The sequence below is a fragment of the Chelonoidis abingdonii genome, chromosome 11 (genome assembly GCF_003597395.2).
Source record: "Chelonoidis abingdonii isolate Lonesome George chromosome 11, CheloAbing_2.0, whole genome shotgun sequence".
NCBI classification, from domain to species: Eukaryota; Metazoa; Chordata; order Testudines; family Testudinidae; genus Chelonoidis; species Chelonoidis abingdonii.
The window spans coordinates 38974084-39225308 of NC_133779.1; the positions used below are offsets into that span (position 1 = coordinate 38974084).

The window sequence follows — 251225 nt, forward strand, 5'->3', positions numbered from 1 at the left end:
CCAAGTCAGGCCAGTGCCCTACCCACTAGGCTGCACTAGTGAGGACAGACTATGTGTCTCCCCACTCTGGACAGTGGGGAGGCGCTTGGGGAGGCCACTGGGCACAGAAGATGCACTGGTTTGGTGGCTGTCAGATGGTTTGGGACCGACTGAGTTGACCTGGCGCCAGTTTTGTGGCTTCGGCTCCAAACCAAGTGACACGTGGGGGCTGACTGAGGTGTGGTGCTCAAAGGCAGCTTGGAGCAGGAGGGATATGGGGCCTGACCCCCACCAGGTGAAAGCTGAAGGACACGTCTCTGGGCAATAGGGGCTGCGATGGATCTAGGGGCCTGAGAAGCAGCTGGCCCAGGGGCACCCAGGGCACAGAACAGGCAGGGTTGGGTGGCCCAATCCTGAGGTGCTGGGCCACTAACCCCTAGCAGGATGTGCCCTGCGCGAGGCTGCCCATTGTCCTCCACTGACCCCTCTGTTTACATGCTGCCCTGACACTGAAAGCCGGTTTCCAGGAAGCCTGGGCAGGGCGGGTCTCCCTTTGGCAAAGTGCAGGCGGGAAGCTTTTAACTCTGCCTAACCCCATCTCTATGGTAAACACCCCCGCCCGCCCCCGCCCAGCCTGTGGGTGGGATAGGGGATGAGTCAGCTGTGGCAGCGCCCCTGGCTGACCAGGGCTGGTAGCCAGCCAGGCTCTGGGCTAGAGAGACGATCTGCTCCACCACCAACACCCTACTGCTGCTGCTGGGGGGTGATAGAGTCAGTCTGCCCCAGCCTTTTCCTCTGGCTCTGTAGTTTGTGTTGGGGGCGGGCAGCGCCGGGTAGGCTGGCGCGGTGAACACCACAGAAGTAGCACTTTAGGGAACACACTAACCCCAGTGCCCAGCGCTGGGTGCCGAGGGGAATCTCAGACCAGGCCTTAAGGCCGCTCTTCGATCGTTCAAAGTCACCCATCTATCGCTGTCTCTAATGTGCCCCTCATTGTAGTATCTAGGCACCGTTGTCACTGCCTACAAAGCCTCTGCCACACTGTTCTTTGCTGGATAAACAGGTCCCCACTGCTTTCAGTTTCCTGCAGCCGGTCAACTCTGAGCTCGGCCTATGGTTATGGGAGGAGGGGGGAGGCTTTCAGTTTGCGTGTGGTCCTCCTTCGCCTTGGGGCCTGTTTGCAAAGAGTGCCTGGGCTGGGTGTGTATAGATTCGTCACCCTGCAGACATAGGCATCCACGATACACCCCCCCATGTACATACACCATGCACACCCACCCACACACCTATCACCTCATGCACATGCATGAACCTCATGCACGCACACACATTGTGCACACATATACCTCATGCACACACACACCCTGTGTGTGTGCGCACACACACCCTGTGCACATACACCCCATGCACACACACATCCTGTGCACACATATACCCTGTGCACACACGCACACACCATGCACACACACACACCGTGCACACATACACCCCATGCACACACATACCCTGTGCACACCCACATCCTGTGCACACTCACACACCATGCACACACACACATCCTGTGCACACACACACCCTGTGCACACATACACCCCATGCACACACCCACCCTGTGCGCACAAACATCCTGTGCACACACACACATCCTGTGCACACACACATCCCGTGCACATGTCCAGGCTACAGTTGGATCGTTCTTCCTCTCTATCATCCCCTCGCTGGGTCAGGCCCTGGCTTGACTTCCTGAAGCTGGGCAGACCCAAGTGGGAGATCCCCTGGCTCCAGATCTGGCTATCCACCCAAATGCCTCCTCTTGCTCCTTGAAGCTTTTCCTTCAGTATCTCCCATTGATAAATCTGAGCTGTTTCCATGGCGACCACACCTTCCTTGGCAACCAGAGTGGAAAGAAAAGAGGAATAAACTGTCACTGTAACAACAGGTGGCGAGACAAGCGGTCCTGGCTTGGAGCCCGCCGGCCTGGCCAGAAGAGTAAAATGAGGAATTAGGAGAACGGATGAGTGCAGAGCTACCCACTGAGAGGCACTGTGCAAAGGGGAGAGGAAAGAGAAGAGGCAAGACCTCAGGGAAGGGGTGTGAGTGTGCACAGGTGTGTGTGAGCATGCCAAGTGTGTTCACGGGTCTGATGATGTGTGAGAGTGCACAGGTGTGTGTTTGTGCACATGGGTGCATGTGGGCATGCACAGGTGTGTGTGCATACAGGTGTGTGTGCATACAGGTGTGCATGCCAAGATATGCATGCACTTATGTGCAGAGCTGTGTGACCGTGCACCTGTGTGTGAGGTTGTGCACACAAGTGTGTACGTGAGCATGCCCTGGCGTGACATTGCATGCAGAGTTGAGCGAGGGTGCACAGGTGTGTGTGGCTGAGTGCGTACCCTTCATCACCTTTTCGGTTGCTATGGCCAAACCAAGGCAGACACAGTGGGTGGCAGCAGATGTGGGTGTGTTTCTGAGGATGGGAAGGCGACGCTGCTGCACTGCTGACGCCCTCGAGTTCCCCTGCTGACGTCAGGCTCTCTCTGGAGCAGAACGGTTCATCCGCTGGTGCTGGCTCCAAACGCAAAGCGAGCAGAGAGGGGACGGAGCAACTCAGGCTGGACTGCAGCCTTGGGGAGGGCAGAGGGGCCCCGCCATGTGTGTGTGCATGCATCTGTCCATGCATGTGTGTGTCCACGTGGGTGTGTGTGTGTGTGTGTTAGGGTTACCAGACAGCAACTGAAAAATCTGCCCCACTGTTCTTTGCTGGATAAACAGGTGCCCGCTGCTTTCAGTTTCCTGCAGCCAGTCAACTCTGAGCTCGGCCTATGGTTATGGGAGGAGGGGGGAGGCTTTCAGGTTGGGTGTGGTCCTCCTGGGGACATGTGGTGGGGGGGTAATAGGCACCTATATAAGACAAAGCCCCAAATATCAGGACTGTCCCTATAAAATCGGGACATCTGGTCACCCTAGTGTTTGTCCCTGGGGCCTGGGAGCTCCTTAAACCAAGACCTTGACTCATCACAGGGAACCCCATACCTCTGAGCTTCATAGCTCACGTCCTCTTTGCTTCGGCCTTCCCCTGGGATGGAGTAAAGCCCTGGCCAAACCAGGGGGCTCTCTCTGGGGCAGCCTCTTCCCGTTGGATCACCTGACCAAGGGGCTGACACAGGAGAGGGGCTTGCTGGGCTAGGATGGGGGTTGGCAGCTCAGTCGTCTGGGGTTACAAGCAAGCTGATGGGACTGGAGCACTGGATGACCCCGGATGGGGTTCAGAGAGAGCAAGTCCCTAGTGCCCTGCAGCTCGCCCACGGGCACTGTTACCCCAGCGCAGCTTCTCGTCAAGGCTAGCGTGGGAGCACAGGCGGCTGGCAGGTTCCGGGGGGCACAAGGGGATGTGGATTGAAGGGAATCACAGGGTGGGGGCTTGGAGGGAGGCTCAGTCTTTGAAACCTGGATCTGGCTGCAGGTCTGTCAGAAAGGGAGAAACCAAGTGTGCTGGCTCCAAAGCACAGACATGTCTCCTGTGCCCCGGCTCTGCCAGAGCACCCCACTAGCTGGCAGCACCCCGGCTATTCCAGCCCTACCCATCACCAGCACTTCAAATGCATCTCAGTCCCTTCCTATAGCCCCCAGCTCTGCTCAATCCGGACCCACAGCCCCTGCCGCGGCTTCAGCCCTCTCCTGAGCAGAGAAGCTGAGGATCATTTTGAATGGTGCAAGGATAGGCTGAGGAGGTGCCCCAGGAGTAGGAGCTCGAGCATCAAGCTCCTTCCCCTCTGCATTCAGGGTGGCCCGTTGCTCGGGGGGGGTGTCAGTTCGAGGCCTAGGGGTCAGGTGGCAGAGAAAGGGCTGCCAGAAGCTGAGAGCAGAGGCCAATCTGAGATGACACGAACTCTCTGCAGCAAGAGACGAGGGTCCAGCCAGGGAAGTTTAACCCCCAGAGCTTCCCAGTTCTACAGATGGGGAAACTGAGGCAGAGAGCACACAGGAGGCCTCTGCCAGAGCTGGGGATAGAATCCAGGAGCCCTGACTCTAGTGTACAGCTACAGAACATGATCAGCAAGGCCTCTTCAGGGGCAGCTGACAGCGTGGGGCCCTGGGGGCAGACAGGGTGAGTGGGTCTGCAGGGAGCCTGGGCTCTGCCTCACTCCCTCAATCTCCCCGCTCTGTTTGTGGTTGGGCGGATCAGAGAGCGCCCTCCTGCTGCCACTGGCCAGGCCCCGGCCCTGCTGCAAAGGGCAAACTCAGGGGTGGGGGGGGTCTCCCTGGCTGGGCCAAAGCCACTGGAATGTGGCAGGCACAGGCCAAGCCCTGTCCTTCCGGGGCCAGGGGAAGGGCGGAGCGGAGGATCTGGGCCCCACAGACCTCAGCCCTGGCTGCGGTTTAAATAAAGGCTGCCAAATAACCTCCTCCCCTAGCCCGGCTCTTCTCTAGCCCTCGGCCTTAAAGCACTTTACAAAGGTGAGTCAGTGTTGTTGGCCCCACTGTGCAGATTGGGAAACTGAGGCATGGATGGGGGGGCTATTTGCGCAGGGGCAAAAGTGACTCAGGGCAGAACTGGAAACAGTCCTGTCTTCTGTTCACCTTTGCTGTTCTAACCACTAGGCTGCATTCCACCCCTCCACCTGAGAACAGAACCCAGGAGTCCTGTGGGTCAGCGCCCTACTCTAACCACTGGACTCCACTCCCGCCTAGAGGTAAGAACAGAACCCAGGAGTCTGGAGACCCAGCTCAGTTCAATATCGCAACCTCCTGCTCCCTCTCAGCACTGAGCTGGGATTAACTCCCACCCTCCACCCTGATAAGGAACCTCCTCTGGCAGGTGGTGCCCCCTGGCCCCTGGGGGCTGGTTCCCAGCTAATCACACTTCCTGGAGCCCAGCCACCTTTCACAGGCGCTGACCTGTTTCTATGAATGATGATGAGTGATTCAGGGAGGTGGGGGGCTCCCACCCACCCTCTCCTCCCAGCAGCCCGGCTTCTGCTTGCTGCAGGCTGCCTCAAGAACCAGTTCCAGCTAACCCTCTCGCTGCTGGGACAGATCTGTAGGTCTGATTGGGTGGGCAGTGCTCTAGGCTGGGGGTTGGGCTCAGAGTGGGGGGCCTGATCTGGAACTGGGACAAAGATCCTGGACAGCATGGGGCAGCCCCTGCATCCAGGCCGCCTTGCACAGCAGCCTGTGAGCTGTTACTGACCCCCTAGGCAGCTCTAGCACCAGCCCTTGGCTGAACCACTTCTCCTGGTTTGGAGCCCCCCATGGGTATGAAAGGCTCTGCTCCAGGATTGAGCTCAGGCTGGGCAGGTTGGAGCTGCTGGGTGGGCGCCAGGCAGCCGGGACCCAGCTCCCTGTGAGACGGGGAGGCCGAGCTGAGTCTGGAATGATTTACAACTGCGCTTTGGTTCCTGTATCTGCACTGACACCTACATGCTGTGCTCACGCCCACGCCCACCTGGCCCACAGCTGCAGCACATTGCCCCAGTAACCCAGCGCGTGCACGTGCCAGCAGGCTCCCCTGTGTGCATGTGCACACACTGAGGCTCATGCGTGGGATTGCATGAACGTGCAACATGCACGCACACATACACATATATTTGGTCTTGTCTGTGTGAACACGTGTGAATGTGCATGCATGTACTCAGCCTCATGCATGTGAACACAGCTGTGAACATGCACATACATGCATGCACACACAAGCATTTGCACATATATGCACCCCTTCACATATGAGCACAAAGCACATGTATGTACACATGCACAGACACATATGTGCATACAAATGTGCACAGGCCTCCAAAGACGAGTGCAGCAAGCCTTCAAATCCATTTGGCTGCTGAGCTTCCCTGAGCCTCCCATCTTAGCGACGGGGTGAGTGTGGAAAAGATCCCATGTGTCCCCTTCACCAGATGGAGTCCAGCTTGTGCACAGTGCATCACGACGCATGCGGGGGGGGCCCCGGGGGGGGGTCACCACTAAACTCTCCCCATGCTTCCATCCTGGGCTGCCCAAGGCATTCCTTGCAGCCCGTTCTACGACCCTGCAGCCCCAGGGTCATGGGGCTAGCAGATCTGAGAGTGTGCCCCATGCCCTCTGGCTCTGCCCAGATAAACAACTTGCCTCTCAGCAGCTCTGCCTGCTGGGTCAGACCAAAGACCCCTTGGCAGGGTCACGGGGCCAAGGGATCGAAACGCCTGTGGTATAGGACAGGGGTTCTCCACCTTTTTCTCCACGGCCCAGCTGTGTCACAGTAAGGGGCTTTCTGCATATAAAAGCCAGGACTGGCATCAGGGGGTAGCAAGCAGGGTGATTGCCTGGGGCCCCACACAACAGGGGCCCCTGCAAAGCTACATTGCTCAGGCTTTGGCCTCGGGTGACAAGGCTCTGGGCCCGGGCATGAACCCCATGTGGCAGGGCTTTGGCTTTCTGCCCTGGGCACCAGCGAGTTGAATGCTGGCCTTGCTTAGCGCCCCCCCCGGAATCCTGTTTGCAGCCCCGCAAGAGGCCCCAGCCCCCGGTAGAGCTCCATCGATATAGGACACACAGCGGACAGCCTAGTGGGATCACAGGATAGCACAAGGGAGCGTTGCTGCTCATGCAGCTGGCCTCCAGCCTAGGGCAGAATTAGCTAGTGAATTTTAACCCCAGGCAGTTTCTGTTCAATAGCATCCCAGGGCACCGCACCCCCTGGGGTGGGGGTTTGCATAGACTGGCTGCTCTGCGGTGGAGAAACAGAGCCAAGCATTTGAGTGACACAAGGCTGCCCTCTGCTGCCCATACGCCACCAGTGTCGCAGATTTAGACTCCTAAGTAACCTCAGAGCCGGTGCTGCAGATGAACTGGGAGAGGGGGAGTATGGAGCTAGACAGACAGAGTGGAGGGCGACGGAGAGCGAGTAGGGTGGCTGAGGGGCCGGTCAGAGGCTGAGGTGTGTGTGTGGTGAGAGAGAGTTCGCTGGTAAGACAGGATGTTTAAGAGCAATTAATATTACTTAGCACTTTGCTTCTGCAAAGCGCTTTAAAGACACCTGCAAGGTAGGTCCAGCTTATCCCCATTCTGCAGATGGAGAAACACAGAGCACTTAAGTGACCCATCCAGGGTCAAGCAGCCGGTTGGTGGCAGAGCTTGGGAATAGAATGCAGGATTCCTAACTCCCAGCCCCCTGCTCTCACTACGTGACACTTCCCCACCCCAGGGCTGGGAAAAGAACCCAGGAGTCCTGCCTCCTACTTTACCCACTAACCCACAGGTTCTCCAACTCCAGAGCTCAGAACAGCCTAAGAGCTCTGGCTCCCAAGCCCGCTGCTCTAACTACTAACCCACACTCCCCACTCCGCTCTGAGCTGCTCGGTCTGCAGCTGAGGTTTTGAGGCAGGCCATGCACGTTCTGCAGGCAGGGGGGCGGCGTGTGGGGGCTGCCAGGCAGCTGAGGGCCTCACAGCAAAGCGGAGCGGGAGGAAAGGGGCTGAGGGAAGCGTGGGCGTTGGAAAGCAGGTCAAGGCGCGTGTGTTCCCGGAGCAGCGATGGCAGGCAGCGATTACTGCAGCTCAGCCGGACGTAGCTCAGCCCTGCAGGCCGCTGGCTGCCGGATAACGAAGCTGGATCTCCTCATTAGAGGCCTGAGATACGTGGGCTCCAGCTGTGCCCAGCCTGTGGCCAGTGCATCCACACGCCAGGGCAGCAGGACCCTGCCCCCGGTTACAATTCATCCTCCAGCCGCCAAACTTGAAGGGGCTGGGAGAAGGGGGGGCTGGGGAGAGTTGCCTTTGGCCCATCCTCCTCCCTACAGGCCTCATGCCCAGTGGGGGTCAGGATGGAGGGTTTGGTGCCCGTTCCCTGCCTCAGTCTATGCTCAGCCTCCCACCATGTTATGGTCTGTGCCTGAGCTGAGCCCCATCCGCCAGCCCCAGTTACTCACGCTGGCATCCTCGGCGCAGAACACCAGCTCTTTGCCCCTCGCAGGCTGGGCACAAGGGCCGTGGGGGTTTCCTCCCTGTGGCAGGGTGGGTACTCAATGCAGCACCCAGAAGACGCAGCAGCCACAGGGTGGGAGCTCGCATGAAGTAGACACGGGGGGATCCAGGCTGGAGAAAGGGCCAAAGTGCCCGAGTTTCTCGGGCCAGATCCCCTGCCCTGTTCCTGCAACTGACTCCATGAGAACAGGGACTGTCCTGCAAAAGAGGCTATTGTCCCACTAAACGGGGAGCGTTGCAGGCACACACCCACAGGTACCACTTTTTATATGCACCTCTGGTAGCAGACCCCTCTCCTCCTGCTTCTCCTGCTCTGATGCGCAATACCCCTTGCAATCTAGCCACTGGGGCTGGGCAAAGACAGACGGCATCCTCTTCTCCAGCCTTGGTAGGGGGATGAGCTGGAAGACAAATAGCACCACCTGCCCCAAACCTGAAATCCCCTCTGCAGGGTTTATCCGGGCAACCTCCCTATGGCAGTTAAATCTACAGCTGCACACGGCCTGCGGGATTCCTGGCCCGACCAGTCACACACTGGGACAAGTGTTAGGAAAGGGGCCAGGTATTTGGTCGAGATGTGCTGAGAGACGAGCTCTCATGCTTCAGGGCATCAGTGGCTGGCACGTTGTGGAGTCAGGAAAGGGGTTCTCACCACCCCACACAGCTCTGGGCCACTGGCCAGGGGATCGCTGGTTTCCTCTTGAGCATGGGGAACTGAGCATTGCTGGGGTGAGTTTACTGGACTTGGTGGCTCAGGGGGGTGATCTGGTTTGCACAACCCTCTCCTGCAACACACTCACACGCATACCACATATACGCACGTGCACATCACACACAAACACACAGCACCTGCACTACATGCATGCACGTACATGCATCACACTACATGCACGCACGTACATGCATCACAAATATATATTCGTGCACATCTCAAAACATGCAGCATCTGTGTGCATGCAGTGACCCATACCCGTCTCACACGTCGCTGTGGGCACACACACCCCTGTGCATACTCACAGGGATGCAGAGTTGCTACAAGCAGCGGAGGGGCTGACGGCCTGCACCCACAACACCTGAGCTGTACAAACCCCCCTGCTGAGCAGGGGCTGAGCTGGTTCCTTCGCTGCTGCGAGCTCTGCCATTGCCTGTGCAGCTGTCCCCTGCCCCGACCCTGCGGCTGTCTCTGTGCAGGGCAGGAGGCAAGGGCCCGGGTGCTCGTGCGGGCCGTGGGCGTTAGAACATGAACTACCGCACCATTTCCCTTGAAATCTATTGTTTTTCCGAAACACACACTGTGCAGGAGGGGAAGGAGGGAGAGGGGCAGCAGCAGGCATTCCAGCGGGGGATCACCTCTTTGGTCCTCTCCCCCACCGCCCGCCTGCTCCAGAACAAAACGGGATAGGGGATGGATGCAGGAGGGGAGCAGAGGAGATGGGGAGAGCAGACCTCTCTGCACAGCTGGGTGACAGCAGGAGGCTGGGCTGAAAATCCAGCTGGGCAGAAACTGAGCCGAGGGGGGCAGCGCTCTCCACCATCCTGGTCAGTGCCAGTGAGATCCTCGCACAGGCACAGTCTCTGTCCAGCATGGCCAGGGAGGGCCGGCCTGCGGGGCGGGCAATCGGTTGCCAACGTTCGGGGTGCCAAATCCCTGGGGAGATATGGGGGTCTTTTTGCTCACACCATTTGGGAAGATGGGGAGGACACATTTCCTGAGTGATACCACACCCAGGGCTGGCCCTGAGTATGGCTGCCACCACCGGGCTCCTGGCTGGGAATGTTGGAACAGGGTAGGGTGACCAATATCCCGATTTTATAGGGACAGTCCTGATTTGGGGTCTTTTTCTTATATAGGATCCTATTACCCCCCACTCCCATCCCAATTTTTCACATTTGCTGTCTGGTCACCCTAACACGGGGAGGGAAGGAACAACCGCCTGTAACAACCATCGTGTCGCGGTGAAGCCCTGGGTCTCAGTGACCAGACAACGTTCCTCTGGAGACTAGTGCTCACGGGACTGTCGTGGGACCTCGAGTGAGTTGCTTAGGGGTGAATTTTCACAAGCGCTCAGCCCATGGGTGGGAAGGACGGGTCTGATCCCTCCTCACTGAAGATGGGTCCCAGGCTGCTGCTGTCTAGCCCTTATCCCCTCACCTTACCAGCTCTGAGCCTCCTGAATAAACTACCCTTCGAGTGGTCCCTACTGAGGCCCCTATGCCAGCTCAGGGCTTGCCCCGGGGGGGAGATTTGGGAAAGGCCCCAGAGGGCAGAGGGAAGGGGCTCCTGACTGCCCTGGGGGTGGCCCACGCCTGCTGCCCCTGGGGAATGTCCAGCTCTCTGGGACAAAGACAAGAGGCCCAGCGGGTGTATGAGGACGAAATGTCAGCTGCTCTCAAGTGTTCGTCTGCTCCCACGGGCCTGTGGGAATTCTGAGAGTTCCCATCTCCACTGCGTCTTCCGTGCTAAACGGTTAGCTGGAGTGGGCAGGGCGAGAGACGGGGGTGGGCAGGTAGAGAGGAACGGGGTGAGGACAGACGGATGGATGGCCCTGAGAAAGGGTAGATACACTTCTGGCGAGGAGCACTGGCTGGGGCTCCATACTCAGCACACGCAGCTCCGTGGCTAGTCCTATTATCCCGACAGGCTGCCCCTCCCCTGCTGGCCCAGGGAGCAAGCCCAGAGTTGTGACAAATGACACCAGCTGAGCATCTGCCCTCCCGGGAACCAAACCCAAATTCCCAGTCACTACAAAAAGCAGGGTTTGTCCGACAGGTGGTGCTTGGCAACTGCCTTTGCTTCTCTCTCCGTCCAAGTGCGGGGTCTCTGCTACCAAAGCTAGGCTCAGGCCAGGAGGGCTAACACAGTTTCACTCTGCCTTGGCGGTGAGGATGGAACTGTGCCATCATCACCATGTTAAGGAAGCCTGCTCTGGCCCGGAGAAACATCAGAACTAGACAGCAGGTCCTTAAAGGGGCCCTGCAACATGGGTCAGACAATGGAGCGTGTGGTCTTCCATCATGATTATGAGGACTGTCATTCATTATTTGTACGGTGGCAGTGCCCCCCCCGGTGCAGACAAGGGCCCCACTGTGCAAGGGGCTGCACAGACATAGTCCCTGTCCCAAAGAGCTGATTGCTGTTTTATGGTGGATAAAGGAATGAAAGTTTGTTTTTTTTAAAGATGGGTGTTTGTTTCTGTATTTTTTTTCTTCAGCAATAGAAATAGGGTCTTCCTGCTGGCCCTGGAGATGTGGATTCTGATGCCAAGGAGTCTGGGGTATTGACACTTCAGCAAAAATCATCTTTCTCCCAGATGTTTATTAGACATCAGAGTTACAATAACAGAAAATAGCTCCAAATAATTTCAAATAGTTTATCTAAAAATTCCTCCCCCTCCTAGCTGATCCCTATTTCACCAGCTGTCCCGTTGCCATAGAGTTCCCCAGGGGAGCCAAGACCTGGATTTCACTTTCCACTGGTGTGACAGATGCTACAAGGTATAGTGTGACATAGAATCAGATTTCTAGAGCCCACCTCTCCCCTCGCTCGCACTGGTTTGACACTGATGTAACACTCGCTGTGAGGTTCAATGGAGTTGCTCCTGATTCATGCTGGAGGAAGAGGCGAAGCAGGCCCTGCATTGTGGACTGGTCCATATACACACAGAACGGTTCCAGGACAGGTCAAGCTCCAGACTGAGGGGAAGCGGGAGGGGTTTCCAGGCGGCTGGAGCAAGGCTTGAGCAGAGGCAGTTGGATCAGGTCCTCATGGTTCTCTGGGGCAGACAGAAGGTCATTTAAGGATCTGTCTGTGACACAATTAGAGCTGGAGGCAGGGAGGCAGGTTACATCCTGGTCCTGGGGTCTAGTGCAGACGGGCCAAGCAAAAGCTTTGGGCATGAGCAAGGCCCTGTCCGCACGGCACATTGGAGCTGTGCTTCAGCTGGGCTAGAGGCCAGCTGGGAGTGACCATCTCCCCGGCCTTTTGCGGTATTTTGGAGGACTGCATGGATCAGCTGGGAGAAAGCCCCAGGAAGCCTGGATGATGCAGCTACAGCAAGAAAGGGTCAGGTCACAGCCCGGGGCTTCACTGAGCAATGTAGAGCTGCAGCAGTAAACCATGCAGCCCCGTTGGTTTCGCACTGGGTGGGCAGAGTAAAGGCCTCAGCTCGCATTGGTTCCACAGCACGAAGGTGTGACCGGAATAAGAACTACTAAATCAAGTGACAGCATCAGGGAGGCACAGCAACCCTGCTAAATACCCCTCGGGCCTGATTCGTCCTTGCCCTGCATCTGGCATTGTCACATGTGAAACAGCTCCCAACCCCACCCCACCCCGCACTCTGATATGGTCACGTTCATGCCCCCTTGTGCTGCCAAGCGATGGAGAACTGAGCCTGCTTGCCAGCGAAGAACAACCTTGAGAATTTCCAAAGCAGAATTGGGTCAGTGCCAAATCCACCCCTAATAATTGCTGGGTCCCAGACCCAGAAGCATATCGGCTTCCACAGCCGTGCCCACGAGGCCTTAGCCCCATTCCCAGTGGGGGGCTTTGCCCTTTGTCTCTTCATTGTCCTGGTAGTGATGGTTCTCGCCCATAAAAAGGGATTGGCTCAGACGTGGGTGAGTGACCCACATATGTACATGAGCTGCGGGAACATCAGGGGCAGCTTTGCAGGGTAAGTGCAGATTGTCTTTCTGGGACCGGGGTCCTAGGACCTAGTTTCATACCTGACCAGGCCACGTGGGCACTTGGTTAATGAGTTATCTCCAGGCAGGGCCTGTCAGTGGGGCCCCAGGGAATTTAGTTGCACCCTATATTAGGGCGGTGGGATCTTAGTGGGTTACTGGTTTACGGTGCTGGTGCCGTAGTAAAACCATCCAGCCATTGCTCCCCCCAGAGCAGATCTCTGTCCCTTTGATGCAGCGGCCAGGCGATGCCAGTGTGTTGCTGAGACAAGGGGAGAGGAGAGGAGCAGGTTCCCTTCCTTGAACACCTGCACCCTGCTCTAGGGAGCCGTCCAGCAGCAGCAGGGTTAACAGTGGCCTGGAGCCCACGAGTTTCATGATTAAGCTCTGAGCTCTCCCCACGGGGACATAAGAGAGGGAAAAGGTTGCCCATTCCAGTGCCAAGGCAGCAGCTCACATTCACCCCTGGCATCGCTGCATCCAAGCCAGGGCTGCCGCAGTAGGGAGGCACCAAGCCCCAATGGAGCCACAGTGAGGCAGCTGCCCTCTGAAAGGAGGGGAAGAGAAGGGGCCGTGTTATCCACTCTCCGCTAAGCGATGCATGATTCATTGACCCAATGCTGCTTGATGTGTCTTCTCTCTGGGCTGGCTCTACAGTCTGAGCTATATATGTCTATTTTCCCCTGGGTGCCACTCAGTGCTTTCCCCTTCATACCATTTCTTTCCCTCCTTCCCACGTTGCTATGTAAGGTGCTGCCCTCCACCCTAGAGCTGTCTGCATTCCAGTGTGGTTCCAGCAAGCCCAGATTGGATGGGGCCAATTCAAGGGTGTTTCTAACCCTGTCTGCACCCCTGCTGGGCAGCTGGACAGTCTTGGAGTCTTGCCTCTGGTGATCACGGCCCAGAATATAGCAGAGACAGAGTGAAGCAGAGATAGGTGTGGGGCAATGTATTTCTCTCCCTGTGGATGCCCATCACCTTGGGATCTGGGTCCCTCTCAGCAGTTAAGACATGCAGTACACACACCGTCTCCTGCTGCAATGTGTAGCCAGCATCACACCGAAACTCACCATCCTTGGCCTCTGGCAGCTCAGCAGCAGCACCAGAGACCAACCCTAAAGTCGAAACTCGTCCTGATGTTGGCTCTCCTGGCTAGTTCATTGCCAGGGCCCTTCTTTGGACAGTTTTTTTTCTGCAGGCCCATTAACACTGCTCCACAGGAATGACCAGGGCCTGTGGGACATAGGAACTGCCAGACTGGAGCACAGCAGGGTGCAGTGAGTCCAGTATCCCATTGCTGACCATGGCCAGTGCCAGCTGCTTCAGTGCAAGAGACCTGAAAGGAGGCAATGATGGAGTAACAGGACATTTCTTCCTAACTCCAGATATTTTGTGGTTGGCTCAAGACCTGAAGCATGAAGGTTTGTATCCGTTCTAATTTCTTTGATCCTGTCTAACATAGCTGTGGATTTTCTCATTAGCCGTAAAAATGTATAATCCTTTTTAGAATCCTGTTAAGCCCTCAACCTCAGTGAGAACTTGTGGCAATGAGTTCCACAAGCTAACTGCGCATTTGTTTCACTTGCCATTTCGTCCAGCAGTTCCCGGGGGTTATAAAACCTCCTTAGCTACCCTCCCAACAAAAAAAATCCATGACATTTGAGCTTTCAAAAGCATTTAGCACCAGAGCTTTTCTATCACTGAAGAATTCTTGGCACTCGACAGAACCCATAAAACGATCCTTTTCTGTGTCTCCCTTCACCCTCAGCTTGCTTGTGCATGGGAGGGATTTGTATGGATTCATTTCTTTTTACAGAGGGTGGAATACAGCTGGAAGAGACACTCGCCTGTCTATGTGCGTGAAAGAGACAGTGCCCTGTTTAATTTTTTCATATCTCCTAGTGCAGATTTACCCCTTTATCCCAGTTCCACTGCCATTCCCCTCGCATAGCGTTTCTATGCAAACCATCACCAGGATTACAAACCCCCTCTTTGTCTACAGAGCTTCGAGGCCCAAACAATCCCAGCTCTCTCCCTCCGCCTCGCTCCTGAGCTCCTGCCAAACGCCATCTCAGGTGAAAGCAAACAGTGTGAGAGCGCGCCTATTCGCCCAGCTCCAGGCCTGCCTCCCACTTGACCTACTTAATGCCATATATGGCCAAGCCTAATCCACTCAAACTGCCACGGGACTGCACGAGGGGGAGGAAGGAATGGCTGCAAAAATCCCTATTAAAATCCAATGCACCGCTGACCCATGCCTGGTCGCCTTTGCAGCTGGAAGGAAATAAACCAGACTCAATGGCTTTGGTTTTTGCGTTGCTCTTCAGCACAGCAGTGTGGGGATGGGAGGAGGGGATTTGTAGCCACCAAAAGGTTAAATTTTCCTCTCTCATCTGCTCCCCCGCACCCCTACCCGAACCACGCCTGCCCTGCCAATCCATCAGGCATGTAAATGGCTGGTCCTTGTATCCAGGCAGAGGTAGCGTGTTACACTCCGGGGTGAGCTAGCCAATGGGGACGCTGTGACTGCGACTCCCCCCTGCACTATTTCAAGGTGATTGTGAAGCGGGTCACGTAGAGCGCAGAGCCAGGGCCTCTCTGCACGGCAGCGAGACAGAGGGAGAGCTCAGAGTCCTTGGCCTGTGTCATTAGCAGGCCAGCCCAGGGTTTTGGGGCTTTAGGAGGCCCTGACAAAAGTGCCCCAGTTGTGGGAGGAGGGGAGGGGTTGCATTTCCATCGTGCCAAATTAGGTGCATGTGTGACTTCCATGGAAACAACAACGGGGACTCAGCCCCCACAAGGGTGCAGAGCCTCGTTATTATTTATGACTCAACTCGCCCTGCAGGGCAAGGAGCTCGTAAGCCGGACAGATCCTGTGACATGAGAGATGATGACACGAGGCCAAAGGTTTGGGATGGAGGGCGGCAGCTAGGGAATGGGGGAGACCAACCACTGGAAGCCAGGAGCAAAGGGAGGCTGCCCCTGGGAGAGCCCTCTGCGTTTGCAAAGGGGGAGAGTTTGTTTGTTTCTAATGGGAGTGGTGGCCGTGGTGGGGATAACGTGAGCCCGAGTCTCCGGTCTTGTGCAGTCGATCACACCTGCGAAGTGGACATGCTAATCAGAATGGGAGTGCGTCACGCCTGCTTTGCACTGGTGCAGATAACCACACAAGGAGCAAGATAACAGAATCAGACCACTGGTCTCCTCTGGGTATCCCAGGCTCTGGGTAGTGGAGATTCTTCACAGACATCAGATCCTGCATTACTCCAAGCCTACAAACAGGGCCTCGATGCTGTGGAAAAACAGCCTGATATACAGCTCCAGGTGGGGTTGGGGGTGGAGTTCCCAAACATGCGTTGCAGGGGGTCCTGTATTACGACTGCAGGCCAGGCCTGCCATTTGCCATGTGGGTTTTACTAGTGACATTGAATGGGCTGATTCCATTATCGGGTTTGTATGTGAAAGGACTGTCACCCCAGAGTCAGGAAGCACAGAGATCTGAGGTGCTATTAACTGAATTGTTACCTGAAATTGGGCCAGTTAGTGAACTTAGGGAGAAAATGACCCACCAGAGTTTGGCAGAGCAGCACGTTTATTATACTGACAGTTAAACTCAAAAGAACGCGGTGGGGGTGTGTGTGTCACACACACACTCGCATACTCACGCTCCCTGGACAGGCACGGCACTGGAGATGTCAGCATCCTTCAGGGTAAGTGTCTCACAGCACAGCGATGGACGGAGCAATGAAGGTAAGTCTTGCCGATGGACTGCAATGCGGCGAGCCACTGGCCAGGCGGTCCGGGCGAAGAGTCTTCACGGAAGGTACCATCTTGGGAGTGCACTGCCGAGCACATGGCCCCTTCCCCTTTTAGGGACCTGCTCCTCATAGCCTGTGACTAGAGATGACTTGGCCGCGTCTATAGGGTGACAGACAGCAAGTGTGAAAAATCGGGATGGGGTGGGGGGTAATAGGAGCCTATATAAGAAAAAGACCCAAAAATCAAGACTGTCCCTATAAAATCAGGACATCTGGTCACCCTATAGGTCTTGTTGGTCACATTCCATCTCAGACAGTGTCCATGCAGTGTCCACGCATTGGGAGCGTCAGTGTGTGACCCCCTCCCCTCCTTTCTTTTGAGCTTAGGTGTCAGTATAATAAACATGATGCTTTCTGCTAAACTCTGGTGGGCCATTAGTCCTCCCTAAGCTTACTAGCTGGCCCATTTTTGGGTAACATTAGGTTTAGGGGCCTGGCAGGCACAATCTGCAGTGAAAGGGGCGTCCGTAATAGCGTCACAATGCAAAGGTTTTCATACAAGGTTAGGAGGCACAAGTGGGCAAAGGAAGCGGTTGGAATTCACGTGTTGGCTCACTGAAGGGGCTTGATTTTCCCCTGAATTGCACCTTGCAGGATCATTCACACTTGGGTGAAGCCGGTGCAGGATACCACGAGTTGGATCTAGGAGTGGATCTAATGTGAATGTCTGCACAAGGCACTGGGGAGTGGGGAATGAGGCCCAAGGTCTTTCAGTTGGAAAGATAAAGGGATTCCAGTCCTGCCATTTGGCTTTCTAAACACACATGCATGCACACAACACAACTACCCCTGGCCCTGGACAGCCAGCATCCAGAAGTGCTGTCAGAACTTGTAGGGCAAGATTCTGATCTCAGTTCCATTGCTGCATGTCCAGAGTTACTGCATGTCAGCCAGCATGGCTAGCCTGGATTTACAATGGAGAAACTGACATCAGAATCTAGCCTCTCATTTCCCACGGGTGCATCTCCACTGCCAGCAACCGTGACAGGCTCAGACAGTTTTACTACCCACTCTGCTCAGGATCAGCACCTGGGCACAGGGTGGGGCGTTTCAGGCAAACACGAGCCGCCTGTTTCCCCCGCTTTAGGAGAACAAAGGCACTTGCATAAGAAAGTTTACTGCAGGGACACAGGGCAATCAATGGTGTTAGTGCAGAGGCACATCAGTGCAGCCAAGAATCTGATCCTTTGTTGCTATTTTTTAATTCCCTCTCTGTAATGAGGAGAACACCCAGAGATAAACAAAAGGATGTAAGTTACAACTGAGCCTCGCTTCCTGGAGAAGGGAGGAGGCGTAGGAATGGGGATGGTGCAGGCTGAGATAACCTTTATGGGACTAGCAAGGGGCGCCAGAACATTCTGGGCATTCTCTGCACTTTGAGGTTCTCTGCAGTTCTGGCTGCTATCTGCAGAACCTCAGGCCTCAGTTAATTGCTCTGCTCCTTGTATAGTCATTTGCATTTGTGTAATTAGTCATAATTTATAAACCTTAATAATGATACCTAGCCATTATCATCTGTGGATCTCAAAGCACTTTATAAAGGAGGCAAATGTTACATATTTACACATGGGGAGGCCAAAGCACAGAAAAGGGAAGTGACTTTTGTCCAAGGTCCCCCAACAGCCCAGTGACGGAGCTAGGAACTGAACTGCATTGTCCTGAATCCCATTTGGGTGCTTTAGACACCAGAGTGCACTGCCGTGGGCCTGATTCTCCATTGCGCTGCGCAACCAGTGCAAAGCTTCATTCATTTTGCACAGGTGTAAGTGACTGCACAAGATGCAAGGCATTGGAGAATTGGGACCCTACATTTACCAAGATGCCAGACTTAACTCACAGCAGCATCTGCTCAGCCTTTCATTCTTCCACCGCAGATAAACTGTGTTCCTTGCAGTTTACTGTGTGATAATTTCAGACAGCACCCTCTTAACCTGAGATCCTCTTTCCACTGCATGGACACTTACAACCCTGTGGTGGTCTTTGTAACAATTGAAGTTTGCTTCCGGTGTCTTTGGTCAAAATTTCCTTGCCCTAACATTTGTTATGCTGTACACTGGTTGATTGCTGACCTCCACACCAGAGGTGGCTGCATTTCAGATGATGTGCTTGTGATGGGTTGGATCACAGAAACCCCCTTGGGAGCTGCCCCCTGATGTGCCAAGACTACTTCTGCCCTTGCTTTCCCTGCCAGCTTAAGACTCTAGCACCCTGTCTTGCTGAGCCAGACACTCCTATCTGCTCCAACAAAGACCCAGGATCTGACTTACTTGCCCCAAAACTGCAGGTTTACCTGAAAGCAGCTCACCGAAGTGTGTTTGTCTTAACACCCAGATGTCCAACTCCCAATGGGGTCTAAACCCAAATAAATCAATTTTACTCTGTATAAAGCTTATGCAGGGTAAACTCATAAATTGTTTGCCCTCTAACACGGATAGAGAGATATGCACAGTTGTTTGCTCCCCCAGGCATTAATACATACTCTGTGTTAATTAATAAGTAATAAGTGATTTTATTAAATACAGAAAGTAGGATTTAAGTGGTTCCAAGTAGTAACAGACAGAACAAAGTAAGTCACTAAGCAAAATAAAATAAAATGCGCAAATCTATGTCTAATCAAGCTGAATACAGATAATCTCACCCTCAGAGATGCTTCAGTAAGTTTTTTCTCAGACTGGACACTTTCCAGGACTGGGCACAATTCTTTCCCTTGGTACAGCTCTTGTTCCAGCTAGGTGGTAGATAGGGGGTTCTTCATGATGGCTCCTCTCCTCCCTTTGTTCTGTTCCACCCCTTTATATATCTTTTGCATAAAGTGGGAATCCTTTTGTCCCTCTTTGGGTTCCCACCCCCTCCTTCTCAATGGAAAGACACCAGGTTAAAGGTGGATTCCAGTTCAGGTGACATGATTACATGTCACTGCAAGACTCCAAGCCTTCATTCCTCCCAGCCTGATTCACAGGAAGGCCTGCCTGCAAACAGAGCCAGCCAGTCAATTGCCCTGGTTAATAGGAGTCATCAAGATTCCAAACCACCATTAATAGCCCACACTTTGCATAATTACAATAGGCCCTCAGAGTTATATTGCATATTTCTAGTTTCACATACAAGAGTGTTACATTTATACAAATCTACTGATCACACTCAGTAGATTATAAGCTTTGTAACGATACCTTACAAGAGACCTTTTGCATGAAGCATATTCCAGTTGCATTATATTCACTCATTAGCATATTTTTATAAAATCATATAGGCTGTAATGTCACAGTGCTGTGCATAGTTGCAAAGGCCTTTTCAGATGAAAGATGATATATAAATAAATGTGATAAATGGTTAGATGGTGACGCAAGGTTGGGAAGAGTGGTGGCTGATGCTTGTGATGATGCAACCTGGCACTTCTAAAAGAGGTATTGACACACGCCCAGATGCAGGCTACAGACAATAACCTGCGTCGCCTCCCTGGGAGGCCCTAATGCCAGAACTTCAGTGTGCTGCAAGGCATCTGTGCTCTAACTACACAAAGAATCTGGGAGAAAGAGAGCGTGGGATGTTTACTGAGATAAAATAAAATGACGTCTGACTCTGCAGGAAGCCTGGAACCTGCCAGATGTTTCCAGGGTTCCCAAGGGGATTTGACGCCTGCACGTAGCGCATTAGGAAAGAACAACAGTTATTGCACCTCACCCTTCAGAAAGTCCTTGGACACAGCCAGAGAAGATTATTGACTTGTGCTCTTTTCAAGCCCCCAAGATCGGTGCTGGTTTGAGGCAGGATTTGTGTTGCTATGCATAGAATTACTGAAGCGAGTAACGGTAGTGGACCTAATCCAGCCCTTCCTGACCAGTGCTGCATGTAGTGCTGAAATGAAAATCAAGTTGAGCTCAATCTCAATCTCTGCTCAACACAGGGGTTCAGAATCCAAAGTGAGATCACCCCAGTATTTTGGGGCGTTTGGAAGCCTTGGACCTGTTTCTTGGACTAGATGCAGGAGTCACGGGGTGACACTCTATGATCTGCATAATGCAGGAGGTCATACAATGGCTTCTCAGTATGGGGGTGATGACCCAAGGTTTGAGGGATGGAGTGCAACCAAAATTCCTAGCTACATAGGAGGAGAGTCCTGAAACTGATTTTGGTGGTAACATGGGACCCTTACAGGAGCAATGGAACGATATATCAAACAGGCAAGGATGGATGAAGAGCAGAACAGAAATAAAACCCGAGCTGGCCAAAGCCAATGGGTCTTTGTGTTGATTGGAAAATGTACTTTTTTGCTAAGGCTGAGATGTTGGATGCCTAATGCTCTCAGGCTTCTGTAAAAACCAGAGCCTGAATTGCTCCAGATACCAGTGAATATTCTCTATATTCTTTGTTTTCCTGTCGTTATGGAGAAAGTTGCAAGTATGGTGTTTCTGATGAAAAGACAGATGGCCCAGATCTACTGCAGCTTCTTCTGAGTGGTGCCGTGGGTCTGTGTCCTTCATTGAACTGTACCTTTGTACCGTAAATTATAAAGCACCGCTCCTGGGTAAATCACAGAGGAAATACAGCCGCAGCAACCTCTCCTGCTACAGCAACAATGTGACTGCGTCAGGGATTTTCACCCAGTAGGGCTGGGTGAACAGCTCCTCTATGAGAAATGGGGAGAGATAAGGGACTGTTTCTGTCAGTGTGCTTAGTGCCTGGCAGAATGCAGAACTGACTGAATATTTAACCAATGGTGCCTTAGATTCTGAATCCAAAGTTGGAGCTGTGAACTCTCACTGTTATGAAGGGGGAAGCCTTCATGCAGCAGGGTGGAAGCCAGACTTTACCAGATGGAGATCAGGAAGAAATGTCCCTGACGGGAAGGGGAATATTTCATCGGGTTGGAACTTGTCACTGTCGGAGATGGAATATTGAACTAGATGGATCATTGGTCTGATCCAGTCCAGCATTTCCTATGTCCCTAGGGCCCAAGCAATAACGAAAAACAAGCAGGCTCATCTGTCCATGTATTTAATAGACACACCAGATCAAGGCATATTTTGTATTTAATAGACACACTAGATCCATTCCCTGGCCTTCCGCCCCAAGAATGACCCTGCACCTAGTATCTGCAGTAGGACAGGTTCCGAGCACTTTACTAGTGTGTAGGGGAGGTCAATATGGGGGAAATCCATGCTAAGTAATGGACTATGTTTTCCCTGTCTCTCCGACCGTGGAAGCATCCTGCTGTCACAACGCTGGCCTGAATTAAAACAATGAACTCGGCAGTCACTAGTGGCTGCAGTGCGGTCTACTGGGAAGAGCAATGGAATGGATGCCATGACTTCTGAGCAAGATATGAATCGACCACTGTGTGAGTCTGGGCAAGTGGCTAAACTTGCTCAGGTCCTCCATCAAACTGGACATATCAGGGCTGTTGCAAGTCTTAAAGGCCTTGGTATCTTGAGATGAAAGTGGTAAATGGCTTCACTAAGAGATCCCCCGCTGCCTCCAGGGAAAACTTCAGTGCTACAGGAAGCAGGGGCGGCTCCAGGCACCAGCATGCCAAGTGCGTGCCTGGGGCAGCAAGCCACGGGGGGGGGGGGGGGGCTCTGCCAGCTGAGGGCAGCCTGCCTGCCGTGCCTGGGGTGGCAAAATACCTAGAGTCGCCCCGACAGGAAGTGGTGTTTTTGCTTCAGTAGGTAATGCTCTTCCTTCTGAGTTCATACACAACCAATGCCAAGTAGCCAGTGGCTACCGTTGTATTAATCTTTAGTAACTGTGACCCTACTAACTAAGGCTAGGGAATACAGATAAGTCTTTTACTAGCATGGCCTTGCACCAACACCCTTTATACATGTTCCATCATGACATTAATGGTTGATGAGCTTCTGGAGGATGTGTCTTTCTGATGAAATCTTAATTATTATAGTATTATAATTGGACTGATTATTTAACATTAATAGTGTACCAAAGATAGCCTGGATCAGGAAGTCATTGTGCTAAGCACTATAAGAACACAGATGAAAATACAGTCCCTGCTTCAAAGAGTTCATAGTCTAAGAAGACCACTTGCAGTCATTATATGGCACTTTTCATCATTTTAGGGTTGCTGTGACTTTAGTAATTTCTCATAGTGAAAACAAAATACTATTTACAATTTGTTCAGCAGGGTAAGGTAAATATGCTTCATGTCTGTCCTAACCCATGTGCTGGTGCTACTCACAGGCTGCTCACCCAGGGGATGGACACACTGCAATGGTGGGTAGTTATTTTTGCGTAGCATACCTTCAATTCAGTTTGTACAATGTGTTGGGAACCTGGAATGAGAAGTGCTGTAAATCTCAGCCATTGTTATAGAACCATATCTATTTACATATTATCAGCACATGTTATGTTTCATTGCCTAATTAATTCTATGACAACATGGGAAGTTTACCAGGGCCACCCAGAGGATTCAGGGGGCCTGGGGTCTTCCCGCCACTGGATTGCTGCCAAAGACCTGCCCCGGGATCCACCGCGGAAGTGCCGGAAGGACCCCCCACCGCAGGTCTTCGGGGCACTTCGGCGGCAGGTCCCAGAGCAGAAGGACCTCCTGCCGCCAAATTGCCAACAACGACCCGGAGCGGAAGAAGCTCCAGGGTCCCGGACGCTGCAAGAGTTTTCCAGGGCCCCCGGAGTGAGTGAAGGACCCCGCTCCAGGGCCCCTGAAAAACTCTTGTGGGGGCCCCTGTGGGGCCCGGGGCAAATTGCCCCTCTTGACCCCCCCCCCGGGCGACCTCATCAATTACTGAGATACACTCCTCGTCCTGATATCAGCAGTCATGTGATAAAAATTGATCAGCTTGTTGGGATGCATCCCTGATACACATTATGAGAATTTCCTGATACGAATAATAACTCAAGGTGCCAATCGTGTGGAACAAACAAACTTGTTACAGTGCGGAGCAGGTGAAAGCTTTGCCTACAGAATATTACTCCAGGGAGCTTCTGGTGCATCCTCCTTGTTTATGAGCCAACGTGATATATGCTGTTACTAATGCCCTGGAGATAAACTGGGTGGGAATAAGTGGCTGTGGAGCAAATTAAGCCTCTTGGGAGTGCAAGATGTGGGACAAGGAAATGGTGAGGGGCTATGAGAACCAGCCTGATTCTGATCTCACTGACTAGTATAAAACCCCACTGGTTTCCACAGAATTAATCTTAACTTACGCTGATATAAATCAGATCAGAATCAGGCCCTCTGCCTTTGGCCCCAATCCCAAGTCAGTGGCAGTCTTTCCATTGACTTTAAAAGAAGCTGAATCAGACCTTAGGGTCCAGATCCTCAGCTTTGGACAGAGCAACACTGATTTACAGCAACTGAGGATCTGTCCCTTGGAGCTTGGGTAGCAGCATTTTAAAGCAAAAAAATTGACTGAAATTACAAATGAAAAATCAACTTTGTTACCTGAGGAACATTTAACTTGTGTCAGTTTTGTGTCGAGAACAAAAAATGCTTTTCAAAATAAAAGTGTTTGTTCCCATTTAATATTCCCCATATCAGAGGCCCTAGGAACAAGGATAAAGATACAGCATTGCTCTTCTCCCTCCCCGAATCCACTGCCAGAGCACCAGTGTCCTACATGCAGTAAAATGTTTTATATCTCCACTTATAAAATGGCTCCACACTTCAAGGTCACTTTATCCGCTCTCATCACAAACCAGGAATGCAGATGTTAATATGTCTCTGATTTAATCAAAGCAGCCATGCTAGGAATTCAAGCTCAGGGCCAGCTTGATTGTTTTTTCTCTTCCCTTCCAAGGGAAAAAATGGATTTGCAATCCCAAACCCACACAAGTCAACTCTCCCCAACCCCGGCAACTTTTTAAATTATCATTGATTTTGATGAATGCAAAATCTTATGCAATATTAGGTAGAATTAAAAGCAATCCATGATTGTTCCATATTTTTAGCCAAGATTTGACATCACCGTATGAAAAAGGAAGTACATGTATTTATTTATTTGTTGGTATTATCTATGTTGTTTTATTGCAAAGCATCTATGATACATTTAAGCACTAAGAGAGTGTATATAAAATATATTGTTATTTTTATCAATTTGCATTAATTACTTGGAGATTAATAATTTTTGCAAATTAATCAGTAAACAAACAAAACACAATAACAAAGCAAGGTTGATGAATCACTAAACATTTTTGGTTAGCTGTAGTTATTTTATTGAATACTTCATAGCACAATATACTATCTGGTGTATATTTTGCAGAAGCAATGATGTCTTTCTTAGTACTGTCATATGAGACCTATAGACAATGGTTTACTGTGAAAGCTTTGTTGAAAAGTAGTGAAACCACCATATTTTTGTGTGTAGATTAGGGAAGTGAGAGTTAGTGAGATTCTCCATGCATCTGAAGAAGTGATTTTTTTTTACTCATGAAAGCTTATGCCCAAATAAATGTTAGTCTTTAAGGTGCCACCGGACTCCTTGTTGTTTTTGTGCATACAGACTAACATGGCTACCCCCTGATACTTGAGATTCTACTGTATTTTATTATTACTGTACCAACATGGAAAATCTGTTTACGATATGGGACATCAAAGCAGTTGTCAGATGAGTTCCCTTTTCCTCAGTCCACAGATCCCAAAATGGGTGGGAATAATCCGATACTTTTACATAACAACGGCAGGCAGATGACTCCTTTGGATTTGATTGTGGTTCCTATTGCTGCTTTTGTTTCCACATGCATTAGGAAATCACCCAAATTACAGCAGCCCTGATCTAAATGTAAAGTAGAAAGCCTCTCAGATATTTTGCTTCTTTCTTTGTGACTGGGAATGCTATTAACATTACAAACAGAAGGTGGTTAGGGGATGGGAGGAGAACTTCAGTTTATATGTCTTGAGCTGAACGGCAAAGTAAAATGATTTTGAGTCTTTCTTTTGCAATAACAATCTCCATCTCATTTAAAGCTCATCTGAATACCTTCTCTTTTCCCTTTTGCTTGTATGTCTCTTCCTTTGCTCTGTTTTTTTAAGTGGCCCAGGATCACCTTATGAATCAGCATAACCCTTTTGTGTAGGGGGATGACTTGCTTTATAAATTATCTACCTAGGCACTGCCATGATGAGACCCGGGAGATGGAATTACTTTATGGTGTTTAGACAGGGACACAAGGACATGCCCTGAAAATAGGGACACTCCCAGTTTTCAGACATGGATGGTCACCAGAGTGTGTGTGTTTGTGAGGGAGAGACACCACCAAGACACAGGACTGCTTTATAAATCAGCTCCCTGCGCCATGCTTCAGTGTGGGAGATGCATGATGTTTAAAGTGAACCCAAAGCAATTATGTCTCCCTTCTTCAGGCATCAGCATAAAAACACCCAATTTCTGTGGTGATTTAAAATGACAGCCAGGGCAGGGCACTTAGGAGCTCATCTTCTTACCCTACCTACCCTGTTAGTGATTCTTCTCAGCCACCCTCCCAGTCCTAGCTGTAGTCTAGTCAGTTATTATTATTTATAGGGTACTGCCTAGAGGCCCCAATCAGGATCCGGCCCCAGTGCGTTGCACCCTGGGTACCCAGCCCCGCCAGGGTTCCTTACCATCTAAACAGACAAGTGAGATATGAACAGTGTAGGCGTGTTCAGCAGGCTGCAGTTTGGGGGTACAGGGGTATCTGGGGGCAGAAGGAACTGTGGGGGGCATATGGGAAGTAGATGGGGGCTGTGCTTGGGGGCACATGGGCTGTGTGCAGGGGCTGTTTTGGGCGCACAAGGGGGTTATGTGGGGGCTGTGCTTGGGGGCACATGGGCTGTGTGCAGGGGCTGTTTTGGGCGCACAAGGGGGTTATGTGGGGGCTGTGCTTGGGGGCACATGGGCTGTGTGCAGGGGCTGTTTTGGGCGCACAAGGGGGTTATGTGGGGGCTGTGCTTGGGGGCGGATGGGGTGTCTGGGGGCACATGGGATGTTTTGGGGGTCTGTGGGAGTTGTGCGGGTTCGTGCTGGGGGGGACATGCAGTGTCTGGGGGCACATAGGGTTCTCCTGGGCTCTGCTATGGGGGACAGGGCACGGGCTGTGTAGGGTGCTGTGCCTGCGGTCACAGAGGGGGACGACGGACAAGGCTGTGCTATGGCGCTCACTAGGGGAGACAGGGCCGGTCGGGCGGTGCTGGGGGGCACCCAAGCTGGCGGGGCCACGCTGCGGACGAGCGAACGTCACAGGGGCCGCGGGCGCCGTTGCGCGGCGAGCCCAGCAAGATGAGGCTCTGCCTCGTGGGGAATGGTGGGTCATGGCAACGCACGAAGCGGCCCTCCCCCATCCAAGATGGCGCCGCCGCCTCAGCGCCCCTTTGTTCCAACACCGGCCGCGGGCGCCGCAATGCTGCGAAGGGCGCGAAACTAGGGCATCACTGCCCCGCCCCCTTCCCGGCCGAGGGTGAGTCTGTGTGCAGCGGAACGAGGGAGGGCTGCGGCTGGGGAGGCCGTAGCCAATCAACATCTTCCACTCTCTCATCCCACAGGAACGCGTCTGCAAACTTTCCCCCCCTACCATCCAATCAGCACTTTCCGCCGCACTCCACCCCACGTGGGGAATACGAAGCGCGTGTCACTTCTCTCAGCGTCTTATGAATATTAACCAGGCTATGACCAATCAGGAGGCGAGGCGGTGCTAGACCCGTAGCGGAGATACCTCATTCCGGCCGGTGTCTATTTGCATTTTCATAAGTAAGGCGGGGCCAGACAAGGGGCTATATAAACAGCTGCGCCGCCAGCTCTCAGCGTACATCGTGCTGGGACTTTGAGGCGTTGTGTTGTCCTTGTACTCACAGAGGACCGGTAAGGAACCCGGGGAGAGGTGGGGAAGGGCCTGGGGAGGCAGTATCGCCTCAGGCGGAGGCGCCCGCTGCAAGGCGGTGCCCCATAGGAGCGGCCGCGTTCCATAGAGAGCGAAGCGGCTAGGGTCGGTCTGTCTGTGTCCAGTTTCATATTCACCGTTGTCAACCGCTGGAGTCCCCAGCAGGGCGAAACGCACCGCTTGGGCTGTGGTTAGGGGGAAGGGCGCGCAATTAACGACGACGCCCCTTCGGAAACAAAATGGCGCCCGGTCTCGGCCGGCGCAAAATGGCGTCTCCGTATTAGTAGCGCGCATGCGCCGAATGGGCGGGGCAAGGTGGGAGGTGCTAAGGGTTGGAGTCTTGCCGCAGGACGTATGTGCGCCTGCTTCAGACCGTGGATCGTTTGCGCATGCGCGTTCCCAGGTGCCTGCAATACTCTAGCTGGACCGCTCTTCCACATCGCGCATGCGTGCGAGGGAACGAAGTAGGCGTCGTGCGGCAGGGCATCTTGGTTCCTGCTCCGGCGGCGTGTTCCTGAGGTGCGGGGAGCCGGTAGACACACACAGTCTAGCCACAGCCACTTCAAAGGCAGCTTCGTTTCTTAAGTGGCCCGGCGCGCAGGGCGGTGTTACCCCACACTGCGGCAGTCGGTTGCTGTCTGGCCTGATGTGAGACATCAGCGCCTGAACGGGGTGGGAAAGGCGCTGGCTGATATGGACCCACTGGGGCTTGTTCTTTATGGATGGAGACTAAGGAAAGGGACCGTGCAGATGGATCTGGGTGATAGCGCCAAGCCTGCTGTGATACTGTGCATTGGAGAACACGCACATACGGGTTCTGGTCTTGGGGGGAATATTGCTTGGCTGTAGGGATAATGCTACTGGATAAATTACTGCCTCTGTGGTTTCCTCATTTCTGTAATCTGGCTAATTTCTTGAAATAAACACTTTTAATCGACTTACGTTTACATGGAGGCTATCAAATAGGTATCTCTAGATACAAAGCTGTGGTTCTCTTCTGTGAGTTGCACATGGCAGCTTAGTACTACCAGCTGTGGTATTGATATGAGTATTATGGTCCTGGTGACACGGGTCTGTTGAATTAATCCCTTGGTCCGTGTGATTCCTGTATACTGAAGCAACAAAAATAACTTTTTATGTGGGTTTTAACAGTTGATGTAATGTTTTTGTTTACAGAACAAAATGGCATCAGATGAGGGAAAGCTCTTTGTTGGTGGACTGAGTTTTGATACCAATGAACAGTCACTGGAGCAAGTCTTTTCCAAATACGGACAGATATCTGAAGGTAAGAACAAAATAAATGGATGTGATGAGTTTTATCTTTTTATGATAGTGGCTATGTGCCAATGGTGTCTTTGTTTTTCAGTGGTTGTGGTGAAAGACCGAGAGACCCAGCGATCCAGAGGCTTTGGATTTGTCACTTTTGAGAACATAGATGATGCTAAAGATGCAATGATGGCCATGAATGGAAAGGTAAGATCTTGTGTTCCATTTTTTCAGAGACAGTGTACAGAGCTGCAGAATCATGATCTCCAGAGGAGTAGTAGTCTGTTTTTTATTAAGCAGAATTAACCATTGAGGGTTTACAATGGCAAAATCATAAATGATTCAGGAATTAAAATATTTTGACAACGCAATGGAATATTAAAGTTTCTAGGAGCAGCTAAAGTAATGGGCAAGTCTAAAAATATGAAGGAAACCTAGATAGGCAGATATGCTCTCTTATTTCAAGCAATATTTTTATTTTGAGTGCTCTGTAAATATTTATTTAATGGTAGTGACTTGATTCTGATTTTGGATATGGGGGCAAACCATTATGGACACAAATGACTAAAACTTTTTCCAATTTGTACCATAAGTTTGGACAGGGTATTTGGCAACTGCTGTCCTGTTAAGTTTTAAAAGCATGTAAATAGCGGTACAGTTCATTTTTTTTTCTGTTTTGTTTTTAGTCTGTTGATGGGCGTCAAATTAGAGTTGACCAGGCAGGTAAATCATCCGAAAACAGATCCCGTGGATATAGAGGGGGTTCATCAGGTGGCAGAGGCTTTTTCCGTGGAGGCAGAGGTCGAGGGGGCCGTGGCTTCTCTAGAGGTGAGTTAGTGTAACTGATTTTCAATAACTGACTTGAAACAGAAGTTTTTCAATGCGTTAATTGGTTCTTTATTGTGTCCATTCAAGGAGGTGGAGACAGAGGCTATGGAGGAAGCAGATTTGATTCCAGAAGTGGTGGATATAATGGGTCTAGAGACTACTATAGCAGCAGGTAAACACAATGAAAGTAGACTGTAAGAGTTCAAACTGCTGATTGTTGAGGTTTTTGTCACAACAGCCCTGAAATAACTCACTTAACTTGACTGGGATGTAAATTGGCTCAGTCCCAATAGTATAGCAGAAGTGTAATATGTGTATAGATGACAGCATGTTTCATAAAACAAACATATGTTACTTCTTACTAGCAGGAATCAAGGTGGCTATGGTGACAGGTCTTCAGGAGGGTCCTACAGAGACAACTATGACAGTTACGGTAAGTTTTAGTTCAAAAGGGAACGAAGAATATACTGCCTTGGGAGCTCTCTAAATCGATTGACCTGTTGATGTCTGAAAATACTGTAAGGCTCAGTTGGACCATACCACACTCTTTGTTCTTGTCCATAAGAACCAGTCTGTTTGCAACCAGGCCTTGGAGATGTTTGCCACTTAAATTCCTAATTTTAATGCATGTGTAGGACTTGCTTGGATCTAAGGCAAAGCAAGTGTAGTAAATACTCACATACCTGAAGTTCGAGAATTAAGCAAAACTCCAAATGCCCTCTAACAAACTTTAATCGAGGGTGGGGGAAGTTCTCTTAAGCTCTAGTGAACTAGCACTAGCCTCTGAAATAATACAGGGAGTAAAATGCTGGAACTTGTCTATGCTTCGGTGCCTTTACAATTGTGCCTGCTTCTTGTCCTCAGCTACACACAACGAGTAAAAATCCTTCCTGACTCAAGATCGTCCTTCCAATGGCTGTATTTATAAAGATTTTTGGAGCTTCGCTGAAATCGTTATTGTGTAGTACATCTACTTGTATTTTCACTTTTGTAGTATTATCAGTTCTGATCTTGTCAAACACAGCCTGACAGCTTCTGATATAAGATGGTCTGATTAGACTTTTCTTTAAGAAAGCTCTGTTTCCAAGTGTTTTTAATCTTTTTTGAAAGCACTACGGATTTTATTTTATCCTCTGATAAGCCAAGGTGTTTTTTTTAAAAGTTGTGATGTTGGGGCCCTAATTCAGTTTTTTGAGATAGAAAAGGACCTTTAATTCAATGTTCACTGGAAGCTGAACAAGCTGTGGACTTTATATTTTTTTTGAAAGTGCATTACCTTCGTCTCTTGTAACATTCCTTTAGTGTAGCAAGGTAGGCATGCAGCCTGGGTGTAAATTGGAAGGCAAACCACCTTGATATACTTAAAGAGAAACTTGCTTGTATGTTCTACCTGCATAACGGTATTTTTACTGTATGATGTAAATGACCCAGAAATAGACTCTCGCAAACTTACCATAAAAGAGGTTCTTGAAAATGTTTATTTATATTGTCCTTTTTTTACTGGAAGAAATATGCATATTTCATTGATATTGTATTTGAAGTGGTAAAGGATTCTTGTATACAGTTTTCTTTGGCTTTACGAAGCCTATTAAAAGACCGTCTGAAATGAACTCTGCTCCTGACATTTACATTTCATTGCACAACACAGTCCTTGAAGATCTGGTGAACAAACCAAGTAATGAGGAGGAGGACTCTAGAGAAGAGAACCTAGTGATAGGAGTATTAAAGCAAGCTAGACTTACTGACCATTGGAGAGAATGTAATCTTAATTGGTCTTGACATGTGAATACTGTCAAGATGTTTTCACATATGAATAGTCAAATTGTCTAGTGACAGACTACCAAAAGTATTGTAATGACTAACTTGTTATACTTAAATCAGCAAAAGTGGAGGGAAAAAACAGCTGGCCAGTTTATTCAGAGGACAGTTCAGGATTTTCATAAAATAAGCAGACGTTAAAATTTGTAGTCTGAATCAGTCTTTTGAGATCAAGTAGTTACTGGTTTGACACAGTGTTCCAAGGTAGACAAATTGACTTAATTAGCTAGCTTTGTCATTGCCTTACAAGTTCTAAGAATTCTCTGCTAGCGTATGGAAACTGCAGTGTCCTTGGAGAAAAGAAGTGTTGTGCCTCCAACAGAAACCTCTGAGACGAAAGCTGCTTTCTGGGCTAGTTCATATGTGGAAATAGTCCTGTAATTCGAGGTAACTCCTTTTGCTCATGTCCGCATCCTTCCTCTTGTTGAGAGCTCATTTGAAAGTCTAATGTACCTGTGAAATATTCCTCTGACAGTTTTGGTCAACTAATGGACAAATTTTAAATCCATGCCATCTTTGGTTTGTGGCACAACTTCAGTTCCACAGGTCAGAGTTGGGCATACAGTCATGTCTTGCCTAGTAGGTATGGAAGCAAGATGGGAAACAGAATTCCCTGACTTGATTTGTGTTCATCTATTGAGACTCTTCCTAGACTCATTAAGTCACTTAATTGTAGCTTTCTTTACCATCTTACTTGTTGCCATTAACTTTCTCCCATAGCCCACACTGTTCCTAAGCAGCCATGTCAAAGTGGTTAATTGTTTCTGCTTAAGGATCAAATGATATATATTGGCTGGCATATCAAGGCATCAGCCAGCCCTGGAATTTCCCAGACTGTGCTTCTGTGATGTGATAGGGTTCAGCGAATGGCTTGTGAAACCCTTGTATATGATGTGACTTGTGTTTGGGGAGGTGGGTGGCAGTAAACACCGTGGTTGGATATGGCTAGTAACACACATTTGCTTTACCAGGTTGAAGAGAAGATGGACATTTGAGCCTGAAACAGCATTCCTGAGCATTTCATGAAAGCAGTACCAACAGTCAGCTTCCTAAGCAGGTACCATCTACAGTGCATTCCCTTGTAAGAAATTACTGTAGTAGGGGAGAGCTCTTTTTGGAGAAGTTTGATTTTAGGTTTGGTATATGGACATGTACCAGAATTAACGTTTTGCCTTGTGCTAATATTGTGAGAGAAATGTGTGTTGGTTAGTAGTTGCAGTTTTAGATAATGTGCATATGGATCTGCTACTTGTAGAACTCATTGTCTTGTTTTATTTCAGCAGTGAGCTGCATTGAAGAGGATTGATACAGCTGTTGACTGAACAATGGAGTTCAAGAGCTTTGAGCAGTGTATATCATCTGATATAGACCAAGTGAACAATCTGACTTGTAACAATTATAACTGATAGAATAAATAATTGGATTGGAAAAAGCAATGATTTTTAATAAATTCTATAAATAAATGCAAGAAAGATGTCGTCGAGGGACATTTTGCATAACCCAAAGTTTTGGCACTGTGGAAATCTCTCCCTGCTTATGAAGGTTCAGTTGATCAGTAAAGGGTTAAAGATCATTGAGTGAGTCCCTGTGTAGGATTCTAAGAGGTTTGTTTAGGACTGGGAGGAATGAAGGCTGTTTTTTCTAAAATAATTTAGAATCTTGCCATTTTAATGGCTTTGAGCGGGTAATGATTTGGTGGTTTTACCTCCATGACCAAGTCCAAGTTCAAAAAAATACAACCTAAAGTCACTGAAATACCATTGGAAGCTCGTATTTGGGTATTCTAGTGACATGTATTCTACCTGTTTTGCATTCACAAATGTTACTACCTTCTGATAACCAAGTTTGATGGGCCACTATGATCATCTGAGCAACTACATAAATACTAGAGGTCAATATTAGTGTCTGTTTCAAACCTATTAGACTAATAAAACTTGAAATTTTAGAAATAAAATTTACATATTGAAATTTCTGCCTTCTAGATTAAGGTTCAAATACATTAGTCTACAGGTATAATTGGTTTGCACCCTCTGCTGATGAATGTTAAAATAATTCTAGGGAAAAGTGTCAAAATTACACTAAATAGTTTTCTAAAAGCTTTTCTACAAAACCTCCATATTGGGTGGCAAATCAGAGCTCGCTATTCTGCAACTAATTTTTGCCATTTACCAATTTCCAGCACCAAAAAAAATTCTACCTAAGTACTGCTATTACTTACTCCTTTTCCAGTTGAGAGATCTGTTTCTTTGCAGCTTACCATAAATGGCTGTTTGAGACTTCTCATACTGTTAGGAGAAAAACATTGACATTTTCTCCCAAGCCTCTATCCACAATATGAAATTGTCTATTGGGGCAATTGCCTAGTGCTTTAGAGTCCTGACTTAATAAGGAAACTAGTATGTTGAAGGAATGCTGACCCTTTAACTTGCATTTAAGTACTGCAGTCAGACAAGCTTTTCAGAAATACTTTAATGTTGGGGAAGACTTTCATTACAATAGTGCTCAGAAGCCTCAGTTACTTTGAAGCCTCCTAGTTTTGGTGCTGTACAAATGCCTAATTCTGCACAAAAGTTTAGACGGGGCTAATCTAGAGTTTTTGTACTACTCATGTAGAAACATAAAACAGTACAACCTAATGCAGTTGTAGTTACTTTTATAAAATGACACATACCATGTATAGATAAAAACTTATTTTACTCAGTGCAATTCCCTTATCTAAATAAAGATGTACAAAAACTAGACCAGGTTAAGGGATGACCAAATGCTCCAGCTAGGAGAGAAGAAAGCTGAAGAAAAATGGCTTAAACTATTGAGAATGTATAAATGAAAAGATGCCAGTGGCCACCTTAGTAGTTGCTTTCTACCAGCTTACCATAGGTGGCATAGAAGTGGGTTTTAATGACTTCCTAAAGGAGTATTCCAGGAGGACATTCCTTGCATGAGATGTGGCTCCCCAAAAAGCCTGAAGGGTTGTGGGAGAGAGACGTATATAGCATTTGGCTTAACTGTCCATTTCTCTCAAAGCTTTTACAAGTGCATCAGTTTCATACTTAGCATGTAGAAGTGCTTTAGAAACATTTGTCTAAAAGTATCTCAAAATGGGATCAAAAGGAATGACATTGGCTACAGCCAGTAATAAACACCACCTTGAACAAAATATTGAAGACTTTTTGACTCCAGCCCCTAAAGTCAGCCAACCCAATACCTACCTGTCTTTCCTCAAATGTGTTGACTCATCTTACCAGCTTTGTGCTATTCTATTAAGGTGTTTCCTAGACATCTTTCTCAAATTCCATGTAATGGCTACCTTATGTGCTCCTTGGTTTTGTTTCCTTGTACTTGTTTACCTAGAAGGGTTGAAATTAAAGCCCTGTGGGGGTAAAAACATAGCCTTGCTTTCATTTGATCTGCATGCTAAAGTCATTTACTTCTGCTGCATGAACATAACTACAACTTATTCTCTCCCTTGTAGCTTCATCTTGCTGGTGCTGTTCTGAGAACTTGGGTTCAAGTGTCATTTCCCTAACTGAAACTTAAGTGAATCCTCCAGTTTGTAGCTTGCTCTGTACATTGTTCCTCATCCTTAAAGAACTTAAACTGGTGCTTACTCTGACTCTGAGGCCTTGGCTACACTGGCGCTTTTCAGTGCTGCAACTTTCTCGCTCAGGGGTGTGAAAAAACCACCCCCGAGCGCTGCAAGATACAGTGTTGTAAAGTGCCAGTGTAAACAGTGCCACAGCACTGGGAGCTCAGCTCCCCGCACTGCAAGCTAAACCTCATCAGGATGGTGGAGTATGTGCAGCGCTGGGAGAGCTGGTGCTGTGACCACACTCGCACTTCAAAGCGCTGCTGCGGCAGCGCTTTGAAGTTTCAAGTGTAGCCGTACTCTAATTTACCAGTGCCTTGTAACTTGTGCAGTTATTTACAGCAGTGCAAAGTGGATGTGAAAAGCTACCAGCTCAGACTAGGTAGTGTTTTCACCCACCTTGCACAGGTGTGAGTGACAACACACTGCAGAGCAGAGTTGAACACCTCAATATCTGAAATCTTCAGTCCCATACTCATATTGCACACTCTGATCAGAGACTGTCCCTACACTTTCTAATCTGCAACTAGGTGCCAACCATTTAATGAAAGTTGCTTGACGTAGCTTTAATTGCCTTAGTTTCATAGGATGTGTCTCATCTAGTCATACAGTTTTTTCAAATATAAGTGAATCCAAACTCCCTTGCTCAGTTTCTAGAACTAAACCAACTTGAACTTCACAAAAGACAAGTTGACGTTTACAAGGTGATGTCCCAGATGCTGGCTTCAGAAACTTTTTTGCTAAGAAAATTATCCTGTCATTTAGCTACATTGTCTTTGTTTCCCTTACTTTTGTTTTAGCAATCTGGGCGTAGATGGCATGCCTTTGCTTTTGTTCCCCTCTTCATTTTCTTCAACTGTATTAATACAGCCCTGCTAATTAACTTAATGAAGTCAGGTGCCTTGTTTAATTCCTCCTTTAGTTAATTATTTCATGCTCTAAGATGCTTCTACCCCTCAATCAAAATCTCCTTTCCATCAAATACTGGCTTACCTCATTTTATTGTCTCATTTCACTGCAACAAGCTGTCATCTGGTTTCAAGAACTTTGATATCCAATACCTGGCTGTGAATGTTTCCAATATGTTCCCATGTAATCCAGACCTCTCCTAAGTCTCTGCCCTTGTGGCTGTCATTGCTATGTTACACCAGTGCCTTGTGCTTAAAAGTTGTGAACTAGAAGTAAAGCTGAGAGCAAACAGCTGGGAATAAAAAAAAAATGCGGTTTTACCCATATTGATCTGAAGCACCCTTGTGCTGTGCACTTTCCATACTCTTGAAATATCCCTGAGTTAGAATTTAATTCTGCTCTATGGACTTAAGATGCCTTTTTAGTAGCCAGGGGACTGATTTTTTTAGATGTGCTGAGCACCTATTAAATTGGCTTCAGTTGGTTCTGGCGTTGCTCCACACTGATGGTGTGGCAAATCCTGATGTCTACTTATCTTGTACCCCCCATCAAACTCATCAACCCCAACAAGAGTTAAAAAAACAAACCTTCAGTCAGTATGTTGCCTGATGTATTTAATAATTTCTCTGTTGGGGACTGGGTGTTCTGCATGCCCACTGAGCGCAGTGCAGCATATGAACCCTAAATGGCTTGGAAGCCTTAATGGCAAATACTCTCTCAAAAGTTAAAATGAATCAAATGCACACATAAAAAGTCTGATACGAAAAACATGAAAAGTTCCTGATATGATGAGGCCTTTGTGCCCCAAATTACTTATGCAAATAATTGTAGGTGCAAAAATGGAGACCTGACTAAGTTTGATCTAAGGCATTATTGGTTTCACAAATTACAGTGAATGGATTAACAAAATGATTCCCAGAATCGGTTTGGGATGAAATAGAATTGGCTGAACCAATGTAATAAGGAGTCCCCTATTCAAAGGACTCCCAGAAAGTGGTTTTGAGATGTGGAACTATAGTGACACCTAATGGCCAGTGTGAAAAGGAAACAAAAGTGGCAGAAACTTCCCCACCCTGCAAAATCTCTTAAATATTGCTGGGGGAAAACCCTGCTAAAGTGAAATATTTTTTCATTCAATGGACTTTACTGAGATTTCCAATGAAACAATTAGGACCAGATTTTCCAGAAGAGCTCAGCACTAAACAGCTCCCCATCATGACAAATCCAGATGTCCAAAAGACACCTGCACCTTAACCTGATGAGCTCTTTTCAAAATTTAGCACTGACAGCATGTGCTGAGCTATTCTGAAAACCAGCTGGCAGATCCTCAGCTTGTGTAAACTGACCTAGCCACACAGTGGAACTATGACAGTGTAAACTGACATAGCCACACAGTGGACCTATAACATTTCATGCCATCCTGGGATCTGCTGGTGCTTCATGTAGATTGAAGTGGTGGCTTTTGTGATGTGGTTGCTTGTTCAGCAGAAACTGAGCTGAGCCTGCCAACTACTTTAAACTGTCATTGGTAACAACTTTTAATTAGTCCGATCCTGGTCAAATTCAGACCAGTAGCCTAGAGAAGTTCCAATGTCATGTAGTCTAGGAGGTCTCCAGTTCTGGTTGTTCCTGCTAGGATAACCTCTGGCGCACTGCGGGGGACTCTGCCACCTGCACACGAAAGTAGGGGTTGTGTAGCAGGGGCTCCGCAAGGAGGTCTGCCCCCTCCGTGGCTACAACGGACCTGGTCGCTGAGAACTGCTTCCAGGTCTGGATGAAGTCCTGGTAGAAGATCGGCAGCTTGGAGAGGTCTCGCGGAAGACCCCTCAGGTGACAAAAAAAGCTGTCAGGCATATTGGAGCCCTTGGAGGTAGTGGAGGAAAGTATACGCCAATGTGCTCCATGCCGGACTACCTGCAGCATAAAGGAGTGTCTGCAGGGCCTGGAGGCAGAAGACATGGACTTGGCTGTGGATAGAGACCAAGCCCTGTCCTCTCTCCTCTGGGGAAAGACTCAGGACCCCTAGTTCAGTCCTGGCCAGAACTCCAGAGCTACACTCTGGACCCAGGCAGGAAGCCCTGGGGCTAGGCTCAGGCTGTTAAGCTGGTGCCAGAGCATGGACAGGACTAATTGGTTCAGCACCAGCGCCCTCCCCCACAGGGAGAGACACTGGAGGAGCCCAGTCGATCTCCGCAGCTGCTCACCCACACTGGCCTCCAAATCCTGCCAGTTCTCCAGTGGAGAAGGATGCGTAACAGAAAGGTAAATGCTGAGATAGAGCAGTGCACCCGCGCTCCACTGAATGGCTTGAAACACAGGTGGGAGAGAGCTCGTCTGCCACCCATCCCCAACCTTCAGGCCAGAGGTCTTGACGTAGTTGATCCGGGCGCAGGAGGCGGCTGAGTAGATTGCCTGGCAGGCCTCCACCTGCACCAGATTGCCCGGGTCCTGGACCATGAGGAGTACGTCATCGGCATGCACCGACAGGACCAGCTGCAACTCCGGCTCACAGAGCACCAACCCTGTCAACCTCCAACGGAGGAGACAGAGGAAGGGCTCGATTGCCAGAGTATACAGCTGGCCCGATGGTGGAAACCCCTGACGCACCCACCACCCAAAGCTGAGAGGCTCGGTCAGGGCCCTGTGGAGCCTGGCCAAACAATCCACGGAGGTGTACAGCACCTGAGGAAAACCCGCAAATTGGGGCCCCAAGCCGAACGCCTGCAGAGTGCCCAGGAGATACCCATGGTCCATCCTGTCAAACGCCCTGCAGCCCCTAGGCATATGGGTTGTCAGGGAGCCTCTGTGTGCTGCCCTTACTCCAAGTGCCAGCTCCACAGCTCCCATTGGCCAGGAACCACGACCAGTGGAGGCTGTGGGGTCTGGCGGCAGCTTCTGGGAGCGGAGCTAAGGCAGGGAGCCTGCCTTACCTCCGGCCCCCCGCTGCGCCGCCCACCGAGCCGCTAGGGTCCCTTTTCGACAGGGCATTTCAGTCAAAAACCGGACGCCTGACAACCCTACTGCTCCCCCATGGCCCCACACCCTTCTCCCCTCTGCACCCTGGAGTCCCTTTGCACCTTCCTTCTGCTTTCTGATACTCCCTGCTCCCCCATGGCCCTACACCCTTCTCCCCTCTGCACCCTGGAGTCCCTTTGCACCTTCCTTCTGCTTCCTGATACTCCCTGCTCCCCCATGGCCCTACACCCTTCTCCCCTCTGCACCCTGGAGTCCCTTTGGGGTCCCCACTGCTCCGACACCACTACCCTACTCTGTACCCTACCCGGAACCCTGCGTTCCCGGAACCCCGTGTGCGGGCTCCGTAGTCCCCGGCCGGACCCCAGCCAGCGCTGCGCCGGGCCGGGCCATTTCCGGTGGGTTAGCCTCTCTCTGAGTCTGATGGGCGCGTGTCCCGGTAGTTGCCGTGCGCCCGCCATGGTCCCGCGGGAGCTCGGTTGCCGCCTCCTCCTCCTGCTCTTCCTGTTCGGCGCCTGCGCGGTGTCCAGCTCCCCCGGGCCGGGGGGGACCTCGCCGCCCCCGGGCACCGCCGCCAACGGGACGGGGCCGGCCGGGAACCACAGCGACAGCGGGATCCGGGGCCTGGACCTGCTGGGCGGGCGGTTCCCCGCGGTCCAGCGGGGCTTCTACGTGCTCACCGGCCTCTGCGCGCTGGCCGCGCTCTACTTCCTGGTGCGGGCGCTGCGGTGAGTGGGGCGCGCACCTGGGGGGCGAGGGCGCGCACCCGGGGGGCGGGGCAGGCGGGGGGTAGACATGGAGCTCCCCGTATTAGGGGCCCATCCCCATGGACGGAAGCTGGTCACGAGACCCCTATATTCCAAGGGATTGTCTATGGGGGCTCCTAGACCCCCGTCCCCTGGAGCACTTCCGTCACCCCATGGAGTGTCTTTGGGGGGATGTGAACAGGGGTGGGATCGTTACCTCCATCTCCCCAGGAGGTGGACTTGGGAACCACTGTGGCTCCTCTCCCTACCCCCTGTTCCTGGGAAACAAACATGGGAACGTCCTAGACTCACTTTTCCCTGGAATAAACACACACACCCATAGGAAGGTTTTTGGGAGAGCCATAGGTCTCCCACGCATAGAGAATCCACAAAGGATGTCATGTTTTCCCGTTGGACGCTTTAGTCAGGGTGAGGAAATGCTGGAACCTTTTGCAGTCCCTGGATAGATTACGCCATGCCCTTAAACATGTCTACGTTCTTCTGTTTCTCTTGGGAACTCTGAAATCTTTCTCCTGTTGCTTAAGAAATCCTGTAATTCATGAAAAAGCAGCTTCTTGAAAACCCCACTGTCTTCTGATGAGTGTGGGCTGAGTGAAGCGGGGGGGGCAAGTGGGGCAATTTGCCCTGGGCCCCGCAGGGGCCCCCATGAGAGTTTTTCGGGGCCCCTGGAGTTAGGTCCTTCATTTGCTCTGGGGGCCTCGGAGAACTCTCACGGGGCTCAGGCCTCCGGAGCATCTTCCACGGCAATTCGGCGGCAGGGGGTCCTTCCACTCTGGGACCCGCCGCCAAAGACCCCAGGCCTCCTGAATCCTCTGTGGCCCTGCAGTGAAGGTAGTAACTCTGTATTTCTGCTGTAAAAACTGAGAGAAGTCTGAGAGTTGATGAGCTGTGAATGAGTTCAAAACTTATTTCAGGTTGAAGAAACCTCAGCGGAAGAAATATGGTCTCCTTTCAAACTATGATGAAAATATGGAGTTGGGTTCTCTCGACAGTGATGAAGAGACAGTGTTCGAAACGAGAAATCTGAGACGGTAGGTGGATGTTTACAAGTAGCTAAATGTCTCTTGCAAAAGATGCTTGGCGCTGGGCACAGATCCTGCAGTTGGATCCACACAGGTGAAACTGTGCAGGTGCAAGTGTCCAACTGTGTGGATTTGATTGCAGCGTCAGGCCTTTGGGTTCCATTAATGCTAACAGTCTCAAGAGAACAACCTTGCATAGATGGTCTTGCTTGGGATACTAAAGAGCCTTTATACATGTGAATTTATTAGAGACATGGATTAGAAATTAGCTTTTACAAAACCTGAAATCAACAGAAATATTTGTTTAATATGGGGAGGAGAAGGGGATGTTTTTTTTTAACAAGGTTTCTCCTATTGTTTGTCTCAGCTTTGTAGCATGGTGCTAGTGCATGAAAACCAGCAAGTGAAACTGAGTAGAAGCGAACTAACACCTTCCCTAAATGAAAATGTCTAGGATATTTTCTTCCTGGGATGGAGTGAAACACAAATAGTAAACAGATTTTAAATCCTTTGTTTTAAGACTCTACTAAAGGCTTTTTATAAGACTCTTTTTCAAATTATTTTTGACGTGGTAGTTCCCTTTATTCTGCCTCTCATAGTTATTCTAATTCTGCCTCCTTTCACTCTGCAATACTGAATTGTCGCATCTCTTAATCATTTTTATTATGGTTATTTCTGCAATGGACGCAGTGCAGTACAATAGATGATCTGTGTCAGATAGTTATGTCACTTTCCTACAGAGGTTGCAATTCAGAACAAACACAATGACCTAAGGTCACTTAGAACTGGAATTTATCATAGAACGATCCTTTATAAAGAAGGAAGAGGGAAGGAGTTTGGTGTGTGCATATTTCTCAGATTCAGTTCCAAGCATATGGAACACAGTGAAAGACACAAAGAGTAAAGGAGATGAAGAGACTGATCGCCCGGAAGTTTGGGCTGTACGTAAGAAGTGTGTGGAGTGCAGGTATTGTTTCTTGTACAAGAAGATGTAAGAGGGCAAAGAGTGCTGCATGTTCTTTCTCTCTGGTTTAACATTATAGCTCCTGAAAGTGGGAGACTGAGAACAGCATTGTGGGTGGACTGCATGTGAGCTTCTCCCTGCCAGCTGTGGCATTGCATGTCCTAAAATCATCTTTCGTATCCTCCTGGCGTCTCTGCATTGTCTTCTAATCTCCTTCCATATCAAAGAATCTGCTCCTCGTTTTGGCTCCTACCTTCCCTGTTCTGAGAACCAAGCAATCTTTTTGCTGCATCTAAATTAAACATTTCAGACTCCTTTGCATTTAATCAGCTAATGTCTGTAAAGCACTTTGAAGTTAAGTGTTATTCTGGTACTTGGAATTTTGCCTAGTAAAATATGGCTGACTGAACAGCTAATAGAGCAAACTTGGCTTTTCACACTGAACTCAGCTCTGCACAGCTCTACATTTGGAGGCACATGAGTGGCTCTGTCTTCGTTCAGATATCGCTTTCTCTTTGCTATGTTTTCTGCTGATCCCATACAAGGTAGTAATAATAGCTAGCTTGTTATCAGTAGCTCTAAGCACTTCACAAGGCAAGCCAGCATCAACCCCATTTTACAGATGGGGAAATAAGGACACAGAGGTGAAGTGACTTTCCCAGCAGAGCAGTGGCAGAGCCGGGAATAAGCCAGGTCTCCTGAGTTCCCAGTCTAATGCTCCATGCACTAGGCTACACTCCCTCCTTACAGAGTGGAAGCAGTGAGTAGTTCGGTAGCCCAAACGCACACTTCCTTTGGGGAGTCAGAAATGTGTACAGTATATTTGCTTCCCCTAGAGATTCTAAAAGCTTTCTGAATCTTATGTGGAGGAACCAATGGTGTCCTAAGTCAAAGCTGTCTTTATCCCATTAGGACACACATTAATTTTAGTGGGTTTGAATTGCATGCACATGCACGTGGTCCTCCTTCATCTCCCCTTCACTCCATCTCCCTCTTCCCCCAGCCTATTTCAAGGCATGCTAAAGATCTGTCAAACTGTAAATGCTCATTCTGGTGCTTGGATGTCTTCTATTTTCCAGGTGATGTGGGACCAATGGCTCCAACTGCACAGACTGACTGAAAAGGTGCAAGTCCACCAGCAGAATCGCCTCACCAGTTCTTGGGTTTATTTTTTCTAACTGCTTAAGACTGACTGCCAGTTAACAGCACACAATTTTACAGGTGTATGGGGGAGGGATCTAAACCTGTTTCCCTTATGTAGGAGAAGGAGGAGTGATGAAATGACAAGTCCTACTGCACTAGGTGGTATCGCTCACCCAGGAAGCTTTGTAACACTCTTGATAATGAAAATGAGGCTACCTAAGGTTTCTAACATTCCTGGTGATGGACTGAAGTATTGCAGCCATGTCAGTCGCCCTATGAAATCTAGTCAATATCCTATATACGTGTATGTCACACCCTCTAGCAACTATTGCAGTGAAACTGAAGTGGTATCAGGCAGTTGGATTCTTTTGTAGCCCACACAATGCTCTTGCAATGTTGGTATAGGATTATTTTTTTACTAATTGCCTTTATAACGGACTCCACATCAAGTGATATCAGTCTCTGAGGTCTGGAGCTATCCTTTGTGTTAGGTAATGGATCTGTACTGTATTACATTACTTCAGCCAGCTGGAGAACGGCTGTGGGGCGGGGAGGGAGCGGGTTAAGTGCATCAGTGTTCTTGCAGTTGCCATTAGTGCTAATGCCGCAACCCAAAGATGGAAGTGACACAGTGACAATACAAGTCATTACCTGACTTAGAGAATGAAGAAATGTGTTTACAGCTAAGAGATGTCACTGGGCCAGGAGGAGAGTCTGAAGTAGTAGCAACTTGTTTGGCTAGACTGTGGGATCAACACGTGTTCAGATTCTACTCTTTTATATAGTTGCAAACCAAAGTATCTGCAAAGGACCCCTTCACCACAGAGGTGTTTAGTATTAATCTACCAAGCTATTCGATTCAGTACAGATGGCATTGCTGTCCAAGGTCGCCAGGCATAAAAAGTTGGAAGTACTTGTCCCCAGTGCAATGCATCCAAGAACAACTGTTGGCTGGAAAAAGCGGAATAACCTTGAAGAGGAGTGGAAGCCAGATCCCTATCAACTGCAGATCTTAAGCTGAGGCAGTGCTGGTTCAAAAATAACTCTTCTTATTTGGGGGGAGCAGTTTCAGTCTATGCATTAGTGCTCTGGGCTGTGCCATGGAATAAGCCCAGTGAGCTGCAGAAATGTCCTGTTGTAGCCTGGTTGTGTTGATGGTCAGTAATCTGTGGTGAAGGGGCCATGTGTGAATGTACTAGAAGTGTGCAGCAAATCTCTGCTTCCCTGCACCCTCATCAGGTACAGACCCCACTTGTATTCTGGTGGAAACTGTGCTAGCAACAATCCTGATTAAAGCACACTTCTTGCAAGCATGTGGCTTCAGCCACAGTGCAGATGCTGGGTGCAGTTTATTTGCTAATTAAGGGCCATACAGCCCTGCAATCCTGAAGATCCCACCTCTCCTTCAGGGAGAGAGTGCCATTGCTACAAGAATCCCAGCACACTCACCCTGTAAGCTAGAAAATCCCCTACTGGAGAGGTGTAGCTTTAAGGCTACAGGACTGTATTGTTCTTGATGCAGATTGGACACTATGTGAAGCATCTTTGGAAGGGAAATAAGGGATAGCAGCTCCTTTCTTTTGGAAATGAATTCTGTCTTGTTAATGAGGGAGAAATTGACCCATTACAAAAAGAGCAGGAAGGAGAATGATAAAAATTGACAATGCTTAAATGCGTTTACTACCAGCCAGGCAGTAGAAGTGATCTCTGCGAGTTGAGCCATGCTTTGAAGTCCTGAACCAAGCCAGTGTAGATAGCATCATGTCCCTTGGGGCCATCTACGCAACTGTCAGTATTTCTCAATACCAAGGTGTCCTGATTAGAAGTGTTGATTTCCTCTACCACCCCAGATACCTTAGCTCTTAGCCATAGGCTCCCCAGCCTGCTGAAAGAGGTGCGTACTTGTTTAATATTGAAAAACAAAATATTTTTGAAAGGACTACTTCCGTATGATCAAACACCACCTTGATAGTCACGGATTTCATCTAATTTTTGTCTGTTCCTGTCCATTTTAGCACCTTTGTATGTTTAACTGATGGAGAGATGACAGTGTGCTTTCTATTATCTGAGCACAGATGTAATGGCTGAGTTTGGCCACTCCTGGCCTTGGGTGATGCAGACAGTGAGCTTGTTTTGATTCATTAGAATGGTGTTGCCGTCCACCCTCCTAAGGTGGTATTCCATAAACACACTTGGTAATGTTTGCCTTAACCCTTCAGCTCCCATCACACCTCTTTTCCTGTAAAGCATCATTCATAGGTCACTTAAGTCAGATGCTGCATTGCGGTCCAGTTAGTTAACGCTTTTGCTCAGCTCTTCGACTATAATGTTCATCGGCTTTGCATTAGCTGAGGCAACTTATTTTTTCATCCCTTAAGTTCTGCATCTCTGTTGGACTGCGTGAGTTTGCAATCTTTGATTTTCTTGGGTCTGTTGGAATGAACAGTTCTAAAACAGTGTTGATTTTAATGTGTTAACGGTTTAATAATTCTGGTGAAAGAAAATGGGACCTATTTTATTTTTGTGTGTATATGTGTGTACATATATATTTTTTCAATTATTCAGGTACAAACTAGAGGCCTATATTAAAATGTTCTAAGTGGAGTTTGATGTCCCCTTAGTAATTATTAAAAATCTAGATGGGGATAGCATTGTAACATGTAAGCTGTGAGGTACCAATTCTGCTGGTATTAAGTAGGTGGAGTAAATTAAGTAGATGGAGTAGGTGCCTAAATTTACCCCATTGTAGAGGGCGGGCATGATGCCTGTGCCCCACTTTAAACGCTCAAAATAAGCTGTGCAAGGGTGAATTTTGCCCCCTGGAGAATAGAAGCAATATTTCTGTGGGTGTAAAGGGGACGCTTGCTAGCTAGGAAAATCCTTCTAGCATTTTTTGGTTTGAGTCTGTTCTGACTGGAGACAGATTTGACCTCTGTCCGATTCCATATTAAAAGCTGACTTGTGTAGGTTATTTTTCCCCTTAAGCATGGGGAATGCACCTTACATTCTGTGTCTTGGAGTTAGCACATCAGTCTGGCTTTGCATGTCACAAGCCAAGATTTTCTCCTCACATTCCTGCTCTTCGGGTTTTGGTTGCTCTAAATTATTGTTCATGTACCTTGTGGGAGGAAGTAAAATTGATGACGACAAAAACGTAAGACTCCTTTCAGTGCAGATCTATTGCTCCATATGGCATTGTGCCTCCCCCAGCCTACCCGTAAGAAGCATGAGAGAGTCAGCACTGTGGTGAGAGCCTCTTCTGAGAGCAGTGGAACCGTCTTGGCAATGGACAGTTGGAGCGAGGCAAGCTCAGCCCTGGTAGGGCAATTGCTAATAATGGTGACTTTTAAATCCTGGCTTTTATTTCCCCCAAAGAGAGGAGCTCATGCTGGGAGACACCTTCAACAGTTGTTTGAATGATTTTTTTTTTTAAAGCATGTTTTTGGTTTCATGTGGACACCCTGGTAGATTACTCTGTAGTATGCCCCAGGCAAAGCTTTTGGGGCCCTCCTAGAGTGCCACTGGTGGTAACACCTCCTTTTCTGAAAAATTGATCTGATGTGTGTCCTGCTTCCCTTTCTGGGTGTGAATATGAGAGGCCACTCGCTCTGGCTGCTGCCTCTTGCCATTGGCCTGCTCATTCTTCTCCCTCCAGATCCTTGAGCTTCAGATCCTGACTTGGTTGTTGACAAAAGGCCCGATTCTCAGGACACCGAGCACTACGAATGTCAATGTGAGTTGAGGATGATCAGGACCAAGATTGTGTGATCATCCATAATGTTCACGCAGACATTGACCAGCGTGTACTCCAGCTAACCACTGTAGGGTCTGCTTGAAACTTTTAGGGTTGTTTAAGCCAAAGGCTAATTAACAAAGTTTACATAATTCTCTCTGAATCTGTTTGAGGATTTGTATTGAGTTATCCAGTACGGGCATCGAACTACTCACTGCTGAACTAATGGGCAAATCGTCTGGGGCTCCTGCTGCGGTTAATGAGATTGATTCAAAATGATATGAGGCTGGAGCGTACTCCTGTTAATGCTGTACTCCTGTTTTATTTCATTTGCACATGACTTGAATGTGATCTGTAGCATCGAAGTGCTGAGAGATGGACCTGTGGTCTGCACAGATTGCTAGACAGTCTATAAAAAAGCACTCTAGTGCACAGTGTTTTCCCTCCCCCTTGGATTGTGTTTATTTTTAAACAGCAGCCAATCCTGTATTGATCGTTCATTTTCCTTTTGGTCACCACTTTTCTCCACCCCTCGTATCATCAAACAAATAAAATAAAACATTCCATCTCAACAGATTCCTCCTTTGTAGCAACGGTGACTGTGACCTTGGTTATTCTGAAAGACTGCCCAGTACACCGGGCCCAGTGCTGTGCTGATCCACCAGGGGCTCTGTTCTCAAACTCTCTCTGCTTGGATACTCTAAGGTTAAAAGATGTCTTGCAAACAAGAAGGGCCAGGGATGTTGGTGGAAGAGTGCGTGGCCATGTGTTAAAGCAGGGGAGAGCGCTGCTGTTTTGTCTAGCTGCTAGTTGTCATCTCCACAGCATGACATAGCACCTCCCAATCACACATGGATTTTGTCCATGCATCACTCCAGGAAGTATGGCAGCATATCCCCATTAAATGTGGGGTACTGGGGCACAGGGTAGATTAAGTGACGTGCCCAAAGTCACACCAGCACTCTGGACAAAGTACATTTTCCAAGTCCCTATCCACTAGATCAGGGTTTCTCAGTCTGGGGGTCAGGACCCAAAACTGGGTTGCGAGAATGTTTCAAAGGGTTGTGTGGCAGCTCCTGTCCCATATGACGGTCTGGGCTCATCTCCCTGCTCCAGGCACTGGTTTGGCTCAGCTGTCATGATGAGGGGAGTCCAGATAGGCCGAATCTGAGTGAGTGGCACTGCAACCCCGTGAGCCAGGTCACAACTCCACTCTCAGATTTGGTCCAGGCAGGCGGGGCCAAACCTGAGTGGCACTGCTACCGCTGAGGTTTCAATGCCTGGAGCTAAGAGCGAAGCCCAGCCAGCCCAGTGACACAGGAGCTACTACTGGAGTAAGGGCTGGGCAGGATCTGACCAAAGCCACCCAGTGTCTCCACCCCCAGGCTATTTACTGGGTCATGACAGACCCTCAACATTTGCAAACGGGTCCTGAGCCCAAAAAGATTCCAAGCCGCTGCATTAGATTATCCTTCCTATCCCCAGCAGCCTTTTAGCCACCAAAAATGGTATGAAGGCTATAGATGTATTTTGCTTGCTAGGATTTTACCAAGTATCCTTTTACTACAACTCCTTGCTCTGTGCTCTGCCTTTATCAGTGTCCCTCATACAGGCCCTGCTTTGTCTTGCCCATTGGTCCTCTCCACTAATGGAATTTCCTTGCACATCTCAATTTAACCTTTTCCTTGTTATAAAGATCCACACTCCCACATTGCACCTTGTTTTCCTTTTCCTCAAATTAGCATTTATCTCTTCTCTCCCACTCCCCCCTTCGTGCATATCTAATTCCCTCTCCGGGTAAGAAAGGTCTCATGGCTCTCCATGTGCTAACTTTATTTCTTAGAACACTTTTGTGTTCCACCAGCTCAGCAGCGAGTCACCGGTTTTCTCCTCAGTGAGACCCGGGCAGTTGATATCCTGGTGGCTCTTTTTCCCATAGAACAACTGGGGAGTTTGCTTATCACACTCCTGATGGAGCCCAGATATAGGAATTAGTCCGAATCCAGGCCTAGAAAAAAGGTGAAATTACTGTGGAATTTTTAAAATAAAGTAATCCACTAGGTGGCAGTCTCACACAGTGTGCCTATTAATGAGGGGGGCCAAGGGGTGGGAGGGAATATGTTTTATTGGACCAGCTTTGGGGGTTACACAGAGCTGTTAATGGGGGGTTCTGTGAGAATTTACTACATGCTGGTGCCACTGGGTATCAGGAACTTCAGGCACTCTCCAAATGCACAAAGGTCGCTCCCTGGTCCAAATAGTGTTCAGCTAATTATGGCAAGACAGACTCCTTGACTCTATGGTGGCAAGCGGAGTAGGCTTTTGGGCCCCATCTTGTGAGTTGAATTTTGTAATGGCTGGGTATAGACTGGGGTTGCTGCAGCCAGTGTGGCCTTGCCCAGGTTGAGCTTTCAGGTGTAATGTTAGCTAACATGTTTTAAAAGTCTAGTGTAGACAAGCCACATGGCTTTTAATAACTGCTAAAATGTTCAAGTTAAGCCCTGGTCTCCCTTCTCATATATGCTCTCGGGACTTTCTACACCAAGGGTAAAACTTGTCTGTGCAGGAGACTGAGTTGTGGGGCTGCCCAGAGTCTGTGGAAGGAACTCATGCAGGAACTAAGGGTCATCCCACACCTTCCCAGTTCCTCTCCAAGTGCTGGGATGCTTCTCTCATGGGCCTCCTGAACCATAAACCCAGAGCAACATGGGCATAAAGAACATCACCCTAGCAAAACTACATTGCACCTGCAGTTTTCCATCAGGGGGAGAGAGTGAACCACAAGTTTCAAGGTTAGTCATATTGTTGGTGCCCTAAGGGAAGGTGCTCTGATACTGCAGTGATGCGGGTGGGATAAGAACGTGTCTGAGATAGAACAACGCTAACTGCACCTTTAAATTCTAGTGTAGAGAAGGCCTGCCTAAGAGATGAGAGGGTAGTAGAGGGAAGGCTAAACTAGAATGGAGTTGATGATTCTGAAATCTCTGTACACCCTTCCTACGTATCCATGGGAGTGCTAAAATCATGAGACAGCCTGTTGGGGTGGGAAGAACCAATTGATATGTTCTCTGGATGGGGGGAGAGACAGCCTGAGCTTGTTTGATGGGAGATTTGGTTCACACATACCAGCCCACAGCGGTCTGCCCTGATTTTATATTATCTTACGTTAGAGTGATCTGGATACAACTTTCTCTGCCTGAAATAGGAACTGCAAGCTACTTTCTGAATGGCTGTAAACTCTCCTGGCTGTACGGTCGTCTGTCCACTGCTGAAATGCTATTGAAACTGAGCAGCAGTGCTTCATAGAGAAGCACTAGATCCCCCTCACTGCAATATCAAGGAGGGGAAACTATTTTTCATCTTTCTTCTGTGGTGGCAGAATTACAGAAGTCTGCTATAGGAAGGCTCTCGCCATGTTTTTCATGATGCTTATGTATCAAGTGTAGGGAAGAGATTGAACAATTGTTTGTGTGTGTGTCAATGTGGTCTGCTAGCAAAAACAAGCCCTACTGTAATACTTAGCTGTTACGAAGGGGGTTTTGTTCATAAATCTTGAAGCACTCCATGAAGGAGGGTATGTACCATAGACTCTTAGAACTGGAAGGGACCTCGAAAGGTCATCTAGGCCAGTCCCCGTCACTCAAGGCAGGACTAAGTATTACCTAGACCATCCCTGACAGTTCTTTGTCGAACCCGCTCTTAAAAATCCCCAATGACAGAGATTCCAGAACCTCCTGAGGCAATTTATTCCAGTGCTTAACCACACTGACAGGAAATTTTTCCTAATGTCCATCCTAAACTGACAGTTGCAATTTAAGCCCATTGGTTCTTGTTCTAGCCTCAGAGGTTAAAAAGAACAATTTTTCTCTCTTCTGCTTGTAGCAACCTTTTATGTACTTGAAAACTGTTATGTCCTCAGTCTTCTCTTCTCCAGACTAAACAAACCCAATTTTTTCAATCATCCTTCAGAGGTCATATTTTCTAGACCTTTAATAATTTTTGTTGCTTTTCTCTGGACTTTCTTCAATTTGTTCACATCCTTTCTGAAATGTGGTGCCCAGAACTGGACACAGTACTCCAGCTGAGGCCTAATCAGTGCAGGGTAGAGGGGAAGAATTACTTCTTGTGTCTCACTTACAACACTCCTGCTAATACATCCCAGAATGATGTTTGCTTTTTTTTTTATTTTTTTTATTTTTTTTGCAACAATGTTACACTGTTGACTTTTATTTAGCTTGTGGTCCACTATGACCCCTCAGATCCCTTTCTGCAGTGCTACTTCCTAGGCAGTCATTTCCCATATTCTCTGGTAGAGAGAGGTGAAGTGACCTGTCTTAGGATCACACAGCAGGTCAGCGGCAATGCAAGCAACACTCAAGTCTTCTGCTCCATTGTCCTTATTCGCTGCCCCCACAGCCTGGCAGTGAGCGTTGTCGTTTAGGATTCTGGAGTCTTGTTTTACTCTGGGGAAGGGAAGTGGTGTGGTCTAGTGGTTAGGACTTGTATTCTGGAGACCTGGGTTCTATTCCTGATTGAGTGTATGACCTTGGGTGAGTCACATTCCCTTTATGCCTGTTTCTGGTTCAGTAAAACTAGAATAAAAATAGTCACCTCTCAGGAGTGCCTAGGGTAAATGTATTAATACTCGTAAAGCGCTCTGAGATCCTCGAATTGGAGAGTTATAGTGTTACTGAATAAAAGACAGTGGTCAGACATTGAACAGGAAAATATCTGCATTTTCATGCTAAAATATTGTACTTGTTGCCATACACCCATAAGGCTAAACAAAATGCATAACTTTGGGGTTGTCTAGTGCTCCCTGCAGGCTGCACTTCCACGTGCACCTTCTAAATTTTGTGCCTGCAATTTTGTGCTTGTAACCATTTATGGTCAGGCTTGACAATGCCCTAGCTGCGATGATTTAATTGGGGCTTGGTCCTGCTTTGAGCAGGGAGTTGGGCTAGATACCTCCAGAGGTCCCTTCCAACCCTGAGATTCTATGATTCTATGATTTTAATGTATGTATAAACCCCTACGTGGCAAGGTACACAGGATATTTGCAGGAGCCATTTGGGGTAGTTGTATTTACTCTGTTCACAGCTGCAAACATTGCTCCTGCAATGAACTGGGAGTACCAAATCTGCTCGGAATTGTTGGCTCGGTATGCATTTGTAATACAGACAGCACATTCCTCTTCAGCATAAAGATAGCTGGAAGTATTTTCAAAATCTGCTCTAGGTTGTCTGATGTCTCTTCTGTTCCACTCAACAAAGCGCCTCTCTCCAGCTAGCAAGACTCCTCTCTGTAAAAAAGTAGCTTTACTTAGTTGGCTTTTAGTCTAAATTCTCCTTCTGATTTTTATTTTTCTTCCTTACAAGGTGGAAAGGTGAGTGGAAGTGGCATTCCATCCACAAAGGACTCGCCCTTAGAAATGTTAATTGTTGTTTTAAAAAATTTGTAAAGAAGGTGGTTTTGTAGTGTGTGCACTCTTCTCCCCCTCCCCCTCCCTGCTTAAGGTGCACTAGGGAATAAAAGTATAAAGGAAAGGCATGATCCTAACTCCACTGGCAACTGAACAATATTTTTTTGAGTACCATAGCTAATTGAAGAAGGAATTCAGACAATGTTTGCAATCTAGGGAGGAGTAAACATTAAAGGGTATGCTGTACTTTTGATGCAAGCTAATGAGTTTGTGTGCGCACCAAACAGAGAAGATGCCCCTAAAATTAAACTCGAGATGATTGGCTCAGATGTTACATTTTAGTCTTTTATTTCTTACATCGCCAGATCAAAGGCACAAGCCAAAGCCCACGTCCGAGAATACCTGCTGAGAGAAGAAACATCTGGTAGGCCTCACAGGTAGTGAAATCCAGTACATAGCTGGAATAGGGGCCTGGTTCAAACCCATTGCAATCAATGGGAGTCTTTCCATTGGTCAGTGGCCTGTGGATCAGACCACTGAATGGCATAATGAAGGTCCAAGTCCTGCATGTGAGCAGGCTGCTGCACCTGTATGGTGGTCCCTGTTGACTGTGCTGGGGCTGCGTACAGGTGTGGGGGCCTGCCCACATGGAAGCAGTTACAGGATCGGGGCCACACACTGAACTTGCACTGAATTGGCCAGAACTGTGTTTTAGATGGATTTAGTTAAACCTTGTGCTAGCCCCTGTGTGCCACGCTTTATAGGCCAGTCGTAAACCAGTGGTTCTTCTTTTGTTGGCATTTAAACGCTCCCCTGCCCTGTTTGCAATCCAAATATTCCAGTTTCCTGCCTGGTCATGAGCACCAGAAAGTGAAACTCTCTAGATCTGTAGATTTAAGGCTGATCATGTAGTCTGAGCCTCCTGTGGCGCACAGGCCAGTGATTCCTGCCTGGAGCCCAATCATTTAAAATAGAACATCTGTTAGAAAGAACTTTAGTTTTGATTTAGAGTCTCAAGTGATGGAGAATTTACCACATCCCTTGGTCATATGGTCCAGGTGTAAATTACCCTCACTGTTAAAAATTTGCATTTGTAACTCGCGTAGCTTTGTCTGGGTGCACATTATAAGGACGGTACATGGCAAAATGTTGGTGCTGGATGATTAAAAATCTCAATAAATTGCAGTGATCATTTTAAACTTGACAGTGGTCCCCTTTGTAAAAGCAGTGACCCCTCCAATAATATCTAGTTGTATAGGCTGTGGTGTTCTTCCCCAGCAAATACAATGTTTCCATTGTAATTATTTATGATATGTATTGTGCTGATGCTTTAATACATTCCTCTCATGTCAGTGCAGTCTTTGTTAAAGCTTTTATGTGTGTCATGCTTAAATCTTTTGCCCGTATTCAAAGCGGTGTCTGGGTTCGCTTGTTGAGATCTCTTCCTGTTGTCATTGTGGCTGCATTAAGGTTTTAATGAAACGATTGTGGAGGTGACTGAGTATTCCACATGGTCGGGCTGGTGATCTGCCATCTGCATGGCTTCTCCAGAACTGGCACTTTTTGCTCTGAATTGCAAAGTTGCCTTATTTTTAGCCTTATTCTTAATAAACACTTATGTTTTTCGGCACCCAAAAGCCCCCAGTCAGGCTCAGACCCTCAGCTACTGTACATCAGTGACTTCTCTGGAGCTACCCAAATATATACCAGCTGAAGATCTGGCCCTGAGCCTCTGCCTCAGCTGTCCCTGGAGGACATCTTTGCTCTTCCCTATCTGCATTCACCCCTCCTAATGGGATCATCTCTATTCCAGGACTTTGTGACACCAGAGGAAGAGACCATTCAGATGAAGCAGAGTCGTTCTCCCATCCTGCCTGCCAGCCTTGAGGCGCAACCGTTGGTGCCATCAGTTCCAGCAGAGATAAGAGATCTGGCTTTCTCTTCAGAGGCACTACAGGAGTCTCTGTGGCATCAGGTGAAAGTGGCATGAGACAGGAGCCCCAGAATTTTGGGGTTCCGGCCTCCAAACAGATATGATTCGCCAAGAGACAGGTGGTAACCTATGGCATGGGGTTTTCCTCCACCAGTTGATCCATCCTACTGGCTATATTGAGGACTGTGGGAGCCTTACTCTAGATTTCCAGGATTAGTGTAGGAGTCCTATTTGCCTTCACCTGGACACCTGCAACTGGTCCTGTCAAAATGTTCGGAAGGGGAAGGTGAGCTGGGTCTGATGGTTCCAGGAGCAGTCTGATTGTTTTCATCCAGCCTCTTCATCTCCGCTGGATGACTTTAAACAATGCCCAAGGTGACTGCAAAGCTCCCTCAAAGTCTCGAGGACAATGCTTCGCTAGATGGGCATTTATATCCCTGCTCTGAAGAGAAAACACCATAGCCAGGTAGAGGGCTAGACCGCTGCTTCAGCTATTTTACCACCAATGCCCTTAGGAGCCACCACTCAAGAGACCGAGGGTTTTAGACCCAGGAACCCAGCCTCTGCAGCATCTACCACATCATGCTCTAACCCCACATGAAGAGCATCTTTTGATGAAACTGTTGAGACCCGCATCCTTTTACTGATGCTGCTTCTTTCCCCTCCTCTCACATCCAGAAGCCGGCTTACCCAATTTGTGAAAAACTGGAGGGCCCTAACTACAGACACATGGGTATTACAGGTTATGGCAGCTATCTGATCGAGTTTCTGGTACGTCCAATCCACAAGCCCTTGTCCTGGTTCCTGTTCAGGGATCAGTCTCATGAGGAGATTTTATGACAAGAGGTAAATGTGAGGGGAGCCATAGAAATAATTTCACCTCAATATCAAGGGAAGGGATTCTTTCCCTCTTAATTCCTGAACCCGGAGAAGAATAGGGGATGGAGGCCAGCTCTCTGTCTGAAACAGCTGAACAGGTTCTTTCAAAAACCAAAATTCCACGTGGTCTCCTAGATAATTCCTTCATTAGAGGAGAGCACTTCGTTCTCCGCTTTTGATACGAAAGAGACACATTTTCATATAGACAACCATCCAGCCCACAGGAGATTCCTCAGGTTCCTCTTTGATCAAGAACATTACCAATTTGGAGTCCTCTCCTTTGGTCTAGCTACAGCTCCCAGGGTGTTTACAAAGGGTTTTTCAGTAGTGGTAGCTTGGATGAGAAGAGAGGGGTTTGCAGTCTTCCCCTCCCTTGGCTGACTTCTGACGGGCAGTTCCTACAAGGAAGTCCAGTGGGTGTGGGCAGCCTTTCTGCCTTCCCTAGTTGTCCATGTCAATCACAAAAAATCTACAATAGCCCCCATGAGGTTCATACATTTTATAGGGTCACGCTGGACTTGACTACAGTTAGAACATATCTACCCCTCGAGAGGTTTCAGGCCATGCGTGCTCTCCTACATCAGGTCACTATCAGTGCCAGGACATCCATTCGAACTTGCCTTTCCCTCCTCGGCCACAGGGTGTCATGCACACGTGATGCTTGGCTTCTGTCCGTGTACATAACCGGCAAGGTCAAGGGGACAGTTCTGTCCAAAGTTTTAGACTCTCATCTGGCAGACAGAACTGGAGAATGGTATGGGTGGGGATCCCTTTCCTCACCCCGATTCCTGAGGCAACTTAACTGGGAACATTTCTGCATAAAGGTTACAAGAAGCAGCGGACTCTCCATGGGAGGAAATGTTAACATGGTGGTGCCCACAATGGGCAGGAACCATGTGTTGCTGTAGCACACTAGGATGGCGGTGAGGTGGCCTCTGGGCACCATTGATCTATAAATGTCAAGAATGATACCTAGAAGTTACAGCAGGAGCCAGGGATCTAATCAGTTTAAATGCCAGGTACTAGTTTCGCCCTTGGACTTTTTCTTACAGGGCACCTGGGTCACTGCGTTAACCCACTTCATACCAGAGGGCAGATAAACCAATTTTTCTCTTCCACACCCAACACTCCCTATTTAAAGGGTGTGGGGGGGTGATTGGGTTCCTGCCCTTTTGTGATCTGTACAGATGGCTGGAAAGGTTAGTTTTTCTCAGAGGGTTTTTAGACTCCCATCCATTATAAATCTCAGGATTGTCAAGTCTCATGTTCCCTATTATTGGTGGATGGCTTCTTAGCTGACTTAAACGCTTTGGGAGCTCTCTCAGCTGTTCTTAGAAGAGGCAGGGATGGTGAATCCTTAACTAAGAGCCTCCCTCCCCGTCTCCCAAGTGTTTTGAGATAGATAAGTTTTGATGAAGACCCTCTGATTATGAATAAAATCCTTTCCTCTCCCGGTTAGGGTTATGTTACAGCAGCACCTAAAGGCTCGAACTGGATCCCAGTTGGGCTGGGCGCTGTATGGACATGGAAGACAGACCTGGCTACAGGGAGCTCACAGAGGCAGTATTATCCTTTTGTTACACTAGACGGGGACCTGAACCACAGAGTGATGAAGTGATTTGCCTAAGCCCCCACAGGGAGGGAATAGCAGAGCTGGGAATTAGTTGGTTTTGGTTCTGTTTTGAGCAGGGGATTGAACTAGATGATGACCTGAGGTCTCTTCCAACCCTGATCTTCTATGATTCTATTAAGTGAAACCAGATCTTTTGAGTCCCAGCACAGTGCCTTTGCCATACAACCATTCTTCCTCTTTCCAGTTCTCCAGTCACCCACAGAGTCTCCCAGAGAAGCCAAGACCCGACTGTCTAATGTAAAATCCTCTTTGAGGGGCAGTCTTGGGACAAATTCAGGCCAACTTCGTATTACAGAGCAGGGGACAAAGAAAGCAGCAGCGTATTCCTCACTCTACCGTATTTGCAGATCACCCTTAACATAATTGGAGATGATTTTTCACCCCTTCCCCCAATGCAAACACACTGTTTTTAAAAGCACTCTGCTCTCCTCACTTTCCCACAGCCATTCTCCCAGCTTCAAAAGGTTTACTAATTACCCTAATGAGGTCAGGAGAGACCAAATGCTTCTGTCACTTAAAAGAGGGGGTGGGGGGAATATCTTAACTTCTGCCTATACTGATCTGAAACCTATAAGAAGACTGTATCTCTCTGTATCTCATAACTCATTGCCTTCAACTCCCCGCCCCCCCCCCCGTCTCCAAATCTCCAGCAAAAAAAGAAACTATGGACAGAAGGTCTCAAATGTATCAAACAGCTTTTAAAAAGAAATTCCTTTTGCCTGTCAAAAGAACAAACAGATACACCAAAAACTGTCAGAATTAGTGTTGGAGTAATTGCAGAAGCTCTCCAAGGTTAATGCTCCATTAGTGAGCAGCTCTCACACAGCTAAAAGCCAGGAAGAGACAGGTTGTCAAAGGCTTGTTGGAGATTAAAGAGCTGCGTTCCCAGCCTAAACTCTCTTGTGTATGTTGTGTAGGGAGGATGGGAAGATGAAGATAATAGCAACGTTGGTTTGTGCTGTGTGAAGCCACCCAAGGTATTTGACAGCGGTGTCAAGGGAGAGAGGCAGACTCAGAGCTGGATTAAGGCTCTCTCAGCCCAAGGCTGTCCCCCGTCCCTCCGCCCTGACCCCAAAGCTCCCTGGGGCCACAGGATCATTGCAGGATCTTAGCTTAAATTAAAAAAAAAAAAAATTCTCCAGCCTTCATGGATGCAAAGCAGAGCTTAAAAACTTGACCCGAAGACACCTTGATGCCTGCCTGAGTTTGCAGACAGCCTAGAGGGGTGGCTTCAATCAGTGTGAACTGCCCCATTTATTTGAACTTTGCTGTATGCGGCTGCCCCGAAGAGCGACAGACCCAGGCAGTGAGAAAAGGCAGAGAGGTGTGCCTATGGCCCTGGATTGCATTAATTAATCCTGAAAACAGACAACATGGGTGTCACCTGAGCCTAGCGGGCTGTCTCAGTGAGCAGGGCCTCAGTTTTAAATGTCAATTCTCCTCCTGGGCCAACTTAATGCTGTTGGTTTTAAATCCAGTTGACCTTGTGGTATTGGGGGAGAATTGTGCCCTGTCTCCCAGAGCGCAGCACCGCTGCCCCTAAACGCACTGTGCCAAGGATGGAGCAGCTGAAGCGTGGCGGGCACAGTGCCACCTACTGAGCCATCACCTTTTCCTGCTGCAGCCGCCAGGGTTTTCAGCGGAGGTTTCCCGTCAACATGTTGATCTCACTTAGCCTGTGAGATCTGAGCTCAGCCTGAGATGCCCCTGCTCCAGATTTGTTGCTAACATGGCAGACCAGCTCGATCTGTTGCCAGAAAGGTACCCATATGAAAATGCAGCTTTCTTGGGAGCACTTTAGCCATGGGGTGTGTGGATTTGGATCATCCAAAGAATTGCGTCTATGAAAACTACACAGATAGACCTCAAAGCACCATGCTACCAAACAGCCCCATTGCAGCTCGCCTTCATTTAAACGAACACGTGCTCAAAACAAAACCAGCGGACATTCTCAGAGCTGCTGGCGAACTGGGCAGGGGTGCGTCTGGTTTGACTGGGCTCGGGGGCTGCTCCAGCACTGGGGTAGTGGATTTGAGTTTTAAATTATGTATTTGTATTATGGGAGTGCCTATTGGAGCCCCATTCTGCTGGGCGCTGTATGCACCCACAGTGAGAGAGTCTCTGCTCTGAAGAGCCTACAAGGTCGACAAAACATGTGAGGGAAAACAGGCACAAAGGGTACGTCTACACTGCAAAAGAAACCTAGTGGCAGCGAGTCTCAGAGCCTGGATCAACTGACTTGGGCTCCTGGGGCTTGCGCTGCGGGTACTAAAAATAGCCGTGTTGATGTTCCCACTCATGTTGGAGACCCTCCTCCCTTGCTGGGTTTCAGAGCCTGAGCGGGAACGTCTGTGCCGCTATTTTGTGCTCTGTAGCATGAACCCCGTCAGCTGACCCAGGTTCTGAGACTTGTGGCTGCAGGGTTTCTCTTGCTGTGTAGACGTACCCAAAGAGAGGAAGTGACTTGCCAGAGTCACATGGCAGGTCAGTGAAAGTTTAAGGGGTGACTCAATAATGGTCTAGAAGTGTCTACGTGAGATAATTTCTGATAGTAAAGGGCACTTCGGTCTAATAGACAAAGACATAACATGACCAAGTGGCTGGAAATTGAAGCTAGACAAGTTCAGACTAGAAATAAGGTTCAAATTTTAAACAGGATCAATAACCTTTGGAACAACTTACCAAGGGATGGGGTAGATTCTCCATCATACAGATAAATCAAGACTGGGTAGCTTTTTATAAGAGATGCAGGTGGAATTACTAATATTTATTATTTGCATTAGTGTAGCTTCAGGGACCAGGCCGCTGCTGTGTTAGGTGCTGGACAAGCTCAGAACAAAAGACAGTCCCTGCCCCAAAGAGCTGACAGTCCCTGTGGGGGTAAATCAGTCTAGATGATCATAATGGGCCTTTCTGGCTTTGAACTCGATCGGTGAAATCCTGCTCTACTGAAGTCAAATAGGGCTGGAATTTCACCCTATCAGTCTATGAAATAGTGAATGGAAACCAGGTCTCCCTGACTCCTCATCAGGGGGTTCAATCCGCTGCACCATGTGGCTTCTTTAAAGGGTCAGACATGAGGAGGGGGAAACAAACAATGTCATAATTAGACAATTAAACCTTCCTCATCCTTTTGCTGTCTAGATAGAACGTGGAATTATTAGACTTAGGGTGCAGCTCAGCCGGGCTGTGCAAGAATATTTTGGAACAGCAAAGCAAGACTTCTGCTCAGACCGTATTGCTTTAGTGAGTTGATTTGCATTCATAATCTTCGTTTGCGATTATTATTTTTTCCCCTTGTGCTTAGCGAGTGATATTAGCATAAAGTCCCTTTTTTCTTGTTTTCTGTTCATGCTCAAGGTCAGAGACTTAGCGAGACACCGAGGAAAACAATCTCTTCCTCACCCCCTTTTAATTCTTTGCAGAAATGCGTCCTGGGGATTTTAACATAACAATGGCTGGAAAGGGGAAAAAAGGACTTGAACAGAGGGCCCTTTCTGTGTTGGAAATAGGAGCGGCCCCAAAAAGAGATGCAAATCCACCAGAGGAAGGGAGGCGGGCTAAATCCTAGAACAGCACCAGTCCTGTCTTATTTCTCTGACATGTGTGGGCTAAGTTAGCTATCGGAAAGGCAGGGCTCCTAGCGCTGTTTTGGAGCAGACCTGAGGCTGGTGGGAGGCACATGAGCAGCTTCTCTGCGGACAGCTTTGCTGAAGCACCTGGTTTAAAGCCCTGCCTTGCAGTTCCACTGCTTGGCTTCCCCCACTTCCACAGTGCTTTGCCCACACCCCTCAATCCCAGCGCGCAGCCCTGCGCTTGCTATACCCAGTCCTGGGCTTTCTTCACCTCCCCGCCAAGCTTTGCAAATACCCCTCAATCCCAACCTGCAACCCCACTGCAGTTCCCGTCCTGGGCTTTCCCTACACACACAGCTTTGCCAATGCCCTCGATCCCAAGTCGCGGTCCTGGGCTCTCCCCACACACAGCTCTGCTGATGCCCCTCAATCCTGATTGGGACCTCCCCATACAACTCTCCTATCCAGGAACCTTAGTCTTGACTTGCTGGTAAGACTCCACTGGATGCTTCCTGCCAGCTCCTCGTAGCTTTTTAAGGTTGATGTCTTCCTTTTAGTTCTGCTAGTGTCCACGGGGCAGCCATTTCACTGGGGCAGGGTCCTTTGGTCTGTCCCTTTTCTTGCTCAAAGGCCTTACATCAGAGTGATCCCGTTGGCCGGGAGAGGCTGAACCGGGCACTCTGGGCCTTCCATCACCACACTCAGCATCAGAGCGACGGAATCAGCACCCACTCCTCCTGCAGCCGAGCACGCTTAGCCTGCCGCTACCAGTCCCTGCCATTGATCCCAGGTTTAAAAATGGAGGCGTGACGTTTAGTGGTTATAGCCAGGGCTGCTGGGTTCAGTTCCTGATTCTGGGAGGGGAGTGGGGTGGGTCTGCTGACTCGAGTCATGGACATCATGCGCTGCTGTAGCCCTTCTAGTACAGAAAAGCTTATGCCCAAATAAATTTGTTAGTCTCTAAGGTGCCACAAGGACTCCCTGTTGTTTTTGCTGTTACAGACCAACACGGCTACCGCTCTGAAACCTTAAGCCTACAGGAGAGAGTTCTCCCCTCAATTACTCCAGGCCCTGTGAGCGACGGTAGCTACGTTGGTGGGAGAAGCTCTCCCGGTAGCATAGCACTGTCCACTCTGGTGCTTAGGTCAGTGTAATGTATGTCGCTAAGCAGGGGTGGCTACTCACACCCCTGTACAACAAAGGTTATACCAGTGTAAGTGGTAGTGTGACATAGCCGTGAACTCCTTATGTTCTTTTCGTGCTTCTGTCGTCAATTTGCTGTGGAATGCAGGGCAATTTTCATAATCTCTCTGTGCTTCAGTATCCCTGTCTATCAAACGGGGATAACAGGGATGTGCTGGGGCTTCATCATTAATGTTTGGAAAGCAATCCAAAGGCAGTAGCGTGAAAGGCAGTTTTTACCCTTTCACTGGAAAAGGGGAGGCAGCAGATGACTGAGCAGTGTTGACTGTTCCTAGTGGTTCTTGAACAGAGTCAAAAGGACAGCGTTTTCCAAGCACAGAAAATTGCCGACTCTCAATCCTGACCCTGTGCGATCCCCTAGCGCCACTTGCGCAGGAACCGGCAGGGGACTCTTGTGTGTTGCCTCTGGGTTTGTCTACATTGCAACTGTGCCTCCCAGCCATGGTAGATGGACACGTGCTAGCTGCCTAGATTCAAGCCCATCCAATCCCCTGGATCCAAGCTTGAGAGGCGAGTTCAAGCCGCCGCCCAGGCTCTATTGTCCACGTTACTGTTTTTAGTGCACTATATCAAGCTGGGAGACTGTCTCCTAGCTGCATTGTAGAGGTACACTTAGTGGCCTTTGCTGCAGGAGACAGGCCCTAACTGGAGCCACACCTTCTGGCATGGTATGTACATATATAGCGAGGCATATTTCTTCCAGATTTTAAGTCAGAACTGTATAATCAATGAAAAGGGCAAGGAGGGAAGATTTACCTTTAATAGCTTGAGATAGCTGAGGTTCAACTTTTTTAGGGGGAGGGAAAGGGTAGGAAATTGATTCCTTTTTGTGTGGTCAGGCTGTGATGGTTTTAAAAAAGAATCTATATTTTATATAAATCTCCAGTTTTGGGTATAGACTTCAAGGCAGAGCGATTTTCTGTTAAATCAGATATGTGGGTTGGGTTTTGGCAGGTGGCAATTGCTTTTGCTAATGGCCCAAATGATCTGAACAATCTAACCATAGGGATATTGAGAAATTGACTACAGAAGCTGTTAATTAAACTTCCAATGGCCAGTCTGGAAGTGGAGATGGGAGGGTTGCATGCATCTGAAAGCTCAAGTGTTGTTCCCTAGTGCTAAGAGGTTTTCATGTATATTTTCTTTTATAGGATTAGATGGTGGGGTGCTTTTTTCAAAGGATGCTCCAGGGGGTTTAGATGTTCCAGTATGCAGTCTGAGTGTTTTCATGGCCCCTTTAATGCTCCACTAAACAGCCTGAGATGCTGTCTCTTAATGCCCTAGTCATGCCCCATATGCAGCAGAGCTGGGCAGAGCAAGCAAGAGAAATGGGAATTGATGAAAAATGAGCTCAAGAGAGGTAGAGATAGAAGGAAAGGATGGTGGGGAAAGACTGAACCGAGTCCCATTCCCTGTTGAAAGAAACTAGCCAACCACTTTGTCTTGTGGGCAGAGCAGTGGAGTGTGGGTCAGCACTCCTGGGTTCTGTGCCTGACTCGGGGAGAGGATTGTTCTAGTCCACTGCTTTCCAGCTTTTTCCGTGACCCCAAGTTTCGGGAACTTCTTCCCATGCAGTCATATAAACCCAAGGTTGAGAACCCACCTCCTGGTGGTTAGAAGGAGGGAGCGACTTCTGTTCTGACTCTGGGAAGGAGCGTGGCCAAGTGGTTAGAGTTGGGGAATTGGGAATCGGACTTGTGGGTTCTGTCACTGCTATAGCGTAGATGCTTTCAGCAGCGATGGAAGGGGTTTTTCCATTGCTGAAGTTAATCTGTCTCTCCTAACAGCAGTAGCTGGACGGAAGAATTCTCTAGCCACGTCTACCCCAGGGGTTACGGTGGCTTACCTACGTCGCTCAGGGCTGTGAATTTACCCCTGAGCGATACAGACCTGGGCCTTGTGACCTTGGGCAAGTCACGTCCCTGTTCTGTGCCTTGGTTTCCATCCCTGCGCAGGGAGCTGATCGGATGCTTGGCCTATAAGAGAGCACAGTATCATTCCTGCTTGCTCAGGGACTCAGGAGCTGTCTGCTAGGCAGGGCTATTTTGGGTGCATATTTTTTAGAACAGAGACATTTAAAAGGTGGAGAAAGGGGGTGGGAGGAAAAAGATTAAAAGTTTTAACCTAACAAGGCAAAGTTTGTGTCTCTCCCCATGGGCAAGTGAGGGGAGTTGTTGGCTCTTGTGTTGTTAATTCAAGTCATTGAATTTTCTGCACTCTGTGTATTGCTCCACAGCACCACTTGCCCTGTCGGTTTGATCTGTAAGTACCAAAAGTACAGCCTAAGGCGATGACATCAGCAACCTCGTGGTCGCCATAGGAACCAGCATCTCCTGCCCCCATGTGCCCAGGTCTCTTGTGGCCCAGCTCCTGAGGCTGTGCTGTAATGAGCCTGTGAAGTTTAGCTTATAAAGGCCTGACTACAAGGCCCCGGAGGCCTGCGTGCTCTGCAGCAGGCTGTTGCTAACCTGAAAGGTAGACTTGCTTTCTGAGCAGAGAAGCACAAAGGCAAAGGTTATTCGTGTCAGAGAACTTGCAAATTGAGAGGCTAAACTGCTGTAATATTCCCTTGACTATGGGGCGGGGAGGGAGAGCTGGGCCCAGCAACCTGGAGCCAGAGCCTGTTTCCTCAGGCCTCCGCCAGGGGAAGGGATCAGCCAGATGATGAGTTATGAGCTATAACAGGCAGGGTGATTAGGGCCCTGGACTGGGATTCAGGAGGTCAGTGCCTGGCTCTGCCAGAGAGGTGTGACCTTTGGCAAGTCCCTGCTTCTCTTGAGTCGTCAGTGCCATGTCTGTAAAATGGGCATAATGATCCATCCTCCCCCTCTTTGTCCGTCTCATCTGCCTAGAGTGTGAACTCTTAGCCCTTGCCCTGTCTACTACATATATTTAACTGTGGCTAAACTAAGGGAGTTAGGCTCGACTTCCATTGAAGTCAGTGGCTGATTGGCACCCAACTCCCTTAGATGCCTTTGAAAACCAGAGCCCATTTGGTTTACACTGGCTCGCTAAGGCTCTAACCAAGCTGTGCTCAGTTCTGCAGACCTGCAGTAAGAGACGTTCCTGCCCCAAAGAGCTGACGGACTAAATAGACAAGACAGACAAAGGGGGCGGGGAGAGGGACTTGCCCAAGGTCACCCAGCAGATCAGTGGCAGAGTTGAGACTAAAAGCCGTGTCTCCTGGCTCTCCCTCTAGTTCCCATAAAGGGCTTAGTCAGGAAATCAGGTCCTGATCTCAGCTGGGGCCTATGGGCACTACCATAATACAAGTCAATAATAATAATCTATATATCATGGTATGTATATATGGCCTTTGGCAGTGTAGTTTCCAAGCTCTAGAGATAGTGGAATAATATTGTCAGTAGATGAGGGGTGAATTTTTTCCATCCATGAACTAAATGAGGCAGCGTGGTCTAGTGAATAGAGCACTGGGCTGGTACTCAGGAGAGGGGTTGCAGACCTGGCTGTGTGACCATGGCAAGTTTCTCTGCCTCTGTTTCTCCTCTGTTGATTTACACTGTATGCTGTTACAGGCTGCGTCTGTGTCTCGCCATGTGTCTGTACAGGCCCTGGCACAGTGGGGCTCGGCTCTCCAATGGGGCCTCTTGTATAATAGTAATACAGATGATTCCTGCTAGTGACAGTGAATAATCTCCCCTCCCATGACTTGAACCCTGTGATCGCAGACCAGGCCCTGAGCAGGGCCCTGGTGGGGTTGCAAGCCAAAGGCAGCTGTCACTCCCCTCCCTTTGAGACAGCTCCAGGGGTGCAGTCCTCTTGGCCCTGAGCTCACTGCCTCTCTCTCTCTGTGATTGACACCCCTGAGCAATCTTGACTCCCATCTATAAACACATACACTTTCTAATTGCTGACAGTTATTTACTGTAAAGAAAGGAACGCATGCACCGCCAGCCTTGACATTTCATGTCAAAACCCTGCAGGAAACAATATATATATATATATATATATATATATATATATATATTCCCCCTCTGTTCCAAACAGTCGGGTATATTTCCCCCTTCTCTTTGTCTTGTTACCTTTGACAGCTGAGCTGTGCCTTGGGGTGCCTCCCCCCTTGATAAAATCCAGTCCTGGGGAGGTGCTAAGAGGGGGAGGAATCTTCCTTCTTGTCCCTCACCTGCTAAGTCCATGGCTGACTGCTCTCTGACAGATGGGTGCAAACTTACATACAGTGAATTCTAACTCACGCCTGCTTGTTTATTTGCTGTCTGTTGGACCCTCTGTGTTCAAACATAATTGGTTCTGCTCGGAGCAGTAAACAATGATGTGCAATGCATCACTAAGCCCTAAACGGCACCTACATGCAATTAAAATAATTGGGCTCATACCTAGGTCTGATTTCTTCCCTGCCTCCCCGCCCCCATTGCTTCTCTCTTCATCTGCTCCTTTTCATGCTTTCATTCCATCTTGGCAATGCATCCCACAAACACACACCCCCTACCCGTCCTTATTCCTTTCAGCCCTCTAAACCAGGTGCTATCACAGAATCTTCTTCTGATTGGTGAGTGTGCAAGGAGGTGCGTTGCAGAGCCCGGGGTGAGGGACACGTGCATGTGCAAGTGTGTGCGTGGGAGAGATGGGGGGGCGGTTTGGAGGCTTATTCAGCTTGGCCTTGACACAAGTGCAAAGTGAGTTCTCAAGCAATGATTGAGAGAAGATATTCCAGCTGAGGTCCACGAAGTATAATGAAGGCCCAAGGGATTGTACCAGCTCCTTGGTTAGAAATGATGCTGTTATATTTAGACAAGGTAACTAGAGGCCCCTCTGGACACAGAGCAGTACAATTTTTTGTTTAATGATTCCATAATCTGATATAATGTTGGGCCTGTAAGACATAATGAAGACCTGGGGGAGTTTACGTCTTTGCTGCTTTAAAGGGCCTGCACTGGGGGCTAAGCCAGGTGGAGGTTTGAACTTTGATGCAGTCAAACGTGTTTTTCTCTGGATTTGTTTGACATGATTGAGAGAGAACCTGGCAGCTGTAGGAAGCGGGGAAGACGGCTGTAAACACAGGAGCACTCAAAACCAACCCAGGCAGCTGGTTTGCTGGCATGTGGCTACACCTGGGGTGTGTGCCTGGAATGCATGGGGACCCAATTTGGAGTGTCCTGACCCCTGGGTGCATAGCAACTCACAGGATCACCATTGTTTGTGGCATGGCAATGGCTCCAGCCACGACAGGGAGAAGGGATAGGGAGTGGCAATGGCTCTGCGTGGCACAGACAGGCAGAGACAGTCCCTGCTCCAAAGACTTTACAATCTAGTCAGATAGGGCTGATTATCCGCATTTTACAGATGGTGAATTGAGACACAGAGGGATTAAGGAGTTGGACTTTACCAGGAAAGAAGGTATGTTCTTAAGTCAAGTTAGCCAACACCTGGTAAAATCCCAGTAAAGAGGAGGCAGTTTGTAGTTTTCACATGTGCTAGAGAGTCTAGGTAAGGACTATGGAGAACCCTTGGGGTTTGTCTCAAACTGCTCACTCCTGTGAAAATGACCAGCTGCCTTGTCTATGTTAGGATTTTACCTCAATTTAGCTAACATAAAGTAAGGACACCCCTTTTTTCCTCAGTGAAGACCAGACCTAAGTGACTTGATCCAAGTCGCATGCACAGTCCATGGCAAAGCCAAGAATTGGGGACCCAGGACTCCCAAGTCCCCTTCTGGTGCCTTTAAACACAAGACTACCCTTCCTTAATCAGGCCCCATGGTGGGAGGCAGCTGGAGGAGTCAGTAAAAGGCAAGGAACTTGGTCCTGCTGCTTGTGTTATCAGCCCATCTGTAGGGTTCCAACCATCTCATCATTGGGCAGGGACATTCCCTCACCGTCTCTGATCAATACAAGAGATGACGTAGGCTGGGCCTGAACCAAGTTTGGATCCAGTCCCCCAAATTCGGGAGGACTTGGAGGCAGATTTTGGGGTTGGGTTCATCTCTAGACAGGTAAGGAATCAGAGGAGAGTGGCCAGGGGCACTGCAATGGTAGGTTATGCTGCACTTGTTACGCAGCGTCCCTGAATGGGTTGGTGTTGGGGATTGAACAGGAGCAGGAGCTGCTACTGCCTGAGCTAAAGAACCCAGGGTCCATAGTTCAAAGGCAGTGGCAGACTCATGCCCCTACACACATGGACTAGCTCCTAGAAAGGGACAGAAAGGCTGTTTACGAAGGGTGTCATAGAATATCAGGGTTGGAAAGGACCTCAGAAGATCATCTAGTCCAACCCCCTGCTCAAAGCAGGGCCAATCCCCAGACCAAAGCCCATAATCCCTAAATGGCCCTCTTAAGGACTGAGCTCACAACGCTGAGTTTAGCAGGCCAATGCTCAAACCACTGAGCTCTCCCTCCCCACGTCGCAGCAGGGATACAAAGCAGGTTCTTGGGCTGCAAGGAGACCAGGACAGGGACAAAATGGCTTGGGGAAATAGCAGTAGTGCCTTCACCCTCTAAGTGGCCCGTCTGGTTCCAGCCCAGGGCAGTGACCCTTGGATAAGGGGTTGTTGGTTCCAGCTCAGTTCCTCAAGGGCCAGTGTCCATGTCGCGCACAAAGATCCCCTTAGTTTGTTGGTCATCTCAGCAGAGAGGCTGAGGGCTGCCTGGGCTCCTCCCTCATCCACAAGGGTGGTTCCTTTAGCTCAGAGTTGAAGCACGATGGCAGGATGGAGCGGGCCAGGGAGCCCCGTACCAGTGGCTAAATGGAGGGCTTCAGTCTGCAGCACTGTCGGCTGGCCACCGATCACCAGCATTATGTTTGTTAAGGAAACGCTTCTTGTTAAAATATAAACAGGAAAAAGAGTAGGATCCAGGAGGGAGAGCTGGGGGAGAAGAGTTTGGGGGTCAGGATTCCTGGGTTCTCTTCCAGCTCTGGGAGGGGAACAGGAATTAGTGGTTAGAGCAGGGGGGACCAAGGAGGCAGGACTCCTGGGTTCTATTCCTGGTTCTGGGAGGGGGTGTTCTCTTGTGGTTAAAGCAGGGGCTCCTGGAAGTCAGGATGCCTGGGTTCTATTTCCAGATCTACCACTGACGTGTATGAGCTCAGGAGAGTGATATGACCAAGCTGTGTCTGAGTTTCCCCATATTGTAAAGCAAGGATGATCTCTCCCAGGGGTGTTGCACGGATGGTTTCAAAGTGCTCCGAGAGCCACAGAGAGAAGGAGCAGGATCCCGTGCAGGCAGAGCAATCCTGCACTGGGAGATAAACAGTCTCTGCCATCTCCCAGATCATCTCCTCCCCTCCTTGTCAGCCTGGGGAGCGGGGATTTGCAGGGACACAAACAACCTGCAAAAGGCAAAATCCCTTTGCTAGGATATACTGTGATAGAGTGAGGAGCATCTTGGAAGAAGGAGAGGCTACAGCTAAAACGTACTCCCACAGATTCTAATGGACCACCAGGTCTGCTCTAGTTAAGGTTAAAACCTACTTTCTGTTTAAAGCACAACTCTCTGATGTGCTCTAAAGTCCACATGGTTACTTGGATTGCCTTGAAATTCACTTGCAGCTTCTGTTTTCCATTGACACTTGTTCTTGGGGGGCTGTATTCATTAAGCTGTTGTGCAGGGGAGCACAAGCCAGAGAAACAACAGTGATGGGCCCTACATAAGCTAGTCAGCGATGTGGTTGTAACATAGTCCTTCCTTCACTGATTGGTCCAGGTCAGGATTTAGAGATACCTAGCGTGGGGGACTGGGCAGCATAGGCTGTGTAAATCTGGGAACCAGAGAGGACCACAGGATGTGTCCGTGTCCAACAGCCTATATAAAGAATCCCTGTTATATTTGTTATCGTTGTCTGTTCTTTACTGCTGTGGATGCACCAGGGCTAGTTATGCAGCAGATTCTCAGCACCTGCGGCCTAATCCAATGGCTAGTGGAATCCAGGGAAAGACTCCCATTGACTTCAATGAGCTTTGGATCAGGGCCTTGGAGATGATTGTTAATCTGGAATAATGCCCCCCCACACTTTCACCAGCCCCACTAATTTCAGCAAGAACCTGCTGCATGCTGGGGCTGAACACACTGGGCCCTTCTGAACTCTGCGGCTGGCTCAGGTTTCAGCATTTAGAAGATAATCTATTCCCCTTTAGGGTATATATGAGCCTGCAGATTCCTCCATGGGGAATAGCCCCTCTGGGAGGGAACTGTAATGAATTCCTATCATTCCAAGTTTTTCCAACACAAAGGCAGCTTGGCAGGACATATCTGGGTCACTGACCTACCATCCCTTGGAGACATCAGTTGTATAGCAGTGATTCTGCGCTCCTGACAGGCAGTAGCTCAGAGCTGTGGAGAGGTTAGTGGAGAGCGGAGAAGCGGGACACTCACTTGCTGGCTCACTTTCTTCTTTTTCTTTTTTAAACTTATTTTCTGCCTAAACAAAGGTTTTTAAGTACCCGACTGGCGCTGCATTTTCCAGACCCCACTGCACATGCATTGTGAAACTGCACCTGAGTTATCTGCACAACATGAGGTGGAATCTCACATGCCATGGCAAACTCATGGTGTTGCAGCCTGGTGCAAATTATGGTCATGTGCTGGTCCATTATTTATTTGTGTCCCAGTAGCAGCTACATCAGGGCTCCATGGTGCTAGATACTGTGGACCCAGAATAAGGGACTGCCCTGAAGAGCCTACACTATGCGTCTGCACGGTAGGCAATGGGTGGGAAAAAGGAAGGATACTTATAATTGTGTTACTTTGGAGGACAAGTCACTGCGTCACTCTGTGCCTCAGTTTCCCCATTTGTAAAATGGTGAGAATAATTAACTGCTTCCTTGGGGCACTGTGAGACTAAATCTGCTCCTGCTTGTAAAGTGCATTTGAGATCCTTCATTGCTATAGAACGGGTTCTCAAACTTCATTGCATCGTGACCCCCTTCTGACAGTAAAAATTACTACATGATCCTGGAAAGAAGGACTGAAGCCCAAGCCCCTCTGCCCTGGGCAGGGAGTCCAAGGCCAAAGGCCGAGCCCTGCCCCCCTGGCGGGTGTCAAGCCAAAGCTTGAGAGCTTCAGCCCTGGGTGGTTGGGTGCTGTAACCTGAGCATCGAAGCCCTCAGGCTTTGGCCTCAGCCTTGGGCAGTGGGGCTCGGACTTTCGATTTCAGCCCCAGGCCTCAGCAAGTCTGACGCCACCCCTGGTGACCCTCATCTGCTATAGAAGAACAAACCGTTACCCTTCTGTTTCATGTGGTTGTTGGGGATTAAGGGACAGAAGCTCCTCCCTAGGCTGTTTGGAGAGAAGGCGCCCGCGCCCATCCTTGTGTTGCTGGAAAAGTTACTTCCTCTAGATCTCCAGTAAACTCTCTGATCTGGACTATCTTTTCTACAGCAAAGTAGTTTGATCCTTATTATACTGAACAAACCTGCCTCAAAGGGGGAAGGAAAAAAATCAGATGCATAATAGAGGTTGTTGGTCTGCAAAGGTTGGACATTTCTGTGGATAACAAGAGTAAGGGTTAAAGGAGAAAGAAAGGGGCTATGACCCCTCCTGTTCAGGATACAAGTCAACCTCTCCAGGACGGGGACTATGAAGAAACTGCCCCATGGGTAGGTTATTCCATAGTTGTCCACTGGGGACCAGACTTTCAAAAGTGCTCAGCAGAAGCAATGGGAGCCAGATTTCCCCAAATGCTCATCACTTTGCTGCTCCTGTTGTCTCTCACGGGAGGGGACAATGGGGATTTTCCATTGTTCTCAGTGGCGGGAGGAGGGATGGTCCATTGTTCTCTCCTGGGTGCAGAGCCCTTGTGAAAGTACTGAGCTGTTGGGTTTTCTTGCAGTGCTGGAGGCAGATACTGGCCAGGACAGACACCTGCTCTGGTCCAGCGTGGCACTTCCCATGTCCTGATGGACTTGATCCTGTAAGGTGCCAAGTGCACTGACATCTTTGCAACATGCAGGTCCTAAGAGTCGTGAAAAATCTTGTCAAGGGCTTGCACAAACCTTGTGTCCGTGTCAGTCTGGGGGAGGGGGGATTGCATTTCGCCACATAACTTTGGGGTTACCAAGCATGTTCCTGCCAGCCAGTGAGCCCTCAGTGGATGGATCCTGGTCCCCCCCAGGGACATGCCCCCACTCACTCAGGGTTTGTTCCATGTCTCTGCTCTTCGGTTTCCTCCATCCTCCCCCCACCCCCGAAAATGAAATAATGAAACCTGTCCCGTCAAGATGCTCTTTAATATGGTTCCATGTCTCAGGCCTGGATGTTTCACCTCAGGAGCTGCCACTCCATCTCTGTCAAGCTGTCAGATGCAATGTGTTTGCGCTTTGGCTGAAGCCGAGTTGCAATTCAAAGTGGATTAACTGTTTGGGCTGCTTCCCTCCCCGCTTCCAATTCCACTTGGGTGGGTTCTAGCCAAGCAGAATGTGATTTTTCTCTTGTGGTTTCCATATTCAAGAGGCTGAAGCACAGAGTTAGACACCTGGTGGCCTGATTCTGCTCTCGCTGGTGTAAATCAAGAGTGACTCCACGGCAGTCACTGCAACCCCATTAATGTGAAATCAGCAAGAGCAGAATCAAGTTCCGGCAGCCTCACTCCAGCATCTCTTCTACTCCCTGTATCCTGCCTTAGTCACACCCACCCAACCCTATGGACCCTAAACATTCAGTTGGAATGTTGGCCAAGCCATTGATTACTGTCTCCCGGCCACACCCCGATACATGCCAGCGAGTCTTTCGCCTCCTCCAGGGACGTTGAGCCAGATCCTCCAGTGGTGTAAATGGGCACAATGGATGTGCATTAATTGACACCAGTGGAGCATCTGGCCTCATAGTCCTGTCCCTCTCTCTGTATGTTGTTCCTGGAGACAGCCACACAGTCAAAAAGTTTTTGGTGCACGAACTTCATTGCATTTGGGGTGGGAATGGATTTGGGGAGGCAGCTGCAAAGGGGCCATCAGGCTTCTGGGGTCAGTGCAGCGGTTGGGTCTGTCCAGGTTCATAGACTGTGTCCATCAGTGCAAGATCTGACTTAGATCTGGCCTGTTAAAAGGCACATCCCAGCCAATGGCTAGGTAAGAGCTGAGAGGGTGGCAAAGGAGCATGGTCACTGTGTGTGTGTGTGTGTGTGTGTGTGTGTTTGTTTTGTTTAAATCCTAACAGGGCCTAGGGATAGAGACCCCAGCTGAAGCTGAAACCAGGCACATTGGAGGCTTTGCTGGCAGGCAGGAGAAAGCACTTGAAAGGGTTGGCCACCGCGGCGCAGTCTCCTTTGGTTGAAGGTGCGCACCCACAATGGCTGCCGGATTCCTCACGGGCTTTCACATGGCAGTATCCACAGATAACACTTCCTGCCGTCTTCGATGGGTTAAGAGACTCCTCCCCATCTTGGCAGATGATGACCCGGCCTTGGTTATATTGGCAGACCTACACCTTGGCCCTTAGGAAACCCCACCTGATGCAGAATGCTGCAGCGCATCACCTCCGTCCTCTGTGGTCTGTGCCAGTTCCCTGTAGGATAGCGAGTCAACTTCAAGCTCTCAGTCCTTATCTTGAATACTCTGCATGGACTGAGCCCAGGACATCTAAAAGCTCCACTAAAACTCAGGGATGAAGACCGTGTTGACAACTTTACTGCTCTGCTACAAAGGAACTCTCGGTGATACGGGGAAAGCTCCCAGAACTTCCTCTGGGGCCTGTCCAAGCCAGTGCAGTGAACTCCTCAGGTACTGAGGCCATCATAAACCTCCCCACCTTCCTCTCCAAGCGCAAGATGCATTTCTTTGACCTGCCTTCTCTGCCATAAACATATAGCAAGGGGTGTGTCTATACTAAGTTAATAAAATCCCAAACAAAACACTCCATGTGTATGCTTCTCCCCTCCTGGCCTCTCCCCTCCCCCCGGAGAGGAGGAGGGGACAGACACGTGACAGATGTTAATCATATATACTAGTGGAAGGTGCTGAGATAGTACAGGAATGGGTGCTGGAGAAGAATCTATAGAATGGAGTTGTACGTGCAGGCAGGTGTTTAGAAAGTGGGGTTCAGGTCTCAGCCATCCCTGTCATGTGGATTCCAATGTGCCCTGCTGTTCTGTGGCCTCCTTTAAACAGACCCACCAGATTCTTTACCAGAACTCTTGAATTATGACAATGCCCCTGTGTGCTACAGTAGATCAGTGTTATCCCCATTTGACAGGTGAGGAGCAGAGACAGGAAATTGTTTAAAGTGCTCATGATCTCACTGCAGGTCAGTGGCAGTGCTGGGAATGGAATCCAGGAGTCCTGGCTCCATGTCCTCTGCTCCACCACTGCTACAGCACACCCCCTGCCAGAGTGCTGCAGCACCAGCTTCTGTTGCTGCTCAACCTGGGGCCTGATGGCCTGCTTCCACTGGATGAATGTCGAGCTGGAAAACTGCCATGTGGGTTTGAATGTTAATATCCCCATTCACCCAAGGCTTTTAGGGCCAATATGGAAGCTCACTTCCCAAACGATGTGAAACAGGCATCTTAAAAAGTTTTCCCAGAACTTTGTTTAGGTTTCTACAGCAAGCAAAGGAAATCCTGCAGATGTTCGCACTTCATGGGCTGTTTGCCATGGACAAACTCAGCTTATGAGGGTGAAATTTGCATCCATAAATGCAAAAAGCCCCACGTGTGCCCCTCAGAGATTGCTGTCTCCTCCCATGCATGTTTACAAAGCTCCTCTGGACTGCAGAGAAACTCCCTTCTGAGTGAAAGGTGAGGTATTCTCCCAGTGAAACAATTCTTACAAGGGGGGACATAACACAGAGCTGCCACTAGGGGGAAGTATTGTCTAAGCGATTGTGTATCTATCAGTTACCAGAAAACCAAGCTGCAGGTTTGGTTAAAAAATGAAATAAAAACTTTAGAAGAACATAACTTTGTATTTTATCTTTTGAAACAATTTAACATTACTCAGTCAGAGAATCACTTCAACTTGGCAAAGTACATTTAAAATCTATCTTTTCTTTTCTTTCTATTGTATACCTCTCACATTTTCCCTAATACCTCATTTTCTATATAACTAAAACACCTCTCTCCCCTTATGAAGGAAGATCTGGATGTGTTGCTGCAGAACGAGGGAGGTATCACAAAGTAATAGTTTGTGAAGCTCTTAAACGAGGGGGGGATTAATTGTCTTCCCCTAAGGACAGGATGGCAAATCCCAGTGTTCTAATTCCACCTTTTCTGCTGTAGATAGTGAAGAAGAATAAAAGTGTGAGAATCCCAGACTTGCTCAGTAAATTTGGGTCTCAGAGGATGGGACAGTTGGGTCAGAGCTCAGGGATTGTTACTTCTGTTCTCTGTTTGTTCTAAGTGACTGTCAAGAGTATCATGTAAAGAGCTGCTTGCATGAAGCCAGTGGCAAGGCACATTTGATTGGTCCTACAAACCCCTTATCTTGAGTGCCGTGTACTGGCACCATATGTGTTAATGTACAGGTCTACATACCTCTCTCATTTAGAGAGCACGCTCATCACAGTGGGCAGAACTTGATATGGGACCCTCTAAATCCCAAGGGAGGTGCTTCTGCCCCCTGCCCACCGTTGGGCACTGTATTTTATCCTGACAAGCTTCATTTGGTGCCGCTCCCTTTCAGGGACTCCTGCAGCGTCATGTGCCGCTGTAAAAGCATCAGGCTTGCCTGCTGTTGGCCTGAGTTATGCTGGCTAAGCAGCGAGGACAGTCATTGGTTCCCTCCACATGGCAGAGAGGAAAGGCCCCATAATTCTTGCTGTCGTTAAAATTAATTGGGTTTCTTCTGTCATGGATATTCATAGTAAAACGCTCATAAAATCTCCACTTGGCTTAGGATTTATTGCTTCCCCCTTTAGAGAACCTTTTTAAAGAGGTGAGTCTAAAAAGGCTGAGATGGCGGAGGTCTCGCCCGTCCTGTTCTGCAGGCCCCTGCTCCCGAGAGCTGCCCAGAGCCTGCTGGAGAAGAGAAGCTGTGAGCAGGGTGTTAAATGGAGTGCAGGAAATGTCTGTCAGACCATAGGCCCAATGCATCTGCTACTTGGCCTTTGACAGCAGCTCCTGCCTCGTAATGAGCTTGAGTGATGGTGCCATGAAAACGGACTGCATGTGTTTTAGCATCTTTGAGTTGATTCTAAACTGGAGCAGCAGATCTGAACCCCCCCCCCCCCCTTGAACTTCGGGCAAGTTTGAGGCTAGAGCACTAGCAACACTTTGCAGCTTTGGACTCATCCTGTAATGGGTCAAAGTGTAACACTGACCCCGCCCCCCAGCACCCCTGAACCGTGGGGAACTTGCAGATCAAAGCCTCTCGGCTCTGGTCCATCACTCCCACTGGTAGGGTATGTCTGCACTGCAATAAAAGACCCATAGCACAGCAGCAGCTGGCCCAGGGCAGCTGACTCAGGCTTGTGCTGCGGGGCTGAAAACTGCAGTGCAGACCATCAGGCTTGGGCTGGAGCCCTGGCTCCGAAATCCAGCCAGGGGGGTGGGGCTCAGAGCCTGGCTGAATGCCTACACTGCAATCTTCAGCCCTGAGCCTGGACCCGAGTCAATTGACCCAGGCTCTGAGGGACTTGATGCTGCTTTTTACTGCCGTTTAGATGTCCCCATAGGGACCAAACCCTGCAGGATGGGACCAGGACCCCGGATTCTTACCTAGCTTTTGAAACCCCTGTGGCAATTCCCAAAAGAGGCTGGAGGTTCCTACCCAGGAGCTGGGATAAGCCTTTCTTACACATTTAAACCCAGTGTCTCTCACTTCTAGGACGCACAGGTGCAGCCTTACCCCTTTGTCCTAGGCTTCCATATTGTCCCCAGTAATGAATAATGTAACCCCTCTGTGAGCAGTCACAGCTTGGGGGGGCCTTGCAGGTCTGTTTTCTATTGGAGAAGAAACCAGTGATGTGGAGTCAGGTATTTTCCTAGTGTAACTTGTTTGCTTTACACGAACCCTGGAACAGAGCTGGTCGTAAACACCATGCAAGCAAGCCCCTTGTTCTGAACTCTCCGCCCAAATACCAATGCCCAGTTCCCAGGAGGCAACTCTCCTGGACACTCACTTGAGATTAAGGCTGGGAGCAAATGCTCTTGCTGCTTGCACCAGCTCCCCCCCAAAAGAGAAACTCCACCACAAAAGTAGCAGCCCCATGCTCTCGCCGTTAGACCATGTTTGAGTCTAAATCTTGGTCCTCCTTCATAGGGCCTCCGGTCCTGGGCCCTTTTTCACCCAGCCAAGTGAGAAGCACCTGTCAGGCTTTAATGACCCACCAGAGTCATTTAGCACCGACTAAAGAGCGTGGCTCAGTGCCTCTGTCTCCCTGTTGAAATATAGTCTGAGCTGACCCTTCTCCCCTTTGTAACAGCTCAGAATGATGTCTAAAAAGCTGCCTTCCATGGCTCCCAGCTTCAACAGACACTGCTGATTCTTCTCTCCCCACATGCACCGTTCAGCACATGGTCTTAGAAACTGCAGGACACGTTTGCTGTAGGTTTTGAAGCAGCCGCCTCATCTAGGGTGACCAGACAGCAAGTTTGAAAAATCAGGACGAGGGTGGGGGGGTAATAGGCGCCTATATAAGATAAAGCCCCAAATATTGGGACTGTCCCTATAAAATTGGGACATCTGCTCACTCTAGCCCCATCTAACCTGGGTGGATGCAGGAAACCCTAGTCTGGAGTGCGGGCACATCTGCTGCTCACATAGGCATTGCTAGCACAGAGTTCCCAAGTCTCTTGAGTCCCCCAGTGCTGGCTTTATGGCTAAGCTTTCCTCCTGCTTTAATATTTTGGGATGAAATTAAGTGTCCATACCCTGCTCTGCACCTTGTTCCTGAGCTGTAGCCTGCTCAAGCCTCTTTCCGTTCTGTGCTTCTCCTCCCGGCTCTGCTGATGCCACTCAGTCCTGACCCTTTGCCCCTCCCATAGGTGCTGGAACAATTTTTATACTGGGGGTGCAGCAGCAGCAGCTCTGATAAGCACTCTTAGTCCCAGCATCAGTGGCCCCTCCTGCTGTTCCAGCCCTGGCATCTCTGCAGAGGCCACATGGTCCGTCTAACTGTGCTTTGGCAGTGTGAACTAACGCTCACTAGATAAGATTACAAGAACAGTTTCACTTGTAACTTAAGCCTCATTTGAATCCCTGTCTCTGGCAGTAAGAAGGTTGCATGCAACCCCCAACCCCGTCCTCCCCACCTTACAGTCTCCTGTCTGCAGCCCTCACGACACGTGACACTTGAATTCCCTTCCATCCTCGCCCATAAGAACAGGGAGGCTGATCTTTTAATAATCCCTTTTACAGAACTTTTTATAAAATCTTTGAATTAAAGGGGTAAAAAACCCCTAAACCCTCTTCAATGTTTTATGGAAATCCCTTATTGCATGGAGCAGACTGTCTGTGTGTGCAATAAAATGCCTTTTACTGTCCACCTTATTCATAATGCATTATTTTATGTCCTGGGAAAATAGACTTCAGACTGCTATAAACTTCCACTGGCAGGAAGCCTTTGGATTAGGAGCTGGCATGGTCTGGATGGAGCCTTCTAGCACAATCCATATCTGTAGGAGTGAGGCACCTTGTAGTGGTGTCATGTGGCTGCAGCTGCTGTTTTTTTGGCTTATGGTAGCACCGAGAGGCCCAGCTGAAACTGCAGCCACCTTACGCTCGGTGCTGCAGACACCCAGTGGGGATGGTGTCGAGTTGTCTACGCTCGGGTGGCTCCTGTGGAGTTAGCCTCGCTCAATGCTAGCAGCCACGCTGTGCAACAGCTCGTGAGTTGCTGCAAGCTTTGATGGAGTTACTGCCCCCTCTTGGGGGTGGCAGCCCGGCTTGAGGGGCATGTGGTTTGTAGCCCTGCGCAGACTGGGCTGTCCTAGGATTTCTTTCACAGTGGATCACGGGAGGACGTGTTTGTCTTTTCTGGGCACATGGGAGAAAGTGGTATCGTCCCAGGAACTCCCTCGAAAAAACCACCTGTGGCTTGGCACACTGCAAATGTCTGTCTGTGATCTCCCTTCTAACTGGCGGGTAGGCACTGCACCTACTCTGAACACAGTCTGGTGCTCAGGGCTAGCTTTAGTAACAACCCAGGGGAGTTTCAGTTTTGGAAAAGGAGGCTGATACAGAGCCCAAGAGGCAGCGGAGGGCATTACAATCGAACCGGAGACGAGGTTTATTATCCCCATTTCACAGAGGGGAACTGAGGCCCAGAGACATCAAGGGACAGGTTTTCCCAAAGAGCTCCGCCCCCTTTTAGGCACCAACTCCAGCAAACCTAGCCCTAGGCCTCAGCTCCCATAACCTCCTTTGAGCCGGCCTAAGAGGTTTCCCCAAGATCACCCAGGAACTAAACCCAACCTCCTGAGTCCTAGCCCACTGCTTTATCCACAAGCCCCTCCCTCCAGCTGGAGCTCCCTCAACTGTGGGAGAGAGGAGGGTGTAACCCTCGTAACAGCAGGACTTTCCTTCCTCTGCAGCCAGCCCTGGAATTTCTCAATGGCTCCTTCAGAAACTCAAGACAAACAAACCTGGGTATAGAGAAACAGGAAAGGCTCCAGAGTGTGCATCCTATGGGCAGCCAATCTGTACCCAGCAGCCTAGAGTTCTCCCCCAGGTGACTTTCCTGTTAGGACGGGGCTGGATTCCTGAGCAGATCTGATCCCAGCTCTGATAAGGAAGGGTCTGGGGTTTGTCACTTTGTTGGGAAATCGGTGCTGTTAGAAATGAGGCTTTAGCTTCTGAAAGTAGCTGACCCCTCTAGGGGGTTTGCTGGCTGCCTGGACAGTGCTACAGGGGCAGGAGATTTAAGAGCATTGAAGAAATGGAAGTGACTTTCATAAATAAATAAAGCCACACAGGGCTCTCTGAGCATGGCTGATGCACAGCTGCAGCGCACACAGGAAGGTATTTTCTAGTGGTTAGAGAGCAGGACTCCTGGATTCTCCTTCCAGCTCTGGGAAACGTGATCTAATGGTTAGAGCAGGGGACAGGGAGTCAGCTTTGGGGCGGGAGAATACGCTAATGCATGGTGTAGAACTGAACACCAGGACTCTCAGCTCTGCTGCTGTGTGACTTTGGAGGAGTCACCTCCCTGTGCCTCAGTTTCCCCATCTGTAACAGGGGGATTAGGTATTGAATTGCACATAGAGGGTGTCAATCGCTTTCCTAGCTAGGCAATATGGGAGGGATAACTTACCTATCTCCCCTGAAAGGGGCTGAGGCTTAATTAATGTTTGCCAATTGCTCTGGGAACTGCTGCTAAGAGGAGCTGGGATATTAGCAGTGCCTGCCTATGTTTGTGAATGGCAAAGCTTTTTCTGAGGGAATATCTGCTCAGCTGGAGATAAAACACCAGTTAATTTTGCTGTGAGCTGCGCACTGTGCTGAGCCCTGTGGAAAAGGAGCTTCTGGACAAGTAAGGGGTGAGCTTGATCCGCTCCCAAGGGACCACCCTTCAGGTGTCCTGGCTAAGAAAGCTTTGGGAGGGGGCTACAGAGGCAAGGGGGCTGGCTGTAGAGTGTTGGGGGCAGGGGAAGGGGAAACGGGAAACCTAGAACTTCTGACCCCTTCCACTGCTGAAAATCACTTAGAAAGATAGGTAGGTCTGGGGATCCTCTACCAGAGGCTCCTCTCAGCTGTCCCCATTTCCGTCCGTGAGCCTCTGCCCTCCCTGCCATAGGGATGGGAACCCTACACGGTATTGCCAATGCCCAATGTTCAAAAACCATGAGTTGGGCTCATCACAAATCATGAGACTGGCTTTAAAATAATGAGATGATGTAAAGATAATAGACTTGGCATTCTTTTTAGTTGCCTTCTGCTTTCTGAGCCTTTAGGTCACATTTTGAAGCCTTCTCCACAGCCACGAGGGCTAGAAATGTACTTTTTTTCTTTAAGAATGAAGGCTGAAATCATCACTTGACTCCAGCAGCTGGGGCTGTAAGGAAAACAAGAATGATCGTGAGACTCATGACAGACAGCAATGCCACCTACATTACCCCTTACTAAACTGAATCCCTGCTGCGTCTCCCAGCTCTCCCGTTTAGCAGAGAGGGGCTGAATTTGCCAGTTTGGAAGGAAGCTCCACCACCTTCTCCTCCCAGAAGAACCCACTTCCCACCCGCCCACCAGCTGCCTGCAGACATTCTGCGCCATCCACTCTCTCAGCTGGTGCTCTTGCTGGGAAGCCCCTAGCCTGGGATAGGAACTGAACACAACAGGGATGGGATCATGGTGAACCCCTTCACTGGGGTCTGCACCGATGCTGCTTGGTTTCCTCCACAGTGATCGTCCCCCTTGGGGAGCAAGTGGGGTCAAACATATCCCCATCTGACGTAAATCAGCTTTGAAGTCAAGGCCTATGGCCTCTCTCAGCAGATGAGGGGAGGTTTTATATGCAGCTGGATTCCTAGGACTGGCATTTTAATGAGCATAGGGCAGCACAGTTGATTCCAGGTGCTGCGTTCTGAGAAGAGAGAGAGCCTGGTCCTCATCCACCACACTAGGACAGCAGTGGCGTGTTTCACATGCTTCCTTCCTCTGGCATGGAGGCAGGCCTGGTGCCCCTGGTTGCTGGGTCAGAGCTGGATTTTGGGGGCATCCCACTCTGGCTTGCCTTTCTCCAGGAGGGAGAGGACAGCCTTGCAGTTCCTGTGCAGACTAGGACTCCGCAGACCTGGGTTTGAATGGCAGCTGATGTAAGTGGCAGGGATTTGCACTGGGGCAGATACCTACCCCTGTGGCTCAATCTCTGTGCAGACCACTTGGAGCCGCTTCAGCAATAAAAAGAAAACCACAGCCCCAGTGGGTGGGTGTGAACGCTCTCAAGGGGGTGGGACAGAGAGAAGGAGGCTGCCCACCCAGCCTGCCTTGGGAAGGTCTGTTTCTTATGGCTTCTCCTGACAAACTGCAGCCAGGTGCTTTTTACTGCTGGCTGCACGGGGCTGTTGACCTTTAAGCAGAACTCCCCTCTGAAAGCTCAGATGTCAGTGGCTCAGGATGGCCTGTGGTTATTTGCTCTTAGTGCTGAGTCCTTCCTATGCAAATGTGTCTCCTGGGGAGTTTTACTGAGCGCTTCAACCCTGGGCCAGCAGCTCTGGGTCTCAGGGAGGTGACCTGCGGGTAGAAAAGGGATTCGCTCTCTCCAGACTGCAGGAGACAGACAGATCCTGTGGCTCTCTCTGGCTTTCTAGCTCCCAGCCTGTGCTGCCTAGTGTCACCATATGGAGTCTCCCGAGGCTGGCACCCAGGTGTCATCGACAGGATGGGACTGCTCACGGGATGGGCAAAAAAGGCTTGAGAGCATTAGCGACCCCTGCTGGCTGTCTATGTTTTCCAGACCGCCATCTGGTCTGACCTTCTGTGTAACCCAGGCCAGAGGATTTCACCCAGTTATCCCCATATTGAGCCCACTGACTTGTTTGACTAAAGCATCTTCCAGAAAGTCGGCCAGGGTTGATTTCAAGACTTCGAGAGATGGAGATTCCACCGCCACTCTCGGTAGCGGGTTCTACTTGTGGTCAGCTCCTTGTTAGAAGTACGAGCCTTATTGCTGTTTGCGTGTAGGGGAGGAGGGGCAGTGGTTCTGTGCCAGCTGATCTCTCTTGAACCAGGAGCGCAGACACTTCTCGGGCTGCCCGGTGTGGCGCGAAGCTGTTACAGTTCAGGAGCTCTGGCCCCCTAGCCCGGCGCGGCTCAGGGGAGCCGACAGGCCTGCGTTGACGGGGGATGCTAATAAGCTGGCAGTAATATACTTGTGGTTGTTCATTACTTTGGGTTTCCTGATATTTGGGTCAGTTAATGGATTTGTCTCTTTCCTTCTCTTTTCCTTCCCCTCCAGTGTCTGCCTGGCCTAGTTGTAAATTAGCCCTTAATTTCCCACATGTGTCTTCACTTAACTAGCAAACTCCACCCCGCCCTGGAGACATTTTTGGGTGAATTTGGTATTCATGAAAGTGAGGGACTCAATGCATTGGATTAAAGCCAGGCCTAGTGTGGGCAGCTGCTAGGAAAGCTCCTCTCCCACTGCCCCAAATCACACACAGCCCTGCGCATTGCAGCAGCCCCTGCTGTGTTGGTCCTGCCCCGACTCCTCCCGCTCTGAGGATGCCCCTCAGTCCTGACTAGGACCCTCTAGTCCCCCCTGCTATTCCAATCTCAGGTTTCCTGCGCATACCTAGTTCTGCCAATGCCTTCAGCCCTGACCTGCTGTCTCCCTTGCCTGCTACTCTGGTGCTAGGCCTGTTCCTAATACTCCTTCCAAAGCTTCTGTGTCCTGACTGCAGCCTCCCTGCTATTCCAGTTCTGATTCTCCCCTCCTCCCCCCGACTCTGCAAATGCCCCTCAAACCTAACCTGCCTCACCCCTGCCGTTCCCATGCTAGGTTCCCACACACAGAGCTTTTCTAATGCCCCTCAGTCCTGACCCACACCACCCCCTGCCATTCCAGTCCTTCCCCTCCCAACGCAGCTTTGCTGAGGCACATCACTCCTGACCTTCTGCAGCCCTGGCTCTCGCAGTCCTGAATTTCTCCTGAGCAAGCTGCCAATCACGTCCCAAATCTGCAGTCATTTTATGGTGCAGATCAACTCCTCTAAGGGCTGAGGCTCCCCCCTCCCCCACTCTGACATACTCGTGTCCTGCTAAGGATTTCAATCTAGGTTTGCAAAAACTCCCAGCAAGTCATAAGAGCCTCCTTTTAACTGTTGTGTCTCACAGGCAGTAGCCAGATGTGTTATTAAAGAGGCATTCATTTCTGTGCCACATTTTAGGGACCATTCAGTTTTGTGCTCTTTTCAAAGGATTATCACTTTATTGGTTAAACTGGGAATTTCTTTCTTTCTTTCTTTCTTTTTCTTTTTCCCCGCTAGCAAGTATTTTTCCTGCTCTCTGGACCAGGTCTGCTGAAGCTAGAGCAGAGAAGTGTGAATTACACTTCCTTACAACCAGTTCTGGCCCCTAGAGTAGCAGAAGGTTGGAGATTTGAGAACTGCCATAATTAAGGTGAGATGGGGGTGTTTTTCTTAATTAGCATCGTTACAAAGAAAGAAAGAAAAAATCATACAACATGTTTTTCTTCCAATTACTAAGAACTAGCAGAGGGGGAAAAAAAATCAAGACATGAAAAGCTATGGCTGAGCTTTGGGCTTGACGAGGGGACACAGAGAAAGTAAAACAGAACCTCATAATAAAGTAAACATTCGTCGCTGTCAGGGGAGACTGCTAACAAGGAGAAAAGATTACCAGGGCTGTTTCTTGTGTTCTCGATGCTTCTCCTCTTACAAGCCCTTTTCCAGTAAATTTGATCCATGACTTTCCTAAACACTTTGGTGGAGTTGGGCAACCTATCTGCCCAGGTGCGACTTAGCAGAGCCTTCTCCAAACCAGTGTTGTCTAGTGGTTAGAGAAAAGAACTGGGAGTCAGGACTCCTGGCTTCTACTCACAGCCGTGGGAGGACAGTGTGGGGTTTAATAGTTAGAACAGGGAATCAGGACACCTGGGTCCTGTTCCCAGCCCTCGGAGGAAGTAGAGCAGGAAATTTGGCAGCAGGACTCCTGAGTCCTATTCCTGATTCTGCCACTGACTCACTGCACAACCTTGGACAAGCTGGTTAGCCTAAATTTTCAAAACTGGCCATTAATTTTGCAAGCCTTAATTTTGGTGTCTTAGCTGGACACCCAAAACTAATGGCCACTATTGAAAATATTGATGTAAACCTCTCATTGCCTCTGTGTCTGCAGCCACAGGAAAAAAAACAGATTAATCCCAAGGGATGTTGTGAGGCTTAAAGATGTATTAAATATCATTATTAATGTCTCGGTGTAGGGGCCTGATCAATGGGAGTCTTTCCATTGATTGCCTGGGATTTGGATCAGGCTGTAACTGCAGCTGGTACCATAGGAAGTGAAAATGTGTTGAACAATTGAGAGTCCCTGCCCCAGAGAAGTTACAGGGTAAACCACAGCTGCTGTAAGAAAGCGCAAATCTGTGCATGTTCCGTGGTGTTGCACCCTCGCACGCCAGGTCTGAATTTGCCTCCTGTCTAAGGTACCAGCTGGCCCAAGGCAGAGTCCTGTGTAGCTGGACAATGTGGGGGCGGGGGTGTGGTCCTGATAGCTGGAATTCTGGGGTTGGGAAGAGGCACGTGTTGAGGAGGAAATGAAGGTCTCAGGGTGGCTAACAAATGGCCAGGTTGTCCAAGCATAGCTAACGTTAGTGTGGAGCTGGAGATGCTGGAGCAGAAGGTAGCAGTGAGACCTGGGTCTTTTCCCCACTCCTGTGTCTTTCCAGAGAGGGTTTCCCAGTTGCTAACACCGCTGTTTATTCCTTCGGGATCTCGGGTTACCTTCTGAGCATCACTGCTGGATTTTCTGTATCGAAACAGAACCCTGCCCTCGCCCTCACCCCCATTGTAACCATTAGCCAAACTCCTGCTGAAGTCAGTGGGATGAGAGTTGGGCTCCAAGTCCTTTTCCTCCAGCTCTCTGTAGCCCCCCAGGAGGAGGGGGAAATGGGGCAGGTAAGGGCTGATCTGCTGCACCAAGGCTAGTAGGTGACTCAGCTTTCTGAGCAGCTGGTCTCCTGCCCTCAGCAAACCCTGAAGGGACCTTGGGTTTCTGCCAGGGCAGAGTTAAGCAGAGACTGACAGGCTGTAAGGCCAGGATGATTATTTAGTCTGACCTCCATGGGCCAGGGAATGTCTCCCGGTGATTCCTGCCTTGAGCCCCAGTCACTAGGGCGTGACCCAGACTGAATATCACTAGCCCCATCGTACAGAGCTAGAGGCCCAAACAGACCCGCCCCACCTCCAAACTGAACGGTTCTTTTAGGGAGAGCCCCGCAAAGTGAGCAACCAGCTCCTCTTGCAGCCAGCCCTGCAGACTACTCTCCTGTATCCCAGCGAACGACTGCCCCAGAGCAAGCATTTCCTCTCCTAATAGCTTCCTGCTGACCTCGTGGCCCCAGCCCACCTGCCAAAGGAACACCTCTGCTCAGATGCCCCTAAACCTGCTCAGACCTGTAAAGCAGCAGGACCCTCCTTGTTCAAACCCAGCCCCACTGACGCCCCCAAACCCACCCCTCCTTCTACCAACACCCTCACGCTGAAATCTGCCAGCAGCACTACCCCCTCATCCCACCTCCTAGCCCATGCTGCCCAAATGTCCAGCAGGACGGGCCTGCAATATACAGGGGTGACAAAATGACTAGGCTGAACTATTCAGGACTCAACTTCTCTTTACCCATCTGCTTGCAGAGCACTTAGCCCTTCTCCTCTGCATCCCATCAGTATTTCTAGATGGGAGCACCTCCCAGCCAGCTCCAGGCCAGACCCATCCAAACCACGTGATGGCTGACCACCTCTGCGGGCTTCTCCCAGACCACGGTTTCAAGGGTGATTGTAGGGGTTTCAAATACAGGTCTCAGACCTTTAGGACTAACCAATATGGAGCAGGGACAGGCGGAATTGTCGCGTGGGCTCATCTCAGCTGGATATGGATCCAGAACTGATGAGGTTCACCAAGGACAAGTGCAGAGTCCTGCACTTAGGACAGAAGAATCCCATGCACTGTTACAGACTGGGGACTGACTGGCTAAGCAGCAGTTCTGCAGACAAGGACCTGGGGATTACAGTGGACGAGAAGCTGGATATGAGTCAGCAGTGTGCCCTTGTTGCCAAAAAGGCTAATGGCATATTGGGCTGCATTAGTAGGAGCGTTGCCAGCAGACTGAGGGAAGTGATTATTCCCCTCTATTTGGCACTGGTGAGGCCACATCTGGAGTATTGTGTCCAGTTTTGGGCCCCCCACTACACAAGGGATGTAGACAAATTGGAGAGAGTCCAGCGGAGGGCAACGAAAACGATTAGGGGGCTGGAGCACATGACTTACAAGGAGAGGCTGAGGGAATTGGGGTTATTTAGTCTGCAGAAGAGACGAGTGAAGGAGGATTTGATAGGAGCCTTCAACTACCTGAAGGGGGGCTCCAAAGAGGATGGATCTAGACTTTTCTCAGTGGTGGCAGATGACAGAACACGGAGCAATGGTCAAGTTGCAGTGGGGCAAGTCTAGGTTGGATGTTAGGAAATACTTTTTCACTAGGAGGGTGGTGAAGCACTGGAATGGGTTCCCTAGGGAGGTGGTGGAATCTCCACAACCCTGATATTCTATGATTCTATGACTCCTGGGTTCTATTCACGGCTCTGCAACTGATTTACTGTGCATCCTCAGGTAGATTATTGGCCCTCCATATGCCTGTTTTCTCATCTGTAAAATAGAGGTAATGGTACCTACCCACCTCCCCTCCACATATACACTGGGCGCTATGACCGTAATGTTGATTCAGTGCTCTGGGTATGTAAAAGCAGCATAAGAAGTGCTAAGCAGTATTAGTATTGTATTGTAATTTATGTCTGGAAATTGCTGATAGGTCATAAAAAACAAGCAGCTCTGATGCGATTTCACACGCAGCCAGATTAGTCTCCTGGCGCCCTGGCATTCTTCATCGGTCTCCGTTCATGTGACTCTCCAACTGAAGTGCGAAGTCAGTGGGTGTTCGCTTGGGTGAAGACTGAGCAGACTCCCCCACTTTGGCCCTGGAGAACAGGAAATCGGTGCTGGCCTGGATCGAATAGTGACAATTCGCTGGGCTGCGACCTGGAGCGGTTGGAAAGTGAAATAGTGATTATCAACAGCAGCATTATTGAAAGCACCAGCTGGCTGTTTTGGTGCCTTCGTTTTTGGGTGGCCTGGCCTGTTTCCCCCCAGGTCTGATTTTCAAAGCTGCTCAGCACTCACAACTCGAGTGGAACTCCGGAGAGGCTGGGGGCGTGGGGGGGGGCAAGCACCTCCACAACGAGACCCTGGGGGTTTCCAGTCGGGTGCCCAGAATCAGTGACCCTTTCGAAAACATTGTTCTGAACCTCTTCAGGCTTTGTTGCTTTATTCAAATAATTAGATGCTGCCAGGACTCCTGGGTTCTTTTCTTGATTCTGCCACTGACTCACTGAGTGATCTTGGCCAAGCCACTGATGGTCTCCAAAAGTGCTCAGCCCTCAGTGGCTCTCATTGGCCTAGATTTTCACTAATGACGAGTGGTTTTGGTGCCTGACTTTAGGTACCATAAAGCCATACGATTCTCAGATGGAGGGTGCTCAGCATTTTTCGGAAACCAGGCCCCCACAGGGGGTCTCAGGTTGGTCCCCCAAAGTCATTAGCTGTTTGAACGTTTGGACAAGGGGGGGTGCTGGCTGCTGAGCACTTTTGAAAATCTGGCTGCTTCATCTAAGTGCCTAAATGGAAACTGAGCTGTTCTGGCCAGCTGACTGTTTAATCACTCTGTGCCTCAGTTTCCCCATCTGCAAAATGGGATAATAATAGTCCACTGGCTTTGGAGAGCACGTGAAAGACCTATGGATGTAAAGCACCTATAGAAAAGCTAGAGGACGGTTTCTGTCTCCAGTGTCATCTCCATATGTTGCTTTGGTGGTTTACAGGGGCCAGGGGCAGGCAGGGCCCTGTGCTGCCTTCTTTACAAGCCTTGCCACAGGGCACATGCCAGGGGTGGGGCTAAAGGTGCGAGGGGGAGTCTTCATAGCACATGTGGTACTGGAGTTTCTGTGCTGCTCCAAACTGCGAAGTGACCCGTAGCCAACTTTGGGGAACTTCTTGTACCTAAGAGCTCCAGGGGGGCTGCTTTAATTTGCCCCAGGGACATGGTGGCCCTAGAGCAGCCCAAAATGTTGCAGGCACAAAGGGTATAGAGCCCATCCCCACTTCTCCTCCTGCACCTAAGTATCATTTGATTAGTGGCACCGCATGGACCGCCCCTCACCATTGCTGCAGAGCAGCCAGTGTTTCCATATGAGCTACATACATAGGAACAAAGCATCTTGGATCAGTGTTTCCTTCATACTTTCTCCCCCTCGTCTGTCCCACCCAATTCCTCCCAGCACTTAAGTACGCGCAGAGCTAAATTTGCCCAGCAATGACATCTTCCCCCTTTAGGAACATGAACAGCACAGGGCCAGATCCTCCACTGGTGTAAATCAGCATCCCTCCCTTGAGGCTGATTTACACTAGCTGAGGATGCTGGCTCACTCCGTTTTTAAAAAAGAAAGAATAAACTAAAAACATAAAAGGAAAATACAACGGAGAAATCTGATGTCACTTTGCGACGCTCAGCACAACGTGTACATGTGGGTTATCCGTTAGAGCCGTAGGACTTGGAATGGGAAGGCTCCTCTTAGATTCTCTTTCCCATTAAGACCATAAGAACGGCCAGACTGGGTCAGACCAAAGTCCATCCAGCTCAGTATCCTGTCTACCGACAGTGACCAATGCCAGGTGCCCCAGAGGGAGTGAACCTAACAGGCAATGATCAAGTGATCTCTCTCCTGCCGTCCATCACCACCCTCTGATAAACAGAGGCTAATAGCCACTAATGGACTTAACCACCATGAATTTATCCAGTTCTCTTTTAAACCCTGTTGTAGTCCTAGCCTTCACAACCTCCTCAGGCAGGTTTTCATGTTGTTCATATTATAGTAGCATCTCGAGGGCCCAGTGAAGATCGTTGACCCCATGGTGCTAGGCACTGTACTACAAACACATCGCACGAGACAGTCCCTACACCCGGAGCTTGTAATCTAATGCAGTTAGCTGCCCAAAGTCATTTAGCAGCTCAGGAGCAAAGCCAGGAATAGGTGGCCCAATGCTTCCCATGACAAGATCCTGTTTTCAGTCACTTAGAACTTTGCCAAACTTCAACCATTTGGGCTGACATTGTCCATGCTGGGTGTCTGTCTGAGGCTGGATTACTCTGGAAAATTTCAGTCAGAACAATTAAGCCATTTCCAAGAATCTGTCTAGGGAAAAATACATAGTTTTCTCCCCACCCCCCATGCTAGCAAATTCTGGCCACCTTTCCTTTGAAAAGCTTTAACCTCCCCATACTTTAGAGCAGAAACTTGAAACTTGGCAGGCAGTGGCCTCTGTGTCAGGGATGTGCCTTTTACCATCCCTGTGAAAATCTGCCCAAATTTGCCCAAGTTATAACGCTTTGAAAATCTGCAGTTTGCACATGCTCAGCAGAGCCTTCCTAGATTTTGAACTGCTAAGTTTCCCAGAGTTTTAGTGCATTGGGCATGTTCCAGCTTAGGGCTGAGCAGGACTTTTCCTGCAATTGCATCTCTGGGCACCTGAACTGTGTGCAGGGAGACTGTCTATCCTGTGTTCTTGATAACTTCCCCGCTGGTCCCTGCAGCAGGGAGGAGGAAGCTGTTTAATTCAGACATAGAGGAGACAAAGGCTGGACCTGCAGGGGCGGGAGCTGGGGAAGAGGGAACTTGGGACTGGGAATCTGGATGGGGAGTGAGGGGAGTGTAACTGGCTGGGCAAGGAGACTGGGACCGGGACCCAGTGGGATGGGGGAAGGAGGTGAGGCCGAGGGGTGGCAGATCTGATGAGCGGGAAGAACTGGGACTGGGTGGGACAAGAGTCTGGAATAAGGAGCAGGGTGGGCGGGGGATGTTGGGAAATGAAACAAGACTCCTGGGGAAGGAAATTGGGACTGGAAGCTGGTGGGGTTTGAGAACATGGCCAGGTCGTGGGGGAGAAAAACAACTAGCATGAGGAACTGGGAGTAGGGGAGCTGAGACTGAGACTGGTGGTCTGCAGGGGTCAGAGGTTAGGACTGGCTGGACACCAAGGTTGGGACTGGGATGAGATGCCGGAGGAGTGGAAAATGGGACTGGGACAAGGACAGGTTAGCAGAGACACGGCAGAACGGGTCAACATGGGAGGGAATGAGTAGAAGCCTCTGTGCCCCCTCAAGCACGCTCCCCTCCAGGGCCTGGAATGAAACCCAAGATTCCTGAGGCTCACCCTTCCTCTGCTGCCAGCAAATATCCATGTACCTCTCCAGCAAAGTGTCCCACCCCCGTCTCCTTGTCGGGTACTTCCTTAGTGCCAGTAGCAGAGCTCTGTGTAGTGGCTCTGAGGGTTCCAAACCTGCTGACGAACCACGTGAGTGTCACTATGGCCATGTCTGTACTATAAAGTTTTGCTGACCTAGCTGTGGCGGCCAGGGGTGTGAGTCCTGACTGCCATAGTTGTGGTGATAGAGCTGGCGTAGGTGCTTTTGCTGGCTTGCCTGGCCCTGGAACTGAGCCCCTGCCCGTGTAATACCGACAGACACCCTCCACCGTCGTCGGTGGGCCGGATCAAACTTGGGACCTCTGGAGCTAAATGCACGAGCCGCTATGCCACATGGCCCTTAGCTCAGGCTGCAGCAGACTTGTTAATCTTGAAGTGGTTTTGGTGTCACTAGATGGGACAGAGCACCACGCACAGGAGGTGTGTGGGTTACACCAGCTTTAGGAGGAGGGAGGAAGGGCTTCGGGGCAAACACAGGCAGCAGGGCCGGCTCCAGCTTTTTTGCCACCCCAAGCAGCGAAGCGGGGGAAAAAAAAAAGATAAAGCCGCGATTGGCGGCACTTTGGCGGCAGCTCTACCGCGCCCAGGGCCAGTGCAAGGAAGTTTCGCACCCTAGTTTTTGAACGATGAGGAGAAAACAAAATATTGACCAGCTGTTCATTAAATCCCGTGCACTGAATGCGGCAGGGGCCCCGTGGGAAAAATAATATATGTGATCATTTAATTGAAGACTGTATCCTAATGCATATCCACAAGTGGGCTGAGTTAATATTGTACCCACAACCTTAATTCTGGCACTTCTTAACTTTTGAGGGCTTGACTTTGCAACCTTAATAACGTTCCTCTAACGTAGCTTTGTGTATGCAATAGATAGATCACCCATGGAGCAGAGGAGAGGTACAATGCCCACCTCTGGGTCTCCATGGCTTTCTAAATTCAAAGGACAACATCATGGATCTTAAATCCCTGACATCATACGTGTGTGTGTGTGTGTGATCTGAATTTCTGCAAACAGACCCCTGCCTTAATAATGGACTGAGTCCAAATTCCAGATCCCATTGCCAGCGACTTTGGGGTGTTTGAACTCTGGATCCACACGTGAATCCTGCTGCCTGAACCAGTATCCGTAGATACATTTTTGGATGTGGAGATGGGGGGAGATGATGCCGTGGAAAGGAATGGTAAGTGTTAATGTTCCTGGATGTCTCACAGGCACACACAGAGAAGCTGGGAAATCGAAAGCTGCCGGAGTTTCACTTCTGATGCCTAGGAAAAGTCTCTGCCTGACCCCTCTCCGAGCTCAGCTCTACCTTGTAAATGTGATAGGACATAAGAGGAGGCCTAAATCTGTGACTGCAGATGTCAAACGGCAGGGAAACGTGTCCTTTAGCTGATGTGCTGAGAGAGACATTTAGCCTACTTTGCCGTGTCCCTCTTATCTTCCTCTGCTGGAGCTCCCTCAGTTCAGCCTTCAGTGGTGCCGAGCTGGGAGGCTCGCAGACCTGTGGATCCAGCAGGGATGGGAAGTGGGGTAGTCATGGGGGGTGGGTCAGAAATGCAGGGTTTCCTTCGGAGCTAGCACCAGGAAGATGTGAAGGACCGGAGCAGCTCAGTGGAAGGTTATCTGCAGGAAACCACTGGCCCCAATCCAACCAATAGCTTTTGATCCCCCTGTCCATGTCTTGATGTGGGTCCCATCAGCATCATGGACCCAGAGCAGCGCTGGAATCGGAATGGTAGTGAGAAGGGAATGCCATCTGCCTCCTGATGCCAAGCTGCCTGCTGGGAGATGGGCCTGTGTCCAGCATTTGGCAATCTCCTCTGAGTCCATTCTGAGCGGGCTCAGGAACGCGGGGTGACCAAGGGAAGGCTATTGCTCAGTCCCTGCTGGGACCTGTCCTTCTGGTCTGAGTGCGATCCCATCAGCTGCCACACAGGGCATCCTCCTTCTTGGGTTGTAGCTGTGGCAAGTCCTGTGCTTGCTGCAAGCCTGTTGCTTTGCCTAACCTACGTCAAATCAGCCTGGATCCAGTTGTTGGATGGGAGACCACCCCCACATCAGTTTTGGTTGGTGCTTCAGCAGATGGCGCTCTTCCCTCTGAGTACTGAGCCAGCGGGGCATGGAGGCTATTTTTCGGATGAGCTGTACAGGCCAGATCCTCCCCACTTGTCGCTGTCTCCGACCCTGTAGCTAATAATGGTTTGCTCTGCTTTAACACCTTCCACTGAAGGATCTCAAAGTGCTTTGCAAACAGGGAATGAACCAATTCTCACTCAGATCCATGCAGATAATGCTCTTGTCCTGCCCCATCCCTCTGTCCAGATCAGAAAACTGAGGCACATCGAAAGTCTATAGCAGAGCCAGATCTCTGGTCCCTGGCCTATTGTGTGTTAGCCCCAAGAGAGGCGTTAACATAGCAGCTGGACTGATATCAGAGCTGGAGTTTACATTCAGCCTCTCAGAATTCTCCTTCTCATTCAGGTTGTGCTAGACACCCTCCACCCTTGGTCTGTATGCTTTTGGGCAGGCTTGCAGGTGCTCAGTTGCTGTGTTCCATCCCAGGGCAGGCTGCGCCTCTGTCCTTGGCGAAGTGTTCCTCCCCTAGCTTGGGATCCTTCAGGATCAGGAGCCCCACACAAAAATGTGAGCTGTGTCATCATTATTCTTTTTAGTGTCGCAAGGACAGGGGTAACCTGGATGGGAGCTGGCCGTGAATTTAAAAGAATGCTCGCGTCGTTCTGAGAGCTCCCGTAGAGGGAAAACATTTCTCTCTGTGTTTCTGCTCTCTCGATTGTGTTTGAAGTTAAAAGTTTTTTTTATCTTAATTGGCATTTGTAAGCCTCCTGCCAGCAGCCACCCTCCAGCTGGGAAGTAACATGGCCAGGCAGCCCGGTGTCAGGGAGTGGAAATCAGTCCTGAGCAGCTTTCCTGCTGGATTGACCGTGGGAGGGATTGTGCTTTTTCTCTGCCTATGGTTTCACTAATCCCATCCATGTTAGGGGATCTTCTCTCTGCCCCATCAGCCGGCTCGAGGGGATCCTCCAAGAACACGAGGCTCCCCCTGTCCTCGGGTGTCCCAAATTCTGATTTCCATGGGTCACCTCCTTGTGCTGCAGGTAGATGCTTGGGCAGGCCCAGGCATTGTTTTCTATTGCATTTAAAAAAGGGATCAAATACAGCCCTGGCGTAAGCAGGTGTAAATCCTTTTGAAACCAAAGGGAGTTGAGAGGAAGGATGATCTTACGGAATGGGACTCAGGGGAGCTCAGTGCCCTTCCCAGCTCTGCCATGAACTCCCCTGGGCAAGTCACTTCATCTTTCTGGGCCTCAGTTCCCCATCTGTAAAATGGGGATGCTAATCTTTTGTCTCTCTGGTTTAGTTAGACTCTTTGGACAGGGACCATCTCTCGCCATGTGTCTATTCACTGCCTAGCACAGTAGGGCTCTGATTCTGACTGAGACATTTAGGTGCTACCATAAACACATACAGGAAGATGATTACCAGCCATGTAATTACACCCTGGAAGTGATGTAACAAAGTTGTCCCCCATATGATCAGATGCTTCCTTCTCTGGTCCATGTCAGAATCTGTAATATACTATACCAAGCAGCCACCCTGAAGTGCTTGAGCTTTCTGAGCTCTGTCTTACCAGCACAAACTTGAGAGGCTTTCTGGCCTATCAGAGAACGCTTAAGTGGCAAAGGTTATTTGCAAGTTCTCAGCCTGGGTACCTTTTCTGCCTGCTGTCCAAACATATAATGTTTATCCTAGGTTGTTTCTTTCTCGGGACAGATGCCGTTGTTTGGCTCCAGCTTTTGACAGGTCAAGGTCATGAGAAGCTTCTACTCCAGTATGAAATCCCCTCTCCCCTAGTCATGGAAAGCCTGTTATCGTTATGGGTCACGTGAACACCAGTCCAGAAGCTCTAGGCCAGAGTCAGCCTATTCCCAGTAGCTCTGCTTCATAAGCCCGTCTCAGACCATGCTACGCTATTTTTGAGTGGCCAGAGTAACTCTTTAAAGAGTCCTCTCCTGGGGTCCCAGCATTTGAATTCTGGGTGCTTGACGGTCTTGGAAAAATCTCCATTCTGGCTTGGCATGGGGGCTGCTCCAGTTTTTACCAAGCCTCAAGCTCACTTCTCTTGCTCTGCTGCTTGGACACAATATGTTTTAGTGTATTTTTCCCTCCTTTGCACTGCAGGCTGCAGTTTTACACAACCCAACTGGTCGCAGCCTGACATTACACCCAGGGTCGGTCCCCTCTTTCCAAATCCTTTCTCTTGCTGGCCATTGCGGCTGTGATCATACATGGTGGGACCATGTGCGAGCCCCGTCAGTGAGGGGAAAAGGCTTTTAGTGGCTGGGCTTGATGAATGAAAACAAGTAAACCTGATGGACAAGCGGACAGCTTTATGATAGCTTCGTGATGACAGGAAGAAAGATTGGTTGAGGGTGCCTTGATAGAGAAATATCTTGATGGGAGTCAGGTAAGGAGATGTATGACTTTGATGACAGAGAAGTCAGTTGCACAGGAGAAGGAAGAATTCTGCCTTTATTGTTGGGGGGTGTAACACCCACAGTTCACTGGCGTTTTCAATTGAGATTTGCCAAATAATGATGCAAGTCCATATTTTATTCATATTGCACCTATCCAGGTGCTTTATACTAGAGCTTGTTTTGTGTTAAAAAAAACCCCTCCTCCAAAACTAAAAGTAGCTGAGATTAAGGGCCAGATTTAAGAGGTAAATACATCTCTAAACATGCCGCAAGCCACCTCGTCAGATATACGAAAGCGTCTGACTCCCACTGATTTCAGTGGGCACCTCGTCGTTTTTGAAAAGCCCACTAGGCACCTCTCTTCAGCTTTAGGTGCCTAAATACCTTTGTAAACCTGGCGCTTCAGCAATACTAGATCTGAGTGAGAGCTTGGCTTTGTCAGTTGAGAGGCTTGCCTGGACGAGATGGAGCTGCAGGCTCAACCCCCCCATACCCTCAGCATCAGCTTATCCTTTTGAGGTGATGATAATTTGTGCTTAGGGGTCTGAAACTATAAGGCCCTCAGCTCTCACCTGAAGTCATTGGGAGGTGAGGGTGCTCAGCACTTTGCAGTCTCAGGCTGTCATCTGAGGCTGGTAAGTGGCTCACCGTACACTTTACTGTGTGTGGGGCTTTTAAAGAGACCTTAAATAACCAAGCTCCCATCTGCCTGCTTGGGGTGTAAGGATCCCCAGGTGTTTTTCATAGGGGTTTGCTCCTGCATTCCTGGCTAAAGAGTTCTCCTCCCCCCTGCCCTGGTATTAGAAAATTATCCTGCAGCAGTGATCTAAACCACCACTGTTAACATCAGTGATTCTGCAGGGCCCCTCTTGCTCTATCCCTGCTTGAAGGTGGGTCACTGCGCGTCAGCAGGCCGGCCGCCCCCTGCGTCGTCCAGCCTGTGTGGGGTTTGGGGATGAAAGCTGCTGTGTGTAATGGGGCAGGGCTTTCAATGCAAAGGGCTGTGTGAGTATTACGTATTATTATAAATATGCAGTATTGTCTGTCTACAAGATCTGCGAAGGAAAGCAAGGTGCAAACGCTCATTATTAGGTTACTGTTTGATTCCATCACCCATGAGCTAGAGATAAAGAGGCCGGTATCAGTGCAGGGTATTTGACCTGCTCGCTCTCTCTCACCCCGTGTGGTCTGCCTGGCTCCCTGCCCCCTATCTGGGCCCTTTGACTGTATTTTTCTAAGGTGATCCTTGCCCGGGTCACTAAACAGACCCCCAGGAACAAACGAACAACGCCCCCCCTCCGGCCTGGAGCCAGGGAGTGGGAAGTGCAGCCCTGAAGCCTGGTTCATCCAGCCCAGCTGCTCTGGCTCGGGGAGAGCCACTTCCACGCCGCCCCTCTCGCTCTCCAGAGCCGAGATTGACTCGGCGAGAGACACCCACATGCAGGGGGGGGCCAAGCCCGTGCGAGCCTGGTGCCGGCCAACCAACCTTGAGCCCGGGGCTCCGCCTCTGTGAATGGGGGGCCGGGCCGCGGGTAGGGTGACCGCAAGTGGCAACAATGTAAAAAAAAATTTCATTCACTCGGAGCTTGCGACTCCCGCGAAAGAGCCGCTGAGCAGCCGCCGCCGCCGCCGCAGAGGGGGCAGGGAAGGGGGGCAGTTTCCCTGCACATCTCTGCAACTTTGGGCTGAGGGATGGGGGGGCATCACTGATGAGCGTGATGCACTTGCATTAAAATACCGGGGTGGGGGGGAGGAGAGGCCGCCTGCCCCCCCCCAGCCTCTGCCTTTTGTATTTCATTTCGGTGCAATCTGGGTCCTTTGGCTTCTGCCTGTTTCAGTCTGAAGTGAAGGCGAGGGAGGGGGAGGATCCTGGCTGCGGGAGGGAAGCTGCAGGGTGCTGTGAACCAGCACTGCCCTGAGTAACCTGTTGGAGCCCGGAGCTGAGCCTGTTCCCCGGATCTCATCCCAGTCTGGTTTTACAGGTGTGGGGAAGGCACCCGAAAAAAAGCCACAACTCTCACCGGGGAACGGAGAGGAAGAAGGAGCCTTTAAAAGAAGAAGAGCTTGGTGAAAAGTTTGGTTTGGGGCTGGGGGAAGAAATTATTCACTCTTGGAAAAGTTTGTGGCTCTCTTGCTGGGCTGTGGAATTGCCGAAGAAGATGGGGTGGCTCTAAGACTGGAGCACCCCCCCGCATCGCTGTAGCTGAGTGCGAAGTTGCCTGTTTTCTGTTTCTTTTCCTCCTCAGAAGAGATGGGATGTGTCCGAGTGGGGGTGCTCTCGGGGAGAAGAGGAACCACAAACTTTGCCTGCTGATTTTGCTCCCCTTTGGCGAGGGCTGGACCAGGACTGCTCAGAAATGGTAAGGGGGGGTCGTTTGCAACCTGTCGCTTGATTCCGCCGACTGCCGCTGTTCCTGGCTCTCCTTTTCCTTCACATTGGCACCGATTGGATTGAAGACTTTTTTATTTTTTAAAGCCATGGGATCCCTTCACTTCTCCTGCAGGAAAACCGCCTGCAGAGTTTGAGAACCAGGGACTTTGCTGGTGCAGAGAGAAAGCACGAGAACAAGGCGAAGGGAGAAAGTTATCGGTGAATTCTGCCCCTCACCCTCACAGGACTTTCATCCACCGCTGGATTATTTAAAACAAAAATCCCCACAGCCCCACCTACACCCACAGAATCAGATCATCCTGAAGCCTGGGAATAGTTTTGTTTCCAAAAGATCCGATTGCAACAGACTTTGCAACAAGGGGCGACTGCACACAGGAACTGCACACGCTGCCTAGCAATGATTGCAAAAGGGGATCCGCTGCTCTGAATGAATCAGGAGTGTTTAGTTGCATCAAGAGAAAGGGCAGCCAGAGGCTCTGGGAATAAATGAACCGGTTGCATTCTTGGTAAAGCGAAGCCTTGCAGATAAATCGGAAGGTGGGGTAAGGGGGAGAGAGAGAGAAAAGAAGAAAGGAAGGACGATAAAATACGATGGTGCATTTGGAGGTGGCCGTGCTGCTGGTAGCCCTGGTCGGGGTTTGTGTCTGGACTGATGATACTGGGAAAGTTATCTCGGATCGTTATGCTGTTTATTGGAACAAGAGCAACCCCAGGTAAGATGGAGAGAAGCCAAATGCATGCGTGCACCCTCCACACCCGCCCCCCTTTCTATGCAACCCCAGGGCAGCATCAGAGAAAGCCAGCCTCGCTGCAGCCCTAGGAAAGAGGGAGCTGGGCTGGGGGAGGTGGGGGAGAGAATCTGGCTCACATCATCATTTTGCTGTTGTGCATGTGTTTGTTTGGTGGGTGGTTGTGTTGGCTGGGACATGAAGGTCTTTTATTCTCCAGGGATGCACCAAGCCTGCAACAGAGCAGTTCCTGCCGGGAGATAGATCTCTCTCTATGTATGCATGTAGGTGTGTATATATACACACACATATATTTCCTTCTCCCTCTCTCCTCTAAAAAGCCCAGCGGCAGTGATCAGGACAGAATGCAAACTTAATGATCCATTCAAGCTGAGTCAGGCTGAGGCGAATAAGGTGAAAGGTGAAATCAGATGGTGCCTTGGTTTTTCTATTTGTTCATGGAGTGGGAGCAGAAAGGGCAGGATTATCACAGACGCTGGGGAGATTATTTTATATGAAAGTTGCCACCAACTTTCCAGCTCAGCCGAGGCCTGATTTCCCGAAGGAGTGAGAGAGATGCCTACCTGGAGAGTTGCAAACAGTCTGCATTAATTTATTTGTCTTGTATGTGTGTGTGTGGGTGTTATTGCTGACTCGTTGCAAAGCAAAGCATTCCTAAATAATGAATCCTGTCAATTTGCTCGTTCAGACTCCTCCGTTGTAAAACTGGGAGTGGCAGAAGGACGCATGCATACATGTGTATATAGACGTAGATTTGGTCTAGCTATTATTTTATTTGGCTTCACTTGCATAGTGATTTGATATCCTCAGGAAATCAGTATGTTTTATTAATAAAAGTGTTGCAAAAAAAGCAATTCTGGGCAACATCCATTTGCAGTGAATAATGGATTTTTTTTATATAATAGACGGCAGTTACCAGCAAGTCTCATATTTAACAGGAATAAAAAACCCAACCATTTTATTTTATTTTATTTTATTTACTGGTGCTAGTTTTAAGGGGCTTTGTGAGAGTTTCACTTTTAAACTTGTAAGTCCTTGTTGAAACAAAACTGATGCAAACCCAATAGATATAGATATTAATTTTACAGCTCTGTTTTTTGGCAGACATGGTGCTGGCATCAAATATCCTTTCACCCAGAAGCCAATTCTGGGAAGTTGTGAGTCTGCTTAGCCAAGGTGAACAAATTATAGCAGTTTTCAGAACCACTGCAGACTGTAAAATCAATTACAGGTCACTTAGGAACTCTCTTCTTGTTGAATTAAACACCTTTCCTCTGATGACAGTTGCTCATCTTTCTCTGATTACTGCCTGCTGGTTCAGGTGTTTATTGGACGCAGGTAAATATGGCTCATGCCTGAATCTTTTTTTCATTTGCTTTTTAAAGTTTACAAATGGCTGAAGAAGAAGCCTTGCTCCTGGTATAAAGATGAGGTCTGTATGGGCAAGTAATTCTGTTATTACTTGAAGTGCAGGAGGGCTGCAGATTCGTGCGTATTTTTCAACAGTGAGGATTTCCATTTCTCAGGAAGTCAGAACCAAAAAAGGCCACATTACCTTTAGAGATTCATATTAAGCCCAATAAGATAGCCCTGGCCTGCCCTAAGGACCATACCTAGGGGCTCTGCAAGCTATGGGTGTGTGTTCTTAAATTTGCCCAATTTTTATTGTGAGATATTTAAACTCTTCCATACTCCTTGATAATGAACTTTGGATAAATTAAAGTTTTCCCTTCCATGCAAGATCCTGAGCTGGTATTATTTTGGGCTCTTGAAAACAGAATAGATCTTCCAGTTTGACTTTAAAAGAAAACTTAACTGTGGGAAATGTATACCATGGAGCCATGAACATACACTGTGAGAACCTGAAATATATAACAAAAGGCATCGTGTACTGCCAGTTATTGCCACATGATTATTTAGAATAAACTCCCATGGCTGCTTCAGTGGTGAGACTAGAAAATGGGTTATCTGTGTTCAGAGGCTCATAATGGCTTTTGCGAAATATTATTCAGTCTACCAGTGTCTAATAAATAGACCAGAACACAATGATTGCATGTGGTGTGGAAAACTCAGAAATGAGAAACAAGATTTCCCAAATACTGTAAAGGAGGGGCAAAATTTAAAGTTTTTTTTTTTCTTTTTTCATTGCGGTTGAAAAAAATGGTATTTGGTTACTTTAATTTGTCTTTGAATTTAATTCTGTTCTTTCAAAGGTTAATTTAAACAAAACAAAACAAAGTTTCAATTTTGCTGTAATTCTTTTAAGTCTGAATTTTTTTGGGAAAACAAAATAATTTGAGTTTTAAATCTAGATGAAATCATTGTGCCCCCCCAATGACTCAGGTGACTAAGACCATAAGGAATCCCTCCTCCTCCCAAAAAACCTGCTTAAATAGACAAATATGTGAACAGTTTTGTAGAAAACCTACTTTTTACAATTAAAAAAAAAAAGTTACACTAATCTTACCAAAATCTTCTCTATAGGGCACTAAATATAATTATCCCTGAGTTTGTAGGAACAGTAATTGTGCTAATTTTATTCACTAGAGGGTTTATATTTGCCCTTTTCTTTAGATCTCATTTTTTTTATTTGGGTAAAAAGTGTATTTTTCAGCTATCTTCAAACCCTGCAGAGCATTAAATCCGGGCAGGTATGGAAACATGAACCTTAGCTGATCCTTGTGTAAGATCTGTGCCCCCTTGTAATAGTGAAATAGACGAATAGGTAGCGAAATAGACAAAACGTTGCTTCTGACGGGGGAGACCTTCTGCACTTCCAGTGCTGGAGTTATTTCCCCCCATCTTGCTGTGGGAAAGCTCCAAGGGGAACCTCTAATAGAGAACTTTTTATTTTCCAGTTCGCTTCCTGACAGTATGAATGGACTCTTCATTCTAGTTGATCTCCAGTGAAATTTTTACATTTTATTAGAGCTCCCAACTGTATTTCAATGAGGATCTCTGTCCAAACGAGCATAGCATGATGTATGGAGGCTGGTGAGACAACTTGTGCATGGGTCTGTGATGCAAGTCGGTCTGTCTCACTAGTATGTCCCTGATATAACGTATCTATAGTCACCTATAGACTGTTAGATGCACACTGGATTAGGAGAATGTTAAGAATCTTTCTACCAGCTTTATTTATCCAGCCATCACACATTCTCATGGAGGATAAACAGGATCCTAAAATGTACAGTTTCTTCCAGCGTCGTGTCTGCATTGCTCATACAGTAACCCTAAAGTTCGGGAATCCCATCCTTTTGTGCGTGCATCCCTGTAATGGCTTCTTTATGGGCCGATTTTGTTGCATATGGATTTTATTATCTCTCTTGCATTTTTGTGGGGGGTTGGAAAGGAGAGATTCCCCCCCCCCCCCTTTACTAAGTTTTTGGTTACAGCTTCAATTCCTTCCCAGCTTCCACGGCCTTTGCTCTTTTCTTTTGTTCTGTTAAATGCCAAACATGTGCGAGGGCCCTTCGAAGACAGAATGGATGTGGCTTTAACATATGCTATGTGACCGATCAAGCTTTAGGATCAAGGTCGTTAGAACTGGGGGACAGTATCGCCATGTATTTTGGGTCAGTTTCTGTTACTAGGTGCTCAAGGATTGTTACAGTAGTACTAAAAGCTGAAATTAGTTGATGATACTTCACTCCCCCTTGATATAAAGATCTCAATAATAACGCTCACCTTCTGTTACAAGGCTCAGGACCTTTACCTCCCAGTTTCATGAAACGCCACTATAATTGCCCTTTTTGCCACAGCGCCTCTGTCCACACCCCAGGGTGGGGGTATATAGGAGGGAGTGGGGGTATTTACCACTTAAAATAACGTTTCACAAGGAAAGTGTGTCTGCAAAGAAAAAAATAGGGCCAGGGGGTGCTAAAAATAGAAAAAAAAGAAAACAGAGAAAAGGAAAAAGAACAATGAGAAGGGTCAGTGGATTTTAGCGAGATACATTAGTAGCATTTGGATCCAGTTAAAGGTGCCGAATTTTCCTGATGCGGTTATGTCCTGCATTGTGGTGTGCTGCATGTGTATGTCTCCATTCTGCGTGACTGGGTGCAGGAAATTTAGGGCAGTTTATTAGATGTAGTAAACACAGAAATTTCTGTTGAGTTTTCTATTCATTTTTTTTTTAAAACCAACAAGTGGCATTTTTATTTATTTACCTCTAGAGATCGCAGAGGTTTGTGTCAATTTAATTTTTGTCTTTTGTTTTCTGTTTTGATTTATGCTCTTTTCCATCTTGTTTAATAAAGGATAAATGAGAAGTAGTGAAAAGGAACAAAACCATAATCCTTAAAACCCGCTTTACAATGCGGGTTTTTCCTTTCGATTTGTACCATAATTTATACTCCATAGAAGCCAATGTTAAATCTCACGGTCCACATGATTTGTCCGGGTTGCACAGTAATTCCGCACTCGATAATTGTGGTCAAATTAAAAATGAATTGTAAGTTGAGACACTGTGATCTACCCGTTCTGTACACTTTTTTAATATAGGTAGGCTCAGTAGATTGAGAGAGACGTATTGATAAGAGTATTGTAACCATGCATCTGGAAAATGATAGATACGTTTTATTAGATATGTCTCATATTGGATGGTATCGAAATACCTGTAGGAGAGATTGGATATATCATGTATCTATATCTAGCTCTGTTTCTATATATATACCCACTTATATACAACATATATGTACTTATACACACATTTATGTGTGTGTGCGCGCGTGTATGTGTATGTATTATATACACACTAATACTTTTGTATACGCTTGAATGATGGAGGTACCAGTTGTTCTCATGAAGCTGTAAACATCCCAATCAAGCTGCATAAAATGGGCATATGTGTTTCCCATTCATAGATGTATATCTAAAAATCTGTGTCATACTATGTTACATGCATGTTGACTGGAATATCGAAAAAGAGCTACTTTCATATTGGTTCACACAGGTCATTGTATGATTGCATGCAAACCCCAACATACAGACCATGAATGTTTAACTTCTAGTGATGGAAAAGACCCCGATTTAGCGCTCCAGGCCATTGCTCGGCCAGTGCAGGATTGTTTGCCACAGTATATTTTCTAGAGTGCTGTACCATAGAGGTTTAAAGGTCCCTAGCAGTGGGGTTCTCTTATGCAGCACCCGCATAGACATTGCATATATTTTAAATCCTTTTGACAGTGTGGTTCAGGGAACCCTTGTCTGTAGGGCTTGTGAGCCAGTTGGTAGAGTTTTGGTTGAATTAAAAATGTAGGGTAGGCAAAGCTGATGGAGCGCGGAGAGTTAAGAGTTTTGTGTGTGGAGCACGTATGTATCTCATGCCATCACTTAGAACCAATACTGAAACTTTTCCAAAACCTGGCCTCCAACTAGCTGGATCACGTTACGTCCATCGATTGGAACTCACATCTACAAACTCTGGTAACTGCATTCAGAGGGACGGATGTTTAGTGGGAAGGAATGACTTCACTCCAAGAGGGCTCTCTGATACCGTACGGCCATAAACCCCACCAAACCCGCACTGTCCTGTGCATGATTGAAAATCTCTACAAAGGCAGAGCGAGGACTGTGGATTTAGTATTTGTCTCCATTCTCCACTCTACCTGCAACTATGTAATAGGTAGGTTATAGTAATTCTAGAATGACAGCTTTCCTGCAGCAAATGCAGTTCCTGTGTATGTAGCCATATATTTATATATATGTGGAAAGAAAGAAATGTGCAGTGTATTAGGTATTTTCTCTTTCTGTTTCCAGTACAGGTACAAACACCATAAATGCTCTAGTGTTTACCCATGTCCTGTATTTAACTGCCAAGTCGTTTCTTTGCCTCGGAAGATTTATGTTTTGACTTTTATTGTGTTAGCACCTCTGGGGTTTCTTCTCTGCTCCCCTGCACTCCCCCAGTTTTGTGGAAGTCAGACATCGGCAAACTGGACAAATAGTCCCCATCAGTGACACCCCCCGATGGGAAGAGCTTTCCAGGGACTGTCCAGGCACCGATCTCAGCCTTATCTGGAGTGGGGTCGAGGTGCTCGCAGACGAGTTGAAGGCTGATCTGCATTCCCTTGTCCCCCAGTAGGGTCACATTCCCCCAACCCGCGTATCGTGCACACACTGTTGTCTGTTTTATTTCCCTATAAACGATGGAGTCTCCTACCTGGAAAGCGATAACTAAAGGCATCTGGAAGAGGCACGTCTTTGTACTCCAAGGCACAGGGTGCTGGCCTGGGTCGTGCTTTACCCAGGAGTTCAGTGAACAGCAGCTATGGAGGAGACCAAAAAAAACAACCCCAGAAACTTAGCTTCCTTTGGCTATTCTGGAATCGGGATGGTGTTGCTCGTACACAGCTTAGGTGTCAACGGTTAAACTCTGATGGGCCAAATTAATCATCAGGATCTGCTGACTTAATGGAGTTGCAGCAAAGATGACTCTGGCTGAGTGAAAACACTTTTATTTAAAATATGGGAGCAAGGGGCACACGTCTTTAGTTTTCTGGGGATAGTTTGATGCCAGGTAGAGCTGACGGGGGATTGAACAGGGTGGTTAGAGCCCTCTGGGAAAGTGCATGCACATGTTATCCTTCTGTGAGCATTCAGTGCCAGGCTTCCAGTTGGCCTTATCTTCAAGACCTCTGCTTGCCAGCACTTCCTGTGGGACCTTGGAGTTGGTGAGGGTCCTTTTGGATCATTTCTTCCATTTCTCCGGCTCATGCCCCACACAGATTTTTCCAAGCGCTGCCCTGGGATTTTTGCATCAAGCTCTCCAAGAAAAGTGTCGAACTCTACGCTCAGACCACTTTAAAGACGAGCACCGGCTCCCAGTTAATTTCAGAGTCCTTGACAGAGTGCAGATAATTGCCCCCTCGCTCCCTTAATGCCGGCACTGCAGCAGGCTGTCTTATTGTTTTTTTTCGGGAATGCTGATTCGAGGTGCAGGACGCTACTGTCTCAGCTGTCCCGCTCCCCTCTATTCTCTTCTAGTAGCTCTTTTTATTTTTAATCTCTTTTATTTTCCTTTTATACAAAGATTGTTTGCAACCCTGCCCCTACTCCCTTCCTCTCTCTTTTCCAGGCCGTTAAGCTCTGTTAGCTATTCTTCACTCACTAAGGTCTGTAGCAAGCACAGTTAATAAACAGCAGATACAAACAGGTCCAATGTCTCTGACAAGATTTTCTCTCTCTACCTGTCTCTCTCTCTTTCTAGGGATTGCAATTACATTCCTTACTGGTTGTACATTTGGTATCCAGATGCTGGCTATGCACAGAATCCTAATAGAAGGCTGGAGCTCAGAGGTTTGAGGTGGAGCGAAGCTGTTCGCAGGTTCACTACTCACTTATGCACTCCACGCGTTAAACCCTCTAAGCCGTCCACCTGGTCTTAGTGCAACAGCAAAGCAATAGGGAAAGGAGCCGGAGTGGGAACGGTCGGGGGAAAGAGCCACTTTGAATTGCGACTTGAGGGCTTTATATCTCAGACACGCGTATATTCTACATCTATATACAATGTACGCACACACACATAATCTATCTATAGGCATGCACACATAAATCTTAGCTATATGCATTGATATATAATATATACACATTTATCTATAGTTATCTTTAGGTACACACGCATCTCCCTCTGTATAATATACACACCCGTATGTATATATAATGCACACACACTCTTGTATCTCTAGGCACACATACATCTATATGTATCTGTAATGTGTATAACACACATTTATAACTGTCTGTCTATAGACACACATCATATCTCTGTTTCGCTACATAGGTGATACTTTCCCACACACGTCTATCTGGTTATAGAAATAGTATGTTGTATAGAGCAGCCCTTGGTCTCCGAAGGTGAAAATTTTGGCTCTTTTGCAGTAGGAGTAAAGCAGGTTTTTAGGGACTGCCTCCCGCCTTTTGGCAGGCGATCACATCTGAGCATTGTCACCCTCAGCACTGAGAAGAGTTTTAACATTTTTGAGCTCATCACGTCTCACCCCAAAGGCAGCCGCATTCCAAGGCCCGTGTTCCACCAGTCTCATGCCTGTGGCTTATTAAAAAACAACCAACCAAACCCACCTCCCAACCCACCCCTGCAGCCTTTTGTGCCTTCTTGGGTGACGGGATGAGAGACGCTCCTAGAAATGTCAAATACTAATATAATGGCAATGTCGCATAGCTGATCCTGTACATTCGAGCCCCTTGCTGCTTGGGTGCTCTCTGGCTAGGGAGGTAAGGGGAGAGAGAAAGCAGAATTCTCCTGCAGCCTGTGACACCAGCGGATTTAATAGATGAATTTGTGGAGCGTCTCTAAAATCAGTGACCTTCTCTGAGCAGGTGTTGGGATTCACTATGGGGTGGGGTGGAGAACTCTGAACTCTTCAGCTGCGTGTTTGCCAGCAGAGCGCAGTTTGGAAAGGCCAGTCCAGAAAGGTCTGCTCCCAAAGGCTGCGCCTCCTCTTAACATCTCCCGCTGTGGCACTCCCACTGGGGCAGCACGAGTAACTGCAGGAGCGTTAGTGCAGATGGGGCAGGGGTGACCCAGCCATTGTAATGCTCTAGAGTGTGGGTGCGGCGGGTGGGAAATCTTAAGGAAAAAGCCTAGCTTGGGCAAGACCCATGAAAGAAAGAAGGAGGAGAGGAAAGAAAGAAAGAGGAATTGTGTTACGGTAATGGATACACTGCTCCTGGCCTGCTTCCCTTGCTCTGAGTCTTCCCAGCGCCATCCAGACAGTTAATCGGCATTTATTAGTAGGTGTTAAAAGTGACGTTCGTTTATTTATTTATTTCTCCCCTTTGGCTGTTGATGCTGTCGCTGCCAGGCTGCTAAACAGCTTCCCATTGTTCGAGGGCTAATTAGCTCTTAATGAACCTCCTTGCTCGAAAGCCAGAGCCGAATGGAGGGGTGTGCGATGGTGGGTTGTTTTTTTTCAGGCGCGTGAGTTTAGGGCAAACTGTGTGTCTTGAAAAAAAGCATGGCAGGCCATGAGTGACGGCAGCGAAGGGATCAATAGAGGGATGCCAGGGGAGGGTTGGGGTGCTCTGTCGGACTCCCTGTTGAAAGTCAAAGAGGGGCGTGCATCACCCTCCAGGATCACGCCCTTCATCATTAAAAGGTAGGGGTTTAATTTTGCACTGATCCAGGACTGAAAAGCTCTGCACTCCAGACTTGACGGTTAAAATAGCCGTGGGGCTTACGCTGTATGTTCTGTGCTCCCAGTGCTTCAGAGCCTGTTCTCAGAGGGTGACAAGGGGAACAACTTGGCGATAAGTCACGTCCTGGGCCTTGACCTAGATAATTTTTTTTGTTTTAACTTCTCAGCTCCAAAGTGGGTTTCAGAAAACGTGTGCAGGAATCATGGGGGGAGATTGGTCTGGGTTACGCGGGAGGTCAGACAATCCCTTCTGGCCTTAAGAATCTAGGACAGACTGGATCCGCAATGAGGAAAAGAAGATTTTCAGTGGTCGTCATTTGTATATATCACTGTCGAGGGTGATCATTTTAAAATGATCCATTTTCATTCATATGTGCTGCTGCCCAGGATGATCTGAGCAGATTGTACAATGCCTGACACAGCTGGGGCCTGGTCCAGGACCAGGGCTCCTTAGCACCACAGTGAGATAAATAATAGCCATAATAAGAACTTGCTTTCAACAGCCTCACACTTCAGGGCAAATCCTCCCGCCATCCGTCGGTCGAAGTCAACTCGACCCAACCCTGCTTTGGTTGACATCGCCGAGCCGAGCCGAGCCGTCCTGGCACGAGAAGATCAAGCAGGACTGTGGCTGGGGCAAAGCTCCGTTGATAGGGAAGTAGAATCAGTCACTGAGAGTCCTGAGGAGCAGGGTTATGGGACAATTGTTTGTATAGGGCGACATGGTTGTGTGTGAAATAAAGGCTCTGCTGTCAGCCGGTTCCGCAGCACATGGCGAGAACGCACTTTCTCTGTGTGTGTAATATTTAGCTTGGGTATTTGAACCAGTCTCTGAGCTGTTTCCCTCTTGTTAAAGGAAAGAGAGCAAGAACAGAATAAGGTTTTTAATTTTTGCCGTGTTCCTTTCACCGCATAACTAGCCACGCGGAGCTGGATCGAGCCACTGGAGCTCCCTACTGGTTTGAATGGGTATGGCCTGCTGTCTTTTAAAAAAAGCAGCCAAGGGGGGCCTGATCCAACAACCAGGGAACGCAGGTGTTGTCCCATTGACTTTGATGGGAGGTGGATGGGGCCTTTGTTTTCAGTGATGCGACTTACGCCAGCAAAGGAGGCAGGATCGGGGCCAGGGTGGTATATTTCTGCCAGCGAATGTACCAGGTTCCCCGAGTCTGAAGCATGCTACCCTCCGCTGTGTCCAGGGGTCTCCCCTGTGCTGCTTCAGGAAGAGGGCTGGCACTCATGGGAAAGAGATGGGTAGCATGCAGGGGTGCTGCTTACTTCCCATACAATAAAGTGTCTGGGCAGAGTGGTGGAAGGAATGGAATGAGTCCCCTTCTCTCTGCTCACTGGGTGTGGAAGGGCAAACCTCGGGTACATTCACACCGCGCCCCCATTCAGACCAGCTCCTCTATCCCCAGCTGGCTCTGGTGGCGGGGGTTTGGGAGCGGGCAGCCTGTAGCGGCTCATGCAGCTCCTCTCTCTATGAGTCAGCTGGCGAGGCGGACAGGGTTGAAGCTTGGCAGACCTGATGAGAAGAAGGATCCTCTCCAAAGCGAGTTCAGAATCCACCCCCCTTCCCCACCCACCTCCTGGTCTGATTGAAGCCGCGCTTTGTGTCCTGCTGCGCCCTGGTCTGGGGTGGGGGCGGGTAGGAGGCGCTGAAACTTCAGACGTAGGGTGGAAGGAGTCCGAGCAATGACAATGGAAAAAGAAAGGATGGAAATTGACTTGCTAGAATAATAACTAAGATGGGGAACAACTTTTTATTCCCTCACATGGCGTGGGTAGCTCCAGGTGCTGCGGTCAGGATGTGCGGAGGGTGTGCCTTGCCTCTCCTGGACCTGACCCTACTCTCAGCCCAGTGTAAATCAGGAGTGACCCTGTTTACAGCAATGGAATTACACCCGTGGCAGCAAGACCAGATTTGGGCCCTAATCTGGGGTTGATGGGAATCTCAGGGGCTTCTTTCTAGGCCCATTTTTCCAACTTGTATGGCACGGTCTGTGGAAGGGCCACATCATCAGCTGGTTTAAAGTGGCAAAGCTCTGCTGAAGTCAGTGGAACCAGGCCCGTTTACACCAGTGCAGGATCTGGCTTTAGGCTAGACGGAGCACTGGAGTGATGGGACAGCCCTGACCCCCCACCAGGCCCTTGGGTAGGAGATGGGCTGGGGGAGCATTTCCCTCCACTCACGCTTGCCCAGTGATGAGCAGCCTCGTGAAGCTGGGTGGAGGGCCAGGGGAGGTAACGGAGAGTCCTGCTGTGTGTGGATCTGAGAGAATTCTGCAGCAGGGAAGGGTGTGCAGGGGTGGGGTGGGGGAGCCTGGTGTGCGTTTGATCTTTCCCCAGTTCACATGTTAATGACTGCACCCCTGGGAGATGGGGTGGGGTGGGGGCAGGGGAAGGCAGAGCTGCTGAGTTGAACAGACCTTTCGGACCCTATAACAGGGCCCTTGGGCAGCAAGAAGGATCCCCAGTTCCCTGGGGTTTACCTGCTGTTATCCAAAAGTTCCCCTGAAGGTTCGGCACACCCAGCTCCAGCACTGTTGGCCGTGAGCGGATATCGATGCCGGGAAGCAAGGCCCTCGGCATTGCCGGCTGTATTGATCCTGGAGAGTGATTTGACATCTCACGGCCTCCAGTGAAGCCAAATCCACATCAGGGCCAGCAAGATCTGAGTTTCCCTTCTGGTTGTTAATTGGGAGGGTGTGTGTGTGCAGCGGAAGAATGGAAATTAAGACTTTTTATTCCCACCCCACCAAGATTGGCGTTCCAGCACCATGTGTCTCCCCGACATGCCAGACGAGGCAGGGCGCGGTGCCACTTACGGTCAGTTTTGGGGGAAAGATGCTGATCCTCATCCTCCCCTGCCCTGTGCTGCTCTTTCAGGAACAGTGTTAGCAAAGTCCCCCCCCAAACTTGGGTCACTGAAAATTCCCCACTCCTCCAAGCAGGTGCCGTTCCCCAGCGTCAGGCAGCCTTGGTCTCTTTCAGCGCATTTGCTTCACCCGATGCACCGATTTTTTTCTGCTCCTCTAAATTCTTTTTTCCCCTGGCCCTGCTCTGCGCTCGAGTGTGATACAGCAGTGACTTGGAGGAGTTCGGTAGCGAAGGGCAATGTTCCAGCCGCTCCAAAAAGCCTTCAGAATGGCCCAGGCTTCCCTTACACTCAATATTCCGCCCGGCTTACACTATGAAATTGACAACACACTGTACCCACTGGAGCCCATATATAAATACGCAGGTTATCTCCGCCAATGCTGCAGTAGTGTTCCTGTAAGCTGTAGTATTAAAGACCATTCTTCACGACTCCAGGACTTTTTATTTGAGGAAGAGAGGGTTCTTTTCAGTCCTTGGTTAACAACCTCCCAAACTCACTCTCCCCCAAGGATGAAACCTTTTTATTTCTGATTTTTTTTACAAAACAAAAATCTCTGTCTTTGAATTTTATAATTTTATTTTCTAGGGGGTCTGAAATCAGCTGCTTCTTTTATTGCAGGATCTCTACCAAAGGCCTATAAATGGCAAGGCCGATTTGTAACAATCAGAGATGGAAAAGACCTATTAGATTGTTTGGTCGGTTCTCCTTTCCGATGCACCAGAATTGTCTCCAAAGTGTGTTTTATTAGAGCACTGTCCAGTCTCATTTCAGAGAGAATATTTGCTGTTTCCCCACAAATTTGAAACCAAATGTTGTAGGATTTTTGCACAAGGGGAAAAAAATATTTGTATCATCTTATTTGCTCTTTAACATTCTGTGTGGTAAAAACCTCCCCATGTGCTAGGAAATAGACCAAGTATTTGGACAATTAATCCAAATATTTCTGATCAATCGGTCCGGAAAATTTGACTGCCAAGTGAGATTTCTTACTGTGCTTTCTAGTGGGTTTTTAATTAGGCTGGATTGGGATATTTTTTAAAGCCTTATTTATGTTTGCAGTGAAATAAAATACACCAAGTCTGACCCTGTAGAGAACTTGGAAAATCCCAATTCTTCCTCTCTTCAATCCCGTTTCTGCTGAGAAAAGCCGCCAGCCCTCATGCCCCACACCAAATCCAACCGCAGTGGAATTATTTCCGTGGTTGAGATTTCTGAAGCCAAAGGAACGCGTGTATGTGTGTTGCAGGAGGTGGGGGCAGAGGTGGGGGGTGGAATGGCGTCTCCTGATCTGTGGGAGGTGCGGACGTGGAGGATTCTTGGGTGGAATATGCAGGGCTTTTCAGGTTCTACATTCCATCTCACAGATCTGCCTGTGAAATTCTTAGCGGGATGGGTTGGGTGTGGAACAGCCAGCCACATAAAGGTCTTTGAACCACAGACGGAGGTGACTAGCGCATCGTAATACCCTTATCAAACCATAGTACGAAGCACGGAGAAAACACAGAGCGGCTGAGGAGATGCGGGAGTCACGATAGATTCCCCGGTGCAGGGGTTGCGGCACGTTGAGCTGGGAGAGTAGGTATTTCGTGGCACAGGGGAACAAAAATTTCCTCCATATGGACAACCCCCCCGCATCCCCCAGCTCTGCTGAGAGCTCTCCAGAACCCTGCCCCAGCATAGAAGGCAGGAGTCCTGCGTACTTTTAGCTCCTTTCCCCCAGATGCGTTTATCTTTGTAAAAGAAACTCTCCCGTGCGTGATTTTTAAATGAAGTGGCCAAATAGGTTCCATTGATTCATTTTGCCCTGCAACCCCCACACCCCAACCTGGGGTGGAGAGGTCGGTAAAGAACCTAATCGTGCTATGCATAGACTGTAGCCATTCCCCCGTCCGTCTGCTCACCCTGCGTAGATCGGTGAGTTTTGGGGCTTAGGAAGCATCCAGTGCAGGGCAGTTTAATGGGGGGTTTAGCTTTGTGACCTTGAGATTGTGGGGGGAGAAGGACGGGACTCAATCAGGGGGTCCCACCAAGCCTGCAGTAGCCTTAGGTACCAGTGAGGTGTCTCTCCCTTGAGCCTCACAGCTGGGGTTGGCGTGGAGATGCCTAAGCTATTCAACTAAGCCAGCTGCCAAAAAACCAAGAGATATCAGGAGCAGGGAAAGCTGTTTCCCAGCCAGCTCGATAATCCCAATTATTATCTGGTTTCTAGATCAGGATTCTTATTAAACCTGGCACTGTTGGATTTGCTGTTCCGGCCGCCTGCCTCAGCAAAGGGCTCGGAACGGATTTATCTCCCATGGATTCAGGAAGGAAATTGAGTGGAAAAAAACCCTGGGCAGCGCCCCACAGGAATGCTTGGTATTTTGGAGTAAGCAGAGAAAAAGCTGGTGGGGGAGTTACGAGGGATGTTTGAATTTGAGGCTGATGGTTTCCCTCTTTTGAAGTGGCAGTTGATGCTGATCTGGTGATGATATGGGAGGAAAAAGCTTTAAAATGTGCACATCTGTGTGTGTGCGTGTACATGTGTGCGTGCGCATCTGTGTGCGTGCGTGTGCACATCCGTGTGTGTGTGTGTGTGTGTGTGTGCATAAAACCACGAGTACAGCCTGACTCTCGGCTGCCCTGCGTCTTCTTGCAGTTGTTTATACTAGTGCAAAAGGTGTGAAACAGGATCAGACCCTGTGTGTGCGCACAGATCTCTGGTAATATGTGTGTAGATGTGTATTTGTATTACTGTATGTGCCTGTCTACATATAGAAATGTTTGGGTGCCTGCATACCGATTGCAATAGGTACTTATAGCTATATAATCAGGGACAGTTTTATTTCAAATAATTTTAAAAGTTTGTAAATTGAAAGAAGTTTTAAAAAAACTTACTAAAAAGTGGCCTTAAGAAGAGCGTTGTGTAGCTCGAAAGCTTGTCTCTTCCACCAGCAGAAGGCAGTGCAACAAAAAGATATTACCGCCTCTCACATTCTCTCTAAAAAGTTTTTCTCCCTCACTGATGAAATTATCAAATAAAGCTATAGTCTGTCTGTCTGTCTTGCTGTCTCTCTCTCTCCCCATTGAGAACACCCCTAAACAGTTTTATGTAAACAGAGTTTTCAGGCGCTATTTCCCCCGCCTTACATTATGATTTGTTTTTCAAACACATGCTTTGGACCTGTCCCCTCTGTTCATTAGCATAAGAGATTCATTTCATGACTGGTCGCAGAACTTCAGTTTTGCAGGGTGATGTGTTTTTATAAACCTGTGCCATTTATTTTGCCTCACAAGGGCCCTGGGTCCCATCCTCTGACTCGCCTCTAATTCTCCATCTGCGAGCTTTCTCTCCGTGGTTCATCTGTGGTGCTGCCTTACAGACCCAAGGAGCTGAGTCCAAGCGACTGGACCACAGAGGGGACGGGTAACACTGCTGAGGGAAATGGTACAAATTGGAAAAGTTTTCCCTCTGAAGTTACTACTTGAAAATAAATCTAAATCTCCCTTCCCTGCACCACTGAAAAACCAAGGACCTGATCCTCAGCTGGTGTGAACTGGCGTAGCTCCATAGACTTCAGTGCAACTACACCGATCTATTCCCTCTGGGGATTCGGCCCGTTGGCTTCAGTGGAGTGACGCTGATTTACATCTGCTGGGGATCTAACCCTAAAACACCTTCTTGATCCGGCAGCTGTCATTCTGAAATGCAATCAAGAACGTTGTGCATTCGCCCGTAATAATGAGGCTGGCGATTCACAGCCAGTTCAGAAACCGACTAGAGCAAAGTGCCCCAAAATCCTGAACCGATCGGGGCGCGGGGTGAGTTTAATTACGTGATTGGCAGCATGGCAGCAAATGCAGGCTAAGCTTCTTAGCCTGACTCATTTACAGCGCTGGCCGGATTGCAATCGGCACCGCGAGCTGGGGCGAGCCGGGCTGCTGGTGCCGCTCAGCGCAGAGTTTTGCTAGATCTTAGGCTGGGGTATTGAATCCAGTGGGTGCAGGACCTAGGCCTGTGTTGGGTTAAATGTCGAGTCTGTTTCTCCCATGTATATATTGTTAGTCTCTGAGCGTGCCGTCTAAACCACACACTTGGCTTTGGCCGTCTGGTCCCATGTGAGCGCTCAGGTCAGAACTGTGCCTCCGCTCCTCACCCGGCTTGAGAAAATTGGGGGTGGGGGGTGGAATCCCTAGCACCTAATGTGGTGGGTTGGGTTCGGAGAGGGGGTATTGCATCCCCCTCCCTATCTGAGAATCTGAGCGTGGGCAGTGCAGCAGCCTGCAGTTCAGTGGGAGCTGGGGGCACGTGGCACCTCTCTGGATTGTGCCCCAAAGTGGAGGAGGATTTCAAACTGGCTGCCGAAAGTCAGGGTCCGTAAATCCCCATGTTAGGCACCCGACTCAAAGTGGCCTGGTTTGGGTTTTTTTCCCCAGAGGTGCTGGGCTCCTGCTTACCCCATCAAAGCCAGTGTGAGCAAGAAGGGTTCAGCACCTCTGGGACAAGCCCAGTGCTTTTCCTTCAGTGCCCAAGGAGCCGAGCTTTAGGGATGGCAAAGTTCTGCCTAGGGTTTGTGCGGTTGATGGAAATGGCCTTTGCCCCCGAGACCCTGGCTCTGGATGCCCCGGAAAGTGGACTCTGTCTCATGAAAGAAACGTCTGTGTTCCCTGCCCTGCGCTGCTCCGTCGCCACGGGCTCTCTCCTTCCGGCTTTCTCAGCAGCTGCGTTTCCATTTCCCTTCCTTTTTTAATCCTGTTTTATTCTTTCTCCTCTTTTTCTCCTCTTCTCTCCCCTTGGTTGATTTTTTATCTTCCAGTGTTTCCTCTCCTTCCCACCCTCATCCCAGGCTCCCCCCATCACCCCACTCCCTATCCCACAGTCTTTCCCTCCATATGTACCCCTTGATCCTCTCTGCCTTCTGTTCCTAGCCCCATCCTTGGGTCTCTGTCCTTCATCCATCCTTCCTTTTCTTTCCCCCACAACTCCTTTGGTCCTCTTGGGATGGGGGCTAGACCCCAGCCCCCCTCCAGATATGGGTGAGGAGAGTGTTTCAGAGGGTGAGCAGGTGCCGGGATTAACTTGCCGGTGTCACCTGTCAAATGGAAGTGAGTTGACAGCCAGAGCTGGGTTCTGGCCCCTGCACTCACAGCCTAGATACTGATGCGAAATATCCCTCTGCTCTGCGTTGTCTGGGGGCTTGGACAGGGGATGAATTCTTAGGAGTGGGTATTTTTTTGGGTATTTTATTAAAATAAATGACTGTTATTCCCAATCTGTTATCTTGATGGGAACCTCACGCGTTGGGGAACAGAGGCCATCTTGAAAATCCCCAAACTTCCTCCTTCCATTTCAGGTTTCCTCAAACTTAGAGGGTGCCCCAACTTACAGCTAAATGGAGTGTCTCCCCTGCCCCGCACCAAAAAAATAATTTTCTTTCCTGGCACTCTCCTCTGCAGTATCTGAGTGCATTGATCAATATATTTCTCTCCCCAAGAGAAGTTCCTGGGTTTGTCTATCTAGTCCCTCCTGCTCTCTAGATCCTTGATACAGAGGGAATTGTGAAAACATTACACCTCTCCTGTGCCTGACTCTACCTTGTACTCCCTCTCTTCCTGTGTCGTTCCCGGTGTGGTGAAGCACGGGGGATCTGGAATGAAGCTGTCGCCCAGTTGTGCTGCATCTCAGATGTTGGCATTTGGAAGCAGATGATTTAAGCGCTTCCGTTCAGACACCTGTTCTCCCAGTTTGTCGCTTGTCTTCTCCTGGGACATCGTCTGTAAATACCTGAGCCCCCTTGAGCTGAGCAGCGCTGTTTCGGTGCAGAATAACGCAAAGGCCCTGTGGGCGCTGGACCCCCGGAACTCCCCTTAAATACTGTGCAAGCTAAAACGGTTTCTCAGGCCAGCCCCAGTTTGGCGCAGGACAGTGGAATCCAAACCCAGCTCTGGACCTGGAATTTGCTTTCGGCTGTTGGGCCTGAAAGCGTCTGAACCAGAACTCCAGGTCCAAACAGCCCTCTGCCTGGGATCACAAACGAAATCCGGCTCTGTTATTCCGGGTTCTGACACTCTGGTTTGGCTGGTGCTGGAAGTAGGCATGTGACATTTGGACCTTTAAAAACCCTGGGGCATGGTTCTCTACCTGCCTTGTGGGAGCAGTCAGGTACCTTGCCTGCCCGACCCAACCGTAGCATCTCTTGGCTCTGTTCTTACTGCGCTAGAGACAGTTTGGCAGGAACCCTGGTTAAACCTGGTCGAAACCTGTCTCCTGTCTCGGTGTCCTGGCTCCGGGATGAACCACAAACTCTCGAGCGGAGACTAACCCTGCAAGTTTAGTGGGTATTGCAGGATGGCGGTTGGGGTGGGGTAAATGGGTGGACGTAGAGGGCAGGTCTGTTTCCATAGCACGGGAATGTGGTATGGGGCGACATGTTCATAGGGGAAGTCGGGCTATACAGGGTTGGATTTTGCATGTACTCTCGCGCTTCTTTTTTATAAACCAGTTACTGATGATGCAGCACGTTTTGGAATTCTCATTCACTTTTTACATTTCTTTTATAATGACCTTTTATAACTACGCCAGCTGGACTCTGTTCCCCCTTTTCTGCTGTCCCTGTTGGGTGGTAGGTTCTCATGGGCTGCGGTTCTGAGCTTCCGCCTGGTCTGATTTTCTTTACGCCCCATGAGCACAGTGCCCAGCCCCGTCTAGAACCTTCATTTCTGTTTTCACTCCAGGCCTTTGCTGATTTGCACAGATTTCCTGTGAACCACGAACTTCAGGGAAAGCCGGCCGCTGGGACAGATCTTCCGCTGGCAGAGGTCACAACAAACCTGCATCAGTTGACACCAGCTGAGGATCTCAGCCCTGTGTCTGTGCCGTAGAGAATTTTTTTAAGTTGATTAAAAATCATCATCATCTCTTTTAACCAAACCAGAAAGTGAGACTTTCAGGCAAGGAGAAAAGATGCTCGCCTGGTTAACAGGGCTGCGAGATTAGGTCTCCAGGGTCCTATTCCCAGCTCAAGGCATGAGCTCAGGCAAGTCACTTCTACTCCATATCCCCACTGTGAGAGTGAGGATTCCTCGCAGGAGGCTAAATCAATTAATTAACGTTTGCAAAGCACATGGCGAGCTGGAGCGGGGTGTTGCTATCCAAGTGCAGAGCACTGCATCAGCTGCAGAGAGTTGGTCCTTTCTGAGCAGTGTAGAAGTCTTCTTCCATATCACGTCCTCCCACAGTTTAGATGCTGGCCAGACCTAGATTCTGTCGTCAGCACTTGGGATTCAAGCTGGAGCCAGGGGGCTGCGGTGGTTCTCTCCACAAAGCCTGGCTGGGAGCTGGAAGCTCCAGCTGCAAGCACTGGGCTCATGGTCCCACCGGCAACTCCAGAAATTCCACCCATCCCAGCCGGAGGGAGAAGGCTGGCTGGTGAAAATTGCTGACAGGTTTTTAAAAATACACTTGGTAAACAGCGTGCTCCCCTCCCCGGCAGTGTGATCCCTGCAGCCTCAGGTTCCCATGTGCATTGTAAAACTGCGGAGCCAATTACAACACAGGGCATCGTCCGGTGTGGTTAGAACGTTGGTCAGCGTAGCTGGGACCAAATTGTGTTTTACTCACTTTCCGATGCTGCTTCCTGGGACAGATCCTGTGGTTAGAGCCTCTGTAAGTTGCATGGCCGAGTGCGCTTTAACAACGGCAGGGCTCAGCTTTATTAGAACTCCCCAACCTGGCCGAAATTCTTGTTTTTATGGTGTAAACGGAACCTTCTTGGATCCTGGAGGGAAGAATCTGGGCTGTCTGGTTAGTGGATGAAGGTATCTGATTGCAGAGGGCCACCAGGGAGTGCCCATGTGCCAAGGGGAAAGGAGGGCACAGTTACTGAAGTCCAGCCTTGGGGGTGCAGGGGAGAGGTGTCCATCTGATTTTTTTTTTTTTAAATCTTTTAATATTTGTTTCACCTTATAAATCATCCCACCCGTCCAGCTTGCAGAGACTGGATTTATGGGCCCAGGTGTAGCTGCAAGGAGATGAACTCGGTTGCTGGCGACCAAACTGTTTTAATGTTTTTATAATGATGGCATTGCAGGAACGATTTCGTTTAAGTGAGAGGTCTCTCCTGGCCATAAATCCTCCCCCAGACAGGCTGGGAGGCACTGCCAGCTGCCTGGGGAACGTGTGAAAGGAATGGGAATCGGACTCATGGAGAGGGACGGGCCCCGGCAGGATGGAGTGAAATCCACCAGGCCGTATGGTTTTGCACTTAGCCTTTGTTTCCGTGCTGGAACCAGTTACGAAACTGACACCCGGACACAGCATGAGGCCATCGGGTCTTGTCCAAAGCCGGCTTCCCACTTTCCTCTGGATTCTGGGCCACCTCTCCAGTTGGTGTCAATCAGGATAGCTGCAACGGGGCCTGCACCAATCGACAGCACGGAGGCATCTGGCCATAGATTTGAAGTGGGCCAAAAACGGAGCCAATTTTCTGATTCCTGTATCCTCTGTTTTAGGGGTTTGGATCAAACAGGACCTGGATTAGAACCGACACTGGTCGGGTATTTTTGGCTTGGCACCCTGACTGCTGTAGATTTGCAAAATCTCAAACTTCCCTCTGACTTGGTCCCACTTGTAAGTGTCTCCCAGTTTATCACCATATCTGTGACACTAGGAGCCGGATTCTCACCCGGTGTGAGTCAGTGTAGCTATGTGGAAGGACACAGCGCTGCACTGGTTTGTACCAGCCGAGTGTACTGCCTCGCGAGCTGTGACACGGATCCAAGGGAAACCAGACGTAAACGTCTCTTTTAATTGTATTTTTCGCTCTTCCCTCAGCCTTGTCCACTAGCTGGAAAATGGCAAATTTAGGGGGAACCTGTCTGTGCTGATTAGGGTTATGAAGAAAGGGATGACAGACGCTCTGATCCCATGCTCATTATGATGCATCAGTGCCTAGACAGACAGGATTTCCTAATGGCTTCAACTTCCCCAACAAAGAATTTAGCTGGTGTAGATCGGCATTGCTCTGTTGTCCGTACTGGGAGTGACACCTGTTCACACCAGCTGAGGATCTGGCCTATTAGTGGGGTGGAAGTGTCAATGTGATAGGCTCTGTCAGATGGTACCAGGAATCCAAATGGGATGATGATTATATTTATTAACCCGGGACTGAGGCTGTTGGGAGCTCCGTATACCACTAAAGAACCAGCCATGCATAAGAGATGGAACGAGGGATGCAGGGAGAGGCTGCCGCACCCCCTGGCTTGAAGTGGTTTCCATCATACACAGGTTTACAGTTTGGTTCAATGGCTCTCAGCCCCCCCACCCCCACTATACAAATTGTTCCAGCCCCCCTGCAGCCCCAGTGTTGAATTGAACTGGACCAGCTTCGCAGGTGGTGTAAATCAGCAGAACTGGAAATATCCTGGGGAGGGTGGATGGATGGCGAGAGGCACGTTTGTGGGCATGGTTGAAAAACGGGGAACGAATGACTAGGATCTTGCTTGGAGGGCTGGGGCCCAAGCCGGGTGAGTCTCACACCGAATAAACCAAACCAGAAAGGGGCAAAATTTCTTGTGAGCCAGAGAAAGGCTCAGTGGGATTTTCCCTGCGCAAAAAATAGCTGCTACACCAGCACAAACGAACCAAGTAATTGGCGAAATTGTAACATTTCGTGCTCATTAGACAGTCGGAAGCAGCTGATGGTAAAGCAAGCCCTGTCCAAAGTGGGCAGAGGCTGGGGAGAAAAGCAGGAGGAAGGGCTCTCCCTTTCTGCACCCTGGGAATGGACTGGGTGGAGCTGGTGGACTGGAAAATTGCAAACCTGTGGCAGCGAATACAAAGCCACTGCAACTCCATCTGCCGGGTTGCGGGGTGAAAGTCCTGGGTGATTTTAAGTGCATGGCAATATACAAATTGCACTTACCCCTGCGCCAAAGGGAAGGATCCCAAAGCACCACACAAAGCTATGCAGAGAGGATTCGTGCAGCCACCTCTGGGGTGGAGAGTGGCAGTTAGGCAGACAGCTGTGATGCACAGGAGAGAGTGGGATTGGGGAGCAACCCCTTGTTAAAATCCTACCACCAACTCCTAGGGGTGTGGGAGCAGATAGTGATTCCTTTCTTGCTTTCCAGTACACAGAGAGGGTTGGTTATTTGCCCTTCCTTCTTGGGATACTGTTGAAATCCTGCTGCTGGAGGTGACCAATCCCTTGTTAAAAATTTTTTTTTTCTGAAGCGGGTGGAATGGGCCAGATTGCACCAAGTGTCAGGTACTTTGAAATAAATTATTGAGGGGAGGATCACCTTCCCGTGGGCTCTGTAAACCTTCCCTTCCTCCACAAGCCAGGCACGCTGAGAACCACATGTCAAGAACTCAGAATTCTTCTCGCTAACAAAAGTCTCCACGTTCCCAGCAAGTCACTGGGACAGAAGTTTCTTTGCTCAGTAATGGTGCTTCCTCTCCTGGGTTGCGGTTCGAGGAAAGTGCTTTCTGACAGGGAAACAGATGACTAGAGCCCTCCCTCCATTCACACCCAGGGCTTCATCACAGGCTAAAGGGAGTTAATTTTTGTAGGTGCCCTTTGTAATATTGACAGCACATCCCCTGCTGCCCAGCCATTCAGAAGGAGGGAGTTTTGGCTTGCAGGTGCCGGGAAAGGCACCCTGGGGGTCTATAAGGCCTCAGCTTGCCAGTTTTGAAGATTGGAGCTGAATTTGCTGGAGGAGGTTGCTGGGAGAACATCTCTGAAGCGGGGTCCAGTCTGGGAGCTTAAAAAAATCCTGCTGAACCGAAGCATGAGAGCGTCTCAGTCAGTCGATTTATTTGCTGAATGCGAAGCGCCGTTGGCCCAGCTTTGCTACCGCGTGTGTGCTCTGTGTGTGAGTGTGTTGGGGTGCGTGGGGGGAGGTGGTTTTTTGTTTAAGCATCCCAACAGTGCAGCAACTGCAGAGTTAGAGTGTGAGGAATCAGATCTGAGGGCTGAAGGGGAGGTGCAGGGCGTAGAGCTGAGGGGCCCCGGCTGTCACTGAGCGCTCTCTCCTAACTACCATAAAGCCGCTGAATTAAAACTTGAAACGGTGATTCTCAGCCACCGGCTTTGAACTCCACCAACCCAGGCGTGTGTTGCTGCTAGTCTCCGAGAGGGGTGTCAAGGGGACACGTGAGATCTCAGTAACCCCTCTTGGTCCCATCTGATTCCTGCCTTACAAAAAGAAACAGGGCCTGATTTCCAGAGGGTGCCGAGGCCTGTAGTCTGCCCCTTGGCACTTCGGATACTGTGTAGCCTGGGTGTTGTGGCCCAAAAGGCAGAGGAGGGAGCTACAGGTCTGGGGAGTGAAGCGGAGAGAGATTGCCCCTATCCTGTTCACGCCAAGCCAGGGAATTGCTGCAGAAATCTCAGTTCAGGGCTGGGGAAAGGGCTTTATTTTTCCAAGCCCACTGGATGGAGGTGTCCTTAGCAGCTCAGGAAGCTTGGAGGGATCCTGGTGGGTGCGGGAACATCACTCGCCTCCTGGAAATGGCACGGGGATAGGATGGGGAGATGGCGGAGCCAGGAAAGGAAAGGGGTCTGGGGGTGGCTGCATGGCTCTTAGGACAGAGGGAACAAAGGGGAAACTGACTGGAGATGAGACCTCAGTAGCTAAAGGGGAGGAGAGGGGATTTTGCTTGGTGTGTCTGTCTGCTGTGGGGAGGGAGGGGTCTCCCCATTGGTTGGGGCCCAGTGAAGGCTGTGGTGACGGGCAGGGGGAGGGGACAGGGCAGAGCTAAGGAGGGGCTCTCAGGCTGATTTGCAGGGCAGGGGCAGTACAGCGAGGGGGGGCAGAGGGGTGGAGAGCCTGGAGTTCTCCCTGGCTGGGATGCAGAGGGGTCAGAAGGAAGGGACCAGCGGCTCCTGAGCTGAACTACAAGACCTCTCGATCTCTGTTCATGCACAGACCCTGATCCAGCAAAGCAAGGAAGCGCCTGAGAACCTCGGGCCTTCGGTGCTTTGCAGGACCCGGGCCTGAGTCCTCAGCGGTGCCCTTGACATTAACACCGAGAGAGGGGCCTCATCTGCGCAGCTGGGAACCGCAGGGCCTGTAACTTGCTGGGCGGGGGGGCTGCAGTGTGGGGAGGGCACTTGGGCGTGTTCTCCAGTGTGGGGCTTGAGGAAGCAGCGGTGAAACCTTCTGAGGCCTGGCCCAGCGTGGCTGCCACCAGCGGTGAGTTACGGGCCGTGCTGCCGTCCGCGTAGAGACGAGTGAGAGCGTGTGAGCTTGATGACTGTTGTTCCAGTGGCTTTATCAGCTATTATCTGGATCAATGCAGCGGGATTGAGGCCATCTGGCCAGGCCCCTAATCGCCGTTAAACGGCGCAGGATCATTTCACTTTCGCTAAAACCGCTCGGCTTTTTCTATTTTAATTTGCTGATGTTCTCCCGCTTCTGCCACCAAAACCACATGGTGCTGGGCAGGGATTTCAGGCAGGTGTGGAGAAGTGGGTCTCTGTGCTCCCGTAAGGGGGATGCATGTAGATGGATATAGGTCAGTGAAGGGGCAGGAGATCCTGGATTGCCCTCTGGACTGCAGTGCATTGGCCTTGTTTCCTATCTCCATTACTCACTTGTTTGCCCTGGGTGGATAATGAGCCCTTCCTGGTGTTCTGGCCCTGACCCACCTAGGGAGGCAAACATGATGCAGGATAACAGCATAAAACAAGGAGCGCCGAGCCCAGATCTGATAATGGCCACTTCCTTGTGCGTGAACCAAACACTTCCCGAGCTGTGAGTGAAGTGTCCTTGGTATATTTCTGATGGGCTTGATTGCCTTCCGCCTGGTAGTTCACCAGTGTGCTTAATTTTCTGGATCCTCTGCAAGGGTAGGATCAGTCCTCTGAGGCACTAGAAGAGGGGATTGGGAGCGTGGCCTCCTGCATTCTATCCCTAGCTCTGGGAGGGGAGCCTGGCATGCTGATAGGCAGGACTCCTGGGTTCGATCCCTAGCTCTGCGAGGATAGGAGGGTCTGGAGGATAGAGCCAGGGGCATGCTGATAGTTAGGACTCCTGGGTTCTATTCCCAACTCCTTCAAGTTCAGTATGTGCTTTTGGGTAAGTTGCTTTCATTGCAGCGACTCAGTTTCCCATCTGTAAGATGGGGATCATAACACTGACCTACCCCACCGGGGGGATTGCGGTGGCTAATTTAAGAAGTGTCTGCAAAAAGCATCCTGAGGTGCCCCAGTCATTAATGCCCTATCGGCCTGGCACCACCCATCACTTGTGCCTATGCCTGGATTTTACAGGCACCTTCCCATGGAATTTTATTACAGTCCCCAGTCCTGTTTCTTCCAGCCACCCGCTTTAACTCTTTCTTCTGGCAGGGGCATTAACAAGGAAAGCCAACTAGTGGGAGTCAGGCCCCCTGGGTTCTGTTCTGAGCTCCGGGAGGGCACGTGGTCTCAAGAGTGGAAGAGGAGAGGGCTGCAGGACTCCTGGGTTCTCTTCCCAGCTTTGCCTCCGTCTTGCAGTATGACCTTGGGTGAGTCACGTCAACTCGTTTTCTGCACGTCGTTTTCTGCAACTGTAAAACGAGGACAGTGCTACCTTCCCCACCTCGCAGAGGGGTTGGGAGGCTTAATTAGTTAATGTTCGTAAAGTGCTTTGAGGATTAATTAATACTGTGAGTCTAATTTCTCCGATGGTAAAATGCAGTTTAAATATCTCAGTGACGATACGTTTTCTTTGACCCTATAAAGCGAATCCACATAGGGGCTCGTCTCTCTGCAGGAGCCGAGTGCAGCTCGGTTTTGTTTCTCTCTTCATCATCTCCCTGGTGCCAAGCTGCGAGGCTGCCGGTGCTGGTGAAAGGGGCAGAGTCTTGCCTCAGGAGAACAACTGGGCTGAGCGCAGCAGGACAGCCCAGTCATAAACACTGCCTGAAGCTGCCCTCCCCCAGTAAGCACAGGGCCGCGCTCCCTCATGGAGCAGAGTCCTGGCTCCCTGAGATCTTCCTCTGCGCCGATCCTCCTTCCCTGCAAGGCTTTCCCCTGCCATGTAAAAATTACAACTCACAAATAAGGGACCCCGCAGGTTCCGCCTCTCAGTGACTGTGCTGGGGCTCGGCGAGTGGAGCGGCTGTGAGTCCCTGCTGCTCCCGTCTTGTTCTATTCGTCGTTGCAGTCACAGTCGTGTCTCCTGCAGCCAGGGCTTCTGCGGCGCCACCCAAGGCCCAGAGAGATCAGAGCCCGTCCTGAGAAATCTCCCACCTGCTGTGGGGTTTATGGCAGGTGCAGCCAAACGGCGAACACTTTCTCTCCGTCCAGGGCTCCTGCGTGTTTGTTTCTGGTTGAAACGCTGGGATGTGGATGAGCCCAGGCCCTGAAGCTCCCTGTATGGTGCCAGTGTGACTGCGGGTACCTCATTGGGGCATGTGGGTCGCACCCTGCACCCTGGTGTGGTCTGGCCTGTAGCTCTGTGCTGGGTTACTAGGAAAGGAAAAACTAGCTCATCAGCTTTGTACAGGCATGAATCGGTCGTCCTTCCCCGTGAAAACACGCTGTTGCAGACACACCTGCCTGGGAAGCTGCTGGCAGGGACAAGGAAGTATTTTCTGGTATCTTAATTCCCATATGCTATTAGCCAGATCGCTGACTGGCAAATTTTGTTTCCTCTGAGATGATTTCACAGCAGCTTCTACGGCTCTGCAGAGCTCTCTCCTCTGCCTGCACTCCTGCTCAGGGCTCTTCCGGGTCAGGAAGCATGGGCCGACACCCGGCAAGCGACTGCTGGGTTTCTCTGTGGATCCCAGGGAGAAGGCTGGCTCCAGCAGTCCTTGGGCCAAGCTGCAAAGCCCCAATCCGGATTCAGAGGATGAGGGAACTTCCAGTGTCCAAGCCCGCATCTTCCACCCAAGGCCGCTGAGACAACATCAGCAGTGCACAAAGCCCTATTAATAACAGGTGCGAACGGGTCGGCTGGTTCTCCTGACCTCCTGTCTCTCAGCTCAGTTAATAATCCTGTCCCCAGCACCCTCCATCTGAGAAGCTCAGAGCCCTTCTGCTGAGGTTAATGAACTAAGACTGGCTGCACTCTCTTCGCCCTCATTTTCAGATGGGGTGCAGAGCATGGAAACAGCAGAGCTGGGGAATAGAACCCAGGTGTCCTGGGACCAGCCACAAGGCCAGCCTGGCTGTCCGACACAGAGGATACAAAGAGATGCGGCACAGCCGGGGCTCACCGGGGTCAGCTGCCTCGAGCTTGGGCTGCGGGACTAAAAATCACTGCATAGACGCTTAGGCTCGGGCTGGAGTCCAAGCTCTGGCACCCCCGTCCCAGGATCCCAGAGCTCAGGTGCCAGCCCGAGCCTGACCTACAACGATTTTTCATCCCTGGAGCCTGAGTCAGCTGATCCAGGCCAACTGCAGGTTTTTTATCGTCATGTAGATGTTCCCAGAGGCACTTGAGTTGGGACTGAGGTTTTACTGGTCTCTGTCTGCACAGGGGCTCCTAGGTTTTTCCAGCTGTTTATGTACATGACACAAGAGGTGCTGTTTTTCGGCACACCACGTGGTGATTGTCTGGACCCCTTGCAGCCAGGGGCATCAGTTGTATCTGCAATGTTGTGTTCCAGCAGTTGTGATGCAGAGTCACCCTTTGAGAGCACGTATGTCCCTCTGCCAGTCCCAGCTGCCCTGTAACAACGCAGACCCAGGTAGAGTCCAGCTCTGCCTCTTGTGAATGTGACCTCTCAGTGCCCAGAGCTGCCAGGAAAAATCTCTGGAGAGCTCTCTTATCTGGTGAGTGACTGCCCTGATGCTGCCCTGCACCTTGTGTGAGCTTTTATGCCTAGTGCAGAGTGGATACAAGGCTCGGAATTGCAGCCCTTGCAACGGTGTAACAGCAGCGATGAATTGGGTCCTCTGGGGCAGATCTTCAAGGGCTCTGCGCCCACGGCCGGGCGGATTTTCAGACATGCTCGATGCCTTGCTTCTCCCACACTGGTACTTGTGGCCAGAGTTTTGGAAGTGCTCAGAACCACTCAGCACCCAACCTGCCAAGCTCTGTTGAAAATCCAGCCTTGTGTTTTTGCCCAGCAGCATGATGCAGATCTCGACAGGCAGAGTCGTACATTTCTAAGGCCAGGAAGGATTGTTTGTTAGCAATGGAGAACTCCAGCTTCCCTCCCACCATGATCCAAATCTCTTTCTCACCCAGAATTCGTATAGAAACGGGAATATTTTACAAAGGCTTTGGATCTTCCACCCGGCCTTGGTGAAACCAGAGTTTCATTGTGCATGACCCAGGAGGCAGGTTATTATTCTTTTGTACGTGATTGTTGCTCATGTGTTAGTATTGATCAATTTATTATTATTTTTTTTTTATGCCTCACCTGTCACCTGCCGTGAGTCCTTTCCACACATCTATGGGGGTCACTTAGCTCACTCTCTCTGCGGTGGAAAGCAGCAGCTACTTAACACCTCCGAGCAATGCTGCCCCACGGGAAGGAAATGTTGCATTTACTAAAGCAACGTGGGAGACGAATTTAATTCCTCGCGATTGATTTGCCCAAAGTGGAATTTGGCCAGGACAACAGGCTGAACGCCCCCCAAAATGCCAGGATGTCTTGGATGACTGAGAGTTCTGGGCAGTAGACATCTCGTATGAAATACAGAGCTTCCAAGCAGCATTCCCTTCGGCTTTTCTGTGAGGGGCTCCCATAGGCAAGTTACTGAGAGGACCTGATCTTCCAAAAGCCAACGTGCCTGCAGCCCTTGGCAGTGCCCGCCAAGCTCACGCTCTGGGGGAGAGGGGCTGGATCCAGTCTTTATTAGCATCAGCACGAAGTGAGTCTTTTCACCAGTGCAGGGATCGAGGCTGTTCCAGAAGGATCAGACCAGGAAAGTGACTCGCGAGAAGCAGTGCGAGCACTGATGGAATGAATTTCTGGAGCAGAGTGGAACTTGATACCAAATAAATAAGTGACTGAAGGGGCGTTCTCCTCTCCTTCTGGGGCCCCATGTTCTCTCCGGGTTACAGAGCACTCTGTGGGAAGTGGGGACCTGGAGAAGGGTTGTGGCATGCCAGGAACGCTCACTTTTCCTGGCTGTGAGAGGGCCTCAATTTGTGATTGTTTAAACCAGCCAGATCCCTCCATCCATCCTCCCCGCCCCCCCCACCCAAAAAAAAGTGCTGAGCGAGAAAATCCTTCATCAGGAGAGGGAGAGGCTTTAAACGCCAGAGCGAGCAAACGAGCCTCGATCCATCAGAGCGGATCTTGGCAGGCCCCATGGCTCATCGTGCTGCTCCAGCCAAGTCCTGTGGCAAACGCAAACGCAGGCAAGAGGCAGGAGTTAAAGAGCATCCGAGTGGGGGGAGGAGGGGGCACTGGGTGGCTCTGGGGCTTGGTAACAGGAGATGGGAGCGCTTCATCTCAAGGACCCTGCTTCAAATCCAGCCCAGGGCCATGGCTGCGCCAAGGAGACACTGGCGCTTGTGTGAAGTGAGTTTGTTGGGCCTTAGTTTAATAACCATGGCCTTGATTCTGCCCGTAGGCATTACTGGGACTTTCAGGGGTTTAAGGCAGGGCAGAATTTGGTGCCAAAAATGCCCCCGCCATCACGTGCAGATCATAGCATCGTAGGCCACTAACCCGGAACTGCTGTTGTTTTTCTGCTGTTCCCTTTGACAGCAGCATGGCCAACCCCAGGCGTTCAAAGGAAAAATCAATGTTGGGTTCTCTTGTCTGGCTTTTGGGCTCCCAGGGATCGTGTTTTCAAACTTTGCTCCATAATCACGAACACGGGAAACATACAAGTTTTCTCATGAAAGCTGAGCTTTTCACTTGATCACAGGACTCCAGGAGCTGAGGGTCTAAGACAGACTCCAAATATCGCCCGAGCTGGTGACACTAGGACACGTCAGTTTCACTTTGTGTGTTTGCGTCAGATTCCAGGTGCTGGTTTTTCAAGTTGGTTTCTAAAGGTTACAGCTCCTGTGCCCTATTACAAGGTCAGAGCACTGCACAGGAGGGATGGGGATCTAAATTCAGTTCCCCCAATTTCATTGATTTTTTTTTTTTTTAAATAGATGACTATGCTGAACCATCCTGGACCTAATTCTCTCCTGCCTTGGGCCTGAGTCACCATTTACACTTTGCAGTATGGGTGTAAATGTTTGAACCTACATGGATGAGTGGAGAAAGTATCCAATTTGGTGGCATTTCACACTCCCTTTGCACTGGTGAAAGCGACTACACAAGCCATGGGCAACAACGGATTGGGCCCACAGGGTGCAGGCAGGGGAGAATGAGGCCCATTGTGTGCTGTTCAGTGCCTCTTTCTGTTTATCTTTGTCTTGGAGAGATGGCAGCCTAGCTCCCCAGGTGACAATGAAGGCACCTGAGATTCTGTCTGTGCCATGAAGAACCAGCGTGGAACTGAGAGTCTGAAACCACTGGCTCGTAGTTGATCATCAAGACTGCAGCACCGGGCTTTGCTGTTTGCTGTCAGCGTTGACCATGATTTGTAGATCCTGCCTCCAGCCAGTGTGCTGTCTACACTGGGAGGGACTGGCCTGCTGGTGGCACAAGTTTCGGAGGGCTGGAATGGAAGCTGGTGAAACTTGGTGTTCCAAGCAAATGCCTGGTTCCAAACACTGTGGAGGATGGATGGAACCTGTATCACTTGGCCAGATTCAGCCGGCACAGTCCTTCGGTGACGGGGGCTAAGACAGAAGCCATCCAGGGAAAATCCTGAGTATAAATATAACTGGCAACGAGAGGCCCTGGGATCCTGGGGGGGCTTGATGGTACGCCCCTGATGTGGGGAAAGAGCCGGAGGAGCAGTTTAAAGTCACTCCTGGGGATGTTTGCAGAGATCACAAGGATCCCCAGCTCCAGTGGTCGGAACTGGATTTTCCCTGGGAGGCGTCTGGCGTGGTGGGTTTGTGTCAGTCCGTGCTCAGGCCAGCCCGAGGCTAGATGGCCAGGTTGTAGAAGAGTTCAGCTCCTGCTTGGGCCCCTGAATGATACCACCAGGTTTCCCCAAGTGCTGAGCACTCAGCAACTCCATTCAGAACAAGGCGAATCTCCCTGTTCCCCCCAACTGAGAAACTGGGGAGCCGTCGGGTGCTGAGCGGTTTTCAGTCTGGGCTGGTTAGCGACTTGGCAGGCTTCAGGGTAAGCTGGAAGGGCAGCCCCAGGTGAAGTTGAGGGTCCTTTCCCTGGCGCTGGGCCATGGGGTCTGACCCTTTATTTATGCTGTTTGCCCTGGGAACTCAAGTCACGGGAGCAGGGGGAGATTCTTGTTTCCATGCTGCTGCTCCCCATTGTATATTCAGCATGTGCGAGTTCCACGGACTTCCGGGAAATAAGAGATGAGATGCTGAGAGAACAGGTCCCTGGAGCAGATTGACTCAAAGAGGAAGCTGACTTTGCGGTTGCAAACCCCTCGGCTCTGCTCCCTTTAGTCAGGATGTGATCTGAGGTTGGAGCCGTGACGGGACAGTGGGTAAGTTCTCTTAGCTGCTCATGGCCCGTGGGGCGGATTCTTACTTACCTTGCCCCTTGTGTGGCTGGTGGCATCAGGCCAAAGCCGGGGCACATTGTTACTTCTGATTCAGCAGTGATTTGAACTGGCTCGGCCGTGGCGCGAATGACCACGGGGGGCGCGGGGCCCCAGGGAATGGAGCAGCCCGTCGAGTTCTGGCTTGGCTCCCACCCACGCTTACTCAGACTAACTGCACCCAACCCACTGAGTATTCCAGGCTGATGTTGGCCCTGGGGCTGCTGGAAACATGGGGTCTCAGACCTGGAATGGAGCCATCCACTGAGCCAGCCCAAGTACCTACAAGCCCACAGCTCCAGCGATGATTGGATTCCAGGCAGGTTTCCTGGAGGTGCCTGGACTGGCTGCACTGGGGAACTCCTCCTTGGAGTGTTCCAGAGAGTTTGCAGGTTTTCCCATGGGCTGGAGGCAGCTGCCTTGGTGTGAGTGCAGCATGGGAGTGCAGGGCTGGAGAGCCGTCATCGGGGTCTCTGATCTCCCCTCGGTGGGGCAGATGTTCTCTGGAGGAGCTGGGCCCACTTTGCAGACTGGAAGACCTGCAGACAGCTCCACCAGGAACGCTGGGAGCCATTCAGTGGGGGCAACCCTCCCCAGGCCTCAGCTGGGTCCTTTCTCCAGGAGGTGGGGCCGTCAGGACTCAGTTATATCTCTGGGCTGTAGTGAAAGGACCAGAACCCCAGGAATGGTGGCGCCCCCTGTCTGGACTGTGCTGGGGCCAGAGTCACTGTTTCTGGGTCTCAGACTCAGCAGTCAGTGCTATGAAATGAAGAACAACAGTACTTTACCCTTCTGCTGGAGGATCTTAGCGTGCACGAATTAACCCTTGCAGGAATAAGAAGTGGGAATAATCTCTGATTTTACAGAGGGGGAAGTGACTTGGCCAAGGGCATAGAATCATAGAACTGGAAGGGACCTCGAGAGCTCATCTAGTCCAGTCCCCTACGCTCATGGCAGGACCAAGTATTAGACCATCCCTGACAGGTGTTTGTCCAACCTGCTCTTAAAAATCCCCAATGATGGAGATTCCACAACCTCCCTGGGCAATTTATTCCTCTGCTTAACCACCCTGACAGTTAGGAAGTTTTTCCGAATGTCCAACATCAACTGCCCTTGCTGCAATTTAAGCCCATTGCTTCTTGTCCTGTCCTCAAAGATTAAGAACAATTTTTCTTCCTCCTCCTTGTAACAACCTTCTACATACTTGAAAACTGTTATCATGTCCCCTCTCAGTCTTCTCTTCTCTGGACTGAACAAACCCAGTTTTTTCAATCTCACCGGTCATGTTTTCTAGACTTTTAATCATTCTTTTTGCTCTTCTCTGGACTTTCTCCAATTTGTCCACATCCTTCCTGAAATGTGGCCTTCAGAACTGGACACAATACTCCAGTGGTGGCCTAATCAGAGCAGAGTAGAGCAGAATTACTTCTTGTGTCTTGCTTACAATACTCCTGCTAATACATCCCAGAACGATGTTCACTTATTTTGCAAAAGTTTTACATTGTTGACTCATATTTAGCTTGTGGTCCACTATGACCCCCAGGTCCCTTTCTGCAGTGATTTGTAGATCCTGCCTCCAGCCAGCATGTCCTAGGGCAGCAGCTATCTGCACTGGGACGGACTGGCCTGCCGGTGGCACGGGTTTCAGAGGGCTGGAATGGAAGCTGGTGAAACTTGGCATTCCAAGCAAACACCTGGTTCCAAACACTGGTGGGGACGGATGGAACCTGTATCACTCGGCCAGATTCAGCCGGCACAGTCCCTCCTGAGTGGGGGTGAGTGTTTAAGAGTGAGAGGCTGCTTCTGGGTAGAGGAGCTGAGACAGGAAAGCCGTGGCGTCTTGGGGTTAGGTGGCTGACAGATCGCTCTGTCCTCAGCCCCGCCACTGCTCCCTGCCTTTGCAGCGCAAGTTTCTGGAAGTGAAGAGTGTGCAGATCTGAACAGCAAATGAAGTGGAACAGCTGGTCAGTGCAAGCCATGCGGCTGGGCTGCCTGCTAGGCGGGTTAATTGAAATTTACATTGCAAAGTGGCCAGGGGATTGTTGGAGGGAGAAATCAGGGAGGCAGAAAAGGTGAGCGAGGAAGGTGACAGAGAAAGGCAAACAAATAACTCGCCTCCCCCCACCTCTGCCCTGCCGGCCAGAAGAAGCCATGGCCCTGATGTGGTGCCAGGACCTGAGAGTGGGGCCTTGGGGAGCTCCCTGCAGACAGGGTCCTAGGTAGGATTTACTGGAGGGAGGGCTCCAGCTGGCTGTCTCTAGGGGGGATGGAAGGGAGGGCTGAAGGAGTGGGAGGCGAAGCACATGAGGTAGAGAGAAGCAGGGTGAGGTGAGACAGAAGGACAGGAGTGAAGGGGACAGATCCCCACCCGGGGTAAATGGACATAGCCCCATTGACTCCGGTTACAGTCTGTGACTGCAGTGGAGCTGCGCCGATTTACAATGTGGCCTGAAAACCAGTAATTACTGCACTTAGACCTCCTTAGCCTGTGCCCCCAGACCAGTGCAGTATTGTGTCTGCATTGTTCCTAACGGGGTCCTAGACAATTCCTTCTGAAGTCACCACCACGGTCCTTGTGTCTTCCAGGGGCCAGGCTGGGGAGACGGGGGAGTTTGTATTGTTAGCCCCGGGTTAGGAGTTAGCTGCATAAGTGCTCGGGCGTCAGCTGCAGCTGAATCCACTGGCCTTGCCTCTTTCCAGGGTCTGACAGAGCCTGCTGCGTCTCCCGCCTGCCTGAGGAGGTTCGGAGCCGTTAGGGATGGGGAAGATCTAGCCAATCTAGAGTCCCAGCAGAGCGGGACAGGCTGCACCCCAACCCACGAGGGAGGAGCTGTGTCAGCTGCGGGAAGAACCCTGCCCTGGGGCACAGCAGAGAGCCGGGGTAGGCTGGCCTGCGGTGCTCGGGTTGGGGCTGGAGAGCTGCAGGCTGTTATTGGTCCATCTGCTTGCCCACCTCCCCGGGGTAGCTCTCCCCAAGGTGCACTGATCCACCTCTGGGGCCAGTGGGCTGCAGCAGAACCACTGCCATCAGTGGAGCTGTTCGTCCTTAGGCCCGCTGGGAACTTGACCTTTAGTATTTGGAGACGGGAAAGCCCCCTGCTCCCCTGCCCGCCTCAGCCGGCACAGTGACCTCTTTGGGGGAGGGAGGACGCCAGCCCTGGAACCTGGTGCACGTTCCCAGGCAGGAAGGACTGTCCTGCCACCGCCCCTGTCCTGGCTTTTGGCCTTTCCCTGCAGCTGGTCCCTGTGGACTTTAACCTGCCCTACGGCTCTGCCGGGCGTCAGGGGGGAGGCTCTCACACCGGTCCGGGGAGCTCAGAGACCTGTCAAACCTCCTTTAATGCGGCAGCATCCTGAGAAGGAGTTGCCTGCTCCTCAGCTGGTTTGATCTGCCTGTCTCACTCGACCCGTTGCCCCACCGCTTGGCTTTCCCAGGAGCCAGACGCTGCAGCCCTGAGGGGCTGAGAGGGGCAAGAGGATAATCCCCGTTCGAAGTGGGGTGTTTCCAGGGTTTGGTGTTTCTGTGTGGAGGGCAGGAGGGGTGGGGGGAGGGGTAGGAAGATGCGACCGTGTGGCCATGAGACTCCACGTCTCGTCTGCAAAGATGACGGCTGCCTCATTTGCTGGACTCAGATCCGGGAGCAGGGAGGGCCCCAAAATTGCAGACAGGGGTGGTGGGGTCTGAGGCTGTGGAGAATCTGGGAGCCGGATCTTAGATCTCAGGCCAATCTGCGGCGCTCAGGGTTACAGTGATTAGGGAAAGCCCCTTGGTTCCAGCAATCCCTTTCCTGACCTCAGAGTGCTGCCAGCATGTACCCTGCCCCAGGGCTGCGTCATGTCACTTGGGGTTCTGCCAGGTTCCCGGCGGCTGGTTCTCTGGAGGGGAGCTCCACGGGCAGCAGGGCAGGGCTACCATCACAGACCGACGTGCAGCTGCTGCTGCCCGCAGCCAAGCGGATCCCTCAGCTCGTCTGGCTTCATTTAGCCGGCAAAAGCAGGCAGTTTAGTTGGGAGGTTCTTGAGCCTCCATGCCCAGCAGTGGAAACCTACTTGGCCCCCTGCTCCTGCCTTGGCGGGGGCTGTGTGCCCCACCGCTGGGAGGGGAGGGGGTTCTCCAGCCACGCAGCTCTTGGGCTTTGTCACTGCAGCGCTGCTGGGGCAAAAGAAGAGTCTGAAGGAACAGTGAGAGGTGAAGTGGCTAGAGCTGGCAGGAGAGGGGCTGGGGGTCAGGACTCCTGAGTTCTGTTGCCAGCTCCAATAAGAGGGAGTGCGGTGTACTGGTGAGAGCAGGGCTGGAGGGGCTGGGAGTCAGGACTCCTGGGTTTTGTTGCCCGCTCTAATAAGAGGGAGTGTGGTGTAGTGGTGAGAGCAAGGCTGGACGGACTGGGAATCAGGACTCCTGGGTTCTGTCCCCAGTTCTGCTACTCTCTCCTGCTAGAGAAAGGCTCTGTGCCTTGGTTTTCTGGCTCTTTCCAAAGGAGCCTGCTGATGCTCCCCTCCCCCGTGAGCCAGCCGTGGGAACCAGTGAGGGCTGGTGAAGAAGGATGGAGTCCTTGGATGCTAAAGGGGAACCCGCCAGCTCATGTCACGGGTGCACCCCGCCAGGAGAGCAGTCAGCCGCCCTGAGACTTCCTTTCCTGGAAGGCCCTGAGGCTGGGCGTCCTGGCTGTCGTTCGGGCTGTTAGTTTCTCGCTGTTCCATGTTGGCGGGTGAAGAATAACCCCGCGCTGCTGTATCAGCCCGTCAGGCCTGCAGAACGCCAGGTGCCCTGAGGCCAGAGTTCCTTGGCAGAGGGCCCCGCAGCAGGAACACGCATGCCTTTGTGGGGGAGGCTGTGAAGGGGGTGCGTCGGGGCTGAGCACATCTGTAGCTGGCGTGGGGCATCCCGGAAGGCGTCGGTGGCCAGCAGGAAGGGTGGTTCTGGCACAGGCCCTAAGGCCTCCAATTACCCATCTGCATTTGTGGCCGTCTCCTAGGGGCAGCTCCAGCCCCTCCTTAGCCCCAGCTGCAGCGGTGATGGAGGATGGGTCGGAGTCAGACAAAGCTGCGACGTGCCTCTCTGCCACTGGCCACCGGGGGGTGGTAAATCGCTGCAGATGTGCTGTGCCCCCCCTTCCCAAGGGGGTCAGGGGTGTTCCTCCCACCCCCATCACCCCCAGCGACAGGTTCTCCAACTGCCCTGCGACTGACTGTGGCCCCTGTTGTCTCCCCCTCCCACTCCCCATTGTCTGGCTCCGTATGGCTCTGAGGGGACCGATCAGGTGGCATCTGGTTCCGATCAAGGCTGATCGAAAGGGCTCTGGGAAGGGGGTTGAGTGGTGGCTGTTTAACGGTTCCCCTGTGGGGGGGAGAGGGAGCAGTTTCCTAGCTGATGGAGAAAACATGTGGATCCAATTGCTGGCTCCCTGTGTGGGGAAACCTCAGGTGCTGGGCTTCGGGAGGGGGGTGAGGAACCATGTCCCCTTCCTCTATGGGCCAGAAAGGCATTTTATAATGGAATCGCGACGTCCCCCATGTTCCTCCTGTGCTGTCTGATGGAGGCATCTGGGTTGGGGGTCTCCCCTTAATGGCACACAATGGGGACCCATCAGCCAGCGTGTGGGACCCCATCGGTCCTGTGGACCATGGGGTCACACCAAGAATGGTACCCTCGCCTGGTCAGCCAGCCCAGAGCCCTGCTCTCTAACCATGCTGAGCCCCGCCCCGCCCCATCTCAAAGCCCTGCTCCCCGCCCGAGTGCCTGGCTGCCCTTCCGGCCGGAAGGGGCATCGCTCCTGTTTCTTCTTAGCTTCGGTGAAACTGACCTTGAGGCTCGCTGGAGAAACCCTGCGGCTGATGGCGTTTGGAGGCACCTGGCTGAGTGGCATTAGGGAGGGGGGACGCGGCATTCCTGCTCAGGAATGGGTGTGTTTTCTCAGCTCCCCCTGCCGTGAAAGGAAAGTGATGGGACTCGAGGGCTGCGGCGCCTGGGCGGGGGGAGCGGAGGGAGGATTGGGGCTGGCCGGTGCCTTATCGGCTGGGCGCCGAAGTGATGCCGCTAGGAATGGGCCGTCTGCTCGCCACATGTTGCCAGGCAAGGGGACGTTGCCGTAGCAGGGCTGGCAAGGGAGTCAGCCACAAACTGTGTGCCAGGCTCCAGAAGGGTGGCTAGAGCCCCCTCCCGAGCAGTGGTGTTCTGCGGCTAGACAGCTCGAGTCCCCATTTCCCCTCGCCTGCAACACCTACGTGCGCACACGCACGAACACACACTTGCACAGAGGGCCGACGGGGGGCTGGGGGGAGAAGCTGGTACAAATTACCAGGGCCCGGCAGTCAGGAAGGGGGCCCGGGACCTGGCTTCTCCGGCTTTGTCAGCCCTGTTTAGCCGGTTCGCCCTTGATGGAGGGCCCGAAAAATTTTTTTCACTGAGGCCTGAACCTGCTCTCGGCGGCCCTGCTGCACACACACGTGCATATACTCACAAGCAGACACATACAGATACTCACTTGAGAACACATGTGCACACGCACAAGCAAATGCCCCAGCCCTCCAACTGCTGTAGCGGGATTGAGGAACCTCCAGGTGGCTGCTAGTTTGGTCCGTGGTTGCAGCGTTAACACACTTAGCTGTATGGACACCTCCCAGCGCTGGGGTGGGGGGAGCTCCCTACCCCAGAACGTGTAATTGGCCCAGGGGGACAGTGAGAACTGGGGCAGTCCTATGGGAAGGGCAGGGTGGGGTGGGCCTTTTAAACTTCTAGCTAGATCTGCCAAGTGGCGTAACTGAACCCACTGCTGCTGACCCCTTCTGCTCCCTCCATGGTGGGCTGCTCTTTTAAGGGGACTTCCAGTGAAACGATTAACAGACTGTCAGGGTCGACCAAGGTGGAACGGAATTGGGGATTAGGACTCTTGGGTTCAATTCCTGACTTTGCCACTGGCCCACGCTCGCTGTATGACCTCAAGTGACTGCATTCCCAACCCCCCGTGTGCCTCAGTTTCCCCATCCACTGAACGGGTACCCTCCTCAGCAAAATGCTTTGGGATCGACGCATGACTAGAGCAGGAGGGGCATGTCTGCTCTGTGTAGCTGAGTGTTAGTGTGTTGTCCCTTACAGGCCTCTCTGGGTCAGAGTGAGACATGGATAGACTCTGTCTAGATAGAACATTAACCCTAGAGCCATTTAGGACAGGGAGGGGACAGGTGTGACTCAGGTTCCCCTGGTGTGGAAGCCAAAGGCCCGCCCACATGAGATGCTTGTGAGAGCCCGATTCCTCCTGCACCTTCTCTTGGGGGTCGCCCATGCCCCCCCTCTCCTTAGCTCTCTATCGTTGGGGTTGTGCCGTGGGAGCAGGAGTCACTGTTCTTCCCATCCCCCAGTGCGGGGTGATCCCACTGAGTCCACATGCATCCTGCGGGCTGGCTGGTACCAGCAGCCAGTCTCCAGCGCCGGCAGGCCTAGCGCTGCAGTTCCTCTCTCTCTTTAACACCCACTGCCCCTCAGAAAAATGTACAAGGAAGGGGAGAAATTGTGACTTTCTGCCTGGAACCAATTAAAAGGTCTCGCCGCAGAGACGAAAGCGCCCGTGCACCTTTGTGTGCCGCTAGCGGGTGGAAGAAAGCCGAGGCAGCCTTTGAAGGGGAGAGGGAGGTCTCTCTGCTGGGACCCCTCCGGGCTTTCAAAGCCGGTGTTATTGCTTCATTTTTAAATAGCCAAATTAAAGAGGCTCCCGCTTCCTTTCGTTCTCGTTAGCAAATCGCGCGTTAAGTGTGCGGCCCCAGCAAGCTGCGGGGAATTCGGCCCTGGCGAGCTGTGGTGGCAGCGCTTGGCGTGAAGGCAGCTGCTGGGCAGGGCTGGCGTTAGGAGAACAGCGTGGCCCAGTGGTGAGCGCTGGGGAGAAGGGGGCTGGCTGGATGAGTGAGCTACGGGGCTGGGACTCCTTGTTCGATTCCTGGCTCTGCCACTGCCTCCCTGGGTGACCTTCAGCTAGTCACTTAGCGTCAGGGTTTCAATTGCTCAGCTGTCCTTTAGGCGCCAAAAAGAAATTGATTAGATGCTTAAGTGGAAGGCGAGCTTCTCTGAAGGGCTGGATTTTAATCTGTCTGCACCTGACTTCCCCAGCTGTAAAATGGGCGTATCTCTTCCTACCCCCCCTGCCCCCCTTTGTCCAGCTGGTCTATTTCATGTCAAAGGCAGGGCCTGACTCTCACTAAGTGGCTGTGCAGCACCCAGCACAGCGGGGCCCTGATCTCAGAGCTAGTAGGCCATAAATAACCGATAATAATAAAATCTGGAGTCTTTTCCTGGCTCTGCTGCTGACTCGCCGAGTGACCTCAGACCAGTCACCAGTTGGCTTTGTGCCTCAGTTTCCCCATCTGTGCCGGGGGTGGGTGGGGAGGGGATAATGGTACTGATCCAGCTTTGTAGAGCACTTTGAGAACCCAGAAGAGGCAGTATATAAAGGCAGAGGACCTTTATAAATACCCAAATCCTGAAGGAAGCAGGCTTGGGTTTGCTCTGATGGCCTCTGCAGTTCCTTTAGGGGCAAGTGGGGTCATGAGGAGTGGGACGGGATCGTTGACCTGGCCAGTGAAGGCTCTGCACAGGGAGGAGGTGTGTCCTGCAGGTCCTTGCACACTGAGAGCTGGAAGGGACAGCTGAGGAGCTCGGCCAGTGGGGCCCCAGGGGCTCAGGTGGAGGGGCCCCGGCCTGTCTGTGGTGGGTGAGGTAGAGTTGCCTTGCAGGTGTGTGGGGGGGTAGTGTATCAGGTGCGGTGGGGGGAGCAGAGCCCAAGCAGAGGAATGCAGATCTGGATTCCATACCCTTCCCTGAATTCGCAGGGATCAGCCTCCAGGTTTGTTTTCGTCCACAAGGGGCTGTCAGCAAAATCCGGAGCCAGGTTCCAGTCCAGATTTCGGCACCCAGCCCCCTCCAAAGACCAGACCTCCATTCTGTCTTGAGGTGGAACCAGCACGGTCAGAGTCCGGCCATTGCCACTCTGCCCAGCCACAGCTTGTCCATTGACATGAGGCTTATAGGACTGATGGACGGCTCAGACAGACAGACCCCTCCCTAACCTGGGACTGCGGGGGGTGAGGGGGTAGCGGCACACATGCACCCTGCAGGGCCTGGTGGCTTTGACAGACGCTTCCTCCTCCCCTGGGCTGCCTGAGCGCACCAGCTCCTTGAACTCAACCAGCCGAATGGATGAGTGGGTTTCTTCAAAGGGACCCCCTTAAAGATCTCCTTCTCCTCCCCACCCGCCTCCCTTGTCCCCCCACGCCACCTCCTTAAGACTTCAGTGAAAAGGCAACCAGAACAAAGCACAGGAAGGATTTAAGGTGGTTTCCGCACAGACCTGAATATCAGATTGTTCAAGGGAAGAAAAAAAGTCTCACAAGCTGGAACTCTTTCATCCTTTGGCAGGAGTCTGGGCAATGGGGCGAAGGGGGGAGAGATCGGACCCCCCCCCCAACCCTTCCTGACACCCCCTACCCCCCAACTCCATTCTTTTCTTTTGTTTTCTAATATATAGTCTCAGATTTATTTTTCCACAGTATAATTCTGAAAGACAGCGAAGTATGAATTATTCATTGGCCCCTAACTGCCTTTGCATACAATCCCGGGCTGGGGAGAGTGTCCATGTCGAATGCATTTGTGTGCTGAGTAGGGCCCCATTGAATTTCAATCATTTTTGTAAGTTTGTTGGTGGGTATTTGCTGTAAGGAGGGACATGGGCGTGGGGCGATTAAAGGAGTAGTGGGGGAGAAGTCGAGAAGTTTGGAGACGGTGGAATTTAATGCACAACTTTCCTCCGTCCATCCTTCCCCTCCCGCGGGTCCCTCTTTTTGCCATAGACAGTTTTATTCCCACCCTAAAGATTCCCTTCTGTAGGGTCTTGTTTTTTAAAAAAATGGGAAGTTGCAAGGCCTAGCTGGCCTTAATGGAAACCTCATTGATAAAATACGAGCCCTGGGGTTCCCAGGGATAAACTGGGGGGGTGACCCTGGGAATATTGATTTGGAGGTGGGCACTGTCAAAGAGGGGGTGTGTGAATCTCCTGCTATCTGGCTGGTTATTCTCCCCAGAAATTCCCCATGGCAGCAAGAGGCCCCTCCGTCTGTTCACCTGGGGGTCTGGCCACTGAATTGGTACTGAGCCCTGCCCGGCTTTCAAGCAGCCATCACCCTTACCCTGGTCTGGAGCCGAGCCAGCCGCTTAGCGGCAAAAGGCACCCCGTGTGCAACGCTCCTCTGCTTAGTCCCTCGGAAGTTGAGCCTTTAGGGTTCTGCTGAAGGGACCCTAGGTGAAACAGAACCAGGGACAGAGAGATGGGAGGAGGGCGAGACAGCCCAACAGGCAGAGAGGGATGGGGCTAACCTGGACTCTCCCCAGCAATAGACCCCTTCTCGCTTTGGCCCAGGGAAGCCTAGACTCCGTCATGCCCCAGCACTGGAATCCCGAAGTCAGAAACCTGGTTGACTCGTCTAGCTGTTAGAACAGAAACTTCGCCCCTCGCACCCCCCACTCCCAACGCTAGTGGGTTGATTTATTTGCTGCTGGTGCCAGAGTCCCAGCTGGCGAGAGGAGCAGAGCCACAAGGAAGTTGGCGGGGTTAAGGTCACAGCCTCAGCTATTTCTGCTTCTAAGGAAGCAGCCTGTAGCATTCAGCTCGGAGCAGTTTGGTCAAGGGCAGCTGCTGGGGAGCGAACTCTTCTGTCTGGCAAAAACTCCTCTTGGGTGGAAAAAAAAATCCTTTTTACTACATTTCTTCTGTTCTTAGATGATCCTTTAGCCTGATTTGAAATGTGAAACATCGCTGAAAAGAGGGGAGGTATTCCCCAAAGAGAGAGTGCTAGGCTTCAGGAGAGGGCTGGCAGCCTGGCTTTCTTTCTTTCTTTCTTTTCTTTCTCATTGTCGCTACCTCCCTTTGCTGTACTTTACTGATGCCCTCTGGGCACTCATGGCCCATCCCCAATGTCTTGGTTGGCATCGGCCCATTCCAAGCAATACCAGCTTCCTATCCTCTTCCCCCCGCAGTCAGTGCTGCTTTTCCCCCATGGGGTTAGCCCAGGCATGCTCCACGGTGGACCCTGTTGCCAGGGGGGATGCAAACACAGTAAGGAAGGATGAAGTTGCACCTCGAAGCTGAAGGAGCTCTGGCTGCCAAGGGGTGGGGGGGTGCAAAAACAGAGCAAGTGAGAGCGCACCTTTTGGAAAGTCTTTAATCTGATTAGCCTTTGAGTGAATGGAGAAAGTGAAAAGACTTAAACCCCAGTGAAAGGAGCAGGGAAGGGGGCTCGGCTGCTGCTGTGTCCTGTGAAGGGGAGACCCCAATAGATCATGCCAAATTAGGTCAGATTTGGCTGGGGGATCATGAGGGGAAGAAATGAAAAAGGCAGGTCTGCGTTTGCACTTTCCGTGTTGCTCCCTGGGCCTGCTGACCTCCCCCCAGCCGTGGGCCGGGCCAGGGAGCAGCTCAGAAAGTGCAAATGCAGAGCTTGGTGTCTCTCTTCTGGTGGGGCAGAGACTGCGAGCAGGGTCTGCCTCGCCTCCGGCCTTGGCAAGCCGTGCCCCCTGTGAACGGGCTTTTGCGGCTCGTTCAGGCCCTGAATGGCCAACGTTGCAAGGAGCAAAACTCCCCTTCTCCTCTGTCTGCGCCCTCAATTTATTAGAGTCGTTAATTAATTGGAACAAGAGGAGTGGCTTCCCTTTCTCTCGCCTTCCTCCCAGCCCTGATGCCCAGCCCAGGGGATGCCAAAAGAAACATAGGAGTAACTGGGCCCATAGCACTGTCAGGCCCTGTCTGGCTCCCGCGGAAGCTGTGGAAGAAATGCTCCTTGGCTTTCGGTGGGAGCGGGACCAGGGCTTGCTGACACCAAGCAAAGTGGTTCCAGACCTGGGCAGAAGATGTTGGAAAAGGAAATGATTTTTTGAGCCCCTGGAAGAGTTGGGGAGGAGGGAAGTTGAGTTTTAGGGAGAGTTAAGAGCCAAAGTTGTGGCTGGCATTTTATTTCCTCTGAGCCCATAGAAACTTACTGAGCGAGGAGAGCAGTTGCTGCTTCCGGAGAGGAACATCGGTGGGTAGAAACCAAAGCAGCAGGTCGCTCCATGAGGAATGATCCTGTGGTCAGGATGCATGAAACAGACCCCTCACCTCTCGGCAGGCAGCTGCTTTGAACAGGGGATGTTCTAGCCACAGATCAGCCTGGGGAATTGGTAAAACAAACCGCATATCTGCTCACCGCTTATTGATTTCTCATGTTGTAATATGAAGCCTCCTAACCCCGCCGCTCAAGCGCTCTTTGTGCCACATGGATCTGTCACATCATATTTTTCTTATTCATATGACAGGAACACCTACAGGCCCCAAGCTGAGCTCAGCTCCCCGTTGTGTTAGATGCTGCACAAACGAACAGGGAGAGCCAGGCCCTGCCCAAAGGGTACGTCTACACTGCAGTCAGAGGGGTAGGTACGAGCAGCAGTGGAGCTGAAGCAGCACAGGCCAGCCAGGGAACCTGGGTCCATAGTCAGGCAACCAGGACTGCTGCAACTTCCCTGCTCTTGGTACCCGAACTACCCAGATCAAAGCTAGCTCGGAAGTGTCCACATATGCTGCAGTCACGCCTCTGACTACAGTGTGGATGTACCCGTAGAGCGTACAATCCAAAGAGATAAGACAGGCAAAGGCACGGGGAGGGGAAACTGAGGCACAATGCAGGGAAATGACTTGCCCCAGGTCACCCAGCAGAGCTAGGACTAGCACCTTATCCACTTGCCCTTTATGGTATGTGGCTCGTTTTACAACAGACTGATCTGTAAGAAGGGCCCGGCGGAAGTTGGCAAGGGAAGGGCATTGGCTATGCTTGCACTCCTTCCTGGAGCCGTGCTGCTGGCTAGCAGGGGGGTATGTTTTATACTAAGGACAAGGTATTTCACATCCACCAGCTGATGTCGCCCTGGGAAGAGGGTTGAGGAGCCAGGCAAGGCTTGGCTTTAGTTTCATTGTCAACGTCATCTCTTCCAAGGCCAGAAAGCACCATTCGCTGGTCCAGTCTGACCTCCTGCCTAACAGGGGCCAGGGGATTTCCCCCCATTATGCCTGTGTTGAGCCCAGTTGCCTGTGTTTGACTAAAGCAAACACTCAGCCAAAGCTGGAGGGAATCCTGCATTGTCCCATTTTAACCAAGTTTGGGTGCTGTTGACTTTGCTGTCCTAAGGCTGCATCAAACCTGGCAGCCTGCCTGCCCACCCGCCTTCCCCCTCGCCCCCCAGGCAGCAAAGTGTCAGTGCTCAAGGACAGCAGAGCCTAGGGCTGCGGGGGGGTCCCCTGGCGGTTGCAGCCCTGGGTTCAAATTTCTGCCTCAGTTGCCACCATCCCTTTAATTATTTCCTATTGTATTGATCCCACCCCTGATCAATGAGCCTTTCTATTCAGGGAGGGGGTACAGGGCTGGGGTGGGGAAGAGAGTGAGAAATGACTTTTTGAAAAGCCTTGAACCGGTTCCAGAATCGATCACTAGGCGGGAGAGACGCTCGTCGGAGATCAATTAGACCAGTCATTAGCCATGTCCAAAGGTGGAACCATAAGTCTTGCTTGTGTTTTAAAAGAGAGAGAGAAAAAAATTTAAGGGATGGAAGGTGTAGGAGGGACTCCAGCTGGCAAGGGGAGGCGGCTGGGGAGATGGGAGAATGGGTGACTGGCTCTGCCTTGTTAGCTGCACCGGGTCAGGGAGACGTCTAAGGAAGACCGTGGCCATTGTGGCTGGCGAGATCAGTGTGCCAGGTTCTCAGTTGGCCTAGATCAGCACAGCTCTGGTCGGCTCATGGGAGCGAAGCTGAGCGGTGACACTGGTTACCTTTCCCAGACCCGAGGAAGAGATCTGTGGAGCGCAAATGTCTCTCTCACCAGCAGATGTGGGGCCAAGAAAAGATGTTCCCTCCCCCACCGTGTCGCTGTAATGTCCTGGGACCAAAGTGGCTACAACAATGCTGCCGCCATCGTTCGGAGTTGTTACATTACGGTGCCGGTCCCCCGGGGAGGAAGGCCAGCCCAATGGCTTGTGATTCAGGAGAGCTGGGCTCTATTCTTAACTCCATCCCAGATAATCTTGGGCTTAGTTTCTCTCTGCCTCAGTTCCCCACCTGTACAATGGGGATAACAGCCCAGCCTCTGCATGCATTAGTGTGTGCGGTGCACGGATGCTGCATGAACAGATGCTGCCTAGACACTTGGATAGTCGTCACCAGTATCCATGGCACTTTGTGCTGGATGTGAACCCTGGCCTCGCAGTCAGATTCCGCTTGACATCATCTCATTCTCCCGAGCTAGTTTCTCCCTGCAGTTACAGAGAAGTGTGGGTGAGGCTCTTAAACTCTGGCTGCTTTCCACCCCACAGGAGGCTGCCCTGCCGCGTGGGCAAAGTGCACGATCAATAGTGGTTAGAAAGCACTTCGGGAGCCGTGCGGATGGAAGGATCTGCATCACCTAGAGGTAACTCTCATGAGTACAGCAACTGCAGAGGCGCAGGGAGGGGATGGCAACCAGAGGATTTTTTCTCTGATTTTCTAGTAGCGGGAGTTGACAATTAAGGCCCTGATGCGGCTCACAATCAGACATGTACCCAGCAGAGATCAGCAGGTCTGCAACCTGTTTGTAGTTCAGGGGCTATGTGAACACTGCCTGGCCACGGGTTTGTGGAATAAAAACACCACAAAGTGCCATCGACCCCCTTTAATAGACGGGGACGGTGAGTGTTGGGCCCATCTCCCAGTCCAGGAATTGATCCTGTCTGTACTGTAGCCCAAGGTAGTTCGTTGTCCAGTGGGCCACACTCCACGTGAGATAGGTATGGGGAATGCTGTGATTTGGTACGAGGACTGGACACTCCTGTACTGCAAAAACAATTAAAAGTTTAGAGGGGAGACAGGACCAGTGTCATCTTCAAGGGTTTTATTTTTTCAGTCTGAAAACAGAGGTGGGTTGGAAACTCCTAATGTTTCTGCAAGGACACATGCACCTCCCTTATTAAAAAATGCTCCTCTGTTAAAAATACCAGAGAACTACATCCGTAGTCAATGATTCTGCAAGGTTACAGAAGTAAATACCCTGTCAGATTTGTAATGCACATTGAAATAGGTAGCAAGGAGGAAAAAACAACCCTATGGAATTAGTACTGTAATTCTGATCATGCTTGTATTACAAGAAAGATGTCTGGTGAGGGCTCCAGTGACCCACATCCCTGCCCCTGCTCGACCCCCTGTGTGACCTTGGCCAAGTCACTGCATCTCTCTGGACCTCAGGTCCCCATCTACAACATGACCTTTCCTTTACTATTATCTGTATTGCAGTAGCACCTGGAAGCCTCAGTAAAGCACCCCACTGTGCAAGGTGCTGCACAAACCCAGGACAGAACAGGGAGAGGTTTGGGGGTTTTGTACTGTATGTGTGTGCAGCGCCTGGCACAATGGTTCCTGATTGCCATCTGAGCCGCTGAGCACTACTGTAAGATGAATAATAATATCTGTTCTCTGTTAATATCACTACTGAATAATAATCTCTGTTACCTGTGGGTTTTCTATAGTGCAGATCACAATAGTACTTAGGCACTTTCCTTACACAGTGGCAAAATCTCATGTTGTTAAGTATATAGTAAAAATACCGCCGTGTTCTGTAGTTAAAACCCCCCCAGAATATTAAGTATATAATAAAAGAATAAAACAGGGTAGAGTATATAGTGAAAATGGTACTGTCGTGGCTCAGATCCTGCCGTGACACTAATGTGAGCTGTGGTGTTTGGATTGCTGTAGTATTTTTTGAAGGACTCATCTCAGCAGTGATTACTTATCCAGGTGCTCAGCCTGTGTACGTTGTTCCGGACTATCACAGCACGATGCTGATGTGGATCAGCTGAGGGCTTGGTCTGCACAGTCTTTTCACTGGAGAGGCTCCCGACTGGAACCTGTTGGGATTTTTCGATTACATTTTTGTTGCTGAGAAGTGGCCTCTTTCAGAAAATGGAAAAATGTTTGTGTGTTTTCCCAAACTTTCAGCATTTTTACAATGAAAACAGAAACCATGTCAGGTTTTGTTTTTTTCCTTTTTAGCCCTTTCTCCCCTCCCCTCTTGAGTGGGAAAAAGGAGAAGAAAGGGTAAAAAGCAGAACTCCCAAGGTTTTGAACCAGTTGGTTTTACTGTGAATCTCTGGCAGCAGTTGGTATTAGGGCTTATCTCATGCCTGTGGACCAGCCACTAGGGGGCAGTATGATCTCTCGCACCCGCAGCACGTTATGCGCCGGGCTCAGGAGTCAGATGGCGGTAGAATTGGAGCAGGGGGGAATAAGCTGCACAAGCCCCCTCAGTGCCCCTGAACCCAGGAGTCCTGACTCTGGGTCCACTTCTCAACCCCCTAGAACAGCCCTTCTCAACCTTTTTGGGCTCAGGACCCATGATGATGGGAGGGAGGGCGGGGGAGGGATGGCTGAGCCAAATTGGTGTGGGTGGAGTTGCAACCTGGAGCGTGGGGTTGCGATGCCGTTCCACCAAATTTGGCCCAGCTAGCCCCACATCATCATGATGGAGCGGTGGCTGGGCCAAAGCTGAAAGCCCTGCGGGACCAGAACCGCAGTGGCCATCTGCAGGGTGAAAGTAGGGTGGGCTCTGCAATTCCTCTCCATCCCAGGGCCTTGCCCTCCCCAGGGCCTGGACCCCAACCTCCCACATCACCCTTTGACACATTCTGGGGAGCCAATTCCGGCTTGCAACCCACAGGCTGAGAAACCCTATACTGGAACACAGCCCCTTCCCCGAGCTGGGACAGAGCCCAGGAATCCTGACCCCCAATCCTCCTCTTCCAGCTGCAGCGGTTAGCCAGTGCGTGCCTGGGTGGACTGATTTAGGTCCAAGCAATTTAAATCACCAAGTGGAAAGTCTCGGCTGAAATCATGGATTTGAATCAACTTTTCCATTTGTACTTCAGTTATTTTCTAAAGAAAGGTGCATTCTCCTGGGTTGAGATAATCATTCAAACATGTTGATTTATGACTAAATAGAGCTTTTTGGTACATCTATTTGCTCTCTACACTATAACTATATACGTCTGTTTAAGCAATTATTTAGCTTAACATTTTCAGATTCTTTGAATTACACATTTTTAGAACATGGTAAATGATATATTGTTTTCTTACTAGCTAGTTAACTTTTTCCTCATGATCTGTGTCAAGCTGCATTAGGATGGTAACTGGAATTTAATTCAACCCACAAAACTGCATATAAACTTATTTTTATTAAACAAAATAACCTCAAATGTTTTGGATACACAAACTGCTCTTCGCAAAGCATGTTCCACATTTACGGCTAAATTGTACTGAGTTTAGGCCTTAACATGTTTGGTATCAAATTCAGATTTCCTTTTAAGCAGGCTGTTTTTTAAAAAGAGAAACTCACGTTAAAATTAAAATTTAAATAAAATTAAAACATCGGATTGGTTTTTTGGAACAAATCACCGTTTTTTATCCACCCTGCTTGTGCACGGAGACCCCTGCCTGTCATGCTCCCCAGGATAGTCCCTGACTTTCCTTGGACTCCTCCGCTGATCCGTTGTCTCTTGTCTTATGCTTAGACTGGAAGCTCTTGTGGGCAGACAGTGTCTTTTTGTTGTGTGTCTGTACAGCAGCTAGCGCAGTGCGGGCCTGGGCTGTGACCGAATGCTACGATGAGAAGAGTAGAGCGCTCTACCCCTCTTTAGTGCAGATCAGTAAAGCACACAAGGAATTAAACAGGAGAAATGGAAGGCAACGTGGCCTGGAGGAATGGCCTCTGATACACACAATCCTGCAGTCTGCTCCCATGCCCTACCACTGACTTGTCAACTTCAGGCAAGTCACTTCTCCCTTCTGATCCTCAGTTTCCTCTCATAAGGCAGGCTTGGTAAATTCCTCTTGTGTGGATTAATGAGTTAGAATGGCATTTTAAACTTGCTAGGGGATATGAAGTGGAACACACGGCAGCAGAGGCGGAAATAAACATACTCGAGAACTGGAGAGACAATAAACATTCCTGCGTGAAGGGGTGTGGAACCAGCAGGGTACTGGGTTCAAAATCCACCTTGCGTGCTGCTGCCCTGCAATTCTTTCTAGTTCTTTAGTCAAAACCCAGCTGGAGAACCAAGCAAAACAAAACAGGCCCCTGGGTTAGGAAAGAAAGAACCCAGAGCAGGAACCTTCAGTGACATCAGCCTGCTGCCCAGGGGCTTCAGCTTCCAAGAAACAGAAAATGAGATTTATAAAAAAAAAAAAAAAAATGTTCCCCGATTACATCTGGTGAAGTGACAAATCTGCCAGGCAGGTGATTATTCTGTGTACGGACGTGCTGTACACAGATGCTGGAAGGATTAAAGGGGAAGGGAGGAGGGGGGAAAAACCCGACCCTGTTAAACCAACACCTGATAGAAGAAGAAACCAGGCAGAGGAATAAATTGCCTGCACTGGCAAGGTCACGTGCTCCGAGATGCCTCCGCTGTTCTGCGAAGTGGTGGTTCTGACCTTGCTAACCACCTTTGCCCCTGGTTGCAAGCTGGCAGGCAAAAAAACACCACATCCCTTACACTCGACACTGGCCCCTTTCCCACTCGCCCCCGGCCCCTCCCCGCGCCTGGCATTCCCACTCTGAGTTCCCTTCTTTCCCCCAAACCACCCTCAGTACCCGGCATGCCCTGGGCTCACTGGTTACTTTCCAAGCACGTACTGGGCATCCCCCTGGGACGACGCAGAAAATGAACAGCAGTTCAGATCTGAGGAACTTTATGACACGTGTATGATAGGACTGAACCAGGGCATAATTGAATGACGGATGAGCTTCCAAGAGCCACATTTCCAGGGAGTAATGAAAAATAGAACTGATATTGACTAAAGGAGCTTTAACTGGCTGCTCTGTGCTGGGCTGGGATGAGCAGGCCGCCAGCAGGGGGAATCCATCAATACAGCGAGTAATAGCTCAGTTATTATAACTCTGAAAATGTCATTCAGGCCTAACCAGAGACCACTAGCTATTAACCAGCCTTAAACAGAAAGGACAAGGGCCGGGGGGAGCTGGGAGCTCTCCCTAATTATTTTACGTTTGTTCGCAGCTCATCAACCCATTTTCTTCCCCGTGTCCCAACAGGGTCCTAATGGTCCCTTGGCCTTCCGCAAACACCACTGCCTGCCCCCGCTGGGAGTGTGTCCCCCCGTGTGGAAGCAGAGTTCACACCCACTCCGTCCGGGCGCAGCTCCCGCTGTGTGTCAGATCCGTGTCAGAGCAGCCCGCACTGTTTTTATGCTCCTCCGCGGATGTGTGCTGGGCGCGATTCGCCTCTCTCTTTGCGCCACTGGCTTTGCGGGGATTGACTGCTGATTTACACCGGGGCATGGGACAGGAGGAACCAAGCCGCCTTGTCACTCCTTGCTCCCCCTCTGCTCATCTAGCACCGACCTTCTCCTTGTGCCTCCCTGCTCTGGGCACAAGAGCCTTCTCCTTTGCAGCCCCTTGACCCCTGGAACAGCCTTGCGGTACCCCTCTTCCTTGATCCCTCTGTTTAGCTTTTACAACTTCTTGTGTATCTCATCAGTCTCCCTTTGATGCTGTTGTCTAGCGCTGGGGAGCACTGGGGGGGCACACTGCATGACAGAGGGTAGGCAAAATAAAACCACCCATGTGTTGTGTGGTCCCATGTCAGTACAGGGGGCTAGTCTATAACATGTGTGACTCACTGGATGTTCCCAAATCCCTGTGCATGTCGGAGCTTGCTATTTGCTGCAGTGCATCAGAGCTCGATGCCTTTCGTCCAGCATTGTGCGTCCAGCCGACGCCTGATGCTCTAGCAAGAGACAAGGCGTGTTCCCTCACTCCACCTGCACTTAACGCACCTGGCCAGTGGATTAAGGCTGGAGGTGTTCCTTCCTGATGGCTACAGGTGATGGGTTTGAGCCCGGAAGCATGGCATTTGATTACCCTTTCCCTAGCCAAGTCAGTGCCATTACATTCAGATCCGGGTCCAGAGTCCTCCAGAGGTTCAGGGTGTTTGGATCCAAGGTTGTGGTTCTCTCGTTGTTACTGACCCCCCAGTTATCCAGGCCTCTTGTTTAGATTATGGGAAACCCTGCTTCCCAGGAGGCCCAGGGTCTCCTTTGTGGGCAGAAGCGTGAGTCCGTCTCCCTGTCAAGGTAGTTCGCTCCCCGCACTCACTTGTCCTGTGCTGAAGGTGCTGGGGTTACCAGCCAGACGCCATCTGTAATGGACTGGCTCTGGCGTTTCTTTGAGGCGAGCAGGGCATGTGCCAGATATTAATATCGCTTTCGCCTCCTACGGCTGCGAGTTTAGGGCTCAAAACACCACTTTAGCCACAACAGGCAGGTTCTGCTTCCCTCTCGAGCCTCTGCAGAGAGACAGATAAACGGTGGAGATTTGATCTGGGATTGCACAGTTTACCCATATCAGGGTATAGTGCACCGCGGACCCCTGAGGTGTAATGAAAGCCTGTGGGGAGAGTATCGAGTGAACCTAAATGGATTTTCTCCATTAACACAGACCTATCATCCAGTTATCAGCTCCTCAGCACAGCGCGCCAGACCTGCGGGCTGGCTGGCTCTCAGTTAAAGCACTCTGCCGTGGTACAGCAAACAACTGCACCTCTTCTCCCACACATCCACACTCAGCCCCCCTCTCTCCCACTCAAGTTCTCACCCTGCTTCATACGTACAAATGCACCGGATCCCACACGCATACACACCTGTGCACCCTCCCATGTGCTCATGTCACACCTGTACCCACGCACAGTCTCAGACATATATACACACATTCTCACCCGTGCACGCTCACACGCACCCACGATGCACATACGCGCACATGCCGATGTTCTGGTGCACGCTACCCTGTTCGCACATTCAGTTCAGCAAACTTTGAGCTGACTTTTTTGGGGTAACAGGAACAGCGGCTGATGCCAGGCTGACCCCAAAGAGCCGTGTGTTGGCTCACGACCAGCCTTCTGACGGGCGATGGGGCGGGAGGTGGCATCTGTTTTTAGTCCTTTGAGGGTAGTAAGAGGTGAAAACAACATAGTTTGGAGTCAGTAACAAAGGGCTCGGCTTCTGCTGCTCAAGGTTCCCAGTGGGTCTCTGGGACAGACTGTGTCTGATGTACAGATGGAGGGGAAATATTCTAGGATCCAGTGTCATTCGGGGTTGCAAACTCCGGTGACATATGGCCAACCTTCTCCCTTGCTTACTAACAACCCCACCCTCACACGCCTGGAGGCATCGTTTTCACCAACCCTTAGATAACTCCCCAAGTGTGGCTGGGGGAGGGCATGTGTGGGCAGCAAGTCTGGGCACGGAGGGGCAGGACTGGGAGGAGAGGGAGGGAGGCAAAGGAAACTGGCATCATTCCTTCACACGGCTGCTACCTACTTTGCAAGTCAGAGTTCATCATTAGCCAGGAAATAATTAATTGTCGGGCAGACAAAAGGCATCGCTCAGCCCCCCCCCACCGCCCCTGGGACCCTGTCAGAGGGAGCTGTCAGGGGCTGGCCTGACAAATTACGTCTCCTTTGGCTGTGCAGTCCATCAGCAGCAGGGCTTGAAAGCAAGTCTCCCATTGTCCTTTGGATTTGGGGGTCATCCGAGCTCAGATCACTTCCCCTTCGAGATGCAAGGGAGGCCGGTGGGGTGCGGCGGAGGGACAGCTGAAGGGTGTGCCGCTGGAGTAGCACGTGGCATGGAGATGGGGGAGTGTAGGGGGGAACCCAGCTCTGGGCCGTCAGGCTCTGTGATGGGAGGGAGCGGGGGGGAGGGATCGTGCCGGTTTGTGGGGAGATGATGGAGTTGTCTAGGCCAGGGGTCGGCAACCTTTCAGAAGTGCTGTGCCGAGTCTTCATTTATTCACTCTGGTTTAAGGTTTCATGTGCCAGTCATACATTTTACCATTGTTAGAAGGTCTCTTTCTATAAGTCTATAATATTTAACTAAACTATTGGTGTATGTAAAGTAAATAAGGTTTTTTAAATGTTTAAGAAGCTTCATTTAAAATAAAATTAAAATGCAGAGTCTCCCTGACCAGTGGCCAGGACCCGGGCAGTGAGAGTGCCACTGGAAATCAGCTCACGTGCTGCCTTTGGCACGTGCCAATGGTTGCCTACCCCTGGTCTAAGGCATGGGAAGGGCCCTCGTGAGCGCCCTGGGCAGTGGAGGCCAGTGGGGAGGGGTTTCTGCCCTGTTTGATACTCCAGGGGCCTTGCAGATGTAACGAAAGCCCCTGGGACGTCACCACCTCACTCACACCCAGCTTGTCTCCCCGGTGCGGGTCGAGCACCGAGAACCGACAGAGCAGCTGTGGGAGGGGGTGGAAGCCTTCTGTCTCCCACAAATCCCGGCAACACCTTGCCAGCCTGGAAAGCATGCGGGAGGGGGCAGTGGGGTCTCGTCCAGCCCTCTCTTATCTCTCCAGTGCCAGCCCCACGGGACCCCAGGGCATGAGGGGAGAGGCCTTAGTGCCAGTAACCAGCTGGGACTATAGAGAGGGAGAGAGACTGGAGCAAGGAGGGACGAGCCAGGCCAGCTGTGTCCCTGAGAGCAGCAGCTCCAGAGGAGACATAATGGGGGTAGGGGAGCACAGATGCCCTCACCTCCTCTGCTTTGACACTCCCCCTCCTCTCCTCAGCTGCAGTAGGAGGGGCTGCCTCTTAGCTCCCCTCCCGGCTGCAATGGTGTGCACCCCCCTCCTGTCTCAGCCCGTGTAACTCTGAGTTGCCAAGCAGGAGGCCTGGAACACAGGCTGTTCTGCCCGAGGAGGGGGTGTTGAGCTTGGGAGGGACGATCCTACTCTTCCCACAGTGCCCTGCAGAAAGGCTTGCAACCTCTGTGACCCTGGCGTGGGGAGGGGGCTCAGCAGCATGGGCCTTGCTCCAGAAAACGCAGCTGGACCGGACAGGAAAAGAAGGGGAGGAGCTGATTGCAAGAGGGGTGCAGGGAGCCCCGTGCAGGTCAGGAAGGGATGCCACTGCCTGTGCCCAGGGAGAAAATTGCACAATTGAAGCCCATTCCTGATAGGCTCTGAGTGCTACCAACTCCCACTGACTGACAGACAGACAAGCTATCTGTCATAGACGTGCATCTATCTAGCTATCATAAATACGTACATATACTTCTGTCTGTCTGTCTATCATACATACCCCACTGTCTGTCCCTCCACTTATCTATCCACTGAACGACCCGTTCAGCTATCTCCATCAGCTCCCATTGACATAACTACGCCTTACCAGGCAGAGCTTTTAGGCAGCTGATTTCCACGGCTGAGGCATTATCGCTGTGATTGCAAAGCTCTGGGCCCGGGATGACTTTCTCTGTTTCCTGCCGATCAAGTTACCGCAGGCGTTTGACGGCCAACACATTTAGAAACCGCTCCTGTCGCTCCTTTGAAATTCCCTTCGAATTAAAGTGTTACAAGGTTAAAATGTCACCCGTGAAACATGCGGCCCCCTCCGCCTCCCACAGTCACCAACCGTGACAAAAGACCTCCCGACAATAAAGAAACCAGCAAATGAAATAATCAAAAATGAAAAGCAGCATCAGCCAGTGGAGAGCAATCGCCGTGCGTCCTTAACAGCTTCGTCTGTAATGGGAGCATCTTATCTGTGTCGTATCCACTAGCATGGACGAAAACAAATCGCTCACTCTCAGGGAGAGACCCAAATTCAATCAGTAGCTCATAGGCCAAATAAGTATGAAGAAGGCCATTGGATCAGCCTCAATAAACCCCACACGCCCTCAGCCGTGTTTGTTTATTTGCTTAAAACAAAGCGAGATGGAATACGGTTACTTATTATTCGTATTATGGTAGTGCCCAACCTAGATCGAGGCCCCGCTGTGCCGAATGCTGCACAGACATCCAGTGAGAGACAGTCCCTGTCCCAAAGAGCTCACTGTCTGTATAGATGAGACAGAGAAAAGGCCAGAGGGGAAACTGAGGCACAGAACAGGGCAGTGTCAGTGGTAGAGCAGGGATTAGAACCCAGGTCTCCTGGTTCAGAGTAGGAGCTATATCTGTTCTTTGCCATAAATGGATCCAAATCCCACTTCATCCTAGGGTAGAGGTAGTTTTTACCCAGGGATCCAGTCAGGAGGCTATATTTTTTAATTCCTTTAGAGGATCCAGAACATCAGTGGGATGGCCAGGCCGCTTCTGAGACCCTTATGCTATTAACTTGTGCTGTCACACCCCTCTCCCCAGCTACTTCGATCTCTCCCCTCCTGTCTGCGTTACTCACTAAGCCCTGATTCAGGAAGTGCGTAAGTGACTTCAGTGGGGTAGTGGCTTAAGCATAGGCTGAATGTTAAGCACAGGTTTAAGTGCTTTTTTGAATCAGGGCCCTGGTGCCTACTGTCTAAATCCTAGACTGTGAGCTCTTTGGGGCAGAGTCTGTCTCTGGGTTGTCTGTATGTACAGCCCCGAGCACACTGAGACCATAGACAGATCAGTGCATCCTGCCTTCACCCTTTCTGCTTGCCCCCCAAAGCTGCTCTTAGTTGGAGCGAACACAGAGGAGCTGGCATGGCTCTGTACAGCACAGGCAAAGGGGGCATTGGCATTGTTGAATGAGGGGAACTTGGTCATGACGTGTCTGGGAGAGCCATGATTTCTCCCTGGATCTGCTGGGCCCTGGATGATGGGTTATAGGTGGGCTGCTGGGAAGCAGTGGGGACCGGAGGATGGAGGTCAGGTCTGGGACTCAGGAACTCCCTCTAGCTGTCTGGGTGCTGCTCTGTATTTCCCTTCCCTATGCACAAGTGGCTCTACAATTTTGTTGTGTGTGGTTTATATTGCCAGCCTCACCCGCCTGCTCATCCTTGCCTATGCCCCCAGCCCATGCTGGGGCCAGCGCTGCGTCTCTGGCTCAGTGTCTCTGCAGCGTTTGGCAAAGAGCTTTGGCCATGTCGCCAGACGGTGCTTTGCTTTTCCAGCCTGCTGGGGAGATCAGAGATGGCTTGGCAGGGCCCAGGGCCAGTGTCTATGAGATCCCTCCTCTGGTGTCTGCGTCCCCCTCCCAATCCAGGAGCCCTGCACCTGTTAACGTTGCTGCGAGTCCAAATAGCCGATGGGCTCTGCATTGTCAGGGATCATCCCAGCAGGGCACTAGCTTTGGAGCTCCAGGGATGGGCCCGTTAGAGCAGCATTAACGAGGGCAGCCCCTGTGTTGGGGCACTAATTATTGATTTCCAGCGGGATTGTTTACCTGTGGGGCCACCCCCACCCTTTTGGACAGTCCTAAAACCTGCTCCCTTATCTCCCTTTCCCGATGGATTCCTAGTGAGCTGCTGCTCGGTGCTGAGCAGCTGTGGCCAGGAGGGGACCCTCGCCTGCCTCCGGTAGATAAAGTCCAGCAGATCCCAGCCGGTGCCAGCTCTCAGCGCCCGCCTGCGTTGCGAGACATGTTAATTAGGGCAGGCAGCATGAAGAAGCTGGGCCGAGCCAATACAGAGGCTGGGGAGGCATGGTGATGGGTCGGGCATGGCTCAGACATACCCTCGAGACCCGTTCTCTGCCCTAGATGCAGATGAGGGGCCCAGAATGCAGGGAAGAGCTGGGCCTGATGTGGAACATGTGGTCCATACGGGGGCTACTCCGGATCTCACGGGTGAAGCCTGAAATTGATCAGTCCTGTCACTGATATGTCCAGCTTTCTGTCCCCTGGATCTTCCTTGGGGTGAGGCCCTCTGCCCCTTTCCAGGCTAAGCAGCAGGGGGGACGGTGTGCTCAGGCAGCGGGGTGCGGACGTGGTCCAGCGGCAGTGCCCTTGCAGTGCATCCGGGCTGCGTGCATGTGCAAGCGCCACACCTGTGAGCGCATGCAGACAGGGGTGTGAGTATGTGTTGCGTAGCCTTGGGAGCCTGTCCCTGGTTGCGGGAGCCCTTGCAAAGGTGTGAGCCCGTGTGCGTGGGTGTGGGCCATGGCACATGTACAAGCATTCACGTGCGAGGGGTGCACGTGAAGGTGCATGCACATATGGGAGTGTATTTGTACAGGTGTGCAAGCATGTGTATGTGTGGGTGCACATGCACATGGAGGCGTGTGTGCATGTGTCCTGGGGCAAGCAGGTTGCCCCTTACCCCCACCACTCAGCCCCCAACCTAGCCCTCTCCCTAACCTTTGCAGTCAGCTGCCATAGTAAACACCTTGTGATGCCTCAGTCCCTGTCCTCTCCCGAGCCAGCTGCTTTTGCAATGCCTCCTACACCATTCCCCGTCCCTTGCCATGCTCTGAGCGATTCCCCTCGCTGGCAGCGCACCTGCCCCTCTTCACCTTTCCCAGGGGATGGTCTGCAAGACACACTGCTCTCGAACTGCACTTTGCCCTGTCTAGTGCCCCTGCGCAGGAATACCAGGACTCAGGAATTCCTGCGTCCCCAGCACTCACCACTGCCTCATGCTACTCTGGGAGCTGCATCTCTCTCGCCCTGTGCCTTGTCCCATCCCTCTGGGCATCTTGGACCCTCTAGGAATGGCCGGGGGACGAGGAGACGCAGCTGACGGTGCTAACGCAATTATCATTAAACTTCTCAGCCGCCGTCTTTCTGACAGTGAATTTCTGATCTGATTCAATTTGCAAGGCTCTCGATTTCACATACAAATGGCTGATGCCATGCTCTGAGCAAGTCAGCCTGGATTCCCCCAGCATTGTCGACAGAGCCTGTCCCTGTCCCCAGGCTATGGGCATGGTGGAGTGAGGTGTCAGCGAGGTAGAGGGGCAAGACGGGGTGGCATTTGTAATTCCTAGAGCCTTTCAATCCCGAGGAGGAAAATAAACAACGTTTTCCTCTGCGAGCTGGACTGACATGGGCCAGCAATAAAATATTTTACTGTATTTACAATTAAAGAGACAAGCAGCTCCTTGTGTGTAATTATACTGGTATTATTCCAAGTCACCGGTAACATGAGTGAGATCGGTTTGGCTGGCTGGGTAGGGAGAGCTGCCCAGTGGTACCCTCCTGGCAGGAGCAGCCGCCTGAGCCTTACGGGTCAGCAGTGGAAAGCAATACCCGTAGTCTGCTATCGGCTGGTGCTTCATAATCCAACGGAGCGACTCTCAGGTCAGTAAAGAATGGAGGTAGTAGGGGAGACAGCACAGAATTGACTGGCCATGAACTGGATACAATGATGTAGATTGTTTGCGGGTTTGAAGCTCCCAGGGGATCTGGGGATAGCGCATGTATGAATGGTTAAAAATACGGAAAAAAATGGGAAGAACATGCCCCAGGAGGATCTAAAATGGGAGGCGAGGTGCAGGGGATACCAGTCACAGTGTCTGGGGACTTGGCCGAGAGCCCAGGGCTGGACTAGTGGTGTGGGGTTGGGGTGCAGGTCGCAGTTAAGGGACATCTATGTGTGGGAGAGCCCAGGATGGAACAGTAGAAGTGAGGGACAGTGGCGGATCTGGGGTCGGGGGAGCCCAGGGTTGGAATAACACAGAGTGGCGTCAGCAGAGCTGGCAGCAGCCGAGCAGGGGGGTTTGGGTCAGGATTGAGGTGCATCGCAGGGGATCAAGGGGCGGAGCAGTGTGGCATAATGGAAACCCCTTTGCCCAGGCTGTGCCTAATCACGCAGCTGGTATGACCTGGTGGTCACCATGGGCAGTTGCCCAGGGAGTTGCCTGAGTTGTGGATCCAGCTGCTCATTGCTATCCACTCCACTCCAACAACAACAAAAAAAAGGGGGGGGGGCTTTATTCCACAGTAAAGCCAGTTTGTGCCAGCCCCTGTCTATTCTCTGTGCCCATTGAGATGGGCACTGTGCCCAGTCCCGGCCTCACCCCTGACTCCTAAAAGCTGATTGTACATATCACTCAACTGTCAGCTAGTCAAGCAATATTTATAGACGGGATTAGGTGGGGAGGGGGGGAAAGCCTCTACGCTGCCTTGCTTTATTACTAAGTTTAACCTACAGTCTTCCTTACATGCCACAGTGCCCGAAACTAGTGCAGAGGCTGCTTTTATGTGCAAATGAGCCTTTTTTGGGGGTAATCTGTGACAGAGGATGTGCTGTGTTTACATAACAGAGAGCCCTGGTACTCTGGAGAGGGCCACTGACAGCACGGGCAGGAGATGTTAAGAAAGATCTAACATTTCTGATCTCTGTGTAGCCAGAGGCTGTAAGAGGCAGCCAGGGAGGAGTAGGGAAGGGTGGGGAAGAGGCGACTCTGTAGCTTGATGCCTTCATGGATTGAGGTGGAGGTAGCAGGATTTCTGGGCTGGGGTCGGTGGTCCCTGTCTGTGGCACTCTGGGCGTGGAAAGGGCCACAGGAAGGATGAGGAATGGCAGATCTGTAAGACCTCTCTCCAGAGTAGGGGTAAAATCTGCCCCTCATGGGGGGTATTACTGTGTTGTGTTCCTCGGGTCTCAAAACAGGGTGCAGACATAAATAAATTGAGCCGCACAACCTCCACTCTCACCCCAGGACAGTGTCATTATCTCTGTTTTATAGATGGGGGTCATTGAAGCACAGACAGGAGACAGACAGAGCATGCACCCGATGAAGTGGGTTTTAGCCCACGAAAGCTTATGTTCAAATAAATTTGTTAGTCTCTAAGGTGCCACAAAGACTCTTTGTTCTTTTTGCTGACAGACTAACATGGCTGCCCCTCTGAGACAGGCGGAAGTTTCAGAGCAAATCAGTGGTAGCATCAGGATTACAACCCAGGAGTCCTGGCTCATGAGCTTTACCCACTAGGGCAGATGTCAGCAGCTGCAGAGCCTGTGTCCACTGGGACGTTCCTCCCTTGGCACAGGAACTCTGAGGTCCTGGCTTTTGGTTGCTTGTGGTGTCTGGGTTGGATGGTGCCTGGAGGTGCAGGAGCAGCTGGTGATCAAAGGCTGAAGCTGGATTTAGCGAAGCATCAGGCGATTCAGGCTCTTTTTAGCTCCATTTGAAATAAGGAGCCTGGACCTTTCCGAGATGAGTAAACACCTGAGCTCTCCAGGCTTCCATGGCAGCTTTTTACAGCAGGGCCTGATCTCGACTGGGATTTGCTTTAGCTACCTCTTTCTCATGAACATGCAGGGGCACTGGAACAACGTGCGTAGTGGGGGTGCTGTGAGACATTGAACCAAATTGTAAACCCTGCGTATGATGGAAACCGCTTCAAGCCAGCACCCCCCACGCCTCCAGTTCCATCATCTATGTCTCCGTGCCGCTCTGGGCAGGACACTGAGACAGCTGGGTGCCCGGTATGTTATCCTGGGCTGTGAGTGACAGGAAGAGGTGTGTGTCATCTGCATGCTATTGACATTTGAGCCTGGGGTTTCTCACCATTGCTGCTAGCGGTTGCACAGGACCAGTAGCTGTTGCATGGAAGGGAACAAGGGAGGGAATGGATTCTTGTAATATTCTGCAAGTGAAGAGTCTGTGGGCAGAAATCCAGTTTCTCATCATTACTCTTTGGACGTGGCCTTCCAGGAAGGCCCCAAGAGGAAACGTGGTCGTCAGGCGCTGGATTGAGATAAACCCAGTCTGATCCGGTATGGCAATTCCTACGTTCCCCAGTTCCTCATGGAGCCACACTGCAAGCCAGGAGGAGCGGGGCTCCAATTTGTACCTTGTGGGTCTGTGTACCAGCCTGTCGCTTGGCAGGGCTGGATTCGTGGGAGAAGGCGACAGATGGACTGTCGGTGACAAGAGCTTGCTATCACCTTGTCCAGAGACCAGGTCCTGAGGCCTGCCAGGTTACAATGTGTTAATTCAGGATAGTTCGTTAATGGCAGTATTGATTAGTCTCAGTGCTTGGCTAACAAGGATCCATGTTAATGAAGGGTGAGTGGTGTGAATTACAGCAGCTGGTACAATTCCAGGAAGCTTTGATTATGGGGGCTAATGATAGCTCAACTCAGAGAGGGGCTGCAGCTTCAATTACCATATTTGTGTGGCCTCTTATAGATTTTCCACCTTCTTGGAAAGAAAAGAGTAAACAGGGTGTGTGTTGGGGAGGGGGAAGGGGAGCAGAGAGAAATGGTTAAAAAGCCAGTGGTTGGCTAAAGGAACTTGGACACATCTGGGGTTTTGAGAGAAATGTTTGGCATTTGGGAGGCTGATTATTTTTGCCCAAAAAATTAGTTTGGGTTTTGTTTCTGATTTTTTCATAGTGAAGCAGGCAACCTTATGAGACAGATGAAAAGCAGTATCTGTCTGTCGTGAGCAATATACCCATCTGTGCATGTGTCCATCTATTTTATACTGTGCCGTTACAGCATATCGGCCGACAGTCTGATCAGGGCTTATGTTAAAGGATCTGTGCTGCCACATCAAATTTGTCCCCAAAGTGTGCTTTGTTTAAAAAAAACTTAAGTTTTTATGGAACTGTAGACCAGTGGAAATATTTCCATCAACTTAAATCCAGTGGGAAGGGATTTCTTTCTGTCTTAAAACTAAAACCAAAACCAGCTATTCCCCTGGAAAAGCGTGCAGCCCAAATACTGCAGCATGATGCTAATGCAAGAGGCCCAAGACATGAAACTAAGCTTGACGCTGATTTAAAAAAAAGCAACAGAAGCCAATGAGGCTGTTTTCATGATATTCAAAAATGTGAATGATGAGCATTAAGGTAAAAACGCCATTAGCTTTCACAAGTCCTTTCACAAGTTCATAATCAGAGCTCAGGCTGGGGAGGCAGTGTTGTTTGGTGGCCTGGGCACTGGCCTAGGAGCCAGGAGATAGGGGTTCTTGTCCTTCTATGAAAGTGTTGTAAGTCTTTGAGCAAGTCTGTCTGCCTTCCCCCCACCCTTTAGTTAATTTAGGCCCTGAGCTTGCAAACTCTTGTGCATCTGCTTAACTTTACCACTGTGAATAGTTCCCTTGATTTCAAGGGGGCAGGGGGCTACTCCCAAGAGTAAAATGGAGGATGTAACTCTTTGGGACAAGGACTGGCTCTCATAATGGGTTGGTTTACATGTATTTTTTGTTCTGGTACTACTGTTGATTAGGAGTGTTTAACCAAAATAGTTAAACTGGTTTGGCAGCAGTTTTATCTCTATGGGTGCCTCATACCAGTATAGCGTATTGCTCTTCCCTCATGGGACTAGCTGGACCGTTATAAGCACATTTATACCAGTATAGCAGCATCTATACTAGGGCAGAGTTTTTCGGGGTCCCTGGAGTGGAGTCCTTCACTTGCTTTGGGGGCCCCAGAAAACTCTCGCGGGGCCTGGGCCCCTGGAGCTTCTTTCGCTCCCAGTCTTCGCCGGCGGGGGGTCCTTCCGCCGCCGAATTACTGCCGAAGCGGGACCCGCCGCCGATGTACAGCCGGGTCTTTGGCAGTAATTTGACAGCGAGGGGTCCTTCTGTTCCGGGACCCGCCGCAGAAGTGCCTCGAAGACCCGCTGTGGGGGCCCCCTGCCGCCGAATTACTGCAGAAGACCCCGCTGCACTTCGGCAGCGGGTCCCACTTCGGCAGTAATTTGGTGGTGGGGGGTCCCCACCGCGAGTCTTCGGGGCACTTCGAAGGCGGGTCCCGGAGCGGTAGGACCCCCCGCCGCCAAATTACCGCCTAAGCGGGGACCCCCCGCCGCCAAAGACCCCAGGCCCCCGGAATCCTCTGGGTGGCCCTGCACTAGGGGAGTTGCATCATTTGAACTACACAAATGGAGTAAAAGCAGTCCAGCTTTTGTGGATAGACAAGGCCTGCGTGTCTGTAGCAGAACTGGTCAAAGCTGTTTTCCTATGACAAGTGGGGGTTCCCGCTCCCACAACTAAAAATTTTAATGAAAAACTTTTGGGTTTTTAACATTTTACGGTTTTTCTTCAAAACAGAAAATTTTCAGTTTTTTTGACATTTGAGATTTTTCTTATTTTGTTGTTTCCCGCTTCCCCGCTTCTATCCTTTATTTCTCCTCCCCACTGAATGCCACTGAATGAGGTATGCCTGGCTTCGTGTGGCCTCCCCTTTTCATTATTTCTTGAAAGTCTGTGACTCAGCTGTAACACTGAAAAATCAAAATTTAAAAATCTGAAAATTTGAAATTTCACACACACACACACACACACACACACACAAAATCACAAAAAACACATTTGTTCTATTTTGAACCAGTGCAAAATGGGGGCGAGGAGGTGACCCTTTAATTTTTTGATTTTTTTTTCACAAAATTGTTTTGTCATTTTTTCACCAGCTCTGGTCTGTCTGGCTCCTGGGACAAAGGGCCCATGACTTTGATCGTGGCTGGGGGTCTCTCGGACAGAGTGATCTAAAGGAATAAAGAATTTTCTAAGAGGTTTCTGATTTCTCAATATAGGACCTGATCCTGCAAACACTTAAGCATCCGCTTAACTTTACTACTGAGGCAGGTGTGTGAGGCAGTACTTGATGTTGGACCAACTGCTGTTGGTGAAAGAGGCCAGCTTTGGAGCTTACGGGCCTTGGTGTAAGCTCAAAGGCATGTCTCTTTCACCAAAAAGATACCACCTCACCCCCCTTGTCTCTAATATCCTGGGACCCACGAGGCTACAGCAACACTGCAAATACTTTCTCTACTCTGAGCTCTCCTGCTGAAATGAACAGAACTGCTCACGGAAGTTAAGCCAGAGCACAAAAGCATTTGCCGGATTGGGGCCTCAACCCCCAGAGAAGAGTTTCTGGACGATTCTGAAGCACGAAAATGAGCAGAAAGCCCAGCTCCTCCTGCAACACTCAGGATCTCTGTTAGAGCCTATATTAGGCAAATGCTTTGCAGTGTGGGTAAGACACCCCCCAGCAGTGCACGCTTTCTGCCCCCGCATTTCGAAGGGGCAAAGCTGCAGCTCTGGGAATGCTTACTGTGAACCCCAAGGGATTTTGGAAAACACGTCGCCCCAGTTAGCTTCGTGCTCATTGGGCTGTTAAAGTGAAAGGCTCTGACACTGCAGCACTTCAAAGTAGGGGGAGGGATGGGACTGCGGGGCTGGGACAGAGTATGTTGGGAAGCTTGAAAGCGCCCAGGAAAGAAGCAAGGGCCGGGGCAGGGAGGCCATGCCCCCCCCTTGCCCCACACTGGCACGGCTGACAGAACTACGGAGGCGAGGCTAACACAGACTCTTGTTTGCTGCTCGAATTCAGCACCAACAGTTTGCAGACTCCTCCTTCCACTTCGCTTCCCTCTGCACCTCCTGCCCAAGGCTTGCTCAGCGCTTTACAACCATTAAAGCCTCCAAACCCCGCATGAGGTGAATTGTTATCACTTTCCCCATTGTACAGAGAGGGAAAGAAGTTTCCAAGATCGTGGCTCTGCGCCACTGGACACACCTCCCTCTCCCAAGCTGGGAATAGAACCCAGGAGTCCCGACTCCTGCTTCCACATTGAAACCCTAGACTCCCCGCTTCCCTCCTTGTGGTGGGAATAGAACCCAAGAGTGTCTCCCCAGCCCATGCAGGAAGCACTAGGCCACGCTCCCCTTCCAGGACTGAGAATAAAATCAAGAACTTCCAGTCCCCCACTCTAGTTCCTGGAGCAGTGGTTCTCAACCAGGGGTCTGTGAGCCCCGAGCTCCAAGCCCCTCCGCCACCTGTCCGTCAGCTGAAGCCCAGAGCCCCAAGGTTCCCCCTCCACTGGACCCTGGAGTTTTTATAGCATGTTGGGTGGGGTGGGGCGGGGGGGTCATTCAGAAAGAAAAAGGTTGAGAGTCCATGTCCAGCTTGGGTCAGGAACAGAACCCAGGAGTCCTGGCTTGTAGCCCAGGCTCTAAGCACTGGCTTGTGCTTCCTCCTGTAGCCTGGAAACCAGTCTGAGGGAAGAGACTCCATTGGTGGTGGGTTACGCCTTGTGGTGCCCATGGATTTATTTCAGGATGGACTATGGCCGAGGAGTCTCACTCCATCAGTACACAACACGCAGCCTGGAATCCTCATGCTGGTTGTGTCTGAACTGAAGGAGGAATAATATATATATAAAAGCTTATTGGAAGAGTTGTTCCATCCAAGTCACTTTGTAGCTTGTCTCAGACATCCAGAGCTGGTCTGCATGATTCAGCTCCAAATTAATATGAATGGTTGAGGGCACATCTTATCAGATAAGTGCGTCGTCTGGAGAGCATTTGAGATGTGAGAACGGCTGAGTGCTTCTCTGGGCAAATGAGACCATAGGACCCGCCTGGAATTGTTTAGATTCTGCCTTATTATCAATCACTGCAGATTGCCTTGGGGTTGTTTTTGTGTAAAGAGCCCTGTGGGTTGAGAAGGGCTGTTTTCTTCTGTTGCAAGAGAACTGGTGACCTGTGACGCCTTCAAGAAATGCAAGAGCTTAGGGTTGGTTTACATTTCAAAGTTACATTGACATAGCTACAGTGGTGGGGTGTGAAAAACATACACCCTGACTCACCTAGCTAAGGGTATGTCTACACTACTCGCCGTAGTGATCAATCTATTGGGGATCGATTTATTGCATCTAGTGTAGACACTATAAAATCGATTTGCGATCGCTCTGCCATCGACTCTGGAACTCCACTGTGCACGAGAGGCGGAAGCGGAGTCAACGGGCGAGCAGTAGCGGTCGACTCGCTGCCGTCCTCACGGCCAGGTAAATCGACCTAAGATACGCCAACTTCAGCTGTGCTATTTGCGCAGCTGAAGTTGTGTATCTCAGATCTACTCCCCCCCAGTGTAGACCTAGCTTAAGCCAACAAAACCCGCAGCGTAGACGCAGCTATGTCCACTTAAGAGGGCTTCTGTGAGGCTTGGTCTACACTACAGAGTTAGGTTGATGCAAGGTACCTTATGTCAGTCTAACGATGGAAGTGTCTATACTTAACATCTCACTCCTGCTCACGTAATAATGCCACCTCCAGAAGTGGTGCAGAGTCCAGGTCTGTAGTTAGGTGTCAGTGTAGACCCTGCATTGCTTCTGTTGACTGTTCTTGGCTTTCAGGAGCCTTCCCGCAATGCCCCACACTGACAATACAATCGATACAAGCGCTCCTAGTGAGGACGCGCACTGCTGACACAAGGAGCAACGCGTAAACACGCACAAGCGATGGCATTACCGCAGCGGCTGTATGCTGACATAACTTAATTTGACTTCATTTTGTAGTGTAGATGTGGCTTGAGTGTAGCTAACGTCGTCCAGGGAGGTGGTGTTCCTACACCAACAGAAAATGGTGTTGGCTAGGTCTAGGCTAGGGGAAGACGTAGGTGCAGGCTGTGAAGACATAGTCTTAAGCTGGGTTGGTGGAACAAAGTGCTGACCTGGGGCCAAGCCACCTGGGGCTGGAGAACATGGCACTGATAGAATCCTCCAGGAGTGACGTTGCCCCTTACCAAGTGGTTCGTCTACACTGCAGAAAAGTTGTGTTCTTAACTCAGGTTCAAATAGCAGGGAAGACGTGGCAGCTCAAGTCACCACAGGCCTGAACTCAAGTGGCAGAGCTGAGTTAAAAGCCAAGTTGCTGTGACTTCTCTGCTATTTTAAGCCGAGTTAAAAATGCACTTCCCCCCCTGCCGCAGCGTAGATATTTCCTCTGACAGAGTCGGGGAGAGGGGATGTATGACAGACATAGCAAGACCTCTGCCTTCCAGTCACAGATCCTGAATCGGTATCTGACCTGTAAGTGAATCTGATTGGTTCTCTGGAGTCCAACAAGCTGCTCCTGGGATGCTCAGACTTTTCCAGTGGGCCCCACAGATCATGTACAGTTTAAGTTTTCATTTCAACAAAATGTAACTTTCTAGCTCTTTTGGCTGGGAAGGAGACCTGAGCATGACAGATACAGGGCTGTCTTCCTGGGACTGCCAACAATAGCTCTGGGAGATGTGAACAGCTTCTTTCTTGCTTTTCTTTTTCTATTGTAGCATATAAGCATCTCCCAAAAGATGAGGCTGAAAATGAAATGTCAGTTGGGATGTTAGCTCTGGAGTATAATGATGACGATTTAAATGCCAGCCTTAATTGTTCCACCACTGAGCACTGGAGCCAAAACATCCAGCTCCTCTGGGACCATGGACAAAGCTTCTGTGGAGTCCTTCACTTTTTGTTTTCTTTGCCATGCTTTTCCGTGCAAGTCATTTCCTCTTTTTGTAAAAGTCTGTGTGTCAAAATCGAATGGCCTCTCGGGGGCACGGCTGAGCCAGCCTAGAATTGGCCTGGTGCTGGTAAAAATGGAATGCATAGGAGGTATGAGGGGGCCAGCAGGAAGAAATTGGGCTAAGTTGCATGATTAACGAATGCTCATAGGGAACTTCCAGTGCAAGGCAGGACTTTACCAGCCACATTCAGGATCGGGACATTTTTCTATCCTCTGATGAGATCTCACTTTTTTATTGCTTGTTTGGGGGTGAGGGAGAGGGATCGGGAAAAGCACGATCCACTGCCAGATCCTGCAGTGTCCCCTCATCTGGTTCATTGCCCCCCTCACAGATCCCTTGGTGGCAGTTTTCCTACAGATTTCCCTGGAAATTTTGCACGGCGGGCTGAAAGTGATTACCTTCAGCTTGGGAAAGTAATCACCAGCAGCCGAGTGTCAGTTCTGCATGATAATTTGCATACCATTACCCACAATCCCCTGCCCCTTCCAATTCTACTTTGAAAGTGTGTGCATGTGTGTTTTTTTTTTTTTTTTGCTCAGGCTCGCCATAACCTCATTGTGTCAGTGCTAGATAGCTGATGGCATTTATATTACCCACTGGAAACTTTAAAAAGCAATTTTAAAAAAAGTAAATTTAGGAAGTAGGGGGGAAAAAGAAACCATTCCTTGCCACAAGCCATATGTTTGTGAATGGTGCATGGAGTGACCCACTGCCTGAAGGTGCTGGCCTGGGGATATGTATGTTATACAGCCAGCCTGCCAAAGGCAGCCAGCTCTGTATTGCTGTGGATGTCCTAGGAATCTGTGCAGGGGAGGGAAGGTGGAAGCGCTAACACTTGACTTTCAAGGCCAAGATTTCCAGCCCGCTCCAGAAGATGGCTGGCTTGTGGTTAAGGCATAGGACTATGCCTCATTGTGTGAGTTGTGTCCACTGGCGACCTTGAACAAATCCGTTTGGCCACCAAGCAGCCCAGCAATCTTGGGTGACCTGATTCTGAGAACTACAGAGCACCTGCTCTCTGGGCAGCAGGACCCTCTAAGGTGTCTCCAGTTGGGCACCTACAATTGCCAGTTGCTTTTGAAGATCTCAGCCCATAATTGCAACACAGGAAAAAAAAGGGGGGGCGGGATTTCTTGCTCTCTCCTTTCTCCCCTCTCTTGAGATGTCACATTGAGATGTGGCTTCTTGCTATCTTTCTAAGCTGGTGTTGCCTGAGGCATGAATGCTAGAGAAACTCTCAAGTATGCTGCGAGAGAAGTAGCAAGGCAACCAGAGGGTATGGTTTAGTGGTCTAAGTGTCTCATTTACCATCCTAATACTGCCTGGAAATGGAGGTTCAAATCCTACATCAGCCTTTTTTTTTTAAACAACTTCTGCCTGTGAATAACGAGGGACGCAGGCAGTTTGAGGGACAGTTTCTCGGCACTTCTGCATGAACCGCAGGGCTCTGTTTGTCAGAATAGGGGATTGAAGGATCAATATTCCCCTCTTTCCCACCCCGGCACGTCCCCCTCAGATTGGGGCACTGTGTCTCACTGGGGAGATCCTCGAGGGTGGCAGGCGGCAGCTTTCTGTTATTTCTAGCTACGTAAACTAAGCTAACAAGGAGAATGGAAATCTCATATACCAGGGCATAAACTCCTTGCTACAGGGATCAGGAAGGAATCTTTTCCCCTATGTGCATAATTATCCAAGTGCTTATGGGATTTTGGAGGGGTTGTTTTTATTCTCCTCCAAAGCATCTGTTTCCGACTACTGCTGGAGGCAGGATAGTAGGGTAGATGGAGTGATATTTCGATGTGATCTGGTAGATCCTTTGTTACCAGAGAGGGTGCGAGGGCAGGGCCTGTGAAAACTGCTGACTGCAGAGAGTCCAGACTCTTGTCTGTTTCACTTAATCACCTGGTGCTGCCTGCACTTCTGCTTCTAGGATGCTTTGCACAACCCCCCAGTTTGGTCAGGTCTCAGGGCTGCCTGGGGTGCTGGGAGCCTGGGGCAGATGTGGCATGGGGCTAGGGCAGCTGGGATCCCGGCAGCAAGCAGGTGATACAAATAACAGGCAGAAAGTCGAGATGGCCCTAGGCCCTGAATAACCCAGGCCTGGCTCTGTCCGAACCACTTTGCAAACTCCATCTTTAATTAGATTAACGAGGCAATGGGGACATGCTGCTCACATCAGCAGCCTGGTGGCATCTTCTTGATACGCAGGGACCCAGAGGAACCAAGCCAGAGGCTTTTGCCTTGGATACTGGAGCAAGCAGATCTCTCTTTCCAGCCTGGTCCCCTCTGCAACTGCAGGGAAGGAAGCAGCTAATTCCTAGATGCTGAGTCCTTGTCATCATCATTGTGCCTCGGAGGGCCTGTGTAGGGTGAGCAGCCCCACCTTGCTATGCAGCTGTGCTCCACAGGAGACCCATCTGCACTGTGACACGCATGTTGTGGGAGAGTCTGGGAAACTCGGGCAGGCTGGTGCATTGCAACGGTGCAGATGCCCAGGTAACACACTCGCCCCCTGCACATACAGGACACAGGCTACGGGATACAGCGGCCTTGGACATGCTGCAGGAGGAACCTCACAACAGCCTAAGATTCAGCCTCACCTCCTGGTCCCCAGGAGAACTCCCCAGCTCCCTGGCTGTGCATATGGAGGAGCCAGCCCTAGAGGACGATAAGCCACAGCTGTGCAGAGCTGGAAGCAGGATGAGGCAGGAAACAGCGAGTGTATATTGCCTAGATCTTAAAGCAGGTGGCTGGGGGGCAAGACTCCTGGGTTCTGTTTGCAGCTCTGCTGTCGACTCACTGTTTGGCCTTGAGCAAGTCACTCCCTTGCCTCAGTTTCCCGATCTGTAGAGCAGACACAGTGATGCTCAGTCCCACACTGGGGTGTTGCGAGACGCAGTTACTAGTTTTTAAAAGGACGCTGGGACCCCGTGGAGTAAGGAGCCATCTGAGCATTGTTACTTGAGAACAGCCTGGATCTTGCAGCCAAAAGTTCATTTTTCCTTTGGATGCCGGATGGAAAAACAACACACTAATGCTGAATCCATTCACGATTTACTGATATCGAAGTGCGTCGTCCCTGCAGGCTGCACAGGATGGGATTGAGGAATGAATCACAAGGGAGGAAGCAGATTCTGAAGCCAAGCTGGGGCACGTCAGGCCGACCCTTGTGAGTAATGAGATGAGCGTGGCCCTGGGAACAAGAGTCCAGGACCTGGAGCATGTTGTAGCAGGCCAGGTTGGGGCAGGCCCATCCACACAGCTCAGAGCAGAGAGAAAGAATGGGAGGGATGTGGAAGGGGAGGAGAGAAAGGGATCAGGACTCGAGAGTGAATGTGGGACCCATTGATTCCAAGGCCTGAAGAGACTATTCTGATCATCTAGTCTGACCGCCCGCTGAGCACACGTATGGCGGTGTATGCATACCTCGTCACGCGCCGGGGTGGACAGTGGGTATGTGGATACCATGGTTACCGTCTACTCAACTGTTTCGGATCTCATCACACTGAGGGTTCAAGGGTCATAGCGAAAGCAGTGGTCCTTGGGTCTGGGGCTGCGTGGCCTAAATCAATACAACAGCCCTCTGATACAGGGCAGTGTGGCCTAGTGGCCAATACCCAAGGGCCACCACCACGTGAGTGGTGGCCCAAGTAGGGGGTCTCGGACCCACCCAACTCCACTGGACCCCTGACCCAGGGCTTTGTCAGTGGCAGCGTGGTCCTCCACTGGGTCAGCAGGGAATCCCACTGAAACATGCTGACCTCACATGGGTTAAGATACCACTCATTGACCCTCTGTGAGTCACTTCCGTGTTTCCTGAAGCTGCAGTCCATGGGGTATGAGAGTCACCAGGTTCCTCAGCGTGGGCAATTCCCTGGGGCTCCATGGGCCACAGATCTCCAATCCGGTTCTTGAGATCTCCAGCTCCCGCAGACAAGTGCTGTGATGGCTCCTCAGCTAGAGACTCCACCAAATGTCCTCCCTCTCCAGCAGTCAGCCCAGACTGAGCTGGGCTGCTCCCTTTTATACTAGCATAGCACTTGGAGCATGCCCAGTACGGTCTGAGGCACGAGACTTCCTCCAACCGCTTCCAGCCCAGCACGAGGTATGCACAGCCTGTCACAAAAGGCCATGATGTTTCACCCAGAGATCTCTGCGGCCAGCCCAGTAACTGGTGGCTGAACAGGAGCGTATCTCTGAGAAAGGCATCCAGCCTGGATCTGAGAACTCTGAGCTGTAGGGAATCCATGGAGGGAGATGGCTGAAAAAATTCCCTCTAAGTGCTTTGGAAACTAGCTTTTTGAGAAAAACAGACATTTTCTTGAAAAATACCTATTTTTGTCAAATATTATTGGGTTTTCCTAGAAAAAACAATTTTTTTTTCAGTTTACAGTTTTTTGACGAATACTTGAAAAATGTCATTTAGACAAAACCTAAACGATTTTTGCTGAATTTTTTCTTGGGGGAGCGGAGAAAAATCATTTCCCACCCTGCTCTATCTTGGTTGGCTGTCCCAGTGGCTAATTAACCTCACTTGAAAAATTGGCCCTTAATTCCACTTTGAATTTTGCTGAATTCAGCTCCCAGACACTGGACCTTTTTATGCTTTTGTCTGCTAAGCTAAAGAGCCTATTACTATCAGACATCTCCTCCTTACGTAGGCTGAGATCAAGTTGCCTTTTAACCTTCTCTTTGATAAGCTAAATACACCACGTTTCTTAAGTCTCTCATTATGTTTTCCAGCCTCAGATCATTCTTGTAGCTCTTGTAGGTGCAGTATCAAACAATAGATAGATAAATAGATAGACAGAGAGAGAGACAGAGGGAGTGTATGAGGATAGATAGATAGATGGATGTGTATGGGTGGGAGATAGAGAAAGAGGCAGAATTCCAGGAGTATCTAACTACCGTGTAGCTACTGAGTCAATATCAAAGACCTCAGAATTCGATCTGTCATAAACCAAATGCCAGTTCCACAATGGTTTCTAGTTAAGCTGTTGCTGCTCCATCATTTCTCAGCCTTTGTGAATCCACCACTGCTTAGGCCAGTGGTTCTCAGCCATCTGCTTAGTGTGACCTCATGTTACAAGAGGAAAAAAAATTCAGGGCCTCTCCTACCCCCTGAGGTTCCAAGCCAAGTGCCCAGGACATGTGCCCACAGGAGTGGAGAGGTGTCCTCCCTGAGTTTGGTAAGTGTGCATGCACTTTTCCCCGCTCGGACCTTAGAGGTGGCTGTGATGGCGAGAGGCTGGCATGTATTTAGAAGCCTTGCGGGGAGAACAGCTGTTATGCTGATGAGTCATTGTGCCTGTGGATTTACCCTGCACTCTGAGGGAACATGGCGCCCTGTGGGATTGTTAAAGCTTTACCTGAATGACTTGCCCAGAGCGGAAGTCAATGCAGCGTCCTTGCATTAGTGCCATGGGAGTTTCCTAGTCCCTCTGAGGTCCATTCCAACGCCATTCCGGTTCTTCTCTTCTCAAGAACTCAAACTGGACTCTAGTGGTGGCCACAGAAATCCAGGCCAGGATCTTTGCTTCGGGGATCCATTTGCTTCCCAGAATCCATTGCAGTAGCAGCACCCTCCTCCTCTCAGAGGCATTACCTCATGCCCATCCAAGGTGGGCACAGAAATTCTGGTTATTCTTTTGCTCTTGAATGGGACCCAGAATCCCTTGCAGCGGGGCACTGCGATCACCTTGGGTTCTGCCCTGCTCTGAACCCAGGACCTGATTCTCAGTGGCTCTGTTCCTGTGTTAGGGGAAGTGGTGGAGAGGAGGAATCAGGGGAATGTTAGGGTGGCTTTAAGCTACCTTTGCACTCCTGTATTCTGGGGCTGGGCAGGTACCTGCCTGGTGTAACTGGAGGAGCCTCCAGGCTGCACCCCATTGCCTCCTAGGGGTGCTGGCCAGCAGAGCCAAAGCCAGAGAGCAGTGCACCATGGACACTCCCTCCCCTGCCTGGTGCCCCTCTACTCTGTAGGGTGGGTGTGGAGCTCCACGCAGGCCAGGGAAGCCCCCTGCACAGAGTGGATTTTCAGGGGCCACTTCCACCCATTTTAAGGCTCCTTCAGGCCGTACGGGCTACCAAAGGAAGCCTTAGCATCATCACTGAGAATCAGCCCTCCCCAGTCTCTCCTGAGCCTCCAGGAGATGTCAGAAGGCAGCGGCTGTCCCCGGCTGGCTCCATAGAAGTCATTTCACCCAGGCCGAGGTTATTTATTTATCTACCGAGTGATTCCCTGGAACCGGTGCTGTCTGGCTCCAGTCGCACCTGCGCGGAGCTCCTGGCCACGGGCTGCAGCAGGCCTGTCAAACAGCATTAAGCCTAAACTAACCTCCCATCTATGGAAGCCGTCACAATCATTCCAGATAACTGTAATCGAGTTGCTGAATATGTAGCTGGGATCAGAGTTTTGTAGTTGAGATAAATATTGATATTAAAGCTGTCAGGGCTGGGGAAGTAACGCTTAACACGGGCTCCGCAGGCCTCTAATCGCCTGACCCTGCCTGTCAGCTTCCTCCAGGCCAGCTGGCTGAATGGCCCAGCTTCCCCCCAACTGCAGGGAGTAGGACATTTGGGGCCCATCTTTCTTCCCAGAGCAGCCTCCCGTTTCTCCCATCCTTTCCCCTTGCGTGACCCCACAGCTGCTGAGATCATCTGAAGCAAGGGTCTGCCTCCTATCTAAGGTTTAAACGGGAAGATGTCTGCTTCCTGGTGGTGGCCTGAAATTGATGTCACTGGTGTGTTTCTCCAGGCACAAAGCAGAATGACCGTTTGTTATAAGACTGAGGACCTGATTCAAAGCCCAGCAGACAGAACAGAAGTATAGTCTCCATGAGAGTGAGAGCACAGTGTGTGTCTCTCCTCTCTTACAATCTGCACTGAGCCATGCACAAAATGGTTACATGGCTTCCCCAGATGGAACGATCCATAAAGATTTAAAGGGATAGTACCCTGGACAACATTAAAAAGCCTAAACACATCACACAGTGAAATACAGCAAAATTGCCAGACCTGTCTCTTTCCAAGGATGTGGAGAAGTTCTGTGTTGTCAACTCTTGCGATTTTACCACATCTCACGAGATTTAGTGTTTTTCTTAAAGCCTCAGCTGCTGGACTCAAGAGACAGCATGAGTATCTCGGTCTTCATTTACAAAATAAGTACGTTTCTAGCTTACATGTAGAGGAAGGCTTGAACATGGGGACCTGGCTGCATTCTAAAGGCTCGGACACTAGAAGGCTAGTAAAAAGAGATCTATTATTTTAAAAAATTCTCATGAGTTTTGAGCAAAGCTTGTGATCTGGGGAGCCTGACTTGCCAGTTTTTGAAAGTTTGGAGTTGTAGGACTGAGGAGGGTAGGAATTTCATTGTTAGGGCATCAGTTGTGGTTTTAATCCAGGTACCTAACCCATTAGATTTTTGAATGAGTTTATATTTGCAGTGGCTCATACATGGGTGTTTATACAGGCATGAGATTTTAGAAATAAAAATTAAATAATAAAAGGGCTTCTTTCTTTCTGTTAATATTAATCAGCAGATTTGCTGACCTGCTTTAAAATTGTTTTTAAGATTTCAAATTAAAATTCCCCATCCCATAAGAAACATCATGAGACAAACTTAGCAGGCTTTTCCTAAACTCCCTCTCACTCCCCTCCCACTTGGGTTAAAACCCAAACAATGTAAGTACGTGTGTGTGTGTATGTATGTGTGTGCGTGTGAGAGTGAGAGAGAGAGAGAGAGACCCTCTATTACTTCCAGCCTTTCCCGAGGAGGGGACTTTACACATGGCTTTCTGTCCTCCTATTTTGATTTCATTTCCCCATCCAGACACCTGTTTTCTCTCTCTGTCTCTTTGTCCCATTGTCTTTCTCATTCTTTATTTTTTTAATTAGCTGATTTGCTATCTCATGTCGAACCACATTTCCAGGCAATGCACTCAGGAAACCTCATTAACACAGATCAAAAGCAGCTTTTAATGATTTATAAAGGTGCAGCATTTGGAGAAATTAAATAATTTACGTGGAGTGTGTACGGCAGGTCCCTCAAGACCGCATTACAGACTTGCTGTGAGATCCAGCTGCACATTGATTTCCCTTCGTCCCTCCGCCTGCCCCAATGTCCCCTTTTCCCCGCCCCTCGTGCCGCACCTCTCACCCTGTGACTGCCTTGGCAAGACAGTGTCGTGCTGATTGACAGCTCACCTGGCAAACCCTTGGGTGATCATCACACTGGTGAGTGGCATTCTGGGAAATTCCTGCATTCACCCCATTCTGATCCTGGAGGCATGAGGCCAGATCCACCCCTCGGCTTTGATGCCATGTGCGTTATGATAGTGCCTCAAGACTGGAGCTCATTGTGCGAGGCACTGTGCATCCGCATAGAGGAAGGCTCACAGCCTAAACAGACAAGGCAGAAAGGAAGGATTATTGTTCCCATTTTACAGATGGGGAAGCGAGGTATCAGAGAGATGAAGTGATTTGCCCAAGGTTACTCAGGGAGGCTGTGGCAGAGCTAGGAATTGCGCTTCGCTCTCCTAAATTCCCAGCCGGTGTCTTAATCACAAGGCCAGCCTTCCTCTTCAGTGTGAAATGGCTTCCAGTGGAGACATGCAGCACAGCCGCTTTTCCGAGTACTACTCATGAACTCGTGGGGCCGGGCCTGCCTCTTCCAAAATGCCTGCACAGCACCCAGCACAAAAAGACCCTGACCTGGGGTTGGGACTTCGAGGTGTTACCGTAGCACACATGATAAATTACAGTCAGTTTTATTCTGACCTCAGTGATGCTACTGTCAATCCGGAGTAACTCCTGGAATAAAAGTTGTGTCCCCCGCCCCCCGAGTCTCATCTTGATTCGTAACCTAAGGCAGGGAATAGTAACAATCAATGTTGTTATTGTGCCTGAAGACCCGAAGTGAGGTCGGCGTGCCCCATTGTGCTAGGTGCAGTACGTACACACACTGAAAGACAGCTGTAAACACGGCCGATTGAGCTGGTATCTTCAGCTGTATCTATAGCTGGACACTGAAACTGGAAGGAATATTCACTCCACTTCCAGTGTCAGACACGTGCTGAGAGGATGGAGGAGAGTAATAATCTCACTTGCAGGGTGCAGGTTGAATCTGGACTGGGTTCCTAGAGCCTCTGCTAAGCAGTCCCATGAACTCTGTGATTTCTGTCTGCTGTGTCCTGGGTGCCCATTGTAATGGTGATACCCCTTCCACATCCCCCGAAGACGAGGCTGCGCCTGGAGAATCCATCCTGGCTTTTAGACTGAGTGCGGGGCCGGCTGGGGGAGGGCTGGGGAGGTTAGCCAGTGCCCCCTCCCTGTCCTGCAGTGGGGCGTACACCTGATGTTTCCAAGGAAACTCTCCTGGGCCCTGGTTAACAGGGCAGCTGTGCAACACTGTGCACTCTGTGTGTGTGTGTGTGTGTGTGAGAATCAATCCCTCGGGCAATGAGCGTACACAATACAGCAAGCAGCACAATCATCCCTATTGCAACACGGTCAGCTACACACATGGTTATATTGCTCATGTAACCACCCAGCCGTGTCTACAAACCTGACCCCTGATATCTGACTCTCCGAGCGCCTGGGGCTGTGAGGTCCCTCCACCTTTACCAGTCATTAATTTCACTCAGCAGCTCCTTGGATCTTAGATGCGCTGTGCCACCTTCCCCTCTGTTTCGCTTCTCCTTCAGACTACAGACATTCCTGGCCCCTTTGAATACAGTCGTGGGGCCTGATTCTCTGCTCTTCAGTTTACTACCCCTGGTGATTCTGTTGTGAGCCTCGTTCTCTGGTTCCCGGCAACGTGGGTGCAGATCAGAAGAGCAGCGTTTTACACTTGGTTGGTGGCGGGACAAGCCGCCTCACGAGCGACAGGAGAATGGAGAGGCAGCCCCACCGACTTCAGTGGCGTTCATTACTCCTGATTGATTCCCGGTGCAAGTGGAGGATCAGTCTCTTAAAGAGACAGAAACCCCTGAAGTCCTGATGTGGCTCCAAACCCTGGACATGGTGAACACTGGAGATTTTGGGGATGGAGAGGAGCCGTTTCCAGACGTACAGAGAATATATTTATAGCATCTCCCACCCCTTTTTTTTACTTCTATTGCTTTTGTCTATAATGCTCAGTCTGAGCCAGTTTCTGCCCTTTGATACAGGCCTCCCATTAACATCCGAGGGCAGGAAAAGCCCCTGCAGAGCCAGCAGCAGTTCTGTTGTTTGGTCAGGACTCCAAGTGCCCAATAGGAAAGACGCAGGGTTCTCATTTACCCAGCTTTGTGGGGTCCTTGCTGTGACGGAGAAAGAGGGGAAATCGTCCTGGTCCCCTCTCCTCCCCTGTCTGGCCTCCCCCCTTCCTGGTGTTGTTGCTGTAGGAGGCGTAGGAATAACTGTGGTAATTCACTGAAGCGCATTGCTGCCAGCAGCTACAAAATAGCATTTCAGCAGGAGGTTCAAAGGCATTTACAGGAGCTACAGTGGAACTAGAGAAACCTTCCCAGGTAGGAGGAATAATAACAACGCTTTCCCTTTGTACTGTGTATTTCGTCCAGGTGCCTCAAACGTAGAAAAAATAAACCTTGGTCCCCGTGAGGCAGGTTGCTGTTATCACCCCCATTTTACAGATGGGGAAATGAGGGCAAAGTCAGGAATGAGAACCCTGATTGCTAGACTCCTGCACTGACCACACTCCCTCCCGGAGCAAGGAGTAGAACCCAGAGTCCTGATGCCCAGGCTGCTGCTTCAGCCAGTACATCTCACTCAGAGCAGATCCCAGGAGCCCTGACTTCCAGCTCTGTCTCTATCCACTAGACCATACTCTCTCCCAGAGCCAGAAGAAATGCTGATTTCCAGCCTCTGTTCTGAACACTAGCCCATACACCCCTCCCTTTCCTAGTGAAGCAAAATTAACTATTAAGCAAAGAAGATTAATCTGTATCCAGGGTATTTTCATAAATACAGAACTAAAATTAAAAAAAAATCAACTCAGTGTAACCTTAATGGGTTCCGGCCACCTCCTGTTGTCTATGCAGCAGCATTAGCATTGCCCACAGACACAGGATTTAGCTTCACACGGGACAGGGCTCCAATCCGAGGCATTTTAATAGAGACCGTCCAAGGAGAAAAAGAAACAGATGGGATAACTAGCTTAAATGTTCCCGGCATGAAGTCCATTGCGAGCTATGGACATGCCAGGAACCGACAGAGCGACAGGATTAATGGAGAAAAAAAGCCTTAATATTTCAGAAAGAAAGCACACGCACATACCTGCTCCTGCGGGAGTCATTCCTGTGCAGTCCCACATAAGAAATGAGGAGCTGGATTTTGCATACTTACTCAGGGGTGGGGGTGGGGGGGAATGCGACATAAGCCGGGGTGTTATCTCGTATTTTCATTTTCATGAGGGTATGTTTAAAAGATGGCCAGAGTGAGTGTGTGTGTGTGGGGTGGAGGGGTGTTTTATTTTGCTTTACAATAGGCTTATTACCCATGATCAAGCTGTGACAATTTGAATGAAGGAGATTTCTGGAAAGGCAAGTGTAGGTAAGATTTTTAAGTGTCTCAGTGAAAGATGTAACAGAATCCATGGGTAGAGGGGGCTGCTTGGAAGGAAAAAACTGTCTTATTTAACCCTTGGGACACTGGCTAATCCTGGGGTGTTTAACTAGGGACCAGAAGACTGCCACCCAGTGTTCAGGTATCATGTTTTATCTTCAGTGTCCCAAAGTGCTTTTTGTTATTCCTTCTTTTACAAAAGGGGAAACTGAGGCACGGAGGAGGGAAGGGACTTCTTTCTTTAACCATGAGCCCATACGCCCTTCAGCAGAAGGGAAGCAGAACCAGGTGTCCTAACTCTGTTTTCCAGACCTATGACAAAGAGATTGTCTTTGGATCTGGAGCAGGCAAGGGTGCAGGGCTCTGATTTATGGCCAAAGCAGGGTTCACATTTGAGCTTGGATTCAGTGGGGCTTGTGAGAAGGGAGATGGGGCCCCATCCCCAGGAGAGGGAAAGCCAGTGGCAGGGAAGAGGGAGGATTAGGGTTAGAGACTGTGTAGGAAAGCCATTGATCCTCCATGGGATGCTTTCTGCCTAGTCGCTGATCGTCAGAGAATCTCAGGTGCTGGCGGGCTGACCCTTCCTGTTGCTGTTGGGAGAAAGGTTCTTTACTGGGGTTCATGCCAACTCTCTGGACCCTTTGTTTGGTTTTGAAGCTGCTTCCTGGTGCTCGGAGCCAGCTGGAGATTCTTCGACCAAACGTTTTTCCGTTGGGGAAGGGAATGCACCTTTGTTGAACAAGAATGGCTCGTTCCAGATTAACAGTGACCACAGCAAATGGCACCATGCGTGGGTGTGTACATATGGAATAAGCCACTGAACACAATCAGGACCTAGTGGCAGAAGGGAGGAGGAAGCAGGGCTTGGAGGGAAGCAGTATCAGCAAAGAGATTTAAACCTTATCTGCACTGGGGATTTGCCCGAATTCCAGGCATTGGTGCCGACCCTCAGTGTAGACAGAGTAAACCACTGTTTGCACTTCTGCATAAAACTTAAGGTGGAAATCGTGGCTTACCCTAAGGTGGGTTGCATTGATGCAGCTACCTTGGTGGCAAACCCACCCTGTGGACAGAGTGTTAGACAGGGAGATGAGCCTAACTGTGTTTTGCAAAATGTCCTCAGTCAGGCTTTTAGTTTGCAAAGTTAAACCCCAGGCCAGGGACTGGATCCCAGTGTAGCCAACTTCTCTGTTGGCTACCAGCAGGCTTGGTCTTGGGCTTGTCTCTGCTTTGAGAAGTAATTGATAAATGGATCAGCTGTCCGCAGACCCATCATCATCACTGGAGGTCTGATTTCTTCTGCGCCTGCTGAACTTGTCCCTTGCTTGATGAGAATGACGTTCTGTTTTTAGAAAGTGAGTGGTGTATTCCCCTTTCTCTTTGCACACAAACATTTCTGATTCAGTGCAGACTCAATGCTGTGTTGGGCGAAGAGGTGGCTTCCCTCTGCAGATCATTGCAGGGGCAGTATGAGCGTGTGATGACAAGTGTATTTCATTTTCGATTTCCTGAGCTGGTCGGGGAGTGTGTGCCGGATGCTCTCTTGCTCAGGTCATTTTAGGTTCAAAATGTGGGTTTTGTTAAAAATCAATAAATACACTTTTGCTCAAACGAGTAGGAGCCAAAATGCTTAAACCTTCCCCTGGCCCCGGGGGAATCCCAAACATTGGCTGGGAAATGGGAACTGGAAAGGGAAACCCAGCAGATTGGAGTCACTAATAACTGGTTGCTCTTCATCCATAACACTTAACAAAACGGGGTGAGCATCATTATGTACATGCTAATTCCATATGTTCAAAAATCATGACTCGAGCCTCCAAAGATCACGAGACTAGAAAAAATACACTGGATTCTTTTTCTTGGCCTTGTGGCTTTTGAGCCTGTTGGGGTCACTTTTTCAAACTTTCAGCTGCAACCAGTATGGTGGCTCTTAAGCCAATGTCCTATATACCAGACCATGTTAGAGTAGTTTGCTACATTGTAAATCAAAGGTGCAAAATGAATGGGATTTTTGTTTTAAGGCCTTTCCTGTTTCGATCACAGTAGCGCGTGTGGCCTCGTTCTGGTCCCCCCAAAGCCAACGGCAAAACTCGCTTTGGTGGTGCAGGATCAGGCCCTCGAGGTGATACTTTTTAGCGTAGCCCTTTTAAAAAATCACGGCTGTTGCTTTCCCGGAGACTTGATTCCATTCGCCGAGTTAGAGAAGTCATTATTATGACCGAGGAAGAGTCAGACGCGATCAGACTCTTGCCAGAATTACTGCGAGCAACCGCTGAGAATGGAGAGTTCTTTCAAACAAATTGGAAGTAGATGGAATATTTATTTTCTCAGGGTATTTAAAAAAAAAAATAAAAGCTTGTGAAAAAAAATATTGAGAGCCAGTTTGAGCAAAATATCCCACAAGGGGCTTGTATAATAGGAAATGTTCTTAGAAGACTTCTCTCTCTCTCTCTTTTTTTTTTTTTGGTGAATATCTGAGAGTTAAAAACGTTGGAAGTTAAAAGCTCACAAAGCAATCCCTGAAGGGGAGTTAATTTCCTGCCCTGACTTTAACACAGGGCTGGCATATAAAGAGGCAACTGTCAAAGGTTGTGTGTAGCGGAGTGGGTTGGGGTGGACCGGGGAAGGGCGAGCAAAGTCAGTTCATTAGTTCTGATATTTTATTCCAGGCAATTTTCAGTCCAATAGATTTCTGCTCTTGTCTGCAAAATGGGGGAGGCACATGACAGCTGGGCCCGGCGCAGGGAAAGTTATCTCAGCGGGACAAGCTGAAGTTGCCCCGGAGAGGTTAGAACAGACTCCACAGCCGCTGCAAGTGCCCTTAGCGTCCCAGCTGACGGCCACAGACCTGCGGGGGAGAGGTTTGCATGCTGAGGGTGTGGCATACCTAATAATGTAACCCTTGGTTCTGGGGCATCTTTTGTGCAAACAGTGGGGCTGGATTTATCCCTGGTGTCATTCCAGGGGGGTCTCAGCAGGTTGCACTGGGGTGGGGGGGTCCCCATGGCCTGGACAGTTAACGAGCAGTGGGAAGGGGCCAAAGAAGTAATTAGAAACGAGGTGAAGAGTCAATCCAGGTGGGAATACCTGTTATTTCATGGCTGCTGTCTCTTTCTGATGCAGTCTTCTGGTTGCATAGTCCCTTTGTACTGTAGCAAACTAGCACATATGGGCAACAGCCAGAACTGCACAGCTGTGTGTCATAAGCCCTACACTGTGCAGTTAGCATTGATTTTCCCTTAGCTCAGGTAGTAGGGGCCTGTGCTTTTGGAACAGGAAGATCTGAGCTCTGGCTGTGCTGTTGCTGTGAAGTCTTGTAATTAGGTAGAGCTGGGAATGAGTAATCAGGACGCGCCAGTTGCAATCCTGGTCCCGCTGCAGACTTGCTTTTTGACTATGGATTGGCTGTGCCTCAGTTTCCCCATTTGTAAAGTTGGGGTAGTAACACTGACCCCACTCCAGGAAGGAGGGTCTTGAAACTGAATTCATTAATGTCTGTAAAGTGCTGTGAGGTCCCCTGGTAAAAAGCCCTGTCAAACTCAGAGGATTATATCTACCTCAAAGCAGTGTTCTGTGTCCTTCAGAAATCCGAATGGCTCTGTAGTCAGCCTTTACTCTATATACTTTCCTCCTCAGACATGGCCGCAACACTGGAGAACAGAGTTAAAATCAGCTGAAAGCCCAGATGAAGCCCAAAGGGAACTATCCGTAGCTGATTCCCTTGCTGGGGAGAATGATGTGCCCACACCTGACTCAGCTGCCATCTCCATCCCAGCTTGATTCTTTTAAATGGAGACGTTGGCAAGTTGGATGCCCCCCAGTCGATTGATTTATATGGTCATTTCTTTCGTCCCCATCAGACTCTGGCTGGCGTAAATCAGCGTCGCTCCACTGACTTCACTTTACACCAGCTTTGCGCCAGCTGAGGATCTGGGTCCATAAAAGGGTTCCAGGAATTTGGATAGTTTCCTGCTGATAATAAGTAACCCAAGACTTGGCTGCATGTTTGTTGTACCATGTCCTGTGGGTGGCCACACCCTGCCCACTTCCAGGACACAAGCCCCGGGGCAAGATATCCCAGGCTGGGTGACTGTGGCTATTTCAGCCCTGGCGTAACTGAGCCAGAACCAAGGAGGCTGCATAAGGGGTATTAAGGGGGGCTAATGCTGACCCCAGGAGAGGCTGAGCTGTCTGCTCCCATCATGGCGATCTCCTCCCCTCCCCACGGTCCCAGGCCGCAGGAATCCGAGGCCACCTGGAGGAACATGATTAGAAAGTTTAGTGCATGTCAACATCCTGGCTGCTGCACCGAGGCCGAGCTGGGGATTATATAATAAAGCATCTGGAAAGCTGCCACAGAAAGGGGGGGCAGAGAAGAGAGGGTTCATTAATAGAGACATGAGGCGCATGGGCCAACGTCCTTCGTGCCTTCCCGACGCCACCCGAGAGGGGCCTTGGCAGCCAGCTCCTGAGCAAGGCAAGGGAGGAAAATCGGGCCCCACAGGAAAAGCTGTGATGCCACTGCCAGCAACCTCCAGTGCCGAGAAAGCCTCCCGCCAGGGCTGGCTGTGATGAGGCTGCTTTGATTCGGCTCTCATCTGGATCGAAAGCCGCTGCTCGCTGCACGCACTTCACTTCATCGCGTGCTGCAGCCTCTGCTCTCAACAGGTGCAGCCCGAGTGACAGACAAGCTCTCTCTGTGCAGCTAAAGAGCTGGAGTAATGGGAGTAACAGTCTAGGACAGACACGCCTTTCTTATGGACTGGGCCTCGGGAAATCTGCTAGGGGATCCCCCGCATGAATTTGGGCGAGTTGCCTCAAGCCAGAGGTTTCTGGTTGCTGAGCTCTCTTGAAAATCTCTCTGGAAGTGTCACAGTGGCAGCTGAGCCATCTCCCCTGGGGAGTAGGCAGTTTCATTATCCTCCATTGTACAGATTGGGAAACTGAGGCACGGAGCAGGAAGTGACTTGCCTAGGGTGACACACTGAATCAGTACCAGAGCTGGGAATAGAACCCAGGCATCCTGATGGCTAGTCTCCAGCTCTAACCACTAGACATCACTCTCCAAGCCAGTGATAGAACCCAGGAGTCCTGAATCCCAGTCCCCAGCTCTCACCCCTACAGTGATTACACTCCCTCCCAGATCTAGGACTAGAACCCAGGTGTTGTGAACCCCAACACCTTGTTCTTGCCATCAGACCACCTTTCCTTCCAGGAAAAGAACCCCGGAATCACTGGAAGAGAGGAATTGCCAGACTGAATCAGACCCCTACTCCTTCAAGTCCAGGATCCCACAGTGACCCCACCAGATGTCTCAGAGGAAGGTCCACAATCCAGCAGGAGGCAGATGTGGGATAAGCTGCTCCTGAAAAGGTCTCATCCTAACTCCAAATAGTTAGAATTTGGCTTAAGCCCTGAAGCTCGAGGGGCAATTTTAATCCTTCCTGAAACTTTCTGAGCATCAGCTATTATAGTTCTGGAAATTCTTGTTATCCATAGAAACGCCCAGCCTGTCTTCGAATCGTACTTATGTTCTTGATATCAGCAACATCCTGTGGCAATGAGTTCCACAGTCTAGCTATCCATTGTGTGACTATTTTCTTTCCTGATTCCCAATCCTTTGCTCTCACCACTAGACCGCGTTGCACCGTAAATTTGGGGGTTGGGGGGGGTGACACAGACATGCCTCAATGAGATGGATGGAGAACCCTTCCTTCCTCGATGAAACTTGTGCAGGGAGGCTGGAGGGATGGCTTCATTCCTTCAGCTTAACGGACGTACATGGGGGCAGGCAGTGGGGGAGGGACACATGACACAGTGACAGCTTGGATCTGACCCAGCGTTGTCTGAAACGCAAGCTGCAGACATGGTTAGAATTCATCCGGGTGCCTCCGGGGGGCTCCGGAGAGTTTTAACGCCCCAGGATTGCATTGCATTGCATTGCATTGTCTAGGGATGTCAGGAGGGGTGCATTTCCTCCAGATTACAGCCCCTGGATCCCCTGGCCGGTATGGGGGGACGTCGTCTAATGGACCTGGGCACGGAGGGAAGGGATTAAAAGCATCAGGAGCTGGTCCTGGTCTCCACCCTACAGGGGAGGGAGAGAGGCCTGGCTGTCAGCTGGCAATAACAGTAAAGAATGCCCTTAATGAAGCACCCAATTAGCCAGGATCCCAGCCTTAATGGTAGCTGACAGAGCTGAAAGCTGCGAGTAGTCAACTGTCAAGCGGAACATCCCGTTGGAGTGAAATGTGGAGGCTGCTCCATTCATCTCTGTCAGGAAAAAACAAAGCCGTACATGTTAACCCCTTTGGTGATGGCCGAGCCCCTGCCGGAGGGAACGCTCTGGGGCCTGGCCATCAGGGGTGGCGGAACGGGGCTCCGGGAACCTGCAGCAGGCCAGGGGAGCTAAGGCCCATCCTTCCCAGGGAGATCGGCTGAGTCCCACGCAGCCTGTGGGCGTCTCAGTTCATATGATAAAGTTAGGGCCCCGTCTGCTCTGGGTGGACATTAGAGATCCCAGGCCGTTTTCCAGAGGAGCACAGGTCTGTCCTGAGCGACTTGACCCAGACAGCGCTGCCTTTGCTCATGCTGCCTGCTGCAGTAGCGGTGCAGTGAAGGGGGTGCCTTATCATGAAGCCTAGTCAAAAATCAAGCACAGTGACCCCTGACTCAATCAGGAGCTATCTAGTGTTCATCAAATGCCTTGCCCGAGGTCACGCAGCACATCAGTAGCAGAGCTGGTTCTAGGAACCTGGCAGCTTTAACTGCTGCTTCACTGCTGTAACCACTAGACAGCACTCCCTCTCAGGGCCAGGCGTAGAACCAAGGGGTCCTTATGGGATTTGATTCCCAGACCATCCTTCCTGCCTTGCGTCCAGTCGCACTATGGTGATGACACTAGCAACGTTTGGACTCATGGCTTCCTACTGCAGATGAGTCTCAGCTGCTTCTCCCGCCCTGTCGTCTGACCCTGCTCTCCATGAGTCAGTCCACCAGGGCTACCATTATGGCAGGGTGATGGCTTCTGATTTTCTTAGCAGATACGGGGCCGTCTTGGGCCCCAACTCTCAATTCCTTCCTCAGTTCCCAGGCGAAACGGTGTCTGGAGTCAGACCGAGCCCAGGAATGTCAGGGGTCCTGTCTCCCCATCCACTCCTGAGGACAGAACATTACTTGGTGGACAGCCCCCAGGCTTCTCTGTGCTGAGGACATGCGACAAATGTGCCACAGGGCGGTCCAAGGCGATTCCAGCGTGGGATGCTGCCGAGCTGAGCTCCGCCGCTGTGATTCTGAGTCACACTGTTCTACATCGGGCTGGATCACAGCCACTGTCCATCTTCAATCCCCATCTCTGGGGAGTGCTTCAGATAGAGGTGCCTTTAGAGGTAATTATTATACCCAGATCTTACACTGGTAGATTGCAAAGCACTTGACAAAGGTCATCAGACTCATTTCCCTGCCTTTGCAGAGGGGGAAACTGAGGCACAGAGCAGACGTGAGTTGCCCAAGGCCACCCAGCAGGCCAGGAATACAGCCCTGGTCTAGTGCACTATCCATTAGGCCACACCGTTTTTCAGTGCATTTGGCCCTGCGTGTTGTGTTACTTGCCTGGGGCTAGTGTGTTGCGTAAACTGTCCAATCCGACGCCCTGCTGCTGTTCGTGGCAATGCCCTGCACTGCAGTGAGTGGATGGCCTGCCCCGTTTTCCCCCTCGCTGGTACTGCAGGGCCCGCGATGTGCTGTCCTGCTCCAGCAGCACGAGGCCAGGAACAAGGACCCTTTTCTCTTTTGATTTCTCCATGTGTCTCACGGGGAGTAACTAGTAGGCAGCTGCCTCTTGGAGTTGGAGGGACCATGGACTGGGGGAGCAGGAAATGTTAGCTCAGTGGAGCCTCATTCATCCATCCAGGTACAGGGGACTCCCCTAGCAGCAGCTCTACCTTGCGCCCCCTCCTGCGAAGCCCTTTACTGTCAGGAGGCAGGTCTGCCCCAGCCACACCCCCTGCTCCCGCCAGCCTGCCCCCTCAGGGCTCCTCTGAAGGTGGCAGAGGGGTGTATTCCCTGGTTGGGGAAGGGCAGCTTACGTTTGTTTTGTGGACCCCTTTGCACCAGTGCTACTGGGCACGGCAGCGGAGAAAGCACCATGCCAGTCGTGCCTCTGAATGCACTCAGTGCTACAGTGCTGAGAGGGGCATGGAACCCTGCAGGGAAGTTCTCATCCCATCTTCATCCTTGTGCAGAGTGGGGGCAAAACACCCCAGGCACTGATTCTGCAAACTCCTTTTGCAGAGGCAGACCCCCCGAGCCCACCCTGGATTTGAACCAGCGACCTAGAGATGAAAAGCCTCCTCTTCCATGACTGGTCCTCCAGGCCACTCACCTCCCCTATAAGCATCTGACTTTATTTGTGTAAGATAGGGATAATCATCTTCATTGTACAACAGCACAGGAGCGGCTCCATTGTCAAATGTGACCTGCGCAGATCCCCAAACAGGGGCTGTGGGGGAAGCTTTGGTTTCCATGGCCAAATGAAAATCCCAAGAAGCCATGGACTGGACCTGATTCCTTGGAAACACAGGGGCTGGGCAGTGTTTCCCCATAGCTTTCATTCACTTGTAGCCAATAGCAGTGTTCTTAATGTTCCAAACCCATGTATTCTAGCAATATCCTCATGCAATCATGTCATGAGAAAATTCCTTCTCGAAGTCATGAGGTTTGTGTTATTAGAACCCTAGCCATACAAATAATACTTTAATTAACTGGCGTTTGTATGTGCATGTATCTCATTGCCGTCTGCTGGACAGAATCAGAACTACTTTATAGTGTGTCATATGCCCTATACTGCTGATAACTAGGGAAGATTCTCCTTTAGCTCACGTGGAAGGGACTTGTGTTTTTGTAGTAGGAGAGTTTGAGTTCTTTCCCTGCTGTCACTCTGTGGTGGCCCCAGGATACATCAGGGTGACAGCTGTGAAGTCTTAATTGGCCTCGATTTGTTACAATAACAATATGTCCTTCCTCAGGCTGAGGATCTCAAAGCACTTTACAAACGTTAATGGGATAAGCCTCACGACCCCCCCACTGTGAGGCTGAAAAATATTATTATCCTCATTTTACCGATAAGGAAACACGCACAAAGAAGAGCAGGTGACTCACCCGAGGTGGCACAGTGAGTCAGTAGCAGAGCTGGGAAAAGAACCCAGCCATTCTGGTGCCAATGCTGGTGAACAGCAGACTGCGCTGCCTCTAAATGCAGCCATAGATGGGAGAGCTGGGGGTATTTACTCTTCCTCTATGAGAATTACACGGTTCTCCTGTTCAGTTAACAGGTCAGCGGTAGCAAGCAGCTCGGTAATTCACCGTTGCGAGAAATCTTGTCATTCAGGGGTGCGGCGGTGCAAGTTTAGCTGGACATGCTCAAAAAAAATGGTTATTGAAGTGAAAGCGCAGGATGCAGTCGCGCGTCCAGCCGGGCTGTGATTAAAGACGGAGGGAGCATTTGTAAGAAGGGTGGATACGGTTCCATTCTCGAGTCACTGGGACAGATCTTCAACTGGTGTAAATCAACTTAGCTCTTCAGTGTAGCTGGGCTGATTTACGCCGTCCGGGGACTTGGCTCCAATGGAGCTGTGACACTTTACACCAGCTAAGGATCTAACCCTCTAAGTTGCTTTTCTGCTGCTGAAATATTCCCCCCACCCCCATTGAAGCGTGCAGTTGGTTTCTATGTAGCAGGAAGAAACACATTGAAAGTCTTGAGTAGGTTATTACTGTCTGGGATCCCATTAGCCTTATCGCAGGGCACTTGAGCTTCGCCCTGGTCCTTTATATCATTATCTGCCTCCCCACAAACCTGAGCAGCTCTAAGCTTTCAACCAGCAGCTCCCTGGCCATTAGTCCAGTCCCTCCAAAATTCAGGTACGTGCCATTCGTGGAATCAAATGACTGTATAATAATTTGCCATTCTCTAGCTCATTACGCCAAGGAGCGCAAGGTGCCTGGTAAATATTGATGATTTAAATCACGCGGTTATTATTTAAATCACCAGGATAGGTCATGTCATCTCCATTTTGTAGAGAAGGCGACCAACTGGAGAAAGAACATATACGAGGAAGGGCGCTGGGCTGGGACTCAGGAGATCTGCTGCTCATTCCTTGTAAAAGGGGGTAATAATCGTTCCTTTATTGGCCGTGTCTGTTTCGAGTGTAAGCTCTTCGGGGCAGGGCCTGGCGCCCATTATGCATCTGTACAGCGGGGCCTCTAGGTACTACTTCACTACACAGTCATATGAGGACGAGATCTCTCCGAGGTCAGGACTAGAACCCAGGTGTCCCGCCAGTGTCCCATGACAAGCTCCCCTCCCATCAGCTGGAGTGGCTGTTTTTTCCTGTGCTAACTGAGATCCCCACCTGGGCTGGTGGGCGTGTGCTGCATGAAGCGCACTGCTCCTGGAAAGCAATTAGAGTCCCTGTGTGTCGTTGCAGGCTGACCCGTGGAGAGATTGTAACCCTGTTTTCAGCACATCCTCTGGAGCACACATTATTTCTGTTTTCACGAGCGTTTAGCTTGCACCGTTGAGAGGCCGGTAATTACACCTTAACTGCTGGCGGGAGCAAGAGATAATTACTTCGCTGCTTTCTGGAGTTCCATAGACCTGAATAGCAATTGCAGCTCCGTAGGGCCGTGGCGCTGAGGGACGGCATGTGGGGAATGTACCCCTGTGCTCTCCCTGGGGGCCAAGTGCATTTCTGGGGTGCGGAGCATCCCCCACTTCCTGGAGTGAGACTTGAGGACTTGACCCACGCTCACCCTCTCAATAGATGCCTGCAAGGTCCTCGGCCCAGGAGAGAGCGCCAAGAAAGTAACTTAGAGGGAGTGTTCTCTAGTGGTTACGGGAGTGGGGTGGGGGTGGGAGGTGTCAGGACTCCTGGGTTCTATTCTCAGTTCTGAATGTGGCCTAAGAGAGAAAGTAGGGGGTGCTGGGAGCCTATTTCCAGCTCTGGGGAGGGAGTGTGGTCGAGGGGGTTAGAGCAGCAGTGGGGCTTGGTGTCAGGACTCCTGGGTTCCATGCCAGCTCTGAGAAGAGGATGGGGGCTCTAGTGGTCAAAGCACAGGTCTGGGAGTCAGGACTCCTGGATCCTCTGTCCAGTGGTTAGAGCGGGGGGCGGGGGGACAGGACTCCTGGATTCTCGCCAGATCACCATACAGGGGGACAAACAGACCCTTCCCCATAGGGGTCAGTCCTGGATGGAGTGGAGACCAGTCTCCTCTGCAGGTTTTATTTTTCCATCCACATTGAATGGACTTTACCAACGGATGTGGCTCCACCAGCCTTGAGTGCAGTCAGAAGAAGCTGTCCCTCCAGGCCCAGCTTCTGCAGGGCTCCCACCTGGCAGCGAGGCAAAGCACAGCTCCCTTTGTGTAACCTGGGCAGACCCCGTTCTCTGGCTGGGCCCCTGTCTGCGAGAGCTGGGAGCCCAGGCCGGGAGCCCGAGCCAACCAGGCACAGAACAAAGGGAGGCCCTGTGTGGTGGACTTTGGTAGCCTGTGTATTTGGGGTGCCAGATAGGATTGATCTCCGCCTGCCGCGGGAGCGCCCCGACACGACTGTTAGCCCGATTTGTCCCCCATCCCCACGGTTACATTCATTGTTGTTATTAAAACCGTTTGTCTCCGTGGGGAGCTGGGGAAAAGCCTTTTGGCAGAACGGCACCTGGATAGGCTCTGCACGTGCACTCCCCCCCTCCCCCCGAGATAAATCACACGGCCCCAGAAAAGAACGGCCGAGCATCTTACAGGAGGCGGGAGGGCGGGGGGAGTTGTGTGTGGAAGAGAGACGGGTTGTGTGTCCTGATGAGACACAGAATGTATGCTGGGGGGTGGGGTGGGGGGAGGCTGTGTGTGTCGAGGGCTTGCGGGGATGTGTCTATGATACAGTGATTGCTAAAGGAAGGCCCAGGCTGGTCCACGTCCCCATGCAGATGCCTGAGTGCCCTGATCTCGTGTCTCTCAGTGCCTCTACTAAGCAGAATTAGAAAACAATGATTAAACAAAAAAGCCGTGTGCAGGCTGGTGTGGTGCCAGCCGAGGCCCCTCCCAGCCCGCTCGCTAGCCCCCCACCCTGCCTGGGAAACCCCAGGACAATGGCCCGCTTTGCAGCGTCATCAGACCTGGCCACTGGCCAACAGGGAGAGCAGGAGGTTCCAGGGACAAAGACTCCTGCCAGAAGCCCCCCTCCCTGTAAGCCAGTGGCTCTCAAACTTTTCTGCTGGTGACCCCTTTCACACAGCAAGCCTCTGAGTGCCACCGCCCCCCTTATAAATTAAAAACACTTTTTAATATATTCAACACCATTATAAATTCTGGAAGCAAAGCGGGGTTTGGAGTGGGGGCTAGGGTGACCAGACAGCAAGTGTGAAAAATCGGGACGGGGGTGGGGGAGTAACAGGGATTGTCCTATAAAATTGGGACATCTGGTCACCCTAGTGGAGGCTGACAGCTCATGACCCCCCATGTAATAACCTCGCAACCCTCTGAGAAGTACCGACCCCCAGTTTGAGAACCCCTGCTGTAAGCCATGGGACCACAGGTTAGTGGCAAGTGTGGAAAGTGCACTTGTGCGAATGTGTGCGTGTGCACGAGGGTGCGTGTTCATCCTTCGCTGCATGGCTCATGCATTTATGTAAGTGTGTGGGGGTGGACTTGGGGGTGCAGAAGTGTGTGTGCATGGTGCCTGCAGAACTGGGCGTGCGTGTGGGTGTGTTTTTGGACATCTGTGGACGTGTACACATGGGCTCAGGCTTGCCTCTGTGGTCCTTGAATGACTGTGCGTGCGTGCGTGCTTGGGGCCAGTCAGTGAAACTCACCAGGCTCCAGGCTTGGTCAGTAACCCACATGGCAGACCAAATTCCCCCCCAGCATTTGCAAACGGCAGGAGAACTGGGGCTGGGGTCGGAGCAACCTTGGGCTGATATTAGGGCGACCAGACAGCAAGTGTGAAAAATCGAGACGGGGGTTGGGGGTAATAGGAGCCTATATAAGAAAAAGACCCCAAAATCGGGACCATCCCTATAAAATCAGGACATCTGCTAACCCTAGCTGAATCTGGTGTTTGCTTCAGCTGCCTTTCCCTTCACTCAAGGGAGCTTGACCAACATGTGACCAACAACCCCTCTGGGAAGGACCATCCCAACCACCAGATGGTCAGCAGCCCTCTTCGCTCCCACAGCTTATCTCAGAACGATGGGCCGAGCTGAGGAGCTGGCGCTTGGGAATCAACCGAGGGAAACAAATGAAGAGTGAAGAAGAAATTATTAGGCGGAGAGGGGGGAGGAAAAGTTTGCATCCATCAGCTCAGGGAGGAGCTGAGCTGTCCCTGTCACTGTCTGGGAGGGAGAGGTTTGCTGCTTCATGGAGTGTTTTTCTGGTTTTGTTTTTTTCTTGTAAGGGAACTAAGTGGCGTGAGATTTATGAAGCCCAGACAGGGGAACGCTCTCGCTCGCTCTCTCGCTCCTTCCAGAGTGCTGCCTAATCACAGGTTGTAGCTCTGCTCTGGACAAGGCTGCATCTCAGCTGCTTGATAAAATGCAGCCCCCAGACAGCGCCCCGGCTAACCCGGCCCTGATGGCAGATAATAGAGGGGCCATTTGACAAACGGCTGCCACAATCCCAGCGGCACAATCAGTCACTTTTGCTGCCCAGGATGGCCGTGTGGGACGTGCATGTGTGGATGTGGAGGAGTGCATGTAAAAGCATGTGTGTTCACCTAGGTGCATGCACACGTGGACACGTGTGTGGGTGCATGGGTGCACACATAACCTGCATGTTTTTGTGGGCATGTTTGCGTGCATACATGTGTATAAATGGGCTTGTAAACCTGTGTGCGTGCATGTTTACACGATTGTGTGTGTGGTACATGTGTGCACATATGTGACTGTGCGTGCATGAGTGCATATAGCTGGAAATCTGTGTTCATGCATGTTCGCATGGCTACCTATGAATATGTACGCTCGCATGTGCTTGACAGACACACCCAACTTCGCAGTTTGGGGACTGGAGAAGGGGGAGCCTTTGTCTTGCCAGACAGGCATTGGGGAAGTAAAAACACCAGAAGGGGAATCAAACTGAGAAGTGAATTCCATCCCCACTCGGGGTACCGCCTCTGGATGAGAGAAGATGTGTCAGGAATCACTTGTTCCCCAGGAATTGCGGTGGCCCCCCCTTCCCTCCCCACCCCCACATTCCTCCTGGCAGAGGAGGGGTCAGGGAGTGTTGCGCCCTGTCCTCAATGGGGCAGACTCTGGTCACCCCCCGCTAGAGCAGATCACAGCACTGAGCCAACGGCTGGTGTGTTCGGCAAGCGAGCTGTCATGCGGAGAGCAGTGATAGGCCCTTGGGGAATGGATGAAGGTAGTTTATGCCCTTGCTCCAGCATCTCCCTTCGCGTTGTCTCAGCTCCTCCTCAGACACTGAAATGCAACAGTCTACACAGGGCTTGGTCTGCCCTCAGTGAGGCGAATGGAGGGCGTGTGCACCTCGTGAAGGGGCCAGAATTCCTTAGTATGCGTCCCCCCTAACGCTTGTCCACTAGCAGGAACATGGGCCAGTAGTTACAGCAGGGAACCAGGACAGCTGGGTTCTATTTGCAACTCCAAGAGAGGAGGGTGGGCTAGTGGTTAGAGCAGTGTCCTTGGGGTTTCTGTTCCTGCCCTCGGGCGGTGAGGGTGGGCTAGTAGTTAGCAAACTCACCGATAGCTCAGGACTCCTGGGTTCTTTTTGCAGTGGTGCCTCAGATCCCCCTGCCCCCCATCTGTAAACTGGGGGTAACAATATAGAATTGTAGGACTGGACAGGACCTCGAGAGGTCATCTAGTCCAGTTCCCTGCGCTCATGGTAGGTCTGAATATTATCTAGACCATCCCTGACAGGTGTTTGTCATAGAGTCACAGACTTTAAGGTCAGAAGAGACCATTATGATAATCTAGCCTGACCTCCTGCACAGTGCAGGCCACAGAATCTCACCCACCCACTCCCACAGCAAATCCCTAACCTATGTCTGAGCCACTGAAGTCCTCAAATCATGGTTTAAAGACTTTAAGGTGCAGAGAATCCTCCAGCAAGTGACCCATGCCCCACACTGCAGAGGAAGGCGAAAAACCTCCAGGGCCTCTGCCAGTCTGCCCTGGAGGAAAATTCCTTCCCCACCCCAGATATGGCGATCAGCTAAACCCTGAGCATGTGGGCAAGACTCACCAGCCAGAGACCCAGGAAAGAATTCTCTGTGGTAACTCAGATCCCAACCCATCTAACATCCCATCACAGACTAATGGGCATACTTACCTGCTGATAATCAAATAGTCAAAGATCAGTTAATTGCCAAAATTAGGCTATCCCATTATACCATCCCCTCCATAAACTTATCAAGCTTAGTCATGAAACCAGATGTGTCTTTTGCGCCCACTGCTCCCCTTGGAAGGCTGTTCCAGAACTTCACTCCTCTGATGGTTAGATTGTCCAACCTGTTCTTAAAAGTCTCCAATGATGGAGATTCCACAGCCTCCCTGGGCAATTTATTCCAGTTCGTAACCACCCAGTTAGGAAGTTTTTCCTAATGTCCAACCTAAACCACCCTTGCTGCAATTTAAGCCCGTTGTTTCTTATCCTGTCCTTGAGGTTAAAGAGAACAATTTGTCTCCTTCTTCTTTGTAACAACTTTTCATGTACCTGAAAACTGTTACCATGTCTCCTCTCAGTCTTGTCTTCTCCAGACTAAACAAACCCAATTTTTTTCAATCTCATAGGTCATGTTTTCTAGACCTTTAATCGTTTCTGTTGCTCTTCTCTGGACTTTCTCCAGTTTGTCCACATCCTTCCTGAAATGTGTCCCCCAGAGCTGGACACAATACTCCAGTGGCAGCCTAATCAGTGCGGAGTAGAGCGGAAGGATTACTTCTCGTGTCTGGCTTACAACGCATATTCCGACACCTTTCCCACCACAGCGCTGAGATGCAGCCACCTCTGGGCTGGAGGCATGGCACAGCGAGCGCTTGGCCAAGACATCGAGACAAACCTCTGGTGCCCAGTGTCCAGTGTGCCCAACCCGGGGCTAGGCCCCATTGTGTAGCTTAGTCAGTGAGTGCACAGGGCCTTGGGAGCTGTGGCTGAAAGGGGCAACGGCAGGATAGAGAATTACCCTCGCGTTATGCTACAGAGAGGAAGGACAGGTTTGCGGGTGCTGGCCTGGGGGTCAGGAGTTTGGCGTTCCAGTTGTAGCTCTGCCACAAGTTTTCTGGGGGACCTGGGGCAAGTCCCTTCCGCTCCGGTTTTCAATAGCTCAGTTGCACCAAGATACAGAGCAGGCTTTTAGAAGAGCTCCGGGAGCTGGCTCAGGAGCTGTAAGTGTCCCACTGAGCAGGGGTGTTGAGTGGTTGAAAATCTGGCCTGTAAACCACCCCTGCAGCCTCAGTTTCCCTATCTGTAAAATGGGAATAACATCCTTTTCTTTGTCTGCTTCGCCTGTAGGCCCTTTGGAGCAGACCTGTCTCTCCCTCTCTGTGCACAGGGCCCTGACTTGGGTCAGGAACTACAGTGATGCTGTTACTGGCAGTGTTTTCAAGGTTGCTGGATCAGGACATTTGGAAAGTGGAAGAATAGAGCTGGAATTCCCCCTCTCTTCTCCCTCCCAGTCCCAGCCCCACCCTGTTCTCATTCCTCCTGGCTGGGTTTTAAAGCAGGGTTTTTCTTAGCAGACGAATTAGTGATGTGCCTCATTGAGACAGTTCAAATCCCACTCATTTTAATTATCGCAGCCTGGCAGCCCTGCTGTGGGTATCACACGGGGCGACAGGGAGCTTGCCAGGTGGGGGTTTTATATTAAACGCTTTTGACATTTTAGGAACTGAATGACTTAAATGATAACAAATTAACAGACGGCTCCATGCGTGCGGGTGAGGCTGTGTCTGTCTGTCTCTGTGTGTGTCTCTGCGTGCGGGTGTGAGTTTCTGAGTCTGTGTGTCTCTCTCTCCTTCTGTGTCTGTTGCTCTGGGTGTTTGTGGCTGAGTATGTGAGTTTGTGTGTGTGTGTGTGTGTGTGTCTCTGTATGGTTGTGTTTTTCTCTATGTATGTGTGTCTCTCTCTGTCTCCGTGTGTATATACGCACATGTGTGTGTGTTTCCGTGTGTGTCTCTCTCTGTATCAGTGTGTGTGTGTGTGTCTGTCACTCTCTCTGTTTGTGCGTTTGTGTGTCTATGTTCCTCTGTGTGTCTATGTTCCTCTGTATCTCTGTGTGTCAGTCTGTGTGTGTCTCTGCCTCTGTGTTTGTGCATTTGTGTGTGTGCGTTTGTGTGTGTTTGTGTGTCTATGTTTGTGTCTGTGTGTGTCTCTGCCTCTCTCTGTGTTTGTGCATTCACGTCTGTGTCTCTGTATGCGCTTTCATTTGTGTGTCTGTGTGTGTGTGTGTCCGTCCGGTTGTGTGTGACTTTCTGTGGCCTGGAAGGTGCTGAGTTGTAGGCAGGCAGCACGAATCCCGTTCTTTTTCCCTGTCGCTGCAGCGTTAGGGTCCCGATGTCATTGCCGACTTTGCTCCTCTGGGCCTCACACTACAAGAAGGATGTGGAAAAATTGAAAAGAGTCCAGTGGAGGGCAACAAAAATGATTTGGGGGCTGGAGCACATGACTTATGAGGAGAGGCTGAGGGAACTGGGATTGTTTAGTCTGCAGAAGAGAAGAATGAGGGTGGATTTGATAGCTGCTTCAACTACCTGAAAGGGGGTTCCAAAGAGGATGGATCTAGACTGTTCTTAGTGGTACCAGATGACAGAACAAGGAGTAATGGTCTCAAGTTGCAGTGGGGGAGGTTTAGGTTGGATATTAGGAAAAACTTTTTCACTAGGAGGATGGTGAAGCACTGGGATAGGTTCCCTAGGGAGGTGGTGGAATCTCCATCCTTAGAGGTTTTTAAGGTTAGGCTTGCTAAAGCCCTGGCTGGGCTGATTTAGTTGGGGTTGGTCCTGCTTTGAGCAGGGGGTTGGACTAGATGATCTCCTGAGGTCCCTTCCAACCCTGATATTCTATGATTCTATGATTCTATGATTCAAAAGCTCTGACGGTGCCTTCCAAACTGCTGCCTTTGCAATCAAAAGTGCAGTGAGGTTATTTCATACACACAGACAGTCTGGGTAATAAATCTGAGAGTTTCAGGAGTGGAGCTGAAGGAAAAGAAAGCTTTTCAATCCTCTGGGGGACCCAGAGATCAGACAGGCTAGAAAGATCGAGGGCATGATCCCCCTTGTTGCAAACTGATCCAATAGTCACCTTTCTGCCATACAAATGGCACAGAGTCTATCGGGAAGTCTGCAGAGTCCACACTGCACAGGCCCCGGCTGAGCATATGACGAATGCAGCCGTATTAGCTCTTCCTCACCTTGTTGCACTCTGGCAAGAACACTGGTCGTTGGTGGGACCTTAGGGCGTGCTATGCTGAATGGCCTTGGGAATTCGTCCAGAGTGGTTAATGCCAGAGTAACGCGGAGTATTAGTGTATCTCCCTGAGTATTCCAGCCAGAGTAACGCGGAGTATTAGTGTATCTCCCCGGGGATTCCAGCCAGACATATGTTATGCCAGAGTAACACGGCGTATTAGCATATCTTCCAGTGTGCTCCAGCCAGAGTGCCATGGAGTATTAGTGTATCCCCGGGTATTCCAAATAAAGATACTTAATGCTGGAGTAACATAGAGTATTAGTGTGACCTCTGGTATACTCCAGATAAAGGTACTTAGTGCCAGAGGAACTTGAAGCATTAGCGAATCATCCAGTATGCTCCATGCCGGAGTAGCATGGCCTATTAGCATGCCGTCAGGTATACTCCAGCCAAATATACTTAATGCTAAAGTAAGTGGGAGTATTGTATCGTCTGGTGTACTCCAGCAAAAAGTACTTAATACTGGAATAATATGGGGTGTTAGTGGTATCTTCTGGTATATTCCAGAGTAACTGGGAGTATTGACGTGCCTTCCAGTGTACCCCAGCTAACGGTACTAAATGCCACGGTATTGCAGAGTATTAATGTGTCAATGTCTGAGTAACAGGAAGTGTCACTGGATCTCCCAGGACTCCTTGGCCTGATACAGCTCATGCTGGAGCAGTGCGAAGTGTAACTGGAGATGAAGGTGGAGTGACAGGAAGTATTAGTGTCTCCTCAGGTATGCACTGATTCATTTGGATTTGGTGGTGAGAGTGGATGACTGATGGTCACCCCAGCTCTCTGTTCTGATCTCAGAGGGAGCCAGGTTCCAAGCTGCCTGGGATCTGCAGGACGCTAGTCTCATGAGATACTGTTTTCCATGTGCTGCTTCTCTTGGTGGCCAGCGGGAGGTGCTGGAGACACCATCCCATGTGGTGCTAAGATAGCTCAACTCTCCAGGTCCTTTCAGTGCACCAGCTGGGCCTCTCACTGAGCTGCTGCGGCTAGTGGCTGGTCTGACTGTCTGGATCTTCTCCATCCGCAGGAGCTTCCAAGCGTGTTGGTGCTTCCCGAGGCTCCTCTGGGGGAGCCATGACATCTGTATTCGGCGCCATGCTCGGTAGCCTGGGTTAGACCTGAGGCCTGGGCACTGCATTCTTTACTTTTGCCCTCTGCTCCCAGGTGAGCAGGGAAGCAGCGGAGCTCGAGGATCAGGCACAGGCCGCATGCACACACACAGACACACTCATGCATACACATACATACCCACACACACAGAGGCAAAGAGAGAAACTGCTTTAAAACCCAATTGGGCCTCTGGAATGTGCTTATTGCAGCGTTCAGCAAAGCCATCGGGAGGGAATATTTGATCAGGCAGAAATGTAATATTTATAGGAGGGGTCGAATCAGCAGGGGGAAACGGATACATAAATAAAAATGCGCTGGCAAAGAAAAGCCAGGACAGACACGCTGAGACAAAGCCATTTGGGGGCCTTGGAAATCATGCACACAACCCTGAGGAAGTCCTGCAGCGGCAGAGGTCCCCACAGGAACATCGCCTCTCCAGCCTCAAAAACTCCTGCAGCTATCAGGGCACCCTGCTCAGATGGAGCCCATCTTTGTTCTCCGTAGCACTTTCTGGCTTTCTAGAATGCTCAGCACCTGGCAGCTCCCACTGAGACCAATGGAGCGTATCCCTCGCTTACAGGCTGGGAGGGGTGGATTGGACCTGCAAGTGGCCGTGATAAGCTTTGAACACGTGCAAGGTACGGGAGCCACGGGGCAGCCCTGCGGATCTGATGCATGGCCCGTTTCCCTTGGGGTGTGCTGTCCATCTGTCCTGCCATTCCAATGGTTGATGGTCCAGCTGGGCATGCTAACAACTGAAGAACAGGGGGGCTAGGGCTGCTTGAGAGAGGGCATCGTGTGTGCACCAAGCCACACCTCGCATCGTGGTGCCTCTGATGTGGCCTGACTTCCCAGCACTGGGGGGGACATGGTTCAGGCGAGTCCCTGGCCTGAATGATTACCTGTGCTTTAAGGACCTCTCTGTATCTCTCTAGGGACTTACGTTGCAGCTGTTCTCATGGGCACTGAGTGCCCGTTGGAGCTGGGGAGCTGGCTCGTCGCTTGCGTCCGCATGGATTCCTACCGGGCGACTCAGGCTGTGCTTTGGGCAATGCAACCTCAACCATCCCAGGGAACAGCGGAGTTGGTTTGCAGCAGGGAGGGGTGATCCAGGGAGCTGAGGATGAGGTTGCCAAGGTATAATTTGCTGGGAAGCTTAATCAATCCTCTCTACTGTACTTTATCATGATGTCCCAAGGGGCCAATTAATGTGTCTCAACATCCCAAACCAATACGAATCATTTCAAAGCCACCTGGACGCCATCTGCCACTCAGAGCCCTGCACCACGGGTCAATACCGCCTGTCAATCCCCAGCAAACGGGGCATCCTGGCTGATGGGCCAGGGGGCAGGGTACGGAGAGGGTCACATTTGCTGGGGTTGGACTTAATAATAATAATGTGTCTGGCTGAGTCCTTACGTGGTGTAAATTGGTGCAGAGCCACTGAAGTCAATTGAGTTATGCTGTTTCCCATCAGTGGGGGATCTGACCCATTGACTCCCATGGAGCTGGGTTGACTCATGCTACCCGGTGATCTGAGCCCTTGACTCCAATGGAGCTGGCCTGATTTACACCATCTGGGGATCTGGCCCCATTCTGCCTTTCACCGGAGGATCTGGACTCCTTTTTTAAGTAAAATTTAAGTATCATTATCCTCCATGTATGTTTCAGTGGTGGTGAAATGACTCGCCAAACAATAGGGGCAGCGCGGGGAATAGAAACCCGCAGTCCCTGCCTCTAACCAGAAGACTGTGCTGCCTCGGAATCCTAGTCACCTTTCCCTAAAGCGGCTGGGGCATTTAGGCTGTGTTCTTATAGAGAGCAACTCTGGAAGAGTACCGCAGTGATCCAGGGTGTGGGGAAGGAGGGTGAGAGTTGCACACACTGGGCTTCGGGAAGACGAACCCCAGCATAAGGGGGAAGCTTTCGGATCGACGCTGAAGCCTACAGGAAGGCTGGGCTTTGGGCTCTGAAGAGTTAGGGGAAAGTTCCCAGCCCTGGCACAGATTTCCTGTGTGACCTCGGGCAAGTTGCATAGCCTCTCTGTGCCTCCACTTCCCATCTGTGAAATGGGGCTAACCCATCCTTTATCTGAATTGCGAGCTCATTAGGGCAGGGACTATCTCTTAGTCAGGCATGGTGGGTGCCTAGCACCCTGGGGGCCTGATCTCAGTTGCGGCCTCTAGACACTGCTGTAAAATAAACCCTCCTGAAGCCCAGCTGACATCTGGAAGCCAGACCCCGGAGCACTGGAGAGAGGCTCTCTGCTGTGCTGAGCCACAAGCATGGCATTCCTTGGCCCCGTTTGCAGTCCCTGGGAAGAAAGGAGCGAGCCACAGTAGAACAGACTGGGCAGCTGCCTCTGTCAGTCCCCACCCCAGCTTTGCCCCGTTAGTCCTGGGAGATCCTGGCTGCTCCTACCCTGGAACCCATCGGGGTTCAAACATAGGGCAGGGACTTTGCTTAAATGCTCCCACTGCTGCGGGACCGCGTCGGGACCGGAGGACTGGCAATTACCTATGAAATCGGCATGTTAGATATCGGGACCTTACGGGGATCGTGCTGGAATGGAATGGAAATGCCCACATTTGGGTGTCCTTCCATGGCTGGAAAATCAGCGAACTTGATTTCCAGGGTTTCCACCTCCAGGTGGAGGACTGGGTCCCATAACACAGAGCTGCTGCTATGCTCAGGATCCATAGCAATGAGAGGCCAGGCAGGGAACCCAGGTTAGGAGCAGGGGTCATACCTGGGGAGGCATTTGGAACACAGGTGACCTTAAAGTCAGGGAGAGAAAAACAGTATATGGCACTCCCACTGCTGGCTGATTCGCACACTACAAGGGCGTAGCTCCCCAAAGCCTCTCCAGAGGAAAAAGCCTTGAGAGAGACATCCAAAGGGCCAAATGCAACACATGGGCATAGGGAACCTGTGCAGGTGTAAGTCACAAGTGCACATGGCTTATATGCAGCCTAACATGTACATGGCGTGGCAAACTGTGGGCTTTTATTTGTGCCAGGGGATGTCAGAAGTCAATAGCTGGGGGAATGGGTTCTGTGATGTCTGGAATGATAGACAAGGCCTCGTTTTTATGCCTGACGTATAGGGCTTAGATCATCCTTTTGCTCTTCCTCGCTGTCGTATCGGAGCACTGGCAGGATTTATATCCGGATGAGGTTGGGAGGTATTATGCCTGTTTTGCAGAATGGGGAAACTGAGGCACAGAGCAGGACGACCTGCCCAACCCAAGGCAATGACAGAACCAGAAAGAGATGCCTGGAGTCCTGAGTTCTTGTGCCTTTTGGAAGTCAAAGAGCTTGCTACAGACAGTGTCTCCCCTTGTAGGCAGGGGCTAGGGGAACAGTGGCTGACCAGATCCCTTCTGCGGGCTGTATGTGTCCATCCCAGATGCCTGCTGTGAGTGAATAGAAACAGGGTGCCAAGATCAGGACGGGGTGGCTCAGGATAGGTGGGATGGTATCTCACCTCTGAATCACTGCCCCAGTTCCTGCCCATGTTGGAGTGACTAGGAACCGTTCTCATCTGGTGACAGGTTGGGGGAATGGGGGGGGTGGTCTCAGTCCAGCTTCTAGTGGGCACTGAAAGCATCATCTGACTTGGCATGAACTGCCCCTCCACACACCATGGGCCCTGTCTTAGCAGAATGGACGGAGAAGGCCTTTAATGCTATTCCATGCAGCAGGGTCCTTCCAACTCAGCCATGGCTGAGAGAGATCTGCAGGTGGGGGGGCACCAGCCTGCTTGCAGTCTCAGGGGCAGCACAGCTTCCTGATTGTGGTGCTCCCCTTCCCCTGGACTCCCCAGGCAAGACGCAGGCCTTGTGTGCCTGCCTCTGAGTTTCTGCAGCTCCCTTTCCGTAAAGGGGGAGCTGCACCCTGGAATGTGAATGTGCAAAGGGAAAAAAACCCCAGCCCAACAGCCAAGGGCTCTGTGCCACTGACCCGCTCGTGTGGAGAACCAGACAATGGGCTGTCTGTTGTCAGTGTGGTTTCAGGCTCAGATCCCAGCTGCAAGATACAGGCTATACAAGGCAGGGAAGAATGTTATCAGGCGGCTATCTGCTGGCTACACTGAAATGTAATCCTCGTTTGGGGTGTTGTAAGAGACATGAACAGAGGCTGAGCGAGGGAAAGAACAGAGCTTACTGAGCGCTGGGAAATTTCAGAGATTCACCTTTTCTCTCTCCTGCAACGCGCAGGGCAGACATTAGATGCATGCAGCCGACTATCGGTTAATAAAGACAAGTGCAAAATACAACACTTAGGAAAAGGAAGACTCAAACGCACAGCTACAAACTGGAGACAAACTGGGTAGGTGGCGGTACTGCGGAAAAGGGGGTCCTCGTGGATCACAGATTGAATCTGAGGCAACAGTGGGCTGCAGCTGGGAAAAAGGCTAATATCACGCTGGGGTGTGTTAACGGGGGTGTCGTGCGTCAGACACGGGAGGTGATTGTCCCCCCTGGCGCTGCTGAGGCTCAGCCAGAGTCCCGTGCCCAAGTCTGGGTGCTGGGCTTCAGGGAAGATGTGGACAAATTGGAGAAGTTCAGAGGAGAGCAACAAAAATGATCAGAACCTGGGCTCTGAGGAAAGGGTTTAAAAAACTGGGCATGTTCAGTCTTGAGAAAAGACCGAGGAGGACCTGATAACTGTCTGCCCACACACTGAGGGCTGTTATCAAGGGGATGCTGAGGTCTCCATGTCCGCTGTCAGTAGGACTACGGGCAATGGGCTTCATCTGCGACAAGGAAGATTCAGGTTCGATGTTAGGAATAAGGAGGCTCTGGAACAGACTTCAAAGGGAGGTGGTGGGATTCTGGTCACCGGAGATTTATAAGATTAGGTTGGACAACCCCGGTCAGGGATGGTCTAGGGTTACTTGGTCCTGCCTCGGCGCAGGGAGCTGGACGCGCTGACCTCCCGAGGCCCCTTCCAGCCCAACATTTCTGTGATTCTGCGCTCAGATGCCTGCGGGCAGATGCCTCTGTCCTTTCCCTCACTCCGACTCTATTCATGTCTCTTGCACCTGAGTGAGGATGGAGCGATTACTGGTTTGCTCCCTCTTTGGCTGCCTCACTCCAGATGCAGTTGGGTCCCTTTAAGATCCCAAGCAGCCCAAAATACATAGCATGCTACTAGTCAGGGCAGATGGCTTCCTGCTGGGGGGAGCGTTTGGCAAGGGGGTCTGGAGAGAAGCAGGGTGGGGGGAGTCCAAGGAGGGACTAGCCTTTGGCTACCTAAGCAAAGGAGCAGAGAGTCTCCTTCTCATTGTGTTAGTCCAGGAAAAACAACCTCTCTCGCTCATCCCTCAAATCCCCCCTGCCCCCTCCAAACCGCTCATTGCCCCATTGAATATCATTCTACTGCCTGCTGCGGGATGGGGCCCTTCCTTCTCCGTCTCATTCGGATATTGGAAAGGAAGGAGGGCACTGGCATGGGACTTAGGGGATCTGGGTTTGGATGCCCCATGTGACCCCAAGCAAGTCATTCCACCTCTCTGGGCCTCAGTCTCCCCATCTGTACCATGGGGACAATGATCCTTCCTTTCCCTCTCAGCTCTTTGAGGCCACTACCATCTTTGTTGGCACCTAGCACAGTCCGTGATCGGGGCATTTAGGCACTACTGTAATACAGCTAATAAATCCTCCTCCTCGTAATCTTATAGAGTGCGGTAGGGGAAGGCAGTGTAGCCTAATGGGTAGGGCCCTGGGAGTCAGAGGGCCTGGGCCAAATTCCCAGCTCTACCGGGTGACATTGGGCCAGTCCCTTCCTCGGTCCGTGCCACCACTTCGCCCTCTGTAAAACGTGCAGCGTGACCCCCCATTTGTAACATGCATTGAGTCGTATGTGTGGAGCATGCTAGAGCCCTGAGTGTTATATTGGTGAACGACACCGGTCCAGGGGTTGGTTCTTGGTACATTGTCGAAACATCAGAGAGCCGTGGGGAACAGAGAAAGAGTTCCCCCCGCCCCCTGTGCACTCACCTCTCCAGCAACCTAACATGTTGTGTGACGGAGCAGGTGCACCGTCTGCCTCCAGGGAGCTGGGGTTTGGAAACCCAGCACCGGGTGGCATGTCCCCCAGCAATGAGCAGCTGGTTTCTAAGGTTGGGGCCAGTCTCTCTCTTGTTTTTAAAGCCTTGAAATGGTCCAAGAAACCAGTGTCGGGGGGGTGGGGGGAAAGAAATATCCTTGGCTAAGCCTGGCTTCCAGTCCTGCAGCCTTCGTCACCCCTTTGAACCCTCCGGGAGCCCACACAGAGGTCTGGCCAAACCGATCAGATTGCAGGGGACCCCACTCCTGCTGCCGGGTCCGCTCTGCCGGCGTGGTGCCTCATTGAAATCAAAGGCCCAGGGGACCCCTACTCCTCAGAGCCAGCCGCAGGATGGCCTTCGTCAAGCCATGACCCCTCCCCGTGCCTCAGTTTCCCCTCTGTAAAAATGAGGTGCGTGCGTGCTGCTGAATTGCTTTGCGAAGCCCCTTTGAGATCCAGGGATGAAAAGCTCTAGATAAGAGCCAGGGATTACTGTTATTATCACTTGGCGATTTCATCACCTCCACCTCAGAGCCGAAAGCTAAACCTTTCTCTCCCCCGCCCCATACCCATCAAATCCTCTCATCTGCCCCCCCATTTATCACAGCTAATCGGTTCTAATTCAGCAGCTTTTCATCCAGCAAAGGCCCTCCGAGTTAGCTGGGTTTTTTTTTTCCAAAAGACCCACAATAATAATTATTCCCCTGATAATCCTGCTTTCTTTCTTTCTTTCTTTCTTTCTTTCTTTCTCTCTTTCTCTCTCTCTTTCTTTCCTTGGGGTTTAATAACAATCATATAAATAAATACCTTACCAAAAAACAAAGGGAGGAGAGGAGAGGTGGTTTTTTTCCCTTTATTGTGTGTGCGCATTTGAAAATTGGTGCCCGGTGAATCACGGCCCTCGGTATTAATTTTACATTTTAAAATGTTACCTTGCCAGGGGCAGGGCTGGCATGACTGGATCGGAAAAGGAGAGAAGAGAGAGAGGAAACCCTTCTCCTTAATTAGCGTATTTCACTGTGTGATCAGAGTGCTTATGAAGCGAGTAATGAGGTGCATAGTAGCTTAAAGATTGCAAGAGAGCTGCTTCAGTGATATTCAGGGAACAGCCTTCCTCTTTCCTGCTCTCCATTTGTTCTCTCCTTCCTCCTTTCTTTTCATTCCCTTCTTCCCTTTGTGATGACTGCATGTCTTTTGTGTCATCCTCTTGAATCTCCTGCTACGTTTCCTGGCGGTTTGAGGGGCTGCATCGGTGTTTTTTTCTTTCTTATTTCACACACACACACACACATCCTTGTCATTGTCTGTACATTTCATTTTTTCTTACCCTGCCAAGGCTGTAGGAATCGCAGTGTCGCCGACTATCTTGCCAGTCTAACAGTAGTTGCGCGGTGTATGATGCTTTCCTTAAAGCCCCACCTCCTGGAGTCATGAGATTTTCACAAGAACCTCAGCTTTCACTTACATTTTCTAGCTGTCTGAGTTGCAGAGATTTAAAACGCCTTTGAGTGTGTGCATGCCAGAGCAGGCAAGAGTTACGGCATGTGTGTGCACTCGTGTGTGTCTGAGTGTGTGCATTTTCTGTGTGTGTGCGCGCATTGTGCACAGGTGTGTGCATGTGCCTGTGTGTGTATGCCTGAGCATGTGCATAGTCTGTGTGTTTGTGCATTGTGCACAAGCATGGGCAAGGGTCTGTATATATACCTGTGTGTGCGTGCATTGTGCACAGGTATGTACATGTGCCTGTGTGTGTATTCCTGAGCGTGTGCGTAGTCTGTGGGTGTGTGCATTGTGCACGAGCATGGGCAAGGGTCTGTGTATATACCTGTGTGTGCGCATTGTCTGTGTGTGTGCATCAGAGGAAGAGAATGGGGGGTATATGCCTCTGAGTGTCAGAGTGAGTGACTCTGTGTGTGTGTGTGGGGGGGGGCACTCAGCAATAAGAGAGAGTGTGTGTGTGCACACGCGCGTGTTGTGTCTCCCTGCTGCCCCATAGAACTGACCCCTACCACTGCTTGGATTTTCACAACACACATAAATCAGCCAGACACACGTTTGTGCAGCCAGGAGAGCTCCACTAGCCTCCTGCCGCAGGCTGACTGCTGGGCAGCATCTCCCCCACACCCTGCCCTGAGAGAGGGAGGGGGACCCCTCCCTTTAAACTCTCCCACTGGCTGGCCCCTATCCCTCCCCCTGCCTGGTTGTATTATACACACAGCAGTGTGTGCTTGGCTCACAAGCAGGCCAGGGGCTTGGAGAAGGACGCCCATCCTACAGCGCTGAATTACCATTTGGAGACCCCATGGGGCTGTGTTCGTCCACCTGGCCAGCTCCATCTAAATGGAGATGTGGCTGTATCTCCGCCACATGAGAGGGGACGTGATTTGTTGATTTGGGAGGTGGGGGGGATATGAATTTTCCTCTGAAACGGAGGCTCTTTAACCAGATGCTGCACAGTGGGCACCTTTCTGCGCCTCCCACCATGCGCCCCCCAGGGCACAGCGCGAGGGTGTGGAACCCACCCTCAGGGAGATGTGGGCAGCGGAGATGCAAAATTCAGAACCAGGTCTGGCTCCTGCAGCTCAGATGCTGCAGGGAGAGGTAGGAGAAGAGATTTCATACTCCAGGGTATGGGGGGCAGAGGCCTGGGGCTTTGGTTCAGGCCCATTATAAAGCTGGGAGGCCACTTGCAAAATTCAGACCTGGGTCCGGATCCAAATTTCGAACCTCCCCAGACTTGGGAGTGCTTGGATCTGGGGCAGAGCCTCTGGCCTGTGTGTAAACAGCTCTGGGGGCTCAGTCTCACCACTTGATGCCCCCCCACCCCGTCTTCCCTGACAGTTCCACCCCCATCTCCCAATCAGTAACAGTGTGTGTGGTTGATGGCCCCCATGGGATGAGTTTGATGGGTCTTAGCCCAGCTCCCTGCAGCACAGGGGCCAGGTTGCAGTATCCACTGTTGCATTCAGCGCTCACCGCACGCAGGGGTGTGAATCTTCCCCCCCTCTGATTGGTGTAGCTAAGTGTAGACCAGGCTCAGGACTCATCTTCACTGCAGACTTAACATGGGTTCAAACATGGGTTTTGCCTTTAACCCATTCCACATTCACATGTTGATGTCTCTATCCTTCCCCCACAACAAAGCAGCCCTCACGCCCTGAGCTCCTGGGCAGACCCCGAGTTAGCTCATCCTGCGTGTTGCTAACCTGAGATAACTGCAGTGAGAATGTGCAGCCACGGACACTCACAGGAATCAGTACCCGATGGTCCTCCAGTCCCTTTCATGGTCCTCCAAGAGGTCCGTTCCCATGAACTTTCTTGCCATCTCCCTTGCTCAGACCCCTGACGGAAGCAGTCTGCCTTCATGTGCCTCTGCTCAGCATCCTTCCTCCCACCCTGCTCACGGTTTCTTTAGGGCTAGCTGTGGAAGGGGTCCTTGAAACTCATGGAGGGATCCCCGAAAGTTTTCTGTTCTTCCACAGGACCACAGTCTGGATAATAGGGAGACATCCAGCTGGTTAGCTCCTAAAGAACTATGGGCCAGATCCCCGGCTGACATAAACTGGTCAGTGGAGTGACGCTGACTGAAACCAGCAGAGAATATGGATTTTATAATCTGGGTTGGTTTCCCGTAGCTCTGGTCCCTCTTTGCAGCCGAGCGCTGTGGCTCAGTAGCGTTGGGCACACGGTTCTCAGGTGGCCCTGGCCCAGCTGTTGGCCTTGTTCCACCAGTTCCAGTACCAATTCACCAGCCGCCTCCTGGCTCTGGGGCTGCACCAGGCATGCACTGCAGCGGGGCACAGGCTGGACTCACACACACACACCCTGCCACTCATGCCGCCCTCCCCCTCCACTCACAACAAAAGTTTGGGGGGTTGTGTGTCTTTTAAGGCTTCCCCATCCGGCATTCATGAATAATTCCTCTTTCGGCTGCTGGAGTGTCAGTGACCTGCCTGCTGCCTTCGCAGAGGGGTGTCTGCCTGGGTGTCTGCCCGCTTTTTTGTCTGCAGTGTTTTAAAGAGAGACTGACAGCTGACAAGGCTTCCCGTAGGGCCCAGCCCCCTCCCGTCCCTCACACAACAGGGGGCCCATGTACCGCTCTCAGTCTCGCCTGAGGAGGAATCCTGGGGCAGGAAGAGAGCAGGCCTGGGGCCTGAGGGGCTACAGTGGGGTCCGTTCTTGGCCTGCTCTTTGCTTCGGGGGGCCCTAGGGGTTCTGTGAGAGGGGAGCAAACCCAGCATCACGCTGAGCTCTTAGTGCCCCAGGCACGAGCCCCTTCATACCCCTCACCCTGGTATCTGGTACCGTCCTGACAAGGGAGATCTTCACTGATGCCAGGACAGCAATGTAGGAGGACAGGCGTGAACTCCTAACGGAGACACACTGTGCTAGTCCATTCTCGGGCTCAGTAGCATCAGTGCCGCGTGTTTACGCTGGAGGGGCTTGCACTGGAGTGGCTACTTCAGTGAAAATCTCCCCCCCCCTGCTCCCACACACACCATAGACCAGACCGGGGAAGTGACTCACCCAGGGTCACACAGCTGGGCAGTGGCAGAGCCAGGGAGAGAGCCCAAGAGGCCCGGTTCCCTGGCGCCCGTCACCGCATACGGTCAGTTACATCCGTGCAAAGAGCCGCAGAGGGCACTGATTTTGGCCTGCTTCAGATGACTGCAGCTTGCCCTTGGTGGCTGTCGAAGCTCTTTGAGCACTGTTGTCCCCAGTGGAGAGACTGAGTCACAGAGTGGTGGAGCCAGGGATAGAATGCAAGCACCCTGACCTCTCCCCGGCCGTGTGCTTCGTGCCCTAAGACACAACTGCCTTTCTCCAAGAGGATTCTTACTGTTGTCTTCAGCGGGCTTCGGATGAGGCCCCTAAGCTGGTATTTTCCACAGTCATCGGCACGATACAATATGTCGTCAGAGAGCCTGGCCAAAAAGGCACAGAGATACGACGTGTCTGGAAATCTCATCACATAACCAAAATATAAGCAGAAGAAGGAGGAACGGTTTTATGTTAACTGTCTCCTGGCATCTTGTGAATGCCTGTGGGTGTACGTACACACACACACCACGGCCCCAATTTTTATTCCAGATGTTCTGTGCTCTCTCAGCAACTTGGAAGTGAATCAGTCTCGCAAACCTGCCCTAGCCTTGCTGATGCCGGCAAGAGAATTTCTATTTGAGGGCAAGTGCCTCTATAGGAACTTCAAATTAATTAGCAGAGAAAACCCATTCGGTGTGGGGAGAAGTCAGGATTGCGCCTGAGGGGCTCATGCATTTGACTGAGGAGTCCTCGTCAAACGCGAGGGCCAATCAAATCTACACAGTAAGTTATTTTAAATGTCCCCAGAAGGCGAGTGTGGGTTTGGAAGGTGGCAAACGGAGCTAGCTAGTCTTAGGGGACTGTGGTGTATTGAAGTCTAAAATGGGAATTGCCGAGGTATTGTAGAGTCATTTTCTAGCTCTGCTAATCCCTTAATCTCTCAGATAATCAGTACCAAAAACCATACATTACAATAGGATTGGAGCGCACATCTGCAGTAATACCAAAAGGGTCTGATGGTATCGCAATGCATAATGATTTTTTGTTACTTATTACCAAGTGTCGCTAGTTTATTCCTCTTAAAACAATGAGGTCCTGAATTTAATCTTGTAGCGCGAACGCGGATTCGGAGGGTTTGACTGGTGGTGAGGGCAGAGGACTTGTGTGTCAGGATTCCTGGTTTCTGCGCCTGGTTTTGGAAGGGAGTGGTCTAGTGGTTAAAGTAAAGGGGAGTATGAGTCAGAAATCCTGGGGTGGTTGGGTGGCAGTTATGGCCTGTGAAACACTGGGGCTCAGACTTAAACTCTGTTCCCAGGTATGTCACTAATCTGCTGTTCGGGCTTTTAGACAAGTTGCCTTAGTTTTCCTTCTGTAAAATAGGATGAGTCAAACCCCACTTCCTGGGGCTTTTCGCGGGTTCCAGTAACTCAGGCCTGCACAACATGCGGCCCTAGTGGGCTCACTGTGCGGCCCGCAGGAGGTGAGTAGGCAAGCGGTGGGTGGGAGGAGTATTTGAGGAGACGAGCGGGCAGGCAGTGGCGTGGGGTGGAGGGGGAGTAGGTGAGCCGCAGGAAGGGGGCTGAGGAGTCAGTGGTTGACCTGTTCTACTGATCTGATCTGGCTCCCAGCCCCTCTCCAAGGGTTGCAGCTGTCTGGAGCTTGCTCATTCACACCTCATTCATTCAACAGGGCAACTGATTACAAAGTGGGGGGAAGATCTTATTCTACTTCTAGCAAAAAGACATTTCTCTTTTACCTTAATTATACTACCTTAGGGGCCTGCTGTAACATATTACCAAGGTTTAAAACCGCTCTTTCAGTGGGGTGGCACTGGGAAAGGAGGGTTTGTTTCCGTGGGGCGGGCGGTGCTGAGGGCGGGGTTGTTTCAGGGGAATGTTTCCGTGGCGCTGAGGGGGGTTGTGTTTTGGGGGGACTGGGCAGCACTGTGGGGGGTTTGATGGCGCTGGGGGGGGGTGTTTGGCAGGGCCGGGGGGGTTTCAGCCCTCAGCTGTTTTCTTTGGAGTAACATGGCACTCCCTGCTTTACGAGTTGTGCAGGCCTGCATTAACTGATGTTTGTAAAGTGCTTTGAACTCTAGGTTGGGAAGCACTGGATAAGGGCAAAACTCTTTTACTGTCTGTTTCCCTTTGTAACGATGCTGGTTCTGGTGGGGCCCAACTGAGAGTAGCAATTCAGGACAAATTGCTTAAAGCAGGGCAGTCATAGCCCTTTACTAATGAGGCAACCCAAAGCAGCCAAATAGAAGAGACTTCAGTTTTGCCCCACTGGCTAACCACAAGCGATTTCCTTAGACACTCCAGTTTCCCAGTATCACCACCAGTACCACTCGTTATGGGGACAAATGGTTATGAAAACCAATGCCCCAGTAAAAGAAAAAAAGGTTCTCTCGATCGCGAAGGACCAAACCCCAGACCTAGGACAATAGACAAATCAGATCTTAGCCACAAATCACGCTGTTGCCAGTCCTTTAGAATTTAAAATCTAAAGGTTTATTCCTAAAAGGAAAAAGCTATAGATGAGAGCTAGAATTGGTTAAATGGAATCAATTACACACAGTAATGGCAAAGTTCTTGGTTCAGGCTTGTAGTAGTGATGGAATAAACTGCAGGCACAAATCAAGTCTCTGGAGTGCATCCATTCAGCCCTTTGTTCAAAGCTTCAGTTTGTAGCAAAGTTCCTCCAGAGATATGAAGCTGGATTGAAGAAAGATGCAGGAGTTTTCAGGGCCTTTTTGTATTCTCTGCCTGTGGGAGGACACCTCTTTGTTCTTCCTGTGGAAAATCCCAGCAGCAAGATGGAGTCTGGAGTCACATGGGCAAGTCACATGTCCGTGCTTGACTCAGTTTGCAGGCTACCACCATTGTTTGTTTCCAGGAAAGCTTAGATGGCCAGGATCGGCCTCTCCCAAAATCCATTGTCAGTTAAGTGTTTCTTGATTGGGCACTTAATTTGCACATTCCTTTCTCAAGAAGCTGACCAAATGCTTTACTAAAGCTACTTAGAGTCAAAACACATTGATATACAAGTACAGAGCCAATATTCATAACTTCAACTACAAAAATGGCACAGAGCATAATTATGCCCAGTAAATCATAACCTTCCCACAGATCCCTCACAGGACAACCTTTGTACAATATTTGCTGCAAATATATGAGTGGTTGCAACAGTGATCTATACGGTTACAGATCACATCACTAACGTCACACCCTTATTCTCTGTATAGGGGGTGGTTGGTTTGACACAGGGAAGGGCAGAATCCGAAAAGAAGAGATGGGTTCTCTGTGCTTGTTACAGGTACCAAACAGGAAGAGGGAAAAATGTAGGGCCCAGTTTTCCCAGGCTTGGTCCATGTGCCGTTGTTTATATTGGGTCAGTGTGATATGAATCAGCATGGTTGTGTTCTACATTCACTTTGCACAGCTGCCAGTGCCTGTCGAAGGAGAAGAGTAGCAGAGAGTCAGGACTTAAGGTCTAGCTTTTTACGAGTGGCTAGTGATTTTTACGCGTGGCTAGTGATTTTTTTGGTGCCCAGCTTGAGATACCGAAAGGGGGCTGTGATTTTCAGAGGGTAGGACCTTGGCTTTGTCTAGAAATCAGGGACCTTTAAGGTGTCCCAAGTCAGGCTCCTGGAGCCACTGGTCACTTCTGAATTTCTTATGCCCGAAGCATCCCATTGGCATTGGCAAGGTATGTAGTCCGCAGTTCATGGGAGCCAGGACTCCTGGGTCTTCTTCCTGGCTCTGCTGCTGACTTGCTGTGCAGCATTGGGCGTGTGGCTTAACCTAGAAATCTTTCAGAAGCGCATACTGCTCAGAGGGACAGAACGGTTACGCTGCTTTGGGTTGGTCCGCTTGAGCCCCTTAGGGGTCTGAGAGTCACAGGTGCTAAGCACCCACAGTGCCAAGCAGGTACATCCAAAGCTGTGCTGCTGAGGGCACCTGAGCTCTCATCTTGCAGAGAACCTGATGTTCTGGCTGACACGTGTCAGGCTGGCCAGTCCACCACGGTCCTTCCCTGCTTCTCACCCCCGCTTTCTCCTGTTGTTCCCCGCAGGTTCCATCGGGGAGACTACACGGTGGAAGTGAGCATCAACGACTACCTGGATATCTACTGCCCTCACTATGAGGACCCCTTCCCGGCGGACAAGATGGAGCGGTATATCCTGTACATGGTTAATTACGACGGTCATGCTTCCTGCGACCACCGGCAGAAGGGCTTCAAGCGCTGGGAGTGCAACAGGCCCGACTCCCCCAACGGGCCCCTGAAGTTCTCAGAGAAGTTCCAGCTCTTCACTCCCTTCTCTCTAGGATTTGAGTTCAGACCAGGGCACGAGTATTATTACATCTGTGAGTATCCCACGCTGCAGACTGGCTGTGCCCTGCCCCCTCGCGGAGAACGGCCCCTGGCCACGGTGCATTCCTCTTCCTAACAGGGTGAGGAATCCAGATGCAAGGCCTAGTGCAGAACGTGCAAATTTGCATGGTGAGCAGTTAACACAGCTCAGTGTGAGCATCTCGCGTAGCAGCCACGTGAAGCCCATTGAAATGAGCTGGGGGGCATGTGCAACGCTGCCCTCTACTGGATACAGTCAGAACCATTCTGCTGTGTGTCCTGTCTAGCAGCTCGGGTGGCAAGGGGATGTAGTTTTGGAATAGGACAATTCGAGCTCTGTCCCTGTGAAGTTTCAAGTGGCTTCTGCGTGCCGGGAAGTCACAGCCATGACGCCGCAAGCTGGCTGTGGTTTGCGACGATGTTAAGTTTCCTTGCTGACTCGGGGTTTTATGAAATCACTTGTAAAGCCACAAAATCCACAAAATGAACCATGCAAAGATTCATGTAAGGCTGGGACAATTTGCTCTAGATAGAAATGTCCACTGAAAAACATATCTATGCCCACAGAAAAAAAACATTGCTAAGGCAGAGGTCGGGCTACAGGCTTGAGTCTGTACGCAAGGGAATAATACTGTTCAAGAACCGTAGAGTTCAAATAATCAGGAAGTAACCCCATCACATGAGGAACCCAGGTGCTCTTGTCAAACCAGGAGCTCATACTGCTTTAAGTATGAGAGGCCAACTGACCACCTGCCTTCCTTTGCATTGAAAGCTTGGCCCAGGCATGTGTCTCCAACTCTCAGCTTTGTCACCACACTCACCTTTGCCTTGATTTTGCTGTCCAGGCACATGGAGTTTTTATATGGAGACGGGCTGGCTCTGGGTCTAATGACACTTAGAGAACTGGCTGCCACATGGAATCCCAGGCCCGGATCCCTTGGGAGCACCTCCTCTGAGGTACTTAGTTCTCTCAGCATCTCCCAGGATAGGGCCCTGTAGGCTCCATCCTGCCAGGTGCTGAACACTAGTGCTGTCCTAGCAAAGCACGTATAGATACGATGAACTTCAAGCACATGGGAAATCCTGTTGACTTCAGGGTGACAGACCCAGCCCTTAAAGTGAAGCTTGTGGTTGATCAGGGAACTGTTTGTTGTGGGTGGATAAGGAGGTTTGGATCTTCCCAAGACACAGCTATGGAGGCAGAGCACAAGGATGGGGGTAGCGTTGCGGGGAAACTAGCAGCATTGTGGTTAAATCCTGTCATTTGGGCCTCTTCCCTCCTGCAAGGCGAAAATTCCCTTTAGAAAAAGAAACCACCACCAGAAAATACAGTCTGAACAGTGAGCAGGAGCCAGGTTCTGCTGGACGTGCACTGTCTGCTCTGTGCCGCTCCGGTGATACAAAGCAGCTGTGAAGCCATCTTAAGTGGCCTCTTCTAAACCCTGCTTTATGGCTGCATTGCAATACCAGAAGTGTGCAAAGGAGCCAGAGTGTGCGGGGCGAATCTGGCTCCAAGTGTCTCAGATGAAATCTGGAATAACTCCTAGTGCTTTTCACTGTCAGAGCACTTGGATAGCCCTTTGCGGGGAGACAGGCAGAACTACGCACCCAAGGTCACAGCCAGTATCAGAGGTCAAGGATCAATGGCTCCCCAGTCCAAAATATTCATACCTCTACTGGAGTAGAAATCTGGGTCACATTAAAACCTAGGGGGCTGGTCCAATGGGAGCCTTCTCATTAACTTCAACAGGCTGGGATCAGGTGAAGGTCCAGGGTGAGGTCTGAATGGATCCGTCCTTACCATTCTAGGAGGAATTCTGAATGATTCCCTGGTCTGCTGGCTTTACGGTAATCCCAGACCTAAAATCTTTCTGGGGCTCTTCCTTTCCCTTCAGGATGGGGCCTTCCTTATTTCCATGCGCTGGACTCTGCTGTGTCGGTGTGCTAAGAGCATGTCAGTTGCCCCTGGGACCAGCATAACCTCTGCCTGCTTGGATCTGCAGAGGTCCTGAAACAAGAACCCCAAGAGATGTGAACTGCCCCAGTCTTCTTAACTCTGGGCATAGCTGCGGGTGAGCGTGCCTGCGGTCCTCCGGTTGCCTTCATTCTGCCTCTCCCAGGACACAGCAGCTTTCCATGCAGTGAATAATACCCAGCTCTTGCATAGTAGTTTTCATCAGTAAACCTGAATGTGCTTTACAAAGGTGGGCAGTATCATTAGCCTCATGTTACAGATGGGGAAACTGAGGCACAGAGGAAGAAAGCAATTTACCCAGAGTCACCCAGCAGGCCAGTAGGAGAGCCACGCCTAAAACCTAGGTCACCTGAGTTACAGTCCAGCACTCCAGCCACAAGGCTATCCTGCTGGTCAGAACAAAGCTCACCCTTTTTTGTTGGGTGACGGAGGGTTTATTGTGGTTTAAAGCAGCAACTCCATTTACTCTCCATTGATCATGCCGGAATCTGAGACACTAAAGCCGGCATTAACTGAGCCTTCATGTAAGACCTGGGCCAGCTAAGTGCTCAGAAAAATAGTAAACGAAACCTGAACACACGGAGAGGCTCCTGGGTGAGCCGGTGTTTCCTCCCACAAGAAGCCTGGGATGAGAGCATTAGAGTTCATTCTGCTCCCGCCCCATGGACCATTCGCCTTGTAAAATGCAGAGCTCAAGCTGCCTGGGGGGTCTTCCCTGCCGTGGGCTCCCAGCAAGCAAAAATAATCAAGTGACTGTAATTACCCGCCCGACCACCCAATGGGGAGGCTGGTTTACGTCTCTGTTTTAAAAGAGTCCCATTCATCTTGATTAGAAGCAGGGCTTTTATCCTGTGTTTCTTTTAGGGTCCCAGAGAGGGACACCTAGCCAAACTGAAGGCACTGCCCTTGGGGCTAGGACGGAGGAGAAGGTTCCATCCAGGGCTCCTCGCTCGGAGGGGAAGGCGGAGGGCCTGGACGAGGGGGGAAGGCCACTGAGTCCCTAGTTCAGTTGGCAGAACTGATCCCTGCTGGAACTCCACTGATTCCAGCCTGGGAAATTCCATCTGTACCCGTGGCGGCCTAAAATTGAGAGTTTGAGTCAAGAGCGTCCGTTGGGTCTAGTTATGAACCGGCCCCGCCATCTCATATTCCCCAGTGCTGTCACGGTTGGTGGGTCTCCAAGGACCAGGAGATGGGGGTACGGCCTCACAGGGACGTATTTGGGCTTTGAGAAGGCAGGGGAGGCTGATCTTCCCCCTTGGCCAGAGCCGCAGTTTTGGCGGACACAGAGAGGCTGAGGCCTTGGTTTCCAGGAGAGGGTGAAGGGTCAAAGGATTATGTGGCTCCCCTATGTCTGACGTCAAGGCGGTGGTAGTAAGGGCTGTCTCTCTCCTTCCTCCTGTCCCTTCCCTTCAGGGGTGCCGAGAGCCATTAACCCTGTATATAATGGAAACCACTTCAAGCTGGGGGGTGCTGTAGCACCCCCAGTTCCAGCACCTATGCTTCCCTTGGATTAGACGCACATGGCTGATAGCAGATTTCAGCTCACTGGTGCCTCTGGCGCCTGTTTCTTCAGGGCCGAGGCGTCTACTGTAATTTACCCCGTCGTAAAAAAAGAACCAGCACTCAGTGCAAAATCTGCCCCCCCCCGCCCCCACAAGCCACCTGGACTGCACCCTCGGCACTTGTGCATCCTCACCTGTTCGCATGCACAGCTTGGGGATCCAGTTCCACCACTCTGGATATCTCTGCCCCAGCTGGGAGGGAGCCTCCCGGGGTGGGGTGACAGACTTGCGCTAGTGGAGTTGGAGCTAGCATGCTAAAACAGCTTGGACGGCAGCTCGGGCCTCGGGTCCACCCAGCCCCCCGGGTCCAAGCTCAGGTGGCCAGCCCGAGGCTCTGCCAGAGCCACGATGGCCACACGCCTATTTTTAGTGCATGAGTCTTTCTGCCCAGCTGCAGTGTAGACATACCTTCAGAAGCTTCAGCAGGCACCCAGCGCAGTATCCTACCAGCTGTGCCATAGCAGTTTGACCTGCACTGAGCGGTTCATCCCCTTCCGAGTACAACTCACAATGGCAGCAGCTACTTACAGGGACTTTCATGGTCTGTGAAAACATTTTCAATGAAAAAGCTTATATCACTCAATTGTTAATTAGAAAAAAATCATTTATTTTATTTAATAATTTGGAGGTTCCTCCCCCTTTTTTCCCCTGGGGCTCAGAAAATGAAAACTGAAAATTTGTCATTTTCACACACAAAAAATATCAAAAACCTTAACTGAACCATTTCCAATGAAATTAGGGTGTTTGGGGTGGGAGCTACCTACCATTTCCCAACCAGCCCTATAGAGAGCACAGCTGATTTAGGGACCGCTCTCTCCCTACACACCACAGAAATGGCTGAGACCAGCTGAGGCTGCATTGGCTTGTGACACTGGAAGCACGTGCCTGGGGACTGGAGTGAGGCCATTTTGAATAGAACGTCCTAGATGTGAAACTTTTTCGCTAAGTATATAAATCCTCATGCTTCAGGGCATGAGCCAGCCTAACTAAAAGGGTCAGGAGGGAACTTTCTGTGGGGACAGGTTATCCCCTCACTGCCTCCTGCAGGATTTCTTACACCTTCCTTTGAAGCATCTTGTGCTACCCATTGTCAGAGAAAAGACACTGGCCTAGGTGATCCTGTCTGGAAGTTCCTACGTTCTCGTGAATCTCACTCCTTTTGGAGGTCTGGCCACCTCTGGAGTTACAGCCTAGCCCAGTTTCCAGCAGTTAGCACCCTGACAGGCCCTTTACAAACAGCCCACATAGTTACTCCTGGTTTATCCCACTCCAAGGTCCTGATCCTGCAAGTGTTTAACCACATGCAGAATTTTACTCACACAACATAACTGAAGTGCACAGGGCGACTCCCATTCTTAAAGCCAAGCACACGTGTACAGGATCAAGCAAGAAGAGAATCGGACCCATTTTAAATTTTAAGCCTCCCAAGTGGATGTACACAAGACAAAAATCAAATAGGGAAAAAGTTGCATTATGGGGCCTGAGCGCAAGCGGATTGGAGCCAGTGAAACAATTCCAGCAGCTTTGGATCGGACCCCAGGAGTTTTGCAATTAAAGGTTAAAATTAAAAAATCATGACCCAAAAGCACTTGATGGTGTCATTTGAAGCCAGACGCTCTTCTCCTCTTGTGCGGGAACTACCAGCCCCGTTATCTTTCTTATTATTTTTCCCCTTTTTCTAAAGCATCTGTTTGGAAACCACTTAATTTGTTCCTTTTATCTAGATTAAATTACCATTCTCCCCTCCCCCATAAAATGTCACTCGTGAAGTCACTGCGTCTACAACTCTCTTTTCTTATTCTGGTTTTTTTTATTATTATTTTATTTTTTAATGTTGTTAGGGAGAAATTACACAGGAGTAAATGGTGAAACTGATCATTGCTAAACCAGTTAGAATTCATGTCATGCGGAACATTAGAAATTATGCCTCTTTGAGGAACCATATTTAGCAGACATGAAAGAAAAGAAATTACCTCCTTCTAGAGCTCACAAATTGAAATTCCATTAACCTCGCAGGCAGAGAGACGAAGCTTTGTGTTCCCAGTTCTGGGTCAAGGTTAAGAGCCGGTGCTGGGGACACAAGCAAATGGTGAGACCCATTTGCCGATTCGTATTGGATTAGAATTTACAGCTGGGTTCTGAAGATCTGGAACTGGGTTACTTGGTCTCTCCCCAGCTCAGGAGGTTAGTTCATGATCGGGGTGCAGCACAATCAAGACAATGTGCTGTATCACTCCTTGGAAAAAAAATCATTATGCCTGAGAATCAAAGTGGAGTCTAGAGCAGAGATCAGATGCTTCAGGATTTCAGCCCCCTGTTGGTTTCAGTTTAGGATACCCGTTAATCCGTTTAAAACAAAGATCCGTGGGTAAGGAGAGAAGAGCCCGAGAGACGAACACATCTTTCCCTGTCAGAGACGGGTATGTGGATGAAGTAATCAGGTTGTTAAGCCAAAGGAAGGTGATTTGGGAGCCCAGGGAGAGAAAATGATACGTGGGCTGAAATAGGAAAGTCAAGTTAATAGGGAACTTTGCAAGATTGGGGGAGACCAGACATGTGACCTGACTCCAACGCTAAACGTTATGGTTAATTATTTGGCCCCAAACTAGATCAGAACCCCATTATGTTGGATGCTTCACAAACTCATAGGGAGAAGGATTCCCTGCTGCAGAGCAATCTGAATAGACAATGGATGAGCAGGGAAACTGAGGCACAGAGAGGGGAAGGACCTCACCCACGGTCACACAGCAGGTCAGAAGCAGAGCTGGGAAGAGAACCCAGGTGTCCTGAGTCCCAGCCCTTATCCACTAGATCAGATCCCCTGGAAGCTGCAAAGAATTTATTTTACACAGAAGCTAGGCTGTGGAGTTAAGAAATAGCCAGTGACTCAGAGGCTTTGACTGGGCTGGGGTTTTCAGCCATCGACGGCCAGTTCTCAGTGTAGCTGCATGATTGCAAATCCCTAGCATGGCTAGACAAAGCTGCTACAAGTCACATTTTGCCCTGGTGCTGTCTGGCCCCAGCCTGTCTGCAATAGGGGTTTGCATTGACGCCAATATGCCAGAGGTTGGCTACCGATGGCTGTGACAAGGGCAAATTCCCAGCGTAGATAAGGGCTAAAAGTTCAGTCTGCAGGGCCTTTTACTCCTTCCCTCGTTCCGCGATTTCAGTTTGGATGCAGGGGTGGAGGCCAGGCTGCATATCAAAGAGATGTTCACGAGTCCCAGAATTCAACGGTGGGACTCTAAGCGAACAGAGATTATCCATGCAGCTGGGGCAGGCTGTGGACACTCCATCTGGGACCTGCCTCCCTCCAGGCAACCTGCCACCTACCAGCATGTGGCTCCCGCCTGAACCTTCCTTCTCCAGTTTTTGAGGCTCCACAGCATCTTGCGACACCCCCAGGTGGCAGCTGGGCAGAGGGCAGCAGTGGAGAAATGAATGAATTGGATCTATTCCCAGCTCTGCCACTCACCTGCCGGGTGACTTGGGCACATCACTTGGCCTCTCGGTACCTCTGTTTCCCTTCTGCCCTGATCACACCTGGGGCCTGTAGGTTCTCCTGTACTACAATAATAATGGATGTGAACTGGGTGAGAGCACCAGAACTTTGTCCAGCACGAGAGGAGATCCAGAGGGAAGAACAGAACCAGGGGGCAGAGAAGATGGCTGGACAGGACTGTCAGGGTACGTCTGCACTGCACTTGGGAGGTGTGATTGTGGCATGTATAGACACACCCAAGTTAGCTTTGATCTAGCTAGCCTGCAGCTTGAGTACGTACCCAGTATTCCAGGTGGTCTTATACTCAGGTGGCTAGTTCATATTGTTGCCCATGCGGCCATGGCTTGACAGTTGGTTTTAGGAAGCTGGCTAGCTCAAAGCTAGCTTGGCTTTGCCTACGTGTGCAGCAGTCACATCTCTGATTGCAGTGTAGACGTACCCTCAACAGCACTGTATATATTCTGAGTGTGTGCACGGGTGTTTTCTGAGTGGGCAGATCCCCAGGTTGTGTGGACAGAGTGGTGGAACTGCTTGTTTGTCTCCTTCACCTGGCATGTCTTGTCTTTCAGACTATAAGCTCTTTGGGGCAGGGGCATTGGGTCACCAAGTCTTGCAATAATTTGGGGCTTTTCTTAAAGCTCCAGCTCCTGGAATCACGTGAGAATCTCAGCTTTCTTTTTAAAACAAAAGTATGCGTCTTCCTGTCATGACTCCAGACAAACGCTTGAAAACATGATGCCCTGAAGGCAATAAAATCCAGAGGACAAATAGAAAGGAGTCCAACCTTTAAAAAAAAAACTTACAATTTTTAAACCAATCTTGTGATTTTGGGGAACCCAACTCAGGATTGTTGAACAGTTGAGTGAAAGATAGTGGGACAGCCATTGACTATAAGTATCTACGGCACCTCGTGTAACAGGGCCCAACCGAGCTGACTTCTAGGCGGTACTGTAAGAGATGTTAAATGATAACCATTAACAATTATAAACAATACTCCCTCTTCCCCATCAAGTTACCCATAAACCTGCTATTTATTAATTCATAGTTATCAAGGCCCCAGCAAGCATGCCTAATGCACACAAGACAACCGTTAAACCAGTCCTTGCAGCCCAGAGCTTACCACCCCAGCTAGCCAACCTTAGCACAGGCTGGGAGCATGGTCATGTCTGCAATAAGATACCGTTTTTAAAGAGTGCTTGGAAAATTATATTGTGGCTCGAATGGAGAGAGTGCCTGGCAGGACATAACAAGGGAAGGGAATTAAGATGGGACTGCGTGTCTGCTGCTGAACAATGAAGTCACCAAGGGGTAGTAATGATTTTGAGCAGTTTCTCTGGAGCGAGGGAGTTGGGCAGAGGGCCCAGTTCTGAGCTCACTGACCGCAAGTTTAGATCAGTCAGTTGAGTCGCTTCTGAATGATACTGGGCTGATCGAGATCGGCCGCAGGCCTAGAGACAGGATGGCGGGGGTCAGATCCAGAACCTTAGGCCTTTGCAGCCTAGGCCCAGTCGCTGCTGGGATGCCCTGGCAGACAGGGTCAGGGGGTGCATGCATGGGGATTGCTCTAAGTACATGGAGCAGGAGGAGGAGATCTGGAGGACAGCCAGGGGCCTGTGCTATTAAGAGCTTTCAGAGCCACTGGGGAGAAATGAAAATCAACCCAGCACTTTGTGGGCAGCCAGCACAGAGCTAAGAGGGGAGGAACGTTGCCTCAGCTGTCCCCGCTAGAGACGAGCTGCTGCAGCACGAGCAAGTTATGGATGGGCAGCTGCGGCCGGTGGCACGTCCCGAGCCGTGCAACGCTTGGGATGTTCAGCCAGGGTTGTCGGGTCCCCTCCCTAACAGCTGGCGGCTGCCAAGCCCGGGTTAGTTCACCCTTGCAAACAGGGAGGGGCACTCGGAGCTGTTTTCCTCATCCAAGTTGGGGCCGGGGAGTCCCTTTGGAGAGGAGAGGGGTGTGGTTGTGTGGCGAAGAGAGGGCTGTGTCTGTCCCCACCTAGAAGGATATGGGGGATCCATCGGGGAGGGATGTATCCCCCCGTCCCCATTTGGAGAGGAGAGGATTGTGTGTGCGCAGAGGTGGGACATAAGAGGCCCATTAACATTAGCAGTTGGGAGAATCACACCTCCTAGCTCCCCCTGCTTTAACTTTGAAATTATACTTTATAGAGAATAATTTTCTCCTTCCCTTTTTAATTAAAAAATAAATAAGTTCTTTTTAAAATGCACATAAAAAATTCCATTTTCCATTTGGAGAGGGGAGTTTTGCCAAGATAATTATTGCAATTACGCCTTTTATCTCTCCCAATGAGCATTATTTTTATTACGTGCTTTTATCTTCGTGTTCCCTGTTAAGGGGGAAAGGCGCACAGACTGCCACTCGGAACAGACAACAGCATGAAGCCCCCCAAGGACTCGCTGCAGTGGTCGAGTTCTCTCACCTCCTAAAGGGAAGCCCCTCCCTGCTACAGGCGCCTGAAGGGCTGGGAGGGGATGACGATGCTTTTCTATTGTTAATAAGTGTCATTGTAAATTATCAATGTCACCGCGCAGGCCGCTGAGCAGTATTGAAAGGTACCAGCAACAGCTGGCTCTGGTCACATCACACAAAAGGATTCATGTCGGCCCAGCCAGACCCACGTGCTCTGCTCTAAGCAGGATACTTGGCAAAAATGCAGACTGATGAAGCTTTTCCATCACCACCACATTCGCACATCAGCAGCTTCTCCTCCACTGCAGGGGACACTAAAATTGGGGTGATAAATGAGGGAGGAAGACAGGTCACTGCTGCGGAGGGACGTGCAGGGCTTGATAAGCTGGGCTCAAGCAAACAGAGTGTGTGTTTTAGCACATGTAAATATACACCTCTAGGAACAAAAAGACATAGGCCATATTTAGAGGACAGGGAACTCTCTCCTGGGAGGCAGTGACTCAAAAAGATTTTGGTATTGTGGTGGATAATCAGCTGAACATAAACTCCCAGTGGAATGCTGGCCAAAAGAGCTAATGTGATCCTTGGACACACAAACAGAAATCTGGAGGAGGAGAGAGGTTATTTTACCTCTGTATTTAGCACTAGTGCAACTGCTGCCAGAATACCAGGGCTCATGCCAGTGTCCATGATTCCAGGAGACTGTTCATAAATCAGAGGAGGTTCAGAGAAGAGCCAGGAGAATGATTAAAGGATTAGAAAACCTGCCTTATAGCAAGAGACTCCAGGAGTTCAGTCTATTTAGCATAACAAAGAGAAGGTTAAGGGGTGACTTAATCACACTCTATTAGTACAAACATGGGGAACAAATATTTGATAATGCAGGACTCTTCAACCTAGCAGCTATAGGTTGAAGATCCAGTGGCTAAAAGTTGAAGCTAACCAAATTCAGCCTGGAAATAAAGCTTTAACTAGCAAACCACATTCATCTAGACTCCCTTATAGCCACAGCAGGAACATGTTTCATGTATCTTCCACTACAGCCCTTAATAGCAGCCTAATCACTGCAGCCCACCCAGCAGCAGAAACCTGGCTGTACCTACAGCCAGCTTTTTATAGCTTGTCTCAGGAAGTGGGTGTGGTCTGAGGCATGACTCCACCCCCCCCGCTTCCTCCCTATATAATAGCATTTGCACAGGGCCTCTGGCTCTATAGGGATGGCTATTTAGAATTTGTAGGCAGACTGTATCCCAGGCACAGTCTTGGCCTCTCTCTGGGAGTTGGGTGGGTTTTGGGGGCCTAAGAATCCACTTCTGATTTTACTCAAGCCAATGGTGTTTCCTCAGGGCTCCTGGCCCTAAGGAGCTGGCTGCAGTTTCCTGGGTATTAGATCGCATTGCAAACCTCAGGCCGAGCTGCCCTCCGGGCTCTATGGGAGCTAGCGCAGCTCCTTCCTTTCCCAGAGCAAACAAAGAGCTTGGCACTCGAGTGCCTCTCCTTGCTAGCACTGCAGAGCTGCTCTGGTAGCTGCATTTTCAGGGTCTCAACTCTTCCCTTTGAGCCTTGGTTCAGGGAGTGATGAGCAACCCCCCCTCCCTGAACACACCTAGGTTCTGATTTCTCTTAATCTCTTGTTACCAGAGGGGGCCTTTCATTCCCTCCCCGTCTTGAGATCTTTGGGGGGCATTTGACTAACCTGTTCCTGCTAACCTGCCTTTTGGGGGGCTGCCCTCCCCTGAAATGCTCCTGTCAGGGCTTGGGGAGGAGAGAGGAGGGGGCTGTCTGGTCCCCACCCAACTCTGTTTCTATTGTTGCTGCCTTGGTCCTGTGATCCACTCCTATACCCTGAGTAACAATATCCTGCACAAACCTCGGGGGCAGAGGGGGGAGCGGTTTCCACCCCTATGTGCCAGGAGGAAGTGGGACAAGCATGTCCCAGGCTGCACCTCGGGCTGTCTGGAAGGGCTGTAGGCAGAGCTAATGCCTACAAAATAGTTGACTCTCCGGAGCAAGACTTCCCAGGTCCTGAAGGGGAGCCCCCTTTGGGGCCCCTCGCTGGAGTTCCCAGTCTCTGGTTCCTACACCTGCTGGGTTGGGAGTGAGCCGGGGAGATGGAGGGGAGCTCTTGCTGCTGTGAACTGGGCTGCTTGGCTCTTCCCAGGCTCTGCGTGTGTTGTCCCCAAGCCCAGGTGACTGTGCTTCAGCAGGCCCAAGCACCCACGCAGACCCAGTCCTCTCACCTTTTTCTGTGGGCTCTGATTATTATGTTCCTGGCAGCTGCTTATTCCTCTCCCCTCGGCATGAAACGCGCAGCACCGGCTCCCTGCTTTCAGGCCCCCACAATGGAGAAACGTGGCTCATTTCCTGTCTGTCTCGATGCCAGCTCCCTTCCCTGGCACAGAGAGGGACCGGGGAAGGGCTCGAGGGGTTGCTGCGTCCTGGTGGGGCACTGGAAACATACACACACATGTCGTTAACAGAGCTCTCGGGGAGGCCGCAGTGTCTTGGCAGCGCCGCTTGTGGGGGGAGCCCATGGATATAGCATGGAGAGGGAGAAATGGCATTCATTAGGGGCTGAACATGCATCACAGAGTCAGCTGTCTCCTGCCTTCTCCAGGCTGGGATCGCAGCAGCGAAGGGTAGGCCTGGGAGCAGTGCTGACGTCCTAGCGCTCTCTATGTGTACAGGCCTAGCCGAGGAGCCCTCACAGCAGGGGTGGCAGAGGGGGAACTTTGGGAATGATGCAGCCGCAGATTGGAAGCCGGCGACAGGGATAGGGTTAGAATCCGGGGGTCCCTGGATCCCAGGTCTGCTGCTTTCAGGCCTGTGTGGCATGTCAGTCTGTGCTCTGGCCATTCGCTCAGACCCTAGAGTTTCTCTGCTTCCTTTTCCCAAGGTCCAGAGAAAAGGAATCCAGGTTTAGTTGGATGGGAGTCAGTTTCTAAAGGGGAGGGGAGGGCTGCCTGCTCCCGGGAGTTTGGGGAGAGACCCTTCAGCTCGAGGCCACTCGTTTAGATCCTGCCCAGGTTGGCAGTAACTACAGGTTGTTCCCGTTGGATGGGGCCATTCAGTGCCCTATGTGAAGTCAGTTGTATGGTCTCACTTCCTAACACAGGTGCCCTTCCCACCATATCCACCCACCCCTTTAGGGCTGACCCTTCACGCCTCTTCGTTCCTGATCTCAAAGAGAGGGAGGGACCAGCGCTGCCGTGAAACCCAGGAGTGGCAGTAAATTGGGAGGAGTTTGATCATGGAGCAACGTCTGTATCCAGTTCTGCTCCTACACTTCCAGAAGGAGGGTGGTAAATTGGAGAGGACTCAGAGAAGAGCCAGGAAAGTGACTAGTGGGTTAGAAAACCTGCCTTCTAGTGAGAGACTCAATCTATTTAGCTTAACTAAGAGAAGGTTAAGGGGGGACTTGATCACGGTTTATAAGTACAGATGCCCACCGATTTATGCAATCATTCCGTTCCGGAAAGCCTTGCGTAACTCAGATTTTGCATAGGTCGGAAACGTATACTCATCCGTTATACAAACATTTCTGCAACTCGAAAATCCTATTTCTGGCTTAAGGAACTTTTTCAGTAAGTGTGAATTTGCGCAAGTCAGGTCTTGCGTAACCCAGGGAGCGTCTGTACCTACACAGGGGAGCAACTATGTGATAACAGAGGGGACTCATCAGTCTAGCAGACAAAGGTGTGAGATCCACTGGCTAGAAGTTGAAGTTAGATGGATTCAGACTGGAAATACATTGCAAATTTCTAATAGTGAGAGTAATTAACCACTGGAGCAACTTACCAGGCGCTGTGGTAGATTCTGCATCACTGGCCACTTTAAAATCAAGATTAGTTGTTTTTTTTTTCCCTAAAAGTTCTGCTCTAGTTCAAAGAGGAGTTAATTTAGGGAAATCCCAGGGCCCGTGTTATACAGGAGGTTGGACTACTTGATCACAGTGGCCCCTTCTGGCCTTGGAATCTCTGAATCCATGAAATGCTGATGAGGACAGAAACACAACAAAGCGCAAAGGGACGCAGATTAGGAATATGACCAGGCAGTGGCCACGTGAGGTGTAGCTTGGGAAAATGCAAGAAAACGTATCAGAGAAAAATGAATTCCTGATGCATAGAGCTGAAGGCAGAGGGGAACTGGGGAAGCAGTGAGACTGAAAGAGGAGAACCGAGCACAGGTTAGCCAGGAGGCCGCAGTGCAATCTGGCTACAAAAGAATCTAAGGCTGGTTTTGTGGTTAAGACACTGGACTGGGATGCAAGACAGCATCCCAGCTGGGCCACAGAATCCCAGCATGAGCTTGGGCAAGTCCCTTGTGTCTCTGTTCCCCAGCAGTTGAATGGCGATAATAGCACTTCTCTCCCTCTCAGGGACGAACTGACCAATGTTTAAGAAGCATTTAGATGCTGTGGTGAATGTAGATAAGAGACATACATAAAAACATCATCTTCAGTTAGTCCCATGGCATTAATGCGATCCTGCTTGGGAGAGTTTTTTTTTTCTGCACACAACGCACAGTCAACCTGTGGAACTCTTTGCCAGAGGATGCTGTGAAGGCCAAGACACTCACAGGGTTCAAAAAGAAACTAGATAAGTTCATGGAGGATAGGTCCATCAATGACTATTAGCCAGGATGGACAGGGATGGTGTCCCTAGCCTCTGTTTGCCAGAAGATGTCAATTGGTAACAGAGGATGGATCACTTGATGATTCCTTGTTCTGTTCACTCTCTCTGAAGCACCTGGCATTGGCCACTGACAGAAGACAGGATACTGGGCTAGATAGACTTTTGGTCTGACCAGCACGGCCATTCTTGTGTTTCTGGGCTCCAGAAAGATATTGACAAAGTGCTCAGAGAAGAGCAGTGAAAATGATCGGAGGAGTAGAGTACAAGGCTCATGTCTCTGGCTGTGTGTTATGCAAACAATTCCCTTCCTGCTTGTGGCTGGGCCTGGGAATCTCAGGGGTGTGGGCCAGGTGCAGAGAGGACAGTCCTGGTGCAGGTGGGAGGAATGTCTGCACTCACGGGCCCTGGCCTCCTGGTGAACATACTCTCAATCAGTGGTTCAAGCTGCTTTAACATTTATTTGAGATGACCCCGAGAGGCCGGGAACAACAGGCTTTTCTCATTAGCACAGCTTGGGGCCAGGGCTGTCAGAGAGGATCAGTCTCAGAGCGAGTTAAAAACCCACCTTACCTTGTTCGATTCTCACCGTCCCCCGCCACCCAACACACTCCCTCTCCCTGTCACTCCGGCTTAGCCCCCTCCCCAACCTAATCTCTTCTCTCCCCACCCCCATGCTTTTCACTTGGCACCCTTTTAATTGCAAACTGTTCCCCTTCAACAGCCGCTCAGGCAAACTTCAAGAAGGCTTTGAGGTGTCCCCTGTACCCACTGCGCCTGTAGTTCTCTCGCAGCAGGGGTTTCACCTCCCCCCCCCCCAGTTCCCCTTCCCTTCCTTCGGATTGAAGGAGTCTGTAACAAGCATGAAATCTGGCTTGGCAGACATTTTTTTGCAGTTAGAACATGTATCCGGGGACAGTCTGGCAGAAAGGCACAGCCCGGGGTCGGGCAACTTTTGACACTAGTTAAGTGTTGATCAAAGAGGTGGTTTAAGTGGCAGGGATCACTTCAATAATGCAATTGATGCCTTCAAACTTTTAAGCTCCTTAAAGGGAGCTGGGAGCAGCTGGAGGTCAAGCAGAGATGGCTGGATGTGCATTCTCTCTCCCAGACTAGCTTGTCTCCCCTTTAATAGCCACGGATTCCAACCCATATGGAAGCTCAGTAGGAAGCCCCATTATCTCAGCAACTTGAGAGCCAAGTAGGTTAGAACCAGGAAAGCACAAGGGAGAGATAGGACCTTGCTTCTGAGAAGTGTTACATTCTACTGCCAGTAACCTCTCTGGAGCTGCAGACGCAACAGCTGCTGTGATGACACCAAGGCTAAAAAAGATCAAGTCAAAAATTAAACCCAGCGAAAGATTTCACTGCTGCATGCGCGAAAAGCATGGCAGGGACACAGGGACTAACATACCAGTGCACATCAGCGCTCAGTCTGTCTGACCTGTCTCCAGTAGTACCAGAAGCTTCAGAGCAAGGTGCAAGAAATCCCATAATGGAACAAGCTTCCCCAGTGAGTCAGTTGTTGATCCATCCTCTGAGCTTGAGGATTTGTCCCCCATTTTACATTTTCAGGCTATGCAATAAAATTGTGGATGTTTTTTATTATCCATACAAATGTCAAATCCCTTTTGGAATCCCACTAAGCCTCCATAATATCATGTGGCAATGAGTTCCACTGGCTGATTAGGCATTGGATAGAACAAATCAAGTATTTTCCTTCATCCATTTTTAATTCATTGCTTTTTGAGGGCGAGTTCCACCTAGGAGACCCCAGATGTCCTTCTCCACTCAGTAAAAAGCCACAGAAAAGGCATTTCTTACACACTCACCCTTTGCAGTAACTTTGCAGGTGGCAGTTTTAAAGGAAAGTGGCACCCAGTTTTGTATAGTGCAGAGAACCTCAGATCATGAGCAACGTCCCTGGATAGTCTGTAAACTGCCAGATATGTGAGATGCTGGCCCTAGAGATCCCAGCGGCGATCACGGCCTCGTCGAGCTAGGCGCTGCACAGACACAGAATGAGAGACAGCCCTTGCTCAGGAGAGCTTGCAGTCCAAACCAGCAAGGGGTTGGGGAAAGGAAAGACTTTTACCCCCACTTGACAAATGAGAAATTTACGGAGATCGAGGGATTTGCCCAAAATCACACAGGAGAATTGGTGGCAGGTCCAGGCCTCCGGAATCCCAGTCCCCAAGACCCCATGTCTGATGGGTGCTCAAAGGCCCCTCTGTGGAATGAGTTTGATGGGCCTCAGCCCATTTCCCAGGGCGCCAGCTGTCCACCTCGCAAAAACCGCCACCCAAAGTAGCACAGGCACCCACAGCAGAGAGGCCGGGGCTGGGAAAGGGGGGATCACTGGCATTCAGGGACCTCAGCACCAGTTTATTTGAGGTCTGGGCTGAGTCATGTTAATGAGGCTGAGTGAGAGAAGTGAGCCGTGCTCTAAGCCATGCTTGGACGACAATATTTCCCAAAGGGAAACTGGGACACTATGTGGAGCTAGCCTGAGGCCCCACCCCACCCCTATGTGGGGCTGGCCTGAGCTGTTTGCCAGAGCCTTCTCCTCCCCCCCGAACCCCTCGCGCAAGTCTGGGGCTGCTGCTGGTGCGGAAGCTCTGTCCTGGGGACTCCTGCCGCATGAAACGCTAGCAGCACCAGAAACAGGGCTAACATTTCTGTCCTGCTTGAATACGGGCATAGCGACCTGGTTGCTAAATATTGAACAGAAAAGGGTCCGCTGAGAGTCATGGGGAGAGTATAGATTCCCCACCTCCCAGCTGTGATACGAAGCAACAGCGGCAGCTCAGCAGTTGCCATAGAAGGAAAACCTGTGTGCTTAGCTGGAACTGCTATTTATAGGTGAATTCAGGCGGGCTTAGAAATAGATCAATGATCCTTCAGGCTACTGCCCTTTGCAAATATCTCCCCCACGCCCAGCTCTGGGGAGATGCCTATAAGAAATCAGCCAATTTACACTGGCTTGAGGGGCAGCCCTCCTTTGTTGAAAAATTGCAATGACCCATATGTCTATGAAAATTGCACCTGCCTAATCCTCTCCCTCCTCCACCCACACCCCTCATATGTCGCTCGTCTGCTTAGGATGTAAAGATCTTTGGCGCAGAGGCCATGTCTTTATATATGTTGGTCACACTCCCAGTTCAACATGGCCCTGACCCTGAGTTGTGCCTCTGGGCATGATGGTTGGGAGTTGCAAAAGTGCCTAAGGGAGTTAGGTGCCCTTCTGGCCTATAGTGTAGTCCTCAATAAACTGGCTCGTGTTCAGCCTGCTGCGAGCCAGGGGAGCTGCAGTGAAAGATGCTGCTGGTTTAGCAGGTAGCACTGTGCTGGTCTTTGCTAAGGCAAATGTCACGCTCCTCTTCTAACACCACTGTGTTTTCTCTCTCTCTCCTTTGTGTTTCTTCCAGCTGCTTCTCCCCCTAACATGGTGGACAGACCCTGCTTAAAGCTGAAGGTTTATGTTCGACCAACGAGTAAGTAGCTCAAGTGTGTTGCTTGCTCCCAAGTGGGCGATAGGAGCTGGGAAGCTGTGTGTTCAGGAGGGGAGAACGCGTCGTGCAGAGCTTAGAACCCAGAGCTTAGAACCCAGGGGTTCTCGACATAGAACCAGGCCCGGAGTCTGTCGAGCTTCCCGTTCCATGTGGCTAGGGTGAAATGCAAGCTCTGAGCAGCTGCGAGTTTATTTGTGGTATTTTCTCAACCAGGCTAGGAGCAGGGTGGGAATCTGCCAGTCAGTGATCTTTTGAGTTTGCCCAGCGTGGAACGCTGAGGGGGTGGGGATATTACTAATTAAATTTCCCTTCAAGTACAATGGCTTAAACGAAGGGGAAAAAGATTTGGCAAAACCTCATCATAGAGATGGAACTGAGCCAAGTGCTCGGATCTAAATAGCCCTAAACGTTGCGCAAGTACTGACCCAGCCCCAACCATGATGGCTCTGTCCCACATTACCCCAATCACCATTGGCTTCTCCAATCCCAGCTTCATTTGCCCTTGCTCTTTGGGGGCAAAGTCCTTTCGAGGGGTGCATGGTCCACACCAGGACTTATGGAGACCCCCTGTGTGATAACATTGGGCAGCCCAGGTGGGAGCTAGAGGGGACCGCGTGGTGGGTTTCTATGCAGCAGCCTCGATAAAAGAATGTCTGTCATGTTCAATGCACCGGAGCCCTGCTCTTCCCTGCAGTGTGGTACAAGGTGGCTACCGCTAGCTGGAGGATGTTGCTCCCTGGGAGATGCTGATCTGGCCCCTTGTACCAGTACAGAAACACACTCAGGAAATACTTCAGAGGGTCCTGAGAAGAGTCTGATTAACCTCCCTGCCATTCTGATACACGGGGAAAGCTCCTGATCCTGCCCGGTGGCATAGCCAGATTCTAACATTGGCGGGAGCGAACACATATGCATATCAAATTACTGATTACATACTTTTAAATTCATTATACGGGATTCCTGCCTTCCTGGGCCAGATCCACCTCTGATGTAAATCAGTGCTGATTTCAGTGGCATTACATGGATTGACGCCAGCTGAGGAGCTTGGCAACCCCTAGGCGCAACGTGTGCTTTGCTCCGCATTCGTTTGCTCTTCCTGGTTTCATTTGCAATGTAAAAAAAATCCCACAGCTCTTCAGGGCAGCCTTAAAAATATTTGAAGGTGGTGTGAAAATAAAGCCATCCCCATATATCAAACTTGTACCCACGAGTCACTCGCATGCAGTGGGTTAAAACCCTGGCTATTGTCACAGCTTTGAAGGCGCACTGACGTCAACCTTTTGCCAGGATTTTTGTGTAGGACGAACGCTCTGCAGGAGCTCCTCTACCAGCTGAATGGCACCTGAATTCCTAGCACACCAGCCCTGCCAAAGCCTGCGGGAGGCTGCGTGGTACCTCGATTCATGCCAGGCACATAACCTGCAAGATGGACGTTTGCCGCTGAGTTTCAAATGAGGGGAAAAAAACAATAATCTCGGCACAGTGGCGACTTTTCAGAATCAAATAACTCAGGCGTTTCAAAAAACAAATTAATAATTTTCTTCTCCTGTTAACGTGTAATTAGTGCGTGGCAGCAGCTCTCGCTGGGGAAGTGAGGGACCGGCTGCACTGGTGAAAAGGACGTCGTTTTTTTGTCATTCGAGCGGCTTTAAAATAAAACCCCAAATAATGAAACCACCTACAAACAAGTTCTTGGTTTTGGGCAGCTTTTATAGAATGAAAGAAATCTCAATCAATATTGTTAGTGTTTTATGACGCTGCCGCCAGGCAGCTCCAGCTGAGATTGGGGACCGCATCATGCTAGGCGTTATAGCGGGACTTAGTAGGAGATTCCCATTGACTTCAGTGGTCTTTGGATCAGGCGCTAAGTCAACCCTTTGGTTATTAAGCGAGATCAAATGAGGATCTGAACTTCCAGCTTGTCCCACAGGATCCTGATCCCAGCAGGTGGATACTGAGCCCCTGTATTTTCAAAAGCGGCCATGAAGTCTTTGAATGCTTCTGTTTTCTGGGAGTCTGACTCGAGACAGGGCGTGGACTTCATTTTTGCAGAGGGGCTGAGCTCCTGAATGTCCCCCCTCCCGCTGATTTTAGGTGGCGTTATGGGGGCTCAGCATGCCATATGTACTGGGCAGCCCAAAACTTCATGACTGCTCCCAACTAAGTGAGAGTTTGCAGGGCAAGGGGAGGGGCAAGGGCAAGGACAAGGACCAGCACCCCGCTGCACGATGACCTGCAAACTCATGGAGGAAGACCCTGTTACAAGGTGTCTCTGCAGCACCTAGCACATTGGGGCCCTGATCGTGCATGGAACCTGGAGGCGCTACTGCAACCTGAACATTAATGGCACAAGTGTGTAAAACACTGCAAAAGAGCAGGAGCAAAGGAAGAAGAGCAGATGAAAAGAAAAGACACAAGAGGGGAGGGAAATAGGACAGGCAGGAGCAGGAGAAAATTGCACCAACGGCCAGGGGAAAGCTCTGCTTTTCCTGGCTTCAGGTCTGTAAGATCCTTAATCCAGTAATAAACAGAAGAGAGCGGAGCCCAGGGAACACGTTAACAGCTTTAGTCGTAATTTATCTTATTCCCTTGAATGAATCTTGCTTTGCTGCCTGATTAGGGTTTTGGATGCTGGATTATTGGATTGTTATTAAGCAATTGCCCTTTGACCTCCCAAACGTTGGTCCAACTCCAGCTCTGGCCAGAATTACAGAGGCTTCTTACAAGTTGGCAACAGCGGTCGGATCTAATCTATCTCGCACAATACCACCCGCATATTTGGCATACTCGGCTGTCAGGGAGAGGCTTAGGAGGGAATCGGGATGAAATGCCTTCTAATCCCATTTACAGAGCAATAACCTTACCCCTACCCCCAGGGTCAGCGCGGGGAGCTCCCAGCCCCCTCTGCTACACTGCACAGCTGCTGGGAACAAGAGCAGATAAGAGCATGTCCCGGGATTCAAACCCCAAGAATTTGCCTCCCGATTACCTGTTATTCCAGCTGCTGTTTATACGACAATAAAACATGTGGGAAAGACAGATGCCTCATACTGCGTGTGGAATACAGACAGACACAGGGAGAGAGATAATGGAAATGGAGGGCTGGAAGGGGCCTCAAGAGGTCATCTAGTCCAACCGCTTGTGCAGAGGCAGGATGAAATAACCCTAGACCATCACTGAGAAATATCTGTTCTTAAATCCTCCAATGACAGGGATGCCGTAACCTGTTTAGGTAACCTGGTCCGGTGCTTCACTTTCCTTACAGTTCGCAAGTTTTCCTAATATCCGATTGTGTCTTGAGCAGTTACCTCATACGTTTTGGGAGGTGGACGATGGTCCGGGTGTGGCTTTTTCTCAAGTCACCAGACTGACAGTCCAAAACCCAAAACCCAGTTGACATCTCTGGGTCCTAGATGGACCATTGATCTGACCCAGTCTGGATGTTCTTGTGCCCACAGGCTTCTGTGGGCTTTGGATCAGCTTTTGAACAACTCCTTCGGCATTGAGCTCCGTGGGGATATTGGGGACTTCATTCCGAAAGGCTCACTGTGCAGGCAGGCAGCTGTTCCCATGGGTCTGTCAGCCTGGTTTTAAAGAAGCAGAACAAAAACCTCCTGCACCACATGCCTTGAGAACATCAGTCCATAAAAGCAGCGGCAGCAGCGCCTGGACAGGGCTGAGCTTTCATACCTGCCCAGCGGGTATTTTCATTTCACATCATTCTCCCTAAGCCTTGCTGAGTCCCCCACTTTCACTGTGCTTTTTGCTGCTGGCTGAAAACAGCCTCTAAACTCAGTGGCTGGAGTTCCTTGCTGTGGTTTAACCAAGATAGCTTAGCTCTCCCGCCTGAGCCAATGCGCACAAAACTCCCTTTGCAAGGGCCCGTGTTTGTCTTGGAACTGGGGGTTCCTATGCAACCCAGCATTGCCGCCGGGACCGCACAAGAGTAGGACTGGGTCTCTGCTTCGCTGCACCATGAGCCCAATTCAAAGCCCTTACGAGGAGAGGTTAATAAGACTGAGACTTAGCTTGGAAAAGAGACGACTAAGGGGGGACATGATAGAGGTCTGTAAAATCATGAAAGGAGTGGAGAAAGTGAATAAGGAAGTGTGATTTGTTCCTTCACGTAACAGAAGAACCAGGGTCACCCAGTGAAATTAACAGGCAGCAGGTTGAACAAACAAAAGGAAGTACTTCATACAACACACAGTCAACCTGTGGAACTCATTGCCAGGGGATATTGTGAAACCAAAGGTATAACAAGGTTAAAAAAAGAATTAGATAAGTTCATGGAGGATAGGTCCATCAATGGCTATTGGTCACGTGGACAGGGATTCAACAGCATGTTTTGAGTGTCCCTAAACCTCTGATTGCCAGAAGCTGGGACTGGACAACAGGGGATGGATCACTTGATAATTTCCTTGTTCTGTTAATTCCTTCTGAAGCACCTGGTACCAGCTACTGTCAGAAGACAGGACACTGAGCTAGATGGACCATTGATCTGACCCAGTCTGGCCGTTCTTATGGCCAAAGGCTTCGGTGGGCTTTGGATCAGGCCTCACCTCAGAGGCTTTGCAGAACCTGGTTGTGTGGGGAATTAAGCAGCCAGGATGACTACAAACACATGGACTAAGATGCAGAAGGAACCGTTAGCATTCAGTGACGGTGCCTAAGTGAGAGAAAAGTTACTCACCTGCTGAAGCGACCCCAAGATCAGGGCCATAGCTATTTTCTGGACCAGCATTTGCCAGGTCCACGTTTGCAGCTCCCTTGATTTTCTGTGTCTGTGTGCCAGGTTTTGTCAGCTTTCCTTAAGCTCACTAGATCCTGCCTGGCTGAGCGAGGATGTCAGATCTGGCCGCATTGTTTCCCCTCTTGGGTCTCGTTGCTGGTGCCGAGGAGGGCTGCCCAGAGGATTCAGGGGGCCTGGGGCAAAGCAATTTCAGGGCCCCCTTCCATTAAAAAAAGTTGCAATACTACAGAATACAATATTCTCATGGGGGCCCCTGCGGGGCCTGGGGCAAATTGCCCCACTTGCCTCCCCCCCGGGCGGCCCTGGTGCCAGGCTCTTACTATGGAATTGCCTTTCCATTTCTTTGATCCTGCACTGCCTGCCCTCACGATTTTACCACCAGGCTCACAGTGTCTGAAGTTTTTCTTATTCAGCGATTCCTAGGCCAGAAGGGATCATTGTGATACTAAAATCCGGCCTCCTGCGTCTAACCCAGGCCATGGGACTTCCCTGAATTAATTCCTGTTTGGTAAATTGCTAGTGCGGTAAATTACTCCAGGTGTCATCAAAACAAAAAAGAAAACAAACCGAAAGACCCAAAGCTAGAAGTGCAGCCCCCGTGGTGGCAGAAGGAAATGTAAAGACGGGACCTGTAAAGTTTTGGACGCCAGAGGGCAAGTTAAAAAGGAGCCTAACGTGCTTGATTCTTTTTTAAATCTTAAGATTTTGAAGCCAGTCTCATGACTTCTGAAGGCCTCGCTCTAGAGTTTTGAATGCGTGAGGCTGACGGTGTTCTTGCTCTAATCACTTCCCCCCATACTGGTTGTATGTTCCCGTTCCCTTTGTTGGTATTTCTATGGATATAATAAATCAAATGAAACAAAGAACAATCATAACTTACCAAAGGAAACCAAGAGAAAGTGGCAGGTGAATGAGGCTCCATTGAAATTAAATGCAGGGGGGGAAAGTATCCAGGTTTAAGCAGGTCTAAAATGCAGCTTCTGTATTTTCTCTCCTTTTTTATAGTGAGTTTAGTTTCCCAGTGTGGATCTGATCTGGAACGCCGTGTGTCTGGAGCTCTTGAAGACAACAAAATCAGTTGGGAAGAAGTTTTCTTTTGATGTGCCCAAGAAGAAAGGATTAGAAACGACAGTGTCTTATGCACACAGCTAGCTACTGACCTTCCTAGATGAAGAGCATGTCTTTGATTATGCAAATTGATTAATAACACCAAAAATTTCTGAAGGGACCTTCAGGCTTCAGGGCTTAAGCCAGTTGCTAACTATCAGAGATCAAGGTGGGACCTTATGTAGGGAGCAGATTATCCCACATCATTAACCCATGTCTGGGTTCTTACATCTTCCTCTTAGTGTCTGGTATCGGCCACTGTGGGAGACAGGATACCGGGCTAGCTGGCTCTTGGATTTCATCCTCTCTCACAGTTCCTATGTTCCTGTTAGGATGATTTATTCTTTCATGGCGTCCACAAGTATGTTCTAGGCCCCTCCCAGAGCAGCTAGAAATGCTTGTAATCCCAGCTCCAAAGAGCTCTACAATCTCAGACACCAATCCTGCAATCTCAGTGTTGAGTTTATCGCCACTCTTCTAATAGTTGGTGGATTTCCTTAAAGCCCCAGTTCCTGGAGTCATGTGATTAGGCAAGGATCTCAACTCTCATTTAAACACCCTAATAAAGTACGGTTCTCACATTGCGGGCTACGGAAAAAAGCTTGTAAATGTGACACCCGCCCCGCCCCAGGAGGCAAATAAAATCCAGAAAGCAAATGAAAAAAAAATCTCATAGTTGTTACTTTAAAATTTCATGATTTTTTTGGGGGGGTGGGAGGTGGGTGCTCGTGATTTCAGAACTCAGGGGGTTGACAACCTTGCAGTTGGCTCAGACCTCATCAGACACCACAGAGATGATCCAATGCAGGAGGACCGCAGCGTAGACCCCCAGTGGGCCTGATCCTGGGAGAGACCCAAACAATTCTGTGAGGTGCTAAGCACCCCCTGTTGACCGTGCTCAGCTCATTGCAGGATCAGGCCCTACAGCTTCCCAGGTGGGCATTTTGTGGTCTGACACATGTCTCTTTTCCTCCCCCTTCACAGATGACTCCCTGTACGAATCTCCGGAGCCTATTTTCACCAGCAATAACTCCTGCTGCAGCCTCAGGGTCCCGCACCTCATCCTCGTGGTGCCCGTGTTCTGGACTGTTCTCACTTCCTAGCCCCGAGAGGAGAAAACGAAGGAAGAGGGGAGCGGTTTGGCAGGGAAAGGAGGAGCGAGACGGACACACGCAGGAGAAGAGACGTGTTCTGTCTGCCTCCGGGGAGAAGGAACCCTCTCGAGCCAGCCTTTTGCTTTGTTTTTCAAAAAGTTTTCTCTTTCACAATAACCTTTGAACTGCGACTCCTGAGCCGGGAGGTGGGGTTGGGCAGGGGACACGAGGAAGGATTTTTTTCCCTATCCCGGCCTTACTCCCAGCTCGGAGCATTTCTGTTCCTGGCGTGGATTCGCTTGGAAGAAGGCTGCAAAATTTCTACCGATGTACAAAATATAACACCCCTACCCCGCGCCTCGGCAGTCTGGTTTGGGGGTGGGGGCGGAGAATGACAAAATAACAGTGGAACAGAGCAGCGTGGGATTGGCGCTGCTTTCCTGCTTCTGGGACGGCACCCTTTTCATGGTGCTGGGCTCAGCTCGCTTTGACCCTCCTTGCAGGATTTTGCTTTTGAAATTTCTAGACCAAATATTAGAATCCTTTTATTATTATATTTTTGTGTGCTTTTCTTGCACTCCTTGAGACTTAGCCACAAAACGAGACTCCCTCTCCCCCATCCGTGGTTCAGAAATCTCCGTGAGCAGCATTCCCCTTCCAATCCGTCAAGGGAATGCAGGATCAGGGGCTAGCTTGGGCTTTCCTTCCCAGGTTTCCACGACGCTCAGACTGATTCAGTCCCAGGCTCCAAGCAGGGGAGTTTTGGTGGCTGGCGAACAAACAAGGTGCCCGGACTCTGGGACGTGCTGGATCCGGGCCAAGAATGACAGTGCTCACAGCTTTTTCCCAAACTAGTCCAGCTGTTTGCCATTGCTGGTACCACTGGACTCAGCGCCACCTGGGCAGAGTGGTGCCAACACTTTAATGCTCCTTTCAGGGCCTGTGTTTTGGAGGCAGGGGGCCAGATGGAAACAGGCCATCAAAGGCTTTTTGGAGGAGCGCTGACCTGGCTTGGTTGTCAGAACCGTATGGGACGACTGTACCATTTTCATGGATATGTGGGTGGTTTCTTTGGGCGGGGGGGAGGGCTGGTTTTCTTGGGGAAGGGATGGGCAGGTATACAAATAAGACAGCCAAATGTAATTGACTCTGCAATTGACATCCTTGGAGAAGCCAGGAGCAACGCCTTTGGAAGGGTTCCTGGGCCCAGCGAAGGCACTAGGAGAATGTGTGGGGAGAGGGCTTTGCCACTGAGGTTACCACAAGCAGGATCAAAAATCTAATTTGGGAAAGTTGAGCAGGAAGGCTAGAGGGGAAGGGGGTTTAATGTCAGGAATGTCACTGCTCTGCTGGCATGTGACAGCCAGGTGATTAGTGTAGAGGCCGGGGCTGAATTTTAGAAGGGCTCTGGCTGGTTACCACCTCCCCATGGAGCAAAGGGGACTTAAGTGGGCAGGGGATGTAGAGGGAGCCTAGGTCCTTCGGAGGGCAGCTGGATTGAACTCCCTCCTGGGCAGAGCCCTTCTATGGACCACGCGAGCCACTAAACTATGCCGTGCACTGGTGAAATTTACCCTCTTGGGTTCCCAAAGCTAAAAATTCCGCCAGTTGAAATCAGCATTGCTCCACGGACTTACGTCCGTTTACACCAGCTGAGGATCCAGCCCCAAATCTTTGCCTAGCACCTTCCTCCTCTCTCATAGCCAACCCCGTCCTTGGGTTTTGAATTCACTCCCAGCGCTGATGGCAACCTTCCCCTCCCTACTTCCCCCAAGTCCCTTTGAGAAAGCAGTGCCCCTGCCTACATAACCCCGCTGATCCCAACATGGATCCGCGTCACCAGCCCTGCCATTCCAATTCCCCCTCCTGTGGCCACTGCTTCCAGACACGTGGAGCAGAGCTGCCCTGTCTGTCTTGTCCTTATCATCGCCCCGCGCAGCTCAGTGATCCCCGGGTGTATTACAGATGCAAGTGAGCTGCTAATCAGACTGCGACAGCAGGAAAGAGAATGCAGCTGACCTGAGGGGGTGGATCTCTATGAAGTTTTCCCTGGGCATCCTTCCTTCCCTTTACGAGTCTCCTTCGATCCTGCACATCCTGATGGCTTGTTCCCTTGTTGCGCTGTTACTGTCTTGGAGTAACTGCTGGCTTGGCTTTCTTTGCTTCCTTCTCCACTTTAAAATAAAGCCGCCGATTGGCCCCACACTTCGGAATTCAGATGATTAAACGGGGCCCATTTTGCAAAATTCAGATCCCCATCCAAGCCTGGATCTCAACCCCTCCTGTCCTTACATCCGGGGACAGTCTGCATCTAGTGTTTTGGCACAAACCCATCTCCAAATAAAGCCCCACTTCCTGATTTCTGCCCCCTCTCATCTGCTCCAACCCCCATTGGAGGATTTTGGTGATAAAAGGAAGTTACATTCCAGGGAAAAAGAACTAAGAACAAGGGACAAGCAAAGGGACATGAAAAAGGTGGTGGCGGTGGTGGGGGAAAAGCGAATGGCTGGTTCTTCCTCACATGTACCTGTGCCCATTAGAGAGGAGTCCAGCAAGGTGGTGGCAGAATGCTAGTCTCTCTCCAAGGGATGCATGGATGGGTTTGGGGTGGGGGAAAGAGTCTGGCTGGGGTGGAGGGGCTGGGGGGTGAGGTTTGCATCACCTTGTAAAGCAGGAGCCCTGTCTGCGGGCGCCTCCATTGCTGCCCGGCTCCCCCCACCGTGAGGGCAGAACTCGAGTTGTCTCCTCGCTCCTGGAAATAAAGCGTAGCTTTAAAATCACAATCCTAATAACAGTACAAAAACCGGTCTTTCTGCAGATGCCTTTTTCAAACGCGCACAGAAACCATCAGTTTCTACAGCATCTGTCCGTGAGCCCCAGGGGGCGAACCGGCCCTGGTCCTTCTGTAAATATTGCCAGCAGGCGTTATACTGTGATAGGGGTTGGGGTTTGTTTTTTTAATGTATCGTTGAGAATGAATTTTATGGAAGGTTTTATGTTAATTTTATTTTGTTTTTATTTTTTAGACTAGGAAGCTAAAAACTCGCAATAAGCTCATCTCGTTTATCAAAAATTCCAGCTCTGCTTCCCCTCCCTCCCTCCCTGGGCCCGCATGGGATCTAGACCAGGGAACGTTTTCTTAAAGGCAGGCGAAAGCACCACTTTTATACAAGCGTCACCCTCCTCCCTGTCCAGAGGGGGGGCCAGACTTTGCTTCCTTGGCTCATCTCAAGTCGCCTTGCTCCAGGAGTGGGCCAATGGAGTAAAAAGGGAAGGGAGGCTGGCCTGGCACCCTTTGAACCGGATTCAGCAAGGGACGGAAACACATGAGTGATCCTGGAGGTCATTGGAAGGACTCTTGTGCCCGTGTTTAAATAACTGGCTGGCTCAGCGGGGATTTTCAAAGGAGCCTGAAGGATTTGAAGTGCCCATGGACAGTCAGTGCCTCCTTTGAAAATTCCAGCATCAGTCCCCCAGCTAATAATAGCACTTCCTTTGTCTGTCTTGTCTGGGGGGGCTCGAGCCTGGAGAGACAGGCTCACCCAGAGCCCGCTTCCAAGACGAGGGGCTTAGACTGTAAACTCATGGGGCAGGGACTGAATGTGCAGTGTCTACCCCAATAAAGCCCCCATCTTGGTTGGCTCCTGTAATATAAATCATCTCAGTATCACAGACAGTGGAGCAGTGGTGAAATCGGGCCTTTGGTCTGTGGTATATATGTTATATATATATAGTACAGTGACTGAGAGAAGAAAGAGAAAGCAAATGAGGAAGCAGCATTTAAAAAAGTGGGGGCTGGGGTTTTTTGTTTGGTTTGGGGGGGTTTGGTTTGGTCTGGGGGGTTTTTGGTTTTCCATTCGGGGATGAACCCATCTTCCGGGAACTGTTTTTCGCTTGTGGGTCTCAGCTCAGCCTAGCTTGGTTCTTAGACGTGCAGCTTTCGTTCTAGACGTCGTGCTGATGGGAATCCCGATCACAACTTCATTTGGAGTCTGTATTTTTTTATAATAAAATGAAAATAAATGTCACGTGAGTCCGTTGCATTCGAGACCTCTCCTGCCTTTTCCTCCACCCACCCTTTGGCATGTCCCGTTTTCTGCTTCACTGGATTATTGTCTTTCTTGATTTCGGTTGAGTGTTTTCTTCCCCTCCCTGCAAATACCAACACTGACAGACAAAATCTTCCAGGGCCAAGAGTAAGGGAGTGGAAATCAGGAGTCCTGGGTTCTTTTCCCCACTCCAGGAGGACATGTGTTGTAGTGGCCAAAGCTGGGACCAGAGAGGTAGGACTGCTGGGTTTTATTCCCTGCTTTGGAAGGGGAGTGTAATCTAGTTTTTTGAGCAAAGAATTTGAACTCAGGGCTCCTGGGTACTGTCCAAGCCCCCACCCACCCCTGACTTGTGGTCTGACTTTGAGCAAGTTACTTAAAAGCGATGTGCCTCAGTTTCCCCACCCCTCACAAGGTGCTCAGCTTTTGTTGGGCTATATACATTCCTTAGATATTTAGGGATAATATTTCCCTACCCGGTAAAGGGGTGGAACTATTGATTGTTAAGGGCTTTGAGATCCCCAGGTGGGAGGAGCTTTGAGCAGTGCAAAGTGCTGTTGTTTTGTAGTTGATCCTCAGTGAGTTAATTAGTGTTAGAAGGCCAAAGCCACGAGACGAGCCAAGAAACGAAATCCCCAAAGGATCAAAGAAAACGGGAGCCTATGAGAGCTGGGAATATTGCTGAGTGAGGCAGATGCTTGTGACAGTCACGCTGACAGCAGCCAGCACCTGGAAAGGAAATGACTGCAACTCACCTGCCGATGGCGCAATGCTGTGAGAAGAAGTGTGGCCTGGGGATTAAGGGTCTGGGTGCAAATTCCAACCCTGTCCCGGGCAAATTGCTTTATGTCTCTGTGCCTCAGTTTCCCCATCTGCAAAAGCAGAATGCTAATCTTCTGTCTTGTTCATTGAGATTGTAAGCTCTTTTGGGCAAGGTCTGGCTCTCCCCGGGGGCAGCACCTGGCACAAGGGGGCCCTGCTTTCAGGGGAGCCTCTACAGTGCACACGACAAGACAATCCCAGGCCCCTATTTCAGTGCTGTGTTCCCTGCCTCCTGGAAGTGCTTTCTTCAGGGCTTGGCTGCTGCCTCCGAGCTCCAACGTTCATCCCTGCAGCCTGGGAGCCCTGATTCTCTTTGGCCCACCCTGCCGTCGTCGCTCAGGTGAATATCCCTGCCACGGCGTGATTCCCTTCGTGTTTACACTGGTGCCCATCAGCCGTCACTCCACAGAGGTCGACAGGCCGAATGGCTCAGCCTGCGTTGTCATTTACATCTCTGCAATGGGGGTGCGTTGGAGTTACAACAACAGCACCAAGCACTGGAGTCCCAGGGTGCCAGGCGCTGTACAGACACAGTAAGAGTCCTGGCCCCCAAAGACTTTTACTACTTGGATTTGTGTTTCAAAAGATAGGGTGACCAGACAGCAAGGGTGAAAAATCGGGACGGGGATGGGGGGTAATAGGAGCCTATATAAGAAAAAGTCCCAAAAATCGGGACTGTCCCTATAAAATCGGGACATCTGGTCACCCGACAGAAAGAGTTTATTTCAATTTACCTGAAACCTTTTCCCATTCGACTCAAGCTAAACCAAAGCAAGCAACTCTGCAACTGAACCGGGAGCATCCACACAGGGCTTGAGCAAAACCGGCTTAAATTCCCACCCTTCATTAAAGTGGTGCAGGCCAGGCAAGACAGTCAGATGTTGGGAGTGGGTAAACTGAGGCACAGAGCTGGGACGTGACTCCTCCAAAGTCACACAGCCCTACACAGTGATGTAAACGATGACACAAGAACCAGGGCCAAGGTGCAGGGCGACTGATTTACGCTGGTTGAGGATCTGGCCCCTCTCTGTGTGTTTGCTGCAGTGAGAAGGAAAAATGAATCAAGCAGGGGGAAATCAGAACTCGGATCCTTCTTTCAATCCCATTTTTAAAGTTTTCTTGAAGGAATTTGAATAGACACGAGAATTTGTCAGCTCCGCTCCCGATTCCATCACATCAAAAAAAAAAAAGTGCCCTGGTGGAGGGGAGAGGCTTTTTCGGAAGCAAAGCAGGCTGCACCGTCAAGAACCCACTTTGCATTGGGGCGCCAGTTGCCAGCCAATTCCCTCCTGCAGAAAAAAAAATTGTGTTTTTTTTTAAGTGCTAAATAATTTTTTTGTGCAGCTCATGTTAATTTCCAGTGTTTAATGCATATTTCAGCATAATTAGCAGAATAGGAACAATCCGCTGGTAATTAATTCAGCCTAATACAGCTGATCTGGGGCTCTGAAGTTGGCCACAAGAGGGTGAAAGACTAATTTTGCTTTTTAATGAGGGCCATCTGTGCACCAAGAGTGGTGAGAAATAATGATAATGCATGGGGGAGCAAGAGGGTAGGATGCCAGGGTGGGACCTGCCAGCCAGAGCCCTGTTCAGAGGGTTGATTCTGTGCTTGTTTCCCCCTCCCACCTTTGCTGGCATGTTTGCAGCCATTGTTGTTTTTTGTTTGCTGTTTAATTCCACCCTGGACCCTCTTTGGATATTTTTTCAAGATATTTGCAAGCCTGGATTAGCTGCCAGTTTAGGTCCAAGGCCAAGATTTGGAAGCTGCCATATATCTGAACTGGAATGGAGCCTGTCTGTGCAAAGCACAATTTAGATGGGGGCGGGGGGCTGGTAGCCCCCGCCCCCACCCCTTTATCCCTCAGGGATCCAGCAAGCTTAGGGAATAACACAACAAGGTTAGTCACAGGCTTGGTTGATCGCTTCCGCTTCAGGCTTGCTGCAAACAGTGGCAGCATCATTCGCACAGTGGTGGGGGTGCAGACAGCTAGCCGCAGACTAAACAGAGGGGGGAACGTTTGGGAGCCGAATCCCCCTCAAGCACATGATAATAAAATAGGTATATCTCCATTATTTATTATCTCCTAGAACTGGAAGGGACCCTGAAGGGTCATTGAGTCCAGCCCCCTGCCTTCGCGAGCAGGCCCAAGTACTGATTTTGCCCCAGATCCCTAGGTGGCCCCTCAAGGATTAAACTCACAACCCTGGGTTTAGCAGGCCAGTGTTCAGACCACTGAGCATGTGCCATGTTCCCCAGTGGCAGCGGAGGCTCAGCACACGCTCCTTCCTTGCCCTGCTGAGTGAGGACAAAGGCCGTCATTCGGTGACTTGGCGCACAGGGGTTCCCGCTGGTTGGGAAACAGGCTCATTTAGGAGATGGCACTCACCCAGCCATGAACATGAGGGGAGGTTGGTGGGCCCTCTGCCTGCACAGGTGGGGGCTGCTGTTGGGTGTCCCCCAAGCCCCACCTTCTTCTGAAGAGCAGAGTGATGAGGCCAAGCTGCAAAATTCAGCTAGGTCTCAGGGGTTCATGTGCCCCAAGGGTCAGGAAAGGCTGGGCCGTGTGTGTGTTTCTTTCAGCCCAGCGTGAAGCCAGGAGGCATTTGTAAATGTTGGAGCTGGAGCTGGATTTGGGCCCCTTCACAATGCAGAGGTGTTATGTTCCAGGGTTTTGCGGCAGGTCCAAAGCTAGCCAGTCTCCACCCTATCAGATGACCCTGATTCTCTGTGACTGCATCCTGTGCTTGGGACAAGGACCAAGGGCTGGCAAAAAAGGTAGCTTTAAGCTACATTTTTGCTCCCTGGATTTGGTGGGTGTTCAGAGGCCTGTTCCCTCAGTGTAATATAGAGCCGCCCCAGGGCTGCTCTAATGTATGCTGCTTCCTGTGACTCCCTATGGAGCCTGAGAAGCACTGACTTGTCAAAGACCAGTGCGCTCCAGCCTCATGCCAAGATGGGGTAGCTGCGCTTCCACAGGGAAGGTTTTCAGGAGGCAGGTTTCACCTGCTTTAAGGCCATAGCATAGCAGAGAATATACATATGCCTCAGAGGTAACAGACATTGGTGAGCTAGGCAGTTGGGTCAGTGCCCCAGGCCGGAGACTCGAAACAGAGCACATCTGCACCAGCTGGGGCCCCATCAGACGCTCTCTACTGCTGTTGTTCGCGTCTCTGCTGTCTCTCCCACATGCTGCCACCTGGGCCCAAAGATTTAGCATCTGGGACCCACTTTTCTGGGTACCTTTCTGAAAGTTGACTGCTCCCGGAGTCAGGGGAATATGGGAGAAGCTCAGCCACCAGTTTGGAAGAAAAGCTAGAGGGCTTGATCCGAGTGCAATCAAATGGCTCAGAAGCCGGAAGGGAATAAAAAAAGAACTCAGCGACTTACATATATAAAAATGTGAACTCTCATGATTTTTAAGCCCTTTTCTTCAGGCCTGACTCATGTTTTTTTCCACACGGGGCTGGAAACACTAGAATAAAACCAGCAAATTGGCAAGGAGAGCACGGAGACACATCGTTAGTATTAATTAACTGTAATAACAAGAATGAGCCCCGTGGGGCAGAGACCATCTCTTTGTTCGGGATTTGCCCAGCGCTTGGCATGTTGGGGTCTGGCCCATGACTAGGGCTCCTGAATGAGCCGGTAATATGAATAATGCTAATGCCCAGCTGGCATCATCCCTAGATCTCAAAGCACTTTACAGAAGAGGCCAATGTTACTGTCTACGTTTTACAGATGGGGAAACTGACGCGCAGGGAGGGGACGTGATTTGCCCAAGGCCACCCAGCAGCAGCACCAGAACACTGATCTCCTAAATACCAGTCCAGGGCTCTAGCCACTAAGCCATGCTCCCTAGAGTCATAGACTTTTCAGGCCAGAAAGGTCCCTTTATGATCATCTAGCGCGATGTCCTGCATGGCCCAGGCCACGCCTCTCACCCCGGACACTCTCCATCAAGCTCGTAACAACCACATCCAGTCCTGATGTCAAAGCTTCAAGCGATGGTGGTTCCACCCCGTCCCTAATCCAGTTCCGAGGGTTAATTGGCCTCCCTGGTAACTGTTTGCACCTTGTTCATTTGGGATGACTTTGTGATCCACAGTTGGAAGGCCCAGGGGAAGGCACCAGTACAACCAATCTATTGTATTCCGCTCTCCGTTACATCCATCTGGCGGCAGCGCCCGTTGGCTCCAATTCGGATTGTGCTCCATTGAGCTGGGCACCACACAGCCGTGCAGGAAGACAGGGCCCCTCCCCCAAGGAGTTTGCAGTCTAAGACAGGATGCAACTCGTGGCTATAAGGGCGGGAAACCCAGGGGACGGAGATAAGGGGCGTGGTGACAGGAAGACACAGGTCCAGCTTGGGGCACCTTTCAGCCCTGATTCTGCAATTGGATCCGTGCTGGGGGGCCTGTGTCATCGGCCCTGTTTTATAGACGGGGGAAATCGTTTCACTGCGGTAAACTAACTTCTTCATGGTCCTCCAGAGAGTTAGTGGCGGATCTGCCAAGAGAACCCAGGTGTCCGGACTCCCAGGCCACTGCTGGAAGTAACCACTAGGGATGCGGCCTCCAGAAACATGGGCCTGGAATCCGAGCAATGCAGGGCAGGAAGGGACCTTGAGAGGGCATCATGGCCAGCCCCCTGCGCTGAGGCAGGACTGAACGGTGAAGGGATTTGCACAAGTGCAGCCAGCAGGAGACTCCAGGAGTCCTGACGCCCAGTCCCCTACACTAACCACTAGACATGCTCTCTCCTAGAGCTAGGAGGAGAACCCAGGAGTCTCGATGCCCTGTCTGCCTGCATTAAACACTGGACCATCCTCCCTCTCAAAGCTGGGGCTAGAACCCAGGAGTCCTGGTGTCCAAGTCTGCCTGCTCTAATCACTGCCTCCCCTCTCCACAATGGCCAGCATCACCCAGCCAGAAATACAGCCTCTGGGCACCACTCCTCCTGGTAGTCATCTGTGACCTCCAAGGCCACTGGCACCATGGCACCTTGCTCCGCGTAGCAGTGCTGACTAAGCCCAGTCTGAGGGCTGCCACCTGGGGCGAGGGTTTAAGGGTGCTGGGGGGGTGACAGGGCGGGGTCGCCCCATCAATGGCAGGTGAGCCACAGGCTGCCTTTAAAGTGGGGAGGGGACGTGAATTCTCAACTCTGGTGGTGCTGAGGAAACCCCAAGCTACTAAATGTTTAATTAAAAGCAACTCGCTCATCAGCAGGGGAAATTCCTTTGAACCATTTAACTCTCACTGCCCTGGATTAGAGGGAGTGGCTGTGGGAATAGCAGTCCCCTGCCCCCGCCCCCTCTCCCCGAGCTCCTCTTTGACGCGCTGAAGGATTCAATTGCTGAGACCATCTGCAGCCCCATGTGCGCCCAACACATCTCTCGAAACAGCTGTGGCAGAGAAGGGACTGGGCAAAGGGAAAACGGCCTTGGCCAGGAGTAAATACATCTGTGTGACCCTCAGCCTGCCGCGGCCACGCTGTCCCACCGGCCCCCTCCCGCATGAGGCGAGCCAACGCTGGGAGTTATGTGACGCTGCTGGGCACGGCACACACAGCCCCTGCCCCAAAGAGCTCACAGGAGAGTGAGGGGAAACAGGCAAATGGACTCCCCAGATCATCGACACAACTGGGACTCGACCCTATGAGTCCTAGACTCCTTCCTTGTTTAAGGGACCGGAGCAGGGGCGCAGCCCCCCCTCGAGCTTCCCCTGCCCCTCTGCCAGGCGGGCTCTGCCAGGCGGGCTCTCACCTTGTAGCAGGTCTGGAGGCTGCTGCTAAGCGAGCCTTGCAGGCGAAGCAGAGGGGACGTGGGCTGCTGGAAGAGGGGGCAAGGTGGGGCATCTCTGGTGCATGAGGGCCAAACCTGCAGTGAGGTGACCAGTGCTGCTCGGCCTTGCTGCTGCTGTGGGGCCGGCTCCTGCCCCAGTACCTGAACTAGAGGTGCCAACTCCCTGCCCCCTGGCACTGAGCCCCAACATGCACCCTAGGCATGGCTAGAAACAACGCTAAGGCAGGAGGCCTCATCCCCCGCCTCGCAGACTCCTGGGTATTGATTGTGCCCGCAAAGAGCAATGCTCCTGCTGAATCAGGGAGAGCCACAGACGAGGGAAAGAACCCAGGAGTCCTGATGCCTCCATTAATTAAAAAGCATGCCCCCACCCCTTGTAGGGGTTGTGGCTGAGGTAGGAAGAGAACCCCCCATCCCATGGCTTGAGTTGCCTGGCAGCCCCTTACTTAGCCCCTTAAACAATAACCCCCTGGGCACTCATTGTTTAGCTCATGTAAAGGGTGAGGCCGTGGGAGGCCGGGACCTTCTCCCCGGCTCAGGATGTAACGCGCCCGGCACAAATTAAATCAGCAATAAATAGAGGCTGGGCCCCGGCTGCTTTTGCTGAGGTTTGGCTGGGGTCTGTAATCTCTAGTTCCCCATGTGCAAAGGTGAGGGAATGTGGTACCCCCTGCATGGAGAGAACTCTGCTACTTTGCTTTAGTCTGAGGCTCACCAGGCTTGGGGTGTATGAAAACGGACCCTTCTCTGCTTTGGAAGGTCCCCGTGGAACCTGCCTCCTCTCCTGATGGGGCCCCCACCCACATCGGCCTGAGCTGCCTGTCTCGGAAGTCTTGGTTTTGGACGGTTCGAGGGCTGGAAATGCAGCCTCTTGGCAGAGGGTTTGAACTATTTTGCCTTTATGGAGAACGGTCGATGAGAAGCACAAACCCCTGCCCCCCAAAACCTGTGCATCCCTTGCAGCTAAACATTTCAGAGGCTTCTTATCTCGCGGAGAGCTCCACACAACTCAGGTGTGATTGATTTCCCGTGCTGGGAAGGCAGGCACCGCATTTCACACACTCCTGGAGGCTGGCTCCAGGCCTGGGCGGGGTTGGGGTTTTTTTGGTGTGTATGTGTGTGGGGAGTTATTGCCCCAGAGGTGTATTATCTTATTGCTTCCTCTTGAAATGGCATTTGTCACTGGGCTGGTCTCCAGTGGCCTTAATCAGAAAACCCAATAAAAAATGAACCCCGCTGGCCCCTTTGCTCCAGACACTTGCTAATTTCCAACCACAAAGAAGCTGCACAATAGGGCAGGAGGGAGCGGTTGCCATACACACTTGAGGACACTAGAGGGCGCTTAGTGACGGTAGCTGCTGGGGCTAGAGGCTGCCTGTGTATCCAGTCCAGTCTCACTATGACAGGGGCAAGATTTTGGGTTTTCATGGCAGTGAAGCAGCTCCAAGCCCAGCACAGATGGCTCTGTGCCAGGGCCCCACCCTGCTGCCAACTTACAATCCAGGGCTTAAGTCTCAGCTCTGTCAGATCTTTGGTGATCAAGACATGTGGCAAGAGGAGAAGGGTTTGGCCGGCGTTTAACAGGCTCCGGGAGCCGAGGCAGCCCTGCTGAGGGACTCCCCCGGAGCAGAGAAGGGGGCGAGTTCAGATGACCATCTGAAAAGAGGAAGGAGTTGGCTTGAGATGGGGTGACCTTGTGGGACAGGCATCAGCTGGGGACTCGGGAAACCTGGCTTCAACTCCCAGCTCTGTCACAGACGCCTTGTGTCACCTTGGGGAAGTCACTGCCTCGCTGCCTGCCTCAGTTTCCCCCATGTAAAATGAGTCCCTTTGTCTTTCCCAGAGAGGTTGCTCAGAGGACATTATTGGAAGGGCACAACAGCAAATATTATCAGACCTACTAACCCCAGAACCTCCCTATGGTTGAGCTCCATCCACTGGCACCTTATCAACACTCCAGTTACACGTACGCAGGCCTCTGTCCTGTAATGTTCACGACTTTCACAATGTGCGTTCACAGAGGCTAGCAAAATGAGGCCCTGAGCTTGATTAGGAGACAAGGCAGGCAGTGACAGTGACGAACTGAGGGCTGGCTACAAAAGTGAAAGAAAAAGCCAGGGGAGGGTGCGCTATGTACAGCACCTAGCGCTGAGGGGCACTTGTCCATGCCTGACTTGGAAAGGTGAGATTTTTAGCTGCAAATGTTGGTAAACCTCGATCTCACCGGACACACACAGCCCGACGAACAAATCTTTCCAGCGATGATCAGGGAAATTTACAGCTTCAAAGTGAAAAGAATGCCACTTACTGGCATTTGATCAAGGATGTGCACATTGTAGACTTTGACATGCATCTCTTGAGCCCGGGGCTACCAACTCGAGCTCATGGGCTTGAGCCTGGGCACTAAAACTAGCCGTGTAGCTGTTTGGGCTCACAATCCCGGGGTGGAGGGGTGGGGCTCACAGCCTGAGCACAAACGACTACATGGCTGCTTTCAGCACTGTAGTGGAGCCTGGGTGTGTAGACCCAGCCTCTGAGAGGCGTTGCCACGGCTGGGTTTTTGCTGTGTAGATGTACCTTTAGGGCACACTTACACTGCACCCGACTCCTGGGCTGTGAGTCACATTGGAACTCAAAGCCCCCCTTCCGTCCACACACACCCCCGTCTGACTCAGGTCAGCAAGCACGCAGGACCTGGGTCCTAGGACCCTGCTAGGAGGGTGGGCAAGCGCCAGAGTCCTGCTGTGATGTGGGTCCAAGCCCTGTCTTTGTGCAGTGTGGACGTGGCTCAAGCCACAGCCCCAAGTCAGAAGGGTTGCAGAGTGCTGTGCGGAGTCAATAGTCTGGCTGTGAGACCCAGGGGCTGGCAATTGTTAGCCCAGCTTAACAGTGCAGTGTGGATGCTCAAGTGCAGGCCTGAAAACAGCAAGTCCACAAGGCCAGGTCCCGCAGACTGGCTCAGTGTGCAGTGTGGACACACTCTTTGGCTATGTCTATATTGCAGTAAAAGCCCAGGGCCATGGTTGCTCTGACTCATGCTTGTGGGGCTATGTAAAACCACAGTGTAGACGCTTGGGCTCAGGCTGGAGCCCAGGCGCTGAGGCTCCATGAGTGGAGAGAGTCTTAGAGCCCAGGCTGAAGGTCTACGCAGCAATTTTATAGCCTGAGCTGAACCCAGCTTGCCTAGGCTTTGAAACTCTGTGCTTTGAGTTTTTCATTCGCAGTGTAGACGTCCCTTAGTGGGAGACAGTCCCTGCCTTGAAGAGCTCATGGCAGAAACAGATGAAGGGCAGGAGGAGAAACTGAGGCACAAATCAGCAGCTTCCCCTCTCCCTCCCGATGGGGCGTAGCCATTACCAGCGCTCAGGATTCTGTCTAGAACCCAGGAGTCCTGATTCCCCTAGAAATGAAGCGGTGACTCTGGACTGTTCGGGTCTAAAGAACTTGCCAGCTCCTGTTTATCCCTATCAGGATTCCCTCCCTCCCCTGTGTCAGCTTCACAGCCATTACCACAGCAACGCGCTGTACCTGTGATGTTGTGAAGGAAAGGGGGTGGGAGGGGGTGTCACAGTTTAGAGGGGGGCAGAGGAGAGGCAAAGGCGTCTGGCATTTGAAGGCCCTGCGGCCTGTCCTTGAAAAGGGACGCGCCAGCCCCAAGGTGTGGGACGTGGTGCACTTGTCTCTTCGCGGCTCCTGAGCAGCAGAAGCGCTAAAGCTCCTGGCTTTAAAATCAGCTGTTGCCTCGCAGGAGCCTTCCACAAACACGCTCTTTGCCAAGCCATCTCCTGCAGCTTTGCTTCGCTTCGATCTGTCTGCTCCCGGGCCTTGTTTATACCCGGATTAGCCCTGCCGCAGCCCTCGTTGGCTGCCTACCCCAGGCTAGCTGCAGACTGGGACAAAACCAAGTGCAGATGAGGAAGGTTTCATTGGCACCAGCTGAGCTTACAAGCTTGGTGAAATTTTTCAGCTGAAACCTTTTTGGAGGAGCCCAATGCAGATTTGGCGAGTGCGACCACGTCAGTTTCACCAGGCTAGCTGCGGAGAAACAAACCAAATTCCCCAGACGTCACAGCCGTTTCAGTTTTTCGGGACGAAACAACCTTTTGGTTTAGAAACGTCTTTCAATGGTATTTAAAAGAAATGCAAAAAAAAAAAAATCAAAACAAAATCCTGTTGGGTCAAATGAAACATTTTGTTTGGCTAGAATTGTTTTCTTTTCTTTGGTCTCTTTTTACTCTTTGATTTGTTGGAAATTTGGGAAAATTCCGTTCCCGGGGTCGACCCGAAATGCTTCCCCCCCCCATGATTTTGTGGCATGTCCAGTGAAGCGAAAAATCTGTCTTTTGCCCAGCGGTAGTTGACCGAAGCCCAGTTTCGAGCTGGGGTCAGATCATCCGACAGCCACATACCCCAGAGAACCAGCTCTAGGGTGACCAGACCTCCCGATTTTAGAGGGACAATCCTGATATTTGGTGCTTTTTCTTAAATAGGCTCCTATTACCTCTGCCCCGATTTTTCACACTTGCTGTCTGGTCACCCTAACCAGCTCTCATTGGCCGAGGTGGGAGAGCCCGTTATACTTTAAATTATTGTGTTTTCATTTTTAAGTCACCCATCACTGCAGTGTGTGGGTGGCGTTTGCACCATTTACTTCCCTCCCTCCCGGTGTTACGACGCTGGCGATTGTTAGAATGGGTTCCTGTCTGCATCCTGTATCACTTGCCATACCGGTATTGCCCTGGCCTCTTCTTTTGTCATTCAGTATTGGACCCATTCTACAACAATATGCATTACCTCACCTTTTGGGGGC

The 251225-nt window shown here is 50.6% G+C and overlaps 3 protein-coding genes and 1 long non-coding RNA gene across 7 annotated transcripts; 3 read left to right on the forward strand and 1 right to left on the reverse strand.

Moving 5' to 3' along the window:
- Positions 1-11242: 11242 nt before the first annotated feature.
- Positions 11243-12884, reverse strand: LOC116815163 (uncharacterized). The gene is made up of 2 exons (XR_004371436.2): positions 12800-12884; positions 11243-11719 (listed from the first exon to the last, which is right to left on the reverse strand). It is a non-coding gene; the product is annotated as an uncharacterized LOC116815163 (long non-coding RNA).
- Positions 12885-27156: 14272 nt separating this feature from the next.
- On the forward strand, positions 27157-32622 carry CIRBP (cold inducible RNA binding protein). 4 transcript variants are annotated; one of them, XR_012656810.1, is made up of 8 exons: positions 27157-27255; positions 28451-28559; positions 28641-28747; positions 29227-29368; positions 29456-29540; positions 29734-29801; positions 32158-32243; positions 32467-32622. XR_012656810.1 is itself a non-coding variant. In XM_032788945.2 (7 exons), exons 2-7 carry the CDS (start codon positions 28457-28459, stop codon positions 30247-30249), a joined length of 519 nt encoding a protein of 172 aa, XP_032644836.1. In that variant the 5' UTR covers positions 27157-27255; positions 28451-28456; the 3' UTR covers positions 30250-30978. The 4 variants fall into 4 exon arrangements, 2 of the variants coding, with proteins under 2 accessions (XP_032644836.1, XP_032644688.1); XR_012656811.1 differs by having other exon boundaries at positions 29737-29801; XM_032788945.2 differs by lacking the exons at positions 32158-32243; positions 32467-32622 and adding an exon at positions 30233-30978 and having other exon boundaries at positions 29737-29801.
- A 6420-nt stretch (positions 32623-39042) lies between these two features.
- FAM174C (family with sequence similarity 174 member C) lies at positions 39043-46730 on the forward strand. The gene is made up of 3 exons (XM_032789225.2): positions 39043-39382; positions 40336-40452; positions 42487-46730. The coding sequence occupies exons 1-3, from the start codon at positions 39078-39080 to the stop codon at positions 42488-42490; spliced, it is 426 nt and encodes a 141-aa protein (XP_032645116.1). The 5' UTR covers positions 39043-39077; the 3' UTR covers positions 42491-46730.
- Positions 46731-96251: 49521 nt separating this feature from the next.
- EFNA2 (ephrin A2) lies at positions 96252-239699 on the forward strand. Its single transcript, XM_032789351.2, has 4 exons — positions 96252-97424; positions 210892-211184; positions 228703-228768; positions 235631-239699. Exons 1-4 carry the CDS (start codon positions 97303-97305, stop codon positions 235747-235749), a joined length of 600 nt encoding a protein of 199 aa, XP_032645242.1. The 5' UTR covers positions 96252-97302; the 3' UTR covers positions 235750-239699.
- Positions 239700-251225: the final 11526 nt, after the last annotated feature.

What these genes read in the sequence shown, in the direction of transcription:
- CIRBP (XM_032788797.2), top strand. Translation starts at nt 28,457, where the DNA reads ATGGCATCAGATGAGGGAAAGCTCTTTGTTGGTGGACTGAGTTTTGAT. An exon ending in TGATGGCCATGAATGGAAAG is followed by an intron (nt 28,748 to 29,226) that starts GTAAGATCTTGT and finishes TTTTGTTTTTAG; the next exon opens with TCTGTTGATGGGCGTCAAAT. An exon ending in GGGCCGTGGCTTCTCTAGAG is followed by an intron (nt 29,369 to 29,455) that starts GTGAGTTAGTGT and finishes TGTCCATTCAAG; the next exon opens with GAGGTGGAGACAGAGGCTAT.
- FAM174C (XM_032789225.2), top strand. Translation starts at nt 39,078, where the DNA reads ATGGGCGCGTGTCCCGGTAGTTGCCGTGCGCCCGCCATGGTCCCGCGG. An exon ending in TTCCTGGTGCGGGCGCTGCG is followed by an intron (nt 39,383 to 40,335) that starts GTGAGTGGGGCG and finishes AACTTATTTCAG; the next exon opens with GTTGAAGAAACCTCAGCGGA.
- EFNA2 (XM_032789351.2), top strand. Translation starts at nt 97,303, where the DNA reads ATGGTGCATTTGGAGGTGGCCGTGCTGCTGGTAGCCCTGGTCGGGGTT. An exon ending in TGGAACAAGAGCAACCCCAG is followed by an intron (nt 97,425 to 210,891) that starts GTAAGATGGAGA and finishes TGTTCCCCGCAG; the next exon opens with GTTCCATCGGGGAGACTACA. An exon ending in GCACGAGTATTATTACATCT is followed by an intron (nt 211,185 to 228,702) that starts GTGAGTATCCCA and finishes TGTTTCTTCCAG; the next exon opens with CTGCTTCTCCCCCTAACATG.